At 38.0% G+C, this 244,739-nt stretch overlaps 4 protein-coding genes, 1 long non-coding RNA gene and 1 pseudogene across 13 annotated transcripts in view; 3 read left to right on the forward strand and 3 right to left on the reverse strand.

Annotated features, from left to right (window-relative positions):
• The window catches only part of LOC116568283, a 13,868-nt gene extending 214 nt beyond the window's left edge, over positions 1-13,654 (reverse strand). The window contains exons 1-2 of the long non-coding RNA XR_004276534.1: positions 13,586-13,654; positions 11,153-11,158 (exon numbers count right to left, since the gene is read on the reverse strand). This is a non-coding gene — a long non-coding RNA (uncharacterized LOC116568283). The remainder of the gene's footprint in view (positions 1-11,152; positions 11,159-13,585) is intronic.
• SERBP1 (SERPINE1 mRNA binding protein 1) lies at positions 1,607-17,679 on the forward strand. Of its 4 annotated transcripts, none has more exons than XM_032303832.1 (8): positions 1,607-2,038; positions 5,958-6,108; positions 6,777-6,917; positions 7,030-7,119; positions 7,701-7,820; positions 10,610-10,787; positions 13,947-14,120; positions 15,452-17,679. In XM_032303832.1, exons 1-8 carry the CDS (start codon positions 1,726-1,728, stop codon positions 15,506-15,508), a joined length of 1,224 nt encoding a protein of 407 aa, XP_032159723.1. In that variant the 5' UTR covers positions 1,607-1,725; the 3' UTR covers positions 15,509-17,679. The 4 variants fall into 4 exon arrangements, with proteins under 4 accessions (XP_032159723.1, XP_032159725.1, XP_032159724.1 ...); XM_032303834.1 differs by having other exon boundaries at positions 7,746-7,820; XM_032303833.1 differs by having other exon boundaries at positions 7,048-7,119.
• Positions 17,680-27,005: 9,326 nt separating this feature from the next.
• Positions 27,006-109,905, reverse strand: IL12RB2 (interleukin 12 receptor subunit beta 2). 6 transcript variants are annotated; one of them, XM_032303827.1, is made up of 16 exons: positions 109,825-109,903; positions 98,416-98,527; positions 96,374-96,661; positions 82,858-82,972; positions 81,751-81,935; positions 80,407-80,549; positions 78,729-78,879; positions 69,121-69,200; positions 57,569-57,788; positions 49,453-49,653; positions 44,677-44,775; positions 44,428-44,586; positions 39,777-39,914; positions 36,718-36,808; positions 33,776-33,875; positions 27,006-28,716 (listed from the first exon to the last, which is right to left on the reverse strand). In XM_032303827.1, exons 2-16 carry the CDS (start codon positions 98,489-98,491, stop codon positions 28,174-28,176), a joined length of 2,589 nt encoding a protein of 862 aa, XP_032159718.1. In that variant the 5' UTR covers positions 98,492-98,527; positions 109,825-109,903; the 3' UTR covers positions 27,006-28,173. The 6 variants fall into 6 exon arrangements, with proteins under 6 accessions (XP_032159718.1, XP_032159717.1, XP_032159722.1 ...); XM_032303826.1 differs by lacking the exon at positions 109,825-109,903 and adding an exon at positions 100,443-101,334; XM_032303831.1 differs by lacking the exon at positions 98,416-98,527 and having other exon boundaries at positions 96,374-96,522; positions 109,825-109,875.
• Positions 105,777-130,594, forward strand: LOC116568196 (proline-rich protein 2-like). Its single transcript, XM_032303726.1, has 4 exons — positions 105,777-105,837; positions 108,584-108,708; positions 109,474-110,159; positions 130,468-130,594. The coding sequence occupies exons 1-3, from the start codon at positions 105,777-105,779 to the stop codon at positions 110,152-110,154; spliced, it is 867 nt and encodes a 288-aa protein (XP_032159617.1). The 3' UTR covers positions 110,155-110,159; positions 130,468-130,594.
• Positions 130,595-151,565: 20,971 nt separating this feature from the next.
• On the reverse strand, positions 151,566-209,550 carry IL23R (interleukin 23 receptor). The gene is made up of 11 exons (XM_032301926.1): positions 209,429-209,550; positions 207,770-207,872; positions 204,366-204,662; positions 199,277-199,400; positions 185,732-185,892; positions 181,055-181,200; positions 174,456-174,612; positions 161,197-161,286; positions 158,399-158,504; positions 155,689-155,779; positions 151,566-152,685 (listed from the first exon to the last, which is right to left on the reverse strand). The coding sequence occupies exons 2-11, from the start codon at positions 207,837-207,839 to the stop codon at positions 152,032-152,034; spliced, it is 1,896 nt and encodes a 631-aa protein (XP_032157817.1). The 5' UTR covers positions 207,840-207,872; positions 209,429-209,550; the 3' UTR covers positions 151,566-152,031.
• Positions 190,165-192,499, forward strand: LOC116567087 (annotated as a pseudogene).
• Positions 209,551-244,739: the final 35,189 nt, after the last annotated feature.

Here is a 244,739-nt window from a genome sequence, read left to right on the forward strand (position 1 = left end):
CTGTATTTAGTCTTGGTGGGAGCCACAAGAGTCAGAGCTTGCAGAATGGGGTGGGATGTGTGTGTGTGTAAAATGGGAGTGTGTGTGGCAGGGACTGAGGCAACAGAGAAATAATTGACTTTGAGGAGTGAGGCTGCAGATAGAAACTAGAAAACCACCAGGCTTGCTGCCACATGCCTGCAGTATGACTATTTTCCCTGTTAAGGAACTGATTTAAAAATCTCAGAAATTGGTAAGATTACATTCAGCCATGTTTACATACCCTGCCTGACATGCAACAATATTCAAATCTTATTAAAGATTGGAAATTAATTAATAATAGACTAACTTCTATCAGAAGGTATAGTTTGGATCTAAAAGTTGATGTCAACGGTCACACCGGTCACACCGTGGGGTTAGAAGACTGGGTTACCCCCTGGCATTAGGACTTAAAGAGGTATGAGCTTGGTAACTAATTTCACCTCTGAAATGGTTTCATCAGCTGTAAAAAGAGGAAACTACCTATCTAACAAGTTGTTGAGATTAAAGTTATTCATGCCACGTGGAACATAGAGATGCATTTTCCTATTTAGTGTAAATGGAAGAAAAACGTTGAAAAATTACGGTGATATAGTTAAACACTTAAGAGTGTTACCAGATACGTTTGAATGTGCACTGACATCTATTACCTTAATGGACTTTAATATTATCAACTAATATCAGTGTTTTTAGTAATGGCAATTAATTTGATGACTATTTTCCTCCTCTCACTGCATCTCTCAGCACCGTGCACAGTCGGATACTTTAAAATGTTGTGTCTTGAGCACATTTTACTAACGCCTAATCCTCAGCTTGCCGGACACTAATGGACAGTTGGATTGAGTTCAGAAAATGTTCCCACAAACACTGCCTTTCGTGGCTTGCCCAGTGTCTAGCTAGTGCTGCACTGTTAAGAGTTAACAGCAATTAAAGCACCCAACGCAACACTTAGGAAAGGCGCGCAGTACTCCCCGGCGACAGTTCAACTTGTCTTTTTGATTAATTCTCCTAACCGAGCTCGTGTCACCGCGAGAGAAAGCGTATTCCTCCTCACATTAAACACTAAAGTCTCGATTCGTTATTGGCGTTGCAAGAGGGCTACTCCAGCACCTGGGCAGCTAGGGACATGGAACGGATCGGGACCTGCCTTCGGGAGGCCCTCCAGCCCTGGAAGTTTGCGAGTCCCCTCTTGTAAGATCTAGAGTCACCTTGACCTTCCCGGGGAAATGGGGAAAGTTAGTCCAGGGATGGAGGCGGGGAGAATAAAACTAAAGACAGAACACTTTCGCGAGCGAAATACGCGGTCACGTTCTCCTGTTTTCAGCGTAGCCTGAGACCCAGAGAGTTTAAGGGTGGCAAGAGCAGGTGGCAGAACTCCGCCCACCATCGCGCTTCCCCGCCCTCAGCTCGCAAGCTCCACGCCCTCCATGAGGTCCCGCCTCTTAGGCGCGCGCGAAGTGTTGTCGCGCCATGTATTCTGGGAATTGTAGTCTTGGCGCCGGTAGCCGCCTCAGGAGAAGCGACTCTGGCCTACATACCCCATAGTGCCGTGCGGCGCGGCCGCTCCCGGATGTGCGCCTGGCGCCGGAAGAGAAGACGGCCCCCCTCTCTCGGCCCGGCCATCTTGTGGGAAGAGCTGAAGCAGGCGCTCTTGGCTCGGCGCGGCCCGCTGCAATCCGTGGAGGAACGCGCCGCCGAGCCACCATCATGCCTGGGCACTTACAGGAAGGCTTCGGCTGCGTGGTCACCAACCGATTCGACCAGTTATTTGACGACGAATCGGACCCCTTTGAGGTGTTGAAGGCAGCAGAGAACAAGAAAAAAGAAGCCGGCGGGGGCGGCGTTGGGGGCCCTGGGGCCAAGAGCGCAGCTCAGGCCGCAGCCCAGACCAACTCCAACGCGGCAGGCAAACAGCTGCGTAAAGAGTCCCAGAAAGACCGCAAGAACCCGCTACCCCCCAACGTTGGCGTGGTTGACAAGAAAGAGGAGACGCAGCCGCCCGTGGCGCTTAAGAAAGAAGGTAAAGCTGTGGTAGAAGGTGGGGGAGACCCGGGGTGGAGGGAAAGAGCGAGGGGACTTAAGGCTATCACTTGCTTCTGGAGTTCCGAGGGTTCGCGGGAGACTTTGCCGCCGATTTCCTCAGGTTTTCCCCCACACCACAAAAGCTAGGTCCCGCGAAGGTGCTGGTAGCGTGGTAGCCCCAAGTTGAAACCACCTGCAAGGATCCTGGAGCCACCCCCTTCCCGCCTCAGTTCCTGAGAGGGGGGAGCGTGCTCCAGAGATAAGCTGCTCCTTGAGCGTGTTCGCGATCCTGGGAGATTGTTGTCTTCCCGCCGGATTCCGTGGCGGCAAGCGCATGGACCGAGGTTCGGGGAGGCTGGCTACTTAGTGAAGCGTTTGTAGCTACGGGGAAGCGTGGGGTCCAGAGCTTCTTCCTGCTCAGAGCTCTCCCTGGCGTGCTGCTTTGAGGTGCGGTTGGCTTCTTCCCTGCCATCTTGTCCCACGATGGCGCGGAGTACCCAAGTGAAAAGCTGGGGGTCGGAGTTTGCACCTGAGCTAGTTCTGGGTTCTGTGGAGTGAGCTACTGTTTCAGATGCCACATGTGCCTTATTGTCCGCCCCACATCCCTTCAACTATTAGAAACTACCAACTTGCTCAAGTGAATTAACCTTTTGAAAAGAGAAATTTGGTTACACTGTAGTAAGCAGAAGCGGGAATTCTGAACGAAGACTGGTTATTGCAGGAAATCCTGAGGCCCGTCCTCTCTCCCAACATCTCCCCCGCTCCCTCCCCCCTGCACTCAGTATTTCATATGGTGGCCCAGCTTGGGCCTCGTGGTGGTGAATTGAGGGCAGAGGCTGTCACAACTTTAGCCACAGCAGACCTCTTTTGAGTCTGTAACTTTTTCGCCACATGTGCGTGAAGCATGGTCAGGATTCATTGGCGGGTAATAGTTGCTACCAGAGGTCACTGTAAACTTCACAGGATTGTCTGGAGGTTGATTTTTGCATTTTCTTATTTCTGTTTGATCTTTTGTGGTGGATGAAAAAGCAAAACAGTTGAGGATAAAAAGTGTATGTGATCAGTAGCAAGTAGGTGTAGGACTTAAGCTATGGATCTTTAAAGTTGCCTTTTTATGTTGAAAGTTGGAATTACCCTTTACTGGCACGTGCTCCTGAAAGAAACTTGTTTCTCTTTAGTTTTAGTTGAATCCCGCAGCATTCAACTAATTATAAAAATCACAGCAATTGTGTTCGGTTTTGGCTTAGGATTTTTTTTTTTTTAAATACAGAGCTTCTGTAATGCTTGGAATGAAGAACCTAGGTGGTGAATAAAACAAAAGCATTCTTGTGTTAAAATTACAGGTTGGGGAGAAGCACAACTTGGGAGTGTTGGAAAGCCTTTTATACATCGTTTAGACCAAATATCAATTCAGTCGTCTAGGTTTTAAAGCAGCCTGTAGCACAGTTGAATAATTAATTTCTGCGTTAAGGAACACAGGCCTGTATTACTGTTTTTGCTCAGGTTTACCTTCTTGATCTCGCTAATCCAAAAAAAGTGCATGAAAAAATTGAGTCTAATGTATACATCTAAAGTGTACCAGGTAGATGTGTTCACCCATTTTGAATGCTCAAACTGTGAAGCCTGGTTTAAACTCCTCAGTTGTTTTGATCATAAAGCCCAGCTTTAAGGAGGTAAGCTTTTGACCTGGAACCTAGTATTTTAAGTTGCAGTGGTGGGGAATTACTTTATAAATTTATAACCAGGACAGAGTTTACCATTCAGTACTCTTTCCTTGGGTAAACTTACATATTAGCTATCACCATCTTCCTTAGATCACCAATTCATAGTACTTGTAACCTTAAATTGCATAAAACATAAGCTTATAAATACAGGAAAAAGTTGAGTGAAAAAGATTTTGTTTTTATATTCTACTACCTGTCAGTTGATGTTTTGGGCATTGGAGACTGATAGACCTGTGAAAAGTCTCCCTACCTTCATGTAGTGGGAAGAATTGCTACCTGATTATGTGTTTTATGCCTTTGGATATAGGTGCTGGCAGATACTAGGCATATCTTAGATACATGTTTTTGGTAATATTATAGGAGTTTTGTGTCTTGTGTTTTGTCCATTTGAAGAATCTGAGAACTGACACCGCAGAACATCACTAATAGTGTAGCCTGAGATGTTTTTAAATTTTTTAATTCAAAGCCTGGAATCTACTGAAAATCAAGTGAAGTTTGCAAGTACAGGTAAATAGATGAAGAGAAGCTTGAATTTTTTAAATGTCAGCCATTGGGTGAGTTTATTTAGTAAATTTTTTATGTTTTCTAAGCATAATAATGGATATTGGGTGGGGAAGGAAGCCATTGTTCATTCGGGTGTGTTTGGCTTGGATATTATGATTATAAGGACTGGTCCCATAGCTCCACCCCAGTACACTATACCTGTGACAACATTTGTTTAAGATGCCTTAAGATCTTACATTTATGGGCTGTCCTGAGAGTTTATGTGGAGTGGACCTTAAAATTTCATTTAAGAGTTTGATATTTATTATTTTTTAGTTATAAGCATTTGAATGATGGGGTGCATCCTGATGGTGGTCACTTTCTTAGAACCAGTGATCAGCTTAAGATCTTGTTATAAAACTAATTCCTCAGCCTTTTTTTTTTTCTTTGTCAGAAATTATGGTTTGGGAGTTAGAGCATACCTGAAATTTTCCAGCCATGAAAGTTACCTACTTATCCTTGAGGCCAGTAATGTATACTGGTTGCTTTTGTGACACTAACAGGAAAGAAGTAATACTGGGGGAAGTCACTAAATACTTCAGCCATCACTTAGTGCAACAAGTTTCTATTTCCTTTTTTTAAAAAAATGTTTTAAAAGATTATTTATTTATTTATTTGACAGACAGAGATCATAAGTAGACAGAGAGGCAGGCAGAGAGAGAGGAGGAAGCAGCCTCCCTGCCGAGCAGAGAGTGGGATGTGGGGCTTGATCCCAGGACCCTGGGATCATGAGCTGGAACCCACTGAGCCACCCAGGCGCCCCACAAGTTTCTATTTCTTAAATAGAAAAAAATAGTTTTTCTATAAATAGAAAAAAAATAGTTTTTAAAGGGGTATGTGTGTTTGTGGGGAGGGGATTTAAAGATTTGGAAACAAAGATATTTGTTAAGGCAAAAAAAAAAAGCTCTCCATTTATAATAAAACAACTGGACTATTTCCTAGTGGTTGCATAGCAGTATTTTTTTTTTTTAATCTGTGTGTATGGATATGGATGGATACATATGTGAATATATACTAATACAAGAAAATAGTACTCTTCTGGTTAATTAGTTGTTTGAAACTGTGGAGATGTAATTCTCAATGCTGTTTGTTTTCCTTTCAGTTTTTCAATTTATAGAACTGTCACTCTTTTTCTCTGCTGGAGTTCTGTTTTCTCCAGATCATTTAAAATAGTGGTTCTCACTGTTTTTCTGAGGGCCCTTCTTTGGTGAGTGTGTTGATTTGCTTGGGAATTATTAATGAGTGGCTACTGGTGTTAATCTCTTTTGGTATCTTTAAAGCCAGAATGTATCATGACTAAAATTTCTCAAAAGTTAGAATTTTAAATTAAGAGACTGGCATCTTGAAACCCGAGAGAAATGATGGTTACTCAGATAACTTTCAAGTTGGTTATCGAGACTGCTTGGTGGGGGAGGCATAATTATGCAAGCTACACAGAAGTTTGAAACAAGTTTATGGTCTTTAGGAATTTCTCAGGTACTTTGTTATACTTTTTAGAGATGACGTAGTTTTGGCCTTTTTCAGCTGCAAGTGCTAGTTACTGGATTGAAAAAAAACAGTAGCTTTTTTTTTCTTTTTGGTCTTCAATAGTCTGCCGTTTTTTTTATGTTGCAAAAATAATTTGCTTATGCAGGTTATTTATCATTTCAGGAATAAGACGTGTTGGAAGAAGACCTGATCAGCAGCTGCAAGGTGAAGGGAAAATAATTGATAGGAGACCAGAAAGGCGACCACCTCGTGAACGACGATTTGAAAAGCCACTTGAAGAAAAGGGTGAAGGAGGAGAATTTTCAGTTGATAGGCAAGATTTTTAAAAATCTCTTCATGTTTTGTCAGTTTAAGAGAGTCATATTTTAATACAAATCTATAAATTGGGCATAATTTGCCAGGTAGCAATGTGGCTGGTATGTTTATCAGTTTTTCAAGAAATACCTAAGTGTATTCATTGTTCTACTGTGAACATTTTGGTAACAATTTTTAGTGTGCAGTCTTGGATTTCTGGTAATGGAACACTTCAGTTGAATTGATGGACAGTTTCTTTTCCTTGGTATGCCCAGATGTTAGCAGAAAAATCCTGTTGGGTAATTGTTTATAGCAAAACAGATTACTCATATTATCGTGTTAGATGTGTTACGCATGTTAGATGTGTTCATTTTAATTTCGAAGTGTGTTGGTGAGGTGTAATGGTTTTACTGGATTATAATATGGATAATCATGAAAAAAGTACAGGCACTAGTAGTAAACTTTTAGAGAAGGCAAAAATAATTTTCCTATTTGGCGGGAGCTTCCCAGTTCTGATTCCTGGTTCGAAGTAGACTGTTTCTGAATTTTCTAAAACCTGTGTTTAATGAACCATTGGGTTATTAGCCAATAAATATGTTTCTACATTTGAGACTTTGGATGCATTCCATTCCCCCTTTGTTTTTTCTGGAAACCTTGGAAATATACGATATTTTTTATTTGTTGCAGACCGATTATTGATCGGCCCATCCGAGGCCGTGGTGGTCTTGGAAGAGGTCGAGGAGGCCGTGGACGTGGAATGGGCCGAGGAGATGGATTTGATTCTCGTGGCAAACGTGAATTTGATAGGCATAGTGGAAGTGATAGATCGTAAGTCTTATATTGGTTTTTATTGTAGTTTTACATGTGATTCTACTTCTTTAATATAACAAAATTTGCATTTCTAGAATGAAAGAGTATTATGTTAACTCAGTTTTGTTAGTTCTTTTTCACATTACAGTGGCCTGAAGCATGAGGATAAACGTGGAGGTAGCGGATCTCACAACTGGGGAACTGTCAAAGATGAATTAACGTTGGTATTCTGATTTTTTTAAATAAATAATATTTAAATAAGATTGATTTTATGCTTTATTACAGTTTTGTCCGTAACTATTATATTTTAACTTATCTGTAGGACATTAACAGGTGCTCTCTGAGCTACTCCTTAAAATAGCGTGTTGGATAGGTTTGAGTACAGTATGTCACATGACCGATTTTTCTATATTTAAATAAATGTGATGTTAGTTTTTCTTTTCATACAGCTATGTAACTTTTCCTGAAACTTTACATTTTAGTTATTTGGGTATACTCATTTTCTGTGTGTCTTTAATAGTTCCTCTTATAGCTGTTGGCCCTTGTGGTCATTAAAAATTTGACAGCCTGGTAATGTTTGTCATAAAGCAAGCTACTCTTTCCTGCTACGTTTTGAGTAAAGTACTTGAACTATAAACTTGGATCAGTATGCATTTTTAAATTATTTTTTCTTAGAGGTCTACTGGGAAGTAAATTTAGTAAGAAAAGACTCAGAATGTGAAGATTTTTAAAATTGTATAAGAAATTCTTAAGCTACATGTAAATGGACCTAGATGCTTTTCTTTTTCTTTTTTTCCTTAGAGAGTCCCCAAAATACATTCAGAAACAAATATCTTATAATTGCAGTGACTTGGATCAATCTAATGTGACTGAGGAAACACCTGAAGGTGAAGAGCACCCAGTTGCAGACACTGAAAATAAGTAAGTGGTTTATGTATAGTGGTGATGCCACTGTACATAAGCGTTGGAAGCAATTTGGGTTTCTACCGAGGAAATAACATAGATGTATAATGCTGTTATTTGTATTTGTGCTGCCGAAGCGAGCACTAATGCTGTTATTTGATGGCTTTTAACAGGATACTTGTACAACAGTTCTTCAAATAGTATCTATTCAGAAGAGTGCTCTACACATTCCTATATTGGGCTATAATGGCTTGAAAAATAGAAATGGTTATTTCTATTTAAGATTGTCATTATTGTCTTTGAAAAGATAAGGAAAACACATATTTTAGTAATATCTGTTAACTTTAAGAACAAAAATTAACTATTTAACCTGAGAATGGAGAATAGTAATGATGTCCTGCATTTTATTTAGCTATTTGTTAGAGAAGTTGTGAATGCTTTTAATATTATTATAATGAATAATCTTGGTGGTGATGGCTATCCAGAGGCATTGAATAGGTGGGAACTGGAAGCTAAAGTTAGGGGTTTCTAAAAATTAGACCGAATGATTGACATAAAAGGTAGTATTTAGAACACATAGTTCAAAGTACTTGGGACTCTTAACTATATAAATTTTATTCCAAAACTAGAAGATGTGACCATTTTAAAATATTTTGTCCATCTGAAGTTTTTTTTTCTTTTTCCATCAACATAGAGTTGGAACATAGCATTATTGGCATGTTTTAAAATGTATGAGGACAGCAAGGGCCAGAATATGTTACTAATTCACTGGCTTTCTTAATACAATTTTTTCATTTTCTGAATTTTTAGGTATAAGATTTGATTTTGAAGTTTTCATTCAGGGGTGAAAGAATTTTAAGATAGAAATACTTTAATGCCTTCCTCTAGTATCTGTCAGCCCAAGCAGAAATTACATGCTGGTCATGTAGTATTGTGATGTAAAGACTTTTAACTAGGAATTATATAGGGTTTATAATTCTTATTTCATTTAAATCGGGTGGTTTTCTGCTTTTTCTCCAAGGCTTGATCCTACAGTGAACCACTGTTGGTAATTCTGTCATATTCCATAGGTTTGTTGGAAGAAGGAATGATAATTGATTAATAGAGTAAATAAAAACACATGGCATTAAGTGATGTTGAACTTGGGGTAATACGAAATTATAATTTTGAGTGGTAAACAATGAAATTATGGTGGGCAACTAAAATGAACCTTAATGTAACAGGAGTACTTCACAACATCCAACACAACTGTTCCTTTAATAAAGAGCCTATATTTAGATCACCTTAAGAGTGATTTGCAAAGATTATAAGTTTATCAGAGGAAATGATGTATTGACAGGACCCAGGAATGAAATTGCAGATATTTGGCCTAAAGAAGATTGAGATAGAGCAGTTTCTGGTCTTATTCTAGAGTAGAGAGAATCTGAATATAGCATTATATCTTGCATGTGGAAGTATAAATTTAAGAAGCACAAGCTGAACTTTGATTAATTTCCTTAATATGTAGTTCCCAGAACTTCTATTTTCTTCATCTGATCCTTACAGCCTTTGAAGATAGGTATTGTAGTTTCATGACATGGTAAAAGTATGCCAGGTTCTATTCTTGGCTCTGTCATGACTTGGGAATAACTAGGACCTTTTCTTGATCCTTAGTTTTCTCATTTTTAAAGTGACAGAGTTGGACTTGATATTGATAGCCAAGGTCTCATTAATTAAATGTAAACATGGTATAGGCAGTTTTAAGATAAGATTTGTCAAACAGGAGTAGCACGGAAGAGAGATATTTGAGCTCTAAGGCTAACTGAATCACCTGCTATCTTTGGAAGGAAGCAGGGCTCCCAAAATAGCAAACAACTTGTTTGGTGACCATTGCATGTTGAGATTAGACTAAAATAATAGATTCCTAGGCCTATGCTTTGTTTTTATAAAAAGGGAAAAGAATAGTATATAACAGTTATATCCTGAGAATTTTATTTGGAAATAATTAATTTAGTATATTAAGTATTGATACTGTTTTGTGGAGGGTTCCAGTACTTATAAAACCACCAGTCTCCTTCCCATACGCAGGCTGGTTTGAAAGTTTGGAGTATACAGGATTTTGGATTTATGGGAACTTTGCTTTTAAAATTGTTTTGCCATTACGTGTTAGTTGATAAAGGAGAGAGGAACAGTTCTTTTATATTCTAGAATATGAATTTTGGTTGCTCACGGGCGTCCTAGATGACTGCCTCTATTTTTGTTATAAGTTCTATATTGTGGGAAATTATAGAAATTAAAAGTGTGTTTTAAGAGAAGCTAGGTCAACTATTTTAATCACATAAGGGTACAGCTTTTATTTATTTATTTATTTATTTGATGGAGAGAGTGGGAGAGGGAACACAAGCACAAGCTGGAAAAGGAGAAGCAGGTTCCCTGCTGAGCAGGGAGCCTGTTAAGGGGCTTGATACCAGGATTCTAGGATCATGACCCAGGCGCCCCAAGAATACAGTTTTAAAGCAGTATAGTTTTAAGAAATGTGTATTTTGGATAAAGACAGTTCAAGGTTGTTATTACTGATAGTTGATTTCATAGTTTATGAAGTTGAGTTGTGTATTTCTGTTACCCATGCTTTCCTAATTGAAGAAGCACGGAATTTCTATCCTCCACCAAATTATGTGTTAACAGTTGGCAGACAGAAGACTGGTATCCTCTTGTCCTTGGATAAGCTCTAAAGATTACCAACAAGCCAAAATTTTCTTCTTCCTTATAATCATGTGTTACTATATTACCAGCCCCTTACCAACTATAAAACAAGTATATTTTCACAGGGAGAATGAAGTTGAAGAAGTAAAGGAAGAGGGTCCAAAAGAAATGACTTTGGATGAGTGGAAAGCTATTCAAAATAAGGACCGGGCAAAAGTAGAATTTAATATCCGAAAACCAAATGAAGGTGCTGATGGGCAGTGGAAGAAGGGATTTGTTCTTCATAAGTCAAAGAGTGAAGAGGTAAAATTACGTTTTGTGGTGTTTGGAAATTCTCAGATGTGTATTGAATTGTATTTATACTACTTGTTTCAAAATATCACATGGTTAATCTTTATAAAAAATAAAAACTTTACATAAGATCCTTGGGGGTAGATAAATTGTTCAAAAGGGAAAATAAACTGTGTTACCATATATTTCAAGAAAGGTAGTCTTTCATTCAATCCAGAATATATTTAATGTGGTGGTTTTGTTTTTTCTAGAAAGCAGTCTGTTGTATATCATACAATTATTAGTGTTTTTGAAATAAGGTAGGTCTTTTCATGATGATATTTTTTAAAGTCCCGCCTTTGAATCATTTGAAAGGTAAGCATTTTCATGTGGTTTACCCAAACCTAAAAGAATGGCTTCATCAATGTTCAGTTTTCAAACTTTGTCATTTATAGTGATCAAGACTTTTCAGTAAATGATGCTATCCTTTCTGAGGGCTGATGTCTTATAAGAACCAGCAGATTAATTTACTAGTGAAATATTTGAGAGACATGTTTCTGGTTTCTGATTTGATAACAGTCCCTTGGGCAGGTAGAGGAATGGCTCACTGCTATATTATTTAGGGCTTGTGCAAGTATGAGTTTTTAATCATAAAGTTAAATTGAAATTAAGGCAACCTGTAATAAGATTCAGTGAGATAATTGCATTTTAATTTTCTTAAATATTTGTGAAACAAACTTGGAACATTTTGAAATAAAATCAAGGTTGAAACAACTGACTCATAAAATAATATAAATGGGGACATTGCCTTAAGGGCCAAGTCCTGCGGGGGGAAAAAATATTTGGCTTTATTCGATGTTTTTGCTTATTTTTTTTGTAATTCTTTCAGATAAAGTTGTGTATCTGGGTTAGAGTATTCCTGATTAAAGAAACCATGCAAGTTCATCTGGGGAGATTGTTAATTTGTACTGATGATTAAACTGCTTAATATGGGAAAGATTTACTTAGGTGCCTTTGATAGAAATATCTGTAACTTTTTTGGGTCTTGACAGAACAGTCTCCAGAACAAGATGCTGCACAAAGTACTGATATATTTTACATAATTCATTAGTTACCCTGAAGTCTCTTTATGCAGTTTGTAAAAATCAGGTTAGATAGTCAGTTTTACATTGAGCTTTTCAGAAATAATAATTATATAAGATGATATATATAGAATTAGGAATCTTTGGAAATTAAAATGTGAAAGTGATTGAGAATAACTGAAACTAGGATAATTTGTTATCAAGCCACCTTTTGTGTGGATTCATGTAGCCTTTGTGATGTGGCTACCTGTTCGGATCTGACCTTACCGGCATATATGGTCTGGTCTTTGTGTAGATCTTCAAGTTTGTTGTATATTTAAGGGCCCTTTTTCTTTTACATATCCTAATCCTCAAAACAATAAGTAGTAATTAGGGAAAATAAGAAACTTTAGAAATGGAAAATTGAATTATGGTGTTAATTGACAGGGCTGAAGCTAGAGCTCTTATTTCCTGATATCATTTCACTGCTCTAGAAGAAAAAGCAAAAACTATGCACATTTATTTGCTGCCTTAAAGAGATGTTCCCTGAACATCCAAATGTCCTCTGTATTACTGTAGTAAAAACTTTGAGGTGCTTCAGCAGTGTAGTTTATCAACTAGGTTTTTTTGGTTCTGTGCTCTATAAACTTATAAAACGATTCTAATTAATGAATTGATACTGTTGCCTTGCAATAGCAAATGTTTAAAAATTAATTAGTATATATAATTGATTTCAATTTGCTAGTGGTTTTGTGGATTTACATTTAAACATTAATTTTAAATTGTTCTCTTAAGAAGAACCTTTTACTGCCTTTAAGTTGCCTAGCACTGAGGAATGACAATTAGTTTGGATAGTAGATGATTAAAGGGGTAAAAACATAGATATAAATATAAAATTTATATTGGTACTTTAAGGGATAGTTATTAACAGATGTAGTGTTACAAGATTTAGAAAGAACAAAATGTTTATTGTCCTTCAGAAAAGGATTATACCAGTATTTAGAAAAACTAAAACATACTTTAAAGTAGTGTAAGAAAAGTTATCAATTGGAAGAATTTAAAACCTATTCATCCCAAACATACAGGAAGAAATTAAGAATTCAGCTGCGTAAAATTGTCTGGCTTTGTTTTGTTTTGTTTTTTACAGAGTGGGTGGTATACCTTATATATAAATACAAAGGAGGATTTGGATTTCACAGACATGTTGACTTTAAGGTTACCTGTCTATATTTAAGACTTGCATTTTTTGTGCTTGGCTTTTCAAGGCTCCCTGATATAAAGTTATATTTCACTTGAGTCTGTCATTTTCCAGTTTATAGGAAAGAACACAGAGTAGTTGTACATGAACAGAAAAGCATTCTGAGAAGTTTATACTTGATTTTCCCAAGTAATACTTGGAAAGAGTACAGAGCGAGTTTTCTTTAAAACTTAAAAAGTGATTCAGTATTTAAAGGGAAAAAAAAGTGAGTCAGTATTAATCATCAGTAGAGACCTCCCATTCCATCTATCCATAAGTCTTCATCAAGGGTTCATATTGGAATCTACCTGACGGACACATTTAAAATGTACTTTGCCAAACCTCACTTCTTCTTCTTCTTTTTTTTTTTTTTTTTAAAGATTTTATTTATTTATTTGACAGAGAAATCACAAGTAGGCGGAGAGTCAGGCAGAGAGAGAGAGAGAGAAGCAGGTTCCCTGCTGAGCAGAGAGCCTGATGTGGGGCTCGATCTCAGGACCCTGGGATCATGACCTGAAGGCAGCAGCTTTAACCCACTGAGCCATCCAGGTGCCCCCAAACCTCACTTCTAAAGATTCAGTAGGTTTCACATGGGGCCCAGCCACTTGTGTTGTTTGATTTTATACCTTTATTCAAGACTTGCCAGTATGAACTGTAGTTTATAAAGTTAAAAGTCAAAGGGTTCTTACTCTAAGATGACTATAGCTGATCCCTAAGCGTTACATATTAACTGTAGTGGCATTGGCATTTTTAAAAATTATCATTTGCTGATTTATTTGTTCACATGAAGTGCAGATTAGATTTTTAGTCTTTTTTAAGAGAAAGTTCATTATTTAGAAATTTGCAGTGTTGTTTTCCTATAAATCACCCCATGGCCTGCTCTTAAATTCTTAGGCTCATGCTGAAGATTCAGTTATGGACCATCATTTCCGGAAGCCAGCAAATGATATAACGTCTCAGCTGGAGATCAATTTTGGAGACCTTGGCCGCCCAGGACGTGGTGGCAGGGGAGGACGAGGTGGCCGTGGGCGTGGTGGACGTCCAAACCGTGGCAGCAGAACCGACAAGGTAATTTTTAAGAATTCTTTCACTTTTTGAAGTAATTCGAGGACCTCTTTCGGTAAATGAGTGCCCTAGATCTTTTTGGGGGTAGGATTAAAAGGGAAAGGAAATAGATATACCTTGAAGAAAATACATTTTAGGCTATATTTTTCCTTAAGGCACTTAATTGAACAGTGCTCTAGTAAAGTTACACTTATCACTGTTTACAGAGTATTTACCAGGTGTTTATTGAGTACTTACTAGGTGCTGGTCATGGTGCTGTTCTAGGTATTTTATGTACTGTGACATTTAATTGTTGTTACTACATTGACATCTCCATTTTATAGAAGAGGAAATTGAGGTATAGGGAACCAAATAAACTTTTGGCTTTGTCTGAGGTCTACTTGAAATTCCAACTACTTCCTTTGCCTCGACTCTCCTGCTCTTTTAGTCTCAGGATAGCATTTGGGTCCATAATTGTGTGACACTAATTGGATGATTTTAGGCATGTATTTTTTCTTGATTTAAAAAAATTTTTTTTTAACTACAGTGTGAGAGCTGGTTCATTTTTGTCCTGCTTTATAATTTAATACCTTGTACCATGTGTTTGACACAAAACAGGTTCTTAAATATTTTTATAGAAGCCCTAGTAATTGATAAATATGAATTCTGATCTGATACCAAAGTACATACTGTTAAGGACTAGATACTATTAAAGTATTAGCAGTAACTTCTGGGTTAGGTTAGTTCATTATCTCTTGTGGTCTGGCTAGGAAACAGTGATGTCCTCCTGAATTGTCAACACCTGACCTACCTGGGAACCTACCTGCTTGATTGAGTCTGTCAGTGTTTGATTATAGTGGTAGCTTAATACAGATTTTATGGTTGCCAATAATAATGGGGTGCTGACTTCTTTTTCTTCCTCTGAACATCAGGTTTTTTAAAGGGTCTTTGTGTATGTAGATCTTTAAGTATGTTTTTGCTGTTACTCTTTGACTCTAAGTAGGAGTTGGGTCCCTTTCTAGTATTGATGAGTGAATCATGTAATAGGTTTCTTAGCCTGCTTTCAAACTGAGGCCATTCTTATTTAGCAACTGAGGAGAATAAAATAGTAAACAAAGAATCATATATATATCCCATGTGGATCTCTTTATGTGATTTATTAGGAAACTAAACCCATGTTATTAAGGAATAGACACTCAGGACAAGGCTTGTTGCAAATAATTACAGTCCTGTTCTGATCTGTAACAGTAAAGCTTTGACACATTTTTACTTAGTATTTTAGAGTTATGTGTGTAAATGTAGACATGGAAATCCAAGATTGGAGAATTGTTAATTTTGATTTCTTTCTTTTTCAGTCAAGTGCTTCTGCTCCTGATGTAGATGACCCTGAGGCATTCCCAGCTCTGGCGTAACTGGATGCCATAAGACAACCCTGGTTCCTTTGTGGACCCTCCCATCTGAGGTTTTGCATGCTTAAGGATCCCAAACGACTTAAGAATTTAAAAAAAAAAAAAAAAAAAAAAAGACTGTCATTCATACCATTCACACCTAAAGACTGAATTTTATCTGTTTTGAAAATGAACTTCTCTCGCTACACAGAAGTAACAATATGGTAGTCAGTTTTGTATTTAGAAATGTATTGGTAGCAGGGATGTTTTCATAATTTTCAGAGATTATGCATTCTTCATGAATACTTTTGTATTGCTGCTTGCAAATATGCATTTCCAAACTTGAAATATAGGTGTGAACAGTGTGTACCAGTTTAAAGCTTTCACTTCATTTGTGTTTTTTAATTAAGGATTTAGATGTTCTCCCAATTACAAACTGGTTTTAAATATTGGACATAATATCAGTTTTAATACCTGCTTTGCATTTTCACACATGGTCAGCTGGGTCATGTAAACTTTGATTTGTCAAATTTTATGCTGTGTGGAATACTAATACTACTTTATGTATTTTAACTTAGTTTTAATATTTTCATTTCTGGGGAAAATCTTTTTTCACTTCTCATGATAGCTGTTATATGCTAAATCTTTATATACAGAAATATCAGTACTTGAACAAATTCAAAGCACATTGGTTTATTAACCCTTGCTCCTGCATGGTTCATTAGGTTCAAATTTATAATTGACACAATTTCAAGTATATTTACTTTTACAATGTGTGGCTTTCCCATTTTAAAAACCAGACTAGACACCTTACTGGTGGAAGTTTAAGCTACTTATTGTTGATACACATTCTACCAAGTGAAGTAGTTTCATGGGGGTTGGGTTTTTTCCCCCCTCCAAAGGGTGGGTGGAACAAGTTGATTTGGCTACTGCATAATATTTAAACTGTTATGTAAAATAAGCATCTAGCCACTCGGTATGATATGTGTGTATGGAAGGTCCCAAATCAAAATTGTACTTCCATAATCAACAACCCTTTAACCCTTCCTTTTTCTAAAGAAACCAAAGGGCACTGGTTTGTATGGTAAGATGGGGGAGTATGTTAATTTTTGGAATTTGGAAAGCAGACAGCTTTACTTTATAAGGTTGGAACAGCAGCACCGTCCATGAAATATAAACCAAAAATCTTACTGTTTCTGAATTTCCTATATTACTGTTAAGTTGGGTCTTGAGTTGATAGATAACTGTTCCACATAAAGTGATAAGTATTTTTTACCTCTTCCTCCATTAGAAAATTAGGTTAATGGGTTCCTTCAACAGGGGCATCACCACTTACTAAAACATACATGGAGAATTATCAACAAACAGATTTTCTCGGATTTTTTTATTTTAATCTTATGCCACATTCATTAGTAAACAGGAAAGGAATTTTCATGTACAGTTTCAAAGATCTTCTGTAACTCAGTATTTTCTACCTGTGTATGGTAATGTCCAGTTTTGAAATATTGAAGATCTTAAATCATAAAATATCTCCTATTTAGCTGATTCATTCTCCCATATACTTCTAAAAGAGAAATTGTACAGTACAAGAGTTATTCATTTGGATTAGATTTATTAATCTAGTTACCTGCTAGTTTGACATCTTAGGAAGGAGGTAATTGGTTTTTAATGATGGATAAACTTTTGTGCTGGTGTTTGGATCTTATGATGCTGAGCATGTTCTGCACTGGTGCTAATGTCTAATATAATTTTATATTTACAAACATACCTGCTACCCAGAGGCAAGTATTAATTTAGTCCATATGGACTATTGACCCCTCTTGAGATTGCAACATACACGCTCTGAAATCATTGTGGTTAGACTTTTGAGTATCTTACCTTGTTTTTGGACATGTAACATGTATGTAAACCTTGATTTTTAGCAACATATAGAAAACACCTCCTATTAAAAACACGTCACAAGTTCTACTTAGTGTCAGCCATTGCTGGCATTCTGTCACTAGAGAATACAGCAATATCTGGTATGTTGCAAGCTTTCAAGATAGCCTGAACTTTAAAAAGTTGGTCCATTAGTTGTATCTGATGGATGTAAATTTGCCTCCTAGTTCACTTTGTGTCAAGAGCTAAAACTGTGAACCTAACTTTCTCTTATTGGTGGGTAATAACTGAAAATAAAGATTTTATTTTCATGCTCACTTCTTAAAAGTCATGAAAACAATCAAATAGGAGCCCATTTATCGTCACGTGTTTTCTGACCTGTGTGTGTATCCCCAAGATAATGATCACGTTTCATCCCCCCCCCCCCCCCCCCGCCCAGATTTAGATTTTGCCTTTGTGGGGTTTTAGTTAAACCAGGACATTGGATCACTTTTGGAAGGGATGAAACCTACAAAAATTAGAAAGTTGAATTTTTAACTAATGAATTTAAAAACAAAATGAATTTCAAGGACTGACAAGGCAATTGGCATTTCTCTTAGCAGATCACATATGGAGTGTGAAGGTTAATCATACTGAATGCCTCTCTTTTTTTAAACACATGATAAAATACTGAAAATCCTTTAATACGTATCTTTAAATAATAGTGGTGGCTGATTTAATGTTCTAGTCAATATTTATCTTGATGCTTTTACATGGGAGTAATGCCAGAGTTGGTACTTAAGACATTTTCAGCTTGCATTGAAATAATTGGAATCTAGTTACTTTTTTAGTTTAGTTTTTGGAGACCTGTGTGGAATGAGGAAAGATTTTAAAATGTGCAATAGGCATTCTGTATCTAGTTTATTTACTCAGTTTTATTTTGAACATGTAAGCATGACACATAATCTCTAGGGTTGTAAATATATTTGGGGCTTATTTCAGGGCATGGGTTTGGAGGGAGAATATTAAGTACTCATTCTGATTTTATTATTTTTCTAGTTGCTAGAGGTCTTTGCACTGAAATAGAAAAATTTTATTGTGCCATTAGGGAGTTGCATACAAAGTGTAAATATTATGTATTGGATATTTAAACTATGGCATATTTAAGTATGCCTTTAGAGCACTAGTATTACGTGGAAGGAGCCAACAGGTATTAAAAGGTTTTAAAAAAACAAAAAAACCCGCAAGTGTGAAGCTACTGGAACCTGAATGATACTAACTACACGGTAAGATTATATCAGGTATATTTAATGGTCATCTGTCCCAACTTGGATGCAGCTGGTATGCAAATTCTAGGGCTCTGAGGTATACTTAAACTGTACTTTCTAAAGAAAGTAAGTTAATACTTAGATTTTAACCCATACATTTGTAATTTTGAAATTAACCTGTGTTGAGTGAGTAAAACATAAGCCACATTTCCAAATCAGCTGGAGAAAGCCCAGAGTGTGATTAGTAGTACACTTTACAGAACGTTTAGTGACAAAGTTGTAAAATGATCTCTTAACCAAATTTTCAGACCTAGTAATTACTAAACTAATTTTTTGATGTGATTTGCAAAATTGTCAAAAGTTTTAGCATTAAGATTGTATTGACTGGCAGCTTTTAGAAATTTGGGTGGTCTCTTTGTTCAGCTTAGGTTTACCTTGGTCATGTTCTCTCATGTTGAAAAAATCCCACTTGAATTTTAGGTTAAATAGAGATGATGTACAAGGACTGATTGAAGTAAGTATGTTTCAGGCTTGGAGGAATTCATTAAATCAAGGAGTATAAGGAAAGAAAAATTGTAACTAAAGGATGAGAAGCTCAATTTCAGGAAATGATTAGTAGGATATAAAAATACATTAGTGAAGCTACTAAGATTTTGGCCTCAGAATGATGGCATTGGAAATGAGTACTGTTTAAATAAGTTCTACATCTAAGCTAGGAGTCCCCAGACTAAAGCCTTTGGCCTGTTTTTGTGCAGTTCATGAGCTAGGAATACTTCTACACTTTTAAAGGGTTAAAAGCTTACTATACAAAAGATGGATGTAACCCACAAATCTTAAAACATCTGTCCCTTTATAGAAAATATTTCCTGACACCTGATCTAAGCTGTCATTCCCAAGTCAACATAAAAGAGTTCTTTCAAATGAAAGTTTAGTTCTAGGTACAAATTAAATCATCCTACGCCATGGAAAGTTGTGAAAGTTAGAAGTATCTTAAATCAAGTTACCTCTTAACTTCTACAATCAGAATAAGGGCACGATACCTGGTAACATTTAATAAAGATGGTCTTGTTATTTTAAGAAAGATTATATAACTTGTAATTTAAATATATGTCCTGAAAACTAGGAAAATATAAATTTGCTGCAAGTATGTTTAATGCCGTGGTTGCAGTTTAATGTTTTATTTTTAGTACTCGTTTTGTCAGTGCTAAACTCCTGTTCCAATGGGTTTTTCCTGTGAGGTGAGACTTGTGAGCATTTTGTATAGGTGTGAAAACGAATGTCTTTTTTTTTTTTTTTTTTTTTAAGATTTTATTTATTTATTTGACAGAGAGAAATCACAAGTAGATGGAGAGGCAGGCAGAGAGAGAGAGAGAGAGGGAAGCAGGCTCCCTGCTGAGCAGAGAGCCCGATGCGGGACTCGATCCCAGGACTCTGAGATCATGACCTGAGCCGAAGGCAGCGGCTTAACCCACTGAGCCACCCAGGCGCCCCACGAATGTCTTTTTTCATGAACTCCATAGGTTGAGTTGGGGTTGAATTGCTTCTTGATGACTGAGTTTCTCAGAACTGCTTTTGAAGTATATTCATTTGGGCAGAATTTAGATTTTGTGCCATTGATTACCTTGTAAATAGCTAGAAGTCAGTATTGCTAAATGGAAGGAAAGAAAAGATGAAAAATGACCCATGGAAGTTAGGGAATTGCCAAATTATGTTTTTGTTTGAGGTGTTACTTGATTAAGTAGGTACGTAAGTGTTTTAACTTGTTAACATTGTCCGTTTTGCTGCCTACTTGGCAGGGTGTAGTATTTCCTAGTATGCTTATGTGTATGCTGAGCTTCATGCTTGAAGACATATAAAGATAATTGTGATAACTAACATCTTAATAATAACTAATAATTCTGATTAGTTATGGATTTTTTAAACCTATTGGATAACTGATACCAGGTGTTGAGAGAGGTGCTCTGGTTCTCTGACCTGGTCTTGAGAACGGTTTTATTTCTTAAATAGCTGTATAAAGTGTTAATGGTACGGAAAGGTGGAGAGCAAAGGGCTAATTAATATTCAGGATTTTGATATTTGGTGAACTGAGTACTGGAAATGGACAGTATTGATTACACTATATTACCCTCAGTTGCATTTGTAGCTGATCATTTAAAAATTTTAGGACTTAAAGAGCTGTCTTAATTTGAAGAAATGGCACTGGTTTTCATCAACCTAGCATGAAGATTCCTTATAAAGTCGTCCACCTGAATGTGTTTCTTGACATTTGAGTGCAGAGAGTTTTGTTACCTTGGACCTAAAATTTATTAGGTGATGAATAATGTCAATTTGCTGAATTCTTTGTTTTACTCCTTGGGTGTAATAATCTATAGTGAAATATTTCTTTGTTTGACAACTTCACTCAGAGTGCTGAGACTGCAAGAAGTGATTACAGAAATTGATGGCTAAACACATCAAAGAAGATGGTAGTTGTTGCCACCCACCCACCCTGCCAACTTCCAATTTGTTGGCTGAAAATGCTGTTGCCAGTATGATTGGTGAATTGAACTAAACAGATACTTTTATGTTTAGAGAGAGAGTTGGTTTGTCTTTGATCTAGAAATACTGAATTTCCAGTGAAGCTTCTACACTGTTTTTCTAGTAAAGGAAGAACTTTTCCAGAAATTACAGATTTTGTTTCAGCATGATTTTATATACATAGTCACCAAGGTGTTAAGTGCTAAAGACAAAAGAGTTAAGTGCATGAGAAGAATGGATTGGATAAAGGTACTTTTGCAACCTGTTACTGGTCACTAGGAAGGAAATCAGCATAATTTAGCAGATATATTTTATTCATAATGGATAAGGGGCATTTAGTCACTATATTAACAAAACCCAGTAAATTTTTTTTTTTTAAACAATTAGATCCCCCCCTTCCCCCCCCAACACACACACTTGGGTCATGGTGGAACTCTGCAAGTCATGTTGACTGAAGTGGAGAAGGGCATTCGATGCTGTGTAATGCTAAGAATCTGAGAAGACATTCCTTTCAGGAGAAAATGGGCAAGATTTATTAGAAGATTGCCAATATATTGATGAAGAACTGAAATAAGCACCTCCAGTTAAGGGAGGGCATTGATGTTCCCCTTTTTTCCAGGATCATCATCAGTCTTGCTACTTATAGAGTTATTAGATTTTAAAAATAACTGCAGATTTTTAGAGGAAAGAAATCTGAATTGATTTGAAGATTGCATCTGTAGTTGGAGAAATGACTTATGACTTAATTATCCTTGCAAGTTATTTTAGTCTATTGCAAGCAGGTCAAAGTGGGTGTTTTCTAAAAACTGTCTGCAGCTGCTTTGAAATCTACCCTGCCATAGACCAGGAGGGCTAACCTAAAGGGAGTGTATAGGAATGGAAAGGAATCTAGTCATAATGAAGTTGTAGTGCAAGTATGAGGAGAGAACCTTTAGGAAAAGTATTTTATGCAGTGTCGTGGAAAGGTGGCAAGTGATTTTTTTTTTCATGATGGCATAAAGTAAGATTTCTGTTTCTAAATGATACCTTGTAACACCCTATTTTCACCTTGAGAGTTTTTGTTTGGGGAGGACTAGGGATGGGTTCTCTTCAGGCTCCTTGGTTTAGGTGGCACAAAAAATGCGCCCTCTGCCTAACAGGCCACATTTGCTATGATTGCCGTTTTAGCAGGTGAATTGAGATTTTTTTTCACAAAGAACAGTGTCTTATGTTACTGGTTTTCATCCGATTTTGAAAGGTTTTTCTTTTTTTTTTCTGCAGCTTTTTGAACTAGTAAAAGTATCCTGCTATGGGGCGTTCAGGCCTTTGCAGTGACAATTCAGGGCTTTTGGGAACAGTTTTTTTATTCTCTGAGAAACCCCTGATAGTTATTATAGTATTTCTTTGGGGTCCTATTATTAACTTACAGATAGTCAAATGTCTGAAATTGGTAAGGGAAGGGTATTTTGAACATCACCTTACATTTTTTTTGCCAGGAGTAAGGCCAGGGTCTCTTATGGAAGGAATACTTAAATTTGTGGAAATTAAAAAGAGGCATGAATTTATTTTTAAAGGGAACCTATGACAGCACATGAGTAAGTTTGTATGTCACTTAGGGATGTGATTGGAAATCTCAGCAGAACCAACTGGTTGGTTTCCAACCAACTGGAATGGGTTTGCTGCCATAAATGACCTCTAGCAAAATGTGGAACCAATCACCACAAAGTGGAGGAAAAACAATTCACATACACAACAAAAGTCAAATGCAGCTCCAAGAAAGCCTTTGTGGAAAAAATAGGTAAGTTGGGTGGGGTAATAGCTATTTTAATTAAACAGAAAACACATTGCTCTGGTTATTTTTCTATTTAAAAATATAATGTACTTAGAGCTTTAACTCAGTTTATCAATTCCTTAAATAATGGGCTTTAGTGGGAGTGTTACCTCCTTTCTGTGGCCTAACTGCCTTCTATTATAGGATTTAGATTAGCTGGGTAGATAAATTTGCAAATTAAGGAGTGCCAGATATTTTCTGATCATTTGAGCTTTACCATGGTTTTAGGTAGCTTTCTCAAGAGTCTGTAATCTAGAACTTCCGAAATACGGAAATGCCATTTTTTGGTTACCTAGTAAAAATAGGAATCAAAGATTTTTATGGCATTAACAGTCAATTCTAGTCAAAACATCAGTTGATGTAAATTTGTAGAGCAATCTTACATAGTAATTACACAGTAAAGTTTATGCTCTGAAACAAGACTGTTCAGTATCAAGTACTAGTTATGTGACTTAGGAGGTGGTTTCTGTTTCCCCACTTCTATAGTTTGAGTGCTGCATTACACCCTTCAAAATTGCATGTAGTAAGGACTGTGTTAGATGTTATTGATCATTACTTTTGTTATAAGGGGGATTTGGGAAACGTTGGCTTGTCATATAAACTTTGTATTTCCAAGAACCATCTTTAAGTTATTACCCTAAAATTTCCAACACCCACCCTCACTGAGTGTGTCATCTACTTTGCCTTTTTCACTTTTCTGCTGTGCCTTCTGACAGGAGTACTTTTGGTCAGTGAAAGTGCCAGACACGGTGGAGGATGAAAGCGACATGGGCTTAAAGTGCTCAGTAGGGTCTGTCTCTAGATCCACTGTTTCAAGTCTTCGGAAAGAAATTGGTAATACTTCATATTTTACTGACTTTTTCCAATTATAAAAGTAATGAGTATTTGGTGAAAAGAATGCAGAAATGTAATTTAAAAACCTATGGCTGGAGATAACCGCTAGCATTTTGGTGTATATTCTTCCAGTTTTTGTTGTGTTTTGTTTTTGCATTGATTTTTATAAAAAGTGAGAGGATTGTCTTCAGCCTTTTGTAACTAACCGTTTCCATGTCAAGTATCATTATACTTCTATAAAGACTGTATAGTATGCTTTTCAGCAGTTCTATAATCCATTCAAATTTCAGGCATGTTAAAATGGGGGGGCAGGGGGAACGTCCATCATAGAAATTGATGAAATATTACAGTTTAATTAGCAGTTTTTCCTACTCAGAACGTAAAGTAATGGTGTATCTGAAAACTGGTAGAATCAGATTCCATGAAATTGTTTCATTATATGGATTATGCTGTAACCAGGTTCCTACTGAGGGGCATTTAGGCCCCTCTCCATTTTCATCTATGCTGTAATCAGTCCTTGATCCAACTTAATTTATACTGTTCTTTAGTCTACATTGCTAGGAGTGGAGTTACTTATTCTAGTTTTACTGAATATTATTGCCCAACTGCCTTCCAAAAGGAGCCAGCTAACATTCCTATTTGTGAATACCAGTGTCTCTGGTTAATACTGGCTAATTTTCCCCTTGATTTTGCTAATTTGGTAAGTGGAAAAAAGTATTTAACTTTCATTTCTTTGATTACAGGTGATTGTTTCATGTTTCTTGGGCAGTTACATGTATTTTGAGTTGGCTCGGTCTATTTTTCTTTAGTGTTGGCTTTTATATTGATTTCTTTAAAACACCTAAGTTATTTTGGGCATATATTGCAAATATTTTTATCTTATTTGGTGTAAGTGTTTGCAAAGTTTTAATTATTCTTTATTATTAGTTTATTCTTATTTAGGCTATGATGTTAAGATCTGACTCCTTTCTATTGACAGCCAGTTGATTGACTTACTTACCTTTTATTAGTGGAAAGAGACCTTTCTGCTCTCTAATTATTCTAGAGAAGTGATTTTACTTTAGAGTTCACCTATCAGCCTTTCATAGGGTAGATAATATGAATGTCCAGGAGTCCTTCAGATCAGGAAGAGAAAAATGGGATTCCTTTGGAATGTTTGAGCTGCAATATTGGATCAGATCACAACTGTACCAGATGAAGGAAAAAGAGGCTAATGGAGAAAAACCAAGAATCAAACATAAGGGATTGACCAGAATAGAATGTGCCTAGCTTGGCATGTCTTTCACTGGCCTCAGGGCATTGGTGAGTTGCAGCTGTGGGCTATTAATGGAAGCTGAGAAATTAGGACAGAATGGAAGGGAAAAGTCAGTAAAGGGAAAGAACTAGATAACACTAGTTAGACTTTATTGCCAAAAAAGAAGACAGGCCCAGGAAATAGGATCTCTGGCTTTTGGGAAAGAGGGCCCTTTTGAGGGGCAATTTAAGATAAGGAACTCTACAAGAATTAGTGGTGGAGACTCCCATGTATCCACTAAGAGTGAACTTGAACTCTATTTGTGGTATTTAGGTCTCAGAGAATAAGGAATTTGATGTGTTTCAAAGGAGCAGAGATTTCTGGGTTGGCTTTGGGATGTGTAGAAGGAGTGAGGATTGAAATCAAAGGTAATTTTCCTGAGTAATAAAAACTGAGCATATGAGTATTCATGAGCCTCACCTAGTCCTGGTTAAAGGAGGCAACCTGACTTGGTATTTTGACTGCATCTGCAGGATGAGGGGATTGTGAAAACTACTTGGCAAGGGCAGGACAATGGTTACCCATCCTCTACTGTTCATGAGAAGAGGGTATTTTATCTGGCAAAGTGAGCAGCTAAAGTTCAAAGAGATCTTTAAGAGCTATTGCTACATGTATTATATAGTAATGTCAATGAACAGTAGGGTAGAATGTTGGGAGTGAAGAGCAAATACAAACTCTGTTGTCCCAATAAAGAGGAAGCAGGCACAGCTAGACTGGCTTCTGGAACAGAAGGAACAAGTGATAACAGTGGCAGGTGATGATTCTTTTTATTGATGACCTACTTTGAAACAGGCATGGTGCTGGGAAGGCAGATTACCATCGTTCCTACCTTCATGTTATTTACAGTCCAGTAGAAGTAAGTGGGCATCATGCTTAGGGAAGCAATGAGGGGGTGAGACCTCTGCAGTCTTAGAAGGAGCCTTTAGGAATCAAGGAGGTCTGTCTTTTTTTAAATGACTTTTTTTAAATGACTTTTTCTTTTTTTACTTTTTAGGAAAACAAATGCATTATCACCCAAAGACAGGAAAAAATCTCTAGGGGAAAATAAGAAGATTGGAGCTGGGTGTTGGGTCCAAGGGGGGAGGGGATGAATGTCTAAGATGGATATCAGGCAATCAAAATCAGAGATAAATAAAGCAGGTATTAGAAGAAGAGAAGCTTGCCCCCATTGTCAAGAGGTGGTAAGTTATCCAGCTTCTAAGGAGGTGGCCTTGTCTGTTACAACCCAGTTTAAACAGTCAGACATGGGGCACTAAATCCTGGGTATAGACAAGCCAACACTGAAGCTGCTGAGCTGGAAGAAACCATGTGTGAAGGTGTTTCTTAGCACCTATTTTAGTATATGTGCTGCCGAAGCGAGCACGTTTCTTAGCACCTAAATAGAGAATAAAGATGTAAGGAAGGAACTTAAGCTTTTCAAAGAAAGCCTGAGGAAACTAAGTATGTTTGGAGTGTCCGGGAGTATAGATAAAGAATTAAATATGAAAATGCATAGCAGATGTTCACGATTTCAATTTCTAAAGCTCTGAGGGACATCTGGTAAAACCAACACTGTCTCAGTGCCCATGTTTGGGGCGGTGTCAGGGTAAGGAGTAGGCTCCAGGGCTTGGCAGGAATTTAAGAAAAAGGTTTTTGGACTTTTATTCCTATTTGGGAAGGGCACTAAGCATTTTGAAAGACTTCCCTACCAGCTTTGCAGAGGGGCCTATAGTGAAGGGACAGAGGCATGATGGAATAAGGGAGGGGGACAAATCAGGGCCACAGTTTTAAATGAGTAAAACGTATCATGTTCCAAGTTCATGCTGAGAAAAAAGTATCTTATAGGCTCAACTTGAAGACCAGCTCAGTCTTCCTGAGGAAGGAAAAATAGGATGACTTGGGGGGAAAGGGATGACACAAGTGTAACCTTAGTGATTTGGGTCTTAGACCCTGAGACAGCCCTGATCCTGAAGGCAACAGCTGCTGCAGCAGAAGGAAGAGGAAACAAGGTGTCAGCCTTTGGCCCACTACTTTCCAAGACACTGGATTTCAGAGAGGGAAAGCTGTTAGCCCAGGGTCTTCACGGAAGGTTTATGGTAACTTTCCACCATAAAGCTGCTCTTGATTCACTGAAAGAGGGTGATGATGAAACAATAGGAAAAAGGTACATTTGTGTAGGCTTTCATAAGGACAGTCATGACCATCTTGGGGGGACTTTTATGTCCTTATCTGTAAAACAGTGTTGATCTGTTTTGAAAACTCCCTATAATGCTTACTGGTGTATCTGTCATTTTGATCTGTGCCCTCCAGTACAGTAGCCACTAGCCATGTGTGACTAATAACAGTCAAAATCCGCTTACTCCCTCGGTTCTACTACACAAATTCCAAAGTGGTCAATAGCCAATGTGGTTCATATCTACTGCATTGAACAGTGAAGATATATAAACATTTCTACCTTAGGCCTATTGGATACTACTGACCTAGGTGTATGACCTGCTATGGAGTAGCTGCTTTATAAACTGTTGAGTGAACAGTCCCCTGCACTGTTAGTGATTGCTAGTAAGAGGCTTGGTTTGAACTCTACCCTTTCCCTTTCCCGACAAACAGAGCCAAGAAGTTGTAGGAAACCAGATTGGAGTCTTGGTGCACACAGTGTACAAGTGACCATTGGACAACATGGGTTTGAATTGTGCGGGTCTATTTAGGTGGATTTTCTTCAGTGAATATAGTATAGTACTATGAATATATTTTTCATATGACTTTTGTAACATTTTCTCTAGCTTTATTGTAGAATACAGTATATAATACATACACAAAATAGGTTATCAATAAGAGTGGTCATCAGGCCAACAGTTATCTTTCTGGGGAGTCAAAAAAATATGCTGGTTTAAGCTTGTGCCCCTAACCCTCACATTGTTCAAGGATTACCCATAATCCCAAGGCCCTCTAGAGAAGGCAAGATGTGTATCTGGGTTAGTTCAGTTCCCAAGATTGATCCTGAGCTGCTTGTCTGCCCTCTAGTTGCAAACCTGATGGTAGCACCTTAGAGGTGTTGGCCACTGGAGTAGAAGTCTGGGGAGGTGGGACACATTCAGGGTTGGGGACACATTGACTGTCCAAACTTCACCACTTACAGCATGAGGGAGTTGCATCCCATCTTTAACCGATCCAGAGTCAGCTTCTTGTCACAAGAGAAGGTGAGTGGGTGAAGGGAACTTGAAGGGAAAATGGAAAGAGAGATGTGTTGAGGTTCTAGTTCTTTCATAGGGTCAGTTATAGGAACCTCATGTGAAGGGAGATACTCTATATTGGAAGGTAAGTATCCCTCATGGGTGGGAAGGTAGTCCACTGGGAGAACTGTCAAGGGGCTCGCTAGGTGTCCTGGCTTTGAGTCAGAGCCCCTGCTCCCCAGCATCTTGTACAGATCCACGAGTTGTCCTGTCTCTGCTATGAGAGCTTTTGAAGGTGGTAGGCTTGAAGCACTGTACTGTGTGTCTTCCTCAGAGGTATAGTGACCTTGGACTCCTTGCCCCTTGTCTGGCCAGTTGGGGTGATAGGGATGTCTGAAGAGTGGGGTTACTTGATGAAGGACTTCAGTGATGATCAGGGTCTCAGGTTCTTCAGGATTGGGCGGGTCTGTCAGGAGTCTGTCCGAGGGCAGCTGCTGCTTCTCCTGAGAAAGGGGAGGGAGAGACTGATACAGCTATGTTATGTAAGTAGCCCTTGGCAACTGACTTTTCCAGGGTTATGAAAGGCCTCACAGCCTGCACTGCCTAGTTGGCTCAAGGTGGGACTCTGTGGGCCCTTGACTTTGTGACAGGAGTGAAGCAGTTAACATCGTCAGGGAGCAAGATGAGAGCCATGGCTCTTTAACACCCCCAGCCAGTGAGTAACTTACTATGCAGCTCAACCCTCAACCAGACTCTTTCTGATGAGTCCAACTGCACTAGCTGTTTCTCTAGGATAGAGGGCATAGTAGGTGCAAAGCCAAGGCTGGGCTTGCTCCTGTCTGGGGGAGGAGCCAGGAAAGACTTTCAAAAAGTCACACTGGAGCTGAATCTTGAGAAAGTTAACTTTTCAAGTAGGGATGTAATGGGCCAGGAGGACTGGTCTGTTCTGGAATCTGCTAGTTCTTTTGCCAGGCAAACAGGCTTTGGAAATTTGAGGTCACATGATGAAGAGATTTTTTTTTTTTTTTTTAAGGATGCTAATGACTTCAGGCTTTGCTGAAAGGTTCAGGGTAAACTGGAATCTGGATTTCCTTGGAAAAACTGTTCATTCTTTTTCCCCCTATGGCTGATTTTGTTTGCTACTTCTCTGCCTTCTCTTTGTCAGTATCACATCAGTTACTGACTCTTCAATATCCTAATTCTTTCCTTTCCCAATTTACTGCAGATTCCCGTGTCCAAGTGCAAGCACTTTGTTAACATTTCTCTTTCCATGCTTTAGTGGGCTCTACCTGCCCCTCAAAACTATCTTTCCCACTGACTGCTTGATCTTTCTAAAGCAGACTTCCAAAGCCTTCAACTCAGACTTAATCTGCAGTGAAGCTTTTAGCCTTTAGTTTGTCAGGTGCCTGCACTTTCCTCTCCCTCCCCATGTCTACATTCAGAAACTAATTAAGGCACACCATCCTGTTTGTTTTTTTTTTTAAACACATTTTTTGCAGTGCCACCACCACACTGGTGCTTCCACTGCTAGCCTCCACCCTGCTTTTGTTTGCTGCACCATTTCTTGCTTGATGCCCTTACTCTCTCATGAAGACCCTCCTGATTGTTTCTGCCACTGGACTCCAACAACAGCAAGGAAACCACCATCAGGTTCTTGACACATGGTATTTTATATGATTGCTTTTTTTTTTTTTTTTTTTTGCATGCCCATATACCATCTATAAACAAGGATCATTCATGCCTTAAGAGGAGTAGGATGACAAAAAAAATAGCTTTGGTACAGTGGTACTCTACAGGATGGGCAAATTCCTTCAACTCTGGCCTTTGGTTCCCTTATCTGTCAAATGCCAAGTTGTGTAAGAGTGTTTAGGTCTGGATTGGCCTCTGATGTCCCCTTCTTTCCTCGAGCATGGCAAGCATCCAACAAGTGAATGATGGTGCTGCCTCAGGACACACTTCCACAAAGGACACTGACAAGCTAGAGGGTAAGTGTGTGTTTCTTTCTTGGGAGTGTGCTTTTTTCTGATCATCACCCAAACTGGCTGTGGCAGAATGGTCTGGCTTGGTAGATGGCCTTCAGCTCTGGGAAGCAGAGCTAAAAAAAGCACTGTAACCCAGATGTGGGAGAGACTATACAGAATGCAGAAATGGTTTGTTTCTTTTGTAAGGTGAGGCATTTGCTATGCCTTCTTGAAAGCTTTGACAATATTGATAGGGCTTGCTCCTCAGAGCTTGTACAAAGCAGGCCCTCCGGCTAACCAGGCCTGGGGCAAGGCCTCTGGGACCACTATTAGCTCGGGTACCTTATGGACACTGTTTAGTTTCTACAAGTTCAAAATGGAGAACATCCCTGCGATCGTCTTTATGGTTTGGCTTTTTCTCCAGAGCTTGGAGACATGTTACATTTTAGCCACATCTTAAAAAGTGGTAAGGGGGAATCTAAGGCCTGGGAACTCAGAATTCTGAGAATTTTGTTAGAGGTGAAAGACATAATACTGTGTTTCTAATGTTTGCCTCAGCCTATTGCCAGGAGAACAGTTTAGGTCTTTAAAAACAGTCCACCTACTTTAGAGGTCAAGTGACATGGAGTTCTGAGGCTACTACCTCAAGGCCATCATAACAGATGCCATGTTTAAGCAAAATCTTATTTTTTAATTTATCAGTTATTTTTTCAAAAGATACATATGCACATAGTTTTGTAAAAAAAAATTTAAAGATTTTAAAGTCTGAAGAGACTTCGTAATGAAAATTAAGTGACCCTCTTACCTCCAACCTGCTACCCAAAGGCAACCAATAATAGTTTCAGATGCAGGCTTCCAGAAATAGCCTGTACACATGCTGCAATTGTGTATGTGTATAAAATCTCCCTCCTTTTTATACAAATGAGAACCCATTTTAGACAACTGTTACAAACTTTTTTTTCCACCTTCAAATATCTTAGGGATTTTTAGACATGTAGATCTCTCTCTTGTTTTTAGTAGTTGCTTAAATACTTTTGTATGGATGTACCCACATTTAATCTGCTCCCCTGGTGGCAGGCTATATTATGCCCAATTTTTTGGCTTCTGTTTACAGTGCTACAATGAACAATATATAAACTATACAACCTTGGACACATGGATGGCAATTTCTATGAGCTTTTCTCTGTGCTACTGTCTCTAACCCTTTGTGTGTCTTTCCCAGCATTTCTTCTAGGTTTTTACAGTCTTCATGGGCCCTACATGCCTCTGTTTCTCCTCATGCCCAAACAGAGGCAAACAGAGACCATGACGCCAAAGCTGTAATTTTGGGAGCCAGGTGTCCGGGACTGACCCAGAGATGCTTCCCACCATGCTATTTCAGGCTCTTAGGATGTGGGACTGTGGAATCTCAGCAATGGAAGAGAGAGATCTTAAAGCTCAGCTGACGGAGCTTCTACTTGGATCCTCTCTGACACCGACAATGGCATCCTTATTGAATGCATGCCCATAGGTCATCACAAGACTGCCACCAAGTGAGAGCCCAGTGCGCGAACACCTGTTCAGTTAGTCTGTTCAGCTCAGAGGTATTGACTCCTAGAAACCCTATGCACCCTATGCTTAAAGGAGATCTTTTAGAGTATGTAATATAATGGCAGGTAGCACATCCTACTTGTATATGAATCCAGGATCCAACCATTTACTAGTCAACTAGTGTTGGGCAAGTTACTTAGTCTTCTGTGCCTCAATTTTCTCATCTGAGAAGTGAGGATAAAAATAATACAACCTCAAAAAAAACAAAACAAAACTAATACAACCTCATAAAGCTGTTGTATGGATTAGATTTTAATGCATGAAAGAGGTTTTTAAAGTACCTGGCACAGAAAAGCTATATGGCTATATATATATATATGCCTTATTTTTTTCGTGCTTGGCTTTATTGCACTTTGCAGATACTGTGTTTTTTTGCAAAATGAAGCTTTGTGGTAACCCTGCCTCAAACAGGTCTGCTGGCATCATGTTTCTAACAGCATTTGTTCACTTTGTGTCTCTGCATCACGTTTTTATAATTCTTGGAACATTTCAAACTCATTATTATATTTGTTATGGCGATTTATGATCAGTGATTATGACTTGCAGAAAGCTCAAATGAGGATTAGTGTTTTTTAGTAATAAAGTATTTTTTTAATTAAGGTATGTATATTGTGTTTTTAGACAATGCACTGAACACTTAATAGGCTGCAGTATAGGATAAATAATAACTTTTATGAGAAACCTAAAAATTCATTTGACTTTATTGCAATATTCACTTTATTGAAGTGGTTCACAATCAAAGCAATAAATCAGAGGTATGCCTGAATATATGTATATGTAAACATATGAATATATTATTTAATAATACAATTATATACTGTATTATATATAATACAGTATGTATATGACATATATATATAATTAAATATATGTCTACCTATATAAAAGCTACTGTTGTTATTATTGTTCTTGCTATTGAAACTTAACAGGGACAAAATTCCTCAATAGTGAAAGATGTCAGGTGTGAGTCTTCCTGGGAAGAACCACCTTTGCCTTGCATGATCCATGTGCCTTAACGTGACATCTTCATCCTCATAACAGTTTACATGGGAGATACTGTCAATTCCTGTTTTACAGAGGATGAAACTAGGGCTCAAGATCATCAGGACAGTTGCCCAAGCACAATCCACCATAATAAGTGGCAAAGGTGGGGTCTGCACCCAAACTTTATTTCAAAGGCACTAACAGCAGTGACTTCAGTTCTCATTGAGGCAGACATGGCTGAAACCTGCTCTCTCCCTGAGCAACAGCTGGTACCACTGGCTTCTGGCTTGAGGAAGGGTGTGGATGAGAGAATGCACTGTGTAACTGAGAAGAATCTTGGAGGAGAATGGTTATGAGGTGCAAGGAAGAGGGTGGGCTGCCAGGGTCCTGGGCAAGAATGCTGGCATACCGCCTTCCTCCTCTTTGCTTCCCTGAAATGCACAGTCTTGCTCCATGTTCAGATGCCTCCAACTCCTAGAACCCCCACCCAAGATGGCCATCTTGCCCACAGTGAGCTATTCTTACCTCCTTGGGCCGTGCGGCAGTGCCCTTCTCATCCTTTAGTCTCCGCTCTCCTATCTACCAGCCGAGCAACCTCTCCTTCTTTAAAACCTTTTCCTTACACAATGGAATGACTTACTGGCTTCCTGCCAACACCAAAATAGTCTGAGCTCTATTTATCTGTTCTATGCTCAGGACAGGAAATGTCACGGTAAAGCTCCAATTCTCTTGAATTTGGATGAGTCAGGCTAGTGCTCAGCAAAAGGCAAAAATACTTGCTTTTTAATTTTTTTTGAAGTAGTTGAGGTGAGGAAGGGAACATAAGGCAGAGAGAGGAATGAAAAGCTATAGGTCTTTTAGTCTTTTCGTCATAAGCTTCGAAAATTCCTGTGCATGGGAGTGTGACTCAGTAACCTAGCACAGGGGGTTCTACCTATCCATAGGAACTAAGCACTTGGTAACTAAGAGTGGGAAGATTACATCACTGGAATCCCATCAACTCACCAGTAAGCCTTTATAACCTTACCTCCACGATGGGGTATTTCTTGGCCCAGGTGCTGTTCGCTGGGTCTGGAATTTCTTTACTACACCACTGAGGTCTGAGGGCCAAAAGGAGAACAGATACCCTATAGATAAAACAATGACATCTGGTTAAATGTGCCCACAGTGGCGTGACAGCACTGGTGCACTGATTGCATTGTAGAGGTAGTTCAGTATGGGGGTATGCAAATGAATACAATAAAGCCCTGAAGGAGAAACATGATGCATCATTCAGGGCTAGACTAGTTTTCTCTGGTTTGGGTAGATGATAGAGTCATGATGGAGCCATTTGGGGTTTGCTAAATAAACAATGAAACTTTTACTCAATGTGATGTTTAGCTGTCACTCTCCAGCCGTGCATTCATTTCACAGTGGTTACATCCCAAATGTGTGATGAGCACATGCCACATACTGGAGATGGAATAGCAAGCAAGAAGACGTGGCTCCTATCCGTGGGGAGCTTATTATTTAGGTTAGAATGTTTATAAAGTGTTCATGATAACAGGTAAACTATTATGATAAAAGTAAAAAACAACAACAACAACAAACCCTTAAAGAACAAAACAGGATACAAATGGCATAAGTAGTTTGAACATAACCAATTTTTAAAAAAATGCCCAGAAAAAAAAGCCAGAGAGAAATAATCCAAACTGTTAACAGTAGTTGTATTTGATAATCAGAAGAAATATGGGTCTTTTTTTTTTCTTTCGATCATTTCTGGGTTTTTGAAAAAAATATTTTTTTAAGATTTTATTTATTTATTTGACAGACAGAGATCATAAGCAGGCAGAGAAGCAGGCAGAGAGTGAGAGAGAGAGAGAGGAGGAAGCAGACTCCCTGTTGAGCAGAGAGCCTGATGTGGGGCTCGATCCCAGGACCCTGAGATCATGATCATGACCTGAGCCGAAGACAGAGGCTTAACCCACTGAGCCACCCAGGTGCCCCATTTTAAAATATATTTTAAAATGTGTTCATATTACTTTTGTGACATGGAAGGAAAAGATTCCTTAAACTGTTTCTTATAAATGCATGTGACTTAAATGTTTTGTTTTTTAAAATTTGAAACTAATACGAAACATTTTTGAAAAATTGGCTTTAATAAGCTTTGATGTTTAATAAGAGTAGAAAGCTTCCAGGATGTTTAGTCCTTTGAAGCAAGAGATGTGCCCCTGTGACAGTTTTTCTCCAAACAAATGTGAGCAGATCATGCAGATGAGGACAGTACCCAAGGGACTGGGGGCCAATAAAAACCTGGAAGGAAACAGGATCTCTAATGATTGTGTGGAGCACAGCTGCCAACCAACCTGGATGACTCACGTCAGGACTACTCTGTGGGAGAGCAATAAACTATTTTATTAAAGCCACCGATCTGGGGATTTTTTTTTTTTTTTAACAAAAAAGCCTTCACCCTAACTGATATTTCCCTGAAGAAGATGAATGTGATCCTCTTTGACTCTATTCGAATTAAACTTTTTCAAAGTCTACCTAAAGAGAACTCTGCTTTGAAGTATCTATCACACATGGAGCTTCAATAAATGCAAAGCTTTTCAGTCAAGTTCAATGGCTAGTAGAATGACTTTGAGCTTGTATTATTTTGACCTCTTCTTACTTTATACATTTGGAAAAAACTCTGTATCGAATAACTCATTAAAAAATTCTCTTTACAAAATCATACCTGTTTAAAGAAATTGTAGAAAATAGTTAAACAGGACTACAATCACCTGTTATTCTATCCTCTTTTAGAACCACCATTAACATTTTGGTGCATATCTCTGAGATAGAGAGTATTAATCACTTCCCAATACTCGACCTTCTTCCTTAGGTAGAGGACCCTGATATACTGGGATGACAATGAGCCTAGATGTAAGATGACAGTTTTAAGTTTCCCTTACCCTACCACATTCTGGCCAGTGTGGTGTAACCAAAAGTGTCCTAACTTTTTCATGTAAAGGCTCCTGAACAGGGATGTGTGGGCGCTTTCCCTCCTTCTGCCTGTAGTTGTAGAATGCAGGCATGACGACTATAGTTCTGCAGTCATTGGACCATGAAGTGAGCCAAGGGATGAAAGCCAAGAGAGGATAGTGGCACAAAATGACAGAAAGAGCCTAGATCCCTAATTGCTACTATACCAGTCCTCAACCTAAGTTTACATCATTAACTTGGGTGAAAAACTCAGCTAGTTTAAGTCCTATAATTGGCTTTTTATGTTACATAGAACCAAATTTAATGCTAGCTGATATATCTTGCATATAGGGTGTGTGTGTGTGTGTGTGTGTGTGTGTGTACTTTTTAAAAAGTGAAAGTATGTAATTCTTTACAACCTTTTTAACATGTAATATTGCAAATATTAACCATTTAATTTTCTTCTACCTCTTTAATGGATATAATATGCCATACAGCATGAGATACAATTTGATGTAGGAAACCAGTCCCATATCACTGGGCATTTAGGTTGTTTCAAATTATTCTCCCTTAATGAAAAATAATTCGGTGAACATATTTGCCACTAAATATATGCATATACTTACGATACACTTGTAATAAATTTCTTCTTACAAATTGCTAGGTCATAGGTATGTTTTAATTTTTTTTTAAGATTTTATTTATTGACAGCCCAAGCAGGGGAAGCGGCAAGCAGAGGGAGAAGCAGGCTTCCTACTGAGCAGGGAGCATGATGTGGGGCTCGATTCCAGGACCCTGGGTTCATGACCTGAGCTGAAGGCAGATGCTTAACTGACTGAGCTACCCAGGTGCCCCAGTATCTTTCAATTTTTTAAAATTAATATACACTGTTGTCCAAGAAAGTAGAATAAATTTAATCTGCTACCAGAAATGTTTGAGAAAACCCATTTCTCTGACCCATAGTGGCAACAGCTATTATCATTAAAAAAATTAATTTACTGAAATTTGAAAATGTAACCAACTCACTTTTGTCGGAAGTAACGCATTGAGAAAATGCCCACTATGACGACAGCAACACAAATGCTTGGTGCCACAAACACACTCCAGTTGGCTTTACCTGAAAAGTTAGCAAACCCTGTGACTTAGTTATCTGCAATGAACATGTAAAAAGACATTTTCGTGAGCCCTCTGGCACCTACCCACCTACCCACCTACTGGATAGCCAGGCTCAAGAACAAGGTCAACTTGTTTTTGTCCCTTCAGTTGGGTAAAAGGGGCCTATGGTTCTAAGGAAGGGGCTCCAGCCCTACAAGGGCTCCTTCCTCTAACAGGGGCAGAAGGAGAAGGGGGTGTGGTATACAAAGCATTGGCTGTGAACAGGGAGGCCCGAATTCTAGTCCTGGCTTTGCCACTGACAGCTATGTGATCAGTGGACTTCAGATTCTTGATCTATAAAGGTTGAATGATGACGTCTACAGGTTGCTGTGAAGATGAGAGATGGTGCATATGAAGCACATGGCGATGTATCTGAATATAAGCAGCCCTTGAGAAATGTTATGACCTATTTCACCAAGCCATTGGAAAAGCTTATTGTTTATTTTTTTTTAAGATTTTATTTATTTATTTGACAGAGAGAGATCACAAGTAGGCAGAGAGGCAGGCAGAGAGATGGGGGGGAGGCAGGCTCCCTGCTAAGCAGAGAGCCCTATGCAGGGCTCGATCCCAGGACCCTGAGACCATGACCTGAGCCGAAGGCAGAGGTTTAACCCACTGAGCCACCTAGGTGCCCTAAGGGAAAGCCTTCTGTTTTAATAGGGTCTTTGAAATTGTTCTGATTCCTTGCTATGACTATGCAGTTTGCAATGTGTTAGGATTCTTCATTAATTCATCCAGTTAATGAGTATTAACGCATTAAGCCCTCTTGGGTGCTGGGATGCACAGATCACTACGACATTGGCTCTACTGTCTTAAGTCATGAATCTAGTCCAGGAGACATGTGTAAACATGTAAATAAACCATGATGCCATGGGGTATACATAAAGGCATGTACAAGGCAGTGTAGCAGGATTCAGCATGGGAAATGACATCAAGGGGATCCCAGGGTGTTCTCCCAAAGACACAATGTGAAAAGTGACAGATCTGAAGGATGGAGCCAGCAAAGCAGACAAGTTAGGGAGGCAGACTAGACATAATTAGGCAAAGGCATGGAAAGAGCAAACAGTGTGGCACTTTCCAGCAACTACAGGTAGTCTGGTCTTGCTTTCAAGTATAAGTGATGAGCGTATGGCAGAGGATGAAGCTACACAGGTGAACAGGAGCAGATCGTGCTGGGCTTGGGGAGGGAGCAGTTTGAATTCGGCTTAAAGGGCCTTGGGGAACCACAGGAAGTGGAATGTCAGCATGGAGCAGGGTGTCTTGCAGAAAGATTCTCCTGTTCCACAGCAGGGCAGGTAGATGTGGGGACCTGGGGGAGAGGGGGTGAGCGAGGAGGGATGAGAAGCCACAGCCCTGCCAGCCCCCATGAGAGGTGTGTCACGGGGGCTGAAGGGGGCGGGGGGAAGTTGACGCAGGCAGCTTTGCTACTCCCACCACTCAATCAGCACGATCTGACATTTCCTTAGCATCTGCCGTCCTTCCTGGGCAGATGGGACAAGTCTGGAGTACCACACAAGTAGAAAGATGCTGAGTCGTTAATCCAATTAATCCCTCACAAGTTAGCTTCCATGGGAGTACTAGGAGATGGGCTTTGTCAGCTTTCCCAGTGGAGAAGTACCTGGCATGGAACAACAAAGTCCCGAATGATCAACCTAATACCCCATGTTGCAAAGCAAGAACAGCTTGTTTCATGCTTGGAGCAGATGCAGACAGGTGCTGCCAGAGAGAACAGCACAGTTTAGCCCGCAGAGGGAAGCCCATGCTAGCTAGGTCACTTATTTATGTACTCCAATTTAACTGAAGTCACTAAAATCTAAGTTTGAACTGTAGTTCTACCATTTGCCACTTCTATGACTTTGGGTAATTTTCTGTACCTTCTTGGCGTTATAAAAAGGCATCCTCATTCCATATTTCTTTATTCATTTTGAATAGAGTGCCTCCTGGTACTGTAGCCAGGTACAATCATGTAAAGCAGACACTTCATGTGGCTGTGGTCAGGATTAAATGAGTAAAAGTATGTGTTACACAGACTGAATTATGTCCTCCCACCCCCAAAATCCTATGTTGAAGTTCTAACCTCCAGTACCTCAGAAAGTGACCGTATTTGGAAATGGGATCACTGCAGATGTAATTAGTTAAGGTAAGGTCAGACTGGAGTAGGGTGGCCCTAATCCAGTATGATCAGTGTCCTTTTAAAAAAGGAAATTTGAACAAAGACACACACAAGGAGAATTCCATGTGAAGATGAAGACAACGGTCTATAAGCCAAGAAACACCAAAGACTGCCACTCAACTTAGAGGGGAGAAGCAGGGAGCTGATTCTCTCATAGCCCTCAGAAGAAACAACTCCGCCGACATCTTGAACTCAAGACTTCCACAAGTGTGAGAAAATAAATTACTATTGTTTAAGCCACTCAGTTTGTGGCCCTTTGTTACAAGAGCCCTAGCAAAATAACTACAGTATGCAAAGTACTTAGCACAATGACTGCTGCATAGTAACTATCTGATATGAAGTAGCTGCTATTATTGAGATTATTCTCATTGGGCACTGGAACAGTTATTTAGTGAACAAGTACCATACTAGACCTTGAAGATAAACAGATACCAGTTCCTGCCTATTGGATTCAGAGTTTTGAATAGGGGTCAAATGTAGTGCATTATGAAGGAATTATGTTGATGCATTTGGGAGGGTTTCCTGGAGGAGGAAACATTTAGACTGAGTTTTGAAAGGTAAGTAGGTACTATCTCCAAGCAAACCATGAAGTGGTAGGGTACTCCATTTAAAGGAAACAGCAAGTGCAAAGGTGTAGCAGCAAGAAGGAAACTGATGAATGAGAGAAACTCTGATCATTTCTATGCCAGACATAGTGGGAGTGTATGCCCACGTAGCGTTCCAGGGTGGACACACCATCTTTGAAGTTATTTCTTACCTTGCAGACAAAACTCCCTCTCGTTTCCTGGGGGGCTTTCCCCAGCAGCTGTCAGAGCTGTCATCCACAGGACATATGTCACTCTGGGCTGCAGGTTGTCTATTGAATGTGAATTGGGGGATACCCTGTAGGGAATTTCTGAAGAAGGATAAAGATAAAAGAAGAAAGGCACGTATTAAAGGAAATATTTGAATGTGAGCTTTTACTTATTTTTATTGTTGTTGTTAATGCTTTATTTAATTTGAAAGAGAAAAGCACATTGCTGTTTTACAAGTACTAATTCATTAGTACTTAATACTTTGATAGGCCCTAGACACTGTCATTTGTGGCGGTCCTACTTCACAGCATACCAAAATAATTAAATATATTTTCTGTGATAAAATCTTTTGAAAGAACTTTTATCACTCTGCCTTTTTTTTTTTTTTTTTTAAAGATTTTATTTGAAAGACTGAGCTTGTGCATGCTCAAAAGCAAGAGCCGGAAGCGGCAGAGGGAGAGGGAGAAGCACACTCCTCGCTGAGCACGGAGGCCCAGGCAGGATTCCATCCCCGAGGATCATGACGTGAGCCAAAAACAGACACTTAACTGACTGAGCCATCCAGGCGCCCCTATCATTCTGCTTCTGAAATTATTTAGCTGTAGTAACTCCTTTTATTTCCCATGACTATAATGTTTCCAATGTTTTTAGATATCTTAGAAAATTTGGGGGGAGGAAATTAAATTCACAAATTGTTTTCAATAGAATTTTTAAGCAAGGTAAGTTTGGCAGTTAATAGACAGTTAAGTAACATTAATTTTTGTTTTCTGCTTTTTTTTGGTAGATCCTGGATACTGGTCTTAATGGGTTTAATATAATGATCTGCTTTAATTTGACATAAAACCTAAAAGTGAGAGCAATGGTACTTAAATTAGATTTACTTGGTGGTTTAAGCCTAGATTATTGGTCCCTTTTGCTCTCAACACTCCTACAGAGTCTCAGCAAGGAAGATGTTGTGTTTTTTGGGCAATGCACGGATGTTGTTTTTCTCCTCCTGTAGTACACAGGCAATCTTCTCCAGTGATCTGCCGGGTGTGGGTTTTGGAGTGGCTTCTCAAAAGCTGGGGATACGGGAGCAGGGCGACTAAAAGATCAAGGGCAGAACTTTGGCAGGGGTAGCCTCCTGGCTCATTCAGCAGATGCATCTGTGCTGGTGATCAAAGTGGAAACTAGAACCCAGCACTTTGAGCCTCAACATCAGTTACCAGCTCACAAACCCCAGGGCAGGTCAGACAACACTCCTGTTTGCTAAATTTATTTCAACAGTCACAAATATTTATTGAACTTGTGCTCTTGACAAGTCACCACGTATACAAAGGCACAGAATCTTCCTCAAAGTGTTCACCATCTAGTGGGGAAAACAGACCTCTTGTATTCTCTCTCACACCCGTGTTTACTATGGGTAACCAGCAAGAAGGAGTCCTGTAATATCATGGTCACTTCACCCAAAGGGGGTGCGGCCTGAGCAGATCACGTAACAGCTGTGACTATCAGAGCACTCTCTATATTCAACATCCTGTTGAGAAAAAAGTACCATGTGGAAAATTGCAAGCCAACTCTAACCTGATGAAATTGTTTGCACAGACTTAACCAGTCTGATTGAACTCAAAAAATCTTTCCTTATTCCTAAGGCAGGGGATTAAAAAATTAATTTTGGAGAGACCTTCTGCTCATCTTGCCATAGCAAAGCATCAGGGAGCCTCAGAGTCAGCTGTCTAACTGCGTGAAGGCATCTCCAGCTCTGAGAGTGAAATGAGACCTCAGAACAGAAGGGAAGGGATTTGAATGGTTTGCTGGTCAAAGAATGGTCAAAGAAGTTTACATGCAAACACACACACACACACACACACACACACGCACGTGCGCGCCCGCATATATTTGAAGAACTAAAATCATAACTCTGTGGAGGGAGCAGTGAGGTGGTTGATGGAGCCAGCAGTTTGGCTAGCAAAAGAATTTGTGTTGAGTAATGGGAGAAAGAAGTCATGCCAGAAATACTGGTTCTGCTGCCTGGTCCAGACTGTGATCTCCGGCAGAGATAAAGAGGGGCATTCAATCCACAGGGGTCTGAAATTTTAGGCTCCGGTCGTGAAACGAGGAGGCACCAGTTTAGGAAGATGGGATAGTTACCAATCTTTTGAAAGGCTGCAGGTAGGAAGGTCAAGTACTACCAGACAAAACTTAGCTGCAGTTACTGGAAACTAGTTCTAACCTGACAGTCTCCACTGGTTTAACAAGTGTGGGGCAGTATTCACTCATGTGTCAGTCAATAAATACTGTTTTTACGTACACCTCCTGTATGCCTGACAGTATGGTAGGTACAGGGAGACAATGATGAGCAAACCGCCAGGGCTTCTTCCTTCAAGATACTTTGAAACTGTTGACAAAAACAGCCAGGAAGTAACAATGCACAATGTGTGCACCGGTAGAGACATGCGCTCTTGGAACCCACGGCAGTGTTGGCATGTATCCAGTGGAGCGGCTGTGCGCCAGAATCCCCTGAGCGAGATACTAACACTGTGCAGCTGCACCCCTCCTTTCTGCTCAAGCCGACTATGTACTCCTGCACTCCCCAGGCTCCCTTTGTGCTGCTGCCTGGGGTGGGTAGCACCCAACGACAGAGGACAGGGCTCCTTCCTCCTTGGTGCTCCATCTTCCTCTTCCATTTGTGATGTCTCTTGGACGTCTTTTTCCCATGTCCTCACTTGCTGCCCTCTACCACTATCCGGAAACTGTACTTGTGGGTCTGCCAATGATTGCTGGTTACCAAATACAGTAGGGAGCTGTCAGTCCTTAATTCTAGCGGTTACATCACTTTTGTGGACCTCTCCATCTCCCTCCGTAGACCCAGAGCTCTCGGAAGACAGGGCACAGGTCTGATTCATCACCAAGTGCTTACTGAGCAAAAGGAAAACTTATTTTAAACCGGTGTGAAGTAGGATTTTGAATCTCTACCTCCTTTCAACTTATTTTAAAATGCCCTTACATAGGGGGTGCCTGACTGGCTCAGTCCCTAGAGTGTGCCACTCTTGATCTTGGGGTCTTGAGTTGGGTGTTCAAATTACTAAATAAATAAATAAATAAATAAAACTTCAAATGCCCTTACATAGACTTTAGATTCATCAGATTTGTGATAGAATAATGTAGAGATTTTCTTCAACATGTCTAAGAGTAGCTTTAAGAACCAATTGACTGTGTTGATTGTTAATAGGCATCGTGGTCTTAATTCTGCTAAAATGACAGTTGAGGGTGAGAGGAATTCTCCACATTTTAAGTGGAGAATTCCAAATGGCGCACAAAGAGGTCAATGAAGTCACCAGGTTCTGGGGTGCATTTCTGGACTGACTTATCCATATAGACCCAGTAGGAAGCAGCTTTGTTCAGTGATAGGTTCTATTTATCAATGGTGGATTAGTTAAGTGACTGCTTACAAGGCCTTAAAATAGAATTATATACAGCTTTTGTTAAAAAAGAGTGATGCAAATCCATACATACTGATGTGGACTGATATATTATTGAGAGGTAAAAAGCAAGGTATAGATCAGAATATACATGATGATCCCAAATATATGCTTTAATGTGCATTAAGGTTTTTTTTCTGGAAGAACATGTGAAACACTGCTATAGCCTAAGAGTGGAGGAAGAGTTAATTTCCACTGTATAGCTTTCTCAACTATTTGAATGCTTTTACCATGTGCAAGGGCTATTTATATAATAAAAATAAACTAGCATTAAGTGCTAGCATTAACTAGCACTCTTAATGCTAGTTTATTTTTATTATATAAATCAATATTGAAAATCAATATTGAAAAATCAATATTGATGATCTGCTAAGGTCAAGAGAAAGGACCATCCTGTCCAATCTCCCAGGTAAAAGTCCCTCTTGCAGACAGCTCTCTGGAGCCCACATCTCAGAGTGGATTTGCTGCATTCTTCCTGGACCTAACAGTTCTCACGAAGGAATAAAAATATTGCTTCTTTATGATAAATGCTCCTGAAAGAAAGCCAGCTTGCTTATGAAATAAAAAGAAGGTCAAGCCAGGAAGAAGAAAAAAAAAACCACGACTCTGAATAAATCAAAGATTAGAACATCAAATCTGGCAAGGAACTTGGAGCTGCTACATAAATGAGAGATGAAATCATCTGAGATAATGTCCCAGCCAGAATTTAATTGCTTTCATTTTAGAGTTACAGAATAATTACAGGTCAAAAGAAGTTATTTACCCTGTATTGTATTTTACCTATTTTAAGGAGAAAATAATATGCTATGATAGTATTTGCAAATGTGAGGATTCAAAATTTCTCCCAACTCATCCCTTGCAAACCTCAAGGGTCTGCATAATAGTATTCAAGTGCTGTTACTGCTTTCTGAAATGCCGTCTCGCTATAAGAGCCATTCCTACTTGCTGGGCACTAACATAGTCAGTCACTCTGTGTGCGTGTGTGTGTTTATATCTTTTATTTTTCTTCATTCAATTAATTTCATGGATATTTAGTAAGCACCTACTATGTGCTGCTCACAGCGCTAGTACCTGTCAGAATGCATATGCGTGATGTTACATGTCCCCGACACCTAAATGAGAAAGACACACTGCATTTGTCTCTCCCACATACCGCACACTTGAGGCTGGGAATTGGAGTCCTGTTCCTTCCAGTATATCCTGTAATGGAGGAGGCAGCCCATTTGCTCCTGGGCTGGAATTTCATTCCACGAAATTACCATACTCCCCTTTTCCTCTGAGATGGCATTAATGTGGGGGCCACTCCGTGGTGCTGCAAAGTAGAACACAGGCGGCTTTTGTCACCCTCCAAATCCAAACTGTTGAACAAAAGCAAAATTTGGCAAAAGGTCCCAAGACTCACGTTTGTGCTTCGAGTTACCCCGGATGGAGGTGCACCCTCTCTGGTCCCCGGATATCGCACACACGCTGATTTCATAACAGTTGTAGGGTTTTATGTTCTCTGTGGGGAAAAGGGAGTTCTTATAACAGATTTGGCATCATATGTAAGTCACTGAAGGGAGACATTTAAGTATCTGATATGGATGCATTCAAGGCATCCATTTTGCTCTCCTTCATTTGAAGATAGTTCAAGGACAGTCTGGGCTGAGGATGAAGGGATGACCTAAGTCACAAAATCTCAGCATCCTGTTTGCCATGTCAATGGCTTCAGGAAGCCACTGCTCCCACCACCAAGCCCAAGTTCACCTCATGGTGAACAGACAGGCCAACCTGAAGTGTCTTTTCAGGGTCATCACAATCAAGGAGACAAAAGCTATTCCACTTCCAACAAAGATCTAAATATAACCACACAATCTGCTTTTGAAACAGAAGTCACTTTCTCATTCTCTCTCTTTTTTAAGATTTTATTCATTTATTTGACAGAGATCAGAAGTAGGCAGAGAGGCAGGCAGAGAGAGGGAGGGGGTAGCAGGATCCCTGCTGAGCAGAGAGCCTGATGTGGGGTTCATTCCAGGACCCTGGCATCATGACCCGAGCCGAAGGCAGAGGCTTTAACCCACTGAGCCACCAGGCACCTCAGAAATCACTTTCAAGAAAAAGAAAAAGAAAGAAGAACCATGGACTTCTACAAACCAATCGTTTGCTATTTATAGAGAAGTGCGGCTTGTGTTTTCCAGCACAGAACCTGGACAGGCCTTCTCACTCCAGGGATGCTTATGGGGATCTGCCTCATGTGGCCGGGACACACTGGGACAGCTCAGGGCAATGCAGCCTCTCCTGCTGCCCTCTTCCCCTGAGCGCCCCTCAGCTCCAGTCAGATTTCACTTGCTTCACAGCCTGGAGATTAGCAGGATACCTAGGAATGGTAATGCTAATTCCTCGCTTTTAAAATGCCAAACTTTGCAATTTTCTGTCGGTCATGAAGTTGGTTGGCAAGTTGCTCTTTCCTGTCAAAACTCCTTATTTCCATGAATTTCAGATTCTACTTCTTGTAAAGAAAAGGCTCTTTTTGGGGCACCTGGGTAGCTCAGTCCTTATGCGGTTCTGTGTCTGCCTTTGGCTTGGGTCTTGATCCCAAGGTCCTGGCTCCCTGCTTAGCCAGAAGCCTGCTTCTCCCTCTCCAGCTTCCCCTGCTTGTTCCCTCTTTCGCTGTATCTCTCTCTGTCAAATAAATAAATAAAATTCTTTAAAAGGAAAAGAAAAGGCCCTTTTCACAGATACTGTGCGTAACATAGCTTTAAATTCCCAAGGAAATTTAATGGGAAATGAGAGAGAATCCTTACTAGACAACGATAGGGTCACATGGTCAGAGTAATCACTCTCTCCCACAGTGTTTAACGTCCTGCCATGAACAGATCTGGTCCCCTCCACTGACAATTGATTAGGGTGTAACATTTTCTTTTTGAGGAAGAGGAATTTTATATCACAAGATAATTTACTAAATAATGTGTGTTTTATATGTAAATCCATTGTCCCTTAACTATCCCAGCAAGTAGCACATAAAGCTCAGATGGCAACAATACTGTCAGAAGAGACCACAAGGAGATCCAAACTCATGCCATGGTGAGTTCCCATTTGTATTCATGAACCAAGTGATACGGAGAGAAGGAAAGAGTCTGCTTAGTTTAGTCATCCAAAGATTCTTCGCCATGGCAGGCAGACCCAGAAGCCAAAAGGGCAACTTGGAACATGGAATCATATTTCATTTGGGAGAGGGGTTGGGCCTGGCCACTGTCTCTAGTCCTGGAACCAGCCGACCAGCCACCGTGTCATGTGCAGGTGTGGGAATTCCAGAGGAGCTCATTAAGCAATTAGTATCATTGCATTTTGCCATGCAAAACGTGAGTTCAGGGCAGAGGCCTTGAGACTGCTGCATCAGAAGCTGTGGGTTTCTTGTGAACAGCCTACCCTTAGTGGAGGAGGGAAGAAAGTGTGGCTCTATAACTTAGCTGATATTTCCCTTTGCATGAAGAAAAGAGTCCTAAAAAGCTTGTTCCCTGGTTTGGACTTTAGGGATTCCTGTTTTATTGGCTAGTTCTTACACAAACATGCCCTAATCATTAGCCTTCAGAAGTTCACCTCAGAAAGTCCTTAGCTTTGCTGTCTAGTGTACAACATCCACATTCCTGAGATTTTTCTTTCTTTCTACACACTGGCCCCAACTTCCAGGCTCATTTCCCACTACTCCTGTGCCTACATATATACCTCCCATCCTTGGGCAAAGGCTCAGACTCCATATTTATAAACTACCTCTTTGGTGGATTTTTTTGTCAAAAGCTATTTTCATCTATTAAGTATGGGAGAGGACAAACATTAAATGATCAATAACGAGGAGTCATCACTGAGGAAATAGAGTGGGAGCATGCAGAAGCCCAGGCATCGGGGAAGGCATTTCTAGACACCTACGGATTCTGACATATTTGTAAAAGGAGTAGCTCTGTATGGTTAGAATCATTTTTACCCACAAAAGACAGTACTGACGGTCTCTAGCTTACAACCAACCTACAGCCCAAGAGCTGGACTGTGTTCTGGCCTCCAGAATATACTCCAAAACACCAGTGCTGCCCTGGCAGCTGGGAAAAGGCTGGTGAGGATCCTAATGGCAAGGAGTCACCTTACTGACTGGAGAGTGCCATACTGAATTCATAAGTATGAATTACTTAACCTTTTTAAGTGTTTATTTCCAGAATGTAACATCAACACTAATAGCTAAGCAAGTGTTTTCAAGCAGGGGAACAACTTTAATTAACAAGGTTATTTTACCCAGTATTATACCGATTTCATTCAAATGAGTATTTCTAAAGTGCTTAAAAATCTTTTAGTTCCCTAAATACACAAAACATTCTCTCTTATCATCTCTTTTAATGGTATTTGAGTGTTATTACAGAAATTCTAAAAGTAAGAAACTATAGGGGCCACAGGGTCTAAACTACCCCAAAGAGGTCAATCCTAATATAGTTTATAATAAGCGTTTACAATTTTGTAGCAGTTTGGAATTCAGTAAATGCCTTTTCTATCCACTGTTTCATTTGATCTGTAGGCGTAACAGCGCTAAAGGGAAGTTGCTTCTACTGCAACAGTTCTAGGGACAGGGAACACATCGCCCTGAGGGCCAACTGATTGTCCTCTTAGAGGCTCTCACATGTAAGGCAATTTCTTTCTCAAAACTGAGCTGATATCTGGTTTATAATGTCTATGTAGAGGACTTAGTTTCGTTCTCCAGAGCAACAAAGGTCACATAGTCTTTCCCACATATACATCAAAGCCAGCAACAGCCATCAAACTGCCCACCCACATCTAGAATTCTTTTCTATGGGATGAATGGTTCCCACATTATTACTACTACTATTACTAGTATTATTACTATAAAGTAGGCTGTATACCCAGCATGGAGCCCGGTGCAGGGCTTGAACTCATAACCCTGAGGGCAAGACCTGAGCTGAGATGAGAGATGCTTAACCAACTGAGTCACTTAGGCGCCCCAAATGGTTTCCATATTAAAAGTTCCAGACCCCCAATAACTTGTTCATCTTCTTCTGATATTCTTTGGGTTATCTAGACAACACCATCTTTAGGTGTAGTGATTATAACTGAACACAACCCACTAGAAGTCTGAACAGCTAACCTGTACAAGAGGCTCACGGTTAAGGACTAGCTCACATATTGTTTGGTAGTGTGGTCTGTTTATTCCATTTGTCTTGTCTCCATAGGTAGGGCGTGTGTATCCCCTTGGGGAGATGTAATGATGGCCATGGTGTAATAAAAATATTATAGAGTTTAGAGTTTGAAAACCTATGAAAATCTTAGCCCTGTCACGTATAACAGTAACAGTGACAGCTAAATTATTGAGTACTTAAAATGTGTGAGGCATTGTTCACAATGTTTTCCCTCCATTAATTCAATCAGTCCTCACAATAACCCAATGAGGTAGGTATTATTATTTTCCTCATTTGACAGTAAGGAAACTGAGGCAGAGAGACATTAAGTAATTTGCCCTAGGTCACACAACCTAGTAAGTGACAGAGCCAGGGCTTAAACCCAGATAGTCTAGCTGCAGAAACAGCACTTTTTAATACACTGAGTTTATTCCTAAAAGTGACATTGACAAAGTTCTGTCTGATCATTTTAGTATCTTTTTGGATGCTTTCTACCACTTGATAGAAACCACTGACAGATTTGGATTTGAGGACTGAGATGCTAACTATCATATAGATAAATCTGGATTTATTATCACACACATAACATACAACAGAATTGGGAATGAAAGATCTCCTGGTTTCCTCATCTGTACAAAGGGCAGAGTTAAACACTTGCTGCGCATGATTGTTCTGAGAATTACGTAAACTCCCACGTGGAAGGTGCCTGTCACACTGACGGGTTACTACCTAGCTCTCAGCCATGCTTGTGTGCGTCAATGAAGCATTTGTCTTATATGGCTCTGTGCCAGGCATATGAACTATCCATAAATATTAGAGGCTTTGGTCAATCAGCTGGTCTTCTACGGCTGCAGTGCTGTGTTTTAAGGTAGTGTCCTAAAGGACTCAAGGTCATCACTATTCCTCTCATGCAACTGCCTGTAATTGAGGAAGGTTCTGGGTTCCCATCTGCACTTTCTTTAAAAAAAAAGTGTGGGGGGGTGCTTAATAGCTTTTGAAGAGGAAGGTGAACAACTAAATACCTGAAATCAGAGCCGACACGTTGAGTGGGGTACACCGCAGCCAGTTCAGAGGGGGCTGTGTGCCACCCCTGGGATGGGGCTCCCTCCATTCCACCACATACTCCTGGACAGCAGGTGCAGCTTTCCCAGGAGGCTCCCACGTCACCATAATGTTGTCCACACCCTTCGAATCTGCAGAGACCTGGCGAGGAGCCAGCAACCCTTTGGGGGAAAAAGAGGGAAGCACAAAAACAAAATCACAGGTGGATAAAGATATAAAAAACAATTCATCCAGCAAAGTGTTAGGAAAAACCAATTTCTTGTTAAGAACTTCATATTTGGGGCACCTGGGTGGCTCAGTGGGTTAAGTCTCTGCCTCCGGCTCAGGTCGTGATCTCAGGGTCCTGGGATCAAGCCCTGCATTGAGCTCTCTGCTCAGCGGGGAGCCTGCTTCCCCCCATCCCTCTCTCTGCCTGCCTCTCTGCCTACTTGTGATCTCTGTCAAATAAATAGATAAAATCTTAAAAAAAAAAAAAACAACCTTCAGATTTGTTTTTATTAGTGCAAGGACCCTGTGCAGGGTTATTGGTAGAATTATTTTCCCTTCATCTTCCACTTCTGTGTCCCCAAAGGTAACTGCTGTAGTGATATATGCATACTTCTAAGCTACCTCCCAGATGTTTATTTAGATATCTGTGTATCCTTGAAAGTTAGTGTGGCTTTGTGCTTGTGTTCTGTATTTTCATGAAAAGTGCTAGGAGTAAATTTAATGCTTTTTCTTATTTTTTTCCTTCCCACTCAATATTATATTTCTGGAGTATGTCCATTCTGCTGCAATATGTAAATACAGCTCATTCCTTCCAACTGCTACTTCAAACCTCTTTCTGTCCAGTCTCCAAGTGACGATCAGGATGTTCCTTCCAACACTCAGCTAACACAAACAAGGATGCAATGAACATTCTTTGGCATGTCCTCATGTGAGCCTATGCAAGAGTGTCTCTGGATATATCTGCACAGAGTTGCTCAATTATAGAGTAAATCCACACATTATTTCATTAAACACAGCAAGTGATCTTTAATATAGCCAGTCAATTGACACTGCAATAAAAAAGGCATGAAGATTCTTATTTCCCCACCAACACTGGTTATTCTCCGACTTTCAAGTTTCTACCAATCTGGTACATGCAAGGGGGCATTTTACTGCGGTTTATTTTGTTTTTCCGAATTTTTATAATAAATATGTTTTCCAATTTTTTATGAAGCTGAGCTTCTCTTTATGCATGACTAGCGATCTGACTTCCCCCTCTGTAAACTCCCTGCTTATATACTTCACTCGTGTTTTTTGTTGAGTTTCCTGTCTTTTCTCTGATTTACAGCAATAGGTTTTATGTTCTAGATATCATTTGTTAGTTTCCAACACTAGAAATATACTCCAGTCTTTCAACTCTCTGATAACTTTATGATATGTTTGTTGCACATAAGTATTTACTTTATTTACTTTGATATAGGTGAATTTATCTATGGCTTGTACATTTTGAGTCTTGTTTACAAATTTCTTCCAACCTGGGATCATGAAGATACTGACCTACATTTTCTCTTATTGGCTTTTGGTTTTACCTTCCCCATTTAAGTTTTTAATCCAAATCTAGCTAAAAGGCTTTTTTTTTTTTAAAGGGAATAGATTTTATTATATTTTTCCATACTGTGAGTCAATATTTCCAAATGTGATGCCATCCCTAATATATACCAAGTTCCATACATTCATGGGTTTGTGTCTGCAGTCAACTTCTTTCCCAGAACACACTGTTCACATTACTAGGCATTGTGATGTCTGATTATCTTGTTGATAAAGTCCTTCCCTCATTTTGCCCTTCATTTTTCAAAGTGGTCCTGGATATTTATGACACTTTCTTCCTCCTTTTAGCTTTTAGAATTAGTGTATCAGAGTCCTCAGAAATTTCAGCTGGTACTTTTTATTGGTATTAAGTTAAATTGTTCCATTTGTAAATATGCTGCTTCATTGAAATTATTCAGCTCCTCTTCATAAGCCCCAATTCCTCCTTAATGGAGGTAAGGCTTTTATGCATTCTTTGTTACAGGCTAATTCCTAGACACTTTATACTCTGACTTTGCTCTTTAAAATGGCATCTTATCTTCTACCATTTATTCTACCATTAATTTGTGTGTATTATTCTTATTTCTGGCAAGCCTGCTAAAATTTCTAATTAGTTTTAGTAATTTGTCCACTGCCCTTGTTGAATTTTCCACGTAGTAATCTTATTAGCTCCACATGTGAAATATCTTCTCCTTCCAATCTTCAAATTAAATCTCTTACTATTTTGTTTTTATCTTGTTACAAATTTTAAAGAGAATGTGCCTACCTACCTTCATAAGGTGATATTTGCTGTAGATTTTTGGTAGAAAGTCTTTAAAAAACTAAAAAAAATTCTTTTTCTTCATAGTTTTCAAATAGGTTTATTTTTATAAAATACTTCTTATTTACTAAAAAATTTTCTCACCAAATACTTTTCACATCTGTTAAAAACATATCCCTTTTCTCTTTTTTTATTATTGTGATGAGTTACATTAATACCTTTTTCTGATGTTGATCCATTTTTGTATTCTTGGGGTCAAACCTCTTGATCATTCTGCACTAGTTTTCCTCTCTCCACCCTCCCTTCCCCCTGCTTTTTTTTTTTTTTTTTTTTTGGCAGAGACTTTTCAAAAGCAGATTTTATGTTTTAGAGAAGTGATAAGTTCGCAGCAGCGTTCTCCACATACTCCCTAACCCCACATGGGGACAACCTGTCCCGCTGCCAATGTCCCATACCAGCACGGCACCCCACTGTGGCATTTGCCACCAAAAGATTTTTTTTATAAATATTTTCAAGTACTTTTCCCCTTCATTCAGTTTTTCTGTTACTGGGACTCTTTTTAAGTAGTTGTTGTAACTTCTCTTCTATTCTTTCCACGTTTTCACTTTTCCCATGTTTTGACTTCTTTCCCACTTTGGATGGCCACTGGAAGATTCTCTCACCCAATCTTCTGCTCATTCATTCAGTCTTCAGATGAGTCCTTTCTGCTATCCAACCTATTGGCTGCGTTCTTGATTTCAAAACTAACTTTCCATATTGAATCTCTTTATTTGGGGCTTCTTCATAACCACCTATTTCTGACAGAGCCATGTTTCTAGCATCCTCTCTAATCTAAGGATACTTGTTATGCTTATTCAAACTCTCTTTCCTTCTGTTGCATTAGTGAGATTTCCTATGGCACAGGTTGCCTTTCCCAGAATGTGTGTCTCTCAGATTTCTCCTAATTTTCTACTTTGGGATCTTGTGTTATTTTCTTGGATTGCTCAGCAGCTTTGGCCTTTATCTTTCTGCAGGGGGAAAGTGAAAGATTTCCCTTAGTTTGTGCTTCTCCAGGCAAGTTCAGGTGGGGAGGAGGAGCTGTTGAGGGTGAAAAGCTCCGGGTCAGAAAGCCTACAGTGATGCAGCCTAAGTTCTACCTGTATCCAGGTTCCCCCAAGGTCTACCTGGTACGTCCAGAACCTACCCAAGCTGCCATGGCTGTAGCTGCTCTTCACGGGGATTCAAGGCTGTTACTATCTTGTAATTGCCAGGCACATGGGGGTGGATGGCAGGAGAGATCTCAAGAGCCAGCCAGTTCACAGGTACTCTGCTTTTAGTCATCTTCCACAGTTAGGTGTTGGGGCTTCCTTGAAGTTTCTTTGTTTTGCTCTCTAGACTTCCCTGCTCCATAGTAGAGATGTCCAAGCAATGATCCTATCAGGGCAATGTGAGCTAGAAGGAGGAGGAAAACCAGAAAGTGCTACCTCACTGCTCCCCCTTATCACTATTCCGCACTGCACTCAGCCATCTATCCTGTCCCTCCTGTCCTTCTCACCTCCTCAGAAATGGGCTTGGTGGTGAGAACCTATAACCCGTGCACTGGCTGTTTTGCAAGGAATTGAATTCACCAGTAGGAGCTCCCTTATATTCATTTGCCTTGGTATTAGATGTCCTGGCTATGCCAAAAGATTTTTTTTCTTTTTCTTTTGAGAATGGAATGCATTCATTTAGTATTTATTGAGCACCTATATCTTCTAGTACCGTTTGGCAGGTGATGGGCTAAAATAGCCAAAGAGCCCTTCTGACCACTACTTTCTTTGGAATGAGCTAAGCAAATCAACTTGACACTACCCTGTCTGAATCACCATATTTACCAGGAACCAGCCTGAATTTCCTTCCCACGATGTTTGCGAGGGCACATTCTCTCTTTCAGAACTCTGCTAACAGCTCACCTTCTTTCTATCACTTTTCAAAATTATTTCTTTAGCTTCAATCATTCAACTTCCCATCTCCTTTCCCCCTGAGAGCTTCTGAACAGAGTTATACAATTCATATGGTATTTGGAACACGTCCCCACCTAAGAGACAGGTGGTCTGGTTTTTCAGTCCAGCTCTGCCACTAATTGGATGTATGGTTTTGGCTAGGTTCCTTCAGCTCCTGGGGCCTCAGTCTCTGACATCTGTGTGGGTCTCTGTTTATGACTGTACTGGCTTCTGACTCTCCGTAGTTTCAAGAATTCTTGAACACAGGGACTAGTCTGAAATATTAAATATGTTTTTACTTGTTGACTGCAAGTTTTAGCACACATTCAGTTTTCATTGTAGACCAACAAAATCACTCTCATGCTTCTTTATAAGCAATGCTGTGGCAGGTGCTTTTCACAACAAAGTTGTCCCTACTTTCTGCCTGGGTGGCGGTGGGGGGCACATTGTTTTTCCTTTCCTAAAAGGAAAACTATATATGTGAGTACTGTGAACATATCCTGAAAGAGAGGGAGACAAAATCATGGTATGCTATTCCTATAGATCTTTCAGAATTTGTGTAAGAGCACTCAAGGATGGGACCGTGTAATTTGCCAGTATGCCCTCCATGTCACTCTGGGATACCCAGAGTATTGGGTGGTTCAGAAGTGGTCTTAAGAGAGAAAATAGACCCTAGAGATTCCAAGATTTCTAGGACCAGGACGCTCTTAGTTACAGCTCAGTTCAAGTACTCTCCTATCTTACCTCCCCAAGATGTTCATCCTTATTGAGCCTCATCCTTACGCAACACCTGCCCAATCTGGGAGAAACAGGTGTTCCTTTTACCTCTCCCTTTGTCATTGGTTTCCATTGTCTTCCCACTCTGCATGGACTTCATTCCATTAATTAGCTCCTCTCTCCCCTTAATCTCCAAACTCTTCCCTACCCAATTCTTTTCCTCAACTTACACATTTGCTCAGCTCTCAATTTAAAGCAAACCCTCATGATGACATACCTCTCCCTCACCTGTCTCCCACGAACTTGTCTCTCCATACTCCAGTCACATGTTCCTGCTTCCCTGGCCATCTTCTCCAAGCCCATGTTTCATCTTTCCTCTCTTCCTAGAGTTACCGTGGCATCCATCTAATCTCACACTTATACTGCACCACAGTTTCCTTGTTTATGTCTGTCCCTCCCATGTGACTGAATATAACTGGAGGACCTCAACAGTATTTTTTACCTACTGCTGGATTCTAGCTCCCTTATGTAGTATATGCTCAGTAAACAACTGTTTAATGAATAAAGTAGAGGCCAGCTCTAATATAATGAATGTGTCATTTTGAGATGTTGCTACCAAATCTAAAGAAAGCACCTGGAATAGACCCAGAAAATTCATGAAGTTTATAGCCTCAAGACCCATATGCAGTGACACCTGAAGAAGTAAGGTATTCCTACATACTACATATTAACAACAGCAGGATACTATATAGTGGTATGAGTTCAATCTCCCCAACAGAATTCACCTTAAAAACTATATATGTAGTACCTACCCAGAGAAGAAAAATTTTTAAATAGATAAAGCAAAAGGGAAGGAAAATCACCTATAGTCCCACGATGCAGTTGTGACCTCTATTAACATTTCCACATACACTACTAGATTTTTTACCATGCAAAAAATGTGTATTCATGTAAATACATATTTTAAATGGCATCATCCCATATACACTATTTTTTTTTCTTTTTTTTTTCCATATACACTATTGATAGTCTACCTCTTAACTTATTATATGCATCTTTCCTTGCCAATAAAAGCATAGCTACAACACCACTTTAACCCTGGTGTGGGTTAAGGCAAGTAAGATTCATGATATATTACTAAACCAGTCCCTTCTCTATTATTTTACATTTAGGTTGTTCATGCTCTTTCAGTATTTCAAAAAATTTTCAATAAACATCTTTGTGTTTTACTTTAAAGCACTTATCATTTGCTGAAGATACATTTCTAATGGTAAAGTTTTTTGGTGAAAAATACGTTAGTATTTAAAGTTACATATGGCCAAATTGTCTTCAGAAGGTTGTACCAATTTACATACCCATCAACAGGGTACAGCATATCTTTTCCTCACACACTACCCACATGGGGTACACTAATTCTACTTATTTTTTCTTGGTCTGATTCAGTTTCTCAGGCTTCTCAAAATTTGCATCTCATTGATTGCTAGTTAGGCTGAACATATTTTCATATCTTTATTGCTACTTTTCTATTTAATTTTGAGTTGCTTGTTCATATCCCCAGTCTATTATTTATTTGAAAAAGTAGATAGACAGACAGACAGGTAGATAATCAAACTTCTTTTGCCAAAAAATGTGATATATGCTTCTCTTAAACTGATATTTACATTTTTAAGGCTTTGTGGTGTTTTAAAATTTTTATTTTACTATGCATAGCATTTGAGCTTTCCTGCCCCACAGTTAATTCATCTTCTCAGGTTTGTACTTTAGGTACATACCCACATTAGTCACAGATTGCCAGTTGCCTACCAAATATTCTCTCCTTTTTAGCAAGGGAATACTGCTGCCTGAAATACACTTCTAAGCCTCCTTTGCAGCTGGGTGTGACCAGGTGACCAGTTAAGAGTCAATGACTACAAGTGTATTGCGTGACCTGGAACAAAGTTCCTCAAGTATGAGGGGTGGGTCCTCCTTTCTTCCTTCTTTTTCTAGAAGAAAGTAGATAGAGCTCTGGCAGTCATCTTGGATCATTTCCATCTTGAGGATGGAAACCAACTTGGCAGAGGAAATAGAAAGAAGGAGCCTAGAATCCTAACGATGTCCCCAAGCTATCACACCAGCCCTGAACTGTCTACCTCTGGACTTCTTTTATGTGAGAGAACTGATAAGCCACTGTAGTCAGGCCTCTGGTAAGAGCAACCGTTACTCCTAAAAGCAATTCCTAATTTATATACCAACCTCGGTACATCAATATTTACTCGTATTTTCTTCTAGTTATTTTTAACTACTCTATCATCTCTATGTTTATGGATATATGACTGAAAGGATATCTAACTAAGATTTAACAGTGTATATAAAATAATGTTTGGGTAGAAGCTTCTTTCAAATGATGGTTGCTAGACTCATATGTATAATTATAGTTTTATTAGGCATTTTTGGAAAAGTTAGGCCAATGATCTTGACATTGAGAAATAGCACTTGTAGCCACTTTGTTGACTAATCATAGGCTTTTATCTTGAGAAATCAATGTTCAGAACAAGCAACTATAAAATGTGTATAGCTAGTTGGGAGATTTCAATGTAGATAATTAGATAAATATCTAAATTTGCATAATAAAGAGCTGTAGTATAGAAAAATTTTGCTACAGTTTCATTACAGCCAGAATTTCATTTTAAACTATTGGCTTTAAAAACATGTTTTGACTGTAAGTGTAGAATGTTTTTTCCTAGAACTTGACAACACATACTATTCTTATACTAGAAAAATTAGCCAGATATTAGTGTTCAATTTAATGCAACTAACATTTGTTAAGCACCTGCTATGTATTCGTCTCTGTATTTAATCTCACAATGACCTACAAGACAGATAATATAACCCTATTTTAGAGGGGGAAATTGAAACTCAGAGGTGTTAATTCACTTGTCCAAAGCCACTCACAGACTAAGTGCAAAAGAGCCTCTGAAGGCTGTTGGCTCCAAAGTCTAAACTCCTGTGTTACTCATGCCAGGTCCTGGGCTGAGCCTGTGGGAGATAAGAGGTAAGTAAGACACAGTTTACCATAGGCGATATTAAATCAAAGTTGGTACTCACCTGTCCCACACAGGTCCGTTATGTTAATATGAGTAGGCAAGGAACTGCCTTTTGAGTTAGCTGCAGACACAGTCACAACCCAATTTCCAGTTCTGGGAATGACCCACGTCCAGGAGGTGTGTTCTGTGATGTTCTGTAGTGTGACTTTCCCTCCTGCCACCTCCTGCAAGGTCACACGATAGTGGAGGATTTTTCCTCGTGCCTCAGATACAGTCATATTCTGCAACAAAACATATTCACTTACTTGTGTACTCCCAGACAAGGTCGCTGGATGCTTTGTGGCTGGACCTGATGGCCCCTGCAGCAGTAGGTAACATATGAGTGACCTTTTTATTTACATCTCATCTCCTCCACTGCATATTTTCATATGCACCCAAGCCCACGCAGGCCCACCATTTAGGAAAAAAAAATCAGTTAACATTTTTTTTAAGATTTTGTTTATTTATTTGACAGACAGAGATCTCAAGTAGGCAGAGAGGCAGGCAGAGAGAGAGAGGGGGAAGGAGGCTCCCTGCCAAGTAGAGAGCCCGATGCAGGGCTCGATTCCAGGACCCTGGGTCAATGACCTGAGCCGAAGGCAGAGGCTTAACCTACTGAGCTACCTAGGCATCCCCTCAGTTAACATTTTTAAAAGCTAATTCATAAAAACACATTGATTTTCCTTCCTTGCTTAAAAATAAAACTTCCTAACAGTAGAAAGCTCAATTACATCTAATGGAACAAGTGCGGAATCTGAACTCAGATGATGTGGGTTTCAGTTCTATCTCTACCAACCACCACTAGCTGTGTGACACAGAGCAAGGCAGTCAGCTCCTCTGAATCTCCACTTCTCAATCTGTGAAATAAAACCCCCTCCACACACACCCCTTTTCATATAGAAAGTATAATGCTGCCCATTAAAATCCAGTCCAGGACTGGATTTTCAAGAGCTAAACTCATAAAATCCACACTTAGTGAGCTGGATTAGCCATCTGTGCTAGGAAAGTAAGACACTGTTTATAAATGTGTGACTAATGAGTTTTGGAATTGCAAAAATTCCAATTGAGATCATTTGGGAGCAATCCCAGAAAGTAAGCAGAAAACTAATTATTTGTATTTTAACCCTGTTTGGATAAGGACCATGGGAAACAGAAGCAATGAAAATGGAGAGTGGCCAAGGGCAGTCCTGGCAGTGCCCATCCTTGCCTTGTGCAGGGAGAGGAAGGTTTAGCTTGCCAGACATAAGCATGATGGTTTTTTTGGAAGGCTAGTCCTTCTATGGGTTCAGGTGCTGAAAAGACACACATTAGGACTGGCAAATGCCCCTTTCTCTGATTTTCTACCTCTTAAGCAATCTTCTAATAATCTCTCAGGAAAGGCTGGAGTAACATGAACATCTGGTTCACTTAAAATTTGTACTTTTCCCTTTAAGTGAATAAATTGGCCTTCTGATGATAATTTGGCTTCTGAAATAATTAGCATGCTGAGAGAGAATGTTCCTATCTGCTGACTCAAGTCTTCTGGGTAGCCCAACAGCTGCATTCCTCACTGTAAATTAATCCATGAACATCTAGCTTTTTATATTTCAGTCTCTGGGAACTTGATTAATGCAGGTCCTATCCCAGGTGCCCTTCTGGATCCACAAAGTCCAGGACTGGATCTCATGGTTAATGCCATATTGCTGAGGACTCTTCCAGGTGCACATTCAGCCTTTCCCTAGAAGACATCTTTGTGTTCTGGCAGGAACCAAGGAAGTTAACATTTTAATTGCCCATCACAATCAATTTTAAAGGCCTGTGGTGTGGATTAAAGTTAAATGTCTGCTTTTGAAATTGTGGTGTTCTGAACTGTTATTAATAAATATGCCCTTTGTCACAGGAGAAAAACAAGATAAATTAAAGCAAAAGCTGGCTAGGGAAGAACATCCCCTCAGGTCTTTTCTCAATCCATCCTTCCCTGACTCCTCTGTAGGTCTAGAGATAGGGCTATTATTTCACTCCCACACCATGCACCTTCTCCTTCAAGGCACTCCGCAAGAGTTAACTGAGCTCACAAAGCTCCCCATTCTTGGCAGGAACCCAAGGGGCTTCAGGCTTACTCTGACAACTGAGGAACCAGAGCTCTAATTAAAAAAAAAAGAAAGAAAGAAAAACACCTTGCAAATCAGCCCTTATTACCTTCCCCTCATTCTCCTTCATAGACACCTCAGCAATCCCAATCAATACTATGGTAGAGCACTGGAAGAAGGGGAAATGTCAGGTCATCTTGGATCCGATGAACTTGCCTCGGATCCAAGATGCCTCGGATCTACTGCTGTAGAAATCTAGCTATTTCCACACACTACAGTGATCTAGTAAGAGATGTGGGTCTGAAAGATGAGTAAAGGTTCCTAGAGGGTAGTGAAGGGCCTAGACCCAAACCCTTGCATTTTCTCCTCCACATCTCCCATTTTAGACTTGAAAATATTGAGAAGGTAAAGGTAGGTTTAAGGTAGTTAGAGAAATAAATACAGTATCCCATGAGTTATGCTTATATAAAATATCAAGCTCAAATTTTGGGATAAAAGTTAACATCTCTCAGGGAGTTGGCCTCCTTCGCCAATTTGAAAATGGGCTTAACTTGTCCAATATGGTCCATGGAACAAAAAACCAATTTAGTCAATAGGAAATCCGGTATTTATCCAGCTGGGCATAATGTCCTGAAGCAACTGAAAAGAGTTTAATTTGGTTTTTAAAAAATAGCAACATAAAGTTTGCAAATAATGCATGTTAATCCATCACCTCTGGATTATATTGGTCCTGATGTAATGGAATATCATCACAGAACCACAGAACCAGAAAGGATTCTATAGTTTAACAATTAATTCAACATTTCATTTTATCAATAGGGAAATAAGTCCAGGACTCGAAATGACTTGCTTAAGGCCACTCAAGGAACAGATGGAGGAGCTGAGAGTGGAACCCAGGGCTCTTGACTTTGAGACTAGAGATCCCTCTACTCTGATGTTGTGCTCCTTACGTTGGCAAGCCCGAGACAATGAACAGGTCACTATAGGGTGCTGTGTTTCATAGTTGGAATCCCAGTCAAGCTTCTGGCCAGACATTGGAAAGCGGCTTGTCTCATTGTGAGGGTGTAGGACATTCTGAGGTGAAGCATCAACAGCAGATATCAAATCAGAAATTTTGGGAAAGTGGAGGTCCAGAATTCTTCTTTTCCAGAATCAACAGGCCTTAGGTCACAAGGAGACTAACTGTGAACCCAGAAGAACTACCATGTGAGGAGCCAGCTAGGTCTTTCCAGATGAACTTATTTTACTCTAATGTTTATATATTTGGGTGTGCGGTTAGGAGAAACTATCTTTTGGGGGGCATACCACGAGTCAGAAGCTTTATATCTACTCTCCCATTTAGTCCTCATATCTTCCCATCCTGAGGTTAAGAAATCCACTAGGCTTCACAAAGTAGGGGGAGATTTTAGTGCGCCCCCTGGTGGGCATGAGAGAGGAAGGTGTTGTCCTGAATGTGTGCGGTGTCCCTGGTACTTCTTGTACATTTATGAGCAGTGCTGAAAGGGGTGTCAAGCCAGGGTTCCTGCATTGTCACCCTCTCCTACTGGTAAAGGTATGCTAAACAGGAAAATCTGTCTTATTGTGTCCTTCAGTATTATTATTATTTTTTTTTGCTCTGTGTGTGAGAAATGATTTTAACTTAGTAAACGTGACTTTTCTGATTTAGGTTTGTCTAAGAAGCAAAGAGTGAGCAGCTCCCTTATAAAACTATTGTGAGAGTTTTGTTGGCTGAAAAGTCTTTCAGCATCAAAAATAACGTGGTGAATATAAGACATGATAGGACAAAATCTGGCCCATGTCAGAATGCAAGTCCTCTGTGTATTGTTTTTAAAATTATCTTTTTTTAAAGTAATCTCTACACCCAACATGGGCTCAAACTCACATCCCTAAGATCAAGAGTCACATGCTCCACTGACTGAACCAGTCTGGTGCCCCTGTTTTGTTTTTAAGTATATGAGAGGAAAGGTGTTTCTGTGAGTTGATAAATCGTTTCTTCTTAGGACTTGAAGAAAAAACTACTGTACTTATCATAAAATGATATTTTATTCTGAAATTCCCCTGATGCAAACACACACACATACATGCGCGCACACACACACACACACACACACAGACACACACACACACAATATGTCAGAACTAAGCCTCCATCAAAGAAGAGAGTCTGTAATCAAAACCTCTTAGAAAGCTGGGGAATTCGAATATGTCACAGTTTTTTCATGAAGACTTTTGGCAAAGCAAGGTCATTTTTTCTTATTAGGGCAGATCATTCACTTTCCTGCTCTACCACACAGCTGCTATGTGACCTTGAGCAAATTATTTTACCTCTCTGAAGTCCAATTTACTTATCTGTAAAATGAGGATAATTCTATGTACAGATTAGTCTTACTGGAGGATGCAATGGGTTGAGGGAGGCAAATGGTTTCAAAGAGTGCTTGGCGCCTGGTAGATTTCTGCCACTTGGTGAGTTCCCTGCTCTCAGTTATTCTATATATAAATCATCATAATTGGCACTTTTTCCCATTGTATTCAAATGACTCTTCTACCAATCTATGAAAGCCCGGCCATCTTGACTCAGTTCCCACCACAGCTCTGTATGGAAGTCTCACCAATGTCATAGTGTTGATTACCAAGTACATACAGTATGTGGGTTTAAGCCTGGGTACCTTGATTTCAGAACTCATGACTGTTTTCAGCAACCCCAGTCCAAACTGAAGAAATCACTGTATTGAAATGATCCATCTGTGGATCTGTCCTCCCACTAGCCTATCAGCCCATCTTTGCCTCTTCGGCATCCTGCACCATGTTTGTCTTCTAGTGACTTAGCAAACACTTTTCATGATTCTCTCATTAATCTTTACAGCCACCTCATGTGGTAAATTCTATTACTGTCTGCACTTTACTTGTAAGCAAAGGAAGGCACAGAGAGGATAAGCACCTTGCAGAAGAACACACAGCCAGTAAGCGGTGAAGCTACTACTTGAACCCAGTTAGCACAGCTCTACCTAGAGGATGAACTCTTAACTGTGGTCCTGTTAGCACTCAGTAGATAGCCCCAGGTGCCTTTGCTACCCTGAACCTATTTAACTGATAGTAATCCCTCATGCTAGTCACCCTGACACAATGATTTCTACCTTATTTTGCAGCAGAAGAACAGCAAAATAATAAACTTTGTCGGAGCAAAACTTTGTCAGAGCAAAACTTGAACTCCCCTTCCATCTGTTTTCTATCTTGTTAATTCTTCTCTGCTAGCCACTTTCTTATCTTCGTCATTGACCACATTCTGTCATCCAACTGAAATTCCCTACATAACAGCTAGTATAATATGTATGACTAGTAAGCAAGGCAAACAACCTGTTCTTTCCAAAAATACCTTCAGAAATGCTGTGCCAGCCTGCTGGGAAAGGGAAGGAGACAGAGTTGAATATTACAACAAAACTATCAAAATCTTCTCATTTGCTGCTTTTGTATTTAAATACCAATTCTGAAATTGGATGCCTTTGAAATTGGATGCTGCTTTTGTATTTAAATATTTTGTATTTAAATACCAATTCTGAAATTGGATGCCTCCTTTAATTATATAAAGGCCTCAGGGTCCCGACAGCCAATCTTCCCTGTGGATTTATGATAGACCTTCATTCTACATCAATATAAATCAGATTACAAGTAATATTTCCTACATTTACTGGATTTCTTTCATATGAGGAGGCCAAAGGACACATCCCCTTTGTGCAATGTGATATGGATGGGAATAGTCTTCATACAACACAGAGAAATACAGGGAGTAAGAGACAAGGGGAATGTGCCAACAAGGCTGCCTCTGGCCACAGCAGCCATTCTGAGGTTCTGCTGTGAGCTGCTGTAAGAGGCTTGCTACTTTCTCTTTCTTCTCACCTTCTGTGGTTTGAGGGTAGCTGTTTATCCAAATGAGTTACTTCATTTAGCAAATGAGTAAAACCCACCAAATCTTCTCCCCGTTTTTAGAACTGAGTTTGCTTAACTCTCTTTTAACTCTTTTTTCTACTGCTTGTGAAGAGCCCTGATCATTCCAGGAGGGAGCTGCCAGCCTCACACAGCCACGGAGCTCTTGAAGTGTGACTGAGATGTGCTGCTTTCTGGTGGGGGGGAGCTCTTAGCCACTGTACCCATGAGCACTTAGTAGATATGCCAGTTTTCAAAGACTTGGTAGGATAAGGATAATGTAAAATAGCTAATCAATAATTTTAAAATATGACTACATATTGAAGTGATAATAATCCATACATACGTGGGTTAAATAAAATACATTATTAAAATTAATTGTACCTTTTTATTTTTATTTTATTTTATTTATTTTTTAAAGATTTTATTTATTTGTCAGAGAGAGAGAGAGAGAGAGAGAGAGAGAGCGATCACAGGCAGAGTGGCAGGCAGAGGCAGAGGGAGAAGCAGGCTCCTCGCCGAGCAAGGAGCCCGATGTGGGACTTGGTCCGAGCATGCTGGGATCATGACCTGAGCCGAAGTCAGCTGCCCAACCAACTGAGCTACCCAGGTGTCCCCTTTTTATTTTTTAAATGTGGCCACAAGAAAATCTGAAATGATACATGTGGCTCTCATTTGTGGCTTGCTTTATATTTTTATGGGATGGTGCTTCACTACAGTGATCCTTTATATCCTTTACATCCTACCAAATGTTCTCCCACCCTTGTCCCAGCTAAAATGTTCTTCTGGGGTCAGTTCCAACATTACCTTGCAAGAGGTCTTCTGTGACGCCTCACCCATTCCCCTGCTCTCCTTGCTGACCCTGATCATCATTCCCCTAGCTCAATCTTGAACTGCTCCTTAACACCTAACTGTCCTCATCACCCCCATTTCTGTCCTCCTGGTCTGTGAGCTCAAGCACCTGAGGACAGCACTTGTCTTACTTCCATATCCCTGGCATAGAAGAGTGCCCAGTACTAAAGAGAGGCTTTAATATGTTTGTCTGTTGGAGTGAATGGATGATAAATAAAGTGAACTTGGCTTCCTTTATAAACACATATTTCTCTTTCAGATCTAGGCCTCAACCACAATTTCAAGAAAGTTTATGGTCTGCTGTGATTAAGAAATTAACAGAAGAAACTGGAAAAGTTAATGTGATTTAAACCCATTGCCGTATCTTTTCATACATTATCTCTCTCTCTCTCTATCTACACAGTGATTTTCTCTTAAAGAATACATGTTGTGTTAACTGGAAGAAAAGTGTATTGGAATCATGGATTGAAACGCTTAAACAAAGAATAGGAAATAATAAGAAACTTGCACAGAAGGAAGAGACAGGGAATCCGAGGCTAAAAGCCTCCTCTTCAGTGTCATGTTAGAGTCCTTCTGTGAAGGACTCTAACATGACACTGGGGCTCTTTGCGACAGAGCAACACTTTCTAATTGTCATTGCATTTATTGTTTTAACAACACCTTGGTATTTTTGTTTTATTTCATAGATTAAGTTGTACTTTTTGGCTTCAGTACAGAATGAATTTTTGTCTTAAAAATAGCTACAGCAAAAAAAAAAAAAAAGTACAATATATTTTTGAAGAAACAGAACTTTCGGAAGAAACCTTTGAGCAGAAACCTGAAGTAAATAAGTAAGAACCAGAACAACAAAGCAAAGGTCTCCTTCACCCTCAACACATTGTCACAATCACATTCACATACACATATATTCTCAAACACAACCACACTCGTACCCACACAAAACCCCTTTACACACTCATACTCACTCACTGCTATAGTCTGAATGTTTGTGTGTCTCTCCCCAAGATTCACATATATGTTGGAATCCTAATGTCCAATGTGACGGTATTAGGAGGTAAGGCCTCTGCGAGGTGATTAGGTCATGAAGGTGGAAGCTTCATAAATGGAATTAGTGCCCTTGTAAAAGAGACCCCACAGAGCTCACTAGCCCCTTCTTCTTCTTCTTTTTTAAAAGATTTTATTTATTTATTTCAGAGATAAAGACACCACAAACATGAGCTAGAGGAGGTACAGAGGGAGAAATGGACTCCCCGTTCACTATGTAGGGAGCCTGATGTGACAGTCAATCCCAGGACCCTGGGATCATGACCTGAGACAAAGGCAAAGGATTATTAACCCACTGAGCCACCAGGCACCCCTCACTAGCCCCTTCTGCCATGTGAGGACATAACAAGAAGTCTGCAACCCTGAAGAGGCCCCTCACCTGACCATGATGACACCTGATCTTGGACTTCCAGCCTCCATAACCACAAGGAATAGTTTTCTGTTGTGTATAAGCCACCTGGTCTATGGTATTTTGTTATAGCACCCACATAGACTAAGACACTCATCTATATGCACTCGCACTGACACATATACTCATATATACATATCCACACGCACACCCCACACACATAAAAAACTCACACTCATTCACATTTACCCTTTGCACTCACACACATCTATAACACACATGCATACACATCACTCACACAGATGCACTCTCACCACACATACTCACACTCATCTACATTCATACTTCACGCAAGGGCTATACCCATTCAGCACCAAGTTGCTCGCTTCTGATGTAAACATCCTATAAAAATGAAAGGTCATCTCACATTTCCCCGGTTGCAAGAGAAACATGATCTCACTTTGTTCATAGACTAATGGGGTTTTACCTGGGGCTTCCTTTGGTGCCAAGACCTGAAATCCCCCTCTCCGCAGTGACAGGGTGTTCCTCTCATTGGGTTTCCCAGTAGTAATCAAAGTGAAAAAAAAAAAAAAAAAAGCCACACACACATACGTCTTTGCTTCCTTTCCCAGTGAGGTCTGATTTGGGCCCCACCACAGAACACCTGATCTGGTTGCAGTGTTTCTTTTTAGTCTGTCATTTAGACAAGTCCCCATGTAATGGCAATATCCCATCAGATTCCCAAACCTGCCTGAGAGTAGCATAAGGAATCCCCAGTTGGAAGAATGGGGCAGGAGGGGCTCCAGACAGAAGGGGCAATGATTTCTACTCAGGAAAGGCTCCTAGCAGCAAGCACCATAGTACCTGAAATCTTCCTTAGGAATCACTTCATCTCCCTAGAACTGTTTCTGTGTTTGTAATGTGAGTGATGGGGCTGCACACTGCTTTCATTTCCTCTGGCTCTTGGGCTCTATAGTTCTGTGGTCTGAAGCTGGTCTGTTCATCTCAATAACTCTGGTCAGTCTTTTATTCCCACTCCCAGATAAGTGGTCTACTTGGGGCCCCTGAATAAGCCTAGGATTTTGCAGAAAAGGACTTAATCCTGTTATGGCCCCGAAAAACTGAGGACTAGATCCAACACTCCTTAAGGAGCCCCTCAGTCTGGATAGTCACCAAAGGTTTTGAAGGTGCCCTGTCTTGGCCACCAAGTTGGAGAAGTTTCTAGAATCTACATTTTTGGTTTTGTATTCAAGTCAGTTCCAGTCTAGCACCCACAATTCTGGCTCCACAAGAGGAAATTTTTTTTTAAAGGTTTATTTATTTTAGAGAGAGAAAGAGAGGGCACGCGAGCAAGTGAGCGAGCGCATGGGGAAGGGGCAGTGGGACAAGAACAGTGAATCCTCAAGCAGACAACCCCTTGTGCATGGAGCCCAATGCAGGGCTCAATCCCAGGGCCCTGGGATCATGACCTGAGCTGAAATCAAGAGTCAACTGCTTAAAAGGCTGAGCCACCCAGGCGCCCCAAAAGGGAAAATTTTTATAACAATAAGAGATGCCCACCACAGCATGGACTGCTTACGGAGGGGAATTCTTCCTTTCCCAGATGGTCCCAGCAGAGGCATGCCTCTGTCCTGGGTGGAGTGGAAGCAATGCTTATGACAGGAAGGGTGGACTAGAAGAGAACTGAAGTCTTCTTGAATTCCAAGACCTCACTTCAGAATTTAGGATTTTCAAGGATTAGGGGCAAGATTAAAATGAGAAGCAGAGAAGAATTTACATATGCACGTGGGCTGAGCCTTACCTGTGGCTAACAAATGTTTATTGGAACTAAAACAGTATATCTTTTCAGATCACTGCTGAGGACATTTTGGGAGAAGGAATCTTTATGGAAGGAGGAATTTTGGTTTTAACCAGTGGCTTACTTGTGAAATGAAAACCAACAGCCAAGAATTGGACTGGGTTCTTCTATAATACCAATTATGGCTGCTCTAAATGTCTTGCTTTGAGAATTGCCTTGCTCTTAAACATGGCTTTATTTTAAAATAAATTTTAAGTTGCAGTTTTAGTTTCAAAGTGAAGAGCTTGATTATGACTCACCAAGCTATTTATAGTGGTCTCATACCAGACATTTTGTGTGCGTGTGAGAGAGAAAGGAAAAGAGGGAGAAAGAGCTCATTTCTTGCCTGGCTCATTTCTGAAAACTGAAGAAGATTGCAATTATCAAAATCTATCATGCTAACCCCATCAGAGGACTTTATACTCATTTCTCTGACTGTCTGGGTTTTGCACTCATCAGCTTCCTAATTCCAAAACTGTTGACTTACCCTTATGTGGAAGATGTGTAGGGAGAGGGATGCAGGCTTGGGGAAGGAAAAAGGAGCATAGCTCTCCTGGAAACCTCTTACGAGCATTCCAGTCAGGAGCTCGATTCAAATAGTATTTTCTTTTCATAAAGGTGAGTCATGATGTAGCAGAAAGAGGTCCGGATGGGGTTTCAATCTCAATTCTGAACTTAGTAGCTGGGTAAGTGTAGGAAGAACATCCCCTCTTTCTCAGTTTTTCCATTTGTTAAGTGGGGATGCCTCGTACCTACCTCACAGGGTTTTTAAGGGATTTCGTGAAACAACTGCCCCAGATTTCAGCACTTTGTGAAACTCTCACACCTTGTAAAAACATTAGGTCTTACTGTTTTCTGGAAGGTTCTTCCAGTTACTACTGTTTTACTACTATTACTGATGAAGAGCTGCTTTCTGTTCCTTTTCATACTATTTTCTACTATTACTTGAGTTCTTGAGGTAAAGCAGCCTTCTTTCCACCCTCTATCTTTTTGGCATCTACAGAAAATATATTCCTGAAAATCCATATCCACACACTTCTCATCTTTAATTTCCAAAAAAAGTGAATAAGTAAGGTGGCACAGTCATGGGTGGACATGTGGTCTGTAGGGAGGATAGGGTGACTGGGAGGGGCAACTGTCAGAAGAAATGCTGCAATGGGGTCAGAGGGTGGACAGGTCTGGGGAGGAAGGCATGGAAGTGGATGAGGAAAAGATGTGGTTGTATGGAGGCGAGAACACAGAGCTCTCACTCTTATCTGACAAAAATAAATAACATTGAGTCAAGTGTCATGAGGATACTGTTGAGAAAATGAGTTCTAACTAAATCTTTGAAGCCTCATATAAAGCCATTATGGAAATAAAACATATTTTTTTACCTTGAGACATTGTCCAAACATATAATTCTTTTAATATAACAATTATATCTCAGTAAAAACAAAATAAGACAAAAAATAATTAAATATATAATTCTCTTGAATTTTACACTGACACTGAAAACTTACCTTCCAGAAAAGAGAAATCTGTTGTCTACTGTAGTCAATGTGCTGTTTCATGTACCAGACATCCAATGTCCCTGTAGGCTCTGTTTTGAAGGGGAAAAAACATATTTTTTGGTATCAGACACACACACACACACACACACACACACACACACACACCCATCCACAGATGCCCAATATAAAACCTTTCAAAGGCAATTACTTATTTAATAAATAACTCTGGGAGAGTAGGATTATAGAACAATTTCAATTTTCTTTGTGCCCCAGTATTGATTTCCTTTTGTTAAACAGTGAACATGTATATTGTTGGCCGTGGAAAATACGAGGTTACCTTAAAAATAAATTTTAAAAAATGGTAAGGAAATTAGACTCCTAACATACTCTTAAAATAGGTATTGATAAAATAACTCAGAGAAAGTATGTGTGGTTTCTTCTTTTTTGTTGGAATGCAGAAAGAATTCTCAGCAGAAAAATAAAACCATTAATCATAAGGAAAATATTTTCTAATCCTATAAAAATGTAAAATACAAATGATAAACGGTGTTCACTTCCATTCCTGAACTTACCATGTTGTGGCATAATTACTTGGTTTTATGATCATTAGGCAATGATCTACTTGACAGGAAGGCCTATCTCATTCATCTTAATATCCCTCACACCTATGTAGTGCTTAGAAGGTAACAGGCTTCCAAAAACTCCTTTTTAGGTGATGAATGAGCAAACGGACAATTAAGGCAATATTAGCTACTTCATGCTAAAACACAGGCCGAACTGATAGAAGGAATGACCACTAATCCATAAGATAATGGTCAAATATGACCTAATTTAATTCAAAAAAGTCAATCAAAGAGATTAGAAAAGGAACTGGACAATCAACTCCTATGTGTGTAAGAAAAAGACTGTGTGTGCACATGTGAGTGGGTGAAATAGTGTATTTCTCCCATTATCAGATTTGTTTTGATTTACAGTCAGGGGTGGACTCCACAGAAAGAGTCCCTGAAAATAGTCTTCTACTACAGCAATGTAACTTGTTTATCACTGACACTTAGAGTGTATTGAGATGAAGCTACATAGGAGTTCCTTTTCGAGTGACAATTTCCATTTAACCAGATGGAAGTTTCCAAAACATTAAGTCCCAGCAGGAAAACAGAGGACAAGCAGCCAGGAAGAGAAGAAGAGAAAGTGGGAAAGGTAGGGAGCACATGGACCTGCACACACTATGGGCAGGTCCTGCAGGGGCCCACTCACAGTTATTTCCCCTGTCATCCTTATCCCACAACGTACGCAGCTCTAATGCAGTGGTTAAAGTGTGAGCTCCAGAGCTAGACCATCTATGGGCAAATCCCAGCTCTGTGATCTTGAGCAAATGTTAACCGCGTCCTTAAGCCAGTTTCCTCATCTGCAAAATGAGTGTCGTAGTTCTATACGTCACATGGGGCTGTTGTGAGAACTAAATGAATAGAAGCATCCTGACCTGTGATAAGAATTCAATAAATTTAGCTGTTGCTGTTTTGGAAAATGAAATGCTGGGAGCCTAAGGAACTTGTTCAAGGTCCCAGAAATAGTAAGTGGTGAAGCCAGGTTTTGAACACTGGTCTGTTTCATCCCATAGCCCGAGCTCTTTGCTCTGTACCCTGCAGTTATCTGGCTCTGAGAAGGCTTACAATTTCTCTACAGTACTTCCACCCCCAATAGGTGCTCTTTCATATTCTAATCTCTTTCTTTGTCACACTTCCTTTTCCTGCCTCTCTCACCCTCTTTCCTATCTGTTTTTTTCAAAACTTTATTCATTTATTTTCTTCCCCTCTCTTCCCACTAGTGGTAACTTATACCTTTGCAGTGAGGACCTAAAGATAAAAAATGTTTATTTAAGACATTCTGAAAATGCTCTCCATCCTTCAGGATTATGAACAGAAACGCAGAAATCAAGCCTAGGACTTTTTTCCTACTAGTCCAGATGCAAAAAGGTGGGGGGAAAAAAAAACAACATAAGCAACAGAAGGAAAGGGGACCTGAGAGTTATCAACCACCTACTATGTTCCAGAAACATCTGGACACTTAATAATCTGTACATTATCTCATTTAATGAGGACTAGGAGGCTGACAAAGGTTAAATGATCTACACAACACTTGGGGCTGGTGAATGGCAAAGCCAGGAGTTGAGCCCAAGTTCCACTGTTCCCAAAGACCCTGTTCTTCCATTACAGTTTACTACAATAAACAAAAATCTGAACAAACTAGATAATCCAGACATTGACTACATAATCAGGATTTGGAATCCTGGGTGTGCTCAATGTCAAAGCCCGCTGACTTGTTAGTGCTAATGTCTCCAGTTAATTACATATTGGTAAGAAATTTGAAGGAACACTCATTGCCTTATTAAAGATCTATAACCTACCAGATTACTGTGGAGCTAAGAATTGAATTCTAGAATCACAGTCTCTTCAAAGGAAAAATTGCAAGTGAAACTGAAAATTTAATGGTGCCCACCTGCTGAGTTAGCCTCTATGGGAGAGAAATCATTAGTTGAATCTGTGTGAGTTTCAAAGTACAAAATTTCATGACCAGGGGTGTTAAACCACTGCTGCTTAAAGCAACATAAGAGCTGATATAAAAGAGAATCTCTGACATTCAATTGACACAAAATCACTTGAAGTTCTAACCTCAGTGTTATCTAACAAAGGCAGATAAAACTATTATAGGCAGGCCAGAAAAGGAAAGTCAAAGGCCAAGACCAAGTGATTCCAAAACAAATGGACACAAATGATTAAAAATACAAATATTGAGAAATGGAAGTCAGGTCTCCTGAGATGAAACTACCTCTTATATAATAAATGGGGAAACTATAGGGTTGAATATAGTCACCCGCATGAAAAGCAGCAAAGATCCTAAATTAAGCAGGAGATGGGTCTAAATGACCTTGAGGGTGCTTCCAACTCTAAAATCCCAAGATTCTGGGTTTCTGTGAAACAGTACGTGTAGAAAACAAATCAGAGTCAATCCAAGTGCTTCTGAGATGAGCATCCATATCTCAAGTCAGGCAAGTGCAGGGATGTGGTCAAGGGCAACTGAATTGCAGGTGGAAAGCAATGTCTCGATAGAGGTTTTCACAGGCAGTGAGGAGGAGTATAAAGATTTCCAAGAACAGTGAAAATGGAGAATTTACCACAAAGAGAATATGGAAAAGACATTATCTTGAGAGAATTTAACACAAAGAATATATGGAAAAGGCATTACCTAGGGAGGTTTCAGGTAGTGGACTAAATGCAGCTCATGAGATTTTTTGGTCCAAGTCATGCTCCAACCAGGACAAGGCAGAGATAAGTTATTTGTTGCCCTGGTTCCTCAATATCCACTTTTTGGGGATGACACATTTATTTAAAATCTAGTTTTAAACAATTAGATTCAAACAGATCTTGTAAGTATCTACTTGATTAAACAAGTTTTAATTTCAGATGTTATCACCAGCTATGCCTGCACAGGACGCCCTACAGAGACTCCCCCATTCCTCTTCCTTCTTGATTAATGATGTTTAACACTTGATTCACTCTTTCTTTTCACCTCTTTCTGTCACCTCTTTTACTGTCATGAAGGACCACCAGGTTATTTCTTCCCAGGAGCTGGTACCGTCATTCCCTCTGCCTGCCCACTTCTAATGATATGTTTCTCTCAACAGATGTTTCTGTTTCATACTTCCCTGAGCAAAAAGAAGTAATCAGGCAGGGGTTCCCTCATCTTTTCACCATGGAAACTTCCAAAATTCACCATTAATTCCCAAACATAGCACTCCTACTTCCATTACATTTCAACCCCTTAACCTGAGTGCTTGATCCTATCCTCTCTTGCTTTATCAAGGATCTTTCCTCCACGTCTCATGTATCATTAATTTCTCCCTCTCCGCTGGGACCTTATCATTACCTTGAAAAATCATTACATTTTCTCTGATCCTAAAACAAAACAAGCCAAAGCATTTCCTGATACCTCGTCCTGCTCCAGTTACTCCCTTGCATCTCTGCTCTCCTTCATAGAACTTCTTGGAGAGCTGTGAATTGTCCTGTCTTTAGTCCCTCACCTCACACTCACTCTCAACCTACAGCACCTTAGATTGTCTCCCCATCATTCTACTGACACTGCCTCTGGTTGGCAGTGAATCTGTGTTGCCAAATCTAAGGTCACTTCTTTGTTCTTATGTCATTGGACTACTGAGCAGCCTTTGACATAGTTGGGGAAGCTCTCCTTTTTTTTTTTTTTAAATATGTATTTTTTAGAAAGATAATCTTTTAACATTTTTTAAAATATTTATTTATTTATTTGCGAGAGAAGGGAAGAGAGAGGGAGAGAGTGCCTGCTAGGAGTGGGGCAGAGAGAGAGAGGGTGAGAGTCCCAAGTGGACCCTCCGCTGAGTGCAGAGCCTGATGCGGGCTTCAATCTCATGACCCCAAGACCATGACCATAAGATCGTGACCTGAGCTGAAATCAAGCATCAGATGCTTAACTAACTGAGCCACCCAAGCACCGCATTTTTAACATTTTTAACATCCAGGTCACAAGTGAAGAGCTCATTTCTTGATAGAAGCAGGGAGGTTTCACCCATACTAAAATTAATGGAGGCGTTGTGCCAAAGTGCTGATGGGAAACAAAACAAGTTGTATTGCAGTATAAAATTATGATTAGTTCAGAAACAAGCAAAACTAATTATTGTTTAGAGATACATACATTCTCAAACCTATGAGAAAAGTACTGATAAATGTACAGGATAATAGTTACCTCTGGGGAGGAATGACAGGGGTAAGAATATATCGGTAATTTTATAGTATTTAAGTTGAATGGTGAGTTCATAACTGCTCATTCTGTTGTTATCCTTTGTAAGGAGAAAGTAGCTTAAACTAGGATAATAATAGTGGCAACAGAAGGAATGAAGAGGTTCTGAATATGTTTAGGAGAGTCAAGTGCTAATATAGGGGAACAGGGGAAAAGGAGAATTTTTTTTAAAAGGACAATTTAAGGATAATTTCTTGGTTTTTGACTTCACTAACCAGGGAGATGGTGGGATTGTTTACTGAAATAGAAAATATTGAAACTGAAGTATTTTAGAGATTTTGTCTAGGCTATGTGTGGTTCAGAATGTCTGTTGATATCTAGGTGAAGATATGGAACAGGCTACCAGAGCACAAATCTAAGTTTTGGAGGGAGTCCAAGACTGAAACTATATACTCTACGTACCTACCTACCTATCATCTGTCTGTTTAGTTTTAGAGCCATGGGACTGGATAAAGTCACCTGGGAAAACAAGAGAGCCATAGGGGTTGACACTGAGAAGAGAAAAATGACCAGTAAGAGACCAAGAAGAACTGACCAATAAAGCAAAATAAAATCCAGGAATATGAGATTTCACAAAATTCAAAAGAATCTAGTACTTCAAGGAGAAACTAGCTCCCTTCTCCTACTGCAATGACCTTGGAAGCCATATGTTCTAGGTGAGGGAAAGCCACAAAATTCCCTTGGAATTTTGCATTTCTTCTTGGTGTTGTATCCTCCAGGAATCTTTCCCTAATGTTCCAAAATAGACTATAAGTCCTTGAGTTTGAGGGTCTGACTTGTTATCATTGTATCCCAGCACCTGGCATAGTTCCTGATACACAAACACCTTCCTCACAGATCAGCCAGAGAAGCATATATTTTTCATTGGTTTCTGTTTGGAAGGCTACAGGGAAAGCATTTCTTCCTTTGGGATAATCACCATCTTATCAAATAATTGAACCCAGACATTGATTTCTTCCAGGATAGGTGCTGGGCTTAGAGGGGACCAAAAAGAGAAAGAAGGGCAGAGACTGTCATTAGATCTCAAGCAACATTTTCCTTCTAATGAAAATGTTAGCATGTAAGCCTCTTTCAAAGGCTAAGAACTTTTCATTCTCATCTTCTCAGGTCTTACGCAAGAAGACACAAATATATATTCAAGTTTAGCTAGTTTAAGAGTCAGCAAATGATGGCCTCTTGGCCAAATCTGCTCCCTGTTTTGGTACAGCCTGTGGACTAACAATGGTTTTTTAATTTTTGTTTTGTTTTTGCATTTTTAAATGGCTGAAAACAAAGAGAAGAATAGTTTTTTGTGACATGTGAAAATTACATAAAATTCAAATTTGTGTCCATAAATAAGGTTTTATTGAGACATAGGTTTGTCTACATATTTATACGCTGTCATTGGCTGCTTGTACACTGTAATAACAAATTTTAGTACTTGACAGAGATATGGTCTGCAAAGCAGCAAATATTTACTGTCTGGACCTTTACAGAAAATTTTGCTGACCCCTAAGCTAGACTGTTATGAAGTACTTGACAACCAAAATGGTAAAATAATCTCTAGTATTTAATTGGCCTTTTCAGCCCAAGGTAAGTGAGGGATGCAGAGTAAAGAGTTCAGGCTATGCAATGAACAGACCAGTGTTCAAAACCTGGCTTCTCTACTTATTCTGGAACCTTGAACAAGCTCCTTCCCAAATGAAAAAAACAATAGCTAAATTTATTGAATCCTTACCATGGGTCAGGACTCTTGTCTTCATTTAAATTCACCCATCTTGGCAATATTTCAGAATTACAAATTACTAATTTGTAATTACAAATTACAAACTTGAGATGGGGTGGTTGCAATGGGTAACCCTACATTTTCTCCCCTCTGGGGGGGTCTCTCACCAATCACCCATGCCATCACCTATGCTGGGGAAGGGTTATTCCTTTACTGCTCTGCCATGAGTTTGAGCATGTAGCATTTTCTTTATTCGTTGTCCATAGTATAGATTACAGAACATGTAAACTGTACTTTAAAAAGTGGTGAATGTGCGGACAAAAACACTTAATTGATACTACAGCTCTGAGGAATGGCTTGTTCATCTTTATTTTGGAGTCTCCTCCTGGGTGTTCTGAATGCTGAGGGAAATCACCTCCCCCCAACACCTGGGCATATTCTCGGCCATGTCTGGAGGCCATGCAGCCCAAACTCAACTGTTTTCCACTACAGTCTAAATATTGCTCAGTTCCCAGTATCAGACCTGCTTTTGACAGATAAGGGCTGAGGGACTGTCTTCCTTAAGAGAGGAAAGCAAGTTCTTTCCTCCTACTCCTTATTTAGTGGCCATTTAAAAAGTGTTTTTCATGGAGGACCATGACAGAAGTTGAATTTGATGACACAGGAAAGAGCCATATGGAGTAAATAAAACCCTCCATCTCTGATGACGTGATCTAAATAACTGCCCAATCCACCAGGAGATAACATTGCTCTCAGTTTTGAGCAGCAAAGGCTGGAAAGGGCTCTATCATAAGGTCATTCACAGCTTTAAAAACTAAAAAAAACAAAACAAAAAAGAGAGAGAGAGAGAGAGAGAGAGAAAGCTTACCAGTAATTTTTTGAATGCCAAGTTACATATGAGTACAGAGCCAAAGGCTGAAAGGAAAACGTTCTTAAAAAAAAAAAAAAAAGTTCACACCTTTTAGGTGATATCAGTTGGTGTTTCATAAAGAAACTGATGACAGAAGCAGTGGTAAGGGGTGAAAACCATACCGCTCAGAGTAAGAGGGAAGAGGTCTTGCATCAACCCACAGAAGGATCAAACACAGTCAAAGGAAATGCAGACATTGAAAGGAAGCCAGCAGAGCTTGGTAAACGTGGTATCTCAGAGGATGGGTTTCTTCACAAATGTCTGCGATTACTCTGAACGAGCCAGTTCCTTGGTTTAATTCATAACTGTCCACGAGTTCACAACCATAACAAGCTGCTGCACTCATTGTTATGATAGTGGTTTATTTTAGGGGCTATGAGAAAGTTACTGTTCTACCTTGAAGTGTTTTTAATTCAACACGTAGACATTTAAAAAAAAAAATCCTTTTCACACATCTCCAAACAGGTCATTATTAAATGTCAGTAAGAATGACAAGAATTCACAAGCCCAGAGTTTCCCTGGTTTATAGTTAAGCCTAATGTGATAGAACTTAAAATCTTCTCAGCCTATTTACTACCTTGGCCTTGGACATAAAATATGGCCCATTTTCAAAAATTTTATCTGTAGGACACATAAACAAAGTATAATCCAAGAGGTATTTAAAATATACATTACTTTGACTATGTGTAATAAAAGAATAAAAAGAGTAAGCTCTGGATTAGAAAAAGGACAAACATTTAAACGGAGAACAAGTGGCTCAACATTAAGAGATTTATATCATAAGGGGCGCCTGGGTGGCTCAGTGGGTTAAGCCTCTGCCTTCCAGCTCAGGTCATGATCTCAGGGTCCTGGAATAGAGCCCCGCATCGGGCTCTCTGCTCACGGGAGCCTGCTTCCTCCTCTCTCTGCCTGCCTCTCTGCCTACTTGTGATCTCTGTCTGTCAAATAAATAAATAAAATCTTAAAAAAAAAGATTTATATCATAAAATGAGAGGGAATAAATTAGAATTTGTTGGGTGGATTTATTTTAAAATATTTTTTTAAAATACGGAATGCAATTAATATAAGAATAAAGGAAGAATACACAATTATTCTACAATTTATATATTAGGTATTTTATCTTATCAGGTAGACCCTTTGGGTCCTTGAAAGTCACTGGGGTATAACTGGTAAGTGCCATCAACTCTCAAAGGTCATTAACAGAAAATGAATGTAACTTGTATCATGAGACTAACTTACAGGCACACATATCCATAAATTTTACAAATAAGCACTTAAGAGTTTCTCACTTGAATATTTCAAAATCTCCACGTAATAAAATAATGGATTATATGACAATAATTTTTCTTATGAGCCAAATATACAGACTAAGAGAAGCTGTGTAGTATGTCACTAAATGAGTGCTTTTAAAAACTAATATTCAGATGGCTACTTCTTGTGTATCCAAAGATTTGCTAATATTGACATAAAGCTCAGACAGGTAATTTTGCTCCAATAAAATTACACCTTCATAAGCTGTCTTTCCCATAATTGCCAAAAAGAAAATCCTATCAGACTGAGAATTATATTTGATATCCTTTCCGTAGCTATGGGCAGTCTGGTGGCCCTCACTTGAGCAGTGAGTATCAAAGGCATGATGAAGGCAGTGCCATAATATTTAGAGGAGAGAGGATTGCTGGATGTTAAACTTTATTTAAAATGTTATGTCTCCTGAGTCTATCTTCTTTCAAGCTTTTAATTTTCATAGAATACAGAAAGTAACATCTATCAGGTTTTAACTTCTATAAAGGAATGAAATTACTGGTTATGGTTTTGTGGAATGAGAGAGTTCCTGAGATAAGAAGTGAAATAGAAATAAGAGTTATAACCAAACATCACTAAAGCATCAGCTGGTAACCACAGGACAACATGTAGCAAGCAAGGGTAGGACTAACTGAATGTTAAAATTTCCTAGCAATATAAACATATCGCACTGGACAATTACAGTGTTTAAGCTAATGTCAAAGTTAACTTGTTAATTAATGTACTCATTTACTTGTTCATTAATGCATTAAATTAACTTGTTGGTTTAGTACCAGTACTTAGAGATCCTAGTCCAAGGAAATCCTTATATCTTCCTCTCCCTCTTGTCTCTCTCCTCCCTCTCCTCCCACTCGCCTCTTTAAAAACACATACCTTCTTCTGGTGTTTGTGTTCTCAACGATTCACTCCAATCACTCCAACTCCCTTTATATAGATGTAGCTTAGAGGAAATCTGAAATTCATACTCTGTAAATGGCTTCAGATCCAGCAAATCATGTCTTCCTTTGGCATTTGTAGTACTGACCTTGAATCAGACAAGATTTTTTTAAAGGGGTCTATTTAAATTAAAGAATTCTGACATACATAGGTAAGAAACTTGAGTTAATAACTCCTTCTGTTTTTTTTTAGATCTATCATTCATTGAGAAGACAATGACAGGGTTATTGAATACAAAGGATGTTAATATGAATTAACTTCTCAATAAAAACAAACTCTGGGGTCTAAGAACCCATCTATAAAGGCCCAAGGGGGATCCTGAAACAAACTGAAAAATACCAATTTTCAAAAGAGCCTTGGAGAATTTTCTAGAGATTATTATTTATTTGGTCATAATTACAATGCGATAAATGTTTCTTTTAAAATAATTCTTTTGGGGGTGCCTGGGAGGCTTACTCATTAGGCATCTGCCTTTGGCTCAGGTCATGATCCCAGGGTCCTGGGATGGAGCCCTCCCTAGGGCTCCTTGCTCTGCAGGGAGCCTGCTTCTCCCTCCCTCACTCCCCCCGCTTGTGTTCTTTTTCTTGCTGCATCTCTCTTTGTCAAATAAATAAATAAAATCTTTTTAAAAATAAGATAAATATTTTATTTATTTGAGAGAGAGAGAGAGAGAACAAGAGCAAGCATGAGCAGGGGTAGGAGCAGAGGGAGAGGGACAAGCAGGCTCTCTGCCGAGCAGGGATCAGGGCTCAATCCCAGGACCCTGAGATCATGACCTGAACTGAAGGCAGATGCTTAACTGACTGAAGCATCCAGATTCTAACACAGACATAGAATTGACTTCAAAAAGAAAACTGTATGTTAAAAAATTAATTACTATATTTCTCCTGAGTTTCAGCTATATGTGGAACTTACCTTTTGTTATTATTATGAGTCATTATATTTTACAAAAATACAGGGAGGAATTATAATCTTAAATTTAATTGTAAAAAAATTAATGTCTAATATTAGATCAAATTGTGGGTCTTTATTTTTGGAATATTCAATTCCATATGAGTTTCTATGGACATTTCCTAATACTCCTCCTTCTAATATGTTAAAAAAATTACTAAAAAGTAATACAGAGGGAAGGGTAACAGAAAAAGGTGAAATGAGTCCTTTACTAGAAATAAACCACAGAAAATTAATATTGGTTTACAGAAGTCAATGGCTTCTTAGCCATGAAGTGGCTAAAAAAATTTCAGAATCAGGGACACCTGGGTGGTTCAGGTTTAATCCCAGGGTTCTAGGAGTGAGTCCCACATAGGGCTCCTACCTCCATGGGGAGCCTGCTTCTTCCTCTGCCTCTGCCTTTCCCCACCCTTCCCTGCTTGTTCTCTCTCTCTCTCTCAATTAAAGAAATAAAATCTTTAAAAAACATTTCAGAATCAGTGATCAGAACTAAAGATGGTTCTTAACAAGTAGAGGTATATGTGACTATCTGATATGTCCCAAGTGTGTACTTCAGGCTACACATTCTTAAACTCCGTATTTCGCCGGCAAGAAAATACAGAGACCTGTGCAGTGATACTAAGAGCCCCTCCCTGATTTTCCCATTTACTCTAAAAAGCATTACCATTTCCCAGGGCCCACTGCTGTTGGGCCGATATCTGAGTCGGTTAAGCAGCACCAGCCCCTCATCGCTCCACCGAAGGATACATCTGCTCACAGAAGCGTTCACACATTTGATTCTGATGTCCCATGGGGGAAGAGGTCTCACTGGTAATCAGGACAAACAAAAGAGTGTGATTCAGGCTCCACAATCAGAAATAAACTTTGTTTTGATGTGAGAGAAAAAGACTTGAACAAAACTCATTTCTAAGATACATGAACACCAAAGTTGGTGAAATATAGAAGACAGAAACCCCTGGCTTTCAGAGAAGAAACAGGTTGATTCACTATGAAATAACTAAAATAATTCTTATCTATCCTTATTTTTACCAAATAAACTACCTCCAACATTAGTGATAGTGTCAACTGCATTTAATCCAATATATCAAGAAAACCAGTGTGCCAAACCTGAGAGTCCCAATGGCTGAGAAGACAGAGGTGGCTAGTGGTGATCACCTCTCAGAAAGAGAAGAAACGCTAGTAGGAGAAGGTCATGTGGAAGGGGCAGAGGAACAGAGAACACAGGAAAAGAGGAAGAAGGAAAGGGACCTTACAGAGGAATAGTCAATGTGAAGAAATGGAAGGTAAGATGGGGAGAAGAATGATAGGAAAATATATAGTAAATGCCTATGTCAAGACTCATAGCATTATGTGAGCAAAAAGGTGCTGTGGGAAGAGAGAAGAGACACACACAGTGGAGGCCAGAACTTAAGGCGGGCCAGAAGCCCAGGCCTACTTCGGATAGTCAGAACTTGGACATGCTTGAGATTGGCCTCTGATTCAATTGCTAATTATATTTGCTCAGAAATGTGCTGGGATTGGCTTTGTCTGGCTCCCAAGGTGATGAGAGGAATGGAAGTAGGTATTCTCAGAGAAAGATGCGTTTGTACCTTGATACACTTTATCAGAGTTGTCACCTATGCTGGGGCCCAGCGGGCCCACAGGTAGCCTATCTCAGAACAGTGGAGTAACCATGGGGCTAAAAAGACACCTCTGCCAAGATGTGCCTATACTGAGCTTCATGAATAACCTTGCAGGACCCTCTCCTCAGTCGAATGGTATCACTGGTAGCTAATGCCTCCATAGGACTGGGCTCTTTTTTCTCCAACAGAAAGAATAATATTGAATATTTAATTTCATATGATCATCTCTATAAAGTTCTAGCATCATGCACCCTTTTACTTGCATCAAATATCTATTCTTTGTGACACTGTCCCTTTTGAAAAAACATATAGAACATTCAAGTGATGTTTAAAATAATGTTCGTATACCAGTGAATGATACCTGTAAAAAGTAAAATAAATTGTACCTATGTCCAGGAATGTAAATGTGGATGGAAATGATGAAGCACTTCCAAGGCTATTATTAGCAGTAACCTTGGCTGTGTAGCTGGATTCAGGCATTTCAGGGGTTAGACTGACTCCAAGGTCCAAATGGTCACAATAATGACTATTACATTGCTTCTGCCAAGTTAAATTTTTTGGTCCACTTAACCTATAAATAAAAGACAATTGTGTTTAGCAAGATACTTTATGAGCTACTTGCTCCTTCTAGTACAAAGGAATAAAATATTAAAATATTTAAAATTCTAGACATTTTGTTAAGGTCAGTCTTATTACTAGGAGATACATTATGGGAATATTTATATTCTATGGTCATAAATAGGAGCATATTTTCTTCCCTCTCCCCTTTCTCAGTAGGACTGAGACTTTTTGATGTTCATATAGATAAGTAACCATAGCTACACTGCCTAAATTCCCAAACCCTGGCTGCCATTCTGGCTCCTCAGGGCAGATCTAATTTTTATACAAAGCACCCAAGGCCACCTAGGCATTTTCTGCACAAAAGTGCCAGTTTTTAGTACACACTGGAACCCTGGGCTCCACTTCCTTTCCCCCATTTCCTGCTCACTTTGGCACACAGCAAACCAGCTGGGTCTTTGGATGGGATTATGGGATCAACTCCAGGGAACAGACTCCCAGACTCTCCTTTGTGAGGACTTTCAGGTCAGGCGAAGGTGCTTTAATAGGAAACTCCTCCAAAGCTAATGGAAAGCTACCACAAGGTTGAGTCTATTTATGTATTATGACCCCCAAGAGTTTGCAGCTGTAAAACAGGGAAGCGATATAATACAGCCAGTTTAACCCTATTACGGCAGGGAGGAACATCCATAACATGGACCTTGAATGCCCTGAAGAAATTTCCGAGTTAGAGCTCAGATCCAAGACCTTAGTTCCCACACTGCAGATGAAATTAACCAGTTTTAATTGATGAACCCTAGACTTTTTTCTTAAGTACCTAATTACTTAGAGGTGTCTAATGCCTCTCTCTGGTAAAAATAAAACTGTTAGATATTTCTAAGGTAGTCTAAGATAACACCTACAAAATAGCTGCAAAAATACAGTCTTTCACTCACTGTAAAGTATACGCAGTATATAGATGGGTGTCTTGTCCTCTGTCCCAGGTGCAGGTCACAGTCCCACGTTCACCCTTCTGTATACAAGATAAGTTTTGAGGCTGTTCTGGAACAACTTTAAAGACAAAGTGCAAAGCCTCATATTTTAAGCAGCACACAGTCAATGTCTCAATCATATTGTTAATATTTGGCAATAAGATAACAATATTTCCCCTATGTTTAGATTCCATCAAGTTTAAATTTGTTTCCAAGGCATGAATATCTTCTAAGAAACAATAGTGAATATGGATCAAACCTGCCAAGTCCTATACATTTTATCAGGTTTTTTTTCAATTAGACCTCACAGTAGCACCATCAAGTATTTATTGTTACTATCCTCAATTTATCCAAGAGGAAACTGACTTAGAGGCGAACTATCTTGTCCCAAATTATAAAACTGTGAAGTGGCAGAGTCAGGGCTCCAGTCCAGGAGTAGCTGACTTGAGTCAGAGCATTTTACCACCACATTCCCCCATTCTCCCTGACAGGTGAGCATCCAGGACTAGCTCTATTACTACTGGTGAGGTTGAGTTTACTTATCTAGAGTGAAGTAATTCAAATATTAGAAGCCTCTAAAGATTAGATCCATGGACTGGATATTCGCTGCCAAGACATTTCCAGCCACTGGCCCTAGACATGTCTTTTTGGGCTGTACCAGCTAAATCCAGGTGTAGCATCACCTGGAACACTTTATAAATGTTTATAAACTGATTCTTTATGTACATGGACACTGAGTACCTTCCATGGGCTGGGCATTACTAGCTATGGACATACAAATATGTACAAGGCAGGCAAGGTCCCTTCTATTAAGGGTGTGTATTTGTAAATTAAGCCATGTTCTAGTCAAAGGTAAACCCAAAGCTAGGAGTTTCTCAGATTTAGTGGAGGTAAGAGAAAATACTGTTACTCATTCATCTCCTTCTACTCTAATACTGCTACCCACATGTAAGAGATGTTTCATTTGGGTGAGATAAAACAATTATACCACTGGGGCACCAGGGTGGCTCAGTGGATTAAGCCACTGCCTTTGGCTCAGGTCATGATCTCAGGGTCCTGGGATCCAGCCCTGTATCAAACCCTGCATCGAGCCCTGCATCTGGCGCTCTGCTCAGCAGGGGCCCTGCTTCCTCTTCTCTCTCTGCCTGCCTCTCTGCCTACTTGGGATCTCTCTCTGTTAAATAAATAAATAAAATCTTAAAAAAAAAAAAAAAGCCCTAGATATTGTCTGTACCAAAACAAAACAAAACTATAATGGGTGGGATAAATGGCTTTTTTGGTGTATGTGTCTTTAGCAAACATCACAGACCTGGGCACGATAATTGCCCCCTATGTGATAGTAGACAGATTAACTTCTCACAAGTTCAGTTTCTTCATCTATAAAATGGGTATACAATATGTAGCTCATATAGTTTTATTTAGTGGAATAATAGACTTTCTTTTCCTGAAAGAAGACCCCCTCTCTCTCTATATATATATATGAAATATGTATATCTTATATTGAATATATATGAACTATACACATACAAACACACACACACACACACACACATACTGTATACAGTTTCCTGGGAAAGGGTGCAGGGAAGGAAATATTTTGAGCATGGTTAAATGTATATATACACTGTATATGTTTGTATACATAACTATTTATGACTGATGCACTTAGACTACTACCTTAACTTCTCATTTTCTGTAGAACTTTTTGTTTATCTTGGAGCCAATAAAAATTGTCTTGTTCTTCCATTAATTTTCTTATTATTAATATAATTCCAAACTCTCAAGCCGATTATCTGAACCACTATTCCACATATTCAAATGCTATTTCATTTGCCTGAAGACCTCTTTCTTGGGGCCTTAGGAACTATCCAACAAGACAGGTTTGCCTCTGAGCCTGGTACATAGCTGTTATTCTGATATTGCCCATCCTTAGTATAATGGAAGTTCCTTTATTTTTTTAGTGTTTGATCTCTTAAATCCAATTCTTTCTTCTTCCCTGATTCAATTATTTGTGTTGGTGAGGTACATCCTCCAGTAATTCCTTGGAAAAGGGTTCAGGGAGGAAATATTTTGAGCATGATTAAAAATGTCTTCATTCTACCTTCACACTTGACTGATACCTTGGCTATGTATTGAATTCTGAGTTGAAAAGAATTTTCATCCAGGATTTTGGAGATGATGCTCTGTTGTCTTCTACATTCTTCTAAATTCAGGTCTGAAGCCAGGGACACCTGGGTGGCTCAGTTGGATGAGTGTCTGTCATTGGCTCAGGTCATGATCCTGGGTCCTGGGATTGAGTTCCACATGGGAAAGGGCTCCTTCTCCCTCTATCTGCTTTGTCTGCTCTGCGGGCTGCTCTCCCTGCTTATGCTCTCTCTGACAAATAAATACAATCATTAAAAAAAAAAAAGAAGCCTGAAGCAATTTTGATTCTTGAACCACTGTTTTTAATTTTCAGTAGACTGCAGAATCTTTTCTTTGTCCCCACTTTTCTGAATTTTCACAAAAATATGCTTAATGAGGGTCTATTCTCCTCTGGATTCTTAGAGTTCATACATTCTGGGAAGTTTTATCCTTCAGTTTGGGAAAAAGTCTTGAATTATTTCTCTGTTGATTCTCTCCTATTTTTTCCTTTCTAAAAATCCCTAGTTTTTATAGTTTGGATCTTCCTCTAATTTTATACCTTATCTTCTATATTTTTAAGTTCTTGGTCTTTCTGCTCATCTATCAGGGGAAAATCTCCTCAGTATATAGATCCACCCTCCTATTAAATTTTTAATTTATTTATCTTTGGGAGGAATGTTTTCTATTCTCTGAGTATTTCCTTTCCACACAGCATCCTATTCTCATTCTTTTTTTTTTAAAGATTTTATTTTTATTTATTTAACAGACAGAGATCACAAGTAGGCAGAGAGGCAGGCAGAGAGAGAGAGAGAGAGAGAGAGAGAGAGAGAGAGGAGGAAGCAGGCTGTCCGCGGAGCAGACAGCCCGATGCGGGGCTTGATCCCAGGACCCTGGGATCATGACCTGAGCCGAAGGCAGAGGCTTTAACCCACTGAGCCACCCAGGCACCCCCCTATTTTCATTCTATATGCAATAGTTTCTTATAATTCTCTGAGGGTATCAAGGATAGTTTTTGTTTTTTAACATTTCTTCTCCTTGAATACATATTTCTTCCACTTTGTTTATATACTTTGTTCCATATGTTTATTCTGGTTTCTATCTTTTGTAGTACACCCCAGATTGTTATATTTTTCCTCATGCATAGGAGTGAGGGACACTAAATTACCAATTGGAGCTCTGCATGTGTGTCAGCTGAGGGGTGTCTGCTGACTCTGGGTTTCACTCCAAGGTGATCTGACAAGGTTTTCTTGGGAATCCATGTTTTAAGTAATTTTAGATATTTCCTCTTGGACTTAATAGATTTCCCTGCGAAAGATATTCTAACTTGAGTGGAGGAGGGTACAGGGCTGAAAGGAGCTGTATGTAAATCCCCTCTGTTTTCCAGCATGGAACTACCATCTCAGCTGAACTGGCTGGAACTAGTTTAGTGATCCTTTAATGCCAAGCCTCCAATCTTAAGCCAGAATAGTAGGGCAGTGAATGTCCAGTTACATGGAATTGGGAAAGAGATCTGAGAATCTGTTTTTCAAATAGATTTTTCAATAAAATCTCCCATTTTTAGTCCTATTCTTACTCACTCCCAGAAGGACACGGTATCACCACTTTCTGAGTGTGGGTGGGAGCTTCTGCATTCAGTCATGTTGAATCATGACATTTCTTACTGCCAGCTGCTGGCTAAGCCAATTATCACTGGTCTACCTGCTTTCCAGCTTCCAAAAGTTTGTTGATATGTCTCCCTTCCCTTTTCTTTTGTCCTTTAGAATTTGTGCCTCTAGAAAACTTTCTCTACTGCATCCGGGATTAATTTCAGGGGGATCAATGTAAATACATGTGTTCAAACCACCATCATTACCTCCATAGGGTTAAGGTAATGATGACCAAATGAGATATAAAGCATGTGGCCCCTTTAAGTAATGAAACAGTTAGTTCTCACTTATATCTTTATTCCTAAAAGTTTGCAGAGATTCTCATTTTAAAGAGCAAAAATTTTTTTTTGTTTTGTTCTTAAAGATTTTATTTATTTGACAGACAGAGATCACAAGTAGGCAGAGAGGGAGGCAGAGAGAGAGAAAGAGGAGGAAGCAGGCTCCCTGCTAAGCAGAGAGCCTGATATGGGGATCATGACCTGAGCCGAAGGCAGAGGCTTTAACCCACTGAGTCACCCAGGTGTCCCTAAAGTGCAAAACTTTTACTGAAAAAACAAGTCAACTTTCTAAACATGAGGCCCCTACACCATGAAATCAAGGTATACTTCAGCCCAGGACCTGGTTTTCGCAGAGACTATCTGTCCCAGGGGAAAACAGATTTCATTCTCTTCAATACAAGTGCATAATAACTGACACCAAAAAAAATAAAATAAAAAATAAATAAAAGAACAGAAATCAAAGCCTCTGAAAATTAAAATAGTTTGCAATATAATAGTTATGAGCATTATAGTTGTTATTGTTTTTGGTTTTTTTTAGAGAGAGAGTGCAACAGGGGGAGGGGCAGGAGAGGGAGAGAGACTCCCTAGCAGGCTCCATATGGAGACTGACATGAGGCTCAATCCCACAACACCGAGATCATGACTCGGGCTGAAATCAAGATTCAGAGCCCAACTGACTGAGCCACTCAGGTACCTCATGGTTGTTTTTGTATGTAAAAGCCCTACTTACAATGGGAAATTAAATGTCTTAGAAAAATAGCTTTCAGGGAGGAGTCAAGATGGTGGAGAAGTAGCAGGCTGAGACTACTTCAGCTAGCAGGCGATCAGCTAGATAGCTTATCTAAATATTGCAAACACCTGCAAATCCATCGGCAGATCGAAGAGAAGAACAGCAATTCTGGAAACAGAAAAACAACCACTTTCTGAAATGACACACTGAGGAGTGGGGCCCCGGGCTCTCGACTCCTCTGGGCCAGAGATCAGGAGGCCGCCATTTGTATTCCTGTCCTCTGAACTCTATGGAAAGCACTCAGGGAACAAAAGCTCCTGAAAGCAAATCCTAGCAGATTACTCAGCCCAACCCCTGGTAAGGGCGGTGCAATTCCGCCTGGGGCAAAGACACTTGAGAATCACTACACCAGCCCCTCCCCCAGAAGATCAACAAGAAATCCAGCCAAGACCAAGTTCACCTACCAAGGAGTGCGGTTTCAATACCAAGGAGAGCAGCAGAATTCTAGAGGAGGAGAAAGCAAAGCACGGAACTCATGGCTTTCTCCCTGTGATTTTTTTTAGTCTTGCAGTTAATTTAATTTTTTTCTTTTTCATTTTTTTTCTCTTCTTCTGCTAAATTTTTTTTTACTTCTACCCTTTTCTTTTTTAATGTTTTTTAACTAGTTTATCTAATATATATATTTTTTCTTTTTTTATATTTTTCTTTATCCATTTTCTTTTTTTAAATTCTTTTCTTTTCTTGTTTTTCCTTTTCTTTCTTTCTTTCTTTTTGAACTTCTTTTTATCCCCTTTCCCCCCACTCACGATTTGGGATCTCTTCTGATTTGGTTAAAGTATATTTTCCTGGGGTTGTTGCCACCCTTTTAGTATTTTACTTGCTCCTTCATATACTCTTATCTGGACAAAATGACAAGGCGGAAAAATTCACCACAAAAAAAAGAACAAGAGGCAGTGCCGAAGGCTAGGGACCTAATCAATACAGACATTGGTAATATGTCAGATCTAGAGTTCAGAATGACAATTCTCAAGGTTCTAGCCGGGCTTGAAAAAGGCATGGAAGATATTAGAGAAACCCTCTCGGGCGATATAAAAGCCCTTTCTGGAGAAATAAAAGAACTAAAATCTAACCAAGTTGAAATATAAAAAGTTATTAATGAGGTAAAATCAAAAATGGAGGCTCTCACTGCTAGGATAAATGAGGCAGAAGAAAGAATTAGTGATATAGAAGACCAAATAACAGAGAATAAAGAAGCTGAGCAAAAGAGGGACAAACAGCTACTGGACCACGAGGGGAGAATTCGAGAGATAAGTGACACCATAAGACGAAACAACATTAGAATAATTGGGATTCCAGAAGAAGAAGAAAGAGAGAGGGGAGCAGAAGGTATACTGGAGAGAATTATTGGGGAGAATTTCCCCAATATGGCAAAGGGAACGAGCATCAAAATTCAGGAGGTTCAGAGAACGCCTCTCAAAATCAGTAAGAATAGGCCCACACCCCGTCCCTAATAGTAAAATTTACAAGTCTCAGTGACAAAGAGAAAATCCTGAAAGCAGCCCGGGAAAAGAAGTCTGTAACATACAATGGTAAAAATATTAGATTGGCAGCTGACTTATCCACAGAGACCTGGCAGGCCGGAAAGAGCTGGCATGATATTTTCAGGGCACTAAACGAGAAAAACATGCAGCCAAGAATACTATATCCAGCTAGGCTATCATTGAAAATAGAAGGAGAGATTAAAAGCTTCCAGGACAAACAAAAACTGAAAGAATTTGCAAGCACCAAACCAGCTCTACAGGAAATATTGAAAGGGGACCTCTAAGCAAAGAGAGCCTACAAGTGGTAGATCGGTAAGGAACAGAGACAATATACATTAATAGTCACCTTAGAGGCAATACAATGGCACTAAATTCATATCTCTCAATAGTTACTCTGAATGTTAATGGGCTAAATGCCCCAATCAAAAGACACAGGGTATCAGAATGGATAAAAAAACAAAACCCATCTATATGTTGCCTCCAAGAAACTCATTTTAAGCCTGAAGACACCTCCAGATTTAAAGTGAGAGGGTGGAAAAGAATTTACCATGCTAATGGACATCAGAAGAAAGCAGGAGTGGCAATCCTTATATCAGATCAATTAGATTTTAAGCCAAAGACTATAATAAGAGATGAGGAAGGACACTATATCATACTCAAAGGGTCTGTCCAACAAGAAGATCTAACAATTTTAAATACCTATGCCCCCAACGTGGGAGCAGCCAACTATATAAACCAATTAATAACAAAATCAAAGAAACACATCAACAATAATACAATAATAGTAGGGGATAATAGTAGGGGACTTTAACACTCCCCTCACTAAAATGGACAGATCATCCAAGCAAAAGATTAGCAAGGAAATAAAGGCCTTAAACGACACACTGGACCAGATGGACATCACAGATATATTCAGAACATTTCATCCCAAAGCAACAGAATACACATTCTTCTCTAGTGCACATGGAACATTCTCCAGAATAGATCAAGTCCTCGGTCCTAAATCAGGACTCAACCGGTATCAAAAGATTGGGATCATTCCCTGCATATTTTCAGACCACAATGCTCTGAGGCTAGAACTCAACCACAAGAGAAAGTTTGGAAAGAACCCAAATACATGGAGACTAAACAGCATCCTTCTAAAGAATGAATGGGTCAACCGGGAAATTAAAGAATAATTGAAAAAAATCATGGAAATAAATGATAATGAAAATACAACGGTTCAAAATCTGTGGGACACAACAAAGGCAGTCGAGGAAAATATATAACGGTACAAGCCTTTCTCAAGAAACAAGAAAGGTCTCAGGTATACAACCTAACCCTACACCTAAAGGAGCTGGAGAAAGAAGAAGAAAGAAACCCTAAGCCCAGCAGGAGAAGAGAAATCATAAAGATCAGAGCAGAAATCAATGAAATAGAAACCAAAAAAACAATAGAGCAAATCAACGAAACTAGGAGCTGGTTCTTTGAAAGAATTAATAAAATTGATAAACCCCTGGCCAGACTTATCAAAAAGAAAAGAGAAAGGACCCAAATAAATAAAATCATGAATGAAAGAGGAGAGATCACAACTAACACCAAAGAAATACAAACAATTATAAGAACATACTATGAGCAACTCTACACCAACAAATTTGACAATCTGGAAGAAATGGATGCATTCCTAGAAACATATAAACTACCACAACTGAATCAGGAAGAAATAGAAAGCCTGAACAGACCCATAACCAGTAAGGAGATTGAAATAGTCATTAAAAATCCCCAAACAAACAAAAGCCCAGGGCCAGACGGCTTCCCGGGGGAATTCTACCAAACATTTAAAGAAGAACTAATTCCTATTCTCCTGAAACTCTTCCAAAAAATAGAAATGGAAGGAAAACTTCCAAACTCATTTTATGAGGCCAGCATCACCTTGATCCCCAAACCAGACAAGGATCCCATCAAAAAAGAGAGCTATAGACCAATATCCTTGATGAACATGGATGCGAAAATTCTCACCAAAATACTAGCCAATAGGATTCAACAGTACATTAAAAGGATTATTCACCACGACCAAGTGGGATTTATTCCAGGGCTGCAAGGTTGGTTCAACATCCGCAAATCAGTCAATGTGGTACAACACATCAATAAAAGAAAGAACAAGAACCATATGATACTCTCAACAGATGCTGAAAAAGCATTTGACAAAGTACAGCATCCCTTCCTGATCAAAACTCTTCAAAGTGTAGGGACAGAGGGCACATACCTCAATATCATCAAAGCCATCTATGAAAAACCCACCGCGAATATCATTCTCAATGGAGAAAAGCTGAAAGCTTTTCCGCTAAGGTCAGGAACACGGCAGGGATGTCCATTATCGCCACTGCTATTCAACATAGTACTAGAAGTCCTAGCCTCAGCAATCAGACAACAAAAGGAAATTAAAGGCATCCAAATCGGTAAAGAAGAAGTCAAATTATCACTCTTCGCAGATGATATGATACCATATGTGGAAAACCCTAAAGACTCCACTCCAAAACTGCTAGAACTTGTACAGGAATTCAGTAAAGTGTCAGGATATAAAATCAATGCACAGAAATCAGTTGCATTTCTCTACACCAACAACAAGACAGAAGAAAGAGAAATTAAGGAGTCCATCCCATTTGCAATTGCACCCCAAACCATAAGATACCTAGGAATAAACCTAACCAAAGAGGCACAGAATCTATACTCAGAAAACTATAAAGTACTCATGAAAGAAATTGAGGAAGACACAAAGAAATGGAAAAATGTTCCATGCTCCTGGATTGGAAGAATAAATATTGTGAAAATGTCTATGCTACCTAAAGCAATCTACACATTTAATGCAATTCCTATCAAAGTACCATCCATCTTTTTCAAAGAAATGGAACAAATAATTCTAAAATTTATATGGAACCAGAAAAGACCTCGAATAGCCAAAGGAATATTGAAAAAGAAAGCCAAAGTTGGTGGCATCACAATTCCGGACTTCCAGCTCTATTACAAAGCTGTCATCATCAAGACAGCATGGTACTGGCACAAAAACAGACACATAGATCAATGGAACAGAATAGAGAGCCCAGAAATAGACCCTCAACTCTATGGTCAACTAATCTTCGACAAAGCAGGAAAGAATGTCCAATAGAAAAAAGACAGCCTCTTTAATAAATGGTGTTGGGAAAATTGGATAGCCACATGCAGAAAAATGAAATTGGACCATTTCCTTACACCACACACAAAAATAGACTCAAAATGGATGAAGGACCTCAATGTGAGAAAGGAATCCATCAAAATCCTTGAGGAGAACACAGGCAGCAACTTCTTCGACCTCAGCCGCAGCAACATCTTCCTAGGAACATTGCCAAAGGCAAGGGAAGCAAGGGCAAAAATGAACTATTGGGATTTCATCAAGATCAAAAGCTTTTGCACAGCAAAGGAAACAGTTAACAAAATCAAAAGACAACTGACAGAATGGGAGAAGATATTTGCAAACGACATATCAGATAAAGGACTAGTGTCCAAAATCTATAAAGAACTTAGCAAACTCATCACCCAAAGAACAAATAATCCAATCAAGAAATGGGCAGAGGACATGAACAGACATTTCTGCAAAGAAGACATCCAGATGGCCAACAGACACATGAAAAAGTGCTCCATATCACTCGGCATCAGGGAAATACAAATCAAAACCACAATGAGATATCACCTCACACCAGTCAGAATGGCTAAAATCAACAAGTCAGGAAATGACAGATGCTGGCGAGGATGTGGAGAAAGGAGAACCCTCCTACACTGTTGGTGGGAATGCAAGCTGGTGCAACCACTCTGGAAAACAGCATGGAGGTTCCTCAAAATGTTGAAAATAGAACTGCCCTATGACCCAGCAATTGCACTACTGGGTATTTACCCTAAAGATACAAACGTAGTGATCCGAAGGGGCACGTGTACCCGAATGTTTATAGCAGCAATGTCCACAATAGCCAAACTATGGAAAGAACCTAGATGTCCATCAACAGATGAATGGATCAAGAAGATGTGGTATATATACACAATGGAATACTATGCAGCCATCAAAAGAAATGAAATCTTGCCATTTGCGACAACATGGATGGAACTAGAGCATATCATGCTTAGCGAAATAAGTCAAGGAGAGAAAGACAACTATCATATGATCTCCCTGATATGAGGAAGTGGTGATGCAACATGGGGGCTTAAGTGGGTAGGAGAAGAATCAATGAAACAAGATGGGATTGGGAGGGAGACAAACCACAAGTGACTCTTAATCTCACAAAACAAACTGAGGGTTGCTGGGGGGAGGGGGGTTGGGAGAAGAGGGGTGGAGTTATGGACATTGGGGAGGGTATGTGCTTTGGTGAGTGCTGTGAAGTGTGTAAACCTGGCCATTCACAGACCTGTACCCCTGGGGATAAAAATATATGTTTATAAAAAATAAAAAATTAAAAAAAATACTTAAAAAAAAGAAAAATAGCTTTTAGAAATATCAATAGTCAAGCATATATTGAGAACAACCAAGCAAGGATCCATTGTCTTTCGTTTATTACCTTTAATTTCTAAGTAGTTTGTGGATCAACCCTGCGAGGTTAAGTTAGAGCACTGATGGCTTAGTTACTACACAACTTGAATAAGCTCTTGGGAGCAAAGCCACCCAAGCCCAGGGAAAGGCTGGGAAAAGGCTAAATTACCTATTCCTGGTTCTGAAAAACCAGCCAACTTTATGACAGCATTCTCAGGATATACAATGGCACTACAAAAAAGAATGCCACTTGTCACAAAAAAGAAAATGAGCTGTTTACTCCCTCACTAGATAAGATTAAGCTTACTACACTAGGTGAAACCAAAATTCATTACGTCTTTTCTTGGAATGACTAGCCGTACTCAGAATAAGCTATTGCTTCCAGTCAGTCCTTTACCTCAAAGGTGCTAAACTTGCTCAAAGAGCAGTCATTGATGGTGTGTTTACCACGAGAGCACACTGGACAAGCAACATTCCGGCAGTACCACCTAACTTAGCTGCACTATGACAGATCCTCTTAACCATTTCCTTAGGTCTTCTGAGGCTGCAAGCCTTTACAAATCCATCTCTGGATGGAAAAGTCCCGCTGCTGAGATCAAGACCTGAGCCGATATCAAGAGTCAATTCTTAACCGAATGAGCCACCTAGGTAATCCACTAGATGGAAAACTTTAAACTTTAAAAATAGAAAGATGTCAAAACACTCTAACACACCTGAGAAAAGGTGGGAAATAGAACAGGATGGCTAAGGACATGTACAAAAATATTGACCTCCAAGGCTACTGTTAGCCTAAATATGAAGAAAAACAGCAGCAGCAACTGACATCACAGGCTTGGGAACATCTAATACCAATACATGATATTGGTCTGCTAAGATAATGAGTTATGGAATGAAATATTCAGGTGTTTTGAGGACAAAAGAGATGAGGACCGATGGTACTTTTCAAAGAAATTTACATTTTTCTATCACTTTCTTGTACTTTTTTTTTTTAAGGGAAATGGACGCATATCCAACATGCTGCACACAGGAAGAAGAGTCAAGCCAGCTGAAACCACCACCCTAGGGCTTATCACCTCAGTGCCTTCTACGTGTCTGGTACTATATTAAGCACTTTGCATACCTGGTGTCATCTAATCACTACAACCATCTTATGAAGAAATGAAGAAAGAAACACTGGGGCTCAGAGAATTAAAACTGCCTATCGGTACACTGTTGGTGACAGGGTTAGGCTTCAAAGCCCATGCTCCTTTTAAGATACCACAGGCAGTCGGAGTTGAGAGTACATGACCCATGAGCGGTGTGAATAGAAGACCACGAACTGGAAGAGGAGGTCTGGACCTGGTTTATGTCTCCACAGCCTCCAGTGATTCATTTGACTGTTTGCTTGGTGTTCTGCTCAGTGCTTCCAGTGGCTCTCCAGCAAGATTGCTTGGCACCAACCATATTCTTAGAGGTTACAGAAAAGTGATTTCCATCTTTCTTGAAAAGAGTCTCACTGAGCTCTGTATCACTGTCTTCATGTCAGGGGCTCTGTCCTTGCATCTTGGTCAGTCAGCCTGCAGTCCTCCTACTCTTCCCATGCCTCTTACTGGCAATTCCAGAGCTTCTCTGGAACCATGGAGGCAGAGTGTCCTGGGATAACTCAGAGCTCATGCATGGTCACTCGTTTGCCTTGCTGGGCCTTCAAGGCTAAGGGTGTGGACTGTAGTCTACAAGTTTTAGGCAGATATATTGCTGGCTCACCCAGGACACTGTGGCTCATGCTATAGATGCCAACTCTGATGTCTTAGTTCTTACTCCCAGCAGCTTCCCGGGACCAGCTGTGCAAGCCAGCAAGTAGGGGGGCAGATACCCTATGGGTATACTTTAACCAATGACAGTTAAGTTCTCTTTCCCTGTCATTGTATTCCCATGTTTTTTTCTGGGACTGTCCCCAGTGACTAAGCAACCAGCTGTGTTTTCTGTTGGTGCTGTGGCCAGCTCAGTAACTTGACCTCGTGTTTGCTTTGGTCCTTTCCTTGCTCATTCCCTTGCTCTTGTTCCTTGAGACTATATAACTCAATTTTCCTGACAAAGCACGAGCATATTAGTTCTATTCATGGAGCTTTCTAGAAAACCTAGGAAAAGAGTGTGAGAACAGTTCTCCTTTAACCTCTGCTAAGTATGATGGCCAGTGCTCAGGAGTTAATGTGGATGTAAGGACTATTAAGTTAGGGAAAGGTGAATTGCTCAGTCTTGGGTAGTCAACCTGGGCTTCATAAGTCAAAAAAGGATCTTTTTCTTCTTTTTAGATGGCTGTAGCTTTGAAAAAATTCTCATAAATCAAGAAGGCATGAAAATTCAGCTGCACAGATTCTCTTTCATACCACTAGAGTCCAAGGACAATTAATGGCCAAACATCTAATGGGGAGGGAAGCGGGGGAGGGAGAGAAAATATTACTAAATGAGATCCCAATTCTATTGCTTTCTGGATTTCTCACATTGAGGTGCTCATATTGCTATCAAGATAAAATACATTCATGTGGCCAGAGAAGAAAGAACACTGCCCCATATTCAGATTTCTGTCTAACACATTAACAAATACCAAAAGATGACTAATTTTTAAGAATTCAGAATGGAATGCTCACCACCAACCAAGATCTCTGCCCCACATATTTGTAATTCCTTGTTTTTGCTACAGGACAGTTTGCAGAAAAACACTGTTGTACCCAGAGGAAGATCTGTGACTTGAGAACTGAGGAAGTGACCATGCAGAAAATTGATTCTTCTTTTGAACCTGTAGAGGATTAACTCGTTAAAACTGGGATATTGTGAGCAGCCTTGTTCGGGCTTCAAAGAGCATGAAATATTGACAGCTGATCCAAGTGAAATTACACGGGAAGGCTCCACAGTCACATCTCCTCTCTTGCATGCATCTGCCAGAAGATACAAGTCAGCACATAAGAAACCCATTTCAACATGGTGGGTTTGTATGATTCTCAATATCAGGGTAAAATTAATCCCATCAAACCATGGAAATATAAATAATCCACATTGTTCTGGCTGTATTGGTAATGCATCATGAGAACAGAAGGCAACCACATTAAAGCTTAACTGTACCTTTATTAAAAGATGTATTGTTTTCAAAATAGTGAGACTAAAGTACTGAGAAAATAGGGTTGGAAGAACATTCAGGAACAGAGGGCCAGGAAAAACCAAGCTCTCTTATATGCAAATTATTCACCAGGCTACCGAGAATTATTTCTCACTATAAATCACATTTGCTTCTATCCCCATTTCTGATTTATAAGGCTTACTTCAATACTCAGAGCAAAAAGGGGGAAAAAACCCCCAGCAAAAATGAACAACCATTTATTTAAAAGGTTATTGCAAACTCTAAGGGGTAGATTTAGGAATAATACTTTCTCTCGCTATAGTGGTATAAAGAATGTATAATCTATAACATTATTTTATAACAAAAGAAAATATTCGGTGGCTCTGGTATGTTCGTGGTTGGCATCAAGGATGAAAACTAGGTACTGCATGCCACACTTTGGTATTCCTTCAAGATGCAAGACCCTGGGCTAGATGAATCATAACCCAATGCAGCTAATAAGACATTACGTGAATGTATTCTTCCTTTACAAGTGTTTATTTACTTCCTTATTTATTTATTGCCAGATACCATAGTAAACTCATTAAAAGAGAGGTCATTCTTACTCTCTAGAAGTTTTTGTGTTAATAAATACGACAACTAGCCAGAAATGAAGAGCTTTTGGTGGCTCTACCAATGAAAGAACCTCAGAATTATAGATTGGCCTTGAATTTTCAGATGTGATGGGAAAACCTCCATGGAAAGTCTTTTTTTTTTTTTTTTAAATTTTAGGACTGCTTTGATCAACTACCTTAAACAGGATTTGGTTAAAAAAAAAAAAAGATTAAATCAAATAAAAGAAATGCTAAACATTAATTTCAAATTAAAAAATTCTTATTTTCAGAACTAAAACAAAGTCTCTTTTTCTCCCCTCCCTTCCTACTTATATGTCTGTTCTCTGCCTGACTTTTATTGATTGTAATGAGATAGAAAGTAAAAATGTAAGCTCCCAATAAAGAAAAGGCAAGGAAAATGTCAGCCATTATTTTTTTTAGCACAGTTGAATTCACCCATGCCAGATACCATATTAATCTCTGTGAAAATACACTATCATTTTTCATTTTAGTAAAATTTGCAATGCCAGTTTTGTGGTTACCTAGCCACTTTTTAAAAAATTTTTTTATTCATTTATTTTTAAAAAAGATTTTTATTTGTTTATTTGACAGACAGAAATCACAAGTAGGCAGAGAGGCGAGCAGGGAGAGAGAGGGGGAAGCAGGCTCCCTGCTGAGGACCCTGGGATCATGACCTGAGCTGAACGAAGGCAGAGGCTTTAACCCACTGAGCCACCCAGGCTCTGCGCCTAGCCACTTTTTAAATAGAAAATTATATGATTGGATCTGTACATTAATCAGCATAAATTAAATAAAATGCATATTAGTTATAGATATGGAACAAACCTATCCATTTAAAATGAGAGAAGACTGACTACAAAAGACCAACTACCAGAACAATCCCCACAAATACATATTTCATCTATAACTGAGAGTTTAAACCACAAATCCTTCTACAGATTCAATTACAGAAATATCTTACCTATATTTGCTTTAACCAACAACAACACAATGATAAAAATAAGTGCCAGTGAGCAACCTCCAACTGTATGTGCCATGAACAGTCAACTCTGGAATACACCTCTGTAATTTTCCTTGTAAAAGAAGACAAATTCATTCATGTTAAATACATTCAGAAAATACCAGAACCAACAACATTCAGGTCTTAAAATGGCCCTTTAATTTCTCTATATTGTTAAGTTTTTTTTAAAGAAGTATACTTTTAAAACTAGTAAATTAAAAATATTAAAAAAAATTAAAATAATATTAGCCACCTCTAACCCCCATTCACTTAAGCTTATTGGCGTTGGCAAAGGGTGGGAGAAGAGACATTGGAAACCTTTAGAACTGGGCTTAAGAACTTTGAGACTGTGGGGAGACTGTGGGGTGCCTGGGTGGCTCAGTCAGTTAAGGTTAAGCATCTGACTCTGGATTTTGGCTCAGGTTATGATCTTAGGGTTGTGAGACTGAGTCCCATGTTGGGCTCCATGCTGGGTGTGAAGCCTGCTTAAGATTCTCTCTCTTCCTCTGCCTCGGCCCACTCCCCTAAAAAAAAAAAAATAATAAAAAAATAATAATAAAAAAGAACTTTGAGAATGTGGGCAAGTTTCTTAACCTTCGAAGCCTCAGTCACACACACAAAATTTTTTTCTTCCAAACAGGGCTGTACCATCATAGTCAAGCTTAGTGTTAGTCAGTGTTAAATCTCAAGACTAATGAGAATTTCTGAGCTATTCATGTGCTTCTAGAAGTAACGGGAAATTAAAAAGTGGCTCATAACCCTTTCCTAGAACTTAGTAAAAGACTGATCTCTTTGGTCAGAAGAAAGGGAGTTGTTGGAGTCTTCTATAAAAGTTTATTTCACTTGTTTGTTTGCTTGTTTATTCATTACTTGCTTATTTTACTATGCATTTTTATCTTGAATGTGTCAGAAAATGCAAACTAGTGATTTCTGATTGTTTCTGAATCTATACCTATGGAATGGCTCTTCTAGTTATTAGGAAATTTTCTAAATTCTGTTAAAGGTGGGCCAAAAATCCATAAAGTAGGCTGGGAAGTTCTGTGGTGCTAGGCCACTGGAAACCAGCCATTGCAAATGTTCACTTCTTACACCCATACTTAGAAATATGCCAGAACATATTGGCCATTTTCAAAAAAATTCACTTATTTATTCAAAAGGCCATATTTCATGTGCCAGGCATATTGTTAAGTGCTAGCAATACAACAGTACTGCTCTAGTGGATATACAGAAATGTCTCCACTTGTTCCTTTGACTTTCCTACCTCTAGCCTAGCCATCAGTCAGGAAAGATCCAAAAACTTTAGCACCTTTCCAATAGTCTTTGATGGCTGATCTTTCACCTCCTCCTGAATTTCAACTCTGAGAGGACCTCAGCTCACTCAAGACATTTTTTCTCTATTTCTACTCCCTCCCCAGGCAATCTCATCTGGTCACCTAGCTCTAGAAATTTTTTATATGCTAATGACTCTCAGATGCATAGCTTCAACTCAGACATCTCTCGTGTTCCAATCTGTCTCCTTGCATCCCTCTTGGACCTCTAATAGAGTGCTCAATATTAACATGATCAGTTGGAATTCTTGGTCTCCAACCCCAAACTGGTTCTTTCTCTGGCCTTTTTCATTCCAGTAAATAACTGAAGCTGCTCAAAAACCTGGAAGTCATCCTTGATTCCACCCTCTTTCCCATCCCCTACAACCAAACCACCACTAAGCCCCATCAATTTTACCTCCAAAATATATCACAGATCAATCTGCTTCTCTCCATTCCTACTGTCCTCTCTCTAGTCCAAAAGACCGTCATCTCCCTCCAAGATAGTTACAGTAGCCCTTCAGCGTTTCTCTCCAATCCATCCTTATCCCTTTCTAAGTCATTTTCACATAGCGACTACCTTTTAGAAGTATAAATCACATTACATTACTTGTTTCATACCACCACTATTTAAAACCCTTCAAATGTCCCTTGCTTTAGAATAAAATAAAAAATCCTTACCACACAAGATCTTTCAGGCACTGCATGGCCTCACTTCTCCTGTCTTGCTACCATCATTTGGTCAACTTTTTCTGCCTTGCTCACTCTGTTCCATTTGCACTGGCTTTCAGACTGTTCCTTGAATAAGACATGTCTTTTGCTGCCCAGAGACTGCACTTTCCATTTCCTCTGCTAGAATCCTCTTCCTCTGTTTCTTAGTGGCTGGCTGACTTACATACTTCAGATCACAGATCATGTGTCACTTCCTCAGAAAGCCCCTCCCTGACCACTTAGCCAAAGTGGTCTTGCCCAGCTACCTTCTACTCATCATCTTATTTATTGCCTTCCTGGTACAGTCTGTAACTACTGTGTTTATTTACTTGACTACCTGTCTGTCATCTATCTTTGTGCTAGAATTTAAGCCACCATGAGAGTGGGAACACTGGCTGTCTTGCTCACTGCTGTATGTCAGCCTTAGGAAAGAGTACTTAATAAATGTTTATTAAAGAAAGAAAAAAGGGAGGAAGGGAGAAGGAAGATGAGCTATAAAAAAAACTCCCTATGAACATCCCTGTGGTGGCCAGAGTAATGGCTCACCAAAGATGAACAGGCCTTAATCCCTAAGAACTGTGAATACATTGTATTACATGACAAAGGGACTTTGGAGATGCAATTACAGCTAAGGATCTGAAATGGCGAGGTTATCCTAAATTATTCTAAATACATTGGGCCCAATCTAATCAAGCAAGTCCTCAAAAGTGGGTGAAAGAGGCAAAAAGTTCTGTCAGAGAGCTGTTATATGAGAAGGCCTGGATCTGCCACTGCTGGCTTTGAAGATGAAGGAAGGGGGTCATGAGCCAAAGAATGCTGTGTCCTCTAAAATCTCAGTGTGGCTCTCCGGTTACAGAAAATATAAAATGTATGTCCTTTTTAAAAAGATTTTATTTATTTATTTGATATATAGAGAGAGCACAAGTAGGGGGTGGTGGCAGGCAGAGGGAGAAGCAGGCTCCCCACTGAGCAGGGATCCCAACAGACATGGGGCTCAATTTCAGGACCCTGGGATTATGACCTGAGATGAAGGCAGGCACTTAATGAACTGAACCACCCATACACCTCTAAAATGTATTTCTTGTGGGTCTTAAGTAAAAATGTTTGAGAAACACTGATCTAAATTGAAATCTGACAGTTTCCTTTTCTCTAAACCATACAGTCCAAGATCATGGCATACATGGCCTCTGTGAGCTAATTCCTGCCTTTATTACCAACCACATCTACCACTAGTCTCTGCTGGCACTCTACTGTCTATTAACACTGAGCTGCTTAGTTTCCCTGCACATCTCATGCCAATATATGCTTCTGTATCTTTGCTGATTCTATTCTATTACTTTTACACTTTTCTTGAAATTGCTAACTCTTATTCGTCTATCCCAACTCAGCTCAGGGTATCTTTCAATATTCAGCCATTCATTCAGCAAATATATATTAAGCAGTTGCTATGTGCCAGGGGCTAGGGATAGAGAAGGTAGGATTTCAGTCTCATGGAATCAACATTCTAGAATAGGGAGATAGAAAACAAAGAAATAAATAACAAATAAATTCAGACGATGATAATAGAAAAACATAAGAGAAGCTAAGAGGAGAGAAACCTGGGGAGGAGAGAGGCTGGTCAGTGAAGACATTTCTAGGAAGTGAAGCTTGAGCTGAGAAAGGCAGAGGCCAAATGAAGACTAAGGATGAAGCCTAGAGGCAGAAGAATAAATTGGCTATGGCTATGGATAAGGCACATAAAAAAAGGTCAGGGTGGCAGGGCAAATGACTGCAACTGGAGAATGGTAGGACATGAAATGGAGAAGAATCCAGAAGCCAGATCTACCATTGTTTGCCATGGAAAGGAGCCTGGATTTTACTCTCAAGTCTATAGGAAATCACTGATGTTTAATTCAAGGTTTTATTTATTTAAATGAGTTTTAATGGGGAGTACTACAAGATATGAATTATATTAAATATATACATACAAAGGCAAAAAACAAACAAGAAAAGTTAGTCTTGGTTTCATGTATGGGGGCCAGAGTGGAAGCAAGAATACCAGTTAGGAAGTGATCGCAGGTACCGATTAAGAAATGATGATGTGGACCATAGTTATAGTAGCAGAGAAGGAAAGAAGTCGTCAAATCTTAGGAAGCCTTACCTATGTCTTTACGTCAGACTGAAGCTTCCTGCATAGCATCCTGGCATCTTCATATCTTAGCACCTGCCATATTACGTAGAACTAATTTATTTATGTATCTGTCTGTCTCTCCCATTTGCTTACAAACTCCTCATGAGCAGAGGCTACAATTTATGGCACATAGTGGGCATGTGCTGAACTGAACAACTTATATGGCTGAACTGAGCAACTTATATGGCTTTTCTGTGCTCATCCATTTTGTTTCGAGTTTAATATAATGACATTACAACTATATTAAATCTGATTCTGCTACATTATGGTTGACACCATTAATAATAAGTTTTTTTTTTAATTACCTCTACCTTGGTTGCTTTGTTACCATGCTTGAATATTCTGGCATAAAAGAAATTATGAATTGAGCTAGAAGATAACTGAATTATGAAGGAACAGTTACATGAAGATTAAATAAGTTTCTGCTTCCTGACTACATGGGGTATCTACAGGGTATCTTTCAATATGCACTGGAGCTATGATATTCTCCAAATAAGTAAAATATTTAATATCAAAATATTTTATTAGCTACTATAAGAATTTTTTAATGTATAAATTTTAAAGCATAAATATGAAAACATATACAAAATACATATGAAATACATATATAAGAAATATATATATGAAATATACATATGTATGAAATACATACATATATATATATGAAATAAACAAAGTCAAGTTTAAGGTTCAGTTTATATTGTACATTTATCTACACACAGACTTGTTCATTCTCTTTGAATACTCAGTAAAATACTTTCTCCTTTTATAAGAAACTCAGAACCTCAAAGACCTTCAAGTAAATGAGGTATCTTCCAATAAAATGAAACCTCCTATCAACTGTAAACAACTTTCAGACAACCTGCTTGGAGGGTTGATATTAAAACTACAACTTTATCTTGAATCAGAAAATCAAAGAGTATGCTATGTCATTGACTCATCACTCAGATCGTGACAGTTTCCAGATAGTAAAAACAGTGCCTCAGTGAGGGGGACAAGGACCAGCCAGAAATATAGTAACTGGCAGAGAACAGAGACAACAATTACCCCTCAGTGAGTCTTTCCCCACTGCTCCAGGAAGAAGCACAAATATGTACTACTGCAAAATCATATTTTACTAGGCTAGGAAAAACCCTTATCACAGGTGATCATTTCATGTAGGCAGGAGCACTTTCTTCTACACTTTCTTCTGTAGCACCACATTAAGTTCAAGGGACAGTGTGGAAAAGAAAAAGGCTAGTGAATCTCAGTCCCACTTTTTGCTATTAACTTAAGAGTGCCATTTCTTACAGTAGGTATAGTAATACGGACCTAGACAAAGTTACTGGGAAGATTAATATGATAGTGGCATGGACCCATGAGAATACCTAGAATCAAGTAGGCGCTCCACTGAGGCTAGCTCCTATTTTCCCTTCTGGGTCCTGCTTTTCCATTTTTTTCTTCTTCTTCTTTTTTTTTTTAAGATTTTATTTATTCATTTGAAATCACAAGCAGGCACAGAGGCAGGCAGAGAGAGAGGAAGGGAAGAAGCCTCCCCTGCTGAGCAGAGAGCCCAACATGGGGCTCAATCCCAGGACCCTGAGATCATGACCTGATCTCATGAGCTGAAGGCAGAGGCTTTAACCCACTGAGCCACCCAGGCACCCCTTGCATTTCTTTTTTAAATCACTTATGACTTTCACTGTACTGGAATTATATGTTTTGTTAAACTAGGTTAAAAAAATCATATGTTAAGCTCTCTTTATTCTTAAACCTAGATATCAAATAATTTAGTAAGTCAGAGGAGGAAGGAACCTCAAAGGTTTGCTATTAATTGCCATGGTCCTGCTGTTTTCTTCCCCTCCGAACAGCTGGCATTTGAATCTGGGCGACTGCAGAACAATCAGGTGATGTACATCAAGGCTGGTTATCTTACAAATGAATGCCCTTAATTACCCAGTTGACTCAATGAGGCGGAGTACAAAATTCTTCCCTTTTGCTGGCAAAGCTATTTACAGACATGTCTTTCCAGTAGCAGCTCAATATAAAGACAACACTTTGGAGGTCATCTCTTCCACCTTCCCCATTTTATAGATAGATAAACTGAGGCTTAGATAAAGAGAGGACTTGCCAAAGGTCATTAATAGAAGAATCCAGATCAGAACACAGGTACCCTGATTTCTAATCCATTATTACCTCTAGCATGTGAGACTGCTCCTGATCAGTAGCGATGGTAAGCAGCGTATTATTAAAAATAGTGTTGGGGCACCTGGGTGGCTCAGTGGGTTAAGCCTCTGCCTTCGGCTCAGGTCATGATCCCAGAGTCCTAAGATCGAGCCCTGCATCGGGCTCTCTGCTCAGCAGGGAGCCTGCTTCCCTTCCTCTTTCTCTGCCTGCCTCTCTGCCTACTCGTGATCTCTGTCAAAGAAATAAATAAAATCTTTAAAAACATATATAAAAAATAAAAAGTGTTAATGTTCACTCTACCATTAATACTAATGCTATAGTTTGTTGATCTCTTACTATATTCCAGGCAAAATGCACATTACATACAATCTTTATGATATGCACTAGTAAAGCAATTATGATGCCTGATGCTTTCATCTTCAGAAGCTTGAATCACTATTTCTTTTCTTTTTGCTGAGATTATATGGCTTGTATGATTTATTATGCCTCAAATAAGGCAAGAGGCTTAGAAAATATCAAACTGGAGTCAAAGACTGTATGTTTACTGAATATACAGTAGCTTTGCTTCATGGATATATAACAGAATATGGTTATGCAAGGGAACATTTCTACCAACAAGTGGCATATTGATGATTAAGTGCAACCTGATGTAAGTGCAACCTGATCAATTATTCAAAACTTATTCTGCCAAAAAAATCTAATGCCAAAACCTGTGGTGTGCTTCTTATATGTTTACCCTAAAATGAAGCCATTAGTCAATAAATACCACTCAAAATCAGTTTAACTACTCATTCTTTTTTTTTTAATTTAAATTCAATTAATTAACATAGTGTATTATTAGTTGTAAAGGTAGAGTTCAGTGTGAATCATTATTTCTGATACCCTCCTCGCTCTCTCAAAAGAGGATGAAACCAACACAAAAACTGCATATATGCAGTATGTAACCACCTCTAATGATCTACTCCACCATGAAGATGGAAAAGGATAATCACATCGACCAAGTAGATAACTTGCAACTTGACCATTGGAGTGAGCCTTCTTTTCCATGACTTCTCATGAGCTAAGTCATGAAAAAGAACAGTCTTCTGACTGAAGCATATTTCTTTTTTCCTCCGAAGTCTGCCATATAGTGAAAAATCTCACAAGCCATAACATGGATAAATGCTGGCCTGTCAGGCTCTGATCATCAAATCAGCCTCTTCATGATATCATGTTAGGTGGTGTGACAGGCAAAGAAAGTAACATCACCTCAACCCTTTCTGCTTTTTCTTCTTTCTACCCAATAGTCCCAAAACTCTTCACATGAGCAGAACTGGATAGGACAGACATCTGTTTTCCTTTCTTACACACTTTTGAATTTTCTTTCATTTCACTGGTAAGTATTTGTAGTTTAAGTTTACCTATACATAAGAACATTCTTTTCTTGCTTGAAATCATGAGACTTCTGAAGTTTTGCTACTTTTTTTTTTTTTTAAATTTCTGTGGGAGGGTTCTCTCCTTTCCTTCTTTATGACCTCTTTATCATGTTTCTTTTACTTACTTACCTTTTTTTTTTTTTTTTTTAAAATAGGCTCCATGCCCAGTGTGGAGCCCAAAGTGGGGCTTGAACTCTAGATCCTGAGATCAAACCCTGAGAACCAAGATTAAAAGCCAGACACTCAACCAACTGAGCCACCCAGGGGCCCTACTTCATTTGTCATAACAAAAGTTCCCTTATACTTTTACCCCTTCTTTTTATTTTTCTGAAATGTTCTTCTGTCAATTTTATTTGCCTTTATTTACATTTCAGATATACCACACTGGACATAAAAGATAGGCTCTTGAAATGTTGTATGTAAACAAACTACCTTGAAAATGCATTAAAGAATTTTATCCCATCCCCACCCTCAAATCATTTGTAGTGTGAATTATCTTATAAACTAAACAAGCATTCCCACAAGAGAACTACAAAAAAGAAACAAGAAAGGAGAAACAAGACATGGATGGAGTCTTGAAGAAACAAGGAACTTTCAAATCAACTTGTGTTATTTGTTATGTTTCTTTTTTTCTTTCTTGGATTAGCTCCAAAAGCCGACAATTTTCACAGCACTTGTTCAATTAAGTTTTAACAATCCAACCTTCTCTATTTTCACTCTCTGCATTCTTCTAGAGCTAGAAATAAAATAAGCCATTTACTTTTGGGAAGGATGATATATTGGAAAGAGCACAGTATCTTAGGGTCTGAGGAAATAGACGCCATCCTGGTTCCTCCACTTTTTTCTGTGTTACCATCACAGTTAACTTCACACTTCAAAGCCTCTTTTCCTTGTTTGAAAAATGGCAATTAACCTTTATCAAGAAAAATAAATCTCTTTCACTAAAATTTTCTTCCTTGGTTTATTGGAAGGGTCTCCTTCCATCGTGAAGTCTCTATTTGTGGACAATGGCATGAGGTAGGAGGTTTATCTTGCATCTTGGGTATTATGAAATCCTGGCAAGTTTTGCATTACCTTGTAGCATCAATCACCTAGTCTTTATAAAGTGCTAGAAGACGTCAAAAATATTAAAGCACATTACAATTACTTTGTTTTGGAAATTTTCTAGGAATTTCACAACTGACGATAATTGGAGGCATACCGACAGGAGGTGTGGTGAGCTAAGACTAGTGATCATCATACCACAATTGTCCTCAAGATTTCTTATATAAATGAATTCAGCTGAAGTCTCAATACCAACAACCCCATGGTTCAACATCTCTGTCTGATGTTTTACTCAATGTTTACCTCTTCCTCTGCATACCATATAAAAGAGATGTAAATTAAGATTCTATTCTTAATCATCTTTTATAGGCATTTACTTAGCTATTTAACACAATGCAGAGCATATAATTGAGTTGTTAATATTTGATCATCTGCCACACAAAGTAAATATTGGTATCTCAATTCTATAGATGGGGAACTCTACAAGTTGACCATGACAATACAAAAAAAACCAGAAGCAAATTCAGAATTAGTTAAATTAGAATCACCTACCATACTTGAGTTTCCTTATCTGTAAAATGAGAATAAAAATAGCACCTTCCTCACTGAATTATTGTGAGGGTTAAATAAGAAGCTCTTATTATAGTGCCTGGTATATAATAAGAGCTCAGTAAATATTATTATCTGCTATTATTATGGTACGAAAAAGGGTGTTATCACTTACTTTTCACTTATTTTTCAAGGACAGTCTTGTTTTTTGACCCCTCTCTTTACCTACTTTTCTTTACCTTCTTCACCTGAAGATTAATTTGATCAAAACTAGGTCCCGTAACTCCCTTATAATAGGTGAATTTATGCCACCTATCATCTTTGACGTACTAAGTGTTCTCATAATTATTGTCTTCCCAAACACTTTTAACATCTTGAGGACAAGGATTGCATCTTACATTTCTTTATATTCACTACAGTGACCAGCACAATGTCTTGAACATAATAGCTATTCAATACGTTTGTATTTAAAAAAAAAATTATTGTTACCATTAGCAAAGATCACCACGATTCCAAGAGCAAAGAGGACTGGACAAGCCTTCTTTGGGATTTGGCTTACATTTTTATGTTGGTCTGCACAAATTTAGGTGTAGAAGTTGAGAAGAGTGTTGAATGTTATTGCAAAGATGACATATAACCAGAAAACAAAGCAGGTATAGTAATACAAACATAAGTTCATGTTTGAGAAATGACATGCAACATCTATAGAGAAGATTCTTCTCCCATAAAAAAAACTTTCATATGTATTAGAATTTTTTCCACCCTAGAACTCATTCTAACACAGGATTCAGAGCTTGCCAAAATTTGGAAACTGACCATCTATGTAATCATCATGATATTTCAAGAAACAAGACAGACTCTTACAGAGCTTTTCATGCCTAACAAAATGCTGGTAATGATTGAGGATTTTTACGTTACCATAACTCTTAGTCACTAAGGTCCTTTTGATTATACATTGGACAGAGAAATAGGGCACTGTACCATTTCTAGTCAATGGGAAATGAGAATATAATGTTTGTCCAAGTGGAAGTGGATATAATGTTATCAGCCAGAGGAGCAAAGGCAAGAAGCAGAGAGTCTGGAGCCAGAAACCTGTAACTTACCATCTCTCTGAAAGTTCCCACATCTGTAAAATGAGAATATTAATAACAACTTCCCAGTTTTTTAAAGGATTATACACGTTAACAATATATACCCAAAGGCCAGGTACATAGCAGTGGTTCAACAAAGACTTTTATCCTCATAGGATATACAGATAAGGGATTATAACAATTATTCTGAGTTAAGGGATAAAGACTGATGTTGTCCTGTTCTCTAGATATACCTGGGAACAGCCTTTTTGTATGCTTCTGGGTTACTATATTTAAGATGTCCATCTAAGCATGCACTTAATTTCTTACAATGTTTATATTTAGTGCCCCTAAACCAAGTGAGAAGGGCCTTCCTAAAGGCATTTTACAGATGAAAAAATGGAGTCCAGCCAGTGGCTAGCCAGGCGGCTTGTCCCAGAACATCCACTAGTAACTAACTGGCCAGGTAAGGACTCTGGGTCTGTCTACAGAGGCCACAGGAAAATGCTGCCCATAATGGGGCTTTACACTCCTCCTGCAAGACTAAGACTCCTCAGTATCCTAGTCAGAGAAGGTTTATTTTCTAGGCCAAGTCACGCCTGCGGGCGTGGACCAATACCGGACCGGAGTGGTGCCCTCAGCCCTCTCCCAGACGCCAGCCCTCCCTGTCCGACGCACCCACCATCTGTGTCCTGCCCCAGGGAGAGCCCGGGAGGCTCAGTCTGAGCGCCCCCTCCCCTCCAATCGGCCGAACTCCAACCTCGCACCTTCATGGGCACATCAACACCCAGGGAGTGAGCACCTCCATGAGGAGAGAGCCCCGGCCTAGCCTCCCGGGAGGACCGAGGCACAGATGCCCCAGGCATTTCGACACCCCGCTAGATCCGGATCCGGAGGTCTCCGGTGCCCACACCCCACTCGAGCCACTGGTCACTCACCGCGCGTCGCGGGTGTGCGGGCGGCGGCTCAGGCCGGCGCGCTCCCGGCGCTCCCCGCGCACGTGTCGCGCTAGCCCCCGGCGCTGCGAGCTTCCCCCCGCCAGCGCGCGCCCTCGGGCCGCCGAGTCCGCAGCGCGCGGCTGGTCGACCCCGAGGGTGGGAGCGGCGGCGCCAGGGCTCGCGGATGTGGGGGCGAGCGAGGAACGCGGTCGCAAGTTTCAGCGGCCGGACGCTGGGCCCCGCCGGCGCCTGCGGTTTCTACGCCGCCCTCCCAGCGGGCCGGGGCCGCGGCCCGGTCCTGCCACCGGTGGGCTCCCGGCGCCGCCTTGAGCAAGGTAATTATCGCTCCGCACCTGCCTTCCCCTACACAGAATGCGGGCAGTCAAGTCTTCGCGTATGACTGAGCGAGAACTGACTGAATTAGTGCGGGCAATTCTGTGCAGGGTATGACAAGCACGACAAAACCATGTTCTCGGCTTGCACAGCCACGGAGGAGCCACTTTGCTGACGCTTATTAGAGTGAAAACTTTCCTCAGAGAGGTTCTTCCTCTGCGCGCTCCGGGCTGCCCGCTCTCTCCACACGCAGGTGCCAGACTCTCCCCCGTGGGCCCGGCGAAAATACTAGCGCTTTTATTTGGGGTCAGCTATCTAAAAAACGAAGAAATGAACATTCGATAGCTGGCATGACGCCGACCCTTAAGGGTCCCACCTTCGAGGTGTTGTTTCAGGGTTCTTAGGGAAGAGGGAAAGCTGCACAGAATGCAGAGGGGATGACCAAAATGCAGAAGGGCAGTGCCCTTCACTTATGACAGTATTTACTGAATCCAGGAATTCAACTATACGACATACATTTTTTTTTTTTTTTATGTAGCGGTAAGAAATAAGAACTGTCACATAGACTACGACACACCGGTTCTTATCATTTAATGGACTTTCGATTAAAATGTTATTGAAATGTCTCTTTTAGACTTATTTAGAAATATATGTTTATTATCCAACACTCCTGTTCATTCATAAAAGGAAATAGCAGAATAAATTGATTAAAATATTCTTCAGATAAATTCACATTGAGTCCAACACCCCTGATTATTTTTTTATTTCACCCAGCATCATCCTCAGTGACATAAGTGGTTTTTTTTTTTGTTGTCTTTTTTTTTTTTAAATAAGGCAGCATCCCACTGTTGAGTCTGGGGGATTCTTCCAATCCACTAAAACCAACCCAAGTTTGCTGAGCATCTGCAGAGCCAACCACATCTCTGTACTGTTTGGGCAGAAGGCAATAGACTCCCAATTTTGGGATAAGTTAAATACCAAAAAATGTGCTTTTTAGAATCAACAATGTACACTAGATTACTTTTAGGAGATGGTGACGTATTGTAGTTTACACACTTTGGCAGTTTGACTCCATAAATAATTTGATAAAAATTAAAACTTTAAGTTGTAGAATCTTAACATTACTGGTGAATGATTGTGAAAATCATTTGCAAGAAAGTCAAAGACTTACCTTGTTAAAACTGAGTTATTTTTTATGCTATTTATCTTTTGCACCAAAAAAAGCCCAAACAAATATTGTGCTCACTTTGGCAGCACATATACAAAAAAGGCAAATATTCTAAATTTGCTGAACTTTTCTGTAATGTTATGCATCTCTCAGTAGTATGTTACTGAATAGATTTTTCTGGAAAAAAAAAATCACTATCCCTTCAGGGTAAAAATAATATTTTAACACTGAGTGAGAAGGTGCTATGAAGAGAACATTCGAAAACAAATATCTCAAAATGTTACCATTATTGGGTGTGCGGGGTAGAGGGCTGGTAAAATTGTTTGTCACCTACAAAAAAAAAAAAAAAAAAAACACTTAAAAAACCTTGGAAACAATTTGCTATCTTTTTTCAATTTTTCAGTTGAGTAGCTCAGCAAATTTTAAACCCATTTGTTTAAAAAAATACGAAAATGCAGCAGTTTCTGGAAAACAACTAATCAGTAACAGACAAAATTATGATAACAAAACAATAATAAGCTTGTATAATTCAAGAATAGCGTTATTTTTTCAATTTTTTTAGTAAAAAGAAAGGCTTTTATTTGGTTAATAAATTATTCCAAAATGTATTTTACTCCTTATCTCATATTAAAGTTTAATTTATATTTTGTGTACATTTTACTACATATATTAAGTATATATTTGTAACTCATATTTATTAATGTATATATAAAATTTATAAGGAAGCAAAAAAACAGCTAAACGTATATTGCAATGTATTCTCAATTCCTTTTTTCCTTTAGGACTGCACAATCTAGGGGCATCTGGGTGACTCAGTTAGTTAAGCGTCTGCCTTTGGCTCAGGTCATGATTCCTGGGTCCTAGGACTGAGTCTCATGTTGGGCTCCTTGCTCAGTGGGAAGCCTGCTTCTCTCTCTCTCCCTCTGCTTGTCTTCTCTCCCTCCCTCTCTCTCTCTGTCAAATAAATAAAATCTTAAAAAAAAAAAGAAAAGAAAAGAAATGCACAATCTAAAACATTCTAATTGCAGCATATTATAAAATTGCTAAGTCAGATACAGGATGGTGTCCCAAATGCACCTGAGCCATTTTCTTTAAGAGAGTGAATGAACATGTTGGAGAAAGGACTTGAATCTGATGGTTAAGCAAACAAAACACATTATAAAAATACAATAAGATGCAGGCAACAATGATGGCCTTCATTATTTTCTTCTTTTCCCTAGATGCAAATAAACAAGATGACCAATCTTACATAAATATTATTAGAGAAGTTATCATCTAAGTCCATCAGTATATCATTCAATTAGGGTTAAATATTGAGAGAAGACTTGTGTTAATAGTTTCTGGTACCAGTAGTTCTATCCTCCTTCATGTTCTTTCCCTGTGTTGTAAGCTCCATGAGCACAAGGACCACATCTGTCTTGCTTAGTCTTTTATGTCCAGCACCTGGCACAATGAGTGGCACATGACTGGTGTTCAACAAATGTTTATTGAGCTGAATTTACTTGTTCTAGAGAGATCTCATTCTCTTTGGTCAACCAAATCTATAGGTGGTATTGAATCTTCAAAACTTTCAAGTTAAAAGAAAAGTAGTTGGAAAATTATATGTAGCTTTTCTTAGAATCCAGTGACCTTCCATATGGAATCTAGCCATCTTTTTTTTTTTTTTAACTGTTCTTTATTTGATAGACTGTAAAGGCCTTTATATTTTCTTCCTTCCTTTCTCTTCCTTTCTCTCCTTCTTCTTTTTTTTTTTTTTTTTTTTTTTTTTTTACTATCTGGGAGTTTCCCTCATAAATGCATGTCTAGTATCAGGGGCTAACAGTGTAGTTAGAAAAAAAAAAAAATCTTGCTTTTGAGATTCTGAGAATAAGCCCTAAATAGTGGAGAAAACCTAATGAGGCAAGAGCCTAACATACAAGCCAAAATATCAACCTAGTATGATTATTAAGTCTACGGGTGTGAAATGACCTTCTGTAAAGCTGTAGCTAGATGTTTTGCAAATCAAAAGCTCAATTAAGTGAATAACCACAGTGACAATGACAAAGACTTTTCTAGGAAATACTAGTTCAGTTTCTATTTCTGCTACTTTTCCATTCCTTTACGTCTATTTTGTTTCATTGTTGATACCAAAAGTTCTAAAAATACTAACTCACACAGTGCTATGACAATTGTGTGTCATTTGTCAGAATAAATACTAAGAGATGGTTGCCAACAGTGATTTAGGGCATCAGACAAATGCTGGCACCTGTTAAACTTGGTAAGAAAGTTTGACATATATATTAACCTTTTACTTTAATAAGGAGATAAGAATCTAAGGTTAATTATTCACCCTTGCTGCTTCACTTTGCAAAATTTCATTTCTGAAAGTTTTCACTTAATTATTCATCTATCCAAAATGTTACACTTATAGGGATACCAATATAGCTCCTAAACATATTTGTAGTATCATATGTTGAAAGGCTTAAATAAAATACTGTAGTTCAAGATTCTTAGATTATTAGTAATCCCCAAAGATTCTTAAAATGCAGAGTTTTAGGAAGCACAGATGTTTACAGATGAACAAACCACATGGAAAATGCCATCTCTTGGAAAAAAGTGAAGTGTATTCAAGAGATTTCAAGATTGCCATAGGCTTTAGAAAATGAAAATAAGGTTAAGGAGTAAAGTAAGACATGAGGCAAATTTAAAACCCTGACAACCACAGGGTCCCACCCAATATAAACTTGATTCACAGTCTGACTCTGCTATTCTCAACAGCTAAATCTAAGAGACACAGGAGTTATAGGATCCATGGATTTCATTATATAATGGCTTATATCCCTGTCATCAGAGGCAGAACTTTGGTGGCCCAAGAGAAAGTGTTTTCTAGATTCTTATGAAGACGAGAGTGTTTCACATAAAGGACAAATTTCTCACAAATATTCCTATACAAAACCACACGTTTCCTTTAGTTAGTTAGTTAGTTAGTTAGTTATAGAGCTTCTCAATGAAAGCCTAACAAAGAACACTCTGAAACATGGATGCTTGGTGTACATTAACATTCTATTCTGTATTTCATTATTTGAGGCTCCAAATAGGCCTTTGCTCCATACTTAGTGAGCAGCGGTGGCTGCCTAGTGGGACTGGACTCCTTTGCTTGTAATCCCAAAACACATGTTACCTACACCCTACACCCCTTCCACAATGTAAAGCAGTGAAACAGAAACAGAGAATGCTCCCCTTTGGAATGAAGAAACATGTGAGATGCTGGATACCACTGGTCTGATCTGCTGGGCGATGTGTTAGGGTTTTTGATTTTGACCTATAGGATCTATGCTAAAACTGAACAGGAGGAATCTCAATTAAGACAAACACAATAAAGTAATAGCAAATTTTAATAATTTGTCATCTCTCCTCCAATCTCTTCTCCAAAAGTAATAGTTTTGTGAGACTCTTTCCACATTTTTCTTCATGCCTTTATAGGTGTATGAAAGCATGACAGGCTTCCTCCCACATTGAAACAAAAATTGAGCCGTGCTATTATTCACCTATCTGTCCATCTATCTTTGTTTTGTTTTTCTTTACCACATAGCATAAACCTCATTCCATAACATATACAATTGATCTAATTCTGTTTTCAAGAACTACAATTTCCATACTGTGTATGTACTAAAATTTAGTTAACTATTCTCTTATTTATAAGTCTTCAGGGTTTGTTTGTTTTTTACTTTTCCCCACAAACAAAAGTTTAATATATTCACCAAAATAAAAATATTTTATGTCTATACAGATATATGGACATTTTATGTGTTTGTAATAGAATAGATTCTGTTTGTAATAGAATTTTGTTTGTAATAGAATCTCACATATGTTTTGTTGAATCAAAGAATATGAGCTTTTTCACTTTAATGGATTATGCCAGATTTTTATCCCAGTTGTAGTAATTCACACTCCTACTAGCATATAACATTATCACTAACAGTGAATGTTATCTATCTTCTGTAATTTTTATTACTCTAACCGATGAGAAATGGTATCTCATTATTTTAAACTCTATATCCCTCACTACCAACATCTTTTCATATGTCTGTAGTTTTTACAAATAAGTATTATGAATTAATCTCAGTGTATCTTCAAATAGCATATAATTTAAGAACGTCACAATATACTTCTATCTTCATACCTCCCAAATATTTCACTGTACGTTTTACTTTCATAAATAATACAAACAAAACCCACAATACATTGTTACTACTTTTGTTTTAACTATTTATCTTTTAAAAAGAAATTTAAAAATAGAAAACAAAAGTTTTTTTTCCCACATAACTATGATTACCAGCACCATTCTTTTTTTTTGTATAAATCAAAGTTTCCATGAGTTATCATTTCACTTCTAAAGAAATTCCTTCAACATTTCCTATAGTGCAGATATGTTAGTGACAAATTTTCTCAGTTTTTGTCTAAAAATGTTTTTCTTCCACCTTCATTTCTGAAGAAATTTTTTAGTGTATGTAAAGTGACAGGTTTCTTTTTCTCAGCACATTGAAGATATTCCACAGTCTTCTGGCTTGCATTGTTTCTGATGAGAAGTCTGTGGGATACTCATCTTGTTTTGTTGTATGTAATATCTTTCTTTTTCTCAACCCCTTCGATATCTTCTTTTACTGATTTTCAGTATTATATTTTGATGTGTTCCTGTGTGGTCTCCTTGGGGTTTATTCTGCTTAGTGTTTGTTGAGCTTGTTAGATCTATGGGTTTTCTTGTTTGTTTGCTTGGTTGGTTAGTATTTTCAGTTTTTCCTGACTTTAGAAAATTTTTCAGACATTCTTTCTTTTTTTAAATTTTATTACCATATAATGTATTATTTGCTTCGGGGGTACAGGTCTGTGAATCATCATTCTTATAGCACTCACTGTAGCACATACCCTCCCCAATGTCCATAACCCAGCCACCCCATTCTTCCCACCTCCCTCCTTTCCAGCAACCCTCAATTTCCTGAGATGAAGAGTCTTTTATGGTTTGTCCCCCTTCCTGGTCCCATCTCATTTCATTTGTTCCCTCCCACCCCCCCACGACCCCCTACCCTGCCTCTTAAAGTCCTCATATCAGTGAGATTGTATGGTGATTGTCTTTCTCTGATTGACTTATTTTGCTTAGTATAATACACTCTAGTTCCATCCATGTTGCTGCAAATGGCAAGATTTTGGCGTGGGGGTTTGATGGCTGCATCATATTCCATTGTATGTATACACATCATCTTCTTTATCCAATTATCTGTTGATAGACATCTAGGCTTTTTCCATAGTCTGGCTATTGTGGACATTGCTGCTATAAACATTTAGGTACATGTGCCTCTTTGGAGCACTACATTTATATCTTTGGGGTAAATGCCTAGTAGTGCATGCAATAGCTGGGTCATAGGGTAGCTCTATTTTCAACTTTTTGAGGAACCTTCATGCAGTTTCCCAGAGTGGCTGCACCAGCTTGCATTCCCACCAACAGCACAGGAGGGTTCCCCTTTCTCCACATCCTCACCAACATCTGTTGTTTCCTGACTTGTTAATTTTAGCCATTCTGACTGGTGTGAGGTGGTATCTGACTGAGGTTTTGATTAGTATTTTCCTGGTGCCAAGTGATGTTGAACACTTTTTCATGTGTCTGTGAACCATTTGGAGGTCTTCTTTGCAGAAATGCCTGTTCATGTCTTCTGCCCACTTCTTGATTGGACTGTTTGTTCTTTGGGTGTTAAATTTGATAAGTTCTTTATAGGTTTTGGATACAAGCCCTTTATCTGATATGTTGTTTGCAAATATCTTCTCCCATTCTGTTGGTTGTCTTTTGGTTTTGTTGACTGTTTCCTATGCTGTACAAAAGCTTTTGATCTTGATGATATCCCAATTGTTCATTTTTCCCCTTGCTTCTCTTGCCTTTAGTGATGTTTTTAGGAAGAAGTTGCTGCGGGCTGAGGTCGAAGAGGTTACTGTCTGTGTTCTTTCAAGGATTTTGGTGGACTCCTTTCTCACATTGAGGACTTTCATCCATTTGGAATCTATTTTTGTGTGTGGTATAAGGAAATGGTCCAGTTTCATTCTTCTGCATGGTACTGTCCAATTTTCTCAACGCCATTTGTTGAAGAGACTGTCTTTTTTCCATTGGACATTCTTTCCTGCTTTGTTAAAGATCAGTTGACCATAGAGCTGAGAATCTATTTCTGGGCTTTCTATTCTGTTCCATTGATCTATGTGTCTGTTTTTGTGCTAGTACCATACTGTCTTGATGATGACAACTTTGTAATAGAGCTTGAAGTCTGGAATTGTGATGCCACCAACTTTGACTTTCTTTTTCAACATTTCTCTGGCTATTTTGGGTCTTTTCTGGTTCCAAATAAATTTTAGGATTATTTGTTCTATTTATTTGAAGAAAATGGATGGTATTTTGATAAGATTGCATTAAATGTGTAGATTGCTTTAGGGAGCATAGACATTTTCACAATATTTGTTCTTCCAATCCATGAGCATGGAACATTTTTCCATTTCTTTGTGTCTTCCTCAATTTCTTTTATGAGTACTTTATAGTTTTCTGAGTACAGATTCTTTGCCTCTTTGGTTAGGTTTATTCTTAGGTATCTTATGGATTTGGGTGCAATTGTAAATGGGATCAACTCCTTAATTTCTCTTTCTTCTGTCTTGCTGTTGGTGTATAGAGATGCAACTGATTTCTGTGCATTGATTTTATATCCTGACACTTTCCTGAATTCCTATATGAGTTCTGGAAGTTTTGGAGTGGAGTCCTTTGGGTTTTCCATATAAAGTATCATATCATCTGCAACGAGTGAGCGTTTGACTTCTTCTTTGCCAATTCAGATGCAATTTCTTTCTTTCTTTCTTTCTTTCTTTCTTTCTTTCTTTCTTTCTTTCTTTCTTTTTTTGGTCTGATTGCTGAGGCTAGAACTTCTAGTACTATGTTGAATAGCAGTGGAGATAGTGACAGCCCTGCTGTGTTCCTGACCTTAGGGGGAAAGGTCTCAGTTTTTCCCCCATTGAGAATGGTTTTGCTGTAGGTTTTTCATAGATGGCTTTGATGATATTGAGGTATGTACCCTCTATGCCTACACTGTGAAGAGTTTTGATCAGGAAAGGATGCTGTACTTTGTCAAATGCTATTTCAGCATATTGAGAGTATCATATGGTTCTTGTTCTTTCATTTATTAATATATTGTATCACATTGATTGATTTGCAGATGTTAAACCAACCTTGTAGCCCAGGAACAAATCCCACTTGGTTTTGGTGAATAATCCTTTCAATGTACTGTTGGATCCTATTGGCTAGTATTTTGGTGAGAATTTTTGCATTCATGTTCATCAAGGATATTGGTCTGTAATTCTCCTTTTTGATGTTTTTTTCTGGTTTGGGGATCATGGTAATGCTGGCCTCATAAAATGAGTTTGGAAGTTTTCCTTCCATTTCTGTTTTCTGGAACAGTTTCAGGATAATAGGTATTAATTTTTCTTTAAATGTTGGTAGAATTGCCCTGGGAAGCCATCTGGCCCTGGGCTCTTATTTTGGGGAGATTTTTCATGACTGCTTCGATCTCCTTACTGGTTATGGGTGTGTTCAGGTTTTCTATTTCTTCCTGGTTCTGTTTTGGTAGTTTATATGTCTCTAGGAATGCATCCATTTCTTCCAGAGTGTCAAATTTGATGGTGTATAGTTGCTCATAATATGTTCTTTTAATTGTTTGTATTTCTTTGGGGCTGGTTGTGATGTCTCCTCTTTCATTCATGATTTTATTTATTTGGATCCTTTCTCCTTTCTTTTTGATAAGTCTGGCCAGGGACTTATCAATCTTATTAATTCTTTCAAAGAACCAGCTTCTAGTTTCGTTGATTTGTTCTACTTTTCTTTTGGTTTCTACTTCATTGATTTCTGCTCTGATCTTTAGATTTCTCTTCTCCTGCTGGGTTTAGGCTTTCTTTTTGCTGTTCTTTCTCCAGCTCCTTTAGGTGTAAGGTTAGGTTGTGTACTTGAGACCTTTCTTGTTTCTTAAGAAGGGCTGGTATTGCTATGTATGTTTCCCTCAGGACCACCTTTGCTGTGTCCCATAGATTTTGAATAGTTGTGTTTTCATTTTCATTTGTTTCCATGAATTTTTTCAATTCTTCTTTAATTTCCTGTTTGACCCATTCATTCTTTAGTAGGATGCTTTTTATTCTCCATATATTTGAGTTCTTTCCAACTTTCCTCTTGTGGTTGAGTTCTAGTTTCAAAGTATTGTGGTCTGAAAATATGCGGGGAATGATTCCAAGCTTTTGGTACTGGTTGAGACCTGATTTGTGACCCACGATGTGATCTATTATGGAGAATGTTTCATGTGCTCTAGAGAAGAATGTGTATTCTTTTGCTTTGGGATGGAATGTTCTGAATATATCTGTGATGTCCATCTGGTCCAGTGTGTCATTTAAGGCCTTTATTTCCTTGTTGATCTTTTGCTTAGATATCTGTCCATTTCAGTAGGGGGTGGATGTTAAAGTTCCCTAATGTTATTGTCAATGTGTTTCTTTGATTTTGTTATTAATTGGTTTGTATAATTGGCTGCTCCCGTATTAGGAGTATGGATACTTAAAATTGTTAGATCTTCTTGTTGGACAGACCCTTTATGTATGATATAGTATCCTTCCTCATCTCTTGTTATAGTCTTTGGCTTAAAATCTAATTTATCTGATATAAGGATTGCCACCCAAGCTTTCTTTTGATGTCCATTAGCATGGTAAATTGTTTTCTACCCCCTCACTTTAAATATGGAGGTCTCTTTGGGTTTAAAAGGTGTTTCTTGCAGACAGCATATCGATGGGTCTTGTTTTTTTTTTTTTTTTAAAAAAAACTCTATGTCTTTTGATTTGGGCATTTAGCCCATTTGCATTCAGGATAACTATTGAGAGATATGAATTTAGTGTCATTGTATTGCCTGTAAGGTGACTGTTACTGTATATTATCTCTGTTCCTTTCTGGTCCGTTAGTTTTAGGCGCTCTCTTTGCTTAGAGGACCCTTTTCAAATTTCCTGTAGGGCTGGTTTGGTGTTCGCAATTTTTTTTAGTTTTTGTTTGTTCTGAAAGCTTTTTACCTCTCCTGTTTTCAATGAACAGCCTAGCTGGATATAGTATTCTTGGCTGCATATTTTTCTCATTTAGTGCTCTGAATATATCATTCCAATTCTTTCTGGCCTGCCAGGTCTCTGTGGATAGGTCTGTTGCCAACCTATATTTCTACCATTTTAGGTTACAGACCTCTTGTCCCAAGCTGCTTTCAGGATTTTCTCTTTGTCACTGAGAGTTGTAAGTTTTACTTAGATGATGGGGTGTGGACCTATTTTTATTGATTTTGAGGGGGATTCTCTGTGCCTTCTGCATTTTGATGCTTGTTTCCTTTGTCAAATTAAGGAAATTCTCTTTTATAATTTGCTTCAATATACCTTCTGCCCCCCTCTCTCTTTCTTCTTCTTCTGGGATCCCAATTATTCTAGTATTGTTTTGTCTTATGGTGTCACCTATCTCTTGAATTTTCCCCGTGTGGTGCAGTAGTTGTTTGTCTCTTTTTTGCTGAGCTTCTTTATTCTGTCATTTGGTCTTCTATATCACTAATTCTCTCTTCTGCCTCATTTATTTTAGCAGTAAGAGCCTCCATTTTTTATTGCACCTCATTAATAGCTTTTGTGATTTCAGCTTTTAGATTTTAGTTATTTTATTTCTCCAGAAAGGGATTTTATTGTTCCAGAAAGGGATTCTGTAGTTTCTTCCATGGTTTTTTCGAGCCCAGCTAGTATGCTGATAGTCATCATTCTGGACTCTAGTTCTGACATCTTAGTAATGTCTGTATTGACTAGGTCCCTAGCCATTAATATTGCCTCTTGTTCTTTTTTTTTTTGAGGTGAGTTTTTCTGCCTTGCCATTTTATTTAGATAAGAATAGATGAATGAGAGAACAAAATACTAAAAGGGTAGCAACGACTCTAGAAAAATATACACTAACCAAATCAGAGGAGACCCAAAACCAGGGGGAGAAGAAAGGAGGTTAAAAATATTGGTGTGAGTGTGTGCGCACGTTCGTGTGTGTATTAGACTGGTGAATAGAAAAGAGCCACACCTGATTTTGGGTGTATTTTTTTCCGTTAGAAGAGACTGCCTTCCAAAATTAAAAAAAAAGAAAAACATATATATAATATATTAAACATATATATATATGTTAAACATATATATATATATATATACATATATATATTAAACATATATATATATAAACATATATATATATATATATGTATGTATCAATCACACACAATGAAAGGATGGAATATGACCATAAAGATGAAAATTAAGACAGATTCTAAAAAAGGAACTGTTAAGATAAGAAGTTGATTGAAAAATCAAAGAAAGAAAAAAAAAGAGGAAAGAATGTGATCAGGCTGGAGACTAGAACAAAGCCATGCACTAGATTTAGGGCATATTTTGATCTGTTAGAAGGAACTGTATCCTGAAATTTTAAAGAAATTTTTAAAGAAATTTAAAAAAATGTTATTGATAAGATAAAATAACAATGTTGAAATAGGAAAGAGGAAAAATTAAAAAATAGAATAAGGAAAAAATAACACTTAAAATTTTAACTTTGAAAGACTAAAGAATCATGGGGAAAAAGCCATGAATTCTATGTGATGCATTGCCCTAGCTGTGGAGTTCTGCAGTTCTCATTGATTGGTGAACTTGGTCTTGGCTGGATGTTCTTGCTAATCTTCTGGGGATGGGACCTCTTGCAGTGATTCCCAAATGTCTTTGCCCAAGGCAGAATTGCACCACCCTTGGCAGGAACTAGGCTAAGTAATCTGCTCAGTTTTGCTCTCATAGGTTTGTTTCCTGAACACTTTCTTTACAGCTTTGGAGGACGAAAATGAAAATGGCGGCTTCCCAGTCTCTAGTCCCTGTAGGAGCTGAGAGCTCAGGGCTCCACTCCTCAGTGCACCCTCACAGAAGAGCAGTCAATCACTCCCATCTCCCTGGTCTCCAGCTGCACTCTGTGCTCACCCAGCCTGTGACTGAGCGTTTCTATCTCTGGTGCACAGCCCCATTTGGAGTCTCCAAACCCAGCAGTTTCCTGCAGTGTGCTCCTGTGCTTTTCCTCCCAGAAGTGGAAGGAGGGAATCTCCGTGGATCTGCCACTTTTGGGTCCCTGCTTGAAGAGCAGTGGCCTATCTGTGCCTCAGATCACAGTTTAAGGTAACCCCGAGCTGAGAGTCCCCTCCTTGGCTCCATCTCTGTAGCTGGCTTCCCTGCTCTGATACTTGGGACCTCTACCACACTCAGACACCCTGGTGTTTTTGTGACTCCGTGGGTCCTGAGACCACACTGTCCCTGTGAGGGCTCCACCCTCCACTTAGCCTGTGAAGTGACCTCCCTCAGTGGGGTAGACTTCTAAAAGTTCCAATTTTGTGCTCTGCTGCTCTACTGCTTCCTGGGTAGACCACTGGGATAGACCACTCTCCCAGTGGTCTATCTTCCTGTATCACCTCAGGTTCAGTTCTCTGCACGTCCTACCTTCCAGAAAGTGGTTGCTTTTCTGTTCCTAGCTTGCTGCTCTTCATCTTTTCAATCTCCTGTTGACTTTGTAGGTGTTCAGAATGGTTTGATAACTATCTAGGTGAACACCTGGGACCTAATGATTTTTAGGTCTCCTACTCCTTCACCATCTTGCTCCTACCCTCCAGACATTATTTCTTCAAATATGTCTTCTGTCCCCGCTCCTAGTTCCAATGACATAATTTTAGAATGCCTTATTTTGTTTCCTGAGGCTTTGTTGTTTTTTTCTTCCCAGCTTTTCCCCCTCTCTTTTCTTTAGTTTGGATAGTTTCTATTGCTGTGTCTTCAACTTTATTACTCTTTTATCTTCAGTGTCAAAGCTGTTAAATGCATCTAATTAGTTTTCTATAAGATATTAAAATATTTATCAGCTCTACAAGTTCTGTTTGATTTCTTTTTTATAGCTTCCAAGTCTCTTATTTAAATCCTTGATTACATTTATTATAGTTGTGTAAAGTTCTCATCATCTATTTCTATAATTTCTGCTATTGCTAGGTTTATTTCTATTGTCTGATTTTTCTCCTACTTACAAGTCACATTAATTGTGCTTCTTTGTCCATTTAATACTTTAGTTTATTGAGCCCTAGAGATTGTTAAAGTTATACGATCTACAAAGGCTAAAATATTTGCTATCTGGCCCTTTATAGAAAGCATTTGGTAACCTTGCTGTAGATGTATAGAATTGTATTGAGTATAATTGTTAGTATATGAAGTGCACAGCATGCAATTTTCTTTTAAAGTCCTACTCCCCCCTTTTATTACAATTAATACACCATCTTCCCTTTTTTGGTAGAGATTCAATACAGAAGAGTGAAAAACAATATGAACAATCCCATTATTCCCCACCCCCATCACAAACTCAACAGTTGTCAACATTTTGTTTAGGGAGATTTGAGTTCTCTCATCATTTCTATCAGTCCTTCTACACTACACTCTGAGAGCAATGCTTCCTGTTTTTTCCAATTTATGCAAAGTTTTAAGCAAACACAACTTTGACCTGTTAAAAGTTTAACTGTTAACTGTCTACTGTTAAAAATTTCTAATCTCTACACCACCTTCTATTCACTGTGTTATCAAAGATATACCTTTATTTGTGTGAGTGTATTTGGGACCATAGACTATGTGTTATTCCTTTATTAGGATTATTAATGTTGGAATTATTTCCATGTCAAGATATATAAGTCCACCTTATATTTTTCTTAAACAACTTCATTGCATCTATAGTAGAAATAAGTCACAGTTCATGAACTATTTCCATTCTAATGGACATTTCGTTTGTAGTTTTCTATAATTGCACATAATATTGTAAGAAATACTCTTTATATAGCTTACATATATGTTTATGAACATGTGTGGCTATTTCATAGGATTTGGGAAATACAACTTCAGTATCAAGGAAAGTGCATGTTTATAATTTTTTCAGCTATAATTGACATATAACATATTCATTTTAGATGTATAAGATAATGCTTAAATATATGTATATATTGCAAAATGATTACCACAGTAAGTCTAGTTAATAACCATCACCATATATAGTTAGAAATTTGTTTTTCTTGTGATGAGAACTTTTAAGATTTACTATCTTAGCAACCTTCATATATACAATACAGTATTATTAACTATAGTCACTTTGTTGTATATTATATCATTAGGACATATTTATTTTATAACTGGAAGTTTGTACCTCTTATTCCCCTCACCCATTTCACATGCCACACACACCGTGCCTCTGGCAACTACCAATCTGTTCTCTGTAGCTGTGAGTTCAGTATTTGTTTGTTTTTTAGGTTTCACATGTAAGTGAGATCATATAATATTTGTCTTTCTGTCTGACTTATTTCACTTAGGATAATGTCCTCAAGGTCCATCCATGATATTGCAAGTGGTTTAATAATATTCTGAGATATGTGTGTGCACCACAACTTCTTTATCCATTTATCCATCAGTAGACATTAAGGTTGTTTCTGTATCTTGGCTATTCTATATCTTGGCTATTATAAATAATACTGCAGTGAACATGAGGATGCAGATATCTTTTTGAGTTAGTGTCTTTGTTTCCTTCAGAGCAGAGATGCCCAACTTCACACTTAATAATAGCAATGCAAATTAAAACTATGCTGAGACATTTTTTCTAAAAATTTGAGATACATTCAGATACAGTTCGTGTACCGTATAAGTTAGTCATTTAAAGTGTATAATTCAGTGGTTTTAGTATATTTACAGAGTTGTGCAACCATCACCACAATCAACTTTAATTGTTTTCTTTTACCGCCAAAAGAAACACTGTAACCTTTAGCTATGCCCTCCAACTGCCCCCTCCCCCAATCTCTCCTGACCCTGAGCAACCACTCTGTGTCTCTGGATTTGCCTATTTTGGACATTTAATGTAACAGGAGTCAAATGTGGTCTTTTATGGTTGGCTCTTTTACTTAGCATAATGTTTTTAAAGTTCATCTGTGTTGTAGCATTTAGTATTTCTGTACTCCCCCTTTTTAAAAAATATTTTCTTTATTTATTTGACAGACAGAAATCTCAAGTAGGCAGAGAAGCAGGCAGAGAGAGAGGGGGAAGCAGGCACTCTGAGCAGTAGAGATCCCCATGCGGGGCTCGATCCCAGGACTCTGGGATCATGACCTGAGCCGAAGGCAGAGGCTTTAACCTACTGAGCCACCCAGGCGCCCCTGTATGCCCCCTTTTATAATTGAATAATATTATTCTCTTATATTGTTATACTATATTTTGTTTATCCATTTATCAGCTAATGGATATTCTGGTTGTTTATGTCTTTTAGTGGAATGATGCTGCGATGAGCATTCTTATACAAATTTTTGTGTGGATGTATGTTTTCATTTTTCTTCGGTGTATTCCTAGGGATAAAATTGCTGGATCAAATAGTAACTCTATATTTAAATTTTTGAGAAACTGCCAAAGTGTTTTCCAAGGTGGCTGCATCATTTAAAATTTCTACCATCAGCAGTGTATGAGGGTTCTTTGCCAAAACTTACTATCTGTCTATTTGATTATAGCCTAGAATCTAGAGTATGTGAAGTGGTATCTCTTTGTGGTTGCCATTTGCATGAGACTGTTTTCACCTTTCTCACTGACAAAGATGAAATTTTTTTAAAAACACTGAGGTAGAGGATATATTGGGAGAAAACAAGTACTGGCATACTTTGCTGGTGGGAATGTGATTTAGTGCCACTTCTGTGGAGGTTGATTTGGCTTATTTATCAAAATTTGAATTGCACATACCCTTCAACTTAACAATTCCTCCTCTAGCAATTTGAACTTGAGATATTCTTACACACGAAATTGTGGAAAACAATCTAGGTACAGAGATTTCACAACAGCATTGTTTGTCCTCCAATTTCCATTTGTATGGAATGGATTGTGTAAATGAAATACAATGGTACATTCAAAAGAATGAGGCAATTTTATATGTCTGGATATGGAATTATCCCCAGATATATTGATAAGTGAAGAAAAGTGGGATGCCAAGCATTCTACTATGCTGTCATTTTGCAAAAAGAAAAATAGGAAAATATGTATTTGCCTGTGTATGCCTAGGATATCTCTGAAAGAATGCATAAGAAACTAAGAGTGGTTGCCCTTGGAGAAGGGAATTGAGTGGCTAGGGAAGGGTGGGAGGGAATTTTTAAATATTTAATTCTTTCTGGGGATGCCTGGGTAGCTCAGTTGGTTAAGCTGCTGCCTTCAGCTCAGGTCATGATCCCAGGGTCTTGGGATTGAGTCCTACATCGGGCTCCCTGCTCAGTGGGAAGCTTGCTTCTCTCTCTGCCTCTGCCTGCCACTCTGCCTGCTTGTGCTCTCTCTCTCTCTGATAAATAAATAAGTGCAATCTTAAAAAAATACTCTTTCTGTATTTTAAAATTTCAAACTATATGTATACTACAAGTTATGCTGAGCAGGGCTCCCGCTGAGCAGGGAACCTGATGTGGGGCTCAGTCCCAAGACCTTGGGATCATGACCTGAGCTGAAGGCAGACGCTTAATGACTGAGACTCCCAGGTGCCCCTATAGATAATTTTTATTTAAAATTTTCTACATAAAGTCCTGGTGTTACTTATTATACAGATTCCAACTTACTTTATTGCCTCTTGCTATTATAATTGAAATCTTTTGGCTGTGTTTTCTAATTGGATATTGCTGGGACAGGGGACACTAATGATGTCTTTGTACTGATCTTGTTTTGATAAAGTATTGTAATAATATTTTATCATAGTTTATCTTTTCTTTTTTATAGTTTATCACCTAAAAATAATGAAACCTTTTGTTTCTTAACTTCTAATTCTTCTACTTGTTTGTTTTCATTGTCTTAATTTGTTGCTTTGGGAGAGTTTTCCTTGTCCCATTTTCACTAACAGGATAGCCTGTCTTTTATAGGATTATTCAAGCTTTCCATCAAGCATGGGTCTAAGGCTGTCTGCTTATTCTCTTCAGAGATAGTAAAACTCTAGTCCCAAAGGTTTTATAAGTATCTCCTTTACCCTGTGAGCTGTTCAGTTTTAGCTCTTACATGATGATTTTATTTTTGGCCTCACTTCATTTCTTGCCAGTGGGGCTGTGTTTTCCGGCTTTTGGCTTGGCTCTTTATTTTATTTTATTTTATTTTATTTTATTTTATTTTATTTTATTTTCCTTCAGAGAGAAAGAGATGGGGCATTTGTAGGTGAGTGGGGGTGTTGAGACAGGAAGGGGAGTGGCACAGAAGAGGGAGAGAGAGAATCCCAAGCAGGCTCCATACTCAGCATGTAGCCTGTTGTGGGGCTCAATCCCACAACCCTGAGATCATGACCCGATCTGAAATCAAGAGCTGGATGGTTAACCAGCTGAGCCACCCCAGTGCCCCTTGGCTCCGTATTTTAAAACAATTAAAAAGCTTGTTTAGAATTTGTGTGTTTGAAGTTAGAGACACCTTCTTGTGTCAGTATTATTATCTGGAAGCCTCCACCTGCTGTGGATGGAAAGTTTGTGTTTCCCCACCTGAGATTCATATGTTCAAGCTTTAATCCCCAATGTGATCATATTTGGAGGTGGGGCCTTTGAGAAGGAATTAGGTTTGGATGCAGACTCCTGAATGGGATTGGTACTTATAAAGGGTTGAAGAGACCAAGCTCTCTCACACTATGATGAAACCAAGAAAGATTCTAGCTAGCATCCGACTCTACTAGTACCCTGATATCAAACTTCTAGTCTCCAAAATTGTGAGAAATAAATGTTTTTTAAGCCTCCCAGTCTTCTATATACTTCTTATAGCAACCCAAATTAAGACAGCCACCCCCATTTAATAGCCATTACTTTCCCTGTTTTTTTCCCCAGTCATGCAAATGTGGTATATTTGACAGATATTTTTAATTTTTAATTTTTATTAACATATACTGTTTTATTTGCCCCAGGGGTACAGATCTGTGAATCACCAGGTTTACACACTTCACAGAACTCACCATAGCACATGCCTTCCCCAATGTCCATAACCCAGCCACCGTCTCCCTAGCCCCCTCCTCCTGGCAACCCTCAGTTTGTTTTGTGAGATTAAGAGTCTCTTATGGCTTGTCTCCCTCCCAATCCCATCTTGTTTCATTTATTCCTTACCTACTCCTCAAACCCCCCACATTGCCTCTCAACTTCCTCATTATCAGGGAGATCATGTGCTAATTGTCTTTATCTGATTGACTTATTTTGCTCAGCCTAATACCCTCTAGTTCCATCCACGTCATCGCAAATGGTAAGATTTCATTTCTTTTGATGGCTGCATAGTATTCCATTGTATATATATACCACATCTTTATCCATTCATCTGTTGATGGACATCTAGGTTCTTTCCATAGTTTGGCTATCGTGGACATTGCTGCTATAAACATTCGGGTGCACGTGCCCCTTTGGATCACTACATTTGTATCTTTAGGGTAAATACCCAGTAGTGCAGTTGTTGGGTCATAGGGTAGCTCTATTTTCAACTTTCTGAGGAACCTCCATGCTGTTTTCCAGAACGGTTGCACCAGTGTGTATTCCGACCAACAGTGTAGGAGGGTTCCCCTTTCTCTGCATCCTCACCAACATCTGTCATTTCCTGACTTGTTAATTTTAGCCATTCTGACTGGTGTGAGGTGGTATCTCATTGTGGTTTTGATTTGTATTTCCCTGATGCTGAGTGATGTTGAGCACTTTTTCATGTGTCTGTTGGCGATCTGGATGTCTTCTTTGCAGAAATGTCTGTTCATGTCTTCTGCCCGTTTCTTGATTGGATTATTTGTTCTTTGAATGTGAGTTTGGTTAGTTCTTTGTAGATTTTGGATACTAGCGCTTTATCTGATATGTTGTTTGCAAATATCTTCTCCCATTCTTTGACAGAATTTTTTTATACTCTCTTTGGTTTTCTCCATATTCTTCTTGGTATTCTACTGTTGTAACACAAATTGCCACCGATGTAGCAGTTTAAAACAACAGATATGTATTGCCTTACAGTTGGGGTAGGTGAATAGTCTAGATATAGCTCAGCTGGGTTCTCTGCTCAAGGGTTCACAGTCTGTGGCCAAAGGGTTTACCAGGATGTGATGCAATCTGAGTCTTGGGGTCTCTTTCCAGGCTTACAGAGTTATTGGTAGAATTCATTTCCATGCCACTGTAGAACTCATGATGGCTTGCTTCTTCAAGGCCAGCAGGAGAGAATTTCTTTGAACTTAGGAGGGAAAGGCTTATCTAATTAGGTTAATTCTATCCAAGATAATCTTCCTTCTGATTAACTCAAAGTTAACTGATTTTGGACCTTAGTTACATCTGCAAAATACTTTCACATTTGCCATATAAGGTAACATAATTATAGGAATGATAACCTATCACCTCTATCATGTTTTATTGGTTAGAAATAGGTCACAGGCTCCACCCAAGAATAGAGGATTACACAGAAGTGTGAGTACAAGGAGCTAGAAGGATGAGGCCATTGTAGAATTCTGCCTATCACACACCTATCACATACTAATCTCATACTTAGGTATGTGAAATTCATTCCTCAGCAGGAATGACTCTCGAATCCGTATCTCAATTTCAGTTTCTTTTCTAATAATTATTTCAACAATCTAATGAGCATCCCTGCCTCTGCAGCCCATTAGCATTTCAAACTCAATATGTAAACCTTGATATTCAAGATAAAGGAATGTATCTGCTAATTCTCTCATAAAGAAATGTTTGTTTAGATTCACAATTTAAATTATCCTTTAAAGTAATGATTTTCTTTTGCATATACCCATTCCATAAGCTATTTTTTTTACTTCATTAGGGAGGTTGTATAAGCCAGTTAAGTTGTATAAGCTATGTGTTCAGTTGGGCTAATTTCTAAGTGACTTGCTGTTATATAGCAGTGCCTCAGGATTCAAATATGCTTCAGCATTCTTAGAAATTACACATGTTCCCCAAGGGTCTCCCCAAGGGTGTCAAAACAATGTATACTCTAAGGTCTTTTGTTTTCTCAAAACCCAACTTCATTCCACTCCTCTAAACCAGCTATTTGTTTTATAGGTTGGTTAATTTTGTCACCATCCTCCAAACCATCTAATCTTACAACTTTAAAGTAGTGGTGTGTGAACTGAAGTGGGGGATGTTTACAAAGGGAATTTCCTGATTTAACATGCAAAAAGGTTTGTGAATGAGCATATGTGCATTTTTTAAAGGAATAAATGCCCTTAGCTTTCCTCAGATTTTCAGAGGTGGATAACTGAATAAAACTGACCTACAATTAATTTTGCTTATTCTTTCTCTTTCTTAACTTTTGCTTGATTGTCAAATCAACCTATTAACCTTGCTACCTTGATTTTCTTAGTATTTCTGTCAATACTAGCAGCATCCTAATTCGGGTCTTCATTGTCTTTGTATTTTTTTAAAAGATTTATTTATTTACTTGAGAGAGAGAAAAAGAGAGAGAGAATGGGTGGGAGGGGCAGAGGGAGGAGAGAGAATCTTAAGAAGGCTTTGAGCTCAGCGCAGAGCCTGACACGATGTTCAGTCTCATGACCCTGAGATCATGACATGAGTTGAAACCAGGAGTCTGTTGCTTAACTGGCTGTGTCACCCAAATGGCCCCATTGTCTTTGTATCTTACTCCTAATTATGTCTTTTGCCAAGTTAGTCTTCCTGAAGCCTATATTTGAACATTTGTTTAACCATGCAACCATTCATTTGGTTTGGAGTGCCAATAGCTGGGAACACCATGATATGTAGACATTTCATTTCCCATTTTGGTGAAGAAAACAGATATAAAGATATATTTTAAAAAGACCCCACAACATATGTGCAAGAGTAAGTTTTAGACTGTATGCATTGCTATGGGAATAATCAGAAGAGTATCTAACTCATTCTGAAGGGATCAAAAATAGAGTTATACAGGATATAATACTTGAAGTGGGTCTGGAAGGATGAACAGGGACTTTGCAACCCCAAGGAGTGTGGAGAGACCATCCAAGGAGATGGAATAGTATGGTTAAAATAAGGAGTTAAAATGCAGGTTGAGCTTGGGAAGGTTTGAGTAATTTCTGTGAGATAAGATTCACGAAGTAGGGTGCTGGGAAATGAGCTGAAATAAAAGGTGAGTCAGATTGGGAAGATACTCACTTGTCCTTTGTGAGGACCCATGAAAGATGCATCCGTCCATTCCATTAGTAACAATTTGCTAAATGCCTGAAATAGGTTGAAGATTATGATAAACCCACAGGAAAGAGATAAGAGACACATACTGAAATTTGCTTGGAGAGTACTCTTAAGTGTTCTCTCTCACACACACATAAAGATAAATATGTGAGATGATATATGTATTAATTAACTTTATGGTGGGGGGAATCCTTTCACAATGCATATTTATATCAAATCGTCTTGTTGTATACTTTAAATATCTTATAATTTTATTTCTCAATTATACCTTAGTAAAGCTGAGGAAGAAAAGGACCTATAAATAAGTAATCATAGTCCCATCTGATAAATTCTATGAAAGTGGCCATCTTATGAAATGGGGAGACAGATCCTAGTGTTTTGTACATGAAAAGCACTCATCAAAGATAATTGAATGATTACATGGACAAGAGACTGGCAGGTTGATAAATGGGAAGGGTCTTTCAGGGAGAGACTGAAGGAAGGGTATGTCATGTGGAAGGATAATTATCCTGAAGTATATAGACAGCTACTGAGGGACTGAAAATATTTTAAGTCACATTTTAAGATAAATAGAAGAATGACTTGGAGGAAGGAGAGAACTCTGAGTACTCTGCCAGTGGGGCAGAGAGTTGCAGAGGTGAGGTTGGAATTAAGAAACTCTAAGGTTTGATCAGGAGATCATGGCATGTCTCAGGAAAGAATGAGTCAAAGATGGCTTGGGAGATTAAGAAAACTGAGGAGCATCAGGTATGGCTAAGAGAATAATGACTTCAGCTTTGGACATGACTTCAGCTTTTGGACATTCAGTTTGAGACAGTTTGGGGGATGTCTAGTAGACAGCTGGCTATATAAGCCTGAAACTTTAAAGAGAGATCTAGCTAAGATTTATGATATTAAAGTCATCATCATGAAGGTAGTAATTGAAAACATGAAAGTATATGAGATCATACAGGGAGATTTTATAAAGTTCTTGGGACCCTTAAGAACACCAGCCCTTAAAAAACATGGAAATGTGGGATGCCTGGGTGGCTGGGTCAGTTAATTGTCTGACTCTCGATTTCAGCTCAGATCATGATCCTGGGGTTCTGTGATTGAGGCCAGCGTTGGAATCTTGTGCTCAGTGGGGAGTCTGCTTGAGGAGTCTTTCCCTCTCCTCTGCCCCCTGCTCTCTCTCTATAAAATAAATAAATAAATAAGTTTTTTTTAAAGTAAAAGATGTGAGAATATGAGATAGACAAGAAGCATTGAGAGGTAGGGGTAGAGAATGAGGCCATGGAAACTGAGGGAGGAACAAGTGTAAGAAGGGAAGGAATAGTCCAAAATTCTAAGTTCTGTTTCAAAGGAATACCTTTAGTTATTAAATTCATTTGTAAAAGATTAATTGGGAACTTAGTCTGTGTTAGGTTCTAAACATTAAGGATAGCAACTCAAAATTGGGCAGCTTATATTCTAATAGAGAGAGTATATACATAAGCAAATATGTGTGGTGAAATATTTAAGGTGCTTGATCAGAATTTCCGTAAGATTTAAAAAAAAAAAGCACCCGTGTAAGCAAAACCAATTCTACCTGTGGAAGGCAGGGAGAAAGGAAAGATTCACCCAGGAGGTGACATAAATGAAAGTTTCAATTGTATTTGGCATCAAGGAAGTCAGTTATCTGCATAAGAGGAATATTTTAGATTTTAGTTAAGGGAAAAAGTCAAATTGTAGTTGTTGAGGAGTAAATGACAAGTAATCAAGAAATGTAAGTAATTCTCTCAATAAATTTGGTTCTGAAAAGAAAGAAGAAATTTCAGATTCTGTCTCATTCTCTCCCAACTTCTCTCTATTGCTTCAGCTTCTGGGAATTTCTGTCTATATGTGTTAATCATGTTTTTCATTTTCTGTATTTTTTGATGCTTTGACATTTGGGGTCCTGAGGATTCAAAGAGAGACTGACCCTCCCAGAACTAACTGATTCCTGAGATAATAAACAGCTTGACTAAAAACATTTCTTTCATGTACAAACCACTGTCTTTGTCAGCTCAGGCTGCTATAAAAAAATGCTACAGGCCGCAGGGCTTAAAAAACCAGACATCTATTTCTCAGAGTTCTGGAGGATTGGAAGTTTAAGATCAAAGTGTCAATAGATTCTGGTCCTTGGTAGGAACTTTCTTTCTGGCTTGTTTATGGCTCTGTTTTTACTGTGTGCTCACATGGCCTTTACTCAGTGTGTGCGTGTGCGTGTGCGTGTGCGTGTGCGTGTGTGTGTGTGTAGAAATCTCTCTCTCTCTCTCTCTCCCTTTTCTTACAAGGGCACTCATTCCATCGTGAAGGTCCCACCTTTCTGACTTAATCTAATTACTTCCCAAAACCTATACTTCCAGGATTAGGGCTTTAACATACTGTTTTGGAGTGGGGGAGGAACAAACATTCAGTCCATAACACCAATTAATCCAAAGCCCATATCTCCAAACATATAATTTTATCTAATTCCCACACATTAAGTCTGTGTTTCCCCTGCCTTAAACCATTCCATGTCCTAATACCAGACAACTAAAGATTACCCCTATCGCCCAGAGCCTACTGAAATTATTCTAACTATCCTGATTCTAAACTTGCTTAAACCTGCTGCCTTGTCCATTTCTTCACACACACACACACACACACACACACACACACACACACCCCCTACCAAACAGTCTCTAGATCATGCAATCCCCTTGTTCCTTCTGCTTCTTGACCAATTCTGAAACTTCTCTATGTGGTGTGCCCAGTGTGATATGCCCCTTTCTCTTGGCATCTATGAGTAATAAAGCTTTTTTTCAATGGCATTAACCTTTCCATGTCATCACTCTGTTGCTTCTGTAAATGAAATCCTGAGCAATCAAAATGATGTCGCAGACTCAATACTAATGAGAGAAGTTATGATTAATTTTCTTATTCACTGTGTTAGTTTCTCAGGGCTGCTGTAACAAATTGCCACAAACTCAGTGATTTAAACTATCAAAATTTATCCTTCTACTTCTGGAGGCTAGCAGTCTAAAATCAAGATGGGTCTCTGAAGGCTGAAGCCTGTTAGGAAGAATTCTTCTTTGCCTTCTTTGCCCCTTCCTAGCTTTTGATGGCTCCAAGCAGTCCTCAGCTGTGGCAGCATCCAATCTCTGCCTGTGTCTTCACATGACTTTCTTATGAGGACACCAGTTGTTAGATTTAGGGCCTACTCTAATTCAGTATGACTGTATCTTAACGAATTATATCTGTAAGGACCCTTTTCCTCAATAAGGTCATATTCTAAGGTTCTAGGGAAACATGAATATTTGGATGACACTATTCAACACAGTACAGTCATTCTTCTGTTTGGCAGAGTTGTCACATCAGGCTGAGCCACCCAGGTGCCCCAACTTTGCATTATTTTAATCCCAGATTACATTAAGTCTCCTTTGGCCAAACTTCCTGCCAGAAGTAAAGGTCAACCAGAGCTTCAAATTGCCTTTGTAATTTTTCGTGTACCATGTCTAGAACTCAATAAAGAATAATGAAGCCTATGGAAATAATAACTAACCCAAACCAGAAAGAAAATAGAAACAGTGCCATAGGAGATATAAATATTAGAGTTTTAATTTTTATTTTATTTTTTAAATATTGGATTTTTTAGACATGATCCTAAAATAACATAGGAGAATATATTTAAGAAATTAAATGATAAGATGGAGAATTTTGGCTGAGAGCTAAAAATGGTAAAAATCAAATGGAAGTTCTACAACTGAAAAATACAAAGTAAGAACTAAATGAATTGATTTAATAGTAGATTAGATGCAGCTAAAGAGAAAATAAGCAAATTGGAATATAGGTCAGAATACACTATCCAGATTGAAGCAGGGAGAGAAAAAAATGTAAAGGACATATGAGAAACAATGATGAGGTCTAACATACATCCAGCTAGAGTCTAGAGAATAGAGGGCCAATAGGACAGAACCCAGGATATATCAAGAGCTCCTAGCAGCAAACACCTCAAAAGAAAAATGGGCAAGAGACTTGAAAGACACTTCTACAAAAGTGTGTAATGGGCCAAATTGTGCCCTCCCACTGGTATGTTGAATTCTCAATCTCTGTTATCACAGAATATGACTGTATTTGGAGACAGAATCTTTAAAGAAGTATTTAAGTTCAAGTGAGGTCATTAGGATGGGCCCTGATCCATTATGACTGGTGTCCCTATAAGAGGAGGAGATTGGAACACAGACACACACAGAGGGAAGACCATGTAAAAACAGGGAGAACCAGACATCTACAAATCATAGAGAGACCTCAGAAGAAACCAGCCGTATTGACACCTTGATCTTGAACTTCTAGCCTTTAGAACTGTGAGAAAATAAGTTTCTGTTGTTTAAGCCACCTAGTCTGTAGTACTCTGTTATAACAGTCCCAGCCAATGAATATAGAAGGTATTCATAAGGCCAAGAAATACACAAATATGTGTTCTACCTCATTAGTCATCAGGGAAAAGCAAATTAAAACCACGGTGGGATATGACCACTTATCCATTAGAATCGCTAAAACTTTAAATGTCCAACAGTGTCAGGTGTTAACTAGTACAACAATTACTGACCCACTTCATAGATATTTATAAAACATTATCTCAGGTACTATGTTAGAGAAAGGAGCCACAAAGATAAACAAGATAAATACTGAACCTTACCTTCCTTGAACTTAGAGTCCAAGAGGGAAGATAGATAACTAAACTATTAACAGAGATAATATGTACTAAGTGCTGTGATCCTGAAGGTGTAATTTGCTTTAGGGACACACAGTAAGAATACCTAGCTGAATATGGGAGTAAACTCAAAGGCACTTAAGGACATGGGTAAGCATTTCAGTGCTCTTCTAATGAGAGATGGACTGAGATATGTAGGTTCCACAACCAGGCAAACAACTGGTGTTCCTTCAGGGAGATGGTTTTCAAATAACTGCTCAACATTTGTGCAGAGATGAGGCTACATCTGAGAAGAGCAGAGAGGATCACAAGTTCTGCCTCAACCCTCCCCTATTCACAGCAATCTCACTCTAGCCTCAGACTCATCAAAATAGAAGTCTGCAAATGAGGCTGGCTTCATGGGTGTGTAGCCAGCAGTTGCACAGGCCACACACTGAGAAAAGTTGTGCTTAGTTTAATTCTCTGCTTTTGTCTTCTCAAAATTCTTAATTATTTTTTAATCAGGAGCCCCACACTCTGCTCAGCAGGGAGCCTGCTTCCCCCTCTCTCTGCTTGCTGCTTTGCCTACTTGTGATCTCTGTCTATCAAATAAGTAAATAAAATCTTAAAAAAAAAAAAGGAGCCCCACTTTTCATTTTGCATAGGCCCATTAGTTTATGTAGCTGGTCTAGGCTGCAACTAACTACACTTAACAATCCTTAAACAGCCATTTAGCACACTGAGTGGGAGTTTCATATGGCCAAGACTGTTGTAGATATAGACTCTCTGGGCCTACTACAGACCTGCTGAATTAGAATCTGTATTTTAAAAGTTCCCCTGGTAATTTAATGCACATTAAAAGTATGAGAAGTGTTCATTAAGAACACCTCATTACCATAAGTGCTGAAAGTGTAGCTAACCTCTAATCTCCTCTGGTGGGCATGTGACTTGGCCTGGCCAGCAAGAGCAGTGCATTCCTGGGCAACAGTGATTGATTTGTTTAGAAATACTTATGTGATGCATGTTACGCCAAACACACTGTTGGAATTTATGTAGGAACTACTCAACTGAGACTGTCTCTTTTTCCCTGGGACTGCTAACAGTTAAAGTGACAGGGGGTGGAGTTGTTGGGCCACCACACGAAGCCTGAAAATAAAACCAACATTGCAGAAAGACAAGCTAAGAGATGAGGAGAAACTGAGTCTTAATGCTGTTGCCTGCGCACCTGGGTCAAAGTGTACTTGAAGCTAAATCTGCCCTGAACTTTTGAATTACTTTATCCAATAAATTTCCATTTTCTTTTAAGTTCAGTTGAGTCAGGTTTTCTCTTCTTGAGTACCAAAAGAGACTGGATGGATAAACTCTTATTCATTTCTACATAAGGGGACTCTCAGAGGTAGAGAAGTATGGCTTGGTTTTTTTTTTTTTCTTAGATTTTATTTATTTATATGACAGAGATCACAAGTGGGCAGAGAGGCAGGCAAAGAGAGAGAGGGGGAAGCAGGCTCCCCACTGAGCAGAGAGCCCGATATGGGGCTCGATCCCAGGACCCCAGGATTATGACCTGACCCGAAGGCAGAGGCTTTAATCCACTGAGCCACCTAGGTACCCCAAGAAGAATGTTTTGCTATAATCATGTGTGTAAACCAATATGTGCCTTTTTTGCTTGAACTATCCAGTTTGGTTATCAAGCTGCAGAAATTCAGTGGATAATTACTAAATTTCCTCTTCATCTTACTTTAAATAATACCAGTCCTGGATCAAAAATATTTTTCTTTGCTTGTGTTTTTCTGCTATTTCAAAACATGCCTTTCAATTGTAGCTATTAATAAATGACCAATTTCAATGTGTAATAACATGTTTTCTTTTGGGCTGTAACTTCCTTGGGCAGTTGACCGAGCCAACAATGCTAAGAATTAAAAACTCCTGTTTTTATGTCAGGAATAAAGGCTAAAAGCATTTCTCCAACGCTTGCCCTTCCCCCAACCCCTATTCTTTTTCTCCTTTAATTGTAGCTTAAGTTATGTTATCTCAAGGAAATGATTGACCCACACTTTTTCTTCAAAGTAATATTAGAGCTTTTTTTCCTTCAAACCATTCCAAACTAAAATTTATTTATCTCTGACTACCTGGTAGGTAGCTCAGTGTCTTGCACATTTTCTCAATATGGGCCTTTTGAATTCTGTTAAATTAAGTCTACAAAGACTCATCAGCAAGATAAAGTTTATAAGGTTTGTTAAGGTAACAAATCTAATTTGAATATAGGTCATTAGAGCTGGAAGGGACTGAGAGATTCTTTAGCTGAACCCTTTTTTACACTCTCTCTCCTTCCGTCTCCTTCTGGCTCTTCCTTTTTTCCTTCTTCTTCCTTCCTTCTCCCTCTCTTTTCCCCTCTCCCTCCTTCTCTCCCTCCCTCCTTCTGTCTATCTGTCTCTGAGAAATAAAACATTATAGATACATTTAAAGCCAACCCTATCATTCCCTCTCTCTGCCCTCCCCTCTAGGTAAGCTATATGGTGAAGTTGGTGTCTATCAACCTAGTGTATGTTTTTATACTTCTCCGATGTGTTTTAATGTCTGAACATTTTTATAAATGGAATAATTTTGATGTATTATTTTGCAGTGTTTTTTTTCATTCATTCTTATATTCTTGAGTTTATCCCTCCTGATACATCTGGATTAATTCTAGAACAAGTTTGTATATGAACATAAGGAACCATGTATATAGCTGCTCACTGCAGCGTTGTTAGTAATAGTGAAAAAGTCAAAACTACTCAATGTAGGGGAATGGATGAGCCATTTCTTATAATGGAATGGCAATCTACATTTAAAACAGAACTTCTGTGTTTTACATGGTCTAGAGAGGTTATGTGAAATGAGACATGCCATTCAGGCAGATAACAGGAAACCTGAGCCCGTACCAAGACTCTAGGTAGAAACTTAGTGCTCCTTTTTACTTAATTAACATTATATTTTGAAATAATTTCAAACTTACAGAAAAATTGTGAAAACAATATATACAAATAATTTCGATATACCTTTTTCTGGATTATTTTTTACGTTTTGTCATTCCCCTCCACTTTCTCTTGAAGCAATTTCTCTTTTTTTAAAATGTATTATATAGTTGACACAGAATGTTACATTAGTTTCAGTTATACAATATAGAAATTTCCATTCCCTATACCTTATACTATGCTCACCACAAGTGTAGAGACCAGGTGTTACCCTACCATACAATGCTATTACAACATCACTGACTATGTTCCCTGTGCTGTGCCTTTTATTCCCATGGTTTATTCATTCCATAACTGGAAGCCTGTTTGTTATAATTAATTTACTAAGCCATCTAAGAGAGGTTGTTTGCATATATTATGTCTTTAGTTATATTCTAGTGTGTTTTCATATAGATAAAGATACATTTTTAAGTATTCACATTACAGGTATCAAATGCAGGAAATTTAACTTTGATACAGCATTTTAAGAATAATCTACAGTCTATATTAAGATTTTGTCAAATGGTCTCATAATAATCTTGACAGCAAATCTCCCCTCTTACTTTCTTTTGGCATAGGTTTAAATTTAGGATCTTACGGTGTATTTGGTGGTCAAGCTTAGATTTTAAATGATTATTATTGCTGAATCTGAAAATATTTCACAGGTGTGCCTTTTGCAATTCCTCTATTACACATACCTGCAGACTTTAATATATTCTTGGTGTAACTGTTATATTCTTGGTGCTGTACACATTATTATTACCAAGAAGATTCTAGCCTTGTATGACAAATGTTATAGACACTATTTAAACAGCGTCTCCCATACCTTGAGGAATTCACACTAGGATACAGTGCTAAATGAGGGACATGGTGCAAATGAGGTGACCTATGTTCAAAAGCTAGGTAAGCGATGCAGGATCTCCTGACCCAGTCTCCTCAGCTATAAAATGGTGATGGTAATGCCTCACAAGTTGTTGGGAAGATAAGTCAGGCATGGGAAGCTCCCAGTATGAATATGTAGAACTCATTTATGGCAAATTTTTTTTTTCAATTTGTGCACTGAGATTTAATTTTATGGCAACTAGTAGCTCTTAAGTCTATTCACACCAGGAGATGTGGGAGGTGACACTTAGGTCATTTCTTCCCCAGTTTATGACAAAGTTACCTGGTTCCTGTGCAAAAACAGAAAAAGTGCTTTCTCTTGTACATGTTATACCACATAAAACTTGGTTCCGTGCAAAAGATTTTTGTTTATGTAGGCATAGAAAAGGAAATTTACATCACTTCACTTAAACATTTTGGTTAGCCATGCTTTACTTACATTCTGAAACTCAGTCATGTAATTTAAAGGGATTTTCCTCTTCTCAGATAATGTGCAATATCTTTATCAAGACATAATTATTGAGATGGAAAGATAACAATTATATACGTTTACAAAAACAAGAACATTAGAACTTGGTTTCTATTTTAGTCTTCCAGATAAGATGCATAATGAGTTCATAATGCAATCCAGTGGTCCTTCACAGGCTTTTAAAATTTATGGTGTTTTCTTTCACCTGAATTGCATTTACTGCCAATTCCTCTGTCTGTAATTGCAAAGAAACTGATGTAGGGAGAAGTTGTCAGGTTGGCTTGAGATTTAACCCAGTAACATTTACTGAAAGCAACATCAAATACATCTTTGCACAATAGTCCCTATTCAATATCAGGTAAATTAGTGTACAAGAGAAAACAAATGCCATCATTGTTAATCATAATTAAAAGAAAGTGATATAGATTCCAGGAGCAAAATACAAAATTTTTTCTTCTTAATTCTAGGGGATTGTAATATGACTCTTAGTCATAAATGACAGAAATACAACTCTAAGAAGCTTAAGCAGAAAGAATGTATGATAAAAGTTTCTCATATGCTATAAGTCACAAAGGTGATTGAATCTTATTAACAATTATAACAAGGGATTCAGGTGCATTTAGGATTCCCATTCTATCCTTCCTCTTTGCCCTTTTCTATTCATGAGTTTGTTGTTTTTGTTTTAAGTCTACAGACCATCCTCCTTTTATTCTGGCCATACAGAGAAGAGCTTTTAAACTTTGCATCTAAAACTTTGTCACTGGAAAGAGTCCCTGTTTTTTCCAAAATTGCTGAGGAGAGCCTTTGCATAGTCCAGCTTAGGTTGGGTGTGCACCTCCAGCCCAACTGTTATGATTGGAGGCAAGTCCTGGGGCAGAACTCATCCTCATTGGGTGAGGATACTTCACATCAGTCAGTTGCTGCCAGCTGACCAGCGTGACACCAAAGGAACAGTGGAGAAAGAAAGGGGTAGTTTCTAGAAAGGGGACCTGGGGAGACAATATAGGACCACCATAAGGGTGTGCTCCAGCCGTTTTGTGAAAAAATAGTTTCTGATAGCTTATTGCATCCGTTATTATTAATTTAGATACGGACAGCAAGACCAACAATAATGGTTATTTCAAAGCATTATTCTCGGGGAACCTGGCTGCCTCAGTTGGAGGACCATGTAATTTTTGACCTCGGGGTCATGAGTTTGAGCCCCATGTTCAGTGTAGAGATACTTAATAAATCTTTCAACAAACAAATAAAAATATTACTGTCATATGAAAGTAAGAGATAAATGATCCAGGACAGCTCCTCAAAATCATCTGGGACATGGCCTTTTTCCATCTTTCTGCTCCACTATCCCCAGTGCATGACTTCTATTTCCAGGGATAGAAGTCATGGTCCCAGATGGCTGCTGGAATTCTAGCTACTAAGCCCAATTTCCAGTCAGGAAGGAGGAAGGGGGGACATGGAGGGGAAAATATTTATCCACTTTTCTGCCACCCTCTTTCAAAAAAAAAAAACTTCCAAAAATCCCTCTAACAGCTTCTGTATATCTTTCATTGACTGGAGCTCAGTCACATGGCCACACCTAGTGGCAAAGGAGGCTGGAAAATGTGTCTTTGGGTCGGGGGCGGGGGGGAGGGTTGGGGAGGCATTGTTGCTTCATTACTGGAGGAGTTCTGTTAGTAATTAAGAAAGTAAGAATGGATGTTGAATAGACAATTTGAAGTCTCTACCACATTTACTATGAGACGGATACTGGTAAATGGGAAAGAGATGAATATGATATGTAAATTGATACTGATAGCCAGTCTCTAAGAAGGCACAAGGTGAGGGAAAGAGTGCAGTGCTAGATGGAGACATTAGCCCAGCAGGGAAAACATGTATCTTTTTTGTTTTACGGAGCTAAAGGAGAGAAGATGGGTGAATGCAAGTTTGTAGATGGGATATAATGAGGTGGAGGGACTTCCATTGATCTACATCTGTTGTCTCTGAGAAGAGGTGACGGAAGAATTGCTGCCAAATAATGATGAACAAAGGCAAAAAGTTTCTTTTCACAAAGAGGAACAATTAAGTGGATGGTTCTCAACCCTAGTAGTGCATAAAATACCCCTGATGAAAAAGTATCAATGAGGCTGGCATGGTGAGCAGGCTTGGTAGTTTGTTGTTGTTGTTGTTGTTTAAGTTCTTAGGTGATTCTAATGTTTAGGTAAATGAGAACCACTGGTCCATTTCAAAACAGCTGATTTGCTGTAGGTTGTAAAAGAGATCTGGACTAGGAGTCAGGAGGAGGAATTGCCTCCTCCACAGATGACCAAGACAAGCCCAGCTTCATTTAGAAAATGAAGATTTTCTAGATTGAAACACAATTCGATGGCATTTGAAACAACAAGTAAATGAATAAGTATATTTTATGCGTTATCTCTACTTGGCTATTTTAGGTAGAATTTACTGACATTTCTTTAAGCCAAAGTTCCTATCCACTATGAGATTGCCTGGTCTTTTAGAATTCAGCTGTTGTTTTTTATGAGTAAGCTATTTAGTGCATCTTCTATAAGGGGAAACCCCTGTTTGCTGGTTTTCTTTAATACATCATGCAATTCATCTGGCCCTTATTATCAGCCAAAGAGCTGTCTAATTAGTGGGGTGGCCAGAAACCTTTCTTCCTGAAGAAATGAAAAACATTGTTTGCACATTGAGGTGTTGTTATCTCTGCCATATGCAACTCTTTGAAATAACAGTTTTGGTCAAAAGTAAAAAGTGGTTAAACCAACCTTGCAGCCCTGGAATAAATCCCACTTGGTCATGATCTCAGCGTCCTGGGATCGAGTCCCGCATTGGGCTCTCTGCTCGGCAGGGAGCCTGCTTCCCTCTCTCTCTCTCTGCCTGCCTCTCCGACTACTTGTGATTTCTCTCTGTCAAATAAATAAATAAAATCTTTAAAAAAAAAAAAAAGTGGTTAAAAAAGCTGTCATGCTGAAATGATCTAAGGAATAAAAGAAAACTGCACAGTCAAAAAGAAAAATGTTTATGTTTACATCGTATTACCACTTTCTCATCAATTAACACAGTGTCAGTTTAGAGAGAAGCAACAATGATGATGATAAACTAATAGAGTTATGGAAGAGCCTCAGAAAATACACTGAGTTCTGAAAGTTCTTGGACACCTTCATGTATTGATTTCCTTCTCATGTGAAGCAGATGGAATTAATAGATCAGACCATTGTTTATTTATTCATTTTTTAAACAAACATTTGTTGAGCACCCCGTTATGTGGCAGGCACCGTTCTAAGCATTAAAGATTTATGGGGAGAAAAAGCCAAAATTCCTGCTGTCCTGGATCTTATATTAGAGTAGGTGATAATGAACACATTGTCTAAAAAGTGCAGTGCACTTGATTTTGGGTGGTAGTGAGTGCTTTGATGAAGGAAAAGCAAAGGAGAGTAGGAAATATAGGCTGGGGCTGGGGGGTTGCAATTATAAAGTGACCAGGGAAGGGCTAAAGGCAGTGTGTCCATGAGCAATGCAATGGTCTTGAGGAGGAGCATTCCAGGAAGAAGGAATAGCAAGAGCTAAGACTCTGAGGTACTTACTAGGTGGCCAGGGGGACAGATAGAGGTAAACTATGTAGGACCTCATAGGTCACCACTATGACTTAGACTGCTGTTGTTTGTGGGATAGGAAGCTGTTGGCAGATTTTAAACAGAGAAGTGTTGTTTCAGCAGGATCATCTAGGTACATACAGTTGTGTTAGTGAAGATGGACCTTAGGAGATTTTTATAATAACCCAGACAAGGGATAGTAGTGATTAAACTAGGGTGATCAAGTTGAGGTAGTAAGAAGAAGTGATTTAATTTCTGGATATGTTTTGAAGGTAGAGTGGGTAGGATTTCCTGATAGAGTAGATATGAAGAGTGAGAACAACAGCAGTTAAAAAAAAAAAAAAGCCAAGGGTAATAACTAGATTTGTGAGCATTGGAAAAATGGCAATACTCTTTATGAGGATGGGGATGTCTGTGAGAACACAAGGCTTGGGAGGTCATCTCATATGGGTATTACAGGCCATGAGGATGTGAAAATGGATATGTCAGACAGACAGTTGAATGAGTCTGGAGTTCAGAATAGAGGCTGGACTGATCTGTTTTTGTTTTGTTTTGTTTTGTTTTGTTTTTAAGATTTTATTCATTATTTGACAGAGAGAGAGATCACAAGTAGACAGAGAGGCAGGCAGAGAGAGGGGGGAAGCAGGCTCCCTGCTGAGCAGAGAGCCTGATGTGGGGCTCCATCCCAGGACTCTGGGATCATGACCTGAGCTAAAGGCAGAGGCTTAACCCACTGAGACACTCAGGTGCCCCTGGACTGATCTGTTTTCATGATGTGTAGATAGATAGTGCTTAATGCCACAGGAGTTGTTGAGATCACCAAAAAAGAAAGTAAGGCCTGTGCTGTGGGGTCTCCAGTGTTTATATGACAGAGATATTAGGGGAAAGCAGGAAAGGAGACTGAGAATGGGTGGTCAGAGAAAGAGGTAATGGGCTTGTGATGTTTTTGCAGTGAAGTGAAGAAAGTACTGCAGGAAGCAGAGAGGGTCAGCTCTCTGCTTTTTTTTTTTTTTTTTTTGGCAAGGTACACAAAGGTCTGTATGTCTGTCTCAGAAAATAGGACAAGGAGTGAACACCTGAAACTCTAGTGATTGCCCAAGGTCACAGAGTTGGCATGGGGTAGATCTGAAAATAAAAAACCCTAATTTTTTGACCTTAATCCAAGTTCTTGAAGGGAAAATGAAGGAAAAAAATTTAGTTCACATATTTGCAACAGCGGGTATATTTGTAGTTCTACATGCTTTTCTGCAAATTTTTTGCTTAAGTGAGGATTTCCATTGCTTAGTAAAACAAAAGAAACAAAATGGAAATTAAAAACACAAGAATTTTAAAGAGGGCTTTTAAAAATGAACATTTCATTGAAGCGATGAAGATAGGTTGGATCTATCATGTATTGTGTTTCCAAAGCATGCCTGGGTTGGTATTTATTTATTTATTTATTTATTTTGCATTACAATTGCTTTTCTGCATTGCTCTGGGATTTCACCAGCTCCCTCCCATCCTTCCCTCACAGGGCTTTGCATAGGCTGCCTCTCTTCAATCAAATGCAATCTCCAAAGTAGCACATTGAAGGGAATGTGCAATGAATACTAAAAAAGGAAGAATGAACCTGCAAATACATCACAGCTGGCAGCTTCTTAAAATCCTAATCTCTTCATTTAATGAAATACAAGTGATTTTCAATTTCAGCAAACAAGACAAAATAAATCTTCTACATTGAATACCAAAGTAAAATGAGGGCCGAACTTCATTTAAATCAGGACAAGAAGAGGTTTGGAATAAGTATCACATCATCTATCAATATCAGAATTTGCTTGTTTACTAGGAAGTCCTGAAGACTAAAACAAAAACAAGAGTAGGGTGGGAATTGAGGGTCAGTGCTGCTCACTAGGTGGACAAGTCTGGTCCTGCACTACCTAATAGTACATGCTTTGCAGGTTCTCCAGTGCTCTTTCCTCTCCTCCTCTTTATTCCACACGTCTGCTGCCCAAGGACATTCCCTGCCTCACTCTCCTCTCACATACCTCATATTCCCATTCTTTTTTTTTTTTTTAATATTTTAAATATTTTTTTTTTAAGAATTTATTTATTTGACAGAGAAAGATCACAAGTAGTCAGAGAGGCAGGCAGAGAGAGAGAGAGGAAGCAGGCTCTCTGCCGAGCAGAGAGCCCGATGTGGGACTCGACCCCAGGACCCTGAGATCATGACCTGAGCCAAAGGCAGTGGCCTAACCCACTGAGCCACCCAGGCGCCCTCATATTCCCATTCTTGCTGCATCCATATAGGCAATTCTCATGTGTGTGTAAGGATCTATACACCAAAGGAATTATTACAGGAATGGGTTTTATAGTGAAAAATTGTAAACAGTCTAAATGTCCGTAAACAGAATAGGAAAATATATTAAAACATGTTTATTCTGTGGAATACGATTCAACTGCTGAAAAGAATAAGATAAAGCTATATATAACAACATGTGAAGATTTCCAACATATATTGCTAGGTGGAAATAGCAAGTCACAGAGCAGTACCATATGTTAACCATTTGGGTTAAAAAAAATGGGAAAGAAAAACATTAACGTGTTGAGAGTCACTAGATGATGGGGGTGGAGCACAGGAAGCAGAGGTGTGAAGAGGAACTGTCCCATTTCACTCCATTTACACTGGTATTACTTGGATTTTTTAAAGTGTCTTTTTATGAATTACTGTGTAGCTTAAAAATTAACTTTAAAAATGTCACTGTTGTATTCTTTCTCACTTCTAATAATATTCTCAAGCAGGATATGAACAGAAAGAAAACAGTCAGGTTTATTGACTTCCGTATCTCACTCACGCTCCAGTGTTTGACTATGATTTCCTTCCTGTGCTCTGACAGAGTCACTAATTTTAGGTATGCCTTTATGGTTAGAAACAGCATTTTGCTTTGCTTGAATTTTTGAACCAATAATCTCAGGAAAGAACTATGTTTCTGTAATACTGGTATAGTGTTTTTTTCTTTTCATAAAGTTAGGCCAGAATCCTCTTACCACCCCAAACAAAAATAAACCATTTTAGAATAAGTTCCTAATTTGTTACTAAATGCTAATTATGAGAATTAGAGAATAAGTTGTTTTCCTGAATATAAGCATAAAGAAAATGCATCTTCAGAAAACTGATGGAAATACTAGATATAAAAGATGCATAGTGTTTATCCTAAATTAACTTGAAAAGTGAAATTAGCAAGATGGCTAAAGGAGTTTTAACATGAAACATTAATTGGAATTTAATGGTGTAATTTTAGCAGTGGGAAAGAGACATAATAACATTCTATCAATCTTTTGTTGGAGTTCCTTGTAATATTGCCTTAACTGTAGCATCCAAGAACGTGTTACACAATCCACTCTATGAATCAGAATCCAATTATTTTATATTGGTTTCATGCTTTTACCCAAGAGAAATTCATAAATTGTCTTTAATTACTTCTTTTATTTTAAATCAGTAGTGTCTGCCAAGTGGATAGCATTTCCCATTAAAACATCACCTCCTATAATTGGTATAATTACTTAGTAAAGAGATAAACCACAACACAATTTGACAATCTTTGGGTTTATCATATCTAATTATGTTCAATACATAATATTTTATTCTCAGGGATCACAAAAAGAGCATAATCTTGAACAAAACGCAAACATTTATGATAAAGTAATTAGAAAGAAACAAGTTAATTATTGCATATAGAACTGCCTCTTTGAGCAGTCTCTGAGAGAGAGCTCCTTTTTATGCAGCTGTTCAAGAAGTAAGGAGGTTTGAGGGCATTCTGGGTGCCCTTCACCTGGGCTGGTGGTCTTCTGGCTGGAGATGGAAAATTTGGTACAATCCCAAGATAGAGGGTTTTCAAGGAGGACCAGGACCCAGGTCACATATTTGGAAGAGAGAATCCCCAGCCTGGGATTTTCATCCTGTATGCACAGGCTGATGCAGAAGAGGGTTGCTGGGGACAGGCATGACATTCAACATCTGTTTCAGCAGATTTGCTTTCACCTATTTTACATTTTGGGCTTCTGCAACAAATTTTATTTGGAGAAAGGGTATCAGTTGTGAAAATTTATTTTTGAAAACCTCTCTCTATGCCATGGTCATGCGCTGCCTCTATGTCAAAGAGAGAATGACTGAAAATATATAAGAAAAGAAAAAAAGGTGGGAAAACCTTGTGATTGAACCAAGAGGGCAAATATTAGACGAGAACCACATGCTAACACTCATAAGCCTTTTTATATTATCAGTTGTATATCTAACTCTGGTCAAAAACACATTCCTAATTTAAAAAATAATAAAACACACACATAAACCAAGAAAACAACCCTAAACCATACTTCACTTGTGCCTTCCCCTATTGCTTCTATATAAGAGCGGAAGAGTGTGAAGAAGATACTAGAACAGGAGGAAATTGGATGTCCCTTAATCAGTTTTAGTATTGTCTGGAATTGGGATTCCATTGTGCTTCAGCATTACTGAGGATTAATCTGCTTTTCTTTCTTTGTATTTCTCTCTCCTTCTTCCCTTTCAATGGTATCTTGAGGGACTTTTTCTGCCTCTTTCTTTCTTCCTCCTGCTCCTTACAAACACTATGAGACTCAGAGAGAGAAAGTTAATAATAAGCCAGATGAAAAGATAAATAGATATACATACTTGTCCCCCAGTCTACAGAAGATGCTGACTGAGAGTGGGTAGGTGGCAAGGGGTTGGGATTAGGGCCAACTTGTATAGGACACAAAGAAGTAGAGATATTAGTCACTGGATAACTTTTCTATAAAAGGAATTTGATGTGGCAAACTGATTCTCACCCACTGGCTCCTACCTGTGATTCAGATGGCAACATCAGTGTCCCTTCCTGGAAGAGAGCTTCCCTGACTGTCCAGCAAAAAGTGGCCACCAAATCACTCTCCACTATATTACCTCATTTTACCTCTCTACACAACATTTATTATTATATGGAATTTTTCTTCTTTATTTTTTTTCTGCCTCTCCCCAGCCCTAGCTTTATTCCTTTCCCACAAAAATGTAAGCTCCTTGAAGGGCATATATTGTCTGTTTCTTGGCCCTAGAATATAAGCCCCAAGGCTGCAAGGACTTGGCTGGTTTTGTTCACATCTGTATTGCTCAAATACAGATGGATAGTTGAATAAAAGAATCATGGAAAGAAAACCCTTTCTTACTGACAAGGTTGCATTGTGGTGAAACAGTTGAAACTTTCCCTTAGTTGGAGCAATGGCAGGCACATTGCCTCTATTATAGGTACAGCTTCAGTTTTTAGTCCATTGGACCTGCAAGGACTAATGGCAAAGATGGAACTAGGAGTATCTTCTCTGTGCTGAGCAGTGATGTTGGTATAGAAAAGACACCATAGGAAGAGAAAGGAGCCTCCTTCTCACTCCAGAGGACAAGAAGAAGTTCTAAAGGAGGCATTCTCTGCAATGGAAGTTTATGTAGATCAAATAATGCAGCAGTCTCGTAAGCTTGACAATAGATTTTTTTTATGTGTGGCGGATTACAATTATACTGAAATACACTATGAAAATATTCTTCATATGTGAACAGATGTCTTCATCAGGTTGGTAGACATCAAAGATTTGTCTCAGTCTTTAGCTATTTGTATCCCATGTACTTCCTGCCTTTTTGTTTCATTATATTCTCCCTTCAAAGAAGAATAAAGGAAAGGCATATGATCATTTATAGGTCATCCTTAATCTTAGCATTTCATTAGTGAAATAAAATATACTCCTTTTAGAATATGTAAAGTACAACAAATATACACAGATTTTAGGACAAACAGAATAGAAATTCATAGTAAGGGATATGTTTTTTACACTATGAATAGTAATGTTCCATTTTGGAGCAAATGGCTTTAGTACATGATATACAGTAAAATAAAGATTGTCAATGCAAAAAAAAGTGAATTATAACAAATTGCTTATATGCTGAGCATTAAAGTCTTCATAGATAGAACAACCATATGATTTATCATCCAAATGGGATGCTTCTAAGAGTGAAAGGGTACACCGGTCATAAATAGCACTGGGGCAAAAGACCACAAACCAGCATAAACCAGGGTGTATGGTCATCTTCCTCATGGGGACACTTAATGACAATAAAACGGCATTTGGGTTTTTAAAAAATTTTTTTTAATTTAAAGTTTTTTTTTTTTTTTTTTTTTTTTTTACAGAGATCACAAGTAGGCAGAGAGGAGGGAGCAGACTCCCTGCTGAGCAGAGAGCCCGATGCAGGGCTCTATCCCAGGACCCTGGGATCATGACCTGAGCCGAAGGCAGAGGCTTTAACCCACTGAGCCACTCAGGCGTCCCCCCTTTTTTTTTTAATTTTGAAAAAAAAGCCAAAACAACAAAATAGCTTGTTCATGTGCTTAATACACAGTAGGCAACTGGTCTTTTTTAAATTAACTGCTCAATTTATTATAATAAAATCAAACTAATTAGTCTGAATATAAATTATTATTGTTGATAACTACTCAAAAGAAAAAGAGAAATTCAGCGGATAATCTACTCTGTTTTCTGTTCTGATCATTAGAAAAATTTTTCCCTGGACCATAAAAATTAATCAGAATAGAGAAGTCTGCAGGATGCCAGGGTGGCTCAATTTGTTAAGTGACCAACTCTTGACTTTGGTGTTGGTCAGGTTATGATCTCAGGGTCATGAGATTGAGCCCCATACTGGGCTCTGTTGACTGTGAAGTCTGCTTGGGATTGTCTCTCTCTTTCTGTCCCTCCACACTCTGCTCACACTCTAAAAAAATTTTTAAAAAGTAGGGAAGTTTGCTGAGTACCATTTTTCAGCTGAAAAATAGACATTTCATATTTTAAGATGACCTATCTCTCAGTATTGACCTGGGTGGGTGATAAAGTTCACCTCCAGTCCTTGACCATATTGAGTATAGCTATCAGGAGCACCATGTTGAGAGGATTCTGAGGGCACCTTAAGGCTTAGCAAAAGGGTGTGTGGTGATCAGTTAGTGATGTCTGCAGGAAACATGGGATATGGGGTAATAGTAGGCATGGCAAGTATTGCCATCCCAGATTTGGACAAATATGGGTTTTAACAATAATTGCCTGACATATATCTAATACACAGTTGATTACAAAAGGAATAATTACACCTTGCTGATAATGCATCTGCTACTTCAGTTCTGCCATAGTGTAATTAATTCACCAGCTACACCACAAGACAACAATGCCATCACAGTTAACCTGAATGAAGACAGCAGTTTCATGATGTCCTCACATCATTGTTTTATCACTCTCTTAGTCCAAAATCAAAATAAAGAAACATCAAATCCCTAATACCTGCATAGAAAGTAGTAGAAAAAAATAATACAACAGACATGCTAATTAATGCTCCTCTGATTCTATTCTTATTTTGTAGTTGGAACTATATTTTTATCACTCAAGGGAATTTTAAGCCATAAAAAGAAAATTAAACTTGCTTCTCCCCTTGCAAACAAACACTAATGTCTCAATTTTTAAGAACTATTTCCAACATTTATTTCACCACCACATATCTTGTAGTATTTATCCTTTGTACAACAGAGAGATCTGTTCTATGCCTTGCAATGAAGGGAAATAAAAAGAATATAATTGTTGATACTTCTAAAAAAAAATACAAAAGGTGTACCTAATATTGGTGCTTCCTTTGTGACTATGCAGTATGTTCTATCTTTGGAACTTAACTCTCTAACTTTAAAAAAAATAGGTCGGAATTAAACTTAGGTTGAAGAGGAGATGATCAAACTTCAGATTGCAAGGCAGCTTTCCCATAATCACTTTGACTACGCAGCTCTACTTTTCCAAGAGTGAAATTGTGTTGAAGTGGTTTTCCAAAATATTTTGTGGAAAATAAGAATTAATAGATGGCAACTCCTCATTCATAACCCCCAAACAGGAAACAAATTCATCGGGCAACAGGGTCTGTTCTGGAATAGTTTCACTGGGTGAAGCATTTTCCAAAAGCATGGTAGTTTCTCCCTCAACTGAGTTTTGCATGTCCAGAGGGCTGCATTCTCCTTGATTTAAAATGAGGCTTAATTCTTCAAAAAATAGTGTGTTGCTTAGCGAATTCATACTTGAGACAGAAAAAGCAAAATTAGGGTATTTTTTAAATCTGGCATTTGCCCCCAGGTCTAAGGAATCAGCCATTGGTTTGAGAGTTGATGAAGATGCGTCATTATTTTTGCTGAGATGGTTTCCCCCAGTGAGAAAATTTGAAATCTGGGGTTTATACCCAGTGCTGAGACCAGGAATATACACAGCTGTAGTGCTGGTGAGTAGTGACTTCTGCAGGCAGTCTCTGGCCTCCAGGGATTCTGTTTTCTTTTCTGTCTTGTAGTCCATGGGCTTGTTTTCTTCTGGGAGAAAGATTTCTATCTCTGTAATCACTGGATCAACATATAGGACCTGCTCGCTGGAATTATTATTCATAAATTCACTTTTTTCCTAGAAAGAAAGATTTTATTTTTATTTTACAAAAGACATTTAAAGGAGCTAACTGGATAGTTAAGTAAGAACTGGAATTCTGCTTTCCCTCAGCTTTCCTTTCCCCTCCCTCTTTTGACATTGTTTCCCTTCCCATACAGTTTCCTCCTTTTGTTACCCTCCTCAATTCCAAGTCTTTATTAAATTCTCCCACAAGGAGACTAAAGAAAGGAATAATAAAAATAATCCCTGTTTATTTATTTTTAAAATTTTATTTATTTATTTTACAGAGATCACAAGTAGTCAGAGAGGCAGGCAGAGAGAAAGAGGGGGAAGCAGGCTCCCTGCTGAGCAGAGAACCGAACCCGAGGTGGGGCTCGATCCCAGGACCCTGAGATCATGACCTGAGCCAAAGGCAGAGGCTTAACCACTGAGCCACCCAGGTGCCCCAATAATCCCTGTTTAAAGCACATGTCTTGGTTTAAAAATTTTAAAAAAGAAAAATGTATCTTGCATATTAACTTGCATATTATTTCAGTACCTTTTAATATTTGGAAGTTTAATATATTGGAATATTTCTGAATATCATGGAGCATTACTACTTAAATAAAAGAAAGGAAAGTAGGAGAATCCTGTTTTGCTTCTATTTTCAAATAATGTAATAATAAATGCTTTGTGCTGAAGTTCTAAATGTATGCAGCTATTCATAACTCAGACATGAACAGGAAGGTCAGTGAAGAGGGGTTTTATTTGTAAGAAAATGACTTGAGGCCTCAGAGCTGATGGCTGGCTTCCTAAGGCAAATAATTCCCAACAACTGCTGTGATAAAATTATAGCCACTTGCTATGGACTAAATGTTTGTGTTCCTCCAGAATTTATATGTTGAAGTTCTAATCCCTAGTGTGATGATATTAAGTGATGGGGCTTTTGTTGGGTAATTAGGTCATGAGTGTGGAATTCTCATGAATAGAATTAGTGCCTTTATAAGAAGACATGGAATTGTTATCTCTCCTTTTGCCCTGTGAGGAGACCGCAAGATGGTGGCCCTCTTCAGGAGAGCTCTCACCAGGAACTCAGCCTGCCAGTGCCTTAATCTGGACTGTGAGAAATAATGTTTGTTGTTTAAGCCATCCAGTCTATGGTGTTCTGTTATAGCGGTCCACTAGAACACTACCCCTTAGTCTTTGGGCAGAAAACAAAACTTCATCTGAAGATTTGTTTCTAATTCCAGTAGTCCAGAATGGGAAGGAAGTTTGGCAAAAAAAAAAAAAAAAAAAAAAACAAACAAACAAACAACTTTGAATAAAGCAACATGAAGTGTTATTCAGATTTTCTTCAGATTCAGCCTCCTAGGGAGCATGCCAGCTTTGGGTTGGGAAGGGCAGACATGTTTTTGAAGGTCAGATGAAAATCAAAGAAACTAGACATGTTATAAGAAACAAAGAATACAAGGTGGCTATGTTCTGTAGAAGGAGGTTTTTTCTTCCGGCTAGCAACTGAGTGATGTGGGTGGGAGTCAAACTGTAATGAAGGACATAGAAGAACAAAAGGGACCATTCCAGAGTGAAGATAATAATGGAAGAAGAGGATCTGACCACAACAAGGTCAGGGACAGTTCTCTGAGCCACAGAAAATCCTCAGTTCCATTGGATAATAATTAGTAGAGAAATAAGAACTACCTAGTGGAAAGAAAAACAGGATTACAGTATTTATTATCTATAGTTTGATGAATATATGCTTGTCCTTCAGTTATTTGTTAACTATGTACTTCATAACATATGTGAGTTCAGTTGTTCTAGATCACCCCTGCACTATTAGTAGGCAATATTATCTCCTTCAAAATCAGCTGTGTGTACACACTTTCTCACCTTCAAGTATCCAGAGATAGGAATCCTCCCTTCTGCCTAAGGTGAACCTTTTCACCTCATCCCTTTAGACCATCCCCTCCTCTCTTCTTCATGGTCTTATTTGAACGATATTCCTTCTTTCTCTGTGGTAGTTCCTCTTAAGCCTGACCAATTTAATATAAATATGCTTCTGACTCATGTCCCTCTGAAGCTACTGTTGTTCATTGACTGCATGCAGATATGAGTTCTGTAACAGGACCTTCTATGATCTTATCCTAGTCACCATTCCAGCAATATACCAACCATGCCTATCAAGCTTTTCAATAAAGCAACACCTAACAAGCTTTTCTCATTCTGTGCTTTTTCTCATGCTGTCCTCTGTATTTTGAATGTTTTCTGTTTCTCCTAAGCAACTCCTTCTCATCTTTCCATATGCTTCTTGAATACCCCCATCATGTTTGGTCTCATTTCTGTCACTGCACTTAGAGCACTGTAATGCTTGGATGATATGTCTGTCCCATCGGCTAGGTTTTGAGACCCTTAATGGTGAAACCAGTCTGCCAAAACGTAGAAGGAGCACACATAGCAGAATCTTTTCCCTCCTCCATAATCAGCAGCAGTTCCTCCATAACTGGCAAAGTCCCCTGTAGTCTTGGGTCTTCCCCGCACACTTTCCTGTTCTTTTTGAAGTGGAAACCTGGCCCAGGCCTAGTGACATTATCTTCCATACTCCTCTCACATTTATTTTCTCAAATCCATTGGACGTCAGGAATGAAGCTGATCTCACCTGCTTCTCCAATCTCATGTGAAACAGAAGACTCTTTTTTGTCTTTGAGCCTCATTTTACTGAGCTTTTCTGCCTTTCTCCTTCCATCCCTGAAGTCATCTATCAACTATTGGCCACAAGGTGACCGACATCTGGCCCACAAGCTTCCTCTTCCCTTTTCTCTTTTGAATAGCATTGTTTCTTTCTTCCTTCTCTCTTTCCTTCCCCTAACTTAAACCCCTCATCTCCCTTAAGTATAACTTGAAATATGTATAATTCTGTTTATGTTTATACAATTATGCTAAAATGTACACACATTCATTTATTTGAACAGAAGTTCTATTTTAGTTATTGGATTGCACTCTTAGTCTTAGCCGCCACTTAATTTTTATTTGATGGTGTTTGGTTACCTGTAGCATTTTTACAACATTACTGTTTTCCATATTGGGAATATCTTCATGAAGCCACTTTGGTATTAGCAATAAGATTCTTCTTTTAATCCTAGGAAATAAAAATGACACATTAGAAGAAGCATTTTACTTAAAGATTGGTGCAGGCAATCACATAGGAAACCAGGAAATCACCTGGAATGGAATGCGTAATAAAGGTTGAACTTCCTGATGCAGATTTCCACCTCTAACTTGAGTAAGTTAAGTGGGAAGTTGATTTAATATCTTTTCAGATTTCCTCGTCTCTCTATTTTTCTGCTTTTTTTCCTAATGAGCCAGAACATTTCAAAACCCTCACACTAGATTCAAGTTGAGTGGGAGAACCACCCTGGAAGTAAAACTATATGCATGTGCAATAAGGCTAACCATTATAAGCAGATATCAGTGTAGAAAGGATTGGAAAATATTAGGGATATTTTGTAGAGCGTTCCAAGCTGACTACAGCCACAGAAAAATATTGAAAAAGAGAATGCTGTATAATAAAATGGTATAGTTCTAGCTCCTCTAATTCTGAATTTGTCCTGTTTCCATAGAGGGTTGAGGTGATAGTGCTGTCTCCAAACGTTGTTTATGTGGATAGAGTAGGAGGCTGAAGAAGTTGTCTTGCAGTTGTATGGCACAGTGAGAATATTGATTTTTACTTAGGTTGTGTGTTTATTAAGGACCACTGGGGTGGGGTGATGGAAAGGAAAGGGAGAAGTTGTGAACACCCCACTTCTTCCCCAAGCTACGCTGGGCATTGCAGAAAGAAACACTTTCTGCATTTTATAGTACAAATCCATTTGAGCAGAGGCTGCAATAGGAACTTAGACTAAACTGATCTCTGGTGCATTTTTACCTGTAAACAAAGTACCTGTTAGCAACAGATAAGACTTGTTTATCTGTTTAAGCAAGTTTTCTAAGGACTTTTACTGAGTAACAACCAAAATGCTGAATGAACTTTGCTCATTCAATTTCACCTTAAACTGTAGGGTAAAAATAATTTCTTTACACATATTGAGACAATGTTTTATGACTCAATTTTTTTTTTTACTAATTCACCCTCTCTTTCTATACTTAAAATGAGACCAAATTAATAAGTTAATGCTATTACAGAAAATTTTTATACAGCATGCCAATACAGTGAGAACATTTAGATCTATATATCTACATAGATATCACAAATCTATACATATATATCTATATATATCTCACACACACATATATATGTATATATGAGTGTGTGTGTGTATATATATATATATACACACACACACTCATATATATGTATATATGAGTGTGTGTGTATATGTATATATATATATACATATACACACACACTCATTTTTGGTTTCAGTTTAAAATGTTTTCCAGTTTTGTTTCAAAGTAAGGCTTCTATAAGTTATGTGTAGTTAGAGTAAATAAGAGTGTCTGCTTATATATTAAAGAGTTGTATTGAAATGATCTCATTTCATTTATCTTTTTAAAAGGAATATTTACTTAAATAATTAAATGAGCAAAGAATTATTCTATTTTCTTATTTGTCAACTGGAAATTAATTTTTATGTTATTAATAACAAACTTAAGGTTATTTAAATTTTCACAGTATCTTTGGACAATAACAAATATTAATATTTTTATGTTATACAAGTTCAAACTTTAAGATGTTTCTGGGGGCTTTATAATCAGGTATGTTTTTAAAACAACCATAAGCTTTTCTATTAGTTTACACACCTTGTAATGATATCAAGGATATATTTATTAGTGGGTAATTGAAAATTTGAAATATTACTAACCTCTGAGGAAAAGCCTACGTAAATTAAAAAAAAAAATCAGAAGTTTACCTCACTTAGAATAGCTCATTCTGAATTTTCTTACTGCCTTTTGATTATTGATTTAAAAGAAAGAAAGATTATATCATGAAGCAAATGATGGCAAGAAAGAGAAACCAAGTGCCAGTTAGGCAAAGAACATTCCTATGGTTAAAATTTGTGCATCATTAGCTATACAGGGAGACTGCCACATCAAACAGCTCTAGTCTATTCACAGATTAGAAATACTTAATGCATCTAGTAAAATTTAGAAAATTGAAGGCTTTGCATTCATCAAACTTCCATTTATCCAGAACTAGGCATAGATCTTTACTAATTCCATTCTGGAAAACAGTGATTGAAGGAGGTCAAGAATGGGCATGGGAGCTGGATACTAGCACACAGGCACAACTGGTATCAGAGTGATGAATTCAAATGTTGCCACACTGCTGCTCACACTGATTCAGAGGATTTGTTTGGGTAGGATTTGAGGCTGATTATCACCTAACCACTTTAAAGAGTCCAGGCACAGTGAGCAGGCTACGTAGCAAAGGAGAGAACGTGGGTTGTGATGTCAGCTGGGTCTGGGCTCTTCTTGGCTTAATGCTTAATGACCTTGGGCTGACCACTTAACCTCTTGAAGCCTAAAGTAAGTAATCTTTAAAGTAAGTCTTCGGGTTTTCCTGGCAGGGTCATCACAAGGATTAAACGAATGACATGTGTCAAGAGTTTGGCATGGCTTGGTAATCATTAAACACTGCTCCTTTTATATTTTTCTTTCTCTGATTAAAAACGTTGATGGGTTTTCCTAGTAAATAGCTGAAATGACAAATTGCTATATGTGGTCTAAATCAGAAAGTAGAAGTTCTACAGAGACCTACCCAGTTCGGAGTGATCTGTTAAATATCCCAATCAAAGAAAGAATTGACAACATAACAGCAAAGAAAACCATTCCTGATAAAAGTCCAGTGTCTTGTTGCTGGTTGTCTGAAAGAAAGAAAAATAACTTTAGCTAAGCATTAGTGTCTGTGTGATGTCAGAATCATTGTCCTCTCTACTCTGTGCAAAGCAAAAGTCATTGATCCCAAAGGAAAAAGGGAAGGGGAGAACAAAATTAATTTTAAATTAACTGATCTGTGTGTACAGTGACTGTCCTTCCAAATTGCATGACAATACCTTTTTTTTCCGAGAAAATTAGGTGACATGTATCTGATATCAGTGGGTTTCTAGAAGTGCATCTCTGGCAAATGTGGTCAGCATTAGACTTTTTTTTCCTGAGCCTGTGCATGCATATTTTATATAAAAAGGTTTAGTGATGAACCTCATTTGGTTTGTCTGACACAAGTGAGAATTCCCAATTGCTGGTAACAGAGTCTAAAGCTGGCCACAATTACAATTGAGGTTTATTGGGTTTTCTTTTTAATCTTTAGAGCAAGATAAAAGTTATGTAGAAGTTGTCACCATTCTTCAAAATCTATTGTTCATGAATTTTTTTCTGCTGAGAAAGGACTTTTGCTCTACTTGAAACAATATATAATAAAGATTTTCAAGTTGCTTTATATTTTGCACTCAAAATTTATCTTAAAAGCAATGCTTTTCTTGCATTTTGAACCATCAATTAATCACCCCAAATCTTTAGATAATTAATATGATATATTCAACACATGTTACCTACTAGGCCCATCACATTTTCTCCTTAGTACATGAAAAAAATCTTATTTTCTATTTTCAAATATAGACTATCACTGAGACATGACTATCAGACTGAAGTTTGTTCTGAGTGATGATAGATACTGGCTGCCTTCCCATCCTCATTCCTTCCTTCCTCATTCCCTTCAGCAAATATCTACCAGATACTTACAATGTGGCAGACACTTCACTGGCCCTGCCCTCGGTATTTCTCAAATGCACCTGACATGCACCTGGGGTTCTCCAGGCTGCCTGGTCCCTCTCTCAAAGCCAGCTGGTGGGCAGGGGCCAGGCCAGTGTAGCTAGTTCACTCCAAAGTCCTAGGGTTGGGTTGGGGGGGGCTCTGGGTGGCTCAGTCAGTTAAGCATCTGACTTTGGCTCGGGTTATGATCTCTGGGTCTCGGGATTGAGCCCTGGGACCAACCCATGTTGGGCCCTGTGCAGTGGGCTCCCTGCTTAGTGAGGAGTCAGTTTGAGGATTCTTTCTCTTTTCCTCTGCCCTTCCCCCAGCTCACATGTGTGCCTGCTCTTTCTCTTTTACAAATAAATAAGTCTTAAACAACAACAACAACAACCTCTACCCTCCAAAGATCCAAGGGAGATATGGAATGAGTGTTTTTCTAGGACTAAAACTCTATTGCTGAAGATTTCATGCAACTAATGTTGCCACATATCTTTAAGCATTAGTGCCTGGGAGAGAATAGAGAATTCCCACAATAACATGGGGCCAGGCAGCCAGGCATAGGGTTCTAAGGATACAGCAGAGTGATTAAGAGGCAACTGAAAATACATGGATTCACACTGGGCTCTGCCCCTTACCAGCCCAGTAACCTCAAGGCAAAATTATAAGCTCACTGAAACTCAAGATTCCTCTTCTGTAAAACAGAGATTATAACACCTATCTAATAGGGCGGCAGGGAGTTCCTGGCCTCCCCAGTTCCCACAGAACTATCAAGGTGCAGACCTGGGTAGTTATCTGTAATTAGGTATCTATACTGGGTCTAAGCACTTGATTTACGTGTACACACACTGAGTGGCCTTACCTTGTTTCATGTTTCTTTATGATACTTAACTGCCACCTGACTCTTTTCTTGTTGTTGTTCTGTTTATTGTTTTTCTCCCCATCTGTCCAAAATGGAAGCCATGAAGACAGGACCTTTGGTCATTTTTTTTTTTTTCACTGCTGATTCCCCCCTACCCAGAACAGTGACTGGCACATAGGAGTTGCTTAATGAATAAATGAATAAATGAATGAAAGTCTCAAGAATGTCAATGTAACCTGCAAAAATTCTGATACTATTCCTGCCAGATTTCTATGCAGGGAGATAAATGGTGTATCAATGGTCAGAGGTGAAATAGTTATGCCTAAAGTTTTTCAATTTGCAATTTCTATTTAGGGTATATTGGTCCATTGCAAAACCTGATCTCATAATTTTTTTATGCCTAAAACATTTAGGTAAGCTCATCAAAGGAAAATACTGGGTCATCCTAATGAAATAGGAGCTGGTATCTATAAGAAAAAAAACACAGACTCAGGATTTGAAAAACAGGATTTGAATTTTAGCCTGTCACTTAGTATGACTTTGGACAAGTTCCTCAGTTTCTGTGAACTCCAGTTTTCTCACATATAAAATAGATACATAATACTTTTCTCACCTGGTTGTTTTGAATATTGAACAAATGGTGTATACAACCTCCTAGTACATGGTAGACACTCAAATAATGTTTTTTAAGAAGGAGTTTTGGGGTTGTGAGCCCCACACCCATTGAAATGAAAATGTATCCAACCGATAGCAAAGGCTGGCTAAGTCCACCTGAATCATTCTTTAAATTCAGTTTTAAGTGATCCTTATTGATTATTTTCCTATAAAAAACATGTAGCATACCTTATTATCAAGAAATTTATGCCTGAAACATGATTTTTCAGTTGGAAGATTCAAATGGCTGATAAGTAAAGACTACGTAAAAAACCCAAGTAGTATTTTCTTACCAGAAGTAAGACGTCCTTTAAAGATGGAAGCAGTTAGATGCTCAGAATTCTGAGTATCATGTTGGAATGATTTCTGTGTGACCTGGGGAACTTCAACAAAATGAAATAGGGTGAGCTTCTTACATTTTGCATTTAGGTTACCCAGTTTCCTAAAAGGGTTCTTCACTTGTTTGGAAATGATTAAAGTACACTTTAATAGGCTTGAATGTGGAATAAAAGCAAAGGCCTTCAAATATGTGTGCATTTTCTTCTCCCTTTTGTTTAATTGGGCAAATCCTAAAGAAGGAAACACTGAAAAGACAATAAAAACTACCTAGGGTTTGTAAAACTTCAAGGTGTGTCCTCTAATTTCATGAGGCTTCTAGGCAACAAATACCAAGGAGCTTTACTTAATTCACTGACCACAAAAATGCACAATAACTGGTCTCTACTTGATTCCTTCCAATAGATGAGGCAATAAAGTTTAGGTTTCCTGAAGAGCCTCCAGGATGTGTCACTTCTGCCTTTGCACAATCTTTGAGATACTGTTGGGGAACAGTATCTTGGCTCCATAGAAGAAGCCCAATTTTGATTAGCAGACACTTTGAGGTTATAACACAGGTGTGGAATTCTATTAATGACTTCCCTCTGCTGCTTTCCCACTGGCAAAGATCCTGACCAGCCCTGTTTAGTCATAATGACTGTCAGGACACAGCTAATGAAAGCTTCTGACCGGGGTGTGGTGAGCAGCCTTGGCAGCTAACTCGCTTTCAGTCTGAACCCAAAAGAGTCCTGGTGCTTTCTTACTCATCTCCCTCCTGATATTTAAAAGCTCCCAGAGGTGATTTCAAGGATACTATTCTTCCAGCTGACAGAAGACATTCCTGAAAATGGTTCTAAGCTCTGCATTCCCAAGTGTGCCTCAAGCCCTATTTATTCAGTTATTCTGATTTCAGTGTTCAGATTTTTTTTTTGAAGAATTACTTGCAGGACCAGGGAGGAATCATGATTTGAGGCAGCTTTAACTGCCGCCATGATATCACAGGCTTGTATAACAAGCTGTATGGCCCAGACAGCTCTCTTTGAGAAAACTATCATGGAGTTTCAATAAAAAGGTTCTTATGGTCTTTGGAAATTTTTGAAAAAGGTTGACCTGGGTGCAGGCAAAAGCTCAGTAGTTTTCTAAGAACAATGGCTAGGGAATTTTAGAAGGTGAAAACATCAGAAGAACCAAAAGTTCTTTTCTATGTTTTTATTCTGTCTTTTCTACATTGAGAGGAAAATGTTGCACTGTGAATTGTGACAAATCAGGAATTCTTTTTGGCTTCTCAATGCTTCACTAAGTCTCTTTTGTTTCCGAGTATGTGGTTTCATCAAACTCTGGGAGCAAGTTTATGCCCCAGTGGTCACCAGCCAGGTTTATTCATCTAAATTAGTATTTTGTAGACTGATGTTCAGGCTTGGGAAGCCCAAGCAGGAGTCTGCATCTACATGATTTTGAAATTTTAAGACTAGATATATTACATTAAAATGTAATGCAATTTTCAACTTGGCAAGATCATGGGTTTATAGCATATATTGCTAGATTATTTTTGTTTTCACTTTCATTATTTTAAGATTAGCATTTTTATTTAAAAGTAATAGGTGGTGCTGTGGCTTTTAATGCAGGTTAACTTAATTCTGTTGTATAAAGTACAGGTGATTATTTAGCAATGAAATTTTGGTTATTAATTTCGTTTTACATAAAAGTAATGTACATATCTAACTAGGGCTTTATTAGCCCTAATAGGGAAAATAAACACAATTATCCTTTAGGGTCTTTTTGTTATCATAGTTTCAAATCAACCAGGTGCATTAATTTAAATTAGATTAGTCATTTTAAAATTCTTTTAAGACATGATTAATTATCAGAGCGTAATTTCACAAAGAATCAGATATCTGAAGTAAGACAATTTATAAACAAGATTGTCAGAGAGGAAATCAAGCCAATGACAAAATTTTTAAGCATAGGACTGAAATTAAACTATATATAGTGTAATTTCATGGTATACTGCCACCATGTGGCTAGGTCATTTCTTTTAAATCATACCTAATATTTATCATTATAAAAGCAGTAACCTTATGGAGAGAACTGTAAGAGGAAAAATAAAAGGGAGAGGAAAAGAACCATCCCTAATCCTATCCCCTTAATCCATTTGCTGTTAGCATTTTATAGTATATCCAAGTATTTTGACACAGAAAAGCATTCAAAAACGCAGAATGATGTACACACACACAGAGAAACCTTAGAACTAAAAAAAAAATTTGTGTCTATCAGCTCTAATCATCAGTGTGTTGCCTAATGTGCCAGAAAAATACCATGATATTTTCATTGTTAATTTAATATCTATGGTGCTATATCCATAATGAGACAATTCTGTCCCTGCTTGTTTCCCTCCCAGCTCATACCTATACTCAGAAACTCAAATTGTCTCTAAGTTGGTAAGAATTTTTATAAATCTTATGCAAACTGGTATCTGACTTTAGAATTAGTCTAGTCAAAGACAGTGCATTTAAACGAAATTTAGAGGGGAGTTAGAGTGGTTTTTTAAACAAAAAATGTAGTCTCTTGTTCTTGAATAAGACTAGAAACATAGAGCATAACTACAGTCTGTACCATATCAAATGGCAGCCTATTTTAATCAAATATGCTCAGCAGTGCTTGGTTTTAGTCATGATGTATTTCATCTGTTTCTGAGGGATGATACCAAATCTTCTCTTGAGCCTTTCACTCTCTGGCCATACCATGGGGCCAAGTGTGTTTTATTATTCTTTTTAGGTGACCATTAATTGAGTACTGAATATGTTCCAGGTAATGTTCTAGACATTACATGCTTTCTCTCATTTAATCCTTATAACAACCCAATCAGGCAGAAAATATTATTGTCCTCATTTCATGGATGAAGAAACAAAGGTGTACAAAAGATAGATGACTTAACCGAAGTCACCTAGGTAGAGGTCAAAGAGTGAAAATTCCCATTCAGTCCTGATGCGTAGTTTTGCTGGTCACTGGCTCCATTAATTAATAACCTCACTTCCACAGCAGGATGGCTGTGGGTGGGGCAGCTCAGTCAGCCCTGCAGCAGGGGCCTGCAAGCTGAGACTTAGCCATTGCGCCTCTGGGGGCTGGCCACGGTTTGTTAGAGCTGCTTGGCCTTGTAGGACCCCAGCCCCCACCACAGCGGGCTATGGTTGGGCTCACCCATGTAGTACTGATTCCTAGAATCTTCCAGCCTACAGTTCTTTCCTCCTGGAAGCCAACTATTTTCTTTGATTATACATATAAGGCACACTAATTGTAGGATGCTTAAAAGGTATGGAAGAGTATAGAGAAGAAAGTACAACTTTATATTTGTTCACAGACTAGAAGCAATCATTTTAAAAAAAATTTGTGAATAATCTTTTGTGTATCTCTGTACCACAGGGTAGATCACACTCTTGCTAAATGTTGTGTCTTGTTTTTTCCTTTCTTTCAATATTATATCATGAACATTTCCTCATTTTATTAAAAGGTGTTCAAAACTGTCATACTAATAACAATTTAATATTGTGTTTGTGTATTTATTCAGTCATCACCCTGTTGAGAAACTGTCTAGTTTGGTGGTTTCAAATAAATCTTTGGATTCAGACAAAATTCACTTCAAATCCTGGTTCCACCACCTGGAGTTGCATGGCTCTGGATAAGCTGCTTAACCCTTCTGTGTCTTCATTTACAAAATGAGATAATAACAGCACTTCACCCCTGAGATCTAGTGGAATAGTTCATATCAAGCAGTTAGTACTGTGCCTTATGCAAATTAAAAGCTTAATAAGCATTAGCTATTGCTATTATTGGACTTTCAGGTTGTTTCCAAATTCTTACTATTATAATTAGTTTTGGGGTAAATATCATTGTACATAAATATTTTTTCTATATCTCTCATTTCCTTTTTAAAAAAGATTTTATTTATTTATTTGACCGAGATCACAAGTAGGCAGAATGGCAGATAGGGGGGGTGGGGAAGCAGGCTCCCTGCTGAGCAAAGAGGCCGATGCGGGGCTCAATCCCAGGACCCTGGGATCATGACCTGAACTGAAGGCAGAGGCTTTAATCCACTGAGTCACCCAGGTACTCCTTATTTCCTTAAAAAAATATATTTTATTTGTTTATCAGAGAGGGCGATATAGAGAGTGAGCACAAGCAGGGGAGCAGCAGGCAGAAGGAGAAGCAGATTCCCTGATAAACAAGGAGGACGATGCAGGACTCAGTCCCAGGACCCTGGCATCAAGACCTGAGTGGAAGGCAGATGCTTAACCAACTGAGCCACCCAGACGTCTCTCTTTTTATTTCCTAAGGCTAGATTTCTTTAGTGAAATTACTGGCCCAAAGGGTATGGACATTTATAAATCTTTATTTACTTTTGCCTTTGCCAATCTTGGTGTCAAAGCCATGCTACCTGAGGCCTGTATCTTAAAGGCTTTGACCACAGCTGACACAATAACTTTTCTAGACCCTCCTTTTAGTAGCTTCTAGATAAAAGAGGTGTCATATTAAAAGACACAGAGGCACAAAGGGTGTTTTTCAAATTATTTTTCTTAAAACAGAAACATCTCCTTTTGGGTTCTCTCTTTCTTATCTCCTAATAATCTCAGCTGTTTCACAGTGTTTATGTGCTATTTAACTAGGCCCGTTTAGTTCTAGGGTTGGAATTCAGCCTTTTTGGGTTAAGAGTAATAGTAAGGATTTGACACTAGTCTGAGTCAGTTGGCAAAGCAGAAGACAATGGGCAGACCTATCAAATAGGCACCAGAAGCCCAGGCCAGGGAAAATGATATGTCAGGACAAACTCATTACCACACCTAGAAAAACAAGTCAAACGATGAATCATTTCATGAGTTACAGTGTTGTCCTTGTGTATTACAGATATCTAGGAGGGTATGCCTAGACCTATTCAAGTATTATCTTCATGCTTATGTTCCTAGGCTCTAAGTACTTCCCATGTATAGGGAGAAGAAGGTAAGAAAGAGAAATATATATAATGTGATCACATGTTTAAAGAAAAAGATTAAGAAGAGAAAAAAGTAAAAAGCAGCAGTAAACCCAGGAAATTTTCCTAAGTGACATGGAACACACAGAGGCATGGAGCTGATGTCATTGTGTGACAAAATTCTACGTGCAGGAATGGGCAGCTTCCAAGTCTTACTCAGTAGTTTTAGATTCTTCAAAAGTGCGACCTTGCTCTCAAGCATATAGCATGTGCCAATTCCTGAGTCTGAATAGACTAGTGGACATTTGTCATTTTTTAGTTGCCCAGCCCCAGGACATAATTTTTTGTGGGCATCCTAAAATAGGTAAAAAGCAGGTAAGGCTTCCCACTGTGGAAGCCTTGATGGAACAAAGCTTCCCTCTCCCCATTGCCAACAAGTAGCTACAAGCAGATGACCTAAACCTACCCATTCAGATGCTTCCACAGGTACAGAACATTCAGCTCCAGGAAATTTCTTATAGCAGCAGCTATACCCAGGGTCTGGTAACCGTAGCATCGTGGGCAGTCCAGACAGGGCGCAGGGCAGGTAGTGGCAATGACCACAGTGCCAGCTGCAGGGTCCTCACCAGATTCTTCCTAGGCTGCAGTTTTTGACTGCAGTTCTGGCTCTTGCTGTCCCTTGTATCCTACTTATGATCATTTTGCCAGCCTTCATATTGATTTCTAGCTATCTTTCCAATAGTTCCTTTTCTGCTTAAAAAGAACCGATTTGGTATTTTTGCTGGCATCAAATCACAGTAATTGTAAAAATTGCAATAATAGGTGGTGAGGTAGATAGGTGAGATGTGGTAGGATAAATAGTGATATCCCTACCCCCTCAAAATATCCCTGTCCCAATCCTTGGAGCCTTTGAGTTTATATATATATATATATATATATATATATATATATATAATTGATATAGCAAATATTTATTTGCTATATTTATATTTAACTATATTTTATATATAATTATTTGCTGTAGTTATAAATATTTATTTATAGATATATAATATAATATTCATATAAGTATATTTATATAAACAAATAACATAAATATTTAATATTTTAAAATTTATTTACAAATAAATGTTTACAAATAAATGTTTACATATAAATTATGTAATTTATGTAATAAATATATATTTATATTTATATTTATATAATTTATAATAGCAAAAGGGACTTGAGATGGGGAAATTATCTTAGATTATAGGGGTAGGTCTGAATGAAATCACATTCGGTGGGAGGGTCAAGGCACAAGGCAGGAGGGTCAGAGAAAAAGAGAATGGAAGATACTATGGTTCTGACTTTGAAGATGGAAGACAGGACCACAAGCCAAGGAATGAAGGCATCTCTAGAATCTGGAAAAGGCAATGAAATTGATTCTCTCCTAGAGCCTCCAGAAAGAACATAGCTTTGCTGATATCTTGACTTTGGCCCAGTGATATCAATTTTGGATTTCCCACCTCCAGAATTATAAAATAATAAATTTGTATTGTTTTAAGCCATGTAGCATGTGACTTAAGCTTTAATAACTTTTTTTTTTAAAGATTTGTTTATTTATTTGACAGACAGAGATCACAAGTAGGCAGAGAGGCAGAGAGAGAGAGAGGAGGAAGCAGGCTCCTGCTGAGCAGAGAGCCCGATGCGGGGCTCTATCCCAGGACCCTGGGATCATGACCTGAGCCGAAAGCAGAGGCTTTAACCCACTGAGCCACCCAGGCGCCCCAAGCTTTAATAACTTGTTAAAGCAGCAATAGGAAACAGAAGATATTACTTCCTCATGGAAAATCATAATCTTTATTCTTAGTGGATATTGTGAACCTCAGAGAGATTGTAACTCTTATGCATTATTTTTTTATTCTATAGAACTCTGATTCTTTTTTAGGAATAGGACATGAAGAAGATTAAATAAATTGAGGTTATTAAACTGAGTAGTATATCAGGGAACATTGTGTGTCAGTTTAACCTGGTTTAGTAACCATGAATCTATGAATTTATTTACATTTATTTATTTACATTTACATTTCAAATGTGAATGAATCAGAAACCCCTAAATACAAATAACAGAATTTTTGAAAAGTACAATTCTGTGTGCCAGCCTCTAATCTGTGTTCGATTTAATATCATTTATATTTAGTTCCATTGACATAACATTTGTTTTTTTTCTCTTATAGTCTTTATAAGTTCTGAAAAACTAATGAGAATCTTCAGTCATCAGTAATGCAATAACCAATGGTGTTTTGTAAGAACAAAACATCATGTGGTTTAATACCTTGCTCATACTTGCCTTCCTCTGGAGAATTGTCAAAAAAAAAAAAAGAAGAAGAATACGATTTCTCTGGGAAACTTTCCTACTTCAAGTAGCAATTCAAGCAAGTTAACTAATCATTATGAAATATGACTGCCCTTCCCTCAGGCCTCTGACTTGTCGTTAAAGGGATTTTGGAGCCTATGCCTTTCCTTCATTGCAAAGAGACTTGTATACAGCAGAGTTGAACAACACTCCTGCTCAAAAGTCATCTGTTCAATATATATATTTCAGTAGTATTTAATTTAGGGAACTGACTTTCACATTTACAGTGTTGGTTTTCTACACTCAGAAATTATCTTTTCCCCTTTGGGGTTCTTTCTGTACTGCTTAAAGACCCCAGGAATTTTTTACAGTGACTTTCCAGGGTGGTGGTGTTGTAGCTCCAACTTCAGCAGTCCTCATTGGTTCTCAGAACCTCAGCTGAAGCTTCACATAGAGAGGTGGGGCAGGGTCGGGGCAGAAGGGGTAATATGGGAGTATGATGGTTCACTGGCACAACGGTCCTGCATCCTGTGCTTCTAGGGACCCTGAGCTGCCAAGGTGGGCTGGGGTGCTCAGTAACTTAGGAGTGGTGGGCAGGAGAAAGAGAAGAGAGAGAGAGAGGTGACCAGATAATACTAGAGAGAATGGCCTGAAATTCTCATGTACCCACCCTGTTCTGACCCCCAAAATCACTATTACTAAGGCAATAGCTTGAGCAATCAAGTCTCCCCATTTCTGTCCACATTTCCTGCCCACACCCTACGTCATTTTTCATGACACCTCTTTCTCTTAAAGGGTGTCTAACCCCTAGAGCAGTGGTTTTTACACTTTACTGTAGAAGTATCACTTGGCTAATGGCTCAGAATCTGCCTTTTAAACTCCTACCCAAGCATTTCTAGTGCAGATGGTCCACAGACTCCACTCTGAGAAGCACTGCTTTCTAGACAGTTTATTGGACCAAGACCAGCTAGAAAAACACATTATGAGTGCCCCTGTGGAGGTCCTATCTTTTTATTTTATTTTATTTTATTTTATTTTATTTTATTTTATTTTATTTTATTTTTTCAGTGTTCCAAGTGGAGGTCCTATCTTTAAGAGAACCACTTTTCCACCTTTACTTTGTCTTCATCTCAGACTGCCCCATCCTATTCCCTGTTCTCCAGGTTCCTGGGGTCCTGTGGTTTCATTTTCATTGCCATAACCCAAACGTGATTCCTCATCTTGTATTCAGGTCAATATAGGATTAGTTGATAGCATCCTGTGGTTTCCTTTTTTTTCATTTATTTGAATTTTCATAACAAACATTACATTAAAAGTGAACTTCTCCTGGCATTGTTTTATTTTTAGCTAATGTACAGAGGAGGATTTGGTGGGGTGGTTGAGGGGAGGTTGATAAAGGACACTCTTAGGTCTCTTAGGAAGACCAGCAAAGCCATAGTGCAGGTGCTGGAATCCCACCAGATGGCTGATGTCCTGGCTTTACTGTTACCAGCTTTAGAACATTTGGAAAAACTGATTAATCTCCCTGGGCCTCATCTTCTTCAACTGTACAACTGGAATAAAACTTTCATAGGGCTTTAGTGATGGATAAAGGACAATTTGTATGTAAAATGCTTATCATGGTACCAAACACATAGTAAGCATCTAATAAATGTTAATTATTATCTATATTATATTATTTATATATTTTACAGATAATATAATATAACTTACATGTTATATATAATTTATATATTATAATTTATATTTATATACTATGATTCACATATACTATATATAAATTATATACAATATATAAGTTATATTAAACTATTTTATTTTCTATTATTTGCATACACTCTTCATTACCAGGATAAAAAAATATGCATCTCCAATCTAGAGAAACTTCTCCTGTGTGTTTGCTAAGGCCTGCTATTATATTCTGAGGTTTATTTTTTTTTCTTTTTTAGTGTAACACTTTGTTTTTCATTAAAGTCCAAATACTCAGGATGCCTGGGTGGCTCAGTCGATTAAGTGTCTGCCTTTAGCTTAGGTCATGGTCCCAGTGTCCTGGGATGGAGCCCCACATTGAGCCCCACATTGAGCCCGTGTATCTGGCTCCTTGCTCAGTGGGGAGCCTGCTTTTCCCCCTCCCTCTGCCTGCTTCTCACCCTGCTTGTGCTCTCTCTCTTTGTCAAATAAATAAAATCTTAAAAAAATAATAAAGTCCAAATGCTCCAAGGAAGGAAAAGAGAGTAAGTGTAATAAATCATTTAATTCTTACTATAAATGAGTTTGCTTGGGATTTTTTTGGAAACTAGGTTTTTAAAAACCAAGGGAAGTGATACAGAAGAAAGCTGGGGGTTTGCAGGATAAGCCACATCTACTGGATGATTTACTCTGCAATACCACTTTGGCATAATTTTGAAAATACATTGCTTGGAGATAAATCTCTTCAGTGGTACATACATAAGGATTTTAGAGGAAAATAGCAAATTCCTGCATGGGGGATATTTATTGCCTGAGCTATCTTTCTTCATAAATAAATCAGCCTTTAATTAGTGGGAAAATTGGCTGGTCAAAAAGCCCCATTTTCAAACAAGTTGGTTAATTAAAGTATTATAGAAATTGTATTTTTTAACTTTTTTGATTGTGAAGGAATTCAAATTTCAGTTGTGAGGTTTGATTCTTACTGCTTTTGTTTATATTTATAGTGCTATGTAATTTATTTTTTTATGATTGCTTTTATTGACTGTCTTCTCTAAAAGTCAGAGATCTTTGTCTCCCTTGTTCACAGAGATTCTGCAAGTACACAGCAATGGCTGGAGCATGGTAGAGGCTGCTTGAATATTTCATGAATGGCTAAATAAGTGACAGTCTTTTCCTAGATATCTTTTTAAAAAGCAATTAATATTAAAGATTTATTAAAAAGCAATTTGGCAAATTGCATCAAGCATCTTAAAATGTGCTTAAGTCTTGATTCAATAAGGTCTAAACACATAAGGAGAGTTTACCTAAAGGGCTATTCCAAGAAGTTTATTGATAATGGAAAAAATGGCATGACCTAGTATTGCCGAAATGGGGAAATGATTCAGTGTATTAGAGTACACCATACACTGTGTGACCATAAAATAGATTTTTTAACTCAACAAGAGAGATGAAGTAAGAATATAAAACAATATATACACCACAACACCAATCATTAAAAAAATGACAGAGAAAGACACATACCTATGATTTTACTTATATGTGGAATATAAGAAACAAATCAAATGAACAAACAACCTCTCTCTTAAATGCAAAGAATTGGTGGTTGCCAGAGGGGAGGGGAGTTTGGGGGATGGGTGAAATAGACAAAGGAATTAAGAGGTACAAACTTCTAGTTATAAAATAGTTAAGACATGGAGATGAAAATTATACCATAGGGAATATAGTAAATAATATTGTAAGGATGTTGTATGACAGATGGTCACTACATTTATCTTGGTGAGCACTGATTCATGTATAGAATTGTTGAATCAATGCCATAACCTGAAATTAATATATCATTGTATGTTAGTTATATTCAATAATAAAAAGGTGCATGAAAAACTAGTGTTAAATTCATTAAGATGCAAACAGCAGTTATTTCTAGGTTGTATATTATAATAAATTTGCATTGCTTTTACAAACAAAAAATTGTTTTGAAAAGATTTAATATTAACACTTTCCCTACACATAATCACCATTTTTCATTTAATGTGTCTTGGAAGAAATTTGTATGGTTCCTCTTAGCTACGTGTTGAATTGGATAGATGCAGGTTTTCAAGAATATCTAATTTTTTTTTTAAAGATTTTATTTATTTATTTGACAGAGAGAGATCACAAGCAGGCAGAGAGGCAGGCAGAGAGAGGAGGAAGCAGGCTCCCCGCTGAGCAGAGAGCCCGATGCGGGGCTCGATCCCATGACCCTGGGATCATGACCTGAGCTGAAGGCAGCGGCTTAACCCACTGAGCCACCCAGGCGCCCCAAGAATATCTAATTTTAAGTAGCATTTTTGCCTCAATTGATTTCTTCTCCCCCTTAGGAAACAAAGACTTTACATTTAGACTAATTGTAGGGTGGCTATGGATTCTGTTTTCTTCTACCTGAGGTTCAGGACCTTTGCCTTTAAAGGAGAACTTTTGTGGTCCTATATTAAACTTGTAGAAAACTTCAGTAAGTTGCTCCTTCACTTTGATATAATTGGTTAAAGAAAGAACTTGATGAAGTTGCTGAAAGCTGGTGATGACTAAGAAAACTTATGTTCTTGTTTAGGTGCTTTTAGTCACTAGCAATGTGCTATTTAGCAAGTCATGCCTCAGTTTTCTCATTTGTAAAATGGTGCCAAGTAGACTACCAAATATGGCTGGTGTAAAGATCAGACAAGCTTATACATAGTAGTACTTTGCAGATGGTAAGTAAATATTAGTCATCATTTTGAATCATCTTGCTAGACAATTCTAAATTTCATTTAAAAATAACTGAGTTATCAACTAAATTCTCACTGTTATAAAATGGCATATAAAGTCTGAAGAACTTTTAGCAATATAAACTTAAGAAAGAATATTGTAATTTAAAAACTAACTTTTAAAAAGGAACTGATGGGATGTCTTTGTTGCTCAGTCGGTTAAGCTTCTGTCTTAAAGTTCCTCAGTTGGATAAGACTCTGCCTCAGCTCAGGTCATGATCCCTGGGTCCTGGAATCAAGTCCCATATCAGGCTCCCTGTCAGCAAGGAGCCTGCTTCTCTCTCTCCTTCTGCCACTCCCCCTACTTGTGTGCTCTCTCTCTCAAATAAATAAATAAAATCTTAAAAAATAAAAATAAAAAGGAATTGCTAGCATTGCACATTATTCCCTTGATAATTCATTTCTAAGATTTAGGCATTAGGGGGCGCCAAAAGAACTGTTTAGTTTGTCTGCCATTTCACTCCCTCTGCTTATGTAGCAGTCATCAATGTTTATAATGTATGCTAAAGTGTTTGTTTAAAAAAAAAAAAACCTCAATTCTAAGATGCTATATTATAATATTATAATAAAGATGGTATTAGCAATCCATGTGATTACAATTAAGTGCTTCAGTTCTGAAAAGAAAATTTCAATCTAGTATATAAACTACCTACGATAGGGAGACATCATGAGGTTAATGAAAGACATTGTAGAGTATTATGACATTTGCAATAGATTCTCCTCGCTACTATTGAAGTTTATTTAGCCAAGATTTTACTGAATGATGTGTAAATGGATAGAAAATTAAACTAATAATATTAAGAGCAGGGAAATATCTAAAGATAAACAATAGGTCAGCTAAATTTTGCTGAGAGGAGAATTAAGTAATCCCACGATTGTCTTAACTTTCTGATTACTTTGCATATGGTAGGTAATCAGTATTTATTGATATGATTTGATTTGTGTCTCTCAGGAGAATATATTGTGTCAGAGTGGCCTAAAGAGTTTAACGTAACTCTTAATAATGTGTTTCAAAATAAAGTCTTAGATCATTATATGCCTCATGGTCAGTCTGGATGTCTGGATGCCTGTAAGAAATGCTTACTCTTGAGCAACCTGCACACCCACTCCCTTAAACCCATGGACACAGACCCTCGGGGAGCAGGGACGATGAACATGTATAACAGCTGGTTTTTAATTGGTTTTTATTCCCAAGAATGTTTGAGAACCATTACACAAATTATAGCCAGCCTTAACAAAATCAAAGCAAAATGACAATTTAAATGTAACTACCTGCCCTACAATAGTTTTGTTAATATTGATACAAGAAGAGAGAACATATATATGTATATATATAAATATATAAATAATAAATTATATAAATATATAAAAATATATATTATATATACATATGTGTGTGTGTGTGTATTTAGGAAAGACAGATGTCAAAAGAAAAGCCTAAGAGATTAAATATATAAATACACTCACCTGTTTCAGGTGTTTTGTGAGAAAAGGGGGAACTCCAGGGCTGCCAGTACTTTTTACCTGTTTCTTGGCATCTCACTTGAAATATATAATTAGTGTCTGACTCCAAGTAGAATTCTGACTGTTGCTCATATGTAAAATTGGCATCAAATTCTTTAACCTAAAATGAATGAATAACAATGATGAAACAATACGGTGTTCTTCGAAAACAAACAGTTCTTGTATTTAGGCAGAAATGTATGGAGCACCTATAATTATTATGATGATGACGATGATGATGATGATGTTCTAGGCACTCCTCTAGACCCTGGGAAAACAGAGAATAGGGCCCTTTATATAAAGCATGACCATAAATAACCAAATACGTCTTATTTAACATTAAAAGTGAAATACACATTGCTTTGTATTTGACAGTGCATTCAAGCTTTTAAATCTCAATTTAAGTCCAAAATGTAATATATTCTTAATTTTGGAGTAGCTGATTTTGATGGGATGGAGGAAGTGGGGAACCTCAACGCAGTTGTTTGAATTCAGGCTTTTTTCCCCCCTTCCCCTTCAATCTCTCTCTCTCACTCTCTCTGCAGTTGGATATTTACATCAATAATTCTTCATGAATATTGAAATAATTTCACTTGCTAGTGATGACTTTTGGAGAAAATTACTCACAAACTAAGCTGCTAAACTGGTCCTTATTGTAGACTTTTGCTGATTCTATAAAGCCTATATGTGTGTGTGTGTGTGTGAGAGAGAGAGAGAGAGAGAGAATAAAACACTTAAGAAAGCTGAGCTATGAAAACTCAATGGAAGATAAGCATGCACATAGCTGAGGTCTAAACTTACAAATCATTTTCTGGAGCACTATGACCTGCTATAAACCATAATGAAAGATGATCCCCTGACAAGCTGGTTCAAATAGGAGAGAGAAACCAAGGCATTTACATACCTTCCGTATATTGTGATAAGTGGATTGACTGAAAAAAAGTGAAGCACGATTGCAAGTAACCATAAAACATGTCTAAAAATGCACTTAGACAATAACCAGGAAGAAACAGTTACAAATACTCCTGAAAAAGAAAGTTGAAACTGTAAAGATTTTTTTTTTTTAAAAAGAGCAAACTATCAATCCTACTGAGGGATTCTTCTGTGGAAACACAATCTTAACATAAATCTTTAAAACCTGCAATGTAGTGAAAATGTAAAATTCATGAAACTATCTGTTTTGGGAATGTCATCCATTTAAAGTACCATTCCGAGTTTCCATAAGCTATGTCTCCACCCTTGGCCCTTGGAATTTTGTGCCATGTAAGTATGACAGGCAGGCATCTAGGGTCTCCTGGGATCCAGGGAAGATTTTACTTGTAGTTGGAAGTTTGACTTTCAAATGTACTCTGCTTCTATTTGCTTCTCTTGGAAGGGAGTTATTCTCTAGTATGTCTCTTGCCATTACATTTATAGATAAGTCCCCTTGAAGAAGAGAAATACACTGAAGCACAGCCAGAATTCTAAAATGCAAGAATTTTACAGAACTGTTAACAGACTTTTTTCCACCATGAGGCAACCCAGGTGACTGCTCAGGGTCTTGTAAGCACAAATTGTTACCTCAAGTTATTTTCAGAGGCTAAAACAAACATTGAGAGATGTAATTGAGTGCCTATGTAGAGAGTATGATCTCAAGTGCAAGAAATATGACTATTTTTTGGCAGTTTATTTCTATTTAAAATCTTAATTCTGAATGGAGGTGAGGCATAGAAACTGATTCTCCATCAGTCTGAGGTACCCTCTTCTCTTAGGGGTACATGAAGTTTCCGGGAGCATCACTGGGTGGAGGGAAGGAGAATCTCCAGCCTAGTCAGACAGGTCTCTAATGTCCACTTCCTCCAGCCCTCTAGCTGGGGCAAGCCCAGGGTGAAGGAGCCCTTCTCAGGGACCTACCACTGTCTAAACTCTTTTGGTTCCTCTTCCTAACTCCCTCCACCCTTCTAACTTTCCCCTCTGCCTGCCCAGTTAATCTTTACATAGTGTTTGGTGGAGGAGGGAGTGGGATGTTGATTGAGAAAACTTGTCCTGACTAATCTCCGTTCTTTGTGATTATACCAGTATTTACACTTTTGAAATGCAAAGGTCAAATGTTTGATCCTTTGCTATCTGTACACTGTTCTATTAACCTTCCCTGGAAAAGAAAGAATGCTTGGTTTTATGCACTCCAAGAACTGAGAAATGTTTTTACATTTTTAAATGGTTGTAGGAAAATAAAAGAACATTTTGTGATGAATGGAAATTATATGGAATTCAAATTTCCATTTCCAAACTTGAAATTTTACCATGCCTTTTCATTTGTATATTGCCTGTGGCTGCTTTCACACAACAAATGCAAAGTCAAGTCGTTAGATCAGAGAACTTAAGCCCTGCAAATTCTAAAATGTTTACTCTCTGGTCCTTGAATAAGAAGTTTTTTCACTTTCCGTGCTGATACTGCTCTTGCAAACATGGTGAATGTTTATAAAACCCACTGCATTTTCTGTAAGAAGTATAGCAAACTACCCCACAAAGTGACACAGTACAAGAAGGGCATGGATTCTCTCTAGGTGCAGGGAAAGTGGCATTATGACAGGAAATAGAGTGGCTATGGTGGGCAGATAAAGCTGATCTTTTGGGAAAAGTCTAAAAAGTACAAAGAAGATTGTGCTGAGACTTGAATGTGTTGAGCACAACTGCAGATCTAAGAGAATGTTGGTTGTCAAGAAATGCAAGCATTTTGAACTGGGAGGAAGGGCCAAGTTCCAGTTCTAAGTTTCACATTTTGTTTTGTTATGAAGACAATAAAATCTTGAAGTTATATTTAAAAAAAAAAAAAAGGTTACCAATACCCTAATCGAGTTTAGTTAGAGAAAGGAGTCACCCTTAATCCACTTACTGGAATGTGCAGCAAAGATTTCTCTGCCTTACTATCACTACTGGTGGGCTCTTATTAAAGGCAAACAATAATATTTATAACTAATGTTTCACGTGTCATCTGCATGAACTACACGTTATAAAAATCATTGAAGATACAAAATACGATTATGGAACAGCCTGCCTTCCAGGGGATTATAGTTAAAGGACGGGGAAATAGAAGTATAAGCAGGTAAATATACAGCATGGTAATGCTCTTGAGATGGGATATACAGAAGTGAGCAAGGATTGCTGGTGAAGACTGTGAGCTTAATTTTTAACACAAGTTTGAGGTGCCAGGGAGATAATCCATGAGGGTAAGCAACACGTAGATAAATATTTTCCCCATGGTGTCAGCCCTGCAGGATCACCTGAAGAACTGGCTGGTTCCCTTCAATACTTCAAAGTCTGTATAGGTTAGTTAAAGGCGGATGAAAACCAGCCTCAATTCAGTAATCTTGATTTTTCAGGAGGGCTTCCTTTGCTCCACCGAACTTGTTGCATGGCTCTCCTCGTAGGTTAAAGCGAAGAGTAACAACAGCCAGTATTTGCTGAACTTGAACTCTTCCAGACTTGGGGCTAACTATATTATTTGATCGTCCCCACAACCATATGAGGTAGGTGACTATCTTATTCCTACATTAGGTGTTGGGATAATGAGGCACAAAGAAGATAGGAACTTGCCCAAGGTTGCATAACTAGAAAATGGCAGAACCAGGCTTTAAATTCTAGTACTGTGCTCTAAGCCACATGGTTTTCTTGCATGGCTGGCTGCCTGTCTCTTTTAAGTAAAGAATCTCCCTCAAGTAATATGACAGAGGCACAGATGAAGTTGAAGATCAAATATGTAGTCCTTTATATCTCCTCCTCTTCTTGCCTCTGATTTCCTGTCTCCTGACAAGGGGATAAAGACAACATTTTGTATATGACCCAGATGAAACTGATAAAGTAGCAAATGTTAAAAATCAAACTTTCATTCTGGCTCTTACTGAGTAGACGGGTCATCTGGATAGAAATGGTAATTCACATTTCTCTGGGTGAATGGTTATATTTAGAGGAAGCATGGTAGAAGGGATAGGATATAGGTTTTGGATTGAAGCCTGTTCTTTCATTTCCCAAGTATTTTGGGTGCCCAAAGTGACATAAGGTCTGTGAGAGGCATTTAGTTACTAAAAGTGTAAGTTTGAAAAAAAACTGGCTTGAGGTCTTTCCAGCTCTGCATCCTCATTTCTGTAGCAGAGCTGATACTTACCTGTCCCAAAGGATCAGCATCAAGAGTAGATGAGATAACAAATACTCTCAAGCTCCTTCATTTGCCTGCTTCTGGGTTACCAAATCTCAAAATGGCATAGTAGCACCAGCAGGGGGAGCAAAGAACAAGAGTTTCAACCAGAAAACGGTTTCTGAAAACTGTTCAGTGATACTGTAAGTGTAATTACTTTCTAGTTTCTAAACATTTGCATAGCCTATAATCTCCTCCTAATTATGCCAAATAAGGGATTTCTGTATTATCAATAATATTATCCTATGATCATGACACTAAACAAAAGGCCCCAGGTGTCCTATTAGAATTAAATCCTATTGACTCAATATCTAAGACTCAGAGGATTTCATTTGAGTTGTTCTCAAATTTACCTAAATTCCACATTTGCAAGAGGATTGACTGTGGAGTTGTGTTTTGTTTTTATCCTGCTTGTCCCAGGCTTTAAGCGCAAACTTGCTGGGCACACATACGCCATAACTATTTAGTCAATGAGTCCGGCAGGATCTTCACTTGATAATTGACCAAATGATGCACAATGTGGGATCACTTCTAAATGTAATCTAAACTGTAAAGTTCATATCACATTTCTGATGTAAATGAACAGGGGTAAATAAGGTTGATGTTAGGGATTTATTTTTAGAGAACAATCCTTAAAGCATGTCATGCAATCAGTATAGTTTTACCCTCACCTTCTCAACACTCTTGAAACACACTGCTCTGCAGCAAAGCTGATGGTTAGCATGATTCCAAAGATTAGTGTTAAATACATACCATTTTATTTAACTCCCTGAAAACAGATAAAGTCAAATATGGTACATAACTCTTAATTAAACAGAGCCAGAAATTCCAGTCCTTAATTAGTTTGACTAAATGGTAGTTCATTTTACTTAAAAATAATAAAATAGCATTTCTTTTAAAATACACCAAAATTGGAACTTTTTCCTTAGTCAGACAAGTGTTCTTCTATGGTTCAAATTAGTTTTTATTATAATGTTCACAAGTGCTGTTATGTGACATGACATCATTAATGAACCTTGTACCTATGACTCTAAGTCAGTCGGTAACTTACCATTGACATTAAAGGATAATTTGTCTAGACATTCACTTTTTACTTTAACTTCATATAAGACTGAGGCCTATATTAGTTTTTTAAAATTTATTTAGAGATATAACTTATTTATTTGACAGAGAGAGAGAGACAGCAAGAGAGGGAACACAAGCAGAGGGAGTGGGAGAGGGAGAAGCAAGCTTCCTGCTGAGTAGGGAGCCCAAGGCGGGGCTCATCCCAGGACCCTAAGATCATGACCTGAGCCGAAGGGAGATGTTTAATGGCTGAGCCACCCAGGTGCCCCTGAGGCCTATATTAGTAACAAATCTTACATTTTGACTTGCATTTTTAATTTAAAAAGAGACTCTCATAAATCGGAAGTCCTTTTTTTGAAGTTATTTCCAGAGATGCCTTTAAATTTCAGCATAGAATGCTTACACCTTATATATCATCACTGATGTAAATTGCACTCTAGGAGGCACGGAATTAAAAGGAGCCAAATAGATCTCTCTTAATTGGTACTTGTCCATTTAACAACTTAAAAAAGGTTAAGAGGACATTTTCAGGAAACATGTATCTGTTTGGAAACATATGGTAATGATTATTAAAATAAAAGTGGTTTTAGGGCCCCTGGATGATTCAATCAATTGAGCCTTGGCTCTTGATTTTTGCTCAGGTCATGATTTCAGAGTCGTGGGATCTAGCCCTGAGTCAGGCACACACTCAGTGCAGAATCGGCTTGAGATTCTCTCTCCCTTTGCCCCTCCCACCTTTCTCTATCTCTCTAATAAATAAATAAAATCTATTTTTTATTAAAAATAATATTTATTAAAATAAATAAAATAATAAATAAATAAATAAATTGTTTTAAACAAACAAAACTAAAGTGGTTTAAGGAGTGGTTCTAGGTAAAACTAGAGTGGTTTAAGGAACGCCTGGCTGGCTGTTGGTAGAGCATGCAACTCTTTTTTTTTTTTTTTAAAGATTTTATTTATTTATTTGACAGAGAGAGATCACAAGTAGGCAGAGAGGCAGGCAGAGAGAGAGACGAGGAAACAGGCTCCCCGCCGAGCAGAGAGCCCGATGCGGGACTCGATCCCAGGACCCTGAGATCATGACCTGAGCCGAAGGCAGAGGCCTAACCCACTGAGCCACCCAGGCGCCCCAGAGCATGCAACTCTTGATCTTGGGGCCATGGTTCGAGCCCTGTGTTGGACATAGAGATTACATAAAAAACCCAACAAGCTAGAGTGGTCTGAGTATCAGACAAACAGATGAAAACATGTGAAATAGAACATCATAAGTCCATTGCAGGTTGGCTTTTTTTTCATTCACTTATGTGAATGAAAATTAGCTTACCTTCCAAGTTTGGTTTGTTGTAGTCCTGTATCTCATTTCACAGAAAACCTTTTCAAATTTTGTTTGACTGTTCCAGTGAATTACGGTCTTGGGCACTGCAGTATTTATATCCTCAGCCCTGGAAATGATGGATGCAGAAGGTATCACTAGAAAATTAAATGAATAAATAAATACTTAGCAGTTTAAAACTTGCCTTGGGAGAAATCAATATCTTTTCATTAATAAATAGACGTTTTAAAACTCAAAATACTAAAAAACAATTTCATGATCTGATTAACAATATTTACTTGTTTTCTAAGCTATTGTGTAGGCAAAACCTGCTGCTGTTAAGTAAAATTCTGTTCAACCTATTTTCTATTTCTTTTAAGTGGGACTCTTATAGTCCACCTTTCCCCCACCTCCTACTCCCTTATAATCCTAAATGATGAAATTCCAAAGTCTGGCCTTATTAACAAAAGAGAGTGAAAAATAGATAAAAGAGATATCTCTTTCTTCCTGCATCCATTTAGGGGAAAAATGATGTTTTGCATTCTAAACTTAGTTCAGAGAATCTGATTTGATAAGATATTAAATTGAGACCTTTCACAATAATATTTTTATTCTCTTGTGTCATAGGGAAACATATGGAAACATATTAATAATTAAATCTATTGGTAACTTATTTTGTTATCTATTAAAATAAATCTCTACTTGAAAGTATGATTTGAACAAAGCAAGTCTCCTAAGACTCTAAGGCTTTATAAATTATTGCCATGCTCTGTGATAATAATTTTCAAAAAGAAAGTGAAATTCTGTTGGGTTATGTTACTATAGTTTTGTTGTACCCTATAGGAGTAAAGGTGTAACTGGAATTTCTGTATTTCTAAATTGTATTAATTCTTGTACATTTGTTCTGTCTGAACAGAATTAAATCATTGGCACGTCCCATTTCTCCTATGTGTACCACAGAACAATGAAAACCCATGGCTTTGTTAGACTTATTATTTAACAAAGAACTAAAGAGCCTATATGTGTGTTTTTAAGGACCATTATTATAGCTTAATATTCTCTATGGATTAGTTTCCTTTTCATTTATTCTAGGGGTATAAAGGATTCTTTGGGAATATGATTATTTTATTATTAATGATTTAGTATCTAAAACTATTTGCCCAGGTATATGATTTATAGAGAAATACAAAAATTAAAGAGTTGCTGTTTAGTAGCACCGTCCTATAATACTATAATAAAATCCTTGAGCTAAAGCTAATGTAGGAAGGAAGTAATGACAAAAATCAGTCTAATTAAAGAGATTACTGCACTGAACTTTTATCATCCGAATGCCACTGTTGATTTCCTTTTACTAGTATAGGCTTCTTGTAATGAGGATCAGTATTTGCAGATTTCTGTAGTCAGAGAAGTTGTTTCCCAGGGTTTTGAGACCAGTTGGGACCATTTAAGCACCCTCAGGCTAAATTACCCACCCACTCTTCCCTCTCTTTTCTGAGTCTGGCCTTATTGGTAGAGTAGCACAAGCATTCCTGAGACCCTTCTGCAGAAAGAAATACTTCAGGGAGGAAGCAAAGCCTGTTTAGTCCTATGAGAAATGCAGATGGAACAGTAAGTCAGGTTTAAAATAGAGTCAGCACAGGGCAGGTCGATGCAACAGAGACCTAAGCTTTTAGGTTTGCATGACCTCATATGTTTTCAAATAAACATGCTATGTAATAAATACTTGACTATGTTAAATGACTCAAATGTTGAACGTTTGCTCCCATTGCTAAGGTTTCAAACATTCCCATCGTATCTTAGGTTTTTAAAAAACTGTCAAATTCATCATAGATATCATGTGTTTAGTCTTCACTTGTATTGAAATGAAGTACTGGATTTATAGTCTTTTGGTATCTTCTGCTCCATAAATATGAGCTTAACCGAAATCATCCCTAATGATAAAAACAGAAATAATTGGTACTAGGATGTCCAAATAGATGTCCAAATGTCCACATATATTTACCTATGTGAGAATTAACTTTCAAAATGGCAGCTAGAAGACACTGCACTTTCTGCACTGGCATTTATTTCTCCACAGAAGCTGAGGCACACCTCTCACAGTCCCTTTGGCACGGTGTTACTGCACTAGTAGCTCAGGCCTGCCTTTCAACTCAGCCATCTAACTTAATTAAAGCCCAGCCCTGTAGCTGTTTTGTGGAAATTGTTCTCAGGGGAATCCTCTGCCCCCAGTTTCATAGAACAGTTCATTTATCTAACTTGCAGTGTCTTATTCTTAAAAGTGTGACAAATGAGTATAGCTTATCCATTAATTATCTGGTAGCTTTGTTGGGTGGAGTGTCCTACACAGTCAACCTATGTTTTTCTACTGAGTTTCTAAGAGTTTGTTTTGAGATTTAGAGAAAAAAAAAAAAAAAAGAGGTGGAATAACAACTCCAAACAAGAGGCTTTCTGGTCCACAGTGTGAGAAGTCAGATTTGAAAGTGGTAGCCAGATAAGATTTTCCCTTTGTGGGAGAAAGGGTGGTGATTAACCTTCTTCACAAGACAGCAAATCTGCAATAAAATCTGGCTCTCCTTCTTACTAGCTGTGGGATCTTGAGCAAATTATTTATCTCTTTCTTTATCTGTAAAACGGGTACAGTAGTACCATGTATGATTGTTTCCAGAATGAAGTGTGATTTACATGTTAATTGTCTGGAACACTGTAGGCGTTTAATAAATGGATGTGATGATAGTAAGATCACAATGATATTAATAGCAGTGATACTTCTAATAAATAATTTAGTTCTAAAAGATGATATTGCCAAAGTGATACAGGACATGGTAGCCTCTAAACACCCTTAATCCATTGAGGGGACCTTGTTTTAAGAAAAGGGAATTTTATGGCATCCTACCTCAAACTGTAAATTTACAAAAACAGGTGCACCATGGTCAAGAGAACTATACATTGTGGACTACATCATCATAGTCAGCAGTGTTTGTTTTCAAATCCAATATTCAGAGCATAGGGACAGACTTTTCAACCAAACCTGTTAGCTGGAATAGTTGAGTTTAGTTGAAGCAGAAGTTGAGAAGTTGAGATAGTTCCAGTGGAAGACCCCAGTGGTCCCCAAAGGATACCCATGTTGTACCAAAAGGTGTCACATCCCCTAGATCACTAATCAGCAGGGAAGTTGTCAGACACATACCATGCTTTTAAATAAAGACTGAGGATAGAAGATGAGGATATTGGAATTGGAGCTTCCTAGCTCCACAGTCTCAAAATTTATAATGCCACCTAGCCTTGATTCCCTTAAGTAGAAATTACAGTCTCTTCTACAAAATAGGGTTGCTTGGGGGGTTAAATGAGGTAATTTTTGTAAAAGCAGTTAACACTTAAGAAAGCGCTCCATAAATATGAGCTTAACTGAAATCATCCTTAACGATAAAAACAGAAATAATTGGTACAAGGATGTCCAAATAGAGGGTGATTCACTTGGTGCTCTTTGGCTGAACTTTGGCTTTAGGACTGGGATGTAGCTCTAAAGAACTCAGGGGCAATTACCTTTTGGAATTTATCTTAAGGGAAAAAAAAAAAAATACCAGTGATGCCTAGGTGGCTCAGTTGGTTGAGCACTTGCCTTTGGCTAAGCTCATGATTTCGGCATCCTGGCATGGAACTGAGTTGGGCTCCCTGCTTAGTGGGGAGTCTGTTTCTCCCCCTCTTTCTCCCCTTCCCACCCATGCTTGCACACACTTTATCTCTGACTCTCTTAAAAATAAATAAATAAAATCTTAAAAAAGAAAAAAAAAAATTATCCAAAAGGTTGTTCATGGTACTATAGTTTATAATGGTGAAAATTTGAAAACAGCCTACATTTCCAACAATAAAAGAGTGATTAAAGACATTCATTAAAAATAATATTGTAGGGGCGCCTGGGTGGCTCAGTGGGTTAAGCCTCTGCCTTCGGCTCAGGTCATGATCTCAGGGTCCTGGGATTGAGCCCCGCATTGGGCTCTCTGCTCAGTGGGGAGTCTGCTTGCCCCCCTCTCTCTCTGCCTGCCTCTCTGCCTACTTGTGATCTCTCTGTCAAATAAATAAATAAAATCTTTAAAAAATAATAATAATAATATTGTAGATTCAAAAAATAGAAGTATTTATATTATAAGTTTTAAAAGGGAAGTTCTAAAGTATCTGAAGCAAAACCTGGCTGGTAAAAACAGAGACGTCCACATAATTCACCATTTTTTATGTTTTTTGTAAAACTTAAAAAAAAACCCACAACTTCCAAAATAATATATACAATAGAATTCTTTAGTATGCTATACTTCTCACAATGTAAGACTTATCATAGTTTATTATAATCCTTGTTTCTTTCCATCTTCCCTGGTAGATTGCAAGATATTTAGGACAGTAGATATCTTCCTTATCTTATTATCCCTAGCCCGTAGAACAATGCTTGAACATAAGAAGTTCTCAATAAATATGTGTAAAACCACACGCATCCATGTAGAAATAAGACTGGAAAGATATGCAACAAAATGGTAGCCGTACTTATCTTTGAGTTGTCTCAGGCTGGGTAGTTCTTCTTTTCTGTATCATGACCTGCAGGACCTTTGGGGGAACTCCTTTCAGAGCTAGACTTCGTTTGACTAGGTCAGTACAAATGAGTTGTTTAGTTGTAAAGACATATTAATTTCTCATTCTTACCTATATCATCCAGATTAATTTGCAGTTGTTTTGACTTCTCCATGCCCAATGCATTTGCAGCTTGGACCCAAACCAAATATTTCTTGCCACCTTGCAATGAATCAGTAGAGATGTTAATACAACTTGAAGAAAGATATTGTTGCTCTTCTTCTGTCTCTAAACTTTAAAAAAAAAAAGTTGTGATGACAGTTATGTTTGGTTTGAATGAGTTATTCCTCAATTTTTAAAAATATTTTATTTATTTATTTGACAGAGAGCTAGAGAGAGAGCACAGGTAAGCAGAGCAGCGGCGGGGGGGGGGGGGGGCGGAGAGAAGCAGGCTCTCTGATGAGCAGCGAGCCCGATGTGGGGCTCAATCCCAGGACCCTGGAATCATGACCCGAGCCGAAGACAGCCGCTTAACCAACTGAGCCACTTGGGTGCCCCATTCCTCAATTTTTTCATACTACTTTTTTAGCCTGCTTTCAGAATACAAAATTTATTTAATTTTGAAAATTTTTAAAAATAAATTCAAGACTCTTCAGGGCCAGACTATGACTTTCATGAGTCTTACGTCCTTTTGCCTTTATGGATTGATTCTTCTACCCAGAAAAAAAATAGAACATATGTGTGTGGGTATGTGTATACTTATATAGATACATATATATGTTCATATAGGTTATGTTCTATGACTGTTGATATAAAAGCAAATATATCAATATTACATCTTAAAACATTTTCTTTGACCTAATGGTTTTTTTCTTCTGATTTTATTTCATTTATATATTTTTTGAAGATTTTATTTATTTATTTGACATGGGGAGGGGAGGGAGTGAGAGCAAGCACAAGCAGAGGGAGAAGCAGGTTTCCACTGAGCAAGGAGCCCAATGTGGGACTCTATCCCAGAATCCTGGGATCATGACCCGACCTGAAGGCAGCCGCTTAGCGCACTGAGTCACCTAGATACCCCTTTTCTTCTGATTTTAAATGAAATTAAGCATTTTCATGGACTCCTAAAGATATCATTGGTCCTGGGCATTATGCCTACAGGATAAGTTGACTCTAGACTGAGCTTGAAATAAATGAGTACCCTCTGGGAAGGAGCATTGCATAGGAGCTCAGTACATGGGCTTTGAGTTGACATTTCTACCAGTTATAGAGTGAGGGGTAAGAATGGCTTGAAGGATCAGGATAGGGTGAGAGATCTGGATGGGGTAGAGAAAGACCAACCTTCCAGGAGAAAAAACAAAAACAAATAAACAATAACAACCCCCACCCCCGGCATGCTGTAAAACAAATAACTGAAGTGGCATGCCATTTTCAAGAAAGTTCAGCATGTTAATTCTCTGGAGCATGAATGTGCAAGAAATAACTTGAAGTAGACAAGATCAGAAAGACTTCCTGTGGACTTTGAAATGAGCACTGGCTGGATCTGGTGGCTGATTAGGTAAGGCAAAAAGGAAGTCATTTGCTGCCAAAGAAGATGGAGAAGATAGAGGGGAGAAGCACAGTTTGGAGTGAGAAATAGAGCTACTAAATCATCACTTCAAATTTTATTTATCTAAGCTTTTATAATGGAATGAGTGAGAATCTCTAATCAGCCAGTTTAACTTAGTGAATTTTCAAATGTAATTTGTTAAGGCTAAAATTTTAAATTTTATTAGTTTCATTGGCTTTTGTTAGCAAGTTTGAGCCTTTCTGTTGTATCTGTTAAAAAATTTCTGGGACACCTGCCTGGCTCAGTCAGTAGAACATGTGTCTTTTGATCTGGGGGTCCTGAGTTGGAGCCCCATATTGGGTGGAGAGATTACTTAATCAATCAGTCTTAAAAATTTCTACTCCACAATATTTTTAAGGTGTAGAGACTGGAGGTAGTGGTGAGGGGAGTATTGGGAAATGTTTCTTCCCTTTTCTTCTGGTTTCTGTGAGGAGAAACTGTTCTCAAAACTCCTCTGTTCTCCTCTGTACCTCCTTCCCTCATCCTTCTTGAAGATAGACCTGATTCTACTAATGAAGAACTGGATTGTACACCTCACAGTCCCTTCCTCTCTCCCATTTTCCCCTGGGAGTCAGAAGACCACAGGAATTATCTTTTCTGGTCTTCTCTAATAAGCTATAAGATTTAGAGGAGTTGGTCTCCAAGTGGCGTTGTGCAGCTGTTTAATACTGGCTGTGATTGAGGGCAACGGCAGTAACTCTGTTTATTCTGGGAAGATCAGTTTAGAAGGTTTACTTTTGCCACATACCAAAGCCATGCTCTCCATTAACAAGCTTCTTCAGTAATAAATATTATAAAGTATTTTAAATGCTTCATTATTTAAATATATATTTTAAAATATTTAGACATAACTATTTTTATATTTCTGTTTTCACCTATTGGCTTTTTTATTTCTCTCAGTTGGTTTAGAATTCATGAGGAAAATTTGCAGACATAAATATTGAGCCACCTCAGACTCTTAAACACCATTATCTGTACTCAGATCCATTCATAACACGAAAGTGGTTTTCACTAGACTTCACTAAGTTTGAATTTCTTGAACCCTTTGAACTATGAACTCTTCTGATTTCCTTTTCTTAAGTGTCTCAATCAGATTTTCAATATCCTGGTAACTACATCTAAGTTACAATTTCCACTTGTTCTTTAAGCTTTTTGTTGTGACTTCTGTCTTCACTTTTCCCATGAAAATACTCTTCTAAAACGGTGTCCTTTCCAAGGTGAAATCCTCTGAATCCTCTTTGTAGCAGTCATCCCTCTTGAAAACTTACAAGTCTTAGCTTCCTTTGGCTACCCAGACCCTGCCTTCTGAGTGAAAGAGCCTACATCTTTTTCTCACACATGCTTAGTGACGTCTTTCCTTCTTTAGCCCTCCACTTGGGTTGCCCTCTCTACTCCTCTAACCCCACCACAGTGAGGGTCAGTCTATTGGTGCTTACTGTTCTTTCAGCTCACTCAACCTCCTCGTCCAGTGACAACAATGGACAAACATTCCACACGTACAATACTGAATATCTGTACTCTCACTGGGAGCTGCATTTGTATATCTGCCTGAGAACAGAACTATAGCCTATTTATAACTGAATCATATATTCTTCTTGCCCATTTCTCCATTATTGTCAACAGTATGCTGCCTTTCTGATGTCCTTTGTTTGCCATTTTAACAACTTTTCCTCCATCACTTAAGAGCCAACCATAGAAGGTGAAGTATTTCTTTAACTATTATTTTCTTATCTTTTGTTCCTGTTTTGATAGCTATGGCCAGGGTCTAAACCTTAGCTCTATATTATCTGTTTGGTGTATTACTTGTAGATTCCTTTGTTAATTTTATTACATTGTGAAACCTAACAATATAGATCTACTAACTTGGAGGGAAACCACCTTGGAATTTGAACAAAGGTGAAAAGACAAGTACCCTAAATTCTTATATTTGACAAATAGAAAGGCTTCACAAATTTGTATGTCATCTTCGATTAAGGGTCATGTTCGCTTTCTCTGCACTGTTCCAATTATAGTATTTGTGCTGCTTAGGCAAGCACAGCTCGGTTTCTTTACCTAATACCATCAACTTTTTTCTGTCCTGGGGGACTGACTTGATAGGATTTACGTGGAGGAAGAGTTTAAAAATCACAATCATTTCACCTCTACGGGTACACGCTTTAGGTCCTATTAATCTATGCATCTATTCAGCAACTCCCCCAATTTCTCCAGCCCCACAGTATCCCAGCCAGGATTATAACTTGCCAGCCACTATGATCTGTTAGACTCTAGAGTGGCATGTTTGCTGAGACATAGAACTCAAGGGAGGAAAAGAGAGACCAGCCTCACTCTACCATGCGATAAATGCATTTATGAGTCAAAATACTATAGAATTTATATATCTGTATTTTTAAACTTAAAGCCACCACCAGAGCAGAAGAAGCTTAGCAGGCAACCAAGGAATCTCTTTAAGGCTGACAGGGATAATGTGGATAAGGGTGAGGAGTCTACATGGCATGGAGGTGGCAGTAACTACTCTAGTTCAGCTCAGGTTTTTAACCCTCAGTGTATAGTTTCCAATGCTGCCTCTTTCCTTTCAGCAGCAGGGAGATCACTATGAGCACCAGGCTAGGACAAGGACATGTCATAATGATGAAAACCTCAGGGCATGGGTTTTAGAAAAAAAAAAAAAACAACCTAGGTTCAAATCCCAGCTCTGCCCCTTGATAAAATGTGGGACTTGGAGCCTGTTACCTAACCTCAGTGTACTTCGGTTTACTCATCTGACAACAGAATAACATCATTGTGATCATGAATAATAAGTGAGTGAGAGAAGGAAGCATGGAGCAGGTGGTTTCACATGCAATAAAGAGCTTATTGAACACACAATAATTATTTTTAATTAAAAGGTATTTATGATAAGATTTACACATTCTAAAGAATACAAATGAAACCTTTAAAGCTGTTATATTTCAACAAGCAAAATTTCTTTTGTATTACTTGTATATGAAATCAAATCCTTCCATTAAATTCAGATGTTTGCATAGTTCCCTTATATTTCTTTTGAAATAAGATTGAATGTAGATAAATTACAGAGAGTTTGTTTCGAGGTATGCTAAACTCATGCTCAATAAAATTTCAAATGTGAAAATAAGAAGATGGCAAATATAGGTAAGTAGCAAGTAGGGCATCTCTGAGTATTTTCCAGTTACAGAAAACCACATGTATGTCCTTGGTTTGTGGCTAATTCTTTTATCTTTTATATTGAGACCACAGTCAAAATGGAAATATATTCTTAAACCGACATTAACCATAGTTATTAGGTAATTTAATTCTGCTTTTAAAGTCTAACTTCTTATTAACACAAACACTGTTTTAGATGAAGAACTAGTAATAATGAATGAATGACTATAACTTTGGGGCAATTTTTACATGAAACTGTATATTGCAAAGTTTTCAAATTTCTTATTTCTATTTCTGGTTTCTGTGTGCTTATTAACACATAATGGATTATTTGTAGAAGGAAGTCAGCATGATTTAGATGTCTCCGAAGTTTCCTCGCCCTAGCTGTTTTTAATAGATTTTCAGTAAACACTGCCAATCTATGGTAATAATGGTGAATGGTATTTTCTATTTATTTAGCCACTCATTCAGCAAATATTTATTTAACTTTCACTATGGTCTGAGCACTACTTAAGACACTGGGAGTACAACAATGGACAAAACAGATAAATGTCCCTCTCATTCTTTCTTTCTGAGCCTATAGCACTTTCACAAACATGGAGAACGTTTCTAAAACCCATCGGACTTTCTGCAAGAAGTATGGCAAGCACCAACCCCACAAAAGTGACACAGTACAAGAAAGGCAAAGATTCTCTTTAGGCCCGGGAAAGCAGCCTTATGAAAGGAAGCAGAGTGGTTATGGTGGGCAGACTAGGCTGATTTTCCGGAAAAAGGCTAAAACTACAAAGAGGATTGTGCTGAGACTTGCATGTGTTGAGCCCAACTGCAGATCTAAGAGAATGCTGGTTGTTAAGAGATGCAAGCATTTTGTATTGACAGGAGATAAGAGAAAGGGTCAAGTGATATAGTTCTAAACTTCGTATTTTGTTTTATCATGAAGACAATAAAATCTTGAGGTTATATTTACTTCATTTGTTTGCAGTTTGTCTTTTAAGAGGAAAATAAACTAGTGCCAGCAGTGAAATTCCTCTTGTGGGGCAGTTTGTGCTTGAAAACAAACAAAATACAACAGGTAAAGTCCCAGCCTTCATGGAGCACGCATTCTGGTGGAAACGATATGCCACGTGGTGATAATGTTTAGAAGAAAAATAAAGCAAAAAGGGAGTAGGAAGTGCTTGAAGCAGGAGTGGGGATTTTTTTCTTTTTTTTTCTTTTTTTTTTTTTTTTTTTTTTTTTTGGAAGGTGAAGATGAGGAAGGCCTGTCTAGGAAGGTGACTTTCCTCCTTTCTGGAGAAAGAGCATTCTAGAGATACTCAATGACTCAGAATCTTGCTTGTCCTGTTCAAGGAACAGCAATGACATCAGTGATGTTTGGTTTAGGCAAGACTGATAGAAAGGGATTAAACATGAGATCAGAGAGTCTGGAGGAGGGGAATTTCAAAGTTATTATAAGGTCACACAGAGCCATTGAAGGATTCTGGCTTTGATCTGTGAGTGAAATGGGAAGTTTTGAGCAGAGGAGTGACATGATCTGAGGCGCATGTGAAAAGAATTACTGCAGCTACTTGTATATAATAATAACTGTAGGATAATAACCGCAAAAGTGGAGGTTAGGGCACATTTAGGAAGTTCTTCTACTAACTCAGCGTGAGAGATGATATTGTTTGGCTCAGGGTTGCAAAGTAGGTAGTAAGAAGAGGTCAAATATGATAGGTTTTGCTGATTAATTTTGTTAAGGGCATGGTGGAGAGGAATCTAGGAGGACTCCAGGGATTTTGACCTAAATAATATGAAGATGGAGTTACCATTTACTGAGAAGGGGAATGCAGTGTGAGTAAAGGAAACAGGGTATTTGGTACTGAACAGGTTGGCTTAGAGATGGCTTTTGGATGTCTAAGAGAGAGTGTTGAATAAGATGTTAGATATATGGTAGCTGTGGACAGAGGAGATGTCGAAACGAGGTAAATTGCGAAGTTTTACACTTTGAATTTGCGTTATGTCTTTTAGGTAATGAGTATAGATAGAAATAAAAGAAGATCCTAGGAATAAAGCTATGGGGACCTATTACTTTACTAGAAATGAAGAGGCAACAGCCAAAGAGTCTAAGAAAAAGTGTTCAGGAAGTTTGGAGGAGAATCGCCTGCCTCTCTGCCTACTTGTGATCTCTGTCAAATAAATAAATAAAATCTTTAAAAAAAAAATGCTCCTGATAAGAAAGATAAGGACTGAGAGAAACCATTGGATTTGCTAATGGGGAAGTTGCCAGTGACACTGATAAGACCTGTCTCAGTCTACCGCAAAAATTTGACTAAACTAGGTTAAAGATGAGAGAGAAGTAGAGACAGAAAATACAGACAACTCCTTGAGTTTTGCCACAAAGAAGAGCAGAGAGATAAGGTAGTGGAGAGAGGAAGGACCAAGAAATTTTGCATTTTTCAAGAGGGCAGATGCTGAAGATTGTTTGAAAGCTGGTGGGAATGATCCAGTAAAGATAGAAAAGGTGACCATGCAGAAAAAAAGAGAGGAAAATTGTTGGAGCAGTGTCCTCCAAGAGACAGGAGGGGTAAGATCTAGCACATGAGGTGGAGAGTTGGCCTCAGGGCAACTGCAGTTCATCCACAGTAGTAGAAAGGAAGACCAAGTATTTGGGTCAGATGTTAATGCATCAGTAGATGGAGGAGACTTATGGTATTTCTCATTGCTCCCATTTTCTCAGTGAAATTAGAAAGCAGGTCATTAATAAAGAATGAGGAGGGAGAAAAGACACCGAAGACCAGAAATGAGAGGAAAAAGTAATGAAATAATTATTGACTTAGTGGGTGAATGACTTGGCCAGTGATAGGTGGCAGGATTGTGGGTGGCTATCTGGGCCCATTGAGATTAATGGTCATTAGTACAAAGTCCCATCAGTCAGTAAGTTTGTGTTTGTCTCCAGTCAGAATTAGCTTTCCTAATATGGGTGTAGAATCAGTGAGGAAATGGATTTAAAAACATGAACTGCTTATTAGGTCCTAGAAGAATTACTGAAATATAAGATCACAGTCTTCAGAATATTTAGAATCATGCCTAGGAACTCTTTCTGCTTATTAGGAATATGCATATGGAGGAGAAGTAGAAATGGCCCAAACAAGCAGAACTTATGAACTGACAGAATAGGCAATTGACCTAGAGGGTCTAAAATGATATTTCATCTAAAAATAATTGCCTTACTGATCTCTCACAGTGCCTGAAAATTCCATCGTTGGTGTTATTCTAATAAGTTTATGACCTTGTCATGCACAGAGATGGTGCCTATCTACAAAAAAAATCTCTAGAATTTAACATGGTAATGAGAAGTCACAAAATGCTAAATAAATATTTGCTAAATTAGCTTGAATGGAATGGAATGAAGGGCCATTGTGCATTCATTTTTATTCAACAAGTATTTATTGAGTAGAAGACACTGCAATAGACATTGCAAGAATTTCCAAGATAAAGAACATATTTACATGAAGCTGTTGAGGGTAAGAGACAATAGTAGGTAGATGTTTATTAGCAGAGTTTCTTCTTCTTTGATTTCTCCTATCACCACTTATTGATATATAGCAAAATACAGAGGGGGTAGAGGAGGGTGTGTGAATTGCTGTGCAATTCTGCTGGTGGGATTACCAAAAAGATACTAGGGAGAAAGAAAGCTTTTGTAGCAACACAGATATAATTCCTTTCTTTCACAACTTAACCCAACACCAGTAGAGAAGCCCTGATGGACCCATAGGCTGCAGTGGAGGGAATACCACCTTTCTGCCACTAGTGGAACACGGTGGGTGGACTGAGGTAAAATACCTCTTCTGTATATGTGATTTTACTGGAAAACAGAACCACATGGGTTGGAAGTGAAACCTTGCAAATGCTGATCTCTATACCTATCTGCCAAAGTGGAAAACACCCTGAGAACCAAGGATCTAGAATAACCTTTTTAAACTATTTCAACCACAGATTTTTTCTGGGGGGAAAGATCTTTTTGATGGTTATAAAAATTAACTTTATTTTCTCTAATTTTTTTCAACTCATTGGTGTGTTTTTAATTAACTATAAGATGAACAGATATTTATTCCCTTTTCCAATTTGTCTTAGAGGAGCTCTTTCTTTGAATTTGCTACAGGAGAATGTTCATTTTTATGCTAATCCTTCACATATTTTACGTCCTTTTTAAAATATGATAAAATTACATTAATCTGGATTTAATTCGGAATTTGGGTTAAGTTTGTCTGAGTTTGACTATAATTTACTGTTATATTTCAGAAATACTGTGAAAAAGTTTTTCTAATATGTAAGACTTTGTATTATTATTATTTAACTAGACTGTGAAGGGAGAATGTGGGAAATGTCTATTCCTACTTATTGGAATAATCACTCAATAAATATTAATTGAGCAGTTACAATGCAGCAGGCCCTAGTTGAGGCTCAAGTGATAACAGAAGTGAACAAAAATTCTTGCCCATATTGAGTTTACATTTCTAGTCTGAATGAATATGTGGAGTTTTCCTTTGACATAGGCACAACAGCTAAAAAATTAGTCTTACTTGTAATTTTTATTATTTTTTCCAGGAAAGTCTTACTTTTAGAGTGCATTAAACATCTCTTTCTAGATATTCATCTACTTACAATAACTATTACTTGGAAATAATGTAAATAAAATTATTGTTTATAAAATCTTATAAATGATCATTTTTAATGGCTTTATGTTAATCTCCTCACCCAGATCAGTCAGTTTTGATGTAAGAACAAATCAGACAAGCCTAGGATGTCAGCCTTGAGTGTTGCCAAAGTACTCTGCCTTTTTGTTGTTGTTTTTAAGCATTTACTATTTGCAATACACTTTTTATAGTTTGTGTTCTTATAAACTTTGGAACCCAGTATGGTATTATCCTCATTTCATAGGAAGCTATGGCTCGGCAAAGCTAAATAACTTTTCCAAGATCACACAGCTAGAAATTATGTCAGATACTGTTAGATGATAGTACTAGATTCTAGCAACCATACTCTTCTCCTAAGTACCCATCCAGATAGAGTAGACATGTAACCCAATGGGATGCCATGAAAGTCTGTGGGTGGGGGGGATGTTATTTTTCCTTCACCACTTTTCCTGCTTGGAACTGCCCAGAGGTGCAGCTTCTAAGGATTAAGGTCAACACAGTAAAACTTGTAGAGGAGAAAGGTGGAAAAAGCCTTTGGAATATCATGCCAGCTTTGTAATTCCTACCACTATAGCTTGATATAAGTAAAACCTGGTCTGTTTAAGTCATTGCATTTGGGTTTTCTGCTATTTGCATCATAAAAGACAACTAACTGATAAATCTCAGAACTGGAAATCCAAAGTAAAACTTGAAACTCTCTGTTCTTTCCAATGGATAGTTCTGAAAGCATGCTCTTTTAATAAATGTATTCTTAACACTTTAAAGGTGACCTTTTGAGTACCGAGAACAATCTCAATACTCATAACTGCTACAGGTATTTCTCACTTTCTAAGCTAGATGTATTTCTCAAAAAACCCATGTGTAAATAACGTAAACATATGAAACTGAATGCAATTAATGGATTTTAAGAGAAACTATAATAAACAGTCAAAATATTTGGAGAATTTTTTTTAATGATACAAAATAGGGAATTAGGTGGTGGTTGGCAAATTTTTGTTCAACAAATATATCTTCTCAAATTGTGGTATGCCAGTTCCAAATTTATAATGCAATTTCATTGTCTGGAACCTGAGTTGGCAAGTAAGTGGGACCTGAAAGAATTAACTCATACCCACTAGGTTGGCAATAACCAATAAGATAAAAATAAGAGTTGGCAAGAATGTGGAGAAGTTGGAATCTTCATATACTTCTGATGGGAATGTAGCTGTTTTATAAGACAGTATGGCAGTTCCTCAAAACATTAAACAGAATTAACACATGACCCAGCAATTCTATTCCTAAGCACATGCCCAAGAGAAGGGAAAACCTATGTCTACCAAAAATCTTGTACATGAATATCTCAGAAGCATTACTTATAATAGCCAAAAAGTGGACACAACCCAGATGTCCATCAGCTAATGAATGGATAAAGTAAATGTGGTATATTCATACATTATTTGACCATAGAAAGGCATGAGGTACTTATACCTGCTAGACCATGGATGAACCTTGAAATCCTTGTGCTGAATGAAAGACCCACTCAAAAAAGACCACACATTGTATGAAGTGTCCAGAGTAGGCAAATACCCAGTAGATGCCTCAGGATGGGAAAGTTGAGGGAAATTGAGTGATTACTATGGATAGTGTTTACTTTTGGCATAAGAAAATGTTCTAAAATTGTGGTGATGGTGGCATAACTCTGTGACTAATCATTGAATGCTATACTTAAAATAAGGTGAATCATATGGTATGTGAATTATACTCTATGAAGCTGTTATATTAAAAAAGAAAGAAAGAAACTAATCAATGAAGATCAGCGGACCCATGAGGTAGTAAAAGTTCCAGGAGATAGCAAAAATCCTCAAGGTGCCATGCTTTCTCTCTAAATCAGGCACTATCTAGTTTTTCTGTGAGCTTCCATTGCAGGGGGTGCTTCCATACTGCCTTCATTTTCAGATTTCTAAAGTTGACTTTATAAAGAGACTCTTGAGTTTTCTTGTCCTTGTGTCCTCTTTGCATGTCAAAAGGACTACTTTACCCTAGAGGCAAAGGGTAGTGGTTAAGTCTCAGATGTGTGTTAGAACCCAGCTCTCTTGCCATCTTGGCCAAGTGACTTTGGAGTGGTTATATGAGCACTGTAAAGTGGGGACAGTAATAATAGTTACTTTACAAGGTGGAGTTGAGGATTGAAGATGTAGTGCACCTGACAACACAACCTATGCCTAATATCCATGTTTCCGTCATTTCTTTGATACCCAGGCTTGCCTCTGTGTAATCCCTTCTTAGAATAAAAGGTGTTAGCATCTTGCCTGTGGCATGTAGCTGATGACTGCAGACTTTGCCTAGTTTTTACACAGAATTTCTTGAACAAAAAGGTTTTACCTTTTTTGTTTCACTTAATTAAAATTACTCTGAGTATGTCACAGGTGGAGAGAAAGAGAGCAATATTGGAAGATTTTTCTCTTCTACTGTGATGAGACCTGGTTATCATCTTTCTTTCTTTTTTTTTTTTTAAAGATTTTATTTATTTGACAGAGAGAGATCACAAGTAGGCAGAGAGGCAGGCAGAGAGAGAGCGAGGAGGAGGAAGCAGGCTCCCTGTCAAGCAGAGAGCCCAATGTGGGACTCGATCTCAGAACCCTGAGATCATGACCTGAGCTGAAGGCAGAGGCTTAACCCACTGAGCCACCAAGGCACCCTGGTTATCATCTTTCAAACATGCCCTGTGGTCTGGTTCCCACACCATATCAGCAGAAAATAACTGAATTGGGAAGAAGGCAGTCAAGCCTGCCCAAGTTCAAATCCCGCCTCTGCCTCTCTAGCTATGTGGCCCTGGATGTATTGTCTAACCCCACGGAGACTCAGTCACTTTGTCTACAAAAATCAGAAAAATAATCATATGTACCTCACAAGGTTGTGTAAGGGATTAAATGAAGGAGCACATATAAAGCTTGTGGCTGAATGCTTGGCAAATAGTAAGGTTCCATAAATGCTTTTTAAAAAATAAGTAGTTTGGGAAATTTTTTGAGAGTTAAACAAACGGAAAAAAAGTATATCTCAAATACACCATTGAAAGCATTCTTTAAAAAAAAAAACAACAAAAAACTAAACAAAATGAGAAACATGGATGGGTGACCAACTTAATCTTTTTTTTTTTTTTCAATTAATGGTTTTATTTCCAACTTTAACACTAACAGAGGATTCCAAAACAGACTAATATACGTGAATATAGTTTAAATGTAACAAAGAAAGAATTCAGCTATGTACATTGGAGGGAAGGGGATTTTTTCTTATCAACCTTTTCCTATTTTGCCATTTCTGAACGAGCATACATGTTTCCCAATTTCATTTAGTACATAGTAGTACAACTTTTATGGTCAACTATTTGTTTAAGCATAAAACTTAAGGGATTTTGGCTGCTTGGTCATTTTAGCTCTTGAGGTCTGGTTATTCTAAAAATGTAACAAAAGAGTATTTCCTCAAAGCCCTCTGGACTCCAAGTAGAAAATGATCACTTTTACTCAGTTATTACTTTCAGTTTTAAAACAGAAAGTCTTGTGTCCTGGGAACTTCCTTAGTCTCAGAAAAACCAGAAAAGATGGTCAACTATATAGACATCTCTCTGCTCAGCAGGAACCCTGCTTCCCCGCTCTCTGCCTGCCTCTCTACCTACTTGTGATCTCTCTTTCTCTGTCAAATAAATAAATAATAATCTTTTTTAAAAAAGTTAAAAGAAAGATTTGGAGATCATTATTAATAACTAATGGCTTCCATGAAATAATGCTAACGGTGGACCTGGCCCTGTGCTACATGCTTTAAAAGCTAAATTCCACTGAAATGATTAGAAAAAAACCTGTGCATTAGGTTCTATTGTTATGCCCATTTTGAAGGTAAAAGAAAGACAGTTTGGAGAGGCTGACCAATTTGCCTAAACCCTAGAAAGAGGATAGAGCGGAGATGAAAGAAAAGATCCTTTTAAAACTATTCTGTGCTATATTGCCATTAAGTCCCTGCCCCCAATTTACATACCATTGAATTAAAGGATAGAAAATTTATAGAACACATTGTCCCAGAGAGTGAAAATATGAATGGCCCAAAAAGGGTGTGGGTAACTTCACTGATGATAATTAGGGAATTGGGGGTTATCAGTGTACATTTACTGTTAAAGGCTCATTTTTTTGAATCCCTGCTGGAGGCAGAACACTGGCTGGACTGGAGTGGAATTGCTCGTGTTAAACTATTGCAGAAACCTACCTCTTCACATACACCACATACTTTGTATCTATGTAGGTGGGCTTCCCAGAATTCCAGGTACAAGTCATGTTGCCTGAATATTCATAAATGACACAGGTTACCTTGTCAGGAACATCTGGTGGATCTGCAACAAAATATATCACTTAGAGGCCACCCAAGAAACATGAAAGTTCTTTATCAAGTTGTTAGTTGATAAACTTCCCATTTTACTTAGGAAACCAGCCCAATCAGCACTCAGTACCTCCCTCATTCCATCCTTACCATCTCACCTAACAATCTACTTTGCCATCAAGCATTGCTATTCTTTGTAATATTTTACTATATTCTCTACTCCTCTGGGGGTACTAATACGATTAAGTTTCTCTCATCAAAAAAAAGAAAAAAAAATCACTCCTTAAATCCTCTCTCCTCATCTACTACAGTATCTCCTACTCTTTTTTTTTTTTTTAAGATTTTGTTTATTTCTTTGACAGAGAAAGAGATCACAGTAGCCAGAGAGGCAGGCAGAGAGAAAGGGGTGGAAGCAGGCTCCCTGCCAAGCCGAGAGCCAGACGCAGGGCTTGATCCCAGGACCCTGAGATCAATGACCTGACCTGAAGGCAGAGGCTTAACCCACTGAGCCACCCAGATGCCCCTGTATCTCCTATTCTTAGTATCTAGACTAAGGGTCCTATATTATACTGGTCATTTACTTCATCTCCCATTTGCTCTTTATATGTCTATAAGTAAACACACTCCTAAAATACATTTCAAAACAAAGTTATAGACAATAATTTAAGTATCTAGCCTCTGGAAGGCACTAGAAATACATTTAATGAAAGAGATTCTGGCCATATGATAAAGTGAAAAATGCAGGTTTCAAAATAATATAGTGATCTCATTGGAGAGAGAGACAGACAGAAAGAGAAGAGATTGGGAAGGAGGAGCGAGGGAGAAAGGGGAAGAGAGAGAGAGAAACTAAAACTTAAAAGACATATTTCAAATGATCAAAGAGGGATTGTTAGTAGTGAGATTATGAGAATATAGAGACAATGGGTGTTTCCTTTCTGTTGGTCTAAATTTTTAAAAGCTTTCTATATTGTATGCAATTTGATTTTACAATTAAAAAACAATTTCAAGCAGTAAGAACATACTAAACTACTTTAAAACATTCTGGTGAATTGTAGCATTGAGTTTCAATGGAGGGAAACTGGACTCCAAAAGAGTGAAAAGAAATATTTAAGTTTTATTTGGGTCTTAAAGAAGGTAGGTCTGGAAACATAAATTTAAGTCATTTTGAATATTGATTGAGTTGTGGTCCCTCACTGATTACAGTGATTTGTGCTAAAGTTATTTTTTCCCCCTCTAGTTTTAGACAGAGTATCATTGATTTGGCCATCATAAAAGATAATGGTCAATCTTTTGGGCTATCTTATTCCACAGTATTCTATATAAAATGAACGCTCAGGGTTATAAATGCCTCATGGTTAATTAACTTTATAAAAGATCAAATAGAGTATATACACACATGCAGATAAGTGCAATATTTGTTAATGTGAAGTATATAAAGATGGGAGTATGATTATAGTTATGAGAGTAAGACCTTGTTGTTGTTAATCTCACTGTCAGTTTACCCAACATCAAGGAGGAAAAACCTGCTCTATGGTCAGATATCAGAGAATACTCTAAAATACACAAGGATGAGGCTTATGTGTTTGCTTTATCCTACCAGTCCCATCCCTCCCCTATTATTGGAGCACTTAGTAATCACAGGCCAGATTTGTTAATTCAGAGTCTAGCCAAGGATCATTTTCTATCGAGAGTTTCTTGAAGGTAGAACCCTTCTTCTTTTAATTTCTATCATTTAAAACATTTTTGGTGCATGGCAACCACTCAGTAAAGATTATCTCATAATATGATTAGCTTTATTAATAAAGTGATAATGAGGAGAATTTAAAATGAACAGAGGCCCAATGTTTCTGGCAAAGATCACTGCAATTCCTTTCTCAAGGAGAGCACAGGCTGGCTTAATTGTGCCAGGAGTGATACGAGGTAGCAGTGTTAAGGACAAATATTAAGGGACCTTTTTGGATTAAAAGGCTGTTTTTCCCACAATAAGTAGAGATCAAAGATGGTCAAAATTTAAGTCAAAGATATTTAAAATTTTAAATAAATGATTAAATGGAAACAGACTGTTCCATGTATGGTTTACTTCTAATTTGGTATTTGTGAATGAATAAAGACATATTATAATATTTTATCCCATGATTGGCGTGAAACTAATAAAACAAACTTCCCATAATATGTGTGCATTTAATCATAGATGAGATTCTAGGAACTATTTAAAATGATGACTAAAAATGGAGATTGTGATATAATACTTTATATTTCACAAATTACATTTTAAAGTACAGAAACTTCTAAATATATTTGGATTTCTTTTCAAGGAAAACACTGACTCATTTATTTTCTTTCTCTTTTATGATCTGTTTCCAGTCTAAAAAATACACATAATCATTTTATTCAAAACAGTGATGATAAGTTAACATAGCAAAGCTCACAGGACAAATATCCTGTGATCAAAGTAACTCAGTGAAAGCAATGTGATTTCTAGAGTACCACAAAAATCTTCAAAAAACTTTTTTGACCTATTTAACTAGGAAGTTTTATTTGCTAAGAATGCAGAGCCCAAGAACATAGGGGTTCTTGGATCCAAGAGTTAGAGTAAATTCTTACCTGGCAGTTACAATTGAACACTCATAACCAGAACCCTATGTAAGAAGTCACAAAGTACATAAATGGAAAGAGTGATGTTCTTTCTAAGCAGCTAGCCCCAGTGAATTGAAATTTTTATGTGATATTGTCCCAGAGGGGAGCAAAGGCCGTTGCCTGATTCTGAACATGGCTTGGTGGTTGCATTTGGGGGCAAAACTAGAAGACCTGCTGGGGGTAATTCGTTACTCAAATTTCGTCACTCAAATTGCAACCCAAGGAAGGAGGCCATACTTCTTTTGACTCCTTTCTTCCTCTTTTTAAGCTAAAAGCTAACCTTTCCTCATATTTGGAGGAAATCCTCATATTTCCTTATTTGCCCTCCAAAGAAATTGCATCTTCTCTCAACACCCTACCTCCACCCAAAAAGGATAAATAGTAAAATATTTAAGCATTAAGTGATGTTTATGTGTTCTGAGGATGTGGACAAGCTAAGGAGTCCTCATACATCAGATAAGAAGTCTTCCTATGCCTTCAGTTCCCATAATTTAGGGCAAGTTTAGTATGCTATTATCAGTTTAAGGCATGAGTTGGCCAACTTTATTCTTTGACCCCAAAACCCACTGTGGTCCTTCCTCAGTTCACTTCTACCACCTCCCATAGCTCTTTTTTATTTTGAAAATCATGCAAGATCAGGGTCCCAGAATTAAGGACAACAGTGACCTTATTTAGAACAAGGAAGCCTCTTCCTTCTCAGGTGTCCACTCTAGGGGCAAGTGGTGACCAGCAGGTGGTCTTGTTCTTGCTAGTTAAGATCTGGAGATGCGGAAGAATAAGAACTCATATTTGATTGTCAAAAATATGGAGCATGACAAAGACACCAAAGCCGTCTCTCTTTCTTCACTGGAGTTGAGTCCAGATGCTCTAGGGAATGAATCTCTGGGTTAAAACAGTGCTGAATTTATTGATCTATTTCTCATAATACAATAACCAAGAACTAAGTATGTAATTATACAAGTGAGCTCATATTACTATGATAACTTACACATCTTCAAGATACTATAAATACAAATTGAATTTAACAAATATTTTTAAGATGAATGTGATTTTTTTTTTTTAAATATTTTATTTTTTTATTTGAGAAAGAAAAAGCCTGCATGCAATGTGCACACTAGAGAAGGGGGAGGGGCAGAAGGAGAGGGAGAAGCAGGCTCCCAGCTGAGCAGGGAGTTTGACAAAGGTGCTGAATTCCAGAACCCTGAGATCGTGACCTGAGCCGAAGGCAGCTGCTTAAACCATTGAGCCATCCAGGCACCCCTAATCTTTTTCTTAATAGTTATAGTAACAAAAAATGATTCACATTTGTGGCAGTGGGACTAGGAGCCGGAAATTAAATCAGAATCTCCTCATGTTTTATCAAAAGCATGCAATTTTAAGTGCATTTAACACACTGGTCCTGTACTTTAAAGTGTATAATATACTTTCAAATAGTTTATTAAAATTTGATGCTTACTACAGCTGGAGTAACTGGCCTCATTTTACAGACATAGAATCAAGGCTCAGACAGATTAACTGGCCCAAGGTCGTGCAGCTGGTAAGAAGTATAGCAGGAACACAAAGCTAGTTTGCAACTGTTTTTTCACCCTGAATTTTAGCTTCAAAATTTCTTGACGGGATCTGCTTCAAGGCAGATGATAGTAGTTTGGAAAACAAATAAAAAAAAATAACTGTAGAAGAGATGAAAAGAACAACATTTAAAATCTGAGGACACTGCCCTTCATGTATGCCATTTGGACAGGCTAGTGTCAACTTTAATTGAATGCATCAGAAGCATTTAAAAATTTGTGAAGTTGATACTGAAAGTTTATATGTCTGTCTTCTTTTAAAGAGTCAAAAGAATTAGGAATACGGAGTCATCATAAATGATGGAGCTGGGCGGTGGCTGTCCCCAGAAGACTATCTATGTGCTTTCCTCTCTGCACAGATCCCACCAGCCTCCTTGACTCAAATTTTACCAAACTGGCCCCTGGAAGCATCTGGGCTTGCAATTCCTATATTAAACTAATATAGGAAGTAAATTCTATCTTTTGTCTTTATTGTCAGATAAGATTTTATTTTTTAATTATTTTTTAAGGTTTTATTTATTTATTTACTTGATAGAGAGAGAGAGACAGTGCACAAGCAGGGAGACTGACAGGCAGAGGAAGAGGGAGAAGCAGGCCCCCCTGCTGAGCAGGGACTTTGACAAGGGGCTCATTCCCAGTACTCTGGGATCATGACCTGAGCCAAAGGAAGACACCCATCCAACCCACTGAGCCATCCAGGCGCCCTAACAAGATTTTAGACTAGTTTGCTAGATGAGCTTTCATTTGAATTTTGAGTGCGCCCCAACACTTACATCCAGAAAAAATGTCTTTTCCACATATCAGTGTCTCTTGAAAATATCCAGGACATTTAGCAGTGCAGTACATAGAGGCGTGTGGCTCCAAAAAGTTGTTATACCAAAGCTGAGCTGTCGTTTTATTAATTCTTGTGATCTGAAATCTTTCTTTGATGCCATTTTTATAAAAATAAAATTTCCTTGGTTGGCAGTTCTTAATTGCTGCTTGACAGTATATAGAGATATTCATACCCATCTTAAAAACTGTGGCTGGTTCTACCCAGATGTGGCCAGAGCAGTTTATATTTGTAATTCCTGGAAACAAATGGATAAAATTTTTTAAATTCCATGTAAAACATTAGAACAAGAGATTCAAAAGAATATGCCATTGCATTTAAATTTTATTCTTTTCTATTAACTAAATGATCTTCATTGGAAAAAAATTTTAGGACTAACTGTATCTTTTAGTTGATTATTTTTTTTTAAAGATTTTATTTATTTATTTGACACAGAGAAAGAGAGATCACAAACAGGCAGAGCAGCAGGCAGAGGAAGAAGCAGACTCTCTGCCGAGCAGAGAGCCTGATGTGGTGCTTGATCCCAGGACCCTGCGATCATGACCTGAGCCAAAGGCAGAGTCTTAACCCGCTAAGCCATACAGGCATCCCTGGTTAGTTTATTATAATGTGTTTTTACTGTGCTTTACTGTGTTAATGCTCAGCAACATGATACAAATCTTTAAGGGTCAGCCTTTAAGCTACTCTGTCTCAAGAACAAATATAATTGGCTCTTCTATTTTAAAGTAGAGTGGGGCATTATGAAGCTAGGCCATTTTCAAAGGTAAGATTAGAAATAATACTTGGCACTGCAGAACCCAAACCCCATTCTTTATCTACTCAATCAGTCGTTCATTGCTCTGTAGATAATGGCTACTTTTATCAGAAAATTATGAGTTTAGAGGTGCCTGGGTGGGTCAGTTGGTTAAATGTCTGCCTTTAGCTCAGGTCGTGATCTCAGCGTCCTGGGATCGAATCCCCCATTGGGTTCCCTGCTCAGTGGGAGCCTGCTTCTCCCTCTCCCTCTGCTGCTTGCCCTGCTAGTGCTCTCTCCCTCTCTCAAATAAATAAAATCTTAAAAAAAAAAGAAGATTATGAGTTTAATGAATAAAATTATACTCTTACTAATGAAAAAATCTATTGTTTGATAACCACTTAAAATTCATCATTAATTTAAAAATATGGGAAAATATTCAGAATATATTTTGTTAAAAAGCAAATTGCAGAACAACGTATTTAATATAGGCTCAATATCAGAAACAAATGAGTGAAGAGAAATACACTAAGATATTAACAATGATGATCTGTGTGTTAGACTAATTTTTCATTTTTAATTTCATTTTTTCTGTGTTTTAAAAATTACATAGTGAATGTATTATTTTTATAGCCCAAAATAATAATTTAAAGTCATTTTCATAAGCTCAAATGACAGTGCAATGCAGTATCAGTTAAATAAAGTTCACATCAAGGAAAATATATTTTTGTCTTCTGGAAATACTTGCATTAAAATATCTTAAAATAATGATAAAGGTAAATATTTGATTTTAAAAGGTCCTTATCTTTAGATTTCAATGCCTAAAGAATTAACTTGTATAATACAAATGTAATTCAATATTTCCATTTACATAATGAACGTTTATGTATAAACTATAAATATTTAAATGTTGAAATACTGATAAAAATAATTCCATCATTATTAAGAGGACACTGAAACCAAAGACATGAAAAGGAAGTTTTAAGAAAGCATCCAACTGCTTTAAATAAGGTCAGCAATTCAAGTTTAGACAAACTGAATCCCCAGGACTTTAAAAAAAATATATCAATACCAAAAAGAATTATTATGAGTAGTGTTTGAAAAAAATAGAAAATATAAAAAATGTCAGAAGACTTCAGATTTGGACAAATGTCCTGGTTTTCAAAAATAGAATAAAGAAGAACCCCAGAAACTTTGGACCACAGAGCTTTAGTATATTCAGGAATAAATTAGTAAGCCAATGATTTCTCAGTACTTAAAAAAAATCGGTAGCCAGTGGGAATCAACACAGATTGTGTAAGAATAAGTTATACAAATATGTTAATTTCTTCTTTTAATAGGGTTAGTCAATTGATCGAGGAATGTTAAACTTCTCTTAAATTTTTGTTTAATTTTGGCAGAGCTATTTATTGAAAAGGGGGAACTTGGAAAAAATGTAGTCTGGATGATTTTAAAACTATTCATAGGTTGAACAATAATATATAGAATAATTTCTTTAATCTTTTTTAAAGATTTTATTTATTTGAGAGAGAGAGAGAGCACGAGCAACTTGAAGGGCAGAGGGAGAAGCCGACTTCCTGCTGAGCGGGGAGCTCAGTGTTCCCAGGACTCCTGGATCATGACCTGAGTTGAAGGAGGATGCTTTACCAGCTGAGCCACCCAGGCATCCCTATAAAATAATTTCTAAGGGACAGCCTGAGGGTCTCTAACGCCATATCAGAGGGGATTGACTCATTTTTCTACACTCTATATTAATTACTTGAATGTATGAACACAAGTCCTACTTATGGTTTGCATATTTCAAAAAGCTGGAAGAAGCTAGCTGGGGACTTATTTCTTCTAAATCTTCTTAGATACCTGTGGTCTGACTCTGGGAGTGTGTGATACCTGCTGGAGGAATACTAATTCTGATGATAGGGCTACCTCTACATCTTCAATATAATCGTGTTCCAACTTACAGAAGAGAGTTTCCTTTTGTTGTTATTCTGAGTAACTTCACAATTTGCAAAACTTTCTTCAAGGTCTAGAAACCTGCCCAGGACACAAAGCCCTCAGTAGAAACTCTCAAATGCCAACAGTTATCCTGCCTAAATTTCTGATGATCCCCCTCCTGGATTCCTCAAAGCTGCTTATGACTGTATCTGTAATAGTGCTACATGTTTGTGTGGGTTATAAAATGTAAATGATAATAGCACAATAGTATTGCACAAAGTTGTGAGGACTAAAAGGCTCAGCACAGTGCTCGTTACATAGTAACTGTCAACAGTGGTTTGTGGAGTTGAATTAAATTCAAATGTTTGATGGATTATCATGTGACAATTATAAGAGTTCAAAGATAGAACACGGCAGCTCAGAATATTTAGGTTTTTCATGGAAATATTCATATATGAGTTAGAGATTTGATCCTTAGGGATGTTTGAGAAAGGAATCCTGACATTAGGAGGGAGGTTGGACTGTTTTATTTCATGTATGCATAAAATTTTTATGTGCATATAGTTTTTCCAATCTTACAATTTCTGATTCTTCAGAGATCTTACCATAATGCTTTGAAAATAATAAACACTCAACATTTTTTTAATAAAAGATAACAATAAGTACTAAAAATACTATACCTCCGTGACACCAGTTGAAGAATATGTAAAGAGTTATTACCACATCCCATTGAATTGTGACCTGATTCATTCCTAAAAGCAGGAAAAAGCTCTTTGTTCCCCTCTAGGAAAGAAAAAATATGAAAAATGTTTAAATTATAATATTTTAATAAAATAACAATAATAAAAGGCATTACGTTTTTTCCCCCGACAGTTAGTATTGCCTTTGATGAGACCATTTCAATAGGAAGAAAAGAAGAAAGGAGGAAAGGAAGAAAAGAGGAAGGTGAGAACGGAAGGGAGGAGGAAACAAGGCAAGGAAAAGTCACTGGTATGTGAAGAGATACAATACAGATGGAAGAATAAAGCAAAAGGACGGCTTTTATCCTTCAAAAGTCACTGCGAATTACCTTAGTAGATTTTTGACCCTTGATAAAATACAGTTTTATCTAATCTTATCTCTCTCATCAGAAACCTCTGCTCTAACTCCAGATGATAAATTCTCCTGACCAGATTTCTGTGCCTAAGAAGCTCCAGAAGTATCAGTCTTTGATGAGTTAAACTTGGGAAAAGACAAAAATTGCAGAACTGCAAGAAAAAGTGTGCCTGGGTGGCTCAGTCATTAAGCGTCTACCTTAGGGCTCAGGTCATGATCTCAGGGTCCTGGGATGGAGCCCTGCTTTGGGCTCTCTGCTCAATGGGAAGCCTGCTTCTCCATCTCCCACTCCCCCGGTTTGTGTTCCCTCTTTCACAGTCTCTCTCTCTGTGTCGATTAAATAAATAAAATCTTTAAGAAAAAGAAAAAGAAAAAAGAACTTCCAGAAAGAAAGCATAATTTTGATTACAGAAGATTAAGTAAGACAAAGGCATAGGTGCTCTCACCAGTTACATTTATTTAAAAAAGCCTTTTCATCTGTAGGTAGTTGAAAAGAAACGCATTATATAAATTCCAAACAATATTGCCATCAGTTCACAATTAGAGTTACATTATTTAGTCGGTTACCTACATTATTGAATAATTCACTTACTCAATAACCAACATTATTTAATTATTTTTATCTGTTTAATAAAACCTGAGCCATTCATATAAAACAGCAAAACAAAATCATGACTTGTCATATAGCTTAAGTATCTGATAACATTTTTTTTTCTTAAAGATTTTATTTATTTGAGAGAGAGAGCATGAGCGGGGGCAGGAACAAAGGGAGAGGGAGAAGCAGACTATATGCAGAGCATGGAGCCTGACATGGGGCTCGATCCTAGGACCCTGAGATCACGAACTGAGCCAAAATCAAGAGTCAGATGTTCAACCAACTAAGCTATCAGGCACCCCATCCATATCTGATAACATTTTTACAAACTGGGGTACCCATGACCCCCATGAATATAAGAATCCCTTTCATAATTTGTTAGCAATGTTAGGTCTTCTCTTTATAAATAATAGGCAAAGCAAGGCCTAATATGTTCCTCGTTAGAAGTTAACTACTCACCCGATAGAATATTTGCAGTAATTATTTTTTAAAATGATGTGATATCAGACAGTATTTTAGATTCACCTTTCATCAGTAACCACCATATGAAATATCATAAGAACTTATAAGAAAAAAACAACCTGGCCCATGTATTTCCAAACAAAAATGTAGCTGTTTTTAGGTATTTGGGTGATCATTGTCTCTTTACCTTTTAACTTGCTGGAAGCACGTAATTCCACTTCAGGGCCAGGTTGCTATCTTGTAGCCTACATCATGTCCTCCGTCTCCACTGCCTGCTTGTCAATAATCACTTCAGATTTTCAGCAGTGAGGCAAATGGAAATGTCAGCAAAGCCCTGACCTACATTTCAGATTCTTGAAAAGGAACTCAAAAACTGTCCAGTTCGAAATGACTGGCTCACATGTCACTATTTGGGAAAACCCAGATTACTGAACGTGAACTGCTTTGTTAGTACTTTTTTTCTCAGTTTAATTTAAAAAGATCTGTCTCATCCAAGAAGTAGAACACATATGTAGAGTCTATCTATCAAAATATAACACCAAAATATACAAAAATATAATGCTTAGTTTTAATTTGCAATTAGCATTGATATTTATTATGAACCAGTTTCTTAAGACAGTTTAAATGCTACTGTTGACCATTTATTTATTTACTGAGCATTTTTGAGTGTCTAATATGTGTCAGGTATTGTTCTGGGCATTAAAGATATAATATTGATTAATTACCAGACAGCTCTTTTGTTGTATGTTTAAAGTGATTTAATAACAAATCAGTTGAACTATCACCCATGCTTTAGCAGGATTCTATAAGCAAATAAACAATTACCAGATATTTGGTGCATTTGTAGTCTCTGTCACCAGGGGCTTTTCCCAGCATAATCTTTCCTCTCACATCCTTTATTACTTCAACATGAATATCTTTCCACTTCATGTATTTCTTTTTATTGTAAATGAGAGTTAAGTCACTTGTTTCAATGAAATTCTTTTTTATAACATTTTTTAATTGTTATGTTAGTCACCATATAGTACATCATTAGTTTTTGATGTAGTGTTCCATGATTCATTGTTTGCATATCCAGTGCTCATCACAACATGTGCCCTCCTTAATACCTGTCACTAAGGTACCCCACCCTCTTCCCTTCTGTAATTCTCAGATTATTTCCTGGAGTCCATAGTCTCTCATGGTTCATCTTCCCCTCTGATTTCACTCCCTTCAGTTTTCCCTTCCTTCCCCTAATGTACTCTGTGCTATTCCTTATGTTCCACATATGAGTGAAACCATATGATAATTGTTTTTCTCTGCTTGACTTATTTCACTTAGCATAATCCCCTCCAGTTCCATCAGTGAAATTCTTAAAGCCAGAAACTCCATCCTGCCTTTTAAATGTTTTTATCTTTGGTATCCAGCACATTAGAATACTCTGGGGAAACATTTGAAACATTTCTATACTCAGATTTATTCTAAACAACGAAAATTAGAAATTGTGTGGGTGAAGGCTGGGCATTGATTCTTTTAATTCCAAGTGATTTCAATAAAGAGTCAGAGTTGAGAACTACCTGAATTTAAGAATAAGAGTGTCTTTGAAGACCACACAGAGGAATGGACTGTTGCCTGGGTTTTAATGATTAGTGACAATTTTCCAAGCTGTGAAAGAGAGGGTATGGGAAATGTTTCACATATAAGAACAGAATGTGCATGTAATAGAGATGTTTTGAGACTGACTAATTGTTTCTTCAGGTTGAAGGGAATAGGATATGAGCTGGAAAACTAAGGTCAGTGGCAGAATGTAATTAATAAGAGCCTTGTATGCCAGCTAAATGGTTTAATCTTTGTCTTGAAGTCAGTCAGAGATAGCCAAGGTTGGTAAGCAGAGAAATAACATAATTAGATTCGATTTTTAAAAGATAATTCTAATTATTGTGTGGAGAATTGAATGAAGATTGAAGAGCCCAGTTAGGAGGCTATTGAAAAGCAAAAGCTTAATGAGGGTCCAAGCAAAGCAGAGGTAGCCAGAACTAAGAGGGAAATATGGAACTGAGAGCTATGTGGAGGACGACTGGACAGTCCATTATGACCAGTAAGGGAACAGAAACCCCTGGAGTTACGCAGTGAACAACACATGTGTGTGGCAGGGTAAGAATTCAGGAGCATGAAGAGTGACTCTGGTGGTGATTTTTACTGACCTAGTAGACAACATTAACCAAGCACACAACAGGAAGAGACGTGGGGAAGTGATAAGTTTGGTTCTGGTCATGTTCATTTGGAGGAGCCAGACAGAACTGCCTGGTGGGACATTATAGATACAGGTAAACTTGGGAGAGAAGTTTGAGCTGGAGATCTAAATTTGGAAGGTTTCAGCATGTCAATAGTATTAAAACCAAGATAAGAATAAGAAAACAGAGCACATCCAGAATGATAAGGGAAGGAAGTAGGGGACCAAACACAGAAAATCTTACCAAAGGACGAGAAGAGATACCAGGAGTTTGTGGCCCTCATCAAATGGTCAGAAATTAAATATGATTAGAACTAAAAGAAAGTATTGGATTTGACAGTAGTCTTCCCTTAGAACAGTTTCAGAAAAGAAATGGAGGTAGAAAGGGGATTGAAGTGAGTTAGAATAAAAACCAAAGAGGACATTGGCTAACCTTTCAGGAATTTGGAGAGTGAAGATGAGACTGATGGAGAGCTCAGTGCAAATGAGGATTTATTTTTTTAGTGGGGGTCACTTGTCGTTTCTCTTCTTTGGTGAGCAGTCTGTTCACATCTGCTATCCATTTCATTGGTTGGTTGTTTTTCTTATTGTTGAGTTTTGAGAGTTCTTTACATGGTTTTGGAAACCAGTTCTTTATCATATATATTTTACAAATATTTTGTCCTAGTGTGTGGCTTGTTTTTTCATTTTTTTACCCATGCCTTTTGAGATCAGAAATTTTTAATTTTGATCAAGTTTAACTCATTAATTACTTTATTGTTTCATTTGTTTTGTGCTGCTTGCATTCTCATCAACGGATTAATTCATAATCTTGTTTTATGTGTATTTCTGTTTAAAGACACCTTACTTAATCTATATTGTTGATTAACATTGAACTCAGGGCCAACATTATAATTTATGCCTGAACAAAGCTCATCTAACACATGGAGTTTCTTTGTAAAGTACATTGCTGCTTTCTTGTATTTACGAACACTAGCCAGTACTTCAGGACTATGCTTGGGGGCTGTTTTAGTGAAATCACCAAACAAAAGTATAAAATGGGGGAAATGTGGTACTAAGAAGACCTCCCAAAGGACATTTGTTTATAGTACAAGAGCTGAAACAAGTTTTTTTAGCTGGGAACTTGCTCATTGTGTGAATCAAAATTTTCACTACTCTGCACATGTCTTCAAAATTACAGACAAATGCCACAAGTATTGATTTGGGGGTTACAACTAAATTTTAGCTGGTTAAAGAATTCACAAATTTGGAATCTGGGAATGATGAGGATCAACTATACCAAATCTCATATGTAAGTGGTTTGACTTCATTTGCTAATCAGAAAGCATGAAGACCCACTGTCTTGGCTTTTTCTCCATAGACAAGGTTACCATCTGGGTGTACCAGGACAGTCTAATTTAAACATGTCCCAGGGTAATTACAAAAAGCACTCCATTTTATGTGCAAAACTTTTCTAATGTTGGGGCGCCTGGATGGCTCAGTCATTAAGTGTCTGCCTTAGGCTCAGGTCCTGATCCCAGAGTACTGGGATCAAGCCCCATGTGGGGCTTCCTGCTCGAAGCCTGCTTCTCCCTCCCCCACTCTCCCTGTTTGTGCTCCCTCTCTCTCTGTGTCTCTCTCTGTCAAATAAATGAAATCTTAAAAAAAAAATTTTTTTTTTAGGAGATATATTGCCACTCTTTTAAAGGCTTAAAAGTTTCCGAAAAGTCATACTATTTAAAGTTTTCTCTGGTATTTGGTAAAAGTTTGGAATAGTTGTCGGCTGAGGGGAATGAAAATGATGATTTAGTATAAAATGCGTGATCCAGAAAACACCATATTAAATTAGTAAGCATATTTTGAGTTAGCTCATCATCAAGGCAAATATATCATAATGGAGCATTTCAGATTTTCCCCCAAATTTTAAAAAATCCTCTTTAGGGCACTTAAGGCTAGAATAGAAGAAAACAGCTAGAACTGTAGTACTTATGTACTTATGTAATCGTGCTTTTCTATTAATTGACCTTACTATTGTGGATTGAAAATATCTCGTTTCCCTATCCAGAGACAACAAACATTGTCATAAACTAACTGGCTACTAGAAGGAACTCCTTGAAGTAGATTAATTAGGATTCCCCAGTTTAAGATGTATAGCTGGACCAAGACCTGTAATGTTTTTTGGTTTCTTGTTTTTTTAAAGATTTTATTTATTTATTTGACAGAAAGAGAGATCACAAGTAGGCAGAGAGAGAGAGGAGGAAGCAGACTCCCTGCCTAGCAGAGAGCCCGATGCGGGACTTGATCCCAGGACTCTGAGATCATGACCTGAGCCGAAGGTAGAGGCTTAACCCACTGAGCCACCCAGGTGCCCCCCAAGACCTGTTATGTTAAACTGGTTGCCTAGCAACACTGGTCTACCCACTAGGGAGCAGGCCTAGAGGGCTCTTCCTAGCCTTGGGACACTGATGCCAAATGTTGATGAGAATGAGCAGACCAGGGAATGAACTGTTGACCCCTGAAAAGGGAACCTAGAGACTTGACTCTGAAGAGAGATGGAAAACCTACCACCTCTGTATGGGGAAGTGATACAGCAGCCCTCATGGTTTTAATAGGCCTGGTTTAGGGCTATTAAATAATCTGGTTAGAGAAGGGGAGTAGGAAACTAGTCCTGAGTTCGTATAGAGGGTACACCGTTTTTACTTAGATTACTGCCTTTCTTTGTGGTAGCTTTAGCAAAGGTGAGTGACTGAATATTATCATGTATAAAGTTCCTCAGACACTCCATGGGAGGTACCACTAAATTGGCAAATCCCATTAGGTAGACTTGATTTAGGAGGCTTAAGATTTTGTAGAGTGATCTAGCAATTCTGTATGAAATAAAGAAATCAGGACGCCTGGGTGTCTCAGCTGGTAAGTGTCTACTTTTGGCTCAGGTCATGATCCCAGGGTTCTGAGATTGACCCCGCATCAGGCTCCCTGCTCAGTGGGAAGCCAGCTTCTGCGTCTCCCATTCCCCCTGCTTGCATTCTCTCTCTGTCAAATAAATAAATACAATCTTTTCTTAAAAAAATAAAAATAAAAAAATCAGTATCACTGAAGGGTGGGAGAAACTGATAGGTGGTTGGATGAATCGGTTTTTGAAGCAGAGAAGATGGCAATAGCTACCCATAAGGGCCAGAGGAAGTCCCCTGATACATGGGTATGCTCAGGGAAGATGCTTTATACATATCTGCATATTGGTAGGTAGGGTGCAGGGTACAGCCTGGTCTGTCTCTATACCTGGGTGGAAAATAGATGTCCCTGTTTAAGAGGGCGTATGGTACTATAATGGGTTAAGTGTGACTGCATCTGCAGGGGTGGGTCTCCAGAGAGTAAGGATAAAATCAGAAAAGCCCACTGTGACTGTGGATGGACTTGGACAGTGAGTCAGTCATAACCTGGGTAAGACCTGTACATAGTGCATTAAGGGACTTAATCCCAGGTTAAAGGACTCTTCTGTGCTCTCCAATATACTGTAGACTGTATGTGTAATTGAAGTGAAGACTTCTTTCACTAATTTATTGTGACATCCTGCTTTTATGCTGTTATAGGCCCAGTGAAAGAGCTGAGTATTTTTTAGTGCCTTTCTTGCACCAGCCATGTGCTGTATGTGGGGCTATGACTACAGAGAGGATATTAATGACTTTTAAGGATCCTTCAGTGGGAAAGGAGATTGTATTTAAAAATTAAAGTGCAAAGGAATAAAATGCTAAATGGGAAGATAGGAAAACAGTTAAGGGAACAGAAAGGAATGTACAACAGCCTCAGGTCCACACTTTTGCAAGCCTCAGGCCTGAATGCCAACTCCTATAGGATAAAACTGACCTGGATCAAGGACTCGGGCTCAGTTTCTTGTGTGTTCCCTCCAGTTTGATCACACTTGTGCCTCGGAAGGAGATTTTATCCTGTCAGCATCCCTCTCTCAACTGCCTCTCCTGCCCCGTCATCCTTCAGTGAGTGTGTTCCATACCATGCCCACTTTGCTTCACCGGTGGCGTCCAACTCAGTGTCTGAGCCTGCCCTGCTTTTCAACACTCATGACTGAGTAATTATAAAAAGTGCAATTTTAGTTTTGCAGTCTTTATTTAAGAAGGTAACAGAAAATGTTATTCATATCAGTAAGTTTTTTATCAAAAATATTGAACTTATTTTTTTGAATTTCATGGCCTTGAAGTTGTATTTTAATTATCTCGAGGGTTGTCTTACCTGGAAGAACTCAATTTTGCCAGATAAATGAAGTGTCATTTTGTTAATTTTCTCAACCACTGAATTAATAACCCCATTATTCATAAAGAGATATATAGACTCTTTGAAGAGAAATAAATATCATAAATCTTATGACTCATCCAGAAGATGGTATCTTGATTCCTCTCAGCTGCTTGATTCCTCACAGCGTCAAACTCCTGATGGTAGGTTTAACTATGTTGAAAGCTGATGTATGTACAAGCTGAATCACCACTATTTCCTGTGAGGTGTGCATTAAAGGTCAGCATTATCTCATTTACTATCCCCGTGTTAGAGTTAAGAATGCTTAGAAGTGGGGGTGATTTCAAAAGCTTGTCCTCATTTCTAGCTCTTGGACAGCATATACACTTTTAAGGAGGTCAGTTTCCTGAGTCTGGTGGACTTCCCTCATTGTCATGTGCCCTTTTCTAAATTTGATTCCTCAGAGAATGAGCCCGGGTAAAAATAGTTGCAGGTGCTTTAAACACTCAAAGCTTCTCTAGTCTTTGCCTGCATTTTAGATATATTTTTAGAAATGTGAAGCTTACCAAAATACTTGCATTTCAGCTTATGTTGAGGTTCTCTGACCTTTAGCCAGTTTGGGGATAGCCAATTTGGATCTGTTTTGGAATAGTCTGAATGCCAGGTGTCAGAAGCAATATGGGGACTTATGTTTTCTTTTATTTTTCTTTTTTTAAAATTTACTTTAGAGAGAGAGAGAGAGATCAGGGAAGGGCAGAGGGAAAGGGAGAGGGGAACTCAAGCAGACTCCACGCTGAGCTTAGAGCCTGACACAGGGCTCAATTTTATGACCCTGAAATCATGACCTGAGCCGAAATCAAGAGTCTGATGCTTAACCAACTGAGCCACCCAGGCATGCCAGTTATTTACTTAAATGTAAATGAAATTTTTGATGCACTATTGCAGTTTTTCTAGACACTTTGGATAAAATGCATGTGTTAAAATGTTACTTTTTTCAGATTTAATGTACTTCATTCCATAAGGTAGTTCATGACATATTTGTTCCTATTCCAGCTTAGTTGAACCTGTTTCATCATCTAAATCTAAATCATCATCATCTCAATGTTTAATAGTTTCTATTGTCTTTATCTATATAAGCTTCTGTATCTATGTGTATATCTATATTTTGTATATTGTCTATATAAAAAGAAATATACTATTTAGACTTATGTTTACTCTTTTAGATATTAATTAAAAATATGCCAGTGGCATCAGGGAAATACAAATCCAAACCACAATGAGATACCACCTCACACCAGTCAGAATGGCTAAAATTAACAAGTCAGAAAATGACAGATGTTGGTGAGGATGCGGAGAAAGGGGAACACTCCTACACTGTTGGTAGGAATGCACATTGGTGCAACCGCTCTGGAAAACAGCATGGAAGTTCCTCAAAAAGTTGAAAATAGAGCTATCTGACGACCCAGCAATTGCACTACTGGGTATTTACCCTAAAGATACAAATGTAGTGATCCGAAGGGGCACATGCACCCGAATGTTTATAGCAGCAATGTCCACAATAACCAAACTATGCAAAGAATCTAGATGTCCCATCAACAGATGAATGGATAAAGAAGATGTGAGATATATATATATATAATGGAATACTATGCAGCCATCAAAAAAATGAAATCTTGCCATTTGCGACTATGTGGATGGAACTAGAGGGTATTATGCTTAGTGAAATAAGTCAATCGGAGAAAGACAACTATCATATGATCTCCCAGATATGAGAAAGTAGAGATGCAATGTGGGGGGTTTGGGAGGTAGGAAAAGAATAAATGAAACAAGATGGGATCGGGAGGGAGAAAACCATAAGAGATTCTGAATCTCACAAAACAAACTGAGGGTTGCTGGGGGGAGGGGAGTAGGGAGAAGGTGGTGGGGTTATAGATATTGGGGAGGGTATGTGCTATGGTGAGTGCTGTGAAGTGTGTAAACCTGGCGATTCACAGACCTGTACCCCTGGGGCTAATAATACATTATATGTTTATAAAAAATTTATAAAACATATATAAAAAAAGTCAGTGGGCACTTATTTTTAAAAGCTTCTTCTAGGAGTATTTAAGGAAAATATTTGGTAGACTACTGCACTAGAGACCAACTCTACAAGCCAATCAAAAACCGTGTTGGAGGGATGCCTGGGTGGCTTCGTCATTAGCGTCTGCCTTCAGTTCCGGTCATGATCCCGGGCTCCTTGCTCACTCAGCAGGGACCCTTCTTCTGCCTCTGACTGCTGTTCTCCCTGCTTGTGCTTGCTCTCTTGTTCTCTCTCAGTCTCTGGCAAATAAATAAGTAAAATCTTTAAAAAAAAAAAAAAACCAACAACAACATGGTGAGGGGCACCTTTGTGGCTCAGTGGGTTAAAAAAAACGTGGTGGAAAAAAATACATAAAAATACCAATAGTGGTTTCTTTGGATTATTGAATTATGGTTATTTTTTCTTTCTTTTGCTTTTCTATGACTTTCAATTTTTTAGGATAAGTATATTATATATGATACTTTTAAAATATTGAAAAAAATACTAAATATGGGGAACCCTGTCAGCACCCCTCACTCTTGAGAGCTTTTCCTGTGTCTTCACATAATAAACTTCTATCACTTCACACACGCACACACACACACACACACACACACACAAAGAAAAGAAAAAATAGTAATTACATCAAGGACAAGGAAAACTTTAAATGAGGGAATATAAAAGGAATTTCCTTCCTAGTTGATTCTAAAATATATGACAGCTTGAGGGAATTATTGATATGTCTACTGATGTACACATTTCATATGCATACTTAACCATAAGGGGTAGGAATGAAGAGAGTTCTTTTTTCCTATAGAAGAAAAATAAATTCTTTTACACCTTTTAATATAGACCTTAAACCTTTATGGCCCAAAGAAAAGAAGGCCAATGAAAAAATGCAATAATTATTTTTTAAACTGAAGTAAAATCAACAAATAAAATTATCTGTTTCAAGTGTACATGATGATTTTCTGTATATATATATATATATATATATATGTATATATGTCTCATATATGTATGACATCATTACCCAAATGAAGTTAATTAACACATTCATAACCTCACATACTTTTTTTTTTGTGAGGACACTTCAGATCTACCCTACCCTCTTATCAAATTCTTTTTTTTTTTTTTAAGATTTTACTTATTTATTTGAGGGAGAAAGAGAGAGGTAGTGACAGAGATAATGACAGAGAGCATGAGTGGGGAGGATGTCTCTCTTATCAGGGAGAACCAGTCTTCTTAGCAGGCCAAGACTCTAGTTCAGTAGTCTACCAAATATTTTCCTTAAATACTCCTTAGGCTTAGCATCAAGCTCCTCCTAAGCAGTGAGCTTGATGCAAGGCTTAATCCCAGGACCCTGGGATCATGACCTGAGCTGAAGGCAGATGCTTAACTAAGCCACCCATGCACCCCTAAAGTTCAAGTATGTAATACAATATTATTAACTATAATCACCATGCTGTACATTCAATCCTCAGACCTTACTCATCTTATAACTAAAAGTTTGCACCTTTCAACCAACATCTCTCCATTTTCTCTATCCCATAGTTACTGGCAAATACCATTCTACTCTCTGTTTCTATGAGTTGAACTTTTTTTTTTTGGATTCCCTATATGTGATTCCATACAATATAAGTCATTCTTTCTGGCTTATCTCATTTAGTATAATGTTCTCCAGATTCATCTATGTTGCAAAGGACAGAACTTCCTTCTTTCTCATGGTTGAATAATATTCTGGGGAGTGTGCATGTGTGTGTGTGTGTGTGTGTGTATGCACGAGTGTATCATATCTTCTTTACTCATCTTGTCAGAAACTTAGGTTTTATTTTTGCTTATTTTATATAATGCTGCAGCGAACATGGGTTATAGGTATCTTTTCAAGATAGTGATTTCAGTTCTTTTGGATATATATACCCAGGAGTAGGATTGCTGGATATTATGGTAGTTCAATTTTTAAATTTTTGAGGATGCTTCATAATGTTTTCCATAATGATCGTCCCATTTTACATTCCCACTAACAGTAAATGAGGGATCCCTTTTTTCCATATACATAATATTTGTTATCTGTTGTCTGTTTATAAAAGCCATTCTAAGGGGTATGAGTTATCACTGTGGTTTTGAGTTGCATTTTGTTGACAATTAGTGATGTTGAGCACCTTTTCATGTACCTGTTGACATTTGTATATCTTTTCTGGAAAAATATCTATTCAGTTCCTTTGTCTGTTTTTTAAATCAGATTATGTGTTTTGCTGCTATTGAGTTGTAGGAGTATTTTAGGTATTAACCCATTATCAAATATATGGTTTGCAAATATTTTCTCCCCTTCCAAAGGTTGCCCTTCCATTTTGTTGATTGTTTTCTTTGCTGTGCAGAAGCTTTTCAGTTTAATGTAGTCCCACTTCCTTGCTTTTGCTTTTATTGCCTGTGCTTTTGTTGTCATATCCAAAAGATCGTTTCCAAGACAAATGTTGAGGAGTTTTCCCTCCATGCTCTTTTCCCGGAGTTTTAGGGTTTGGGGTCTTACATTTAAGTCCTTAATTCATTTCAAGTTAGTTTTTGTGCATGTGAAAGATAGTTTCATTCTTTTGCATGTAGATATCTGGTTTTTCCAGCACCATTTATTAAAGAGACTTATCCTTTTCCCATTGTGTGTTCTTGGCACCTTTGTCAAAGATTAATATATGCATGAGTTTTTTTCTGGGCTCTTTATTCTGTTCCACTGATCTGTATGTCTGTTTTGAAGCCAATACCATACAGTTTTGATTACTATTGCTTTATACTGTAGTCTGAAATCAGGAAGTGTGGTGTCCTCAGCTTTGTTCTTCCTCAAGATTATTTTACCTATTTGGAGTCCTCTTTGGTTCCACACAAACTTTAGGGTTTTTTTTTTCTATTTCTGTGAAAAATGCCATTGGAATTTTGATAGGGATTGCATTGATTCTGTAGATTGCTTCAGGTAGTATGGACATTTTCACAATATTAATCCTAATCCAAGAACACAAGACATCTTTCCATTTATTTGTATCTTCTTCAATCTCTTTCACCAGTGTCTTCTAGTTTTTAGTGTACAGATCTTTCACCTTCTTGGTTAAATTTATTCCTAAATATTTTATTGTTTTTGATGTTATTATAAATGGAATTGTTTTCTCAATTTCTCTTTTAGATAGTTTACTATATAAAATGCAACTCATTTTTATATATTGATTTTGTATCCTAAAACTACTGAATTTGTTAGTGTTAATTATTTTTTTGGTGGTTCCTTTAGGGTTCCTATATATACTATCATGTAATTTGCAGACAGAAATCATTTTACTTCTTGTTTTCTGATTTGGATACGTGTGATTTCTTTTTCTTGCCTAATTGCTCTGTCTTGTTGAATAGAAGTGACAATAATAGGCATCTTTGTCTTATTCCTGATCTTAGAGGACAAGCTTTACACTGTTTTTTGTTTGTTTGTTTGTTTGTTAATTTATTATTTAAATTCAATGTAATTAACATATAGGGGTAGTTTCAGGGGAAGAATTTAATGATTCATCAGTTGTATACAACAGCCAGTGCTCATTACATCAAGTACCCTCCTTAATACCCATCATCCAATTACCCCATCCATCTACCCACCTTCCTTCCAACAACCCTGTTGTTTCCTATAGTTTGTTTGTTTGTTTGTTTCCTATAGTTAAGAGTCTCTTATGGTTTGTCTCCTTCTCTGTTTTCATCTTACTTTATAAAGCTTTTCACTCTTGTGGATGATATTACCTATGGGATTGTTACATGTGGGTTTATTTTGTTGAGATACATTTCTTTTATACCTAATTTGTTGAGAGTTTTTATGATGAAAGAATGTTGAATTTTGCCAAATGCTATTTCTATACCTATTGTGATGATCATATGATTTTTATTCTCCATTCTGTTAATGTGTATCACATTTATTAATTTGCATGTGTTGAACCATCCTTGCATTCCAGGGATAAACCCCACTAGGTTGTGGTATATGATCTTTTAAATGTGCCATTGAATTCAGTTTGCTAGTATTTTGTTAAGGATTTGTACATCTCTGTTCATCAAGATATTGGCCTGTAATTTTCTTTTCTTGTGTCTTTGTCTGGCTTTGTTATCATGGTAATGCTGCCCTCATAAAATTAGTCTTTTCCACTTTTTTTGAAAGAGTTTGAGGAAGATTAGCAGTAATTCTCCAAATGTTTGGTAGAATTCACAAGTGAATTAAGTTATTTCCTTGTTGATCTTTTGCTTGGATGATCTGTCCATTTCAGTGAGGGGGGTGTTAAAGTCCCCAACTATTTTTGTATCATTGTGGATGTGTTTCTTTGATTTTGTTATTAATTGGTTTATATAGTTGTCTGCTCCCATGTTAGGGGCACAGATATTTAAAATTGTTAGATCTTCTTGTTGGACAGAGCCTTTGAGTATGATATAGTATCCTTCCTCATCTCTTATTATAGTCTTTGGCTTAAAATCTAATTTATCTGATATAAGGATTTCCACCCCAGCTTTCTTTTGATGTCCATTAGCATGGTAAATTGTTTTCCACCTCCTCACTTTGAATCTGGAGGTGTCTTTGGGTCTAAAATGAGTTTCTTGTAGACAGCATATTGATGGGTTTTGTTTTTTTAATCCATTCTGATACCCTGTGTCTTTTGATTGGGGCATTTAGCCCATTAACATTCAGGGTAACTATTGAGAGATATGAATTTAGTGCCATTGTGTTGCCTATAAGGTGACTGTTCCTTTTGTTGCCTATAAGGTGACTGTTTTCTCTGTTCCTTTCTGATCTACTACCTTTAGGCTCTCTCTTTGCTTAGAGGGCCCCTTTCAATATTTCCAATAGAGCTGGTTTGGTGTTTACAAACTCTTTTAGTTTTTGTTTGTCCTGGAAGCTTTTTATCTCTCCTTCTATTTTCAATCATAACCTAGCTGGCTATAGTATTCTTGACTGCATGTTTTTCTCATTTAGTGCTCTGAATATACCATGCCAGTTCTTTCTGGCCTGCCAGGTCTCTGTGGATAAGTCTGCTGTCAATCTAATATTTTTACCATTGTGTGTTACAGACTTCTTGTCCTGGGCTGCTTTCAGGATTTTCTCTTTGTCACTAAGACTTGTATGTTTTACTCTTAGGTGATGGGGTGTGGACCTATTCTTATTGATTTTGAGGGGGATTCTCTGTGCCTCCTGAATTTTGATGCTTTTTCCCTTTGCCATATTAGGGAAATTCTCTACAATAATTTGCTCCAATATACCCTCTGTCCCCCTCTCTCTTTCTTCTTCTTCTGGAATCCCAATTATTCTAATATTGTTTTGTCTTATGGTATCACTTATCTCTCAAATTCTCCCCTTGTGGTCCAGTAGTTGTCTGTCTCTCTTTTGCTCAGCTTCTTTATTCTCCATCATTTGGTCTTCTATATCACTAATCCTCTCTTCTGCCTCATTTATCCTAGCAGTAAGAGCCTCCACTTTTGATTGCACCTCATTAATAGCTTTTTTTAATTTCAGCTTGGTTAGATTTTAGTTATTTTATTTCTCCAGAAAGGTCTTTTATTTCTCCAGACAGTGTCTCTCTAATATCTTCCATGCCTTTTTCAAGCCCAGCTAGCATCTTGAGAATCATCATTCTGAACTCTAGATCTGACATTTTACCAACGTCCATATTGATTAGGTCTCTAGCCTTTGGTACTGCGACTTGTTCTTTTTTTTTTTGTGGTGAGTTTTCCCACCTTGTCATTTTATCCATATAAGAATATACGAACGAGAGAATGAAATACTAAGAGTGTCGCAAAGACCCCAGAAAAATGTGTGTTAACCAAATCAGAAGAGACCCCAAATCATGGGGAGAAGAAAGGGAGTAAAATGAAGTTAAGAAAAAGAAAAAATATATATTAGACTGATGAATAGAACAGAGCGACCCAGTTGATTTTGGGAGTATTTTGGTCTCTTAGAAGAAACTACCTCCCAAAATTTTAAAGAAAGGAAAGCATATATATATATACACACACACACACACACACACACACAAATAAGGGTAAACATGATGAAGGGATGGATTATGATTGTAAAGATGAAAATTTTTAAAAAATTCTAAAGAAGGAGTTGATAAGATAAGTTAGTTGGAAAAGAAAGAAAAAGAAAGTGGAGAGAATTTGCTCAGGCTGGAGACTAGAACAAACCCTGTGCTAGATTTAGGGTATATTTTTATCTATTAGAAGAAGTTGTATCCCAAAATTTTTTTAGAAGAAAAAACCCTATGTATATGCAAAAGATAAAGTTAGAGACACTGAAGGATAAAATATGACTCTAATAATAAAGATTCAAAAAGATTTTTTTGTAAGAAAGGTACTGTTAGATAAACTAGTTAAAAAACGTTAAAAGAAGAAAGAGTAAAAGTTTAAAAAATTAGAATAAGAAAAAAAAAAATTAATTAACTTTGCAAGACTAAAGAATCATGGGGAGAAATCCATGAATTCCATGCTTTGTTTTCCTCTCCTCTGGAATTCCACTGTTTTCCTTGAGCTTGGTCTTGGCTGGATTTCTTGCTAGTCTTTTGGGGGAGGGGCCTGTTGTAGTGATTCTCAAGGGTCTTTGCCCGAGGTGGAATTGCACCACCCTTGCCAGGGGTCATAATAAGTAATCTGCTCAGCTTGCTCTTGGGAGCTTTTGTTCCCTGAATGCTTTCCATAGAGCTCTGGAGGATAGGAATGAAAATGGTGCCTCCATCTCCAGCCTGGTGAGCTGAGAGCTCGGGGCCCCACTCCTCAGTGTGCCCTCGGAGAAAAGCACTCAATCACTCCCATCTACCTGGTCTCCAGCCACACTCCGAGCTCACCTGGTCTGTGACTGGGCATTTCTGTCTCTGGCACACAGCTCTGTTTGGAGTCTACAAACCCAGCAGATCCCTGCCACTCTTCCAGTGGGGTCTCCCTGGATCTGCCACTTGTGGGGTCCCTGCTCAAAGAGCAGCGGTCTGACTTCTATGGATCACAGTTTAAGGTAACCCTGAGCTGAGAGCTCACTCCTCTGCTCTTATCTCTGTAGCTGGCTTCCCTGCTCTGATACCTGTGAGCTCTGCTACACTCAGATACCCCCAATCCTTCTGTGACCCTGCTGGACCTAAGACCACACTGTCCCCACAAGGGCTCAGCCCCCACTTAGCTTCTGGAGCTATGTTCCTCAGTGGAGCAGACTTCTAAAAGTTGTTGTTTTGTGCTCTGTTGCTCAGCTGCTTGCCTGGGAGCCAGCCCCTCCCCACCATGGTCTGTCTTCCCATTGCTTTGGATTCACTTCTCCACAGGTCCTACCTTTCAGAAAGTCATCGATTTTCTGTTTCTAGAATTGCTGCTCTGCTTTTCTTCAATCTTCTATTGGATTTGTAGGTGTTCGGAATGGGTTGATAACTATCTAGCTGAACTCCTGCTACCTGATGTCATCTCAGTCTGCTACTCTTCTGCCATCTTGATTCCTCTCCCCCAATCTAATATTTCTATCCTTATAGGTTATGGACTTCTTGTCCCTAGCTACTTTCAGGATTTTCTCTTTGTCTTTGAGATTTGCAAGCCTCACTATTATATGTTGAGGTGTTGATATATTTTTATTGATTTTTGAGAGGGTTTCTCTTCCTCCTGGACTTGAATGCCAGATTAAGGAAATTCTCTGCTATAATTTGCTTCAATATACCTTCTGCCCCCCTTTTTTTGTCTTCTTTTCAGATCCCAATTATTCTAATATTTTTTCACTTTATGTTATCACTCATCTCTTGAATTCTCCCCTCATGATCTAGTAGTTGTTTATCTCTTCTTTTTTCTCAGCTTCCTTTTTCTCCATCATTTTGTCTTTTATATCACTAATTCTCTTTTCTGCTTCATTTTTCCTAGCAGTTAGAACCTCCATTTTTTTGTTAAAATTTTTATTTATTTGTTTGTTAGAGAGAGAGAGATTGAGAGAGAGAGAGAGTAGCAGGCAGAGGGAGAAGCAGGCTCCCTACTGAGCAAGGAGCCTGATGCAGGACGTGATCCCAGGGCCCCGGGATCATGACCTGAGTCAAAGGTAGACCTTTAACCAACTAAGCCATCCAGGTGCCCCTAGAGTCTCTATTTTTGATTGCATCTCATTAATAGGCTTTTTTATTTTGACTTGATTAGATTTTAGTTCTTTTATTTCTCCAGAATGGATTCTCTAGTGTCTTCCATGTTTTTTTTAAGCCCAGCTAGTATCTTTATAATAGTTATTCTAAACTCTAGTTCTGACGTCTTATTTATATCCATACTGATTATGTCCCTGGCAGTCAGTACTGCCTGTTGTTCTCTTTTTTGATGTGAGTTTTCCCATCTAGTCATTCTGTCCAGAGAATAATAGATGAACAAGAGAACAAAATGCTAAAAGGGTGACAATGCACCCAGAGAAATATATACTAAGCAAATCAGAAGAGACCCCAAACCAAAAAAAAGTAGAAAGTATAAAAGGAAGATAAAAAGAGAATATAGTCAAACAGGTGAATGGAACAGAGCAATACACTGGATCCTGTGTATATTTTGGGCTTTTTGTTAGAAAACTATATCCCAAAATTATGAAGAAAGAATATATATATATATATACATATATATATATTCTTTTTATATATATATAAGAATATATATATGTGTATATATGTATGTGTATATATGTGTATATGCATACATATGTACACATAAATACATATATATAATTAAATATATTTACAGTATAGAATGTTACTGTAAAAAATGAAAATTAAAAAACAAAAAAAAGAAAATATAATTAGACAGGTTAACAGACAAGAGCAATGCACTGGATCCTATGTATATTTTGGTCTGTTAGAAAACATACATCCCAAATTTTAAAGAAAGAAAAATTTGGGGGTGCCTGGGTGACTCAGTTGTTAAGCGTCTGCCTTCAGCTTCTGGTCATGATCCCAGGGTCATAGGATCGAGCCCCGCATCAGGCTCCCTGCTCAGTAGGAAGCTTGTTTCTCCCTCTCCCACTCCCCCGTTCTTGTGTTTCCTCTCTCACTGTGTCTCTCTCTGTCAAATAAAAAAATAAAAACCTTTTTAAAAAGAAAGAAAGAAAGACATATATATATATATATATATATATATATATATATATACACAAAAAATATATAAAATTAAATACAATGAAGTGATAGAATGTAACTGTAAAAATGAAAATTAAAAGCCAAAAAAAAGAATATGAATAGACAGGTGAACAGAACAGAGTAGTACACTGGATCCTGTGTGTATTTTGGTCTGTTTATTAGCAGAAACTACATCCCAAAAGTGTAAAGAAAGAAATATATATATATACACACACACACACACACACACACATACATATATAAATATTTGTATATATGTAAAATTAAATACAGTAAAAGGATAGAATGTAACTGTAAAGATGAAAATTTAAAAAGACCTTAAAAAAGAGTTGATAAAATAAATTGGTTGAAAAGGAGAGAGAGAAAAAATTAAAATTAAAAGAGTAAAGAATTAGGAGCAAAAAACTATGTATTCTATATACTATGTTCCCCTAGTACTGGAGTTTTGCAGTTCTGTGTGATTGGTAAACTTGGTCTTCACCAGATGTTTTTCCTGATCTTCTGCTGGCAAGGCCTGCTGCGCTAATTCTCAGGTGTCTTTGCCCCACGTGGAACTGCACCACCCTTGCCAGAGGGCAAAGCCAAGTGAGCTGCAACTCTGGATTGCTCAATGTGGCTTTTGTTCCCTTAAGGTTTTCCACTCTGCTTTAGAGGATTAAAAGGAAAATGGCAGCCTCCCAATCTCCAGCCCTGGAGCTGAAATCTCTAGGCTCCACTCCTCAGAGTGCCCTCAGGGAAAAGCAGTGAATCACTCTTATCTCCCTGGCCTCCATCTGCAGCCTGCACTCCGTGTTCACCCAGCCTGTGACCAAGTGTTTCTGTCTCAGGCAGGCAACCCTTCTATGAGTCTCCAAAACTCATAGACTCCTGTGGCCAACTCCCATGCCACTCCTCCTGGGGGTTGGGCTAAGGGGAATCTCACCTCAGTCCTGCCTTTTGCTGGGCCCCTGCTCAGACTGTGGTCGCCCAACCACGCTGGATCATGGTTTATGGCAACAGTGAGTTGAGAGCCCACTTCTGGGCTCACCAATTACAACCAGTTTCCCCATTCCAATGCTCAGGAACTCTGCTTCACTCAGGCACCCCTGGTCTTCCTGATACCCTGGGGATCCTGAGAAAACCACCTAGGTTTCTGCCCCACTTTGCTACCTGAGTACATTTCAGGCAGGGATGTCCCTCACCAGAGCAGAAATCTAAAAGTTCTGATTTTGTGCTTTGCTGCTATCTCACTTTCTAGTAGCCATCTTTTGGAAGCACCCTCCCCCTGTGGTCTATCTTCTAATATATCACCTTGGATTCACTTCTCCATACCTCCTACCTTGCAGAAAGTGGTCATTTTTCTATTTGTAGAATTGCAGCAATTCTTTTCTTCAATCTCTGATTGAGTTCACAGGTATTCAGAATAATTTGAAACCTATCTAGCTGAATTCCTGGAACCAGACAAAACTAAAGTCTCCTACTCCTCTGCCATCTTGGACCCAACCTCCATTGGAGGATCTAAACAGAGGAATGACAATGATTTGACTCCAGGGATTCTGGTCTAAACAACTAGAAAGATTGGATAAAGTGACCCTTGAGATGGGGTAAACCTGAATAGGAAAATATTTTGCAGAAGAATGGGAAGGGAATTAGAAATCTGTTTTGGAACATGTTAAGTTTAGAGTTCCTGATATGCCTTCAGACAGAGATGTTCAGTAGGCAGCTGGTCACATCAGGTTGAGATTCAGAGGAGAGAAGCAGGTGGGATAGAAAGTTTTGAGTGTCACCTGCACACAGATGGAATTTAAAGCCACAAATATGAGTGAGATTACCAAGAAAGTGGATATAAACTAGAGACCAAAATGGGGAGAAGCCCTAGGACTGTGCCCAGAACATTGCTATGCAAAGATATCAGGAAAAATAAACCAGGCCAAATTTTCTACCAACTATTCAAAGAAGGTTACTAGGAAGTACATTTATTTATGATTGGAAAAAAGAATTAAATGCCTATATCATAAAGCTAAAGAATCTTGATGGTAACATAGACCTTAACCTAAGGGATGATGACATTCAACCTGCTGACATTTTGGCAAAAAATACCTTGGCCTTTAAAAAAACTAGCTGACTGAGTCATTCATCAAATTCTAACAGGGATTTAATTTCAGTCAAATGATGGGCAATGATTGAAATATGAACTGCCTGTCCAAAATGGGTGAATTAGAATAAATGGGCTTACTTGAACAAAAGAGAAAGAGAGATCAAGATCTAGTTTTAACTCAAGGGTTTCAATGGGGAAGCACACAATTTCACAGTTTTTATTCAGTGCCTGTTATCACTTGAAAGGGTAACTGGGGAAATACAGATAATTTAAATTAGACACTTTTTCTTCAGAAAGATTGCAACAGAAAAATTGACAATAAGCTAAGTAAAATATGATAAGAGACATAGAGAGGCAGACACACCTCATGGAGGGTCAAGCTTAATAAGGTGATTCTCCATTGGGTGCATCTGAGAATCTCCATAGAGGACATGGCATTGAAGATAGCCCCTAAAATATGGGGTAGCATGGGATATTGACAGGTAGAAGATACAGTATGAACAAAGGCCCTGAGGTGGGAAAACTCAGGAGTATGTTTCACTGGTGGGTGGTCATGTCCCCAAACCCTTGTTATTGTTATTCATATTTCATTCATTTTTTTCCTTCCAAAGTACAAAAGCAGAGATTGCATAAATAATTATTAGCTTGAATCCACTAAGAAAATAAGTGTATATTTGCACAGTTATGTCCATTGCAGCATTATTCACAATAACCAAGAGGTAGAAACAATCTAAATGGCCATCAATGGATGAATGAATAAGGAAATTGTGGCATACATGTAATGGGATATTCTGCAGTCTAAAGAGAAGAAAATTCCATCAGATGTACAATATGGATGAACTTTGAGGACATTAGGCTAAATGAAATAAACTGATCACAAAAACAAAGATACTGAATGAATCCACTTCACTGAGGTATCTAAAGTAATTAAACTCATAGAAACTGAAAGTAGAATGGAGTGCCGGGGTAGAGAGGAGATAGAAAAGAAGAAAAATGGTTGAGAGAGCTATTGTACAATAACATGCATATAGTTAACACTATTGTGCTCCATTCTTTAAAATAGTTAAGATGGTAAATTTTATGCTATGTGTTTTTTTTAAAACCACAATTTAAAAAAAAAGAAAAGAAAAAATGTGACTGTGCCCATACTCCTTCGATTGTAATTAAATCTAACCCAAATAGCTTAGTCAAACAAAGGAGAATTTATTGGTTCAGAGAACCTAACGTAGGGTAAGGATACTGCAGAGCCTTAAAGAAAACTACCAACGAGGGACTCTAAAAAGCCCCTAGCTGTTGCTCTTTGCCTCCTGACTAATTTTATTTCTCTCTGCAAATGTACTTTCTCTACAGGCTGATGGTAGCTCCCAGGTTTTACACCTTGGTCTTTCTGCCGTAGAAAGAATGCCTGATGTTCTCCCTCTGAGTTAAAAACATTGAGAAGAGTTATAAGTAGCCCAGTCAGCCTCTGGACCAACTGATGACAGGATCTTATAAGAAGATATTATAGATCTTATAAGAACTTGGTAAGTCCTGTGGGAACCATATGATTGGGAATGGAATGGGGTGAAGGTTATATCAGCTAACTATTAACATTTTAATGCTGTATAACAAACATCCCAAACTAGTGGTTTAAAACAACTGTCATTTATTTCCATCATGTGCTGATTGGCTGGTGCAGCTCTACTTCAGACTGTGGTGACCAGGATATCTGTATTCCACAACTTGGTCATCCTCCCTGGAGCCAGTAAGCTAGCCAGGGCTCGTGGGTGGCCTCTGAAGTTTAGACCAAGAACCATCCCAATGTTGCCTCTCCTACTCTCATGCCATTGTTCAATGTAAATCACATGGCTAAACAATAATTCAAAGGGCATAAAAGTACTTCTTACCCACAGTGAAACTATAGTCAAAGTGAGATGGAGAGGATTGGAAAGGATGAGGCTGAATCATTTCATCCACCACAAAGGATAGATGTGAGAAACAGCTCCCAGAGAAAGACTGGATCTTGGGCAAACAAATATCAATCCCAAAATGCTAAAGTAGAGAGCAATTGGAAGAGAATTAGTTAGTCTTACAATGTAACAAGTACTATACTAAGAATTTTATAGATAGCATCTGAAAGGAGAAACAGAAATGTTATATTTCACCTGAAACAATATAATTTTGCTTATAAACTCTCTTAAGTTCTGAAGAAAGCATCCTTGAGGATTCCAAGTTAATATCTCTTTTTCTAGTTGCTGCTTCTTTAGGAGTAGATCATGGCCTGATCTGATCTTTATGTTTGTGAGAGAGAGGCATCAGGATGGTGCTTCCTTTTCCTCCTGGTATTGGGAAATAAAAAGGGTGGTCATGTCCCCAAACCCTTGTTATTGTTATTCATATTTCATTCATTTTTTTCCTTCCAAAGTACAAAAGCAGAGATTGTATAAATAATTATTAGCTTGATTAGATATCACCTTTAAAAAGGTGATATCTAATATAAATTAAGTTGTCAAATTTTTACAGACTAAATCTTGGCTGATGTATTTAATTTGTCTTCTTTAGACACCTTTATACTTTACACATTTTGTACAGCCTTGTTTATAAGAACATATATATTTGGATGAGATATCCTTCTTCAGTTAATACTAATCAAGTGTTTAAAAAAAAGAATGATTCAATGTGTTAGAGTTAAATCTTTGTTCATGTTTCACTCTAAAAGCAGTAGAAAACAAATCCAGATCTTAATATTTTTCAGTAGTAAAGAACTCTCGAAGAGTTTCATTACTTCATATTGTATATTACATCTCTTATTTTCTGGATGGCAAAATTATAGATATATTCTTTTTTTAAGGCAAAATTTCAAATTGGAGTTACAAGAGAAAATAGTAAAGCTGAGTTATTTTGAAGTTATTTTATTACAACAAAACATAAATTTTCCATTACAAAAAACTCTGAAAATCCAATTTCCTTTTCTTGAACAATCTATGAGCCATGATAGATCATAGTAACCACAAATTATATACAGCACACTGATTTCTTTTTAGATAGCTCTAAATATGTGCAACTTCTTAAGTCATTTTCCCATTATGAATAAAAGATCACTTAAAAACAAAACAAAAAGATATTTTTATCACTTTAGCATGCTTGTATTTGCAATAGTCAGAACTTTTTTTTACTATACCTGATAGAAATCCAACTCAAACTACCTGAGTAAAAAGTGAAAATAAATGGGGAAGGAATGTTATAGAACTAATGTTATAGAACTTCTAATGGAATTTCTATGGGGAGCAGATCACTTTAGGTATCTCAGGGAGAGAACTTCTAACTTGACCTGACCAGGACCCGTTCTCTTTCATATCATTCATCTCTCATCTGCTTAATTCTTCTAGACTTTGCTCTCTCCAAGTATCTTTCACATAGAAGTCCAGATTACAACTCTTTCATTGTTGAATGAAAAAGTGGTCTTCCTGGAAAGAGTCTCAAAGAAAGGTACTGATCATTCTATCATGGAAACAGGGTGGTGTTACTATCCCTGTGGGTTAGTATCTCTGTACTGTAATTGACAGTCCAACCACAGCTAACTGGGAAGAAGGAAAGACTGTTTCTCCAACCAGAAGTGTAGCTGTTAGTAAATGAAGATGAGTAGAGGAGAGGTACTCTGCACTGATTAAACAAACAAAAAACAATAAATGTCTCTAGTCTTAATTCACTAGAATCTGATCATATTGACTCTTTTGGTTTTGGACTTCTCTAGATATGTCTGAAGGTCCTGTGAGCTTCTATCCTAGGATCTGTTTCCATGAAGGACCTTGGTGCCTGTTTGGAAAGACTTCATTGCAAGGGAAGGGAATGTCATGGCACAGAGTAAGGTTTTAAGACAATATCCAGGATAAAGGAAGATAAATGATGATGAATGTAGCATTCTTTCTGTCTATCCCTCAGATTGGTTTTTAGCCATGCCCCCATAGATTTATGCCCAAGCCCTAGACTGAAAGGGGTACCATAAAAATGTGAGTCAGTCAGAAGAGCTATTATATAGTGATCTCTGTGGGACATAGTGTGAGAAGTTAGCAGTATCCATGACAAAATTTCTGTAGAGACCTGAGACCACACACCAGTATAGACATCTGCACTCTCAACGTTAAGTATCAACAGCATTAGCAAAGACATTGGCAGGCTCTGGGAATCAGTCTGACATGGCAAGGACTTGCAAGGCAGCAGAATCGGTACTTTGGTCATTACATGCATAGAAGACATGACCACATTAAGCCAGAATAGGAGAGAAGCTGTTGATTGGGCTAAGCTGAGAGGTTCTTCTGTCCTACATGATATTGATGGGACATGCAGTCATCTTGTTTAGAATATCAAAAGGGCTTATGCTTTGAGCTCATAGCTTGTGTTATCTGGCTTTTGGGAAATCAGCTGGGACTATTAACCAAAGCGCCTCACTTTTCCTCCTTGTATCTTCTCCATGGCTTGGGCTGTTCAGAGCATGTTGTCTGTTTTCCAAAGAAGAATCTCTGAAGCAGAGAAATTAGAAACTGCAGATATTTTAAGCCCAATCTTAAATGCTGCATAGTGTCACTTCTTCCACATTCTATTAACTAAAACTAACCACAGGGCCAGTCCAGACTCATTGTGAGAATGGTTTACATTAGGTATGAGTACTGGGAGGCATAGTTCTTTAGGGACTATTTCAGCAAAATGTCTTCTATAACTAGAGAATGCAGTTTTATGGATTTTTTAAAATGATCCTGCTTTTCCTACAAGCTATGTAAGAAATACATTATAGCTAAAAATAACATTCACTAATTTACATATTCATTATTTCATTCAATAGGTATTTGATTATCTAATATGTGCCAGAGCCAGTGCATGGTAATGAAGACATTAACATGAATCTGACAGTGAGATGAACACAGATAAGGGAATAAAGAGCTACATGCAGTGCATAAGAACTAGAAAAAAGAGGGCCATGGAAGCAGAAAAAAGAGGAGATGGAACAAAGTGTCAGGGAAGATTTCTTCCTAAAAGGCAACAATTAAGTTGAATTTCTTTTTTTTTTTTTAAGATTTTATTTATTTATTCTAGATAGAAAGAACACAAATGGGGGTAGGGAAAGGGGCAAGCAGATTCTGTTCTATGTGTGGAGCCCAACATGGGGCTTGATCCCACAACCTTGAGATCATGACCTGAGGCAAAATCAAGAGCTGCACATCTAACTGACTAAGCCACCCAGTTGCCCCCTAAGTTGAATTTCTAAAGATACATAGAAGAGGCATTCCCAGGAAGAGAAGCATATTAGAAAAGCAGAATAAGTTACCTTTGGGAACCTGAATGGGATGAACATGAAGCTGAGGGGAGTGGCCAGTGATGTGTTATTAGGCCTGTCAAGGATCCTGTAGCTCATGCTGCAGAATTAGGGCATTATCTACTGGGGAATGGAAAGCCATTTAAAAATTTTAAATGAGAACAGGATGTTAATATATTATTTCAGAAGGGTCATTCTGGGGTGGACTGTGGAGGATGGATTGGAGATGGGGGCAGGAAGATCAGTTATTTAGAAGGGCTAACCTGAGCTGTCCCAATTCAGACAATGAGGGCTTAGCCTTAGGCACTGGAAAGAACAGAGAGGAAGAAGAATTATGGAGTAATGAGATTTGCTGATTGATTGAATGTGGAAAGTAAAGGATAGGGAGAAATTTATTGGCAGATATAGCCTGTATTAGTTAGGACTCTGTGCTCACAAAAACCCCTGAAATCCCAGAGCTTATCACAGAGGTTTTATCCTTACTCATATGGAGTCTCCTCTATCTTGTAGCTATGCCATCTGTAATTCATGACCTCTAAGGATGCCATAGGTGAGGAAAAAGACATTGAGAGGAATACCACTTCTTAAATACATTGGCCTGGAAGAGATATGCATCACTTCCATTCTTATTTTACTGACCAGAACTAGATGGATGGTCCCAACCTAATTGTGAGGGAGGTGGGAAAAGGGTTAGACACATATGGATATTTGGTGCTGTTATCATTACCAGTGTGGATTAGTAGTATGGACTCTCAAAACCTACTGCCTGAGTTTAAATCCTAGTTCCTCTACTTACTAGCCATGTAGCTGTGGCCAAGTCTCTGTTTCCTCATTTGTAAAATGATCTTAACAATAGTACTTACCTCATAGGCTTGTTTTGAGCATTAAATAAGGTGATGCACATAAAAGACTCTGCCTGGGACAAGGTAGGAACTCAATTAATAATATCATTATTCATATTAAAATGATTTCAGTATTTCATTCTAATGATCAGGTGAAAGGGAAACGGCTATGGGATGGAACACATTTGGGAAGGGATATACATTATCTTCTGGGGGCACCTCAGTGACTCAGTAGGTTAGACCCCTGCCTTGGGCTCATATCATGATCCCAGGGTCCTGGGATTGAGCCCCAAATTGGGCTCCCTGCTCAGTGGGGAGCCTGCTTCTCCATCTTCTCACACCCCTGCTCATGCTCTTTCTCACTACTTCTCTCTCTCTCTCAAATAAGTAAATAAAATCTTTTTAAAAACAATAAATTACCTTCTAGACATGTTGAATTTGCAGTGTGTGGGACCTCCAGTGGAGATGTTTAATAGGCAATCACAAAATAAAACTGGAGCTTTGGGGAGAGATAAGGCTAAGAATATAAGTCTAGGAATTGTCAATAACTGGAAGGAGATGATGAACATTAGTTATGAATGAGATTGTTTAGGGGAAATGACTAGGCTGAGGGAAAATAGAAGTTTGGACACAGAACACTGGATAATAACAACACTTAAAAAGTGAGGAGAGAAAGAAGAGCCCAGTACGGAAAACACCTAATCAGTAGGAGGAAACCAAAAAGGAAGTAGAAGTTGAGTGTGAGAGTGTGTCAGTCCTTTAAGAATTAATAACAATTTACCAATATTTAATTTTACATTTAGTTCAAAAACAAAGGTGGTGTTTTATACAAGCTTTTAATTACATTTACTTAACAGGTTTTTAAATGAATCATTGTAAGTAGATTAAGAAGAAATGTGAGTATAACACAAGAATACAAAAAAAAAAAAAGGTTATAGTTATCAGCATTTATAATTCCTGGTCAGCATTTTGGTTAGGAAAACAGCTCCTCTCTTACTGAAAAGAAAGATCTTTCTGTTTCTATAAAGAATGCCAATATAAAGAGAAAAATCAGGCCTCAAGTAGCAGCAAAGAGTAAAGAGACATACAAAGAAAGTGGGTTAAGTATTAATTCAATAGTTTCAGTGAACTGTAATAGTAATTTCATGACTGTAATAGGTGTAAAAATGGTCAGGGCCAGGGATAGAAGGGAAGCAGTGGAGAAAACCTTGCTGAAAACCCTACAATATAGTAGTAGTAGCTTAATCTCCAACTGGAAAGGGCACATTTTGAGGAAGTTGTTTTGTAACCATTATCATGACAGATTTGTGTCACTTCAAGTTAGTCTTTTCTACTCTGTCTGCTTTCCTTCCTTGCTTTCTTACTTCCTTTCTTTCTCTCCTTCCTTTCTTCCTCTTTCTTCTTTCTCTTCTCCTCTCTTCTCCCCTCTTCTCTCCTTTTCTCTTCTCTTCTCCTCTCTTCTCTCTTCTCTTCTCTTCCATCTAGACTTTGATATATTGCCACCAAGTGGTAGGAGGATGTATACAAGTAAGCAAATATTTTTCTCTTCATTTTATTCTACTGAGATATACTTCTGAAACTGTGTTTTGTGTTTTTTTTTTTTTTAAACTAAAGTAAAACACACATGCACAGACACACATGGTATTATTTATTGGTCCCTATGGCCAAATCGGTTGATGTCTGTACTCACTCCCTCAGCCTTCAGGTCACCTGCAACTTCATGGAGAATTCCTTTATATGCCAATAACATCTTACCTCAAGCATTTGTGTCCCTCTGCCTGGAGACTTTCTCTGGTCTCAAGTATGAGCTCAGCCCATTTGTGGGCAGAGTGAAAGTGACAGGGATATAAAGACACAGAATATCCATTAATCGGTGAGAGATGAGTGTTGCAGATAAATACCCTAGCTTCCTTACCCATGGAAGAGACAATTCTGTTGTGAGTTCTACATCAGTTCCATCTGCTCTCAGTGCTACCCAAGGGTACTGAGCCCCAGTGTCCAGGAGCAGTGACCCCATTCACTACCATATTAACTTTTCTCTTTTTTTGTTTTACTTCCTCATCATACTTTATAGGGTTACTTGCTAAATAAACTCCTTATACTTGCTAAATAAACAACTTATACCAAAATACTCCTATGTCTTTGCTTGTTCTCCTTTTGGGAGAACCCAAATAAGACAGTGGAACCCTTTATAATGATCTTTATATTTTCATTAACTATTCACCTTTAATTTTACTTTTGAAGCAAAAATTCTTCCCACCATGGTATCCTGCTATGTTACTCATTTTCAAACAATCTAAAGATTGTTTATCTCTTAGCAGACTATCAGATTTGTCTTGAGTCACAGACAGGATATTCACTCTGCTTGGCTTCTGCCCATGAAGTTCATGTATAGCTTTTGATTCTGTTATGTTGTGAGGAGCAGTAGAAAGATCCTGGCTTTGAAAGGAAAAGGAAAATTAACCCTCACTACCTAAGTAAATTTGTCAGATTACTTTATCTGAGTGTCATTTTTTTTTCATCTATAAAAAGGAGATAATAATACCTCTTTCCTAAGCCTGTGGGGAAGATTGAATGAGGTTACGCCTTAACACAGTCTCATTAAAAGTGGTTTATTCCTTAATGATATAACGGACATAAAATGTACCACACACGTCTTTGCTCTTTCTCCCTACCCTCTTTCTCTTAAAATTTCACCTTCTTTCTCTACATGGTACCAAAAAGAAAATAACAAAAGAGATATCTACAACAGTCTTATTTGTATCATAAAACCTTCCATGATTATTTTTCCTTATTTATAAATAATTTATTTGCTCTTTTATCTCCACCCCCTCCCGTTCAATTTGCTCTGCTTTCTCTCTTTCTTGTGTTCTTTCTACCTTCTCTACCTACATTCCTCTGCCCACCTTTGACTGTGGTTTGTCACTGGTCTGTGAGGACTATAATAACATTTTTCTTGTTTAGTTTTAAAGTATTTTTTCAAGTAGTTTTAAATACTAAGACTTCTTTTTTTTTTTTTTTTTTAAAGATTTTATTTATTTATTTATTTGACAGAGAGAAATCACAGGTAGATGGAGAGGCAGGCAGAGAGAGAGAGGGAAGCAGGCTCCCTGCTGAGCAGAGAGCCCGATGCGGGACTCGATCCCAGGACCCTGAGATCATGACCTGAGCCGAAGGCAGCGGCTTAACCCACTGAGCCACCCAGGCGCCCAAATACTAAGACTTCTGAGAACATTTTAAAAAAGGTAATAGAACCCCTCTGCAAAATTTCAAAGAAAATGTATGAATTTTTTTAAAGATTTTATTTATTTATTTGACAGAGAGAGAGAGAGAAAGAGCATAAGCCGGGGGAATAGAGAGGGAGAGGAGAAGCAGGCTCCCGCTGAGCAGAGAGCACGATGTGGGGCTCAATCCCAGAGCCTGGGATCATGACCTGAGCTGAAGGCAGACACTTGATGATTAAGCTACTCAGGTGCCCCCAAAATGTATAAATATTGCAAAAATCATGTTAAACTGGCTTTCTATCACTGTTCTACAAAAATTGAAAACTTGATTTTGGAATTATAAGGTTCCCAACATTAAGGTAATCTAAGCAGGAATTCTATGTTCAGTTCAGCATTAGAGATTCTATTTTAATTCAATTGGTTGTATCCTCACTTATTTTTGCAATAAAAATATTTATATATTATTTTGAATCATAGGAAAAACTAATCTATTATTTCTACTCTGGGATACAATCTGTACTTAGGAGTCCAGCAGTCAAAATTAAAATGTCTTGCTCATTTCAGAGTTCTCCTGCAGATTATATTGTATTTGTAAACTATCTTGGAGAGCAGACTAATTGGGGAGGCTCCAGTTCTTATTCCCAGAAGCGAGTCTTGGGCCCTCCCTCAAGAAAAAGTGCCTCAGCCTGAAACAGAGAACAAAAGGATTTTAAAAGGGCTTGCTTGCAAAGTATCAAAATCTTTCTTTTGTTTACTTTCAGCTTTTTATTTTTCATTGGTTTATCCTTTACTTTTGAAATCATTAAGTTATTATTATATTTAGCTTTATGTACTTTTGTAAAAACTTTTTTGAATGTTAAATGGGAGGACATTTTAATTTTTTTATTTTAAAAGGCTTTTGGTTGTTCAAACCTCACAAAAAGAGGCCATACTGGCCATATTGAAGTCTTAAAATAACTTTTTGGCTGCAAAACTAATACATATTCCTATGTATTCTCTATGTGTTAGTTTCTGTGCATTTAGAAAATATAAGAGTGTAAAGCAGTAAAAATATTCCAAGGTATAATTATACCACCCTAAGATAACCATCTTTTAGGACATTTTATCACAGAATTTTTTTTGAGAACAGAGACCCATACTTTATTTTGTTAAGAAGAAAATAATTCTCTATGTAAAGTCTTACTATATGCTTTTTTTAACTAACACAAATATAAACATTTTCCTATGTCATTAATGCTCCTTTATATCACTTTTAAGAGATGCATTATATATAACTTCATATGACTAGTCAAGAATTTAGACAAGAAAATGAAAAAATAGTAGTAAAGATTATAGGTTTTGGAAACAAATATAACTGGACTTCAATTCTGAATCTGCAACTTAATAGCTTTATGGTTTTGACCAAGATGCTTAATGTATCTGAATCCAATTTTTAAATCTATAGAATAAAGGATAAGTGAGACAATGTTTGTGAAACTAAGTATACCATTTGATAATAAATAAATAATAGATTATTATTGTTTAATTATATAATTATTTAATTATATAAAATTATTCTATTTTTAATTTTTCATACTGTTATAAAGACTTGTTACATTTATATCATTATTTCTAATTCTTTGTGATTTCTATGATTAATTTCTTTTTTTTTTTAAAGATTTTATTTTATTTTCTTGACAGAGAGATTACAAGTAGGCAGAGAGGTAGGCAGAGAGAGAGAGGAGGAAGCAGGCTCCCCGCTGAGCAGAGAGCCCGATGCGGGACTCGATCCCAGGATCCTGAGATCATGACCTGGGCCGAAGGCAGCGGCCCAACCCACTGAGCCACCCAGGCGCCCCTCTATGATTAATTTCTAAATATAAATTTTTGGAAGTGGAATTGTGGGACCATAGGTTATATATTTTTAAAAGTTTTCTGTAAATTATAAGTTACCATCCTAATAACTTACTCTTGTGCCCTCAGAACATATGAATATGTATTTCTCTGCTCCTTTCTCCAACTTACCAATATAAGGGAGAAATTCATATTTTGTTGATTTAATGCACATATATGCCTTTGAATAGTTTGTTGATATTAAAAATATAATTAATGGTCACTTGTAGTTATTCTTTTGCAAATAGACGGTTTATATCCAACACATATTTTGTTTTCAGTATGGTATTTGTCCTTTTCTTAATGATTTGCAAGATTTTAAGATACTCTGTGTTTACATATATTGGGCAGTTTCCCAAGTTTAGTATGTTTTAAAATTTTGTTATGGTGTTTTCTAATACGCAGAAATTTTTAATATAAAGTCAGATCTAATAATATTTTACTTTAAATATCGCATTTTTGCATGGATATAGACAAAACATTTTAAGATGCTGTGTAAAAGAATGTGTTTAAACTTGTGGTCTTCAATAGGAGGAAAGGATTTATGGAGAAAAAGTCTATGATTTAATAACTGAAATATTTAAGAATATGTATTTTCTTAAACTATAAAATCAAGTGCAGGCAACAGTTTTGAATTATGTTGTGTGGATTTTGTGGGGAAAGGGAAAGGGTTAGGAGCACAGAAACATAAGGAAAGTTTTGAGTGTTTGCCTTTTGCTAGGCACCGTGTTTGATGCTTCAGATTGGTAAATCCTTTAATTCTCAGATTAGTCCTATGGGATCATTAATCTCCTAACTTTACCATTTCCATTCATTTGACAAATATATGTTGAGCATAGTATCAGTTTTTAGATTTCCTCTTATACAGAGTGAAAAAATAAATCCAAACTAGTTTATGTGCAAAGAAAATTTATTTCATCACGTAAGCTGACAAGGTCTAGCATCAGTGGTAGCTTTGCCCTGGGCTCAGATGATACCTCCAATATCTATCTATCACTTTGTTTCCTCTGGATCAGCTACATTTTCAGACTATTTATGGTGGCCCCCAAAGCCAAAACGGACTAAGAGAAGAGAGAGAATTTGCTTTCCCAGAGGCTCCATATCCCAGAACTGAATTTTCTGGTCTTAATTGACCTCACCTGAGTCATTCCCCTTTTCCTGAGCCAATCATTGTGGTCAGAGTTGTGGCCAGTGGTCTCATTGGCACTGAACAAATAAAGTGCTCCTCCTCTGGAGCCACAAGGTTTAATAAGTTCTTTTAAAGTGCCTGTGCAGGGGGAGCAGCATGAACAAAGACATAGAGATAGAAAAAATCTGGAACATCTGAAGAATTCACATTAACTGGTAAGGTTGTCACTTTGTGTACAATAGGTTATCTGAAGAAAAGCTGGAAAAGAAATCAGAACTCAGTTCAACGTAGATAAGACTCAGATGATGCAAGTTTCCATATTCTATGCTGTGTAATTTTGACTGTATTCTGAAGGCAATGTCAAGCCCAGGAAGGGAATGAAGGGAGAAGAAAATAGGAAAGAATCCGAAGGAATGAGTGGAGAAACAGGAGTTCGTAAGGGAGGATAGTAAGGAAATTGTCAGTAAGGCAGGAGAAGTAGTAGAGAGTGGGATCCTTGAAGCCAAGGGATGGGAACATTTCAAAAAACCAGAATTAATGTGTCAAATTCAAAACAAAGATCAAATAACATAGGGTCTGAAAGATGTCCATTGGATTTGAAAATGGAAGAGATGGAATAAAGGTCGATGATTAAGGGACCAAAGAGCCTATTATCTGAAAGAAGAGAGGTAATGAACTAAAGGGATAAGAGGTTGTGGTTAGAGATGATCTATCAGAGCTCAAGATTTTAGACTCATCATTTTAGAGGATAAAGAGAAAAGTAAAGGTAGCTTTAATCTGGTTATAGGTTAATGAGTTTAGAGACAAAACTTTTGTCTTCATGGGTTTAATATGGAAAGGAATACTGAGAACAGTCCTAAATTAGTACAAGTGGGAAATGGTTAGAAATTTTGTTAGTAAGTAGGTGTGCAGGGGCACCTGGGTGGCTCAGTGGGTTAAAGCCTCTGCCTTCAGCTCGGGTCGTGGTCCCAGGGTCCTGGGATCGAGCCCCACATCTGGCTCTCTGCTCAGCCGGGAGCCTGCTTCCCTCTCTCTCTCTGCCTGCCTCTCTGTCTGCTTGTGATCTCCGTCTGTCAAATAAATAAATAATAATAATTAAAAAAAAAAAAAGTAAGTAGGTGTGCAGAGATGTTTGGCATAAACCTCCTAAAAGGAGACCTCTCCAAAGGAAGAGAAATAATAATGATATGAAAGGGACAATAGGAAGGCTGAAGAATATTGACATGTCTCCTAGGCCTCATGGTTTATGTGAGAGAACAGAAGATGGGGATGGGCAATCACAGGCTTTTCATCATTTCAGAATGGGTAAGTAAAAATTTAGATACTTTCTAAACCAAATATAGTAGGTGTGTAGGAAAGAATTTATAGTCAAGATTCCCTTGCCCAAAGAGAAGTTCTGGCCTTTGCCCTTTGCTATTCTAGGGGGTAATCTTTGGGTCCTAGGGATGTTGTGCCTGATAGAATGTCTTTGTTTGATTGGGGCCTTGGATCATATTGAATAGTCTAGCAGTGTGATTTAGAGTGGAGGGCTGGCCACACCCATATGTTTTAAGGTGGGCGTTGGCTGCTCCAGAAGGACCAACAATGTGACCTAAGGTGGGTGTTTTGGGTCAACATGGAAACTGAGATTAACCATGTAGGCAATCAGTCAAATTGATGAAGCCCAGTTAAAAACTCTGGCTGCAAAGCTTAGGTGAGTCTCCCTCACTGACAGTACTCCTTATGTATATATACATTCACACCAAGAGAGTAACTTGTCCTGTCTCGTCAGGAAGACAACAGAAACTCTGCATTTAGTCCTTCTCCTACACTCTGCCCTATGCACTTTTTCCCTTGGTTGGTGATTCTAATCTGTATAGTTTTCCTGTAGTAAACCATAATCCTGAGTATTAGCTTTCAGTGAGTTCTGTGGGTCCTAGCTAATTACTGAACAAGGGTTTGAACTTGGTGGCAGAAGTGAGTGTGGTCTTGGGAACATACCCTCTAACTTTGTGGTTGGTCTGCACTCTTTGCAGGAAAAAGTCTGCAAATATTACTTTCTTTGCTTTCTTATAGAATTCAGTTTATATTTTAAGAAATTGTATACTTTTGCCTTTTTTTTTTCTTTTATTAGAAAGAGAGTACACAAGAGGGTGGGGCAGAGGGAAAGGGAGAGAGAGAGAATCTAAAGCAGGCTCCATGCTCAGAGCAGAGCCCAGTGCATGGTTCGAGCTCAGGACCCTGAGATCATGACCTGAACTGAAATCAAGAGTTGCGTGCTTAAATGGCTGAACCACCCAAGTGCCCCAAGAAATTGTATACTTTTAAAATAAAACCATTCATTAAGCTCTTTTACTCAGTATTTATCTGTAAACAGGTTCATGATCTCATTCAGTAATTTTCTGTTGAATTTAACAGAGAATTCATTTTGATTATTTTAGTGTACATTTTACTGAATGTTTTTTATTAAAGAGAAAATATTTTTCATTATATTAATTGTTACTAATTACATGATGTTGGGGGAAGTCATGTAATTTCTTTGAGTTTTATCATTTCTAAAGCTCAAGATAATACTTTCCTCATAGATATTAATTAAAGATTACATATTAATGAAAGATGAAGGATGAAATGAGTTATGACATTAAAAATTTCTACTGTAACTTGTGACACAAAGTATGCATTCCATAAATACTAACCAAGATAATGGCAATATTCTAAGAACTTTAATAAGATTCATGCTTTATAAATTTTATTGATTATAAATTGGTGAGTAGCTAACATTCTGAATTCAGTTCTTTATTTAAGAATCTAATGTCACCTTTGTGCAAATTTATGAGCTGAAGTCATTATATTAATCTTAGGCAAAACTCTACAATCAACTAGATTCTAGTTATGGATTTCCTACAAATCATGTACTTGAATGTACATGGTTTTAAAATATGATAGAATTAAACCACTGTACTTTTTATTATTGTATTTTTTATATTTTAAATATGTGAAATAAATTGATTCCAATGTTTTCATGCATTGACTATGAATAACAATGTCTACCCAAATTTTGATTACTACACAGTAAAAGCACATTTTTTGCAAAATTTCTCCCATTGCCACTAGCATGGACTTGTGTTGGGATGTCAACGCTATTTTTAAAAACTTTTATTTCTATTTCGTTTTGCATAATGAGCTGAATTCCTGAAATGCTTACCAATGTAACTCTTGCCTAACAGCTCAATTAATATTGTAGAAATGCTCCACCATTCTCAAATGAAGAACATTTTCAAGTCAGTCATTTTTTAATTATGATTCTGTGGTGTGTACAAATGGTGTGTGTGTGTGTGGGGGGGTGAGGGTGCCCAAACCTGCTATCTGACCATTAAAATACACAGTGATCTTACTAATTACATAGGCAGCTTCTTAATATTAAGAATGAAAATTTTGTTGTTGTTGTACTCTTTATGTCCTAAG

The sequence above is a fragment of the Mustela erminea genome, chromosome 10 (genome assembly GCF_009829155.1).
Source record: "Mustela erminea isolate mMusErm1 chromosome 10, mMusErm1.Pri, whole genome shotgun sequence".
Classification (NCBI taxonomy): Eukaryota; Metazoa; Chordata; class Mammalia; order Carnivora; family Mustelidae; genus Mustela; species Mustela erminea.

Excerpts from the sequence above, each read along its gene's own strand:
- SERBP1 (XM_032303832.1), top strand. The coding sequence starts at position 1,726 with ATGCCTGGGCACTTACAGGAAGGCTTCGGCTGCGTGGTCACCAACCGA. Across the intron at positions 7,120-7,700 it reads ACTGTCAAAGATGAATTAAC|AGAGTCCCCAAAATACATTC; the intron begins GTTGGTATTCTG and ends TTTTTTCCTTAG. Across the intron at positions 10,788-13,946 it reads ATAAGTCAAAGAGTGAAGAG|GCTCATGCTGAAGATTCAGT; the intron begins GTAAAATTACGT and ends TTAAATTCTTAG.
- IL12RB2 (XM_032303827.1), bottom strand. The coding sequence starts at position 98,491 with ATGGCACATACAGTTGGAGGTTGCTCACTGGCACTTATTTTTATCATT. Across the intron at positions 80,550-81,750 it reads ATTTACATTCCTGGACATAG|TGAGACCTCTTCCCCCATGG; the intron begins GTACAATTTATT and ends CCTGATTACCAG. Across the intron at positions 69,201-78,728 it reads AACACAAACACCAGAAGAAG|AGCCTACAGGGACATTGGAT; the intron begins GTATGTGTTTTT and ends CCTTCAAAACAG.
- LOC116568196 (XM_032303726.1), top strand. The coding sequence starts at position 105,777 with ATGAAGATGGAAAAGGATAATCACATCGACCAAGTAGATAACTTGCAA. Across the intron at positions 105,838-108,583 it reads CTTGCAACTTGACCATTGGA|AACTCATTCTAACACAGGAT; the intron begins GTGAGCCTTCTT and ends TTTCCACCCTAG. Across the intron at positions 108,709-109,473 it reads TCATGCCTAACAAAATGCTG|GCCAAGTCACGCCTGCGGGC; the intron begins GTAATGATTGAG and ends TTTATTTTCTAG.
- IL23R (XM_032301926.1), bottom strand. The coding sequence starts at position 207,839 with ATGAATCAGGTCACAATTCAATGGGATGTGGTAATAACTCTTTACATA. Across the intron at positions 181,201-185,731 it reads AATTAATCTGGATGATATAG|TGATACCTTCTGCATCCATC; the intron begins GTAAGAATGAGA and ends TTAATTTTCTAG. Across the intron at positions 155,780-158,398 it reads AACAGATCACTCCGAACTGG|GATTAAAAGAAGAATCTTAT; the intron begins GTAGGTCTCTGT and ends TTTATTTCCTAG.